The 213,881-nt window shown below is 39.0% G+C and overlaps 6 protein-coding genes and 1 pseudogene across 9 annotated transcripts; 5 read left to right on the forward strand and 2 right to left on the reverse strand.

The window, feature by feature from the left end:
* Positions 1-6,615: 6,615 nt before the first annotated feature.
* Positions 6,616-84,561, forward strand: CASR (calcium sensing receptor). Of its 4 annotated transcripts, none has more exons than XM_053903435.1 (7): positions 6,616-6,893; positions 55,137-55,554; positions 58,116-58,422; positions 61,347-62,231; positions 76,529-76,759; positions 80,192-80,315; positions 81,601-84,561. In XM_053903435.1, exons 2-7 carry the CDS (start codon positions 55,370-55,372, stop codon positions 83,112-83,114), a joined length of 3,246 nt encoding a protein of 1,081 aa, XP_053759410.1. In that variant the 5' UTR covers positions 6,616-6,893; positions 55,137-55,369; the 3' UTR covers positions 83,115-84,561. The 4 variants fall into 4 exon arrangements, with proteins under 4 accessions (XP_053759410.1, XP_053759408.1, XP_019304100.1 ...); XM_053903433.1 differs by lacking the exon at positions 6,616-6,893 and adding an exon at positions 6,920-7,241; XM_019448555.2 differs by lacking the exon at positions 6,616-6,893 and having other exon boundaries at positions 55,066-55,554.
* Positions 25,669-26,257, forward strand: LOC109266473 (60S ribosomal protein L37-like). The gene has a single exon (XM_053903437.1). The coding sequence runs from the start codon at positions 25,886-25,888 to the stop codon at positions 26,192-26,194; it is 309 nt and encodes a 102-aa protein (XP_053759412.1). The 5' UTR covers positions 25,669-25,885; the 3' UTR covers positions 26,195-26,257.
* Positions 84,562-101,670: 17,109 nt separating the features above from the next.
* On the forward strand, positions 101,671-103,019 carry LOC109266233 (60S ribosomal protein L8-like; annotated as a pseudogene).
* A 25,729-nt stretch (positions 103,020-128,748) lies between these two features.
* On the forward strand, positions 128,749-139,889 carry CSTA (cystatin A). Its single transcript, XM_019448560.2, has 3 exons — positions 128,749-128,877; positions 136,662-136,763; positions 139,640-139,889. Exons 1-3 carry the CDS (start codon positions 128,812-128,814, stop codon positions 139,766-139,768), a joined length of 297 nt encoding a protein of 98 aa, XP_019304105.1. The 5' UTR covers positions 128,749-128,811; the 3' UTR covers positions 139,769-139,889.
* A 12,947-nt stretch (positions 139,890-152,836) lies between these two features.
* On the reverse strand, positions 152,837-178,979 carry MIX23 (mitochondrial matrix import factor 23). The gene is made up of 5 exons (XM_019448558.2): positions 178,860-178,979; positions 167,487-167,612; positions 161,744-161,890; positions 156,263-156,322; positions 152,837-153,144 (listed from the first exon to the last, which is right to left on the reverse strand). The coding sequence occupies exons 1-5, from the start codon at positions 178,908-178,910 to the stop codon at positions 153,094-153,096; spliced, it is 435 nt and encodes a 144-aa protein (XP_019304103.1). The 5' UTR covers positions 178,911-178,979; the 3' UTR covers positions 152,837-153,093.
* A 1,002-nt stretch (positions 178,980-179,981) lies between these two features.
* On the forward strand, positions 179,982-207,146 carry FAM162A (family with sequence similarity 162 member A). Its single transcript, XM_019448566.2, has 5 exons — positions 179,982-180,168; positions 198,753-198,875; positions 201,241-201,349; positions 204,364-204,472; positions 206,888-207,146. Exons 1-5 carry the CDS (start codon positions 180,135-180,137, stop codon positions 206,978-206,980), a joined length of 468 nt encoding a protein of 155 aa, XP_019304111.1. The 5' UTR covers positions 179,982-180,134; the 3' UTR covers positions 206,981-207,146.
* Positions 207,147-208,819: 1,673 nt separating this feature from the next.
* WDR5B (WD repeat domain 5B) lies at positions 208,820-210,731 on the reverse strand. The gene has a single exon (XM_019448564.2). It carries the CDS (start codon positions 210,729-210,731, stop codon positions 209,742-209,744), a length of 990 nt encoding a protein of 329 aa, XP_019304109.1. The 3' UTR covers positions 208,820-209,741.
* Between the last annotated feature and the right edge of the window lie 3,150 nt (positions 210,732-213,881).

The following is a 213,881-nucleotide window of genomic DNA, read 5'->3' on the forward strand; positions in this document are numbered from 1 at the left end:
TGATGTCCACAAAGCTTTCTTAAGCAGGATAAAAACACACTAACCATAAAGGAAAAGATAATTAATTGGACTATATTAAAAATAAGAACTTCTGTCCATAAAAAGACACTATTAAGAGAGTGAAAAGGCAAACTACAGAATTGGAAAAACTATTTTTAATATCAACAATTGACAAAGAACCTAGAATATAAAAGGTATGCATGTGTTTAACACTAGAAGATATTGCCAAAGATTTTTCAAAAGTGGTCATACTAATTTCCATTTCCACCAGTAGTCAATGAGAGTTCTTATTTATCTGTTTTTTATGTTTAGTTATTTTTGAAAGAGTACAAGTCAGGGAGGGGCAGAGAGAGGGGGACAGAGGATCTGAACTGGGCTCTGTGCTGACCTCAGCGAGACTGGTGTGGGGCTGGAACTCACGGACCATGAAATCATGACCTGAGTCAAAGTCAGACATTCAACCCACTGAGTCACACAGGTTCCCCGAGAGTTCTTATTTATCTTATTAACCCAGTAATTCTACTCAGATATATTGCCCAACAGAAATTCAAGCACATGTACACCAACAACCATTCATGGCAGGATTATTCATTATAGCTCAAAACTGAAAACAACTCAAACGCTCATCAACTGAAATGATCAATAAATTGTGATATATGCAGGAGAATATTCTACAAAATTAAAAGGAGCAAGTTACTGCACAATATGGTTGAATCTCACAAGTTGTTGAATGAAAAAAAATTAGATACAAAAGAGTATTTACTGAATGATTCCACTGATATAAATATAAATAATCTATGGTTTTATAAATCAGGACAATGGAAAAAAGTACAAGTGCTGATCAAATTGTACATATTTCTAAACATGTGTTCTACTTCAATAAAATTTATTAATTAAAACAAAAAGAAAATGACTAGGCCCTATTTGAGTTTCTTAGAGCATCTTGAGAGGGATCAGGATGAAAAGAGGACAGGGGCTAAAGATGAGAGTGTGAAAACACCCTCTAGCAATGAGACAGGAAAGCCAGAACCCAGGAGGAAAGAGAGCCAATGAGAAATTCATGGCAGCTGGATTCCTACATGTTTTTAAAGAACAGAGTATTACATATTCATTTTTAAGTTGTTTTCTGTGTGCAATTTGCTCTAACTTCTCTGACCCTATCACCTACCCCCCAACTTTATTGCTTTCAAGCCATAAATAAAGTTTGCAACACCCTAAAAAATGGTAAAGAAGAATAAAGAAATAGTGATGGAGTGGGGTGAAAGAGGGGCTACACTATGGTGATATGAATCCCAGAGGAATGCATTTCTGGAAAGGTAACATTGAATGGAGAGCAAAAGAAGTGAGGGAGAAGAGTGTTCCAGACCAGGAATAGTAAATGAGTCTCTGAGGCAGGATCTGCTGACCACATTCAAAGACCAACAAGGAAACCAGTGTGTGGGAACCAAGAAGGATTATAGGAGATGAGATCAGGGAAATAGCCAGATGATGCTGGCCTTTATGAACAATGCGTTTTACTGGATTTTAGTCCGAGTGAAATAAGAAGCCATTACAGACAGGGTTTTGAACATAGAAATGACATAATCCAAGTTATTCCAAATGTATCGATCCCATTGCTATGGGAAGAATAGATTGCAGAGAGGCAAGGGTGGAAGCAGGAACAGTTAGAAAGTTTTCTAGGAGATGCTGCCTTGGATGAGGCTGGTGGTGGTGGAAGTGGAGACAAGAGGTTGATTCTGGCTCTATTTTGAAATCTGAGCCAGCATGACTTGCAGATGAATTGGATATGGAATGTGAGGGAAAGAGTCCTTCCAGGGATGCCTCAGGAAAGAACTTTCTAACCTAAAGATCTGTCTGTTGAATGAGCTTCCCTGAGAGCAGTTATTCTAGCATAGGCAGTTTACTCATTCCACCTGAATGTTTGTCTCCTTCTAGTTTACCTGCTGTGTAAGATCCTTAGAAGCAATGGGCTGGGTGACCTCTAAGATATTGCATGTGCCAAACATTATGGAGCTTTAAGGCAGTCAGATCATGATCCTGTACATCATGAATTTTTAGGCCATGCAGTCGCAAAGTAAATTTCCCACACCAAAGTAACTTTTTATCTGCTATGTGCCTTTTTCACCACACATGCATTTTTATACTGGTCAAAATGGGTTAAAATGAACAGCAGGGGCAGCTGCTTTGGGGTAAGCAGACACCACACAAAATGAAGCCTGAGGCTGAGAGATGCTGATATTTGAAAGAAGGAAGAGCAGCCTTGTCCTCCCAGCCCTTAGGGATGGTTATGAATAGAGGCTACACCAGAAGAAAGTGTAATTATAGAGAAAATGATTGAATTGTAAGCAAACACCTTAACAGTTTCAATAGCCCCAAATGTTATCTCTTTCAAAGCAACTACCTTGAGAATAATCTGCTACTGTTCTATATATAACACAATTGTCACACTGGTGTTGCTGTTGCTCTAAGCTTATTTGAAACCCTTCTTGGGATTTTTCCTCAGGAAGTTTATGTAATTTACTTCAAAATGCAGTCTCTCCAGTGGTCAGCTCCCTGGGAAGTTTGATGCCAAGAATCTCAGATTCTCCTGGTTGGCAGGAACTTCAAAGCTTATAGCCTATCTAGTGTGTGACCTCCCATGGTATCATTAGTGACAAGCAGGCACCTAACCTCTGCTTCAGTCCTTGGAGGGAAGGGAATGTGGTAAATACCTCTAAGGCAGCCCTTTCAAATCCTCCCAGACAGCTCTGATTGTCAGAGAGTTGCCATTAATTTATTTTCTTTCCAAGATTTTATTTAAATTCAAGTTAGTTAACATATAGTGCAGTATTGATTTCAGGAGTAGAATTTAATGATTTATGGCTTACATATAACACCCAGTGCTCATCACAAGTGCCCTTCCTAATGCCCATCACCCATCTAGCCTATCCCCCACCCAACTCCCCTCCAGCAACCCTCAGTTTTTTCTCTATAGTTAAGAGTCTCTTTTGGTTTGCCTCTCTGTGTTTTTATCTTATTTTATTTTTCCTTCCCTTCCACTATATGATCTGTTTTGGTTCTCAAATTCCACATATGAGTGAAATCATATCGCGTTTATCTTTCTCTGACTAATTTCACTTAGCATAATACCCTCTAGTTCCACCCATGTTGTTGCAAATGGCAAGATTTCATTCTTTTTGATGGCTGAGTAATATTCCTGTGTGTGTGTGTGTGTGTGTGTGTGTGTGTGTGTGTGTGTGTGTATACACCACCTCTTTATACATTCATCAGTCAACGGACATTCGGGCTCTTTCCATAATTTGGCTATTGTTGATAGTGCTGCTATACACATTGGGGTGCATGTGTCCCTTCAAATCAGTATTTGTTTATCCTTTGGATAAACACCTATTAGTGTAATTGCTGGGTCATAGGGTAGTTCTACCTTTAACTTTCTGAGGAACCTCCACACTGTTTTCCAGAGTAGCTGTACCAGTATGCATTCCCACCAACAGTGTAAAAGGGTTCCCCTTTCTTCACATCTTCACCAACATCTGTTGTTGCCTGAGTTGTTATTTTAGCCATTCTGACAGTTGTGAGGTGGTATCTCATTGTGGTTTTGACTTGTATTTTCCTGATGATGAGTAATGTTGAGCATTTTTTCATGTGTCTGTTAGCTATTTGCATGTCTCCTTTGGAGAAGTGTCTGTTCATTTCTTCTGTCCATTTCTTCACTGGATTGTTTGTTTTTGAGGTGTTGAATTTGATAATTCTTTATAGATTTTGGATACTAGCACTTTATCAGAGATATCATTTGCAAATATCTTCTCCCATTCTGTTGGTTGTTTTTCAGTTTTGTTGATTGTTTTCTTCACTGTGAACAAGACTTTTATCTTGATGAAGTCCCAATTGTTCATTTTTTGTTTTGTTTCCCTTGCCTCTAGAGACATGTCTAGTAAGAAGTTGCTGTAGCTGAGGTCAAAGAGGTTGCTGCCTATGTTCTCCTCTAGGATTTTGATAATTTCCTTTCTCACATTTAGGTCTTTCATCCATTTTGAGTTTGTTTTTGTGTATGGTGTAAGAAAGTGGTCTAGTTTCATTCTTCTACATGTTGCTGTCCAGTTCTCCCAGCACCAATTGTTAAATAGACTGTCTCTTTTCCATCGGATATTCTTTGTCAAAGAATATTTTTTTTTTTGATATTCATGTCAAAGGTCAGTTGACCATATAGTAGTGGGTCCATTTCTGGGTTCTCTATATTGTTCCACTGATCTATGTGTCTGTTTTTGTGCCAGTATCATACTGTATTGATGAGTAAAGCTTTGTAATATAGCTTGAAATGCTCCAATCAAAAGACATAGGGTATCAAAATGGATAAAAAACAAGACCCATTGATATGCTGCCTGTAAAAGACTCATTTTAGACCCAAAGATACCTCCAGATTGAAAGTGAGGGGGTGAACTATTTTTCATGCTAATGGACATTAAAAGATGGAGTAGCCATACTTACATCAGACAAACTAGATTTTAAATCAAAGACTGTAGTAAGAGATGAAGAAGGGCACTATCATAATATAGGGGGCTATCCAACAAAAAGATTGAACAACTGCAAATATTTATGCCCCCAATGTAGGAATAGCCAAATATATAAGTCAATTAATAACAAACTTAAAGAAACTCAATACAATAATAGAATGGGACTTTAACACCCCACTTAACAACAATGGACGGATCATCTAAGCAGAAGATCAACAAGGAAACAATGGCTTTGAATGACACACTGGATCACATGGACCTAACAGATACATTCAGAGCATTTCACCCTAAAGCAGCAGAAATTAGAATTATTTAGAATTTAGAAAAGAATACACATTCTTTTCGAGTATCCATTCATTTTCAACTGAAACATGCCCCAACATACCTTCCATCCACTGGTCATAATGGAGTGTGAGGCAGTATTTCCTAAATGTTAGGCATCTGTGTCCCACCTTCATTATGTTGCCATTTCTACTATATCCAAATATCACTGGTCTTATTCTTCCTTTAATATCTTTCTTTGAAAATTACCCAATTTTCTTACGCAAGTAAATTGACCTTAAATGGAAACTACATCACCTTGTAAGTGGAAAGCCTGTATCAATTAGAAATTAATAGTGTAAGGAATAATATCAGAAGGAAGAGAAAGTGATGATATTAAATTCTACTTAGGAACTGTTGCCTAGCAAAGGTGCTGAGCCCGAGGCAGGCTTTCTCTTTGTTAAAACAGATTAGCAAGTGGTAGAGAGGTGTAAAGACAAAGAATCACAAAAATGATAGTTCTTCCCAGACATAATCCATAGAATCAAGAGAACTGAAAAAGACATAAATTTTTTCACCACGTGATCTAGTTATTTAACATCAACTGTGTACCACTCAAAACCATCTACTGTACCTCTAGTGGGAGATGTACACACTGAGACCCACGGGCAAAATGGTCAAACACCTTGGCTGGTCATGTTTCCACCACCTCCTAACTGCTGTAAGCTTCGGTTTCTTCATCTTTAAAATGTAATAATAGCTCTTCAGAGTGAAACTTTCTTAATCAAAGGCATTTGAACATTATGCCCAGGTATAAACTAATCCCTGAGAGGAATTAATTCGGCCTAAGGCTGCAGCATCATTCAGTTTTGGAGCTGAATTAATTCAGCCTTTTGGCACTGACTAGGTTGTACAGTCGTTAGGACATTTTAATACCTACTGCTACTGAACCAAATCCCCCACTATGAATTTGTATTGCTGGGTGTTTGGGCCTGAGGGAGGACTTGGCATTTATTACTATTTTTTAAATTTTAGTTAATGTACAGTGCAATGTTGGTTTCAGGAGTAGAATTCAGTGATTCATCACTAACATATAACACCCAGTGTTCATCACAACAAGTTATTTTTATTAACTAGATTCTTCTCTTCACTCTATCCTGGTGTTGGAACATTTGTTTACCTCCCCTTGTGCTGCATTGGAAGGGAAGTAAGTCAATGGGCAGAACTGGGGTCTGATAAGGATGTATTTGAGAGTCCCGATGTGAGTCTATGCTCCTCTGAAGCAAGAAAATGGAAATACAGAGGAGAAATCTGCGTTGTTACTTAAAGTTGTTAAGCTTAGTAACTATGCAACTTTTCACTCTTATGGCTTAATGTTATTTTGCAAACACTTCATCATGTTACTTCATATTTTCTTTTAGGTTTCTTTTTTTTTTTTTTTTTTTTTGCTTTAAAAATAAATACTCCCTCTTGTTCTAAAAAACATTTTGAGCACTCCTGCCTGATGTTTTTCATTTTTAAAGATTGTGTAATATCTCATTAAGTTACCCTCCCATAATTTATTTAACCAATTTCCTATTGTTGACAGTTTGCTTTGTTTGTTTGCCTTAGTGTTTTTTTACTGCTGTTATCTTATGTTTAAAAAAATAATCTTGCTATGATCATCTGCCCATGAACATTATTTTGTTCTGGAAATTTCCCCAAGAATGAAATTACTGCATCAAAGGGATAATAATTTTTGTGGCTCTTTACAGACACCAGCAAGCTGCTCACCCAAAGGAGTACATGTTGTTTGAGGGTAAAAAGAAAAAACTGGGTTTCTACAAAATAAATTAATTTTCCCCTTTTTCAAAAAATATTCTAGCGCCTGATAGGTGGCAGGCGTCATGCCAGAGGATGGGGACTGGGATGATCAAGGCAGGTGGGTCCCCGTCTTCAAGGAGCGCAGGGTCGATTCCGTACAGGAAATGACACGCTAGCGGTGACTGCTTCTGGCCGAGGAGGACTGAGAGCCCTTTGGCGCGGAGAGTGGACAGAAGAGAGGAGGGAGCTGTTTGCGAGCACCGAGAAAGTCTCCCTGCGTAGGCAGCGCATGACCTGAGTCTTGCAGAATGAGTAAGAGTTTGAGCATGGGTTTTATATTTATTTTACTGTAATTCTCTGGCCTTTTATCAAAAAAAAGTTTCCCACTCTTGGCACGGAGAACGTTGGTGTAGTCGTAAGCCCCCACCGTCTAAAGCCTCTTTCCATTTCCAAAAAGGAAGGAAGGGGTTCTCTCAGACTGCAGGAGCAGGATCTAGGGTCCAGGAATTCCCAGCGCTGAGAGGACTGGAGAGGACCCGAGCGTGGGGCGCCGGGTCCCCGGGAACCAGACCCAACGAGTGGCCCCCGGGAGAGAAAAGACGCGCCCTCGGCGCTGGGCTCCAGAGGAGTCAGCGCAGCTCCATGTGGACGGGGAAGACGGTGAGGGTGCTGGGGCTGCCAGGAGTGCAAGATAACAGAGCAGCCGGCAAGTGGGCTCCGAAGGGAGCCGGGCTCCTCAGTCTGGGACCCCGAGGGGGCAGGCGGGCGGGGAGCGGGAGAGGGGCGGAGTTCCGAGGCCCGGGCAGTGGCAGCCGCCCAGAGGGTCGGCGCGGGGGGTGGGGGGTGGGGGGGCTGCTGTGGCCGGACCGGACAGCTGGCGCCTCTCCGAGACCGTGACCTTGGCATCGGGAGCTGGGCCCGCGTGGCGTCCTGAGCTCAACTTCCAGCCCATTCTCGTGTAGACCCACAGCTGACGGGCCGGCGCTACCCCTGGTGAGGGAGCACGGGCCAGGGCTGCAGGTAGGACCAAGGTCGGGGAGGAGGGTGGGCCGGAAAGCACCCCAACGCAGGGCGGGCAGTGGCGGGGTCCAGGGACCGCAAGGGCCCAGGAACCAAAGGAAGGGCGCACGCGGGAGCACCTCAGCCCCGGGAACACCGGGTGCGGGTCTGTGCGGGAAAGTCAGGGCCAGGTTACAAGACCAAAAAGACTTCCTGGGCACAGGACCAGACTGTTCAGTTACCCCCAGAAGGAGCTGGGGGTCGCCCTCTCTGATGAACCGAAGTGCGTGCCAAGACACGGACTGTGGGTAGTGTCTTGTGCCTGCGCCTTGTTTCTGCCTGTGGCGCGGTCAGAAAGAACACACACCTTTCCGTGTATGTTAACAAGGCAACAGGCAGCTTTCTAGTGTCTTCGGATATTTAAGGGAGGGCCACAGTGTCAGCACCCATCTTCCTTGGCCCAAGCCTCCAGGTGTCTTGAGGACAAAGGAAAAAAGAGCAAGAAGAACCAGATGCGGTTTTTTTAATTATTTTTAAAACTATTTTTAAGAGATAATTTCAACAGATAACACATGAGCATGGGTTTTTTAAGGTTTATTTATTTTGAGAGGTGGGGAGCGGCAGAGAGAGAGGGTGAGTGAGAGGGAAAGAAAGAATCCCAAGCAGGCTCCTGTGCTGTCAGCCTACAGCCTGAGAAGGGGCTTGATCTCAGCAACTGGAGATCATGACCTCAGCTGAAATCAAGAGTGCCACGCAGGCACCCGATTTTTAAAATCAAACAATGCAAAAGTTAATCTTCTAGAGATAATATTTATACCAGCATTTGTATCTATAGCTCATTGTTTTTACTCATATCCTTCCTCTCTTGCTCTGTCCCCTCCTTTTGATTCTTTTTTTTTAATTTTTTTTTAACGTTTATTTATTTCTGAGACAGAGAGAGACAGAGCATGAACAGGGGAGGGTCAGAGAGAGAGAGGGAGACACAGAATCGGAAACAGGCTCCAGGCTCTGAGCCGTCAGCCCAGAGCCCGACTTGGGGGCTCGAACTCACGGACCTCGAGATCATGACCTGAGCCGAAGTCGGCCACCTAACCGACTGAGCCACCCAGGCGCCCCTTGATTCTTTATCCTACCTCCTGCCTAATGAAAGTACCAGAGGAAAATGACATCATTGCCACTGCCCACACCCCATAATCTCCAGTGTTCCCAACTGGTACCACCCCTGCTGTCTTCAGAATCTTTCACTGGGCTGGCCCTTGGGGTAGGGAGCCCACTACCATGACATTTCATTTACTTTCCCTAACTGTCCCAGCATTTGGGAAGAATCCATGATGAGTACTATACTATCTGTTCTTTCCCTTAAACTAGTCTTTCCAAGTGTAATTTAAGTAGAGTCTGGTACTGAGGGGGAATTAATGAAGGCTGTTTCCTAAAATGCACTAGATTTCCAGGAATTCCAGAAAGCAGAACTTGGCCAATTACACTTTTACATTGCCTGTCCCTTCTCCACCCAGGACCAACAGAGTGGCAGGCATAGTATTCTTCCTCCGTAAGAATCTCAGAAAATAGGTGTTTTATACTTGTAAAGGGGCTCAGGGACATAGCTTTGTGGCAGACCACCAGGAGGGAAAGATGTAGAAGAGTTAGAGGGGAACAGAGAAGTAGGAAGGGAGGAGTAGGCCAAGACTCTTGAGTGGAAAAGAATCCTGGAGCACAGGGCCCTGTCATTTAGGAACAATCATCAGATAATTCTGCTAAAAGACCACACATGTGGCTTATTTCTGCCAACAATCAGCACAATCAACTCTGTTCCAAGGCTTTTACTATGCAAGGCCAAAATATATTGAGAAATGGAAAAAATCAGCAAATAAACCCCTTTTTATCTATATGAGAAAATATAAGTGGTTTAAATTATTTTTAATGAAATAATAAGTTTTTTAGGAATTATGCAGAGTGTTTAAAATAACCTAATAGGTACTCCAAGTCACTACATTTTCCTTTATTTTGTTCACTTTTTTCATGTTGCATGACCTAGACCTGGATCCCACACATGTCAGAAAGTTCAGGTTGGTTAGAAACTGCCCTTTCTAAGAAGCCTTTTTGAATGGAGGTTGAGAGGAGAATGGATTAGAAAATAATGACTGATCCTTGTCGTAGGGTAAGGAAACAATGAGGAGGAATGAATTGAGTACCAGCTTGAGTCTCATAAGGAATCTTTGTGGTTTTTCTTCTCAAATTTTTATTTAAATTCTATTAGTTAACATAGAGTGCAATACTGGTTTCAAGAATTCAATGATTCATCACTTAACATATGACACCTAGTACTCATCATAACAACAGCCCTCCTTAATGCCCATCACCCATTTAGCCCTTTCCCCATCCACCTCCCTCCATCAACCTCAGTTTGTTCTAAGAGTCTCTTATGGTTTGTTTCCCTCTCCCTTTTTTCCCCTCCCACATGTTCATCTGTTTTGTTTCTTAAATTCCACATACAAGTGAAATCATATGATATTTGTCTTTCTCTGACTGACTTATTTTGCTTACCATCATACACTCTAGCTCCATCCATGCAGTTGCAAATGGCAAGATCTCATTTTTTGATGGCTAATATTCCATTGTAGGGGCACGTGGGGGACTCAGTTGGTTGAGCATCCAACACCTGGTTTTGGCTCAGGTCATGATCTTGAGGTTCATGAGATTGAGCCCTGCGTCGGGCTCTGCACTGTCAGCACAGAGCTTGCTTGGGATTCTCTCTCTCCCCCTCTGTCTCTGCCCCTTCCCCACTCATGCTCTCTCACTCTCTCTCAAAATAAATAAATAAACATTTAAAAAAATATTCCATTGTATATACATACCACATCATCTTTATCCATTCATGAGTCAATGGACATTTGGGCTCTTTCCATAGTTTAGCTATTGTTGATAATGCTGCTTTAAACATTGGGGTGTATGTACCACTTCAAATCTGTATTTTTTTATCCTTTGGGTAAATACCTAGTAGTGCAATTGCTGGAGAGTAGGGTAGTTCTATTTGTAACTTTTTGAGGAACCTCTGTAATGTTTTCTAGAGCGGCTGCACCAGTTTGCATTCCCATCAACAGTGTCAGAGGTTTCCCCTTTCTCCACATCCTCGCCAACATCTATTGTTTCCTATGTTGTTGATTTTAGCCATTCTGACAGGTGTGAGCTAGTATCTCATCATGGTTTTGATTTGTATTTCCCAAGGAATCAGGTATAATTCTTCAGAGAACTGGACAATGAATAAGAGGTGAAGGAATCATTCTATTCATTCATTCATTCATTCATTCATTCATAATGTTTATAAGAGTGCCTGGCTATGTGTCAGCAACTGGGGGAAAAGTGGTGAAAAAACCAGGCAAGATCTCTGATCTCCTGGAGCTTATAGATGCTTTGGGGAGGCAACTGTTAGTAAAATAACAAACTATTAAATATATTTTTATAAACTAAAATAAGCTCCCTAAAGAAAAGAATGTTAGTTCATTGAGGGTGTATACAGACTTTACTGCATAGACCAAGGAAGGCTTTCTCAAGGAAGTTTCCCTTGAGCTGAGATTCAAGAGTAGGTGGAAATATTGGAGATATATGGTTTTGAGATGGGACCAGAATGTATCGGCTAGACATTGCATTTGGCTGCTAGTGAGTTAGTAATCAAGAAGTCTGGCTGCCATGTAGTGTTTTCCATATGGCATGTGTAGACATGTAGAACTGGCATTTCTGGAATTTGGGGAGATATTCCTTGTTCACACAACATCATTTATGCCGTCTTGAGTTGGTCGTGGCTTTCCATTGCTGTCATTCTTGCTTTTAAATTAAAATTTCAAATTAATTTCATTTTTATTAGTTTATTTTATTATGCATAATAAAATATGTGCATTGTGGTTCAAATATGAATATTTCCCATTGTAGAGGCAGATATGTATGTAACTGCCATACCAAATTTGGCTGGTACAGTGACAACTCATTGTTATCATTTTCCCAGTACTTTCTCAAGTGAAAATAAGTGTGGTAGGTAGACTACAATATATTCTCTCCAGTCCTATCTTCTGCTCTAATTGGGAGGATGTCAAAATGTTTAGTTATCATAAAGCTGCATGTACTTCTTCAGAGTTTTATATTCAGTCCCTCAGTAAAGAAAAAATGTTACTAATTACACTGATGCTGTAAATAAAAGCAATATAAATCTCACAATGTATTGGCATGGGGTGCTCTGACCAAGCAGCATACTTCATGTACAAACAAATATTTTCATTCATTCAACAATATTTGCAGTTAAATTTCTGTAAGCCAAGCACTGGGCTAGATACTATGGATAAAACGGATTAGTAAGACATGGTCTCAGCATTTAAGGAATTCATAGGAATCTAAGAGGAGGGAATCATTTGTCCATGGAAGGATAGGAAAGTGTTGTGGTTGCCATAATGAAAGCATAATTAAGGTACAGTGATACACAGGGAATGGAGTAGTCAATTCTACCAAGGAGAAGAGGGGCTGAGGAAAGGTTCATGGAGGAGTTAACACTTGAGATGAATCTTGAAAGATGAGACACTCCACAAGATAAACAAAGGGAAGAGGGCATTATAGAGAAGGGATTTATGTGCAAAACCAGAGGTGTGAAATAGCATGTCAAGGTCCAGGACCTGTAAGCAGCTCAAAGAGCTGAGGCATTAGGAGCAAAGAGGGACTCATGAAGAGACAAGGCTGGAGTGGTGGGCAGGCCAGGTCACAGAGAACCTGCATGCCATCACATGGATAACTTGGTGGTTAAAATATGCATCTGAAATGATACAGACCCAGGTTTGAGTCATGGCTCTGCCACTTTCTAGATGTGGAACCTTGGTTAAGTAACTTGACCTCGATAAGTAATAGCGGTGAAGGTTGTACCTCCCTTATTAGGTTCCTGCAAGAAATGATAAGTCATGTGGTACGTGGCAAGATTATGCGTATAGTTAATATTGGCTTTTTTTTATTATTATTATTATTTATCCTAATGCAAAGGAAGCCACTGTAGGGTTTTAAGTAGACTTAATGTGCATTTTGGGTTAGATCATAATCATCCTGGCTGTATATGGATGCTGAATTAAAGGGGGGCAAGTTTGGAACAGAGAAACCACTTACAGAAATTATAACCATTCAGATGATGATGAGGATAGCCCGAACCATGGTGGCCATAGCAGTGGCCATGGAGAAAAGGAACCAATGCTAGAGATGTCTGCAATGTAAACTCCACAAAACTCAATTACTCATTACTTGTGGGAAGTGGGACTCTGCTCTGTCATATTTTGGTTCTGTCATCTAAGTGATTTTAGGATAAAGGAAAGGAAGCCATGTGTCAACCGGGACTAGGGATCAGGTATCTAGGAAGTGCTTCTGTGTTAGCAGAGGACTTAATGATTGGTACCAAAAAAAGCTGTCTTTGTAACTGAGAAGACTCCTTGACAACTTCTATGTCACAACGTAAAATAGTACCGGGAAGGCTTAGTTGATCCATAACAAATAAAATCCATCATCTCTCTCATCTCTGGGAGGCTTTTCGTTCAAGGTGAGTGAACAGTAGACTTCATCCATTTGCCACTGTCATAAAGTGGCACATACAACAAGCACTCATGCCTTGTAGTTTTGTTTCTATTCTTGCCTGACACCAGCCTGATTGAATTTTTTCTCAAATGCTCTCTCAGAATCCAATATGCACAGGCTGAGGTGCCTCTATCAAAGCTAGTGAGAATGAGAGGATTGAGGTGCTCCCTATTTTATAATGCAAGGTAGTCTTGGTAACCACATCATCTGTTCCTAAGATGGAAAATAATCCAGATATGTGTGATAGTGTTTGCTGAAAAGTTGCTGGGAACTTTATGCCTGTTTCCCCCAAGTCTGGATCCTAGGAAATGCTGACTGAATGTTGGATTCACTTGCCTGAACAATTTTATAATTACTTGAAGCCGCAGAAATGAACAGACATTATAATTAGGCAGGGCCAATGAGTTAGGTGGTAAAGTGTGAAATGAGAAAAAATAAGGTCTGCCTCTGCCAGAGACAGAGAGTTTGGATAAAAGTGGATTTTCCAATCTCTGTGACTTTGGGCAACACATCTCACCTCTCTGAGCCTCAGTTTTTACTGGTGGATATTCCTTTGAATATCAGTAAAACTGAGGTAGTGTCTCCTTCAAAGGGTGGTTGTGAGGTTTAAATGAACTATAAATGAAAAGTGTTTAACACAATGCCTGCAAGGTAGCTATTTAACTGGTCTGTATCCTTTGGCTTAGCTCCTGTCTGAAATCTTTTTTTTACACTGAAAAAGCAGGAAGAATCAAGATTTCTTAGGTTAAGTAACCTGAATTAATTGGCTTTTATGTGTTTCTCATCCATAATTGATTTTTTTCCCCTGGGAACTGGGGTGGAAATCTGTTTTCCTCCACCCTCGGGGAATGCTTATCAGTATGATGGGGACAAAGGTAATATGATACCCGCGGAGAGAAGACTAATTTTAGCTATTCTTTCAACAAGTCTTTCACCTACATACAAGAAAAATTACTAATAGTAAGAAAAATGAAGTGATTTGACTTCTTTCTCCCATGTTTTTTGTTGTTCGGCATTCCTAACAAGCATGTTTCTTATTTATTTGTTGTTTTTCATGTAGAGAGAAGCAGGCTCAAAAATATTGTAACCATTTCCCCCAACCCTCAATAATAATTATGATCTGTTTGTCCTTAGAAAGAAAGTTGTTTTTTTCCTCTTAACAGAAGTTAATGGTTGAAAAAAATTATCATATCCTCCATTTAGTCCTTCTAAATATTCTATAATTTGACATAAGCATTTATTTTTTTTTTTTAATTTTTTTTTTCAACGTTTTTTATTTATTTTTGAGACAGAGAGAGACAGAGCATGAACGGGGGAGGGGCAGAGAGAGAGGGAGACACAGAATCGGAAACAGGCTCCAGGCTCCGAGCCATCAGCCCAGAGCCTGACGCGGGGCTCGAACTCACGGACCGCGAGATCGTGACCTGGCTGAAGTCGGACGCTTAACCGACTGCGCCACCCAGGCGCCCCGACATAAGCATTTAGTTTAGTTCAATAAACATTGGTTGAGCTCCAACTGCATGTCAGGCATTAAGTTAGCACTACACACTCAGGCCATCCTTGATACCCAGATCTCCAGTCTGGTGGCCCCTGCAGAAGAGGATGGGTAGGCAAAGGTGTGGGGGGGGTGGGGGTGGTTGCCAGCTGATCAGAGAAAGCCACTGAGAAGGGAACCTTCAGACTGAGGTTCTCTACCACAGCTTCAGACCCCTGGTTCATCAGATCATGAGTTCCTTCAAGTCAGGATCCTGGTCTGTCCCTCCCTATGCCCCAAGGCCCTGTCCAAGAGAGCCCTTTTGTGCTATTTGTCAATGGAGAAACCAAGAGATAAAAATAGTGAGGAGGCCAAATGGTCTTCTCTTTCTGTAGTCTTAAAAATGAAAATATTCCAAATAAAGTTTCACTCTGCAATTATCATCTAATTTTCACCATCATCTTTTGAGAGGCAGCACAGCATGGTGGTTTAAAGTCTGGGCTTTGGAGTTAGACTGCCTGGGCCTGTGTCCCAGCCCTACAACTTACAAATGTGTAACCTTGGGCAAGTTATTTAATCTCTCTGTTCTCCAGTTTCTTTATCCATAAGCTGGGGTTATTAATATTACCCACTTCATTGATTATTTTTTTATTGACTTACAATTGATACATATTAGTTTCAGATATACAACATAATGATTTGGTATTTGTATATACTGCAGAATGATTACCACAATAAATCTAGTTAACATCCATCACCATACATAGTTACATTTTTTCCTTGTGATGAGAACTAAGATATACTCTCAGCAACTTTCAAATATGCAATACAGTCACCATGCTATACATTACATCCCCATGACTTATTTTATAACTGGAAGTTTGTACATTTTAACCCCCTTCACCCATTTCACCCACCTCACTTTGCCCACTTATTGGTTGTTAAAAGATTTAAATGAGCCAATACACATTGTTCAACCTCATCAACTACAGACAGCATGTCTTACTCGGTGTTAAAACCCCAGAATCCAGCTTGGTGACTAGTACATTGGAAGAGCTGAATGAATGAACAAATCTCAGTACTGTAGACTGCTAAACCAGTCTACTTTCCTAATATTAACTCACGATCCTCAGAACATCCCAAGAGATAAATAAGGGAAATGAACAGGTATCATCATCTCCATTTCTCAAGTGAGGGCACTGAAAGGTGGAATAACTTGCCTGAGAAAACGTGACTATAAATGACAGAGTAGATTAACACTCTGGACTTCATTTATTTCCAGCTCTCTACCCTTCCCACTATCTGGCTGTCTCTTGATCTTATGCAGGTTTCATGGAATTCAAAGGATAACCAACAGCAAAAGTGAACACATAGAGATAGCTCTTTTAGCCTTCTGAAGAAATGAACTTCTTACTGTAAATATACTCCATCAAATTGTAACTTCAAGTTAAACTTGAAGTTTGGAAAGTTTCTTTTTGGGGGGTGTGGGGAGGAAAACAGAGGATATTTTATGGGAATGAGGAAATTCTTTTTTTTTTTTTTTAAGTGTAAAAGTAGCAGAGAATCATGAAGGAAAAATACTGATAGATTTTATTACATAAACATTTAAAAATACTTATCTATAAAAGTCATAACTAAATTAAAAGGAAAATAAACTAAAACAAATTGTACCAATTATGCCAAAAGGTTAAGTTTCGGTATCTTATTTAAAAAAATTTTTTTTTAATGTTTATTGTTTATTTTTCGGGGAGAGAGAGAGAGAGAGAGAGAGAGAGACAGAGTGCAAGCAGAGGAGGGTTAGAGAGAGAGAGACAGAGACAGATAGAACCTGAAGCAGGCTGTAGGCTCTCAGGTGTCAGTACAGAGCCCAACATGGGGCTCAAACCCAGAAATTGTGAGATCATGACCTGAGCTGAAGTCAGACACTCAACTGACTGAGACACCCAGGAGCCCCTAAGTTTTGGTATCTTAAAGAGCTCACAGAATTGAATAGGAAGAACACTAAAACTGTGGTTTCAAAAAAGTGGGCAAAGGATTTAACAGTTTTCAAATAAGGAAAAGCACAAGGTTGGTGAACATATAAAAATATTTTAACTTTACCTGAATAAAAGGAATAAGAACTTTTTTAATGGTATGCCAGTTTGTTTATCAAGAATACTAAGACTTTAAATATAATGCTGGTGGAGTGGGATGAAATGGCTATCCTTGTAACATTATCTGGAAAACAATTGCCTTAAAATTGTGGCCCTTGATTAAGGATTTCAGTTCTGAGACTCTGTCCTACAGAAGTCATCAGGAATTAAAGATTTATATCTGAAGATGTTCTTCACAGTGTTTATTTATGAAAGTGGAATAGTAGGGGTGCCTCGGTGGCTCAGTCGGTTGAGCGTCCGACTTCAGCTCAGGTCATGATCTCACAGTTCGTGGGTTCGAGCCCCGCATCAGGCTCTGGGCTGACCACTTGCTCAGAGCCTGGAGCCTGCTTCAGACGCTGTGTCTCCTTCTCTCGCTGCCCCTCCCCCACTCATGCTTTGTCTCACTCTGTTTCTCAAAAATAAATAAATGTAAATAAAAAAAAAATTTTTTTAAAGAACGAAAGTGAAATACTAGAAACAACCTATATGTCCAATAGTAAGGGAGTAGTTAAATAAATTATGGTGTGTGGGGGGGAAGCAGCATAGTCTAGCAGCTAAAAGCATGGATTCTGGAGCCTCACCACCTGGGTTCAAATCCTGGCTCTGCCACATATTAGCATGTAACCTTGGAAACCTCACCATGCCTCACTTTTCTCACCTACACAAAGGGGATGACAAGAGTACCTACCACATAGGGTTGTTTTGTGGCTTAAATGAATCAACATCATTCACAATTCCAAAATTTGTATCTTTATTACCAGCAAAATATAATTGAACTGACATAAACTGACACAACCTTATCCCACTTACTGTACCCATATTCTGTGACTATCGTCAATCTTAATCCTTTTCCATGGTTTTACTTTCCATGCAGAATCTCTAAGGTCAAACCTAACTGGAATCAGGTGTATATACTTGGAGCTAATCTCTTGGCCAAGAAATTTTTCTGATTCCTCCAGCCCAGGACTTTGAAACTTTAAGGTTGGGGATATTCTTAACATGTAGATTGCTGAGCTCCACACCCGGAAATTCTGACTAAGTAGTTCTGGGGTGGAGTCAAATGTCTGTAATTCTTACAAGCTCCCAAAGTGATGCTGGGGATGCTGATCCATGGACCACACTTTAGGTAGCCCTGCTCTGATCCATTCCTTCATTTTTATCACCCCTTGTATAGTATCTTTCTTATTTGAACATTTTAATCTCTGGAAACCCCAACTTGTTTTTTATGTTATCATTCTCCTATTCTCTCCTTACTACACTGTGCTTCTATTTCCAGAAGTAGTAATATAATAAAATTTTATATCACTTTCTAAGCACTTATGATGCTCCAGTAATGGTCAGTGCTTTATCCATATTATTTTTTTTCATCCTTCCAACATCCTCATTTTGGAGGTGAGAAAACTGAGGTCCTAGGACACCTAGTAAGTGGAAGAGCAAGTCCTCTTGGCCCCAAAGCTCAAGCTTTTTCTATTTTACTGTCCTATCCCTTTCACATGGTGGTACATGTCACCAGGTCTCTAGTCAACATGCCTTCTCGGTCCTGCCTCAGCTGCCTAGCTCTTGCCTAGTCTCCAATCTAGAACCCCCTCGTCTCCTCATCACCTATCCAGATCCCAGCCAGGCCTTCTATGCCAGGAAGCTTTCCCAGCTACAGCTGCCCACAGCCAACACCCCGCCACATCTTTTGTTTTTACCTGGGGATTTATCATATGTGTTTATGTTTTCATATTAAGGGATTTTTGTCTTCCTAACTGAATTTGGAACTCCTTGAAATCCAGGCCCATCTCATGCATCTCTGGGTTCCCCTTGGACTAGCAATGGTGGGGACTGACTGCTTCCCTTACCCACCCCCCTTCCTACTCTTCTCCTTTCCTAGCCCCCTATCTCCACCTTGTCCTTTCCTAATTTGGTGAAATCAAGCCACATCAACAAGAAGACAAAAAAAAAAGGCCAACCTTAACCCTTCTTAATCTCCCGCCTCCCTCCACTGCAGCTGTGGGTGACTTGCCTTGTTGTTCCACAGTATCATGGGAAGGAACTTTTCTATGAGGCCCTACATTTGGCAGAGAAGCACTAGCAATGCCCTATAACACTTGGTTCTTCTTGAGGGTTTCCAGGTACCACCCCTCTCCCTCCATATTTACTCAAATTCCATTTCCATTATTTTGCTTCCCAGTTTCACTCTGCATCCTTGTCTTCATTCAAGTATGTCAGGAGTTCTCAACTGCCTATTTCCCCTAATGAAATGAACTATTTCCCCTAATGAAATCTATTAGGGCCAGTATGGTGGGACCCATCCATTTGGTCTGTACACTTTGGTATTTTCTCCCTTCCCTTCTTCCCCTCCTTCCCTCCCTCCTTCCATTCCTGCGTTCCTCCTTCTTTTTGAGGTCATTATTCCTGTTATTGCTTGAAAGGTGTTATCAACCCCCTATGACAGCTTATACATCTCAGGGTTTAAAATCTTCCTTTTTTAATTTTCATTATCTCCTTGTAAGGTGTCTGCAGAGCAGCTGGGCCTCATAGCCAAAGAGTGAGATTTCCCATGGTGCTTTCATTTCCTCCCTGTCCATTAGTAGGAAAGTACAGGTTGTGTTTGTGTTATAGCCTCATGTAGCTACCCTGCTAAAAATGACAGCACTAGTACATTATGGTAGATTCAATTAATTTTCTTTTTTTCAGAAGGTTTTTTTCTGACCCACATTTGTGAGCCACTTTTGTGGTGGCCCTGATGCTTTCCTTCAGTACCTCCTGTAGTCTGAATTCCTTCTATTTGGTGCCTCATTCCATGTGCTATTCTTGGTAGCTTTCAATGTGAAACCCTAAGAAAAAAATTCTAAGGAATACCATTTACTGTTTCTTTAGTGTTTACAATGTATTGTGCTAAGCATTTTTATACCTTGCTTTGTTTGATCCTATCAAAAACTTTAGTTAGGTATTATCCCAATACAATGGAGAAACTGAGGTTTAGTGAGGTTAAGTGACTTGCCTGAGGTCTCACGGCCAGTAAGTGGAACAGCCTACATTCAAACATTTGTCACATAATTCCAAAGCCCATAGTCAAAATTTAGTTTCTGGGAGATTTGTTCTATTCTTCAAAAAACGCGATAATTTTGCCAAAAGTTCTCTCATATACTGCCATGATGGTATAAACGGAAACACCCTTATTGAAGGCAATTTGGCAACACATATTATAATCTTTTTGAATGTCCTTATCCTTTTAATCTAGCAATTCCCATGACTGAATTTATCCTAAGGAAATAATCATTAATATGTGCAAAGATTTAACCCTAAGGGAGTTCAAGGAGGCAATATTCATAATATGAAAAATTGAAATAGGTTCCATGTCCAACAGAGGAAAATAAATATGATACACAGAGGTAATGAAGTACCAAGTAGTCATTAAAAATTATTTGGAAAAAGAATATTCAGTGGCATAGAAATGTGTGCAGGATATAGTAACTACTATAGGATTTCAGATTACACCCATTTTTGTAAAAACAGATACTACAAAATAGATTCAAAGAGAAATGATACAGAGCAAGAGACACAGATATGTAGTATACATCAAAAATGCAAAGAGTTGTGAGATTAAGGGGATAGAACTAAGATTAATTTTTACTTTCTTTTATTGTTTTTATTGTGCACCTTTCAAATTGACATTGAAGCTTTTTAAAACTTATTTTTCTTCTTTAATTGGAAAAATGTCTGTGTGTTGTTTGAAGACATAGAATCTTTGGCACTCCATCTTGGGCATTCCCTCTGTTAATGTTTTTATGCTAAAGACATCTTGGATTGTTCTTTTTGTCCACCCACCTGGGGGCTAAGCTGGGGAGCTGATCGTATGTGTTGGAAATGTCTGCATGAAACTAAGTTCTTGTCTGGTATTTTGTGCCCTGTGGTTCAGGTAGCAAATTCAGAGCTTGTTTGATCCAAGTCCTTTTCCTGGTCTAAACTAACTAAACATCCTCTCTTCCCTCTGCTACCTGGTTGTGTGAACCCTGACAGACCTCATTTTTCCTCTAGAGCAGTAGCCACTTTTCCTTAACTTCACTCACACTGTGAAGAAAATTTCACACTTTTTTAAAATTATAAGATCTATGAATGCTGTTCATATTTACCAGTGCTCCTTTTTATATTTATTATTTCCTCCACAAACAACCATTTCTACTGACATTTGAGTTCCATCTTCTTGGTTTCTTTAATGCAGGCTTTCGTTAGTTTTTTTTTCTCTGACTCAGTGCACTTTGGTTTCTTGACCTGATCACCTTCCAACCGCCTCCTGCAGCTGACTCACATCCATCTCCTCCAACTCACCACATTGCCTCCCCTTCTTTCAGGTCTCAAGGTGTCTTTGGAAAGTGCCTCCCATTCTTCCTTCAGCTTTTCCTTCTGCTCTCATCACTTTGATCATCTCTCTGCTGGCTTCCTTCATTGACCCCTGTTAAGTCCCCATTTCTGCTTCTAGAGAGTCCACCTGTCTGTCTTTCATCTATTTATACTTTCCATTCAGCTGGTAATCCTTAGTCTAATCATTTCAGCCTTGGATTTGGACCTTCTCTGAAGTGTTTTTTTTCAGATATTTTAAAAACAAGTTCCACCACTCAGGCTCCCTGAGGGGGGTGTGGAGCTTTCTAATTCATGCTTTTTCTTTAGAGCATAACCAATTGTAGAAGGAATAGTTTAACCTTAGAAAATAACTTACTAAAACAAAATATCAGTTAGCACTCCTTGTATTTAAAAAATGTATATATTGGTTTTTTTTTAAAAGCAAGTAATCTTTGAAAAGAGAAAATTATCCTTGACCAAAAACAAACACAAAAAAGCTCATGACACAGTATTTCCATCTCTAATAATAATAATAATAATAATGTAACTGAACAAGTGTTAAAGAAGTATTTGAAAATATGTTAATTTAAATATTGGTTGTAATAGCAAAAAGAAACTAAGAAATATCTTAAATACCCAGCAGTAAATGCTTGGTTATGTAAGTTTGATATACCACTAATCACTATGAAGTCATTAAGTATGACTATTACATATGTATGGAAAGAAATACATATTGTTTAATGAAAAAAACTGGGTTGCAGACCAGAATTTATGACATGATCCCCTTTCTGTAAAATTATACATGTATGTGTATATATAGTCATCAAAAGATCTCTTGGTGATGGACTTTGGGGTGATTTTTAATTTTCTGTTTCTTTTGATTTCTTCTTTATACTTTTGTACATTGCTAGCATATTTTACAGGTAGCAATTCTTGTTTTTAAACCAAAAAACACTTATTTTCTTTTCCTAGTAAATTACATAACTAACTTCAATTTTTGATTCTTCATTTTATATTTTCCTAACATTTTACAATGAAAATATCAAACATTGCTTGACTTATTATGAAATATTCATACTAGAGATATGTAATATATATATATTATATGAATATTAAAGAATAATAATAAAATGGATACTTGCATGCCCATAATCAGTTTAAGAATATTAATTCTTTGGAACCCCTCTGTGCCTCTAATCAAGCCCATCCTGTTCCTTTCTCCAAAGAGATTAACTACTGCCAAATTTGTATTTCACATTCCTTTACTTTATAGTTTTATGAAATATATGTATGTTCAGTTCATTATGCTACAACTTGTGTTACTTTAATACAATGAGTAAGGGAATTGTGTCAATATACACAAAAGTTACATTGTTTATATAACGTTTTTCTCCACACATAAATGTTCTGTACTACTAAGGAGCAGTAGCTAACTGCAAAGTATACTAACACAGCTGAAGGCATCAAACTGAATTTCTGTACACAAAACCTACCCATCCCAAGTTCTTCTCTTGATTTCTTTTAGACTTATACCCTATCTGGGAAGTGCTTATACCTAAATAGGAAGTGCTTGTTACACAGTTCTTCCTGATTTTCAGGCTTAGGATCTTTGCCCAAAAGCAGCTTCCTCAACCTTCCTTAAGCCTTCTTCTAAAAAGCTATCTTCCTCTTTTCTATAAGATAAATTCTAATGTTTGCAGACATATTTACTTAAGAATGTAATATGTCTTGTAATTATACTAATGTTTTTATTAGGATTTGTATTGGTTTTATTAATATTCTGTTTACAAAGTTATCTAGAATTTTTTCCATAAGGAAACAGTCCATAATTTCTGTTACTATTAATGCATGGTTTTGAAGAATGAGAGTGATTTTTTTAAATGCCTATATTATATCAAAAACATCTGTATCCCTAAACAATAGTTTAATTTGCATTGTTTTGAATTTTGTATTTGTACAAATGGAATCATGCTGTTTGCATTCTTCAATGTGCATTTTTAAAAATATTGTATTTGTTAAATAATCCATGTTAATGACTATAGCTCTGGTTCCATTTTCACTGCTGTACAGAATTTCACTCTGAGTGTGCCAAAGCTTATCTATTCTCCTGTAGATCAGCAATTGGTATTTGAAATTTTCTGATGTTATTTTTTAAATGTTATTATAAACAGTTTTGTACATGATTCCTTGGCACATATACAAGAGTCTCTAGGGCATTCTACCTAGGGATAAAAGTGCTAGGCTCAGAGTATGCACATCTTCATGTTTACTAGGTAATGTGACATGAATCTCCAAAGTAATTTTACCAATTGAAACTTCAATCATTAGTGTATGACAGTTCTCCTTTATCCACATCCTTGCCAACAATTGAGTTGTTGCCAAATTGTTCTGGTTTTAACTTGATTACCAATGTATATGTGCTTGTCTATTCGTATTTCTCTGAAATGCCCGTTCATGTCTTTTACCCATTGCTTTGACATTGGGAGGTTTCTATTTTTTCTTTCAATAGGAATGCTGTATATTCTAGATACTACTCCTTTTTCAGTTACATTGCTACAACTATCCCCTTTCTGTTTGCAGCCTGTCTTTTCCCTTTTAGGATTTTTTTTTTTTTTGATCTTTTCATTAACAGTTCTTAGTTTAATGTAATTGAATTTGTCACCTTTTATTATTTGTGCTTTTTAAAACTTGTTTAAGAAATCTTTCCATACTTGGGGTTATAAGACATTTTATATTTTCTTCTGAATTTTTTTGTGTGAACCATAAACTTTGATTAATGGAAAATAGAATGCCTTGCTAATGGAAATCTTGTCTTAAAAATGGCAGAGAAGAACACATTTATTTTTTTAAAGTAAATTCACATTGTATTGGGCTGCAACATGATGGCAGGATTTGCTTTTGTTTCAAAAGATTCCCTAAGTTCAAGGTAACTCTGTTGAGATTCAACAGTACATCTGCCGACCTGGAAACTGGGAGTGAGTGGAGTTTAGTAGCGGCAGGTGAAGTGGGGGTACAGGTAGGGGTGGGGATAGAGGTGGGGGTGTGGGACTCTGCTGCCCCCGGTCCTTTGCCTGTCACCTTTAAATCTTCAAACCATTGCAGTTGATTTTTGTGCATGATCTGAGTAGAGATCCAAATTCACTTCCCCCACATGGTTAACCAGCTGTCTCAAAACTGTTGAGGCAAAGTCCACTCTTTCTCCCACCAATACAACACCATGTCAATTATCAAGGTTCTGTGTATTCATGAGTCTCTTTCTGTGTTCTCTGCTCTTTACTATTTGTCTTCCCTGCCATTATCAACTATCTCAGTTATTCCAGCATAATATTGTTTTGGCAGCTGATAGGGTAAGCCTCCCTTCCATTTTCTTCTTCTTCAGAAATATTGAATATTCTAGGCCTTTGTTCATCCACATAAGTTATAGAAGCAGTTTGTCAAGGTGTGTGCATACAACACACACACACACACACACACACACACACACACACACACACACACACCTGATGGCAAGTGTATACATACACATATCTGCTGAGATTTTTATTAGAATTGTAGTGTTTCTATAGATCAATTTGGGAAGAATTGACATGATAACAATATGGAGTCTTCTGTGAACAGAGATATCAATTTATTTAGATTGTCTTCAGTGTCTTTCACTAATGTGAAGTTCTCTCCAAAAAGAAATCTTATACATATTTAGTTCATTCTCTTCTTGAGAAACTTACTTTTTTCTATTATAAATAGTATCTATTTACAAAATATATATTTCTGTTAATGATGATTAATAGAAATGCAATTGACTTTTACCTACTACATATCTGGAAACTTTGGTAAATTCTCTTATTAATTCTAATTATTTTTATGTAGATTCTAAAATTATCTTGTCTATAATTAATGATAATTTTATTTTTCTTTTCTAAACCTTATACTTTTGATACCTTCCTATCACTAAATTGTCTAAAACCTCTGGGAAAATGTGAAAGAGAAATGATGATGGGGCATTCTTGTCTTGTTCCTGATTTTGAAAGGAGGGCTTTTAACATTTCATCATTACATATAGTGTTTGGCATCTCTAGTGACTGAGCTGCCTTATATTTTGGAGCACACTTTTCTCATGCTTGATTGGAAAGAGCTCAAGTCAAGTTTAGCCTTGGAGCAAGAGGCAAAATCATATGCCTTAGATCTAGATTACTTAGGCTAGTGTAGTAGAGAAGAAGGATTTTCTATGTGGCCCACTAGAATTTGACACTGGGGTTTGGGGCCACAGCCCCAGCTAATATTCTCTGTAGATACATTTTCCTCCAAAACCTTGAAGTCAGGATTTGAGTAGTTTTGAGTCCCAGCCAAAACCACCTCCTAATGCAATGAGTGGGTATCAGAATCACACATTGGTGGGCCCTAACCCAGAGTTTATGACTCAGAGTCCCTGGGGTAGGGACTGATAATTTGCATTTCTTTTTTTTTAACTTTTTAAAATGTTTTGTTTATTTTCGAGAGAGAGACAGAGTGCAAGCAGGGAGGGGCAGAGAGAGAGGGAGACACAGAATCTGAAGTAGGCTCTAGGCTCTGAGCTGTCAGCACAGAGCCCAATGCAGGGCTTGAACTCATGAACTATGAGATCATGACCTGAGCTGAAGTCAGACACTTAACTGACTGAGCCACCCAGGCACCCTGAGAATTTGCATTTCTAAGAAGTTCCCAGGTGATGCTGATACTGCTGGTCCCAGAACCACACTTTGAAAACTAGTCTTCTTTTTGGTCTCCACCATGGAAACAATATGATGAAGGGGATGTCATCATTTGAAAAGCATTGCAATAAGATGCATGCATTGTGCTGCTGCTGTGGCTCTAAGTCCTACTACCTTCAGAAATTGACCTGTGGCAAATGTGTCTATCTTGCCAAGCAGAAGAGAAAGTATAACTGGAGTGGCAGAGCTAAAAGACGAAATACCCCTGGGACTGGTCAAAAGAGGCACCCAAAAATTGTGTGCCGCAGATTCAGAGATGGATTCTGTGAAGGAACAACACCTAAACCCAAGAGGGTGGCTGTTGCAGCATCCAGTTCATCTGAAGGATTCAATGATTAGTCACAAGATAAGTGTTCTGGTTTGAAAGAAAGAAAGAAAGAAAGAAAGAAAGAAAGAAAGAAAGAAAGAAAGAAAGAAAGAAACGCTGCCCTAACCAGCTCCTTAAAACATCCCAACAGTGACAATCCAGAGACAAGGAAACAAAATTATTAAAGTGCCTGAGGGGTGCCTGGGTGGCTCAGTTGGTTGAGCATCTATCTGACTTCAGCTCAGGACATGATCTCACGGTTCATGTGTTCAAGCCCTGTGTCAGGCTCTGTGCTGATAGCTCAGAGCCTGGAGCCTGCTTCAGATTCTGTGTCTCCCTCTCTCTCTCCCCTGCCCCACTCATTCTCTCTCTCTCAAAATAAATAAATAAATATAAAAAAAAAAAAAAAGTGCCTGAGAAGGAAGGAGGGAGACTGCAACCATGAGTACCATCCCTGGAGGATGACAGATGGCCACTCCAAACATGGAAGAAATGAAAGAGGGAAACACAGGAGGAAATGGGAGATTTGGGACAGAACATGAAAGGAACTCATGGGAAAGTATGAAGGGAGACCACAAACAAGCAAATAAATCAGGTGGGGCTGATTATTCAGTCTGCATCCAACAAAGGACATGGAGGGGAAAGATGACAGTGAGACCTGCATAGCTTTTAGGAGGGGCAGTGACAGGATGGCAATTTAAGTGACAATTCATTGCTAAGATCTGTTCCCCACAGAGATGGGCCTCTGCCAAGTAAGACAGTAAGTGCTGGGTAAATCAGAAGCCCAAGCCCCAGGAAGTAACAAACTTAATGCAAGTTTCCTATTAAGCAGATAAACTGGATTTATTCTTAAAGTAGATAAGAAAAGGGAAGTACTGCAAGAGTACAAGCCTTAAAGTCATGTTCATCTTTTCAGGAGCTGCAGTCCCTGCCAGACACTTTTACATGGGCTCAGGGCCAGTGAAGTGGCAGGGGTGGAACATGGAGAATCACGTTAAGGAAGAAGTTGAATCACATTGCCCTAATGGAGGGAAAGCAATACCAGAGGTTCCAGGGAGAACCAAAGACTAACTCTGCACATAGTAATGAGATCAGAGGATGCTTCTGATACTGGGTTTTTACTCATCTATGGTGTAAATTGGCAACTGCTAAAAAATAAGAAGAGTGCAAGGTCTCCATTCCCTTCTCATGCCTGCTGCCTGCCAACTTCCTGTCAAGAGCTAGCCGGCTGTCTGGACATCATGTCTTAATGCTGTCTCTAGCTTTGATAGTTAGTGTGTAATACAGCAGAGTTGGAAGGAACCATAGAGGTGGTCCTCACCTGTTGGGCCTATACAGCAAGAGTGATTAGCCAGAAGTCAACCTAGGTAACAGCATTCATTTATTTTATTTTACGTGTTTGTCATTAGGACTGTTTGATTCAATTTACTGACACATTAAAACATATAAATCAGTATCCCTATATTTACCCTATAAAATCTGAAAAGCCTTGGATATATGTAGCATGTTGCCTCTAGGTAAACTCAAGTAGCTTCATATGTGTATGTGTATAGAAAACATGGAGAATTACACCCCTATGAAGGGTTTTGATTCCAAATTAGCTACAAACAGTTTTTAAGCAAATTGCTTCATTATTCTGTGATTCACTACTCTCGTGAGGCTAGAAGTAAAAGTACTTTAAGTTCCAAGAAAGAAAGGTACAGTATAAATTCAACATAGTTCTTAGAATTGTAGATTCTTCCAGTGGGACATGCAAATCACCCGTCCACACTCACCTACGGCCCTCCACTTCCCTCACACCTGGTCATCCAGCCTCTTTCTGAATACTTTTACACCCTCACTTTGGGAGGCCTGTATTTCCATTGTTGCATAGTCTTAATTGTTGTAACAGGAAACTTTTCTCATGCTTTTGAAAACCTAGTACGTTGCTATACAGTTTTGATAGGAAATTCTTTTTTACATCACGTTAAAATCTGGCTGCCTTGAATTTCTGCCTGTCTGTCCAGTCCTATTCTTGGTCCCACTGAGAAAAAAACCTAAGACCTCTTTCAGCATCCTGAGGACTCCAATCATGTCCCAACTAAGAGTTCTTTTCTCCTGACAAACTATCACAGTTCATTCCCACAAATGTTTCCTCCTCATAGCTTCATTTTCAAGCTTTCATTGTCCTGTCTGCCTTCTCTAGACATGAACTAGCTTATCTGGATCCCTTTCTTTAATATTGAAATATATATACCTGGACATCATACGACATAAGAAGTCTAGGCCAAGGATGGGTATGATAGTGTTCTTGGTCCTCCTGGTCCTTGTTAACAAACCACTGCTTTAGTAGTCACCTGACCCTGGGGCCCATATATTGCCTATAGGCATTATAGACACCTTTCTATCTTTTTTCTTACTATTTGGGTATAGTTGTTAAGCCAGTATCAAAAACACCTATCTAAATTACTCAAATCAACATTCGTTTTTATGTGCCAATTTGACAACCATAGCAAAGAGAGGTCAAAGATAATTTAAGACAACTTGCACAAGCTGGTTCTTGACTATTTCAGCTGTGGTTTCTAAGAGGTACAAGCCCCCCACATGAAGATATCTTTCTATTTTCTTCCGTGTGCTTGTTCCACTTGACCAAATTCTGCCAATTATCCTGGACCTATATCAGTGCACTGTCTACCCACATTTAGCTCCTCAACACTTGACCCTGTGTTATCCTCTCTTTTTGAAAACTCCAAGGTGACCTTTGGAAGTACTTGCATTTTTGTTGCTGTTGTATACTATTTCCTTATCCCTTTGTCCTTCTGATCTTTCATTTGCCAGATTCTTTAATTTGCTCTTTTAGCAAATTACTTTATGATTCTGTTGTCTTTATTATACTTTATGACTCTGCTGTCTTTTTTCTACCTACAGTATCTACTTGAAGATTCTTTAGAGAATCTTTAATGGAGAATATCCATTTTGCTCATTAAAGTCTGCAATTTGTGCTGGCCTCTGGAAAAAATAAAAGCTTTCTTTCCTCAGAACATCTATTGTAGCTTTATGGTATCTTAAAAGGGGGTATGGACAGGCAGTTTCAGAGCTGGAAGAGAACCAAGTTCTCCAGTCTATCACTTGGATGACTCAGACAAGAGGATGCAGACACAACCTTACTGTTCTTAGTTCAAAATGTTAAAAAATCCCAAGGAGAGAGTGGACTGGGTAGGAGGGATGGGAATGGACCCAGAACATCAAGATCATCTTATGACATAGGCAGAACACATTGAAGTCCCAACTCTAGCCCTACAGAGAAAGATATACTACTATTCAGGTAAATTCAGTTGTCATTCACTTTGTACTTAGATTGTACAGGAATGCTTTACAGTCTAGATTCTAATGGTGAGACATTAGCCAAATAAAATCTCTCTTGGCTGCTAAGGACTTCTTGGAATGAAAGTAACAAGGAAAAGGCCATGTCCCCTAACTGGACACGTGGCAATGGGGCAGTGAGACCAATTCCTTGTTTGAAAGCACCCATAGCACAGTATTTTTTCATTGACTGGATTAAGGGTCACAACAAAAGCCCATGATAAATTACTTGCTTTTCTTTAGAGTCATTTATTAACCTCAGGAGTGTGGAATGCATCACCAAGAGACTAATCTGTGCCACTGGAAGGACATTAACCAGAGTTTTCTGGACCACTAAGGGGGAGGGTAGAAGAAAGGAAGCAGTAGTTTTATCATTGCCTTGGCTATTCTCCAAAATATGGCTGCCTCACTACTCGGAATAACAGATGGAAAGAGAGTCTTTGCCCACACATATGAGAAAGCTGAGCCATGCCATGATTGTGGCCTTCTGCCTCCAGGAGTGAACCAAGGGCACAACTGTACAGATGGGCTATGGATGAGGCATAAAATGACTTACTAATTTATTTTAAATCAACACACCGGTGTGTGCACAGCCAAATGAGTGTTGTCTCCTTTTAAGTAAAGCACCTTGAAAGGCTTTCCATATATTGGATGACACTTCTGTTGCTCAAAAGATCAAAAGATAGTTGGGGGGTTCAGTGCAGGAAAACACATGCCCACACAAGTGACAATCATTGATATCTACAAGTCAAAATTACTTACTGTTAATATTCTGCAATATTTGCTTCCAACATTTTTCTGTAAGAAATCTGTTCCTATTGTTTCTCATTAAAGCAAAACATGGCTGGGAGGCCTGGGTGGCTCAGTCATTTGAGCATCTGACTCTTGATTTTGGCTTAGGTCATGATCTCACAGTTCGTGAGTTCAAGCCTGGCATCAGGCTTATGTTGACAGTGCAAAGCCTGCTTGGCATTCTCTGTCTCCCTCTCTCACTCTGCCCCTCCCCCACGCATGTACATATGCTATCTCTCTCTTTCTCTCAAAAACAAATAAATAAACATTAAAAATAAATAAATATTAAAGCAAAACACAGTTTATTATAGAGATTTCAAGTAAGGCAGAAAAGAACAAAAATTAAAAGGCTTTTAAACAGCCAAAAGTCCATCATTAATATTTGGTGGATAATCCAGCCATTTCTCTATATTTCCCATTCTTTTGAATATCATCAGTTTTGACAAAGTGTCCACCTTTGAGGAAGGATTTGACTTTTGGAAATAGGTCAAAGTTGCTAAGAGCCAGCTAAGTCTGGCAAATAAGGTAATGATTAAGCTGAGTGACAAGAGTTTGGTGCCAAGTCAGGTGTAATTGGTTTTCTTGGACAGCTCAGAAATTGGCTCTATGAGAGGCACCCATGTCAGATGTGCTCTGAACTCCAACAAGAGCTGCCCTCAAGGGGCTGTCTCTGAAGGATGTGTGCATGGGATGGCAGAAACCTTGGGAACCATAACCTCCGGAACTAAGCTAGGACTGTGTCCCTTGAGAGCTGTGGGCCTCCATCAGGTCCTTACCCTTGAGGAGCCTCTGTTTGCTCATCTTAATGGGATGTTCATAATGTCTACTTTTCATGAGCTGTTACGAGAATCAAACTAGGTCACAGACACGAAAGCACTTTTGTAAACTGTCAAGCCCTATACAAATGTAAGGCACTGTTATTTAAGTATGTTTGTCAAATTAATCTTGTTTCTTGATGGGCACACCTCCTACAGTCACTCTATGGACAGCCACATCATCAAAGCATAAGTGGATAGAACTACTCTCTCCCTTTCTAGTTTCCTTGGGCTGCAGGTTTATCCCTTCAAGGATGCCTTGCCCTTGACCTCATGATCATTTTACCTGATTTTTCCAATACCGGAGTGTGGGCAAGGGAATGGGTGGGGCATAGTTTGAATCACCACCACTGGCATTTCTCCCTTTCAGTAGCCTAGGGGAAGGGGGTAGTGATGATCTCAGTCTGGGGTCTCTGTTTTGGAATTTTAAAAGGATCTGGTCAATTTAATATTTACCTGAAAGGTTTTTTTGACATTGTCTTTCAGAAAATAAGGGAATCTGAGAACAGTTAGGAGTTCCCATGATGCATTAAAAAGGGCTAGAAAAATTAGAAACTATAGTTACCTCATCTACGAAAATGGCAATAATAACTGTACCATCCTAATAGGTGGTTGGGAGGACTAACTTTCAGACACTAGTACAGTCTGGCACATAAAAAGTGCTCAATAAATGTTAACTAGTATTTTTGATGTTCTTATTAATACAAAAATTGAAATGTATAGACTCCGTAAGTTATAAAGATGTCAGTGTATATACTATCAGCAACTTTTGGCAGATGAAAGAGTGCCTCATCAATAATGAGCTAATGTTACTCACATATAATTTATAGATTTAATTTCACCATTTGGAATTTTGTTTTTTAATTTATATTCATTCATTCAACATATATTTATGTATTTACTACATATAAGGCATTATGCCATCCACTGGAGATATAACAGTGAACCAAACAGACATAACCCTTATCCCCATAGAGCTTACTATGAAGGCAACAAGCCATAAACAAATAATTTAACAAATAGGAAATAAGTGTCCTATTAGAACTTGTTTTAAGTGCAATGATGGGAAAGTATAATTCTATGTAGCCGAGTGGACCCAATCTTGTGTGGATGAAAGGAGGGTTCAGGGAGTTTTCTTAAGTACATGACATGTGAGCTGAGATCCAAATAATGAACAGGACTTGTGTAGCAAAGAATGGGGAGGAGCAGATTCGCAGTGGATAAACAGATGCAAAGGTCTTGCGGCTGGAAGAAACAGAGCATGGTCACATCTGGAATAATGAGAATAAAGGTTGTAGAGAAGAAAATGAGGTTGGGAGCTCAGGGCCTTGCAGACCACCATAAGAACTGTGGTCTTGACCTTCACAGCAAAGGAAGCCAATGAAGTGATTTAAGCAAGAACATGAAATGACTAAATTTCTGTATTCAAAGATCACTCCCACTGCAAGGAGAAGAATGGATTGGAGGAGAGCCCAACTGAATGCAGGGGTGCAATGTGAGAAGCCATTACAGCAAGCCACGTGAGGGTTGATGGCAGCTTCACCTAGGGTGGTAGTGGTGGAGCTGGAAAGAAGTGGAAAAAATCAAGAGTTAATTAAGAGCAAAATCTACAGCATCTCATGATGAACTGGATGTAGAAGGTAGGAAAGGAGCGGGGGTATAAATAACCTACTCATTCATTCATCATAAATATGTACTGAGCCCCTACAAAATTTTAGACACTATGCTAATTCCTGAGGATTCAGCTGTGAACAAGAGAGACAGGTCCCTACCTTCAAGGAGTTACAATCTAGATTTGGAGCTAGAGAGTCGATAATAAGCAAACAGATAAACAATCACATGTTTGCATTTGCAAATTACAATTACATGTTTCAGAGTGGGTGATTATAGATATAAGTGCTATGAAGAAAAAACAGACAGGGATACCAGACAAATGGGGTGAGGGCAACTTTTGACAGAGTAGTCAGGAAAGACTTACCTATGGAAGTGACATTTAAGGTCAGATCAGAGGATGAGAAGGAGGCAGCCGGGAGAAAAGCATTCCAGGTAGAGGTAACACCAAGGCCAAAGAGCTTGCTGTGTTGCAGGAACAGGTAAGAAATTAGGGTGATTAAAAATAATAAACAAAGGGAGAGTCATACAAAATGGGGATGAAGAAGCAGATCACTTTTGGTGTTTAAAAGATTAACTGCTATATGAAAAATGGGGGGAAACTGATTATTTTAGAGTAAGAGTGAAAACAGGGAGACCAGATAGGAGACTGTCATTCAGGTATAGAAAATGATGGCTTGGGGTGGGGGCATCTGGGTGGCTCAGTTTGTTAAGGGTCCAACTCTTGATTTCAGCTCAGGTCATGATCTCACAGTTGTGGGATCAAACCCCACATTGGGCTCTGTGCTGACAGTGTGGAGCCTGGGATGATCTCTCTCCTTCTCTCTCTGCCCCTCCACCCCTCAAAATAAATAAATAAACTTAGAAAAAAAAGAAAATGATGGCTTGGACTGGGGGTGTGAACCAAGGAGAAGTAGACAGATATGAGGTGGACAGATGCATTTTATAGATAAATCCAACTAGCTTCATTTAAGATTCAAATGGCCCCAAAAGCAGTGAGGGCTTGATTCAGCTGCAGAAGTTGTCAGCATGATGTAACCCACCTATAGAAACAGGATCTTCAATTCATCTCCTGAGTCCATACAAGCATAAGGCTGCAGTTGTCCAAGCTCCAGAAGAGCAGGTTGTTGGCATTAGGGACAGCCACCATGGATCGGGGATCAGAGACCAAAACTGACACCAGGGTAACTGGGATCAGGGATCACCAAGACTAAGGTCACCAAAGTCATAGCAGACCAAAATGAAGGGGGAATCTGTTGAGCTAGGTCTGTACAAGCGGGGCCTTCCTGGAGCCAAAAGTGGGAACTAGTTCAAACCCTGGGTTAGGGTTGGGCCAACCATGAAGGTTAGAGTGACAAAGACACCAGTCAAAAGTTAGAGGGATGAAGATGTACCACCTATCACACAAGTTTGATGACGCATTTAGTGGATAATTCAGACATCTGAGATCTACTGTAGAATCCCAAATACTACAGTTTCCATGTTGTTCAGCTTCTTGTGATTTAGACAAGAGGAGTTCCTGCCTTACAGACTTGGTTTGATCTAGAGTGTGAGGCTTTGGGCAGCCTCACTAGAAACATACTTGCCTTCCTACTCCCATTCTCTGTTTCTCTGCCATGTCAACAACATTATGCACATGAAGTAAAATATTCAGAATTCTGTGACAAGTGTCATCCCAGTGCTGCCATACTGCTATATCTGCATGTACATATGCATATATGCATATGTAACAGCTGGGGCAGCTGAGTAATAGCAATGTCAAGGTGCATTAACCTTCAGGGCAATAAGTGTCTCCATGCTTGCTCTCAAGTTAAAGAATAAGCAAAACTAATTTAGAGTGATAGAATCAAATTGGGGGGTATAATTCTGAGAAGGCATGAGGGAGTCTTCTGGTGTGCTGGGAATGTTCTATGTCTTGATCTGGATGGTGTTTGTATGGATGTTGTGCATTTGTAAGAATTCATCAGGTTGTAGTTTCATGATTTGTGAACTTTATTATATGTAAGTTATGCCTCAACAAAAATGTTTTTATTAAAAAGAGAAATAGGAGAGATACCTGATCCCAAGGCAAACAAGACAAAAGAAGGATGGTCCATTCTGGTATCAATCACAGGGAGCAGCAATGCACCTCCTCCCAGAGCTTGTTTGCATCTGACTACTCCTTCTTGCTCTGCTTCCAGTCTCAATCCCCAGCCAATGCTAATGCTACCAAGCAACATGTAGAAAGTTTGGCAAGTTATGACAATAAGTCTGATCCAGGGAAGTGTAAGATAGTACTGATGATTTCCAACTATTGGGAATCCGGTGTGACACAGACTGAAATTTTCACGGGAAATATAGAGCAGCATCCCTGTTCGTCATCATGAGTATCCCTGACAATCACAGCTAAATACGAATAAATAAATCGTATTACATCAAGGATTTTCAGCACCATGAACTTGAAATCCAGGAGAAGAGAGAAAAAATAAGAATAAGAAAATTAACAGCATGAGCGGCACCTGGGTGGCTCAGTCAGTTAAGCATCTGAGTCTTGATTTCAGCTCAGGTCACAATCTCACCTTTCATGGATTTAAGCACTGCATCAGACTCCACACTCATGCATGGGGACTGCCTGGAATTCTCTCTCTCCCTGTCCACCCTTCCCCCGTTCACACACAAGCATGTGCATTCTCTCCCTCCCCCCTCAAAATAAATTAAAAATAAATAAAATTAACAGAATGAAACTATATTTTTCTTATCTTTCAACTTTATTTACTATGTCCTTTTCTTGGAGATTCTACCATGCATATTAGGCTATTAAAAGCACTGATAAGTCCTACGGTTAACAAACATGTTTACTTTTATTTCACACAATGTTTATATTTGACCAAGAACACTTTAGGAAATTGTACTCTAAGGCTACCATTTATGTTTTTCCCCCTCATTCCCTTCCTTGGAGAATCATTAAGCCTCACTGTTCCAGCTACCATATTGGTGCTAAAATTTTTCCTGTCTTAGATCCAACCCAGCCTCCCTACCCAAGCTTTAGGATCTCTCTACCCACAGCAAATTTTCACCTAGATGGTCCACATGGGGCAGAATGGGGATCTAACAGGGGTTCAGAGAGAACTCTGAATTCATTAATCTTTCATGCAATGCATATGAAGAATTAACCTGGTAGTATGGAAGAAGCTGTATTCCTGAAGTTTTTATTAAGCCACCTTGAGAACTGAACCCTGAACTCAATGAATCTTAACAAACAACTATGGCAAATATAAAATAGGTTTTACTCACCTCTCTCTTATTTGTCATTTAACTCCCATCTTCTCCCACTTCATTTTTTTTAAATTAATTTATTTATTTATTTGCTTATTTTTTAGACAGAGACAGTGCAAGAGGGGCAGAGAGAGAGGGGGAGAGAGAATCTTCAGCAGGCTCATCTCAGGGCCCTGAGATCATGACCTGAACCAAAATCAAGAGTCAGATACTTAACCAACTGAGCCACCCAGGAGCCCCTCCCACTTCCTTTTCGATCCATTAAGCTATCCATTTTCCACACAACCACCTGAATCCACAGCTATTCAAACCCCTCCTTTCTGCCACAGGCACATTAACTGAGAATTCTATGAGAAAGGGAGAACTGGGCTGGCCACTTTCTTCTAGGACTGAAGTTGTGTTGGTCTTTTTCTGAGACAGCCTCCAAAAGACAATATCATTATTTCAGAAAAGATTCTACACAGTGAAGTAATGGAGACTGAAAGAGGCCCTTGGGAAGACCCATGACCCGCTGGGGATAAAAACAATTCACTTTGTCTCAACCCTTGGTTTCTCATTAGCTAAGTAATTCCCTTTAAAGTCCCCACTAGCTCTAATAGCCCACGTACACAGGGTGTGTGCATAAAGTGCCCGGCAGCTTGCCCACACCACTCGCCCATGAGAGATTCAGGAAGCAGAACTGAGCTTCTGATGGGCACATTACTGCATCATTTCTTAAAGCAAACAAAACTTTTTCTAATGGCATCTAAATAACTCTCTGGCCAGGTCAATATGGCTACTTCAAAGTAACAAGTCCTTATTATGTATTTATTTTGCGCAGAGTGTGTCTCTGGTCTTATCAATACCCCCTAGAAGAGCCTAGGACCTTGGGACGCGATCCCCCAAACCCAGCCGAGGCACGCAGGGGCAGCCTTTTGCATGGGTCGCCTTCGTGGAGCAGAAAAGTCCAAAGGCGGTGACCCCTCGCCCGAGGCCGGCGCCCAAGGCCATTAGAAGGCCTCTCCCTTAGCTCCACGCACTACAAGTCAAAACAACCTCTCTTCCCTGCTGACGCCACGGCCAGGCAGGGCTGGAAATCGATCTGCGATCTTTCTGCTCCAGCACAGCCGGTACCCTGGCTGATGCGGGCGCGTGGGCGCTCGGGCGGAATGACGGTGGGCTGCGCCAGAGCGGCCGGCCGGGGGCTGCTGACGGCGGAGAAAGGAGCCCGCTTCCCCTAAGGGCATCCTCTCACTGCCCCTCCCGCCACCCAGTCCCCCAGACAGTTGCTCACCTGTAGAAGGCTAGGGGAGGGGACAGTGGCCACTTCTAAGCCCAGCCCTCTACTGAGGCTCCGCCTGCAGGACTCACCAAACCTTTGCTGCCCAACTCAGAAAACCTTACAGATAAAGAGACCAAAGCCCAGAGAAGAGCAACAGCTGGTCCTGAGGGCGAGTGGCAGAGCAGAGACTAAACTATGGTCTCCTGATCCCTCCTAGGCGTCTGTCTCCAACAGTTTTTTTCAGCCAAGGAGCTTCTTTCTTGGTTTCTTCACAAACACGCTTCCAAGTTGTTGCAAAGACCTATCAGGCTGATACATAAAGATCAGGGATTTGCACTTTGAAACCTGAAACCCATCTCTCCCTGTGGAATCTTGAGACGACCTTCCTTGCTTGCTTTCTTTGCCATCGACTCGACTCGGACTTTTTGCAGCTCTCTCAGTGTCATCATCTGGCCTGTGGTCACCTTGGAGACATCAGAAAATGTCCTGATCGTGATCCCATGGTAGGAGTGTGCCATACAGCTAATATCCACCCTGTGGACAGGATGCTAACTGCACCTCTAATCTAGCTAGTTGGGTGGCTTGCCTGGCTTTCTGCCCCAGGCCTCTCTCATTATCAAACACTTGTTTGAAGGTAGCCATGCTGTGGGTGAGCTAAACCAGGTATATTCTGGGACCAGAGAAAAACAGCAAAGTGACCTTTCTCATCAAAGACGCGGGAGGGAGGGCATCTCTATCATGTTAAGAACTAATGTTTATCGAACTAGGCTCTGTGATATGTTCTTACAAGATTATTTTAATGTAATCCCCACAGCAACCCCACCATTGTTATATTCCTGTGTTATAGATGCAGAAACAAAAGCACAGAAATTACAACTTGCCCCAACTCACCAACTAGTCAAAGCAGAGATTGGAACCCTGGCTTCTTCCAGAACCTGTGCCTTCAACTGCTATGCCCTGTTCCATCTCATGATGGAATAAACATTTTGATATTATGGGAAAGGACGGTTTATGGAGAATAAGGAAATTTAGCTTCCATTTTTGCTCTGCCTCTCCACAGAGGTAACAGAGATATACTTCTCCACAGAGAGAAAAACCTCAAATCATATAACCTTGCTTTTCAGGTATATGAAACACCTGCAACAAATAGAATTACGTGCAGATGTGCATTTTTCTGGGAAGAGCAGCCATAGTTTTCATCAGCACGTCAGAGAGATCCATTTACATAAGCTGTCTGGACTATCTCATCTTTATAGTATTTTTCATGACAAACAGCCTACTCTAATTGTCTTCTAACATTTTACATAATGATGCAATAGCAGCTTCAGACTCTGGGACCCATCTCTGGTTCAGGGATGTGAAGGGCTCCCAGCTGCATGCTGGCCTTTCCAGCACACCCGCATGTCCAGATAGTGATCACAGGAAGGACGACATTGGGGTGGAATCATCAAATTCATCCTCCACCTACTTGCAACACCTCAGCATTTTTGCTTTACTGTTGTATTTTTTACTTGCAATCAGACTTTACTTGCAATCAGACTTTACCTGCAATCAGACTTTATATAAAGGCACACAGAAAAGATTTCAGAATGCTTTTTTCTATTGTTCTATAAAAAGAATTCTAGCCGCAGAACCTCCACCAGGCTTGGGGTAAAGTGTCCGTTCATTATCGAGTACCTGCTATGTCCAGAGCATACTGCAGTGAAAGAGATAGACCAGATCCCTGCCTGCCTGGACACTCAGAGGGACTGGCAGGGAAATGCCAGGAAGATACAGAGAGCACTAGGAAGAGCAAGGCCTAGAGAGTCCGAAGGGGCTTCCTTGAGAGGTGATGGGATTTGAGCCAACCCTGAAGGGTGAGTAGGAATGAAGAAAGCCAGAAGTGCAGGTCAGAGGCGTTGAAGAGCATTCCAAGCAGAGAAAACAGCTTGTGGGAAGGGCCTGAGACAATTAAGAACGTGGCCTGTTGGAGGAAGTGAAGGCAGACTGGATGGAGCACAGGAAGAGGGAGAGAGGTGTAGGCTCTCCCTACACCTACAGGTGAGGCTGCTGAAGGAGTTAGGGTCAGGGTATTCAGGGCTTCTGGAGTCAAGAAACCTGGGTCCCAGTACCAGCTGTGTGATGCTCTGTGTGAGACACAGTACTAACTGGCTGTGTGATATTGGCAAGGCAGGCAACATCTCTGATCTTCCATTTCCTTAACTTAAACATTCGAAGTTTGAACTAGCTGGTTTCTAAAGTCCTTTCTGGCTCCACTATCCTGTGATCTTGTGACTTTAAGGAAAGTGAAAAAGAGTGAGGCAATGAGTAACTGATCTGTGAGAAAGAGAAAAATGGCTCCCGATACCTGGGAGCTGGGTGGGTGTTTTCATGCTGAATATATGCAATTTCATAGAACATCACCATCAAACAAGGCCACTCTGCGACTGTGATGGACACTCCACAATCATGTCTGAGCACAGATAAAAACAAAACAAAACAAAACGTTAACATTATCCAAACCACAAAAATGACCAAACATTTCCCTGTCCTGGCTCAGATTACTACTGCTTCTTTACCAATTACAGCTTCAGCCTCACTCTAGTCTTCCTTCCTTTTGGATAAGAGTCACTAAGATGCCCAATCATAGAATGACCCCTGCTTCCTGGCAGCATCCCAAGCCCTGCTTCCTTAAACCCTCTGCAAAATCCCCTCACACAAGCTTCAGCCCTGTAGTCCTTTCTACCACCTTCTCTGAGATGACCCACAGTTCTGCTTCTCTGAAATAAGTAACAAACCTAACTTGCCCAACCACAAGGCTGTTCCTCCAGAAGAGCCAGGACTAGGGCCAGCCATAACAAGCAGTGCCTCTCACATTCTGCACCCTAGGTGCTTCCCTTTCCCCTGTCCTGGTGGTGCTTGGCTAAAAGGCATTGACATAAGCCCCCTCCTCTTCTGATGTTCTCTAATCTAATGTCAGGAGCCCTTATCCGAGCCTCAGAGTGGTGGGAAGTGGAGCTATGAAGTGGAGGGGGAGAAGAAAATGAGGGAAATGCAAGAGGACAAGTTCACCAGAGAATTTACATCCATCCAATGATAAGGGAGCAGAATTAAAATGATCACCAAACATTTCTTCCTCACTTGAAGTGCTGGGCTTCCTCCCGTCAGGCCTACACCTCACCCAGATCATGCATGGGCTAGATGGGAGGTAGTGGTTTTTCTGTTTCCCAACCAAACCACACCAATCATACTCTTTCTTAAGGTCATCTTCACAGGAAGGTAACTGGTTCCCAGGGAACTGACTCATTTGGCAGTATCAAAGTGGGTAGAAATGGTTGCTGCTGGTGATTCAGCTTCTCAGCTTGGACTTCCCATCTTTAAAGTTTTTTCACTGGGGTAATCCCCACCACACAACCCACTCCATTCTCTTCATGTGAGAAAATGGTAAACAAACAAGACCCCTGATGCCTCCTGAGTCAGATGGCAACCAAGGGGAAGAAGTGACCTGTTTCTCTGGCCACAAAACAGGCTGTTGGACCCATCCCTCTAATCAGAAAGGCTGACGGAATCAGCTTCTTTTAATCTGCAGAAACCATTGTGCACACCAGGCACATAGCTATTCCCAAAGCTGTTGGCATACAGTCACAATAAAGGCAGAGTTTTCTCTGTGTTCAGTTTAATTCAGGGGTCAACAAACTTTCTGTGTAAAGGATCAAATAGTAAATATTTTAGGCTTTGTAGGCCCATCTGCCCTTGTAGCATAAAACCAACCACAGATAATATTCAAATTAATAGGCATGCCTATTATTTCAATGGAGTGTTTACAAAAATGGGTGGGCCAAATCTGGCCATAGTTTGCCCCCTGGTCTACTATAGTCAGCGCATGGGCATAGCTAAATAGCAACAGGAATAGTAACCTTTACCATAACTTTTAAAAGAGTTTATTTCTCATCAGAGGGATTGGAAGAAGTCTTAAAAACCAGTTCGGAAACTTCTGACACACACACACACACACACACACACACACACACACACACACACAGCAAAAGAGGAAGAGAAGAGAGAAACAATCAAAATAAGAAAATAGGATTTCATTTCAGAAGAGGAATAGAGGGGAGCACCTGGATGGCTCAGTTGTGGTTTGTGAGTTCGAGCCCCACATCAAGCTCTGTGCTGACAGCTCAAGTCTGGAGCTTGCTTCAGATTCTGGGTCTCCTTCTCTCTCTCTACTCTTCCCCCGCTCACGCTCTGTCTCTCTCTCTCTCTCTCAAAAATAAATAAACATTAAAGAATTTTTTTTTAAAAAAAAGAAGAGGAATGGAGGAATCAACGTGGTAAGAGTTCTTTGTTAGGCCTCTGTGGCCTCCTCTTATCCAGACCATGTCTTCAGAAGCCATTCACAGGCTCAGGAACAGGCAGAGAGACACTGAGAGTGCACTGGATAGCTACAGATTGCAGAATGTTCAGGGTTATTCCAGCTCCTGAAGGAGAGGCCTTTCTGAGCCCCAGAAGGGCTGCCAGAGAAAGAAGGGAACAGGAGGTACTGGACAGAAGAGATTTGTGAAAGTGACTTCTAATGGTCACATGTAAACAGGATCCTGGACCTTATTATCTGGAGATAATCCACTGGTTGTGAAGCATATATATCCATTTGGCAAATTTGAAAGGGGAATTTAATAATGAAAGATATAAGTTTAAAAATAGAACTCCCAAGTTTCTTCCAGAGAAAGGTAGAAGAGAATGATCACCGGATAGGTAAATCCCCTCCATCTGGCTGGGAGAGAAGACGAAAAGTGGCCAATCTGTGGTTAATGGCCATTTTCTCTGATTCTACAAATCATGCATACTGATTATGGATTCTGAAAGTTACCCTAGCTACAGAGCAATGATTTCTGAACTATGTTTCCTGGTATATACTGGTGTGATTGGATGTTAAGAATTATTGCATGAGAAAGATTTCAGAAAAACCGAAGAAAAAATTGACATTGACAGGAAACTATTGTGTATGTGTTCCAATGCATTTCTAATTTGCTAGATTATGCTTGGGGAAAAAAAAACTATAGTGTTGGGAAAAAAGGTTCATTTTAAAACTATTCCTAGGAAATAGACTTTTCAGGGCCAGGAACAGACTCTACTAGCCTATACCAGTGCAGATAAAAAAGAGTTGTTGTGATAGTCCAGAAGTGGTTCTCAAACTTGAGTATACATGGCTTGTATTTAATATATACCACAGATTGCCGGGCCCCACCCCCCAAAGTATCTAACCCAGTAGGTCAGGGTGGAATATAAAAATTTGTATTTCTTAAGCCATACAGAGAAAGACAGATACCATATGGTTTCCCTCTTATGTGGATCCTGAGAAACTTAACAGAAACACATTGGGGAGGGGAAGGGGAAAAAACAAAAGAGAGGTTAGAGTGGGAGACAGCCAAAGCATAAGAGACTCTTAAAAACTGAGAACAAACTGAGGGCTGATGGGGGGTGAGAGGGAGGGGAGGGTGGGTGATGGGTATTGAAGAGGGCATCTTTTGGGATGAGCACTGGGTGTTGTATGGAAACCAATTTGACAATAAATTTCATATATTTTTTAAAAATGTAGATTTCAGGATTCCACCCTCAGTATTTTGGGACAGGGCCCAGGAATCTGCATTTTTGGCAAAAAAAAATTGTATTTCTAACAGGTTCCAGGTGATGCTACTCCTGCTGGTAGTGGTGGTCCAGGGACCTCATTTTGAGACCCACTGCCCTACATCCTGCCCAGTTCCTGACAGATATAAGACCCACTATTCAATAACATTACATTTCTGCTTGAGGTTTACTACATTGGAGGGAATCAATTAGATGGGTTTCCAGCATGTGAGATGAGGGTATGTTGGATAATCTGCTTCAAAGTCAGGTTTATGGAAACATAAATAGCTTTATTTGGGGAAGATTTCCTTACTTTGAGATAGTCCTCCTCCAGAACAGCTCCAGGTGTCCAATGGAGAGTCTTCTCATAGGGGCAACTGTTCCAGCATTTATTTTTTAAATTATAATTTGTGATTCTCCACCAAGTGCAAAGTTGGAGAGGTCAGTTATTTCCTGACATTTCTTACCAGGGGGACATACATGGTCCTTCAAAAATGGGAACAAAATTCAAAATGAATTTAACAGGGGGCCATAATTCTTGAGAAATAAAATTCACCTTGAACAGCTACAATGTGATATATCTGGACATTTTAAAAAATACAAATATACATTCTGAAAGGACTGTGAAAACAAATGCATATCAGAAAAACAAGGAGAACCTGGATGACCAGAATGTTAATATGAGTCAGCCTAATTATGGTGTATGGACAAAAGCCAACAAATATGTCCTGAGATCTGTCACAAAAGGGCTGGGACACAATGCCTCTCACCCTCTAGTCAGTCTCAAGCATGGTCCCGTTTTTTGTTAGCATACACTAAAAAATGGCATGAAGAAGTTAGAAAAAGCTCACAGAATAGTAACATATATCTCTAGAAAAATATGAACTAGGCCTATGCAAAAAGGTTTAAAAGAAATTTGGGTTGTTAAGCTTGGAAAAATGAAGGCAACTCTCTTGTACCTTTACATGAATTAGAGTTTTCTGCCTCTAGTCTTTTGCTGCAGTGATAAGTTAAGCAAAATGAAATGGCCCTAATTTTTAAAATTCATGTGATTTTAGTTAACATTGAGAAAAAACAGAATGATAATGTCATTCTGGTATTCATGGTATGTCATTTTTGGCCTTGGATTTTGCAAAGAGTTAGTAGCAGTTGGGAATTTCATAGAACTCTTCCATGATTCTTGCATAGAGCAAACTTGAAGGAAAGAACTGCCATATCATTGAAAGAGCCCAAATATCCATAAATGGGGAAGTGCATGAATAAACTGTGACATATTCACACAATGGGCTATTACACAGCAGTCAACATGATGAGCCACAGTAACACATATTATAGATGAATCTTATTAATATAATTTTAAATAAGTCTCAGAAGATTACATACAATATGATGCCCTTTGATAAAGTTTAAAACAACTAAAAAAGAATTCATGCTTCTTGGGAATACAGGTAAATACAAAATAACCACATAAAAAGAAAGCAAGAAATGATTACAGTGAAAAAGACTGGCAATATCACAGGTGGGTAGGGATATGGATCAGTGGAAATTCTCATATACTTCTGGGTGGAAAGATAAATTGATTACAACCATTTGAAAAACTTTTTGGTAATTGTCTACTTAAGCTAAACATACACAAACTGACCCAACAATTCCACTTCAGGCATGTACTCAACATATTTTACCAAAAGACGTGTTCAAGAATGTTCACAGCAGCACTATTTATTAAAACCTCAAACTCTTCATTAATGGGGAAATGGATGGGGGACCTGGGTGACTCAGTCAGTTGGGCATCCGACTTCAGCTTAGGTCATGATCTCAAGGTTCACGAGTTTGAGCCCCGTGTTGGGCTCTGTGCTGACAGCTCAAAGCCTGGAGCCTGCTTCAGATTCTGTGTTTCCCTCTCTGTCTGCCCCTCCCCACTCATATTCTCTCTCTCTCTCTCTCTCTCTCTCTCTCTCTCTCTCTCTCTCTCTCAAAAACAAATAAACATTTGGGGCGCCTGGGTGGTTCAATCCGTTGGGCGTCCAACTTCGCCTCAGGTCATGATCTCACGGTTCGCAAGTTCGAGCCCCACATCAGGCTCTGTGCTGACAGCCCGGAGCCTGAAGCTTGCTTCAGATTCTGTGTCTCCCTCTCTCTCTGCTCCTTGCCAGCGCTCTCTCTCTCTCTCTCTCTCTCAAAAATAAACATTGAAAAAATTAAAAATAAATAAATAAACATTACCAAAAAATTAACAGGGAAATGGATAAATAACATGTGATATAATCACATATAAACTATACAACAGTGAGAAAAAACAATGTTTACACAAAACAATATAGATGAATCTTGCAAACACAACGTTGGAAAAAAAGAAGCCAGACACAAAAGAGTATATACTACCTAATTCCATATATATAAAGTTCAAAAACATGGAAAATGTGTGATTTGTGATGGTAAAGGTCAGGCTACTGGTTACCTTTGTTGAGGATAATAAGTGAGAGGAGATGTGAGTAGGGCCTCTGGGGTTCTGGTTCTATATCTTAATCTACTTTCTTGGATGCTGGTTTCATGGATGTGTTTTCATTCACTTATGATTTGTGTATATGTCTGATGTCTTGTATTACAATTAAAAGTTTAAGAGACAGAGAAGAGAAAAGAAGGAGGTAAAAATTTTATTGAAAAAGAATGGAAGATATGAAGAAGTATCCATAAACATATTTTTCAAGATATCTTTTGAAGTATATATAGTATGACTAGATAGTAAAATCATTTTTGCAGTGTTTTTCCTTCATGTTTAATGTTTATGTCTATAGCCATCCTTTTATTTTTTTATTTGAGAGAGAGAGAGTGTGTGTGTGTGAGTGTGCAAGTGGAGGAGAGGGCCAGAGGAGGGTTAAGAGAGAGAATATCTCAAGCAGCTTCCACACCCAGTGCAGAGCCCAACACGGGGCTCAATCCAACGACCCTGGGATCACGACCCAAGCCAAAATCAAGAGTCAGATGCTCAACCGACTGAGTCACCCAGGCACCTCTATAGCCACCTTTTAAATAACATTTTACAATAACATCTTTTCTGATTTTTAAAAAATTATATATTTTTTGTTAATTTCAAAAACAAAAAGCAAAATAAGGAAGACATACACAATTCCATCATAGATCTAATCACTCAATATTTTGATGTGTATCCTCCCAGTCTTTACCATGATTTTTTAAATTTGGGGGGGGGGCCTGGGTGCTTCAGTCAGGAGAGTGTCCATCTCTCGATTTTGGTTCAGGTCATGATCCCAGGGTTGTGGGATGGAGCCCCATACTGGGCTCCACTCTGAGCATGGAGCCTGCTTGAGATTCTCTCTCCCCACTGAACCTTTTCCCTACTCGCACATGCTCTTGCACATGCTCTCTCTCCCTAAAAATTTAAAAATAAAATATTTTATTTTATTTTTTAAAATATTGAGTTGATGCCTTTTTTAAAGTTTGTTTGTTTTGAGAAAGAGGGAGCACGAGTGGGGGAAAGGCAGAGAAAGAAGGAGATAGAGGATCCCAAGCAGGCTCTACACTGTCAGCACAGAGCCCAATGCAGGGCTCAAACTCACGAACCGTGAGATCATGACTTGAGCTAAAATCAAGAACCCGACACCTAACCAACTGACCACCCAGGTGCCCCTAAAAAAAGGTATTTTTAAAGCAGGGGTTGGAGGGGTAGAGAGGAAAGCAAAGAAATGATAAACATGTGGTTCATGATAATGGTTTTTTTGGTGAGAGAGAAGCAGGAGCATAAGGTGCAAGGGGAACCTTCGGGTAGGGTACTACTGATGTTCTTTGTTTGGGATGCTTGTTTGTTATTTAAAATAGCTTAGAAATAAAGAAATAAAAGTGGGTGAAGGTGGTCAAAAGGCACAAAGTTCCAGTTATAAAGTAAATAAGTCATCAGATGTACAACATGGTGACTATATAGTTAATAATACTGTACTGTATATTTGAAAGTTGCTGAGAGTAGATCTTAAAAGTTCTCATCACAAGAAAAAAAATTTGTAACTATGTGTGATGATGGATGTTAACTAGACTTATTGTGGTGATCATTTCACAATACACGCAAATACCGAATCATTATGTTGTGCACCTGAAATCATATGTTGTTATATGTCAATTCTATCTCAATAAAAAGTAGAAGTAAAAATATCTCCAGACAATACTGGAGAATCAGTGAACAATAGAATTAATTTAAATAATAAAAGAACTCAGAAAAGTATCAGCATATGTAATTAAACATACAAAAATCAATAGAGTTCATAAACACAAATAATAGCCATCCAAGGGACATAATGGTAAAGAAAGCCCCATTTATAATAGTAACAAAGATAATACTTAGGAATAAACTTGACAAAAATGTACAAAACTAATGAGAGGAGATACTCTTAAAAGACACGAAATTAAACTTGAAACAAAAGGACATGCATCCTTGTTCCTGGATAGGACAACTCAACGCCATAAAGATGTCAATGTAACACAATCCCAATAAAAATATCTACAAGCTTTTTTATGGAGCTGGACAAGTTGATGCTAAAGTTCAAAAAGAGAAACAAGCATGCAAGAATAGCACACTAAGAAATAAAAACTACAAAGGTGGACTAGTCCTACCAGGTATTAAACTATACTACGAGTTCCCATAATTAAAACAAGGTGCAGGGCACCTGGGTGGCTCAGTCGGTTAAGCGTCCGACTTCAGCTCAGGTCATGATCTCACAGTTTGTGAGTTCGAGCCCCGCGTCAGGCTCTGTGCTGACAGCTTAGAGACTGGAGCCTGCTTCGGATTCTATCCCTTCCTCTCTCTGCTCCTCCCCCACTCATGCTCTGTCTCTCTCTCTCCTTCAAAAATAAATAAAAATATTTTAAAAAATTAAAACAAAACAAAACAAAACAAGGTGCTACTGCCACTGCCATGAGAAGAGCCATACAGATAAGAACAGAATAGATAAAGGTGGCATCTTAAACCAGAGAAGCAAAGATGGACTTTTTAATAAATGTTGCTGGCACACTAGGCAGCTACTTGTAAAAGACAACATTAGATCCATACCTCATACCATACATAAAAATAAACTCCACACTGATCAAGAAACTAAATGTAAAGAAAAAAATTCGAAAATAAATTAAATGAATTACACTGGAAGAATTACGGTGAATTCCTCTATAAACTCAGTATAAGGAAAAGATTTCTAACATTAATTCAAAATCCAGGAGCAATAAAGGAAATAATTCATAATTTTGACTACCTAAAAATGTTTTTAAAGTTGCATGGTAACATAAAGTCAAAGAACTGCCAACTTATATGAAAATATTTGTAACATATATCACAGCTTAAGGGCGAGTATCCATAATGTATAAAGAACTCTTAAAATTTGAGGGGGAAAAAAGACCAAAACTGATAGAATAAGAAAAAAGATATATGAACAAAAAAATTAATCAATAAAAATAACTTAATAAAGAAATAAAAATCAGGGCGGCTAGGTGGCTCAGTAGGATAACGTCCAACTTTGGCTCAGGTCATGATCTCACGGTTCATGGTTTCGAGCCCCGTGTCAGGCATTGTGCTGACAGCTCAGAGCCTGGAGCCTGCTTTAGATTCTGTGTCTCCCTCTCTCTCTGCCCCTCCCCTGCTCAAGCTCGCTCTCTCTCTCTCTCTCTCTCAAAAATAAATAAACATTAAAAAAAAATTTTTAAAGAAAAAAAGAAATAAAAATGGACCAGGCACAGACCAATGATGAGGATGTGTCACCAACCAAGGCAAATGTGTCCTTGCGACACAGAGTGTATGTACATCAATTCCCAAACTTATTTTACCTGAGGACGCTGTGGTAGCACATCTTGGGACACCAGACTGAAAGATACCACTCTGGCTAATCAGGGTTCCTTACAGTTCTGAAAGGTGATACCAGGACATTATTCCACAGAAATCTTTTTCTCATGTAGGACTTGAAGCTCTGGCATTTTTTCTTTATAAAAACATGACTTGAGTGTCTTTGCTTTTCACCTGAACCATTTCATGGGTGTCCACACATCCATCATCAGAGCTTACATAAGGCATGAAGAGAATCATTTCAGGACAAGAAATCTCTTACCTCGTGGCCTGTGTCCCCAGGAACTCAGTCCTATCATGGAAACCAGGCATTGGCAATGTCAAAGCCCAAAGCCAGCATACATTTCAATTCATAAGATTCTATAGCAGACAATGAGCATTTCTCATCATTTTTAAAAAATTTTTTTTCAATGTTTATTTATTTTTGAGACAGAGAGAGACAGAGCATGAGCAAGGGAGGGAGAGCAGAGAGAGACAGGGAGACACAGAATAGCTCCAGGCTCTGCCGCTATCAGCACAGAGCCTGACGCAGGGCTCGAACTCACAAATCGCGAGATCATGACCCGAGTGAAAGTTGGATGCTTAACTGACTGAGCCACCCAGGCGCCCCTCTCATCATTTTTTAACCTTGAATTTTTCACGTTCCCTCAACTCCCATTCTATGTCTTTTTCTTTTTCTGTCTTTTCCTTTCTTCTTGAGATAGCTTCATAAACTCCTAAGATGGTTTATTGTGTTGTGGGCACTCCACACATATATTTATTCACTTAATCATTTATAGGGCTCCTCTGGGTTCCGGGCCACAAACAGAACAAACCAGGCCATGTTGTCAAGGAGCTTATAGTACAACATTAATGAATGTTCATTTCCTCTCCTACGTATCTCCTTTATTTGCTTTGTCTTGGCTCTTTCTCCCCATTTTGCTCAACACCCCATGCTGCTCCTCCCCACTCTTGTTCATCCTTCTCCTCCCTTCCTTGATAGCTTTTTCCAATGACTAACAGGAACCCAGCTCAGCTGGTTTTTATCACGATCCTGTCCTTGCATTTTTCCAACTCAATTAAGTCATTACCAGGGCTAAATGAGGCATGGACTCTCCAAAAGTCACACCTGTTGTCAGGGAGATGGAGGGTAAGAACCTGTGCAGCTGGCGTGCGGACAGCAAGCAGGGCTGGAGGGAGGCAGCCGAGTGTGACTCTACAGTCTGTGTCCTCCCAGTGCTGAAAGAGGGCCCTCATTTCAAAACAAGACACCCCTTGCTTTAATACAGAAGGAATGAAGTCTGACACAGAACTGAGGATGGTCACATTAATAATGACAGATAAGATGTCCCTAATTCTTTAGCAAATGCACACCAGGTGCATTTAAAAACCCATATTGTGGTTATGTCCTCGGCAAGAGGTAAAGAAAGCTGTAACCAGAGCCGGGTACACGGGTTTTGTGATTATTGGTCGAACTTTCTCAGGTTTTTCCCTGTTCACCCTCATCAAAACATACAAGTTTCACCTTTCTGTAATGGTGGCTTCACACCTTACTGTTAGTATTCTTTATGATCAGCATGACACAAGAGGACAAAGATTACAGTACAATAAATCACAGACAAATTAAGGTACTCACCCTATGTAGATAAATGATTTCTATTGGAAATCAATTTTGGTTTCATAACCACCTTTTTTTCTAGGCAACCCAGAATTTTTATTTCTGCAGCCTAGGAATCAAGAAATTGTAGTTTTTGAGCTTGCCATGCCTCTAATTTACTGAGTGTGTTTTATGTTCAGGCGGTCTGTGCTTTGGTTTTCTCTAGTTGAAATGTAGGTAAAATCATTCTTCTGTAGAGTTACATAATTTCCGGAAATGTTAAAGCCAAGGGGCAAGAGCCAAGGTGGTTTTAACTTGATTAAAATTGAAATGTTGCAATGTTGCCTTCTAACCTTGCCCTTCTATCCTCTGTTAATTTGTACTTGATTCCGGAACTTTTGGAACAAATGCAAGTTCAACAGATATTTTTTGAACATCCTTTCAGTACCAGGTTCCATGTTCAGTGCCGGTAGTGCAACTGTGATCATGACAAAGACCCTGCCCTCAGAAACCTTTGGTCTTGTGGGGTGACCCCTTCTCTGTTCTGTCCTAGAATTGCCCAACCAGCCCCCATTTTTACTGATCATGCTTTCTTTATTCATTCATTCAGCAAATATTTGTGAAGCACATATTAAGTTCTACATATTGTGCTGAGTGCCAAGGTACAGTGATGAGGAAAAGAGATAGGCCCTACCCCCAAGAAGCTTCCAGTCCCCACTGTGAATTGTTCTCCTGGCAACATCTCCTCCCTCTGCACTCCCTCAACACCTAATTCATGCCTCTTCCTAGCATTTGCCTCATGGAACTTGTAATACATATCTTTGTCTCCTTTTAAGCCATAAACACCTTGAAGGCAGCAATCTCAACTTTCTCTCCTGGGTACCTTGCACTCCCTAGTGTCTAACACATAGGAGAGCCCAATAATTGTTTTTGAATGAATAAATAATTGCATGAATTTACAAATTAACTAATCTATGGAGCCACAGACCAGTCTGCCCTGACCTGCCATCCCATGTCTCCTGGATGAGGAAGTTAGTGATCCATCATCTGTTAGTACTAAAACACTCCTTATGATTTCAAGGACCTTCTAAACATAAAACCAGCTGGTACATGGGTCATTTCTTCCTCCAAATATATTTTCCATTGAGATAAAGAACAAATACTAGCTTCAGCTTGTGTTTACAATATTTTTTTGCAAGAAGGCAAACACTATTATATGATTTAAATGAAATGAACTTATAGTAAGGAAAGCAAATGAGTTTACTTGTGACTCTTGGATAGATGTTGTTAATATAAGAAGAAATATAATAACAATAGCTTAAACAAGCTAGCTTTTTTTATATGTCACGTAAAAGTCCAGAAACAGTCTGATACAAAGGTTCTGCTCCATGAAACAGTCAGCTCATGGCACCATCATTCCCTAAGACATGGCTCATGGTTCAAGATGGGCTCCAGCTGTCACATATACCTCCATGCCTCAGAATGAAGGAAGAGGGATGAAGAAGGGACAAAGGACAAACACTCTTTCTCAGGCAGTTTCTTGGAGGCTACCACAGAGCATATCAGCTTACATCCCACTGGCCAAAACTTAGTCATATGACAACACATAATTATATAGGAAGTTGAGGAAAGTGGTTTTTATTTTAGATAACGATTTATCCAGCTAAAAACTATTTTACTGTGTCATAAAAGGAGTACAGATATGAGGGATACAATTAGACGTCTCTACTGCAGATACTGAAACTGAAGTGTTAGTGATTAGTCAAGAACTTTAGTATTCTAATTACTGTAAACTGAAGTCACAATGATGAACTCCAATTGTTAATCCACCATGCTATGATCACACTTGGTACTGGTCTGATTGTCACTATCAATGACAGAAGCAGTGAGATAGAAGGAAAAGAAAGCTTTTGCAAAAAAGAAATGGGGGGGGGCGGTGGCAAGGGGAATCTGGCTAAGGCAGTGACAACAGCAATGGAAAGGGGATGGCAGGGTGGAGAGAGATGGTAGAATCAACAGGACAAAGTGATTGGATATTGGAGGAAAGGGAGAATGAGGATCTAGAATGATTCAGCTTTAAAGTAAATTAGACCCTAGTAATTGGACTAAAAAGGGTGGTTTGGAGACTGCATTAGACTGGTGGAGTTAACGGCTGCAAATTGACCTGAAATCTCCACTTGATCTATTACTTCTTGCCATGAATTTTCTTTTGAATGGACTAATGAAGTTAATAAACTTCTCCAAGTAGTTAATCTTTCACAGGAAAAAATTTAACAGTTCTTAGTGACCTACCTTAACCAGTCATAATGTTCCCTCTCCTAATTCAGTACACTACTTGCAACTCCTTAAAATTCTGAGTTCTTGAGGCATTCTTAATTCAAGTGCCAGAATTTCTCACTTGAGTAAGCTGAAAGTGGAGTTGGTACTGCCTTCTTTACAGTTGTGAAATTTAAAATACATTAGACGTTTTAAAGGACCTGACACAATGCCTGGTTCAATAAATGCTAGTTTCTGTCTTCTTCCAAAGTGCTTTCTTTTTTATGCATTGACTCAACAGACATTTACTTAGCAGTTACTATTTCAAGACACTGGGCTAAGTGCTGAGGAGCACAGCTGAATTCAGTCATTGAAACCAAAGTTATAATATTCTTTTTCACTTCTGAATGTTGAGGTAAATTCTGATCCTCTACACCAGTGTACTTGCCCCTGTACTGGGGGTTTCTCAGGCTAGGGAACTGCATATGTTTGTTATCTTTGTATTCTCAGATCTTAGCACATGTACTTATGAATGCACAACCAAGAAATGAAGCCCAAACTCTAAATACAGGACCAGAGTCTGAAAACTAGGATAGCCGTGGGTGTCCAGACATTGTTGGAAACAATTCTAGGAATGTTGAGTGTCTGCTGGGGTGCTCCTTCCATATGGCGCCCAGAACCCTCTGCTAGAATAGCTGACAGAGGAGGAGGTAGGGTTCCTAAAGGGCAAGAGATAGCATACGACAATGATTAAGGGTTTCGGCTCTAGAATCAGACATTTATACATGTAATTATAATAAAGTGTGAAAAATCTCCCAAGAGGAGAACTCCAAGATCCAAGATGTAAAAGATTATAACAGATTAGACCTGCCTAGTCTGAGGGTCCAGATAAGACCTCCTTGAAGAGTCCTATAAGTTGCTCACTGTACAGCTGAGGGGTTGGTATGAGTGGAAATCCAGCCTGTGCTCCACTCCCAAGCTGGATGCCTTAGTACAAGGCTGTGTCTACCCCACAGGAGATTTTTTTCTCCATTCACATAAAGACCCCACAGTTTGGCAAGCTATGCCTCATGGTTATAAGCATCAGAAAGCTAAAAGATAAGTAGATGTTTTCCAGGCAAGGTTTAGGCCAGAGGGACCAATGAGGGGGAACAGCATGTGTGAGGTCTGGGGATTTTACGAAGGGTCTGGTGTAATTCAGGAACTGAAAGAATTTTAGCATGGCTGGAGTGTAGAGTTCAAAGAGAAGACCACCAAGAGTGAGGCTGGAAAGGTATTCATTACAGCTAGCATTTTCTGTGAGTTTACTAGTTACACTATGTTAATGGCTCTACATGCATTATTTTAATGAGATCACAGAAAGTGACTTTACCAAAGTCATATGTTAGAAAACAGTGAAACTATGATTCAAAGCCAGTTTTAACTTCAGAGCCTGTGCTCCAAACCATATGTTCCATGACATCCAAAGATCTGCAAAGGCAGGCTGCAAAGGGATAAAACCAGAGGCAAGAATGCTTATTAGGGAATAGTTGCAGAAATCCCGGTATGAAATGCTGGCAGACTTAAGATGGCCTTGGAAATGGAAGGGAGTAGATGGATTCCAGAGATTTAGGAAGGAGAATCTACAGGACTTGATGGTTGTTTGAATATGAAAGGCAATGATGAGGAGAGAGGGGAGGAGGCTAGGATGACTCTTCATTTTGTGTCTTTGTGGATGGTACGTCATTTGCTGAGATTAAAAAACAAGCAGCAACAAATCTGGGAGGAAGATGAGTTTAGAGCCTGTCAAGTTGGAAGCACCTGTGGGACATCCAGGTAGAGATGACCAGTTGACAGTTCAGGGCTGGTCCTGAACCTCAGGAGAAGCTGTATAGTTACCCAACATCAACGTATCATTGGTAATTGACTCACAGAGAGGGTGAGATAGAGAGCAAAGAGTTCCTACTAGGATAATCATGCTAAAGTAGAAACTTTTCCTTAAATCTAGTAGTCGAGTCTTACAACATAATCTGAGCTTTGATTTATCTGCGTCCTTTTACAAGAACTATTCCTCAAATGTTTGTGGAGTGTCCTATTACAAACTGAAACCAGATATCTGTGATAAACAGGTACAAAAAAGGGAAGCCACCATAAGAAAGAAAGCATAAAGAATAAATGGCCTTTTCTGACATTTTTGTTTGATTTAAAGCCAGATTTAAACTTGAGTATGACTCATTCTATATTTTCTATAAGAACATAGGTGGTGAATAAAATATTATTTATATTATACTAATGCAAGAAACTGCTTCTCCTAGGAAAATTCTATGCATTATTCACGCAGAAGAATGAATGGATTAAAATCCAGCAATAACATCAGTGGGGTCCCTAGCTTATCAATGACCTCTTTAAAATGTGGCCTCACAATTGAACATAGTCCTTCTCCAATATGGGCAACTGACGTTTTCTGTATCTTACATGAAGTACTAAAAAAACATAGTCTAAGACTCTTAAGTCATGCTGTCCCCTCCTGTTACCCCTCAACCTCTCTAAATGGAAATTCTAAGCTACCTCAGTTATAGTCATCATAACAAGATGGGATTTAGGCTTAGCTGAATTAATTTTGTCTCTCTTTTCTTTTAGAAAGCATCAGTCTTCACATGATGTGGCTTCTAAAGACTCAAGGACCACCCACCTTACCAGTCTGCAATGGCAAAGGCAGAAATGGATATTCAAACACCACAGCTTCCATTCTGTTATTAATCACTCTGTAGACATGTGCCACCACTACAGGGAGTGAACTGCACCAAGGGGGAAAAGTTCCAGGGGCCCCCGAACCACCAGCACTCTTGTTTCTCCCCCTGGAGAGAAAGCAGAACTATGGCATTTTATAGCTGTTGTTTGATCCTCTTGGCAATTACCTGGTGCACTTCTGCCTATGGGCCTGACCAACGAGCTCAGAAGAAAGGGGACATTATCCTCGGGGGGCTCTTTCCTATTCATTTTGGAGTAGCAGCCAAAGATCAAGATCTAAAGTCAAGGCCAGAGTCTGTGGAATGTATCAGGTAAGGAAAGGAGCCAAGTCAGAGAGTCTCTTCTCTTCTGGTGGTTGGAGAAAAGCTGTATCAAACCCAAAATATTTTTTTTTCAAACTTGGTTTTATTTTTTTCAAAAATGGTGAGTGGTAGTCATGCTGAAATTATTCCATGACCCTCTTTAAAAGAAAGTTTTCAAAAAGTAAAATGTCAAATATACTGAATAGAAAAATCCATGGCCTGTTGGGAGTATGTGCCAGTCACTTGGTAACTGAGTTGTCATTGTTCATATCTGGCAGCAGTGTTGCTTAATGGAAGACTAAGTACCTAGAAGGCAATTTATTATAGGTCTTGCAAACCTGAGTAGTAACATCTCCCATTTACCTTAAGTGCCCCAAAGGTCAATAATACCTGAGTGTTAGCTGCCTTATTCTCATTTTTTTTTTTTAAAGGATTTTAAAGTTGAAAGAAACGTCAGTGGCTGGCATGACCCAGGCATCTACAAAATGCAGTCTATAGTATTTTGGAAGCCCTTCGTATAGAAGGCTGAAATCCTCTTGTTTAACACAGAATATACCTAACACTGATGGGAGAAACCACAGAATCCATCTAAATCTCTCACTGAACTCTTTCTTCAGCCATGTGAAGACAGCTAACTTATCCCATTGAATCACTTCTTTTCCAGGCCTGAATCTGTTTTCTGAACAATTACTTCATGACTTGATTTCCCTCCATTTGAGGCTCCCTAATTTATCATGACTCTAGCAGAATATGGCACCTAGAATTAGGCAGTTCCTTCAAACAAAATCTGACTTCCACAGAGTAGAATGGACTGTATATCACCTCCCTTCACAAGGATATCAGAGACCGTGACTGCACCCCAAGTCTTTACCCAACTTCTAAGAGAAAATAACACTTTCTCTCTAAGACTTGCAATGTTCAGAAGGGATCCAGCACTCTTCCATGGTCTCCCTGATTGCTGGAAAATGAACATGAAAACTAGAATTGCTCCAACAAAACTGGATTTCTGTTCATGTTCTAATGAGAGCTTTAAAATTAGATAGCATTTTCACATTTTTCTCATAAATACAGAAAAACTAAGTACAGAATTTCAACTATGCTGATCATATTCTCCATATAACCCATTTGGACAAATATCTTCTTTGTTGTACCCTGCTGACCAGAGTTGTGCATGTGCCATGTATATACCTAAGGTTAAGCAAAAAGCCCTGGAATACTATATTTTTTAAATTATATTAAAGAAAGATAGTAAAATCAGTTTAGCAGTATAAATGTTTTATGTAAAGAAAAATTCTATAATCTCTCTTAACTTAAAACTTAACTTTTAACTTAAGGTTTAAAACAAATAACTAAACAACAACAAAAAAATGATGGAAACATAAAGAAAATGACTAAGAGAAAAGGTCACATTAAAAGTTAGGAAACTGGGTGGAGGGGAATAAATTAGGAATCTTGGGGCACCTGGGTGGGCTCAGTTGGTTAAGTGTCTGACTTCGGCTCAGGTCCTGATCTCACAGTCATGAATTCGAGCCCCACATTGGGCTCTCTGCTGTCAGTGCAGAGCCCACTTCAGATCCTCTGTCTCCCTCTCTCTCTGCGTTTCTCTGCCCCTCTTTGCATGCATTCTCTCTCTCAAAAATAAATAAACATTTAAAAAATAAATACATAAAAATAAAAGTTTGGAACCTAAACAACACAGTGGAGTACAGCAAATATTTCTTACCTCCTGCCATTGAGTTCAAGTAGTATAACCTACCATAGAAAGAGAGAACCTGTGGAGTTGTTACATTTCCTCCTTTGGACGTTGATACACTGATTTAGCATACTTAACTAGCCCTCACTCTGAGCTAAATCTTGGGAGAGTGAAAACTATGTAACTGACCCTACTTCTCTTTGTTTAATTTGCTCGATTTTTATTTAAAATAATGTTCTTTGAAAAGCAATGCATACTCATTTTTTAAAACAGAATATATAAATAAACCAAAAGCCCACAATTTTAAAAGCCATTGCTCCACCACCCAGAAATAATCACTATTTGTAAACAGCCATCCTACATGTTTGTTTGTTTGTTTGTTTACAAAGATGAGCTCTATCATCTCCCTTTCCCCTTTGACCTCCAGTAATGTCATAATCTAAATTTGTGACTCTGCAAATCTGAGGTTAGTTTTAGGCTCCTACATATTAAAATCCTAATCTTATTTATATTTTCTGTAGTCCTTTTTTAAAAATATCTGTATTATTTTTAATACTTTAGATCAGCAACTTCAAACTTTTTGCTGGATGAAGCAGATACAAATTATTCATTCTATTACTAATAACAATCTTTGCTACCATTGCTTCCTCTGTGTAAGGCACCAGGCTGAGAATTTTACATAATTATCTCATGTTCACAGCTATCATATGAGGTAGGCATTGTCCCCATTTTACAGAGAGTAAAATGAGTCTCAAAGAACACATCATGAAAACAAAGAATAACACAGCCATGATTCAAACCGAGCTTTGCCCAGTCCCTACTCTTAAGTGGTTGACCAGAAAGCCTCCCATTTTCTTCCATTTCTTCTTTCTTGCAGGTATAATTTCCGCGGGTTTCGCTGGTTACAAGCAATGATATTTGCCATCGAGGAAATAAACAGCAGCCCAGTCCTTCTTCCCAACATGACACTGGGATACAGGATATTTGACACTTGCAACACTGTTTCTAAAGCCTTGGAGGCCACTCTGAGTTTTGTGGCACAAAATAAAATTGATTCTCTGAACCTCGACGAGTTCTGCAACTGCTCAGAGCATATCCCCTCTACTATCGCTGTGGTGGGAGCAACTGGTTCGGGCATCTCCACAGCGGTGGCAAACCTGCTGGGCCTCTTCTACATTCCCCAGGTACACATGACTTCTTATATGGGGCAATGCGGGCAGGGATCAGGACTCGAGTGACTTCCATGCCCAGTGTCCATACAGTTTGCTATTTTCCTATCTCTGGCTTTACACTGGCACCAAAAAAACCCCTTCTAATTAGTAGGGGCACTGTACCATGACCATTTGGGATTTCTGAGACCCCAATATCAACCATGTCCACTAAACCTTCACAACTCTTCCAAAATTCTTTTAAACATACCTTGTGTAAAACTTTGCCTTTTTTGCCAGGTATTTATTTTCCATTCCATTCCTTTAGTAAATGACCATTCTTCTGCCTTTACTAAAAGGAATGAGGCCATATGATGTAAACTTACCTTTCAAACTCAAAATCTGTCCCTAATCCTATTCCTTTAAAATTCTGCCTCTCTAACTTCTGGCTTAAAGTTTAGCTCAGGGGGAAGCAGAGTATATTTTCTCACAGAACAAGAACTTAATCATTGTCTTGCACATTCCAGAATGGAAAATATTCTATTTCGTTCAACAATATTTATAGAGCACATATGAACAAATAGTGTCCACCCTGCAGGAACTCACCCTAGATGAGGAGATGTCTGCATTTTCAAATGCTAACAATTCACTGAAACAAGTGCTTTAATAAACATTTGTTCAAAGTTGCATATTTTTCCCCTATGGAGCAAATCTTTTTTCATGTTAATATTTATAGATCTATGACATCATTTTATAATACTGAAAAGTTGGAAACAACCTAAATGTCCGTGGATGAGAGAATCAGCTCAATTGTAATACATCCTTTACATCAATTTTAAAATTATAGATCATGCTTTAAATTTATTTTTTCAATGTCTAATATTTAAAATTTGTTAAGAGTACCTTTGATAAATTCACATTTATATGTTGGGAGGTCCCCATTTCTTTGGTGATAGACATTATCCTTTTATATTCATGTGGCAACTGAAAAAGACTTGTCATCATTTCCCGAATCCTTACTTCAGGGAATTAAAGGTGTTTCCCATGGGGAAGCCCTGGCTTTATAACTTTTGCACAAAATGATCTAATAATGGTCGGTAAATGTGTTGGGTAAGATGCAAATATGCATCTTATAAATTTTGCATATTGTACAGTATTTTTTTAATACACAGTGAAAGTAAGTTTTTGTGGCCAAGAGGCACAAGGTATAATTGTGGATAAGGTAAATAAAGAATATAAATGTAAAGGTTTTAATTCTTTATGGTTTGGATGAAAGACAAGGTTAAGCTAAATTTGAATTATTAAAATGTCATGAAGACTATAATTCTCAGTCAAAACAATGTAAGTATATCTACAGTAATGTTTCTCTTCCATGACTGCGTGTTAGAATCACATGGGGAGCCTTAAAAACCGATACCTGGGTTTCACACCATAGAGATCCTGGTTTAATTGATATGAGATGCAGCCTGGGCATCAGGAGTTTTGAAAGCTCCCAAGGTGATCCTAATGTGCACCAGAACTGGGAGCCACTGCTCTGCAGGGTAGGGGCAGAGGCCAAGGGTATTTCTTATGCTACTCATGCCACCAAGTGGATGGAACAAGCAGACCAGCTAGAAAAGTTCTGGACAGAAGTTTTCTGACTCATTCATGAAATTCTCCCCTCTCACAATATAAGAAAGTTTTGTGTATTTTTAAGAGTTGTTTTTTTTTCTTTGTGGGGAGAACTGGTAGTGAAGTAGTATTTACCCCCCTCATTCCTAGTTTCTTTTTAAAAACTAGACAAATATTATAAATGCATTCTTTAAGAGAAACATATTCATAGTAGATATATTTGTAATTTTAATCCTTTTAAAACCCTTTTCAACCCATTTTTCAAAAAGAAGAAGTAAACATTAATGGATAAATTTACAAAATGCCTGAGTAGGTTTTTCATTTGCAAAAATCTGACAGAAGCCTGTTGTTTGGGTCTGCAAGTAGAGCTCTGTGAAAACAACAACATCTCAATAAATTACTTAATCTAACTACCTACACCTCATGATCTCTCATAATAGAGCAAGAAGGGGCTTGCTGATAAGAGAAAAAACTGTCAATTTTATATTGTAACTTCCAAAATCAAAGCTCTTGTCAGAAAAATCATGCTCTTTAGCAAAGTTGGTCGTGGTCTTTCATACACCAATGTCTTTCATGTTTTTGATGTAGAAACCATTGGTAAGAAGAAATATATTGGAAAATTCATTTTTTTAAAACACTAAACATAGAAAACTAATTGTTTCAATGGGTGAGAAATATTAAAGACATTCCCCCCAATTTTTTAACTTAGTTTCCTTTAAAATCTCTCTAGAAAACTAGAGAAAAGAACTATTAAACTCTCCTTCGTTAACAAGAGGGAGACTAACTGGAGACTGAAGGAGAGAACCTAGACAGACTAGGAAAGAAGAACCCCTTGGGGCTCCTCTGAAGAGCCTTAGGTTTATCACCCACAGAGAATTGCATTCCTTCCAGAAGTGAGTCATGGACACAGTGTTCATCATAGTAAAGGGGAAGCTAAATGTTTAGATCAGAACCTGGACATAACAGGAAGAAGATGTGTACATGGATATATGATAACCAATGAGACATCACAAAGGAAGTTAGGAGCAACTTTGCAACAGCGTGTAAAGACTCTCCTTGAAAGGGTAAGTAGATTCTACTATTGTTGGGTTGACTTTATGGCCAGACCCATTTCTGAAAGTGGCATTGTGAAGAATCACCCACTGGGAATTAGAATGCTCCCCCAAAGACTGACTGATGCTTGAGTGCTCACACTGGAGAGGAACATATTCTGGTTGTCTTCATCCTTTCATCCCATCTGCAATGAACAGCATGTTTGATAAATTAATGAATGCTCAAAAAACCAACCCCACAGAGCCTTGAGGTTCATCTGGCATCTCATTCACTCATTCATCCTATGTTCTTTCCAGGTCAGCTATGCCTCCTCCAGCAGACTCCTCAGCAACAAAAATCAGTTCAAGTCCTTTCTCCGTACCATCCCCAATGATGAACACCAGGCCACTGCCATGGCAGACATTATCGAGTATTTCCGCTGGAACTGGGTGGGCACAATTGCTGCTGATGATGACTACGGCCGGCCAGGGATTGAGAAGTTTCGAGAGGAAGCTGAGGAGAGGGACATCTGCATTGACTTCAGTGAACTCATCTCCCAGTATTCTGATGAAGAAGAGATCCAGCAAGTGGTGGAGGTGATCCAGAATTCCACAGCCAAAGTCATTGTTGTTTTCTCTAGTGGCCCAGACCTTGAACCCCTTATCAAGGAGATTGTCCGGCGTAATATCACAGGGAGGATCTGGCTGGCCAGCGAGGCCTGGGCCAGCTCTTCCTTGATTGCCATGCCCGAGTACTTCCATGTGGTTGGAGGCACCATTGGATTCGCTCTGAAGGCTGGACAGATCCCAGGTTTCCGGGAATTCCTGCAGAAAGTCCATCCCAGAAAGTCTGTCCACAATGGTTTTGCCAAGGAGTTTTGGGAAGAAACCTTTAACTGCCACCTCCAAGAAGGTGCTAAAGGACCTTTAGCACTGGACACTTTCCTGAGAGGTCATGAAGAAGGTGGTGGCAGGATAAGCAATAGCTCCACTGCCTTGCGACCTCTCTGTACAGGGGACGAGAACATCAGCAGCGTGGAGACCCCTTACATGGATTATACACATTTACGGATATCCTACAATGTCTACTTAGCAGTCTATTCCATTGCTCATGCCCTGCAAGATATATATACATGCTTACCTGGAAGAGGGCTCTTCACCAATGGTTCCTGCGCAGATATCAAGAAGGTTGAGGCTTGGCAGGTACATACTTCACTTAGATAGCAGTTCACTGTGTAGCAGAATTGGGCTGACCCAGGCAAGACAGATAAAGTGGTCACCTCAAAAAGACAGTATCTAAATGATGTTGCTATACATAGCTTTGGGTTCAAATTGCCTTTTCAAACATTCTAAGTAACTGACTTCTGCAAAATTGATAGTAATTTAATTTGGTTATCTGTTTAAAGCCTTGGTTCAACTGTTCTTTAGTCCAGGGGTTCAGAATAACTAAAGTATGGCCCCTAAGAGCTTTTAAAAAAATTTTTTTAATGTTTATTTATTATTGAGAGACAGAGAGACACAGAGCGTGAGCAAGGGTGGGGTAGAGAGAGGGGGAGACACAGAATCTGAAGTAGGATCCAGGCTCTGAGATGTCAGCACAGATCCCAACGCAGGGCTCAAACCCACAAACTGTGAGATCATGACCTGAGCCGAAGTCGGTTGCCTAACCAACTGAGCCACCCAGGTGCCCCAGCCCCTAAGAGCTTTTAAATATCCTGGAACAGATTTAATACTATGTATTAAATGGAGTACATGGAGTATTTTTACAATTATGGTAAATTACAGATCTTGTCCTCTTATAACAAGTATTAGTTTAGTACCTATTAAATTCCATATGCTAGTGTTATCGCATTTAGCCACTACTTTTACCATTTTACCAAAGTATTATTCACAATATAATGTGATAGACCACCCAACAGGCCAACTAAGCTTAGGACACAAGCAAATCAAGGGCACAGGAAAAAAAAAAAAAAAAAAAAAGACACCTCTCCTTACAAAGATTTGATATTGGATATTTTAAAAATAAACACTGAAGTAGTTATCATAGAAAATAACTGGAACTTAGGTGGAATTCCTACACTCATTTTAGACTTTAGTCTTGTTTTGTATTTTTGAATTGAATTGCACATAGAAGAGACATCATAATTTTTCTCATTTCATAAAATTTCTGAAGATAAAAGTCTGGTCTGACTTAAATCCTACATAGTTGTTCGTGTCTTGTGTAGTTACCTTGATTTTTCAATCAAACCTTGTTTTATACTGCTTTTATTTTTTCCTCAGTTCCAGACTGACCTATCAGAGAGTGCATGATTATAGGGGGAGGGGAGAGGAGACATTCCTGAACATGAGCTGAATGACCCAGTCTCCAGCTTGAGCTCCAGCTCACCCATAAATTAGCTGCATCATCCCTGGCAAGCCACTGTTCTAAGTCAGTCTCTTCATCTGTAAAATGGCCTCAATATCTAGCCCACTTTCTGCCCAAGGTTCTTTTAAAGATGAGATGTGATGACATATGTGAAAGCAATTTATAAACTTTCAAGTTCTAAACAGATGATGATTATTATAGTAGCATTTCAATATGCTTCTAATTAGGCAACCAGGTTAAAAATGATAACTACAACAGCTGTGTATGTAGAACCCTACCACCACAGACCCTTGGGAAAAGGTATAAAGAAACAAAGAATATACAACCTATGTCAGTCATTTTAGAGACTATCATAGGGTAAGGAGCGGTGTCGAGGCTGGCAGAATGAGCCAGGACCTGCAAGTGCTTCTCAGCCCTTCTCTTGTGGGGAAAACCACACTCAGACATCATTGTTGGCTAAAGTTTCTCATCTCTATGAGGTACTTAAAGTCTCCTTCCTTGCACTGCATCACCTGTTTCCTGAACCCTGGCAAAGAAGCACTCTAATGACAGTCAAAGACCAAAAAAGACTTCAAGAGCCATTATGATAAAGAGTGGAGTTTTAAGATGGAGGAACAAAGGAACAATCTTTTAGCAAATACTGTTGTCTTTCCTCCCTTCCCTTCCATGTCTTCTAAAAGGAAGACTCCAGCTCTTGAAAAGCCGACAGGACCAGGGTGGGGTTGAAGGGAAAAGAGGCTTCCAGTGGGTAATTTGACATTTCTGTTCTTCAATGACTCCTTTCCAAACAAGGAAGTAAGATCTAGATTGTCAAGACCAAAGCTTGGGCATATATGAAAAAAGCTGTAAGAATGAGGCTACAGTCAAGAGTGGGACTTTTAGTTCCATACTGTAGAAAACCCAAACCAAACTGGCTTAAACAGAAGAAACTCATATTATTAGTAGCCCATAATACTGAAAATTTCAGAAGTATTCCAGATACAAGTAGATGCTTTCATCTCCATCTCTGTTCCTTATTCCTCAGGGTTAGCAGTTTTCAACCTCTATAATAGCTTCAGGCTCATAAAATCTTTACTACTCGGCTCTTATTTCCCAAGATCTCCTGTATAAGTCCCAGAAACCACACTGATCGACCAGTCTAAGATCACATATCTATCACTGAAGCTAGGAGTGGAGTCCTTTCAAATTACATAGGGAGAGTTAGAGGGGGAGTGGACCCCCAAAGGGAAATCAGGGTGTTACCAAAGGAGGAAAAAAGAGAAGCAAAGCAGACAAAATTTAAAAAAATATCCACCACACAGACACCTCAGTTGACCCTACTTACAAGTTAAGATGTGCCCTCCTGGCTCATACACAGTCTGGCACAATTCATTCAGGAGAGGAGACAGAAAAATAAAGTCACAGCTCTAGGGAGGAATAACATGTGGTCATTGGCCAAAATGTCCTGTGTGCTTTCTGTAAAAGCTTCCTTTAAGCCTCAGGAACCCAGGCAGTTGGGTGGGAATTCTAGAATTTAAGATGTTGGCCATGTCTTTTGTATCAGGAGATAGACCAGCAATTATTCACTCTCATTATTTAAAAATTTTTTTTTAATGTTTGTTCATTTTTTGAGGGAGCGAGAGAGAGGGAGGGGCAGAGAGAGACAGAGAGAGAGAGAGAGGGAGACCCAGAATCCGAAGCAGGCTCCAGGCTCCGAGCTGTCAGCATGGAGCCTGACACAGGGCTCAAACCCACAAACCGTGAGATCATGACCTGAGCTGAAGTCGGACACTTAACAGACTGAGCCACCCAGGCACCCCAATTCACTCTCATTATTAAGACCTATATGGAAACCTATCACCCCTATAATCTATACAATCTAATGTAAGTATCTCAGCCTAGATTTCAACCCCTACCTTCTCTCAATTCTCTCATAAGCCAACCTGACTGGCACCTCCCCATAAAGCACTTACGAATTTTTGGCATAGCATTTTTGTTTAGATTATATCCCACACCTGAAGCACCATCCATTTTTGTCCCACGTAACACTGTCCACCACAAATTTTTAACTTCTTCAAAATTCACTTTCTCCTAGAAGTCTTCTCAAGTCATACTCCCACATACACGTTTTACAATCTTTCTTCCTCATTTTTGTCATTTATATATTCAGCTTAAATTTCCACAAGTCTTTAGTTGACTGAAATAGATTCTTACTAATTAAACTTCTGATTAAATTAGGTCAATCACAAGTTCTTTCTTTTGTTGATGTTTTTCCCACTAAATTTATCAATTCATATCCTTAAAAGTAACACTAACAGATAATTTATGAGCGCACAGCACACAATTCCCTCCTGACCTCCATGGAGATCCCCAAGTCCTTCTCCACTGCTCCTCACCTCTCTCTTCACACTGACTCCTCCACTGGACTGTTCAACACTGTGTCCAGAATGCCTGACACCTGTGTATGTGTAGAATAAATGAAAGAAAGAGTAGTGATCTAGTTGATTTGGCCTGACAACACTACCTAGAGCCCTTTGCAGAGAACTGTTCAATCTAACAACCCACCCTTACTTACATCAATCACTCTGGTTTAGGTATTCTTGGTTTTGATTAGATAAGCCTGGACCACATGCCCAACAATCAAATTTGTATGGAAAATCATGTAAGTGTGGAATCACCTTCTTCCTTCTCTCAGGATGACTGTGCACAAGGCATGCTTCCTACTTCCCCCACCTTACACCAACCACTCACTAGTCAAAAAATAGGTATGCATGATGACAAAACCATGGTGATAACAGAAGCCAAATCAAATTGATCTTTCCAGAAATTGCTAATACTGTTGGGATTTGGAGAGGGGTGTGAATTGGGATGAAAACCAGAAGAAATGGAGGGGAGATAAGGATCAGTCTGGATCTCCCAGCACTCTTAGTGTAGGAAGTGGGCAAGAAACAATAGACTCCTTATCTGCGCAAACCATTCTTCATTCACCTCTGTGTGAACAGGGTGCTTTGTATACCCCATCCCATGTTCCCTCTGTGTTAAGTGATGCCATGTGTAAGAACTAGAAATCCTAGACAACAGTGGGGGGGTTTTTAGTGTCTAGTCTTTGGTTTATTTCAATTAGCCATTAGAGTATGTGCCAAGAGGTAATTCCCATTTATGCTTATAATGAGCAACAGTTTGACTTTAAAATCTTTTAGAGGAAATACCCTAAAAGGCCACAAGATGGAAATATTACCACATAAAAGATAATATGTGATCATCTCTGTGTGTGCATGTTGTAAACTATGTGTCTCTCTCTTAATGTGTCTTTCCCAGTGTTTAATTTTCTTTAAAACCCTGTCAGTTTCTCTGTCTGTATGTTATCTTCTATGTGTCAGTCTTTCTTTTAGCTTTTTTCCTTTCTCTTCCCCTTCATTTATTCTTATTTTCCTCATATTTCTCCCTAAATAAAATAACTTAGAAGCATATTATGCTGGATTACAAATCTCAAGGAAATTTTTATATTTTCTTTTTTAATGGAACTATTAGTCCCTCTTTTAAAACTGCAAAAGAAGAGTGTTCTCGCTTGGGGAAATATCTAACTTATTTTATAATGTATGTTGATTTTTGTGGGTCAGTAATTATCAATTTAAAGATTCCCTGTCCTTCCTTTTAAGGATGAAATGGTTTCCATCTCCACCTTCCTTGATATGCAAGGTATTATGTAGAAAATTAAGTGCTCAAATGCAAAACTTGACAGAATGCCAAAAGAAATATTAAAGATATCTAAAGAGATGACTTAGAGATATGCCTTAGAAAACAATTAAGTGATTATTAATGGACAAGGTAAAACTGACTGTGAGGATGAAACACTACATACCTTAAAGGTTAGGATTTGAAGTAAGGAAGAAAACAAAAGATATCATCTGGGATGGGCTTTGAAGGATGGACAGGATTTTTGGAAAGTGTTCCTTAGAGAAAATGTCAAATGCAAAGGTAACATAGGTAAAACCCAAAAACATCATGCTGAGTGAAAAAATCCAGACCTAAAAAAAAAAAGAATACATCCTGTAATTACATTTATATGATATCCTTTCTCTAATGATAGAAAGAAAAGAGATCCACAGCTCCCTAGGGCTGCAAGTGGGGGTGAAGATTAACTTGGAAGGGACATCTGGGAACTTTTTGGGGTGATAGTAGTGGTGGTTACACAGACATGTACATTTGCCAAAACTCAGTACTCTTAAAATAGACATATTTTATCCTCTGTCAACTTTACTGCAATAAAGTTGATTAAAAATATAAAACAATGAAAAGACCCTGGAGTGGGAAAGTACAGGCCATGCATGGAGTTCTGGATGTCATTTAGTATGGATCACTTTTCCAATTAAGGCCGCTTGTGTTGCCACAAGCATTATACATGCCTCCATGATCCCACTTTAAAAATAAGCCCATCTTCTCAACCTATATTTTATATCAGTTAACCTTTGTAACTAGCAATAGACAATGTGATAGACTACCTAATCTGACTCCTACAGCTGAATGGATAATATATAATGTAATGGTTGACAAGTTTGGACTCTAGAGCCAGGCTAACTAGATCTAAATCCCAATTGCTACCTAACAACTGTATGGCCATGGGCAGTCACTTAATGTGCCTGTGCCTCACTTTCCTCACCTGAAAAATGGAGATGTAGAAATTCATTATAAGGATGACCTTAGTTAACATGTATAAAGTGCTCAGGATACTGACTATATATAATAAGTGTTCAGCAAACACTAGTCTTGAGTAGTATTCTTTTGTAGGTGAGGAAAGTAAGACCCAGAGAAGCCAAAATGATTTGCCCAAAGTCACGTACCTAGCCACATCTGCCCCCAGGCAGCAACCAAGGTTACTGTTAAAAGAACCATGTGCCAAATTGTCCCTTTAGGCACATCCTTGCTAACTCCTAAGAGGCTGCTGGGTCAGTCAATGGTTTCACAGTACAGACACAGAAACAAAGTACAGTGTGAAAATAAGTAAGAGTGGACACAACTGACAAAATTAGAGTATAGCAAACATCTCTCTGTCCATCTCGAATATAATTGTGTCTCTTGTCACTAAAAAAAGTGCCTGTTTGGCCCATATTGGGTGCTTAATAAATACTTTTTGAATGAACAAATAAAGAGAATGAGACAATGGTAAGTAACAGGGGTAAATAGAGGTTAAGTGAATAACAAAACAGTAGAGCCATAGGCACAGGTAAAAGAGAAGGTGAGTGGTCTGAAAGAAGTCAGTAGAAAATGCCCATGCAAAAACAAAAAAAAAAACAAAAAAAAAAACAAAACAAAAAAACAATAAAATTCGGGCTGAAACTTAACTCTTCATTAAAGAGGTAAATGACAGAGGAAAAACACCACTTCAATAAAGATTTTAAGAGTATAAACAGGATTATGGAGACATGAAGATACAGAAACCATTAAATTTTATTCTTATTTTATTTTTTTAATATAATTTATTGTCAAGTTAGCTAACATCCAGTGTATACAGCGTGCTTTTGGTTTTGGGGGTAGATTCCAGTGATTCATCGCTTACATAGAACACCCAGTGCTCATCCCAACAAGTGCCCTCCTCAGTACCCATCACCCATTTTCCCTCTCCCCTGCTTGCCCCCTACCAACCCTGTTTGTTCTTTATATTTAAGAGTCTCTTACAGGTTGCCTCCCTCTCTGTTTGAAACTATTTTTTTTCCCTTCCCTTCCCCCATGGTCTTCTGTTCAGTTTCTCAAATTCCACATATGAGTGAAAACACATGTTATCTGTCTTTCTCTGCCTGACTTATTTAACTTAGCATAATACCCTCCAGTTCCATCCACATTGTTGCAAATGGCAAATTTCATTCTTTCTCATTGCCAAGTAGTATCCCATTGTATATATAAACCACATCTTCTTTATCCATTCATCAGGTGATAGACATTTAGGCTCTTTCCATAATTTGGCTATTGTTGATAGTGCTGCTATAAACATTGGGATACATGTGCCCCTATGAATCAGAACTCCTATATCCTTTGGATAAATTCCTAGTAGTGCTATTGCTGGGTCGTAGAGTGGTTCTATTTTTTAATTTCTTGAGAAACCTCCACACTGTTTTCCAGAGTGGCTGCACCAGTTTGATTCCCACCAACAGTGCACAAGAGTTCCTGTTTCTCCACATTCTTGCCAACATCTATTGTTTTTTAATTGACACAGGCTTCCTAAGGATCTTATCAGGAAAAAAAATTTAGCCTAATTTGTACTAATGAAAAAAACCCAAAAGGAGAAAAGAAACTTAAAAAAAATCTATTTTGACTGATTTTATTTTTTAAAAGGGGGGCCTGATCTTTCCTGCTATTACTTTGAATGAATTTATTATAGCTAATAGAATAATTCTGGATCTCTCTATATTAAGGGGATATCAGTCCTATATCTCAAGTGTTGATTGCTCTCTTCATCTTCTGGCATACTTCTGTCATCAATCTTATATGGAACAGTTTTGGGGGGGACTTTTAAGTTACAGTGATACCTCAAAGGGAGAAACTGTATTGGACCTTAATCCCACAGTATAATTTTGAGTATTTTGCTTTTAAAAATAGGTTTAAGTTATAACTGATTATATAAAACTTTAATTTTTATGACCTTCAATGGTAAGTTTTTCAAAAAGTGAATCCTAAACCTTTTCAACCTTATCTGAAAGTTCCTTTGTTTGTTTGTTTTTGTTTGAGTGTAGAACTTAGAACTTAAATTTTCAGTCTGAATCAGCTGACTTCAGCCCAACTGCACTGGCTAGCACCTCCAGTATAATACTCTATAGCCACAGTGAGAATGGACATTATTCTCTTGTTCCTGATCTTAGAGGAAAAACATTCAATCTCTCACCACTAAGCATAATGTTAACCATAGGTTTTGTAGAGGATTCAGGAGGTTCCTTTTTACTCCTAGATTATGGAAATTTTTTATCAGGAATGGAGATTGGATGTTACCAACTACTTTTTCTGTATTTGTCGAGATCATCATATGGTTTCCCTTTTGTAGTATGTTAATGTAGTTGAATGTTCACCCTTGCATTCCTACAACAATGTAGGAAGGTAGACAACTAAAATTTGGTTATGAAATTATTCCTCTATGTTCATGAGAGATATTGGTCAATAGTTTTATTTTCTAATAATATCTTTGTCTAGTTTTGGTATCTGAGTAATACTGCCTTCAAAGAATGGGTTAGGAAGTATTGCCTCCCTGTCAATGTTCTGAAAGAGTTTGTGTGGAATTGGTATTACCTTCTTCCTTAAATATTTGGCAGAATTTGTCAGTGAATTGGGCCAATTTTCTTTGTGGGAAAATTCTGAACTGCAAATTCAATTTCTTTAATACTTATAGAACTATTCCTTTGAAGACAGCTTTGAAGACAGCTTTGATTGTGTCTTTCAAAGACGGTGTCTAAGTTGTCGAATTTATTGGCATAAATTTGTTTAGAATATTGCTTATTAAATTATTTATAATACTCTCAGATTATCCTGAAAATGTCTGCAAGATCTCTAGTGACGTCACTTCTCTCATTCTTTGTTTGGAAATACGCATCTTCATCTTTTTTTCTGATAAGTCTGGGAAGAGAGTCATCAATTTTATTGATCTTCCCAAAGAACCAGCTTTTAGTTTTAGTAATTTTCTATGTTTCTGTTTTCTATTCCATTGATTTTTGCTCTGAGCTTTATTACTTCCTTTCTCCTGCTTTATTTGAATTTAATTTGCTCTTCTTTTTCTAGTTTCTTAGGTTGGAAAGTGGGGTCATTAATTTGAGACCTTTCTTCTCTTATACTATAGTAATTTTATTGTTAAAAATCTCCCTCTAGATGTTGCTTTAGCTGCATCCCCCCAATTTTGTATGCTATGTTTTCATTTTCATTTAATTCAAAATACATTCTAACTTTCCTTTCCACTTCTTCTTTAACCCATATATTATTTAGAAGTATGTTATTTGGTTTCCAAGTATCTGGAGATTTTTCAAATATCTTTCTGTTACTGATTTCTAATTTAAATTCTCAGGAGTCAAAAAACATACTTTGTTTGAATATTTTTAAATTTATGGAAACTTGGTTTTATTATCCAGAATATGGTTTATCTTGGTAAATATTCTCCGTACCCTTGAAAAGAGTGTGTATTCTACTGCTGTTGGGTTGCGTGTTCTATGAATATCAATTAGGTCAAGTGCTATTGATCAAGTATTGTTCAAGTCTTTTACACCTTTATTGATTTTCTACCTACTTGCTCTTTTAACTGATATAGACACCATATTGACCTTATTTATTTTTTTACTTATCCTCAGACTGGTGAACACCTCATCATGAGCACCACTTGACAAATTCAACAGTGTTAGTTTAATGCCTAGACTGTCAACTAAAATTCAACAGACATAGTTTGAGTATCCATTCAAATTCGGGCCCTCTACAAATCACTGGGGACACAGAAAGGAATAAGATAGTGTCTTTAACTTTAGAGGAGATTTGTCTAATAAATTTTGGGTATAAAATTTCTAGCCACAAAGATCCTGGGTTCTTCCTTTTCTGGATAAGATGTTTGCCCTGCTTTTACCTTCTGCCTATCCTTATCTCCCTGTCCCATCTGAGGCTAGAATTGCAATGTCTCATTAGTAAACTCTTGATACCAAATGTACTCAAGGTTACCTTGTTATCAAGGTCTCTACCTGCTCCACCAATGAAGTCATATTTGGACATTTGAAATCCCTTTCAATACCTCCTTTTTTGGTAACAGCTTTATTGATATATAATTCACATATCATACAGTTCACCTACTACAGTGGTTTTTAGTATATTCACAGAGTTGTATAACCATAACCACAATCAGTTTGGAATCTTTCCACCACATCAAAAAGAAACTTCATACCCTTTAGCTATCACCCCCTACTTTCTCATCCCCCCATTCCTAAATACCACAAATCTACTTTCTGTCTCTCTATATTTGGATATTTCTGCACAGTTCATATAAAGGGAATCATAAAATATGTGGTCTGTGTGACTGACTTCTTCCACTTGGCATGTTTTCAAGGTTCATCCTTGTTGTAGCATGTATCAGTACTTCATTCCTTTTTATGGCTTGAATAGTATCCCATCATATGGATATAACATATTTTATTTATCCATTGATTCGAGTGATATACATTTAAGTTGCTTCCATTTTTTATTATTATGAATTATGAACAGTAGTGTTCAGGTTTTTGTTTGGATATCTGTTTTCATTTTTCTTGGGATTACACATAAGAGTGGAATTCCTGGGTCAAGTGGTAACTCTTATGTTTAACTTTTTGAGAAAGTGTCAAACTATTTTCCAAAGTCTCTGCACCATTTTACATCCCCACCAACAGTGTATGGAGATTTCTCTACATTCTCATCAACCTGTTATTATCTGATCCTGTGCCTTTTAATATGAAATCCAGCCTCTTTGCCTTGAATCCTCTTTACCTATCTACTTTATTTCCTCTTGTTCTCTAGCATGTACACGAATTTTGAGAGACTGGTTTCTTTACTGCCCCCAGAACACTTCATGCTTATTCCTAACTTGATCTTTGTCCATGCTATTCCCACTGTTTTTAACACCCTCCTTCTTTCTGTCCTTTGCCAATCCAAATTTCTACCATGCCTCAAGCCTGTATTGACCTCTTCAGCCCTTTTAAATTTCCATCCCTTCTGAATTTAGCTCTATTTAGAGCTGATACCCTATAAGTTAGCTCATGAGGACTATATTACTATGTCTTATACTACTGCAGCCTAGCTCAGAACACATAGTGGATAGTCTATAAATATTTACTTGTTGACTGATTCTAACAGCACACACATCTCACCCTGTGTTTACAATAATTTTTTAATGGAAACTTTAAGAAAATCATTTTTGATTGACTTCTTCTTCTTTCATGTTAGGATTATGGTAGAAATCTCCATCCCATGCCAATAGCAACACAAAAGGATTACAGCCAGTGGTGATCTTTGAGTCACGTTTCTGTCCAGCCTGACCAATGTAGAAGATAACAATTTAATTATAAAATGACTGTCCCTGTTCCCTTCCTTATTCATCCACTAATGCCTGGAGACTTTCACTGCAGAGAACTTAAAGACAGAGAAAAGGAGAGAGGAAGCTTGTTGCCTGGCATATTGAGAACCAAGGAATTAAACCTGAATAAGAAGGAAGTAAATTTATGCTCAATACTCCAGTTTTATTGCTGTATATATGCTTTTAAAATTATTCTTCAAATAACAGTGATGCTTTTTCAAAATATATTTAATGAGGAAATATTACTGACAAATATTTGCCATGGACATTCTAAATCATTTATATTAGAGGCAGGAGAGTGCAGCAGGAAACGCTCCTGTTTAAATCACAGCTCAAGAACTTTCTAGCTTATGACCGGCAAGTTTCTTGACTTCTATGCCTCAGTTTCTTCATCTATAAAATGAATATAATAATAGAGTGGTTGTGAGGATTAAATGAGATATTGTGTGTAAAGCTTTAGTACAATGCCTGGCACATAGGAAGTGTAAATAAGAGGTAGTTCCCTACCTCTCCACTCTTCTCATCTCCTTTTACACACATCAGAGCAAAGACAGAGTTAGCATGATTGTGGAAAGGACAGTGGAAACTGTATGACTAGGATAAAACATTTGCACTAACAAGTAATGGTAGGTACATGAAACCAAAGTATGGAAGGCTTTGGAAGCTACCTAGAGAAGTTTGAAGAATATTTCATCTGAGCCATGATAGATCCCCAGCAGGATGTGGGAAAAGAAAAGCATGACTATGGAATGGAGGTTCCAGAGTGGGTGGAAGGAATGAGGTTCTAAGTGCTGCAAGAGAAGCTCAGCTGTACACAGCAGAAGGACTGTATGTTCCTCTCAGGGAAGAAAAGCTGTGTCAGGACAAGGATGTGTTGGGGTACAAACAAAAGGATGTACATCATTCTGTATAGGAGGAGGCCAGGTCATTCCAAGAGCATGGAGGAAAAGGAAGGAGAACTGGAGGTATAAAAAAGGAAAATATCTGGGGTACTGCTCTGCAGACAGTTTTAAAAGGTCAGTAAAAATGGAGGAAAAAATATAAGATGGATGACCATCAAGGAAGCCTCAGGAGAACACAGGTAGCATGAATCCTCAGTAGGATTCATTCTCCATCTTTTTGGAGGATAGCTCAGCAGTTCTGACTGCAGAATAGAAGAACAGATAGCAGGAAGGGAAGGACACCCCCTTTTTCCCCATAGCTCTGGGCAAAAGTCAGGGCAGCCAGAGTCTGCCAGGGTAGCAGTGAGGACACTAAAGTAGTAAATCCCATACAGAAGGTTAGGTGAGGCACCCAGGGTGGTATGCTTGTGTGCATACATGGTCTGCCATTGACTCTGTCTCCAAACTTGTCCCAGAGCTGTTTATGAGCAAATTCAGGTGACTCCTTTTCCCTATTTAATTTTCCTTACAATAAATGTTTATTTGAAAGTAAAGTGAATACAGATATATAGTTTTAAAAAGCAGTGTCATCTCTGGAATGAGTAGAATATTAAAGGTGCCCTGAAGGGGCCTAGCTAAGTCACCTAGTTTGTCATGAATATTAACCTGGATAATAGGTGCAAGGCCTCAGTAAAGCCATCCATTAGACAGACTCAACCCAAACTTTTCCCCAGTGTCAGATTAGATGTTGGTTTTTTAGGGGTAACGATAAAAATAATGATAAAAGGGAGAGGTGCCTCTAGATGTACCTCAGGGACCATGAAGCCACAGAACAGAGAGAAGAGTCCATACCAGAGTTTGCAGAGATTCCTCAACCTCTCTGGACCAGCCCTCTCATTACAAGGTGAGGAAACATGCTCAGAGCTGGAGGAGGGTGATAAATCTCGGTGACTTGTGAGGTGCAGTAGAAGCAAGAACACTTATATTCACAGGCTGGACCATGTGTTATTCTCTCTTGATGCCTTGGGACCCCTGGCACATCCCACATGAAGGGGCTGAGTGTTCACTGTCTCCTCCTGACCCATGTCAGGGGCACATAGGAAGCAAAGCCAGGTGCCTAACAATACTACAATAGAGCATAGCCATTAAGAGCGCAGGCTTTGCACCACTTGCTAACTGTGTAACCCTAAACAAGATACTTCTGTTCCTATGCCTCACTTTCCCCATCAGTAAAATGGGGGTGATAGTACTATTTGTTGTAAGGATAAGATTAGATAATAAATATAAGGCATTTAGCATTTGCGCCTAAAATGTAGTAAAATGACCAATAAAGTTTAACAATTATTTAATTTTTTTAATTAAAAAAAAATTTTTTTTTAACGTTTATTTATTTTTGAGACAGAGAGACAGAGCATGAACGGGGGAGGGTCAGAGAGAGGGAGACACAGAATCTGAAACAGGCTCCAGGCTCTGAGCCGTGAGCACAGAGCCCGACATGGGGCTCAAACTCACGGACCGCAAGATCATGACCTTAGCCGAAGTCGGCCGCTTAACCGACTGAGCCACCCAGGCGCCCCTAAAGTTTAACAATTATTATCATTACTTTTTTATACAAGAGTTATATGACATATAAAACCCTGCGAAGATTAAGGGATTGGCCATGACTGTTACAACAGTGATGGTGAGGGCTCCACCCACAGCCTCATTTCTTTCTTCCTTCCACTCACCCCACTCCATGATTTTTGGCAGCAAGACACTTTCACAGAGGCAGCAGCATAAAGAAAGATGGAACAGATCTTAAAAGAACTTCATGCCTCCACTCCTTCCCCAAAACCCATCTCAGAAGGCACCAGGAATGGCTCTGGGTTACAAACCCTGCCCTTCCTGGGGCACCACCAGTTGATGATGTACCTGCAGAAGACTTGATTTGGCCAGGGGCCATGGTGAGATGTGCCCAGTCTACTTTCCTGACTTCAAGAAGGTGTTTTCGCCCCAGTTACAATTTGAGTATCAAGTAAAGCCTGTGGCTTACCAGGGCTACTGCTAACACATACAATTACCTTAGTGTAAATTAGAAAAAGGTGCCTCTTCCTAAAGTTATGTTCCTTCCACTTTGTTAGAACAAGATAGTTTACTGTCCTCATGCAGTACATAACATACTTAAACATATGTGGTAGCCCTGTGGCTTGTACTCAAAGTCTCTGTTCCTCTTTAGGTCCTGAAGCACCTACGGCACCTAAACTTTACCAACAATATGGGGGAGCAGGTGACTTTCGATGAATGTGGGGACCTGGTGGGGAACTATTCCATCATCAACTGGCACCTCTCTCCAGAGGATGGCTCCATAGTGTTTAAGGAAGTCGGATATTACAACGTCTATGCCAAGAAAGGAGAAAGGCTCTTCATCAATGAGGAGAAAATCCTGTGGAGTGGATTCTCCAGGGAGGTATGTGCTGTCCATCAGAACCACAGATGCCTCCACCACAGGCAGGAAACTGTGCTAGACTTCGGAAGGGCCTTAGGCTTCACCACTGGACTTGCAAAATGATGAGACCACTTCCCTCAACTCACTAACTCTTGTTAGCTCTTGTCATATAGCTCTAATGCCAAGGTTCTCCATGAAATCCATGAGTGTTTAGTATACAGATGATAATCCTCAGAAAATTCTTATTCTTTACAAATCTGATCCCTTGGCTAAATGGTTAATAGTTTCCTTGACTAAAACTTTCCCCAACCAGAGTGAAATATTTAAGCAAACAGAAATATCACTCAAGGTAGGGTCTGGACAATTCACACAGAGGTAGTTCCCTGTTATCCAAATAGCTCCGGGCTGACCTATAAATCAAAAGGACAATTTCTTAGAAAATCAAATGGGTTGGTAACTTGGGAAAGATAACATCTCTGAGGGTACTGTGTTACTATAGTTGAAAGTACTAATGTCCTTCACTAGTTCTTTTCCTTTCTTTTCCTTCCCAAGGTCCCAAGAATCTTAGCAATCATCAGGTCCAATACTGTCATTTATATCCCTCTTTCATTAGAAAATAATGCCAATTATTTTCTCTTCAAGTTTTCTAAAAAATCCTCGTCAAACCAGTTATTTTTCTGATATAGTACAAAATTTCCTTTGTTGATTTCCATGTGTTTAACTTTGTAAGATGTCTCCAAGTCAAGCAGGTAGGTGGGGAGAGAAGGGAAGAGTCTTATTAAAGAGACATTTTGAGGGGTGCCTCGGTGGCTCAGTCGGTTAAGCGTCTGATTTCGGCTCAGGTCATGATCTTGCGGTCCTTGAGTTTGAGCCCTGCATCATGCTCTGTGCTGACAGCTCAGAACCTGGAGCCTGCTTCAGATTCTGTGTCTCCCTCTCTCTCTGCACCTCCCCTGCTTGCACTCCATTTCTCTCTCAAAATAAATAAATAAATAAATAAATAAATAAATAAATATTTAAAAAAAATTTTTTTTAAAGAAACATTTTGGAAATAGTATGCACCCTTCTGTGTTACTTGACATGATCATATGGAATGAGAAGAAGAGCTTCTGAAACAATAAAGCAATAAATTGGACAAAACTGTCAAAAACAACCATTTAAGGATGTGGTAATCAACCAAAGCAAACAAAAGCTGAAGTGCCTTTTTAAGAAAAACTAATGAAACTTGGGTAAGAAAAGTCTGTGGCAGTCTGAGGCTGCTCCCCAATTATTTCTAATAATTTGGTTGCTGATTCTTTTAAGTTTTCTACGTGGACAATCATATCATCTGTAAATAACAAGTTTTACTGAGTTCTTTCCAATATTTATGCCCTTATTTTTCTTGTCTTATCCCACTAGCTATGAACTCTGCAATATTTAATAATAGTGGTTATAGTGGGCATTCTTGTTTTAAAAGAAATGCTTTTATTTTTTCATGTAGAATGATGTTTACCTAAGAAGTTTTTATATTGCTCTTTTTAAGTTAAAGATATTTCTTCCTATCTCCCTTTTTCAGGTAAGTTTTTAATTGCTATTTTGTGTTGAATTTCATCAAATGCTTTTTCTTTATCTACTGATGATCATGATTATTCTCCATTAATTTATTAATGCAGTGGATTATATATATATAGATGCAGTATAGATTTTCTAGTACTGAACTTGTTTGCATTCTTGGCACAAACCTAACATGATCATGCTACATATTCTTTCCTATGTCCTTTGAGTTTGTTAATTATTTTAGTGTTTTCATCTATATTCAAGTGATAAAAAGTAGCTGTACTCTTCTCAGGTCCTTTCAGATTCCTTACACTTTGCGTATATCTCCAGGACTTTTATATATTTTTGCTTCCAACAGAACTCACCACACTTTTTCAGAAAACTACCAGCGAGCTAATAGAACCCACTTTGCCCACAGGGCTCAGAAAGGCAGAAGAGTCTACAAATTTACATTTCCCTAAAAAGATCCTTAACAATGAGTGGTGTGGAAGTACAAAAACCCTGGCTCCCTTTTCCTTAGGTCAGGACAGCTCTAAGGAATAACTTACAGTCCAGAGTTCCCCTATGGGATCAGGCAGAAGCTACCCTCTAAGGGACTTTGCTCAAGATCATACCCTTGCTGTCTTCTTCCCTTCTGTGTCTGACTTGCTCCATTCTCTTCCTGGTTTCTTGGGAGAACTTTCCTTGCAAACACTTGTAGACAAATCCACAACTCAGGTCTGCTTCTAAAGACAACTTAAAGTAGTGAGATGGGCCTGTAATTTTTTTTTTCTTTTTCATACTGTTCTCATCTGGTTTTGGAATCAGAGTTATACTGGCCTTTATATAAGAATGAGTTAGAAGATGTTCCCCTTTTTTCCCCCCAATCTCTGGTAGAGTTCACATAAGATTAGATTCATCTGTCCCTTGAAAGTTTAGTGTTTTTTTTAAAAAAGAAAGAATGTTTAATGTCATTTGCCTGTGATAAACAGAGAATGGTGGTCATCTCAGGTATGAATATATAGTAGGGAAGGAAGCAAGAGGTTAGAGGAAAGCATACAGTTAAGTGCAGGTTACTGTTCTAGTCCTAGCTTTTTTTGGGGGTAGTCATTAAAAATGACTGGCTAAAAGTGATTGAAATATGAACAAGTAATGATGGGAAAACAAGGATTATGATTAATCAAATTCCATGCACCTGAAGTCCACTAATGAAATAAATAAATAAAATCTATGTTATCTGAAATTAATATCACTATTGCAGATTTCTTTTGGGTAGTAGTTACCTGACATATTTTTCTGATCCATTTACTTTTGGCTCCTCTATGCCTGTCCTGCCTGCCTTGCTGAGTGGTTCAAGGATCTCAGAAGTCACCCTATAAAGCCTAAAATAAAGTTGCAGGAATTGCAATTCACTGCAAAGTTCAGAATCCCATTTTCTAAACAAATTTCCTCTCATCTCAGCATCTCCCTTTGTGATTATCCCTCTATATGTATGTAGACCTGTGTCCCTGCATCTTTTAGCTTGCCTTAAACTCTTGTTTCCATGGAAAGCAAACAGATGTCCCATTCTGGGACTTGGAGGGAATGGAATGGGGGGGTTATTTAAGGAGGATTTTGGTCACTGTGTAGAGTGGCAACAATTAATCTTCCCAGACTCCCATGGATGTGTGTGTGTGTGTGTGTGTGTGTGTGTGTGTGTGCGCGCGCACGCACACCTGCAGGCACTTGCCCAAGGACACCTCTCCCTTTCTTTTTTTTTTTCCCACCTCCCTTTCATTGATAATAAGAACAAGGATCTCTGGGGCTTCCTCTGTCTGGAATGAGTCTGAAGTCTGTTGTACTGGTCCTTGTGCACAAACTCCTCTTCCGTGCTTGTGTCAAAAGGGGAGACTGATCCCACAGCTGCAGCCCTTCACTTTTGTGCTCTTGGTTCTCTAGGTACCTTTCTCCAACTGCAGTCGAGACTGCTTGGCAGGGACCAGAAAAGGAATCATTGAGGGGGAGCCCACCTGCTGCTTTGAGTGTGTGGAATGTCCTGATGGGGAGTACAGTGATGAAACAGGTAAAGGAACATGCTCTCCTGCAGTGCTCAGTTCACTTTGGAGCACTGGGGTCAGCCAAGTCCCTGGAAGGGGTAGGCTGAGGAGGTACTTCGCACAATTTCTCATTTAACAAGGTATGTCTGAGAGTCACGTTGGGCTGGGCATTGAGGGGGATAGAAAAGAAATATTGGATGCCTTGTAATACCATAAAAGGTTACACATCTTTTGTTTTACTTTGATGCCACTCTCCAATTTGATATTCCTTTTCTTACAGCTCAGTAGCCCTAAATAGACAAAGTTCTGTCTGTTCTACACTACACAATTAATAGGCCATGATATATTGCCTGTTGGGTGCCTGGCATTGTATTTGCTGTCTTACTTACGCTTTTCCTGTACCTCAGTTTCTTCATCTACAAAGTGGAAATAATAATAAACCTATTTTACAGAGTTGGGGGAATTAAATGAGTTAATACTGTTATAGCACATGCTAAGTTCTAGATAAATGTTAAGTAAAAACCTTAACTGGCATTTGGAGATGCTTTACACATATTAACTATAATTGTTATTATTACTGTTATTATCTCATTTCATCCTTACCACAATAATGGGATTATTGCTTTCTTTGCATAGATGATTGAAACTGAGGCTCAGAGAGGTTAAGGAGCCTGACCAAACAGCTAGTAAACAGAAGAGCCAGGATTCCCATCCATATCTCTGACTGAAAGCCCATGTTCCTTTAACTCCCCAAAACTGCAAGGTGTTTGGGACATAGTAGAGCCTTAATAAATGTCTACTGACTGAATGCGTCTGCAGTCTCCCTCATTGGAAAGTCATGAATGTGGAGTGAGGAAGGCACAGGTCGTTTGTGTGGGATATTCTGCCTTGATCGAAGAGGAAGTCTGCTCTGACATGTCCACAAAGTCCATCCATATATCCAAAATGTATCAAGCTGAGTGTGAATACTGTGAGAAGTTGGTAAACTATGCTAGATTCCTGGTATGTAGGCAGCCAGCCACCTGCCCAGCAAGATTGATCATTCTCTGCTAAAGACCGTCAGCAAGTAGTGCTAATAGGGGTAGCACCACCCCCCCACCATGTACAAAGGAAAAAAATAACAGAACTATTAAAAATACATGAAATTAAATAAGTATGTTAACAAACATAAGTCAGAGTTCGATCATTTCACTAACAAAGAAAGTTTAAAGTGACCGCATCCAATAATCTGTATACCCTTACCAACACTTTTACACTCAGGTCTTAGTCTATGCCCCACAGTGACTAACTCTTCCCCGAAACATTTTACAGATGCAAGTGCCTGTGACAAGTGCCCCGATGACTTCTGGTCCAATGAGAACCACACTTCTTGCATTGCCAAGGAGATTGAGTTTCTGTCCTGGACGGAGCCCTTTGGGATTGCACTCACTCTCTTTGCTGTGCTGGGCATTTTCCTGACAGCCTTCGTGCTGGGTGTCTTCCTCAAGTTCCGTAACACACCCATTGTCAAGGCTACCAATCGAGAGCTCTCCTACCTCCTCCTCTTCTCCTTGCTCTGCTGCTTCTCCAGCTCCCTGTTCTTCATTGGTGAGCCCCAGGACTGGACATGCCGCCTGCGCCAGCCAGCCTTTGGCATCAGCTTTGTGCTCTGCATATCATGCATCCTAGTGAAAACCAACCGTGTCCTCCTGGTGTTTGAGGCCAAGATCCCCACGAGCTTCCACCGCAAGTGGTGGGGGCTCAACCTGCAGTTCCTGCTGGTCTTCCTCTGCACCTTCATGCAGATTGTCATCTGTGTGATCTGGCTCTACACTGCACCACCCTCAAGCTACCGCAACCACGAGCTGGAGGATGAGATCATCTTTATCACATGCCACGAGGGCTCGCTAATGGCCCTGGGCTTCTTAATTGGCTACACCTGCCTACTGGCTGCCATCTGCTTCTTCTTTGCCTTCAAGTCCCGGAAGCTGCCAGAGAATTTCAATGAAGCCAAGTTCATCACCTTCAGCATGCTCATCTTCTTCATCGTCTGGATCTCCTTCATTCCAGCCTACGCCAGCACCTATGGCAAGTTTGTCTCTGCCGTGGAAGTGATCGCCATCCTGGCAGCCAGCTTTGGCTTGCTGGCCTGCATCTTCTTCAACAAGGTCTACATCATCCTCTTCAAGCCATCACGTAACACCATCGAGGAGGTGCGCTGCAGCACTGCTGCCCATGCTTTCAAAGTAGCAGCCCGGGCCACGCTGCGCCGCAGCAACGTCTCTCGCAAGCGGTCCAGCAGCCTTGGGGGCTCCACGGGATCCACACCCTCTTCCTCCATCAGCAGTAAGAGCAACAGTGAAGACCCCTTCCCACAGCCCGAGAGGCAAAAGCAGCAGCAGCCACTGGCCCTGACCCAACAAGAGCAGCAGCCGCAGCCACAGCAGCCCTCGTCCCTACAGCAGCAGCCACAGCCACAGCCACAGCCCAGATGCAAGCAGAAAGTCATCTTCGGCAGTGGCACAGTCACCTTCTCACTGAGCTTTGACGAGCCTCAGAAGAGTGCCATGGCTCACAGGAATTCTATGCACCAGAACTCCCTGGAGGCCCAGAAAAGCAATGAGACCCTCACCAGACATCAGGCATTACTCCCACTACAGTGCGGGGAGACAGACTCAGAACTGAGTGCCCAGGAGAGAGGCCTTCAAGGGCCTGTAGACGGGGACTTCCGACCAGAGATGGAGGACCCTGAAGAGATGTCCCCAGCACTTGTAGTGTCCAGTTCACAAAGCTTTGTCATCAGTGGTGGTGGCAGCACTGTCACAGAAAATATACTGCATTCATAAAATGGAAGAAGGTGGCCAGTCCAGGGAGGATCCAGAGAGGATTCCTGGGATCGTGTTCTCTGACAGGGATGAGGAATCGCCCCAGACTCCTTTCCCCTGTGTGTGGAAGGAGGAATAAGACACGCCAAACACCTCAAATTTAGTTGCACTGCTTTAAATAACAGTGAATTGACTAATGTTTCCTCTAAAGTTAAAAAGAAAAAAAAAAAAAAAAGAACCGTGTCCTTCTGTGGTTGGAGATGTCAGAGTGTTGAGATCATCATAGTCAGATTTGCTGTTCATGTCTCTTCCTCTGTTCTCATCCTCCATTCTATCCCATCCAACTGCCCAGATATAAAACCAAGACTTTAGTAACCCACCTATTCCCTTCTTTTTTTCTTAACACCGAAATGCCTGCCCTGAACATTGCAGACAGCCTGGCCCAGACACAAAAGTGTGCAGAGTGAAAAAAGTTCAGACTGGCCACCACTAGAGTTAAGAGTCTGAAAGACAGAACATCATCAGTGCTTCCCAGCACCTTGACAATGGGAAGAGAACTTCAAGTGTTCAAGAGCATAAGGTGAACATGTCCCCTCCTATTTATGAAAACCATAAGATATTTGGTCTCCTACTTGCTGCTGCTATCATGTGACATCTAGAAGATTAGCATCCCTCCTACACCAACATGTCTGGTGGAGAATGTCATAGTGATGCCATGTTTAGATTCCAGGATCACAAGAATCACCTCAAATTGTTGGGAAGGAACTGCATGAATCCAATGAGCTGTATCTGTAATTAATATTGCTATATGTAGCTTTATCTCTAAGAAAATGCTTCTGTTATAATAATGTTATAATAGTTCATGGACAATATAAACTGAAAAAATGTCAGTCTGGTTAATATAAGGCAGTATTATTGAGCTCCTTGCCTATCCTTGCCTACCCCACCACCCTCACCTCCATGAGCTAAGCCCAAGTAAGCCCCAGGGATCCATAAGTTCCCCCAATCCCTGTCCCCAAAGCTTCCCGAAGCCAGATCCACAGCTGACTCTGTGGAAAACAAGATCCCAGTCATTAGCCCCTACCAGTTGCTGGGGTAAGAAAGTGTTCCATGAGAGCTCTCACAGGACATCAGCCTGGCACTCTCCCTGCCAAATGCCATACCTAAAATCCCTCCAGCAGTGGGAATCTGCCCATAGGTGGTTAAAGTGGTTGAATGGCATATTTCTGAGCATTCAGGCTCTGGAGACAGAGAGACCTGGGTTCAAGCCAGTCACTTACAAGTTGGATGACCACAGGCAGGGAACCTTAACTTCACTAAGCCCCAGCTTCTTTGTCTCTAAAATAGAGGTAATAATCATTCTTTCCCCTCAGAGCGCTTATGTGAATTAAATGAGATGATGTATGTAAAGTACTTTAGCATGGTGCCTAGCATATAGTAAGCATTCAATAAATATTAGTTAATATTATTACTGATATTGTAATTATTTTTTTCACTTCATTAAAATATAAAACAAACTTTTTTTACCATTCAGATTTTAATGACAAGCCCACTGATGACACAAACTTTCTTCATAATAACCCCAAGAACTCTGATCAGCCCTAGTAACGCTTGCTCATGGCAACAAACCCAGAAAGTCAATCAGACCCCCCCAGAGGCCCCCATGCTCTGCCTCTATGATCACAACGCCAAGAGAAGAATGTCACCGGTCTGGCAGTAGTTTCTCAGATCACTCTAAATGCTGCTCTTAAGCCAAAGCCAAAATATAGCAATTAAATCTGAGAATGTTGGACTCAACATCATTATCTTCATTTGAGTTGCAGCACAACTCTCAGCACAGATTCAGGAGTGTAAAACGTGAACTTTATTTTTCTCTAACAACTTAGTTTCTATCTCAAATTCTCATTCAGCCTAGTGACAGAAACTTCCATCTTAGTCAAACTGGGGTTTTCTCAGGAACTTCAGAGTTTTCTGAATTGGTTCAGATTTCTGGGCATCAGTTCAGAGGTTTCTTCCTTACCCCTTCCATGAGAGCTTTTAGTGTAAAGGGAGGTGGGGTTCCTCAAACATCAGCAGCTCCTATTGACATCTCTGAGAACATTCTGATCTGGTCCTCAGTAATTGTTATGCCTCCATATTGGCATCCTATGAGGCCTCCCATCCCCATATGGTCCCCGGTCATGGGATCCACAGTGATTTTCACAGCTGTGTCACTTTGTCCCAACTGCTAGGGCCCTCTCAGGCTTGCCAGCTCTCTCATGAATAGAGAACACTGGAGCCTAGGAACTGCCAGGCAGCTCTCAGGCCCCTCCCTCCCGGCCTCTACTTAACTGCTGCCTCCCCATGATGGTATGGAGAATTCATAGAGACTAGCTTCCAAGGTGCCAGAGGGAAAACAGGGCATGTGTCTCCAAATCTGTATAGACATTTGTCAAAGACTGAATAACAGCCCCCCAAAGATGCCCACGTCCTAATCTCCAGAACCTATGATGGTTACGTTACATGGCAAGAGTGAGTTAAGGCTGCAGATGGGATTAAGTTTGCCAATCAGCTGACCTTGGTAGGGAGATCATTTTGGATTGTCCAGGTGGGCACAATGTAATCACCAGCTCCTCAGAAGTGGAAGAAGGAAGCGGAGAATCAGTGTAAGGATGATGTGATGTGAGAAAAACTCCAGAGATCATTGCTGCTTTTGAATAGGGAAAGGAACCATGAACCAAGAGACATGGAGCCTTCTAGAAGATGGAAAAGGCAAGAAAACAAATTTTCCCCAGAGCTTCCAGAAAGAACCAACCCTGTCAAAACCTTGATTTTAGTCCAGTAAGAGCCTTTTCGGACTGCTGGTCTCCAGAACTGTAAGATAATAAATTTATGTTGTTTTACGCCACATAAGTTTGTGGTACTGTCACAGAAGCAACGGAAACTAATACAACATTTTTACTCTACTCCCCCTTTCCTGAGCGTTTTCAGCTCAGGAAACAGTCCAGCGCCTTTCTCAGAGATCCACCTGGTCTCCCTCTAGTGCTCTCCCCACCAACTAGCTCCATCTCTCTCCTCCCCGAAAAAAAGTCTGACCAATATTCTAGTCCTTCAAATCTGTTTGGAGAACTATAAACCTTGTGTTCTTAGTCTTTCTGGGTTTTGGTTTTAGATCATTAACAGCCATTTTCTATCCATTATATGTTAGTAGAACAAACCTGAAAACCAGTAGCTTCCAAAAACAGGGGTTTGTTTTCTCTCTTTTATAAAGTCAGTCAAGAGTTTTTCCAAAAGATTCTTAAGAGTCCATTGGGAATGGAAACTGTTTATTTTTCTTTTGAAAATAAAAATGAATTCTATAATTATGAAGGATTTTCACTCAAATGAGAGAGTTTCCTAGAAGATTTTAAGAACTTACATTAGAATTTTATAGGTAATGATCATCATGCAACATTATCACTCTTCAAGTCCCTATAATCATCAACTACATGATATTATAGTCTCTTTACATAAGAAACTAAAACAAATAAATTTGGACATTAACTACCTCATCTAAGGACATATTATAGTTTATCTGTTATGATATTTAGAATCCAACTCCTGGTTTTCCACTACTCCAATACTCTACCTATTCATGACTAACAATAAAGAGAGTCCCTAAGAGTCTTGGAACCAATTATAGCTATAGCAGAACTTTATAGGAGTGGGTAATTTTTATCTAATACAGTTTGTTTATTTGTTTAAAACTTCACTACATGGCTATTTTGTGTCTAACTGCATTCATTTCAATTGGGGGAAATTGGACTTCTCTACGTTTTTCTCCAAAAAGTTGCATTTCAGAGCAATGCTATCTCTTTGGGCCTGGCTAAAGTCATAGAAGCTCTGTGGGCTAGCTCTGCACAGACAAGTTTCCTTCTGCCATTTACTGAATTTGAACATATCTGGGCTGGAAGAGCAACACAGCATTAGTTAGGGGTGCTGGTTAATCATCCCTGGTCTAAGACTGAATGCTCACTTTAGGAGTCCGTTGGATACAAAGGTGCACCTCAAAGGTGGTTGGAGTGGGATAGGTGGAAGGAAGTTGTTGTAATGAGATCACTGGTGTCCAGGAAACCCTGGATTCCTGTCCTGGATCATGGGAAAATACTAGCAGTTGGATGAGAACTCTGTTATCATGCAAGGAGTGAGGTAGGGGTCAGGGATATAACAAGTACAGGGTAGGATGAGTCACAGGAACAAAAGTGCATTCAAAGGACAGGGAGAAGAGTTTTAGCCTTGAGAGTTGCTGCTCAGCTAGTGGTATGAGAAGTGGAGAACTACTAGAAGAAGCCAAAAAGAGGCAGGAAGCTGGACAGAACCAGCATGAAGTTGTACCTGGGGACTAGTAAGATAACTGTGACCCAGGCATCAAGTGGGGTTAGGGGGTCATTCTTCTGCTGGAACCACCACCACATCCATCCCCTCCCTGAATCATGCACAAGAGTGGGGGGAGTTTGGAGTGGAGGCAGGGTTATTTATTTATACCAAGAGCTGGATTGCAGTAAGGGGCTGGGGGAGTAATAGAAGCACATCACCAACTATCTCCTTCTGAAATTGGGACACTAGCTACCTGGATAACTAGCTAGAGTAGGAGGCTAGAACCAATAAAACAATTAACTCAAAGACTGAGTTCCCAGAACGTAGAGTGCAAATGTTTGTGAGTATATTGAAAATAGGTAAGAGATCAAAGCCCAAGAATAACCCTCATGGTCAATATAGGAGTTGATCACTGACGAAAGCATTAGGAAATGTTTTTGGAAGAATGTGTTATTCTCCTTGATATCAACCCAAAGATATGGTTATTGTCCAAAATCTCCCAATTTTCTTTAAATGTTTTGTTTCTATCTGACCTAGGAAAACATTCACATTGTAAAGACACTGCTACTTGGTGATGGACTAATCATTTCCACTTCTTTAGAAATGTCTATAGTTCTCAAATTTTGTACATTAAAGCACAAGATTATATCCAAAAAATTAAGAAAATAATTTAAAATAGCCATGTAGTGAAGTTTTAAACAAATAAACAAACTGTATTAGATAAAAATTACCCACTCCTATAAAGTCCTGCTACAGCTATAATTGGTTCCAGGACTCTTAGGGACTCTCTTTATTGTTAGTCACGAATAGGTCGAGTATTGGAGCCGTGGAAAACCAGGAATTGGATTCCAAACATCATAACAGATAAACTATAATATGTCCTTAGATGAGGTAGTTAATGTCCAAATTTATTTGTCTTAGTTTCTTATGTAAAGAGAATATAATATTAGCTGCCATAATTGGTTATTTGCCAAAAAAAAAAAAAATAACTCCTGTAAAAGTATCACCTTCAAGAGTATGGGGAAAATATGGAAAATCATAGAACCACAGATGACTAAAGTTTGGAGGTTTTGCTTTTAGAATCTGAAGTATCATAGAGTTCAGTCATTTCTTCTATCAAGTGGCTGAGTTGAAGACCATAAAATTCATCCTAGATTTGTTATAAGTTATCAAGATGCTTATAAACTTCTGATGATCCAAGCTTGGATGCTACACAATCAGGAACAATGCAGTCAGAAGAAATATCTAATCCCTCCATGGGGTTCTTCTGGCAAAAACTTCATTTACTTCCACTGCCTGCCACTTAGCACCCATGGCACACGGAACTGGATGCTAGACTCTTCCTTGTAGCTTGAGGAATCAAACCCCTCTGCCACTGTACTTGGCCCCATTCACATCAACTTTCCAAGCCTCCCACTGGCCATGTGCAAAATCCAAGCTGCAATGGGGTCTGGAAATGTGGCTTTTGCTGTCCAGCCTATAGAGTATAGGAAGACATGCTAGAAGGAGGTCAAAGTGGATGATGGATGAACCAATCTGCAGTATACACTGCCCCACAAAGCATTTTTAAGATCAAACACAAAATGAAAAACACATTCTCCTGAGTAAAAGCAAGCAAAATATGATACCCTTTCATCTTAACAGCTGTGGTAGATAAGAAAGTACTATGCTGAAAACAGAGCTGCAGCTGGCACTTTGCCATTAGAGCCTGCTAGCAGATAAGAGAGAGCAAGCAGGAGCAAGTACTTGAGAGGATGAGAACGGAATTATGTGCTTGGTTATAAGCTCATTAGTACTATTTGACTTTTTTAATGATAGGCATATGTTTGTGTGTAGATTGAAGAAAAATACATAATCATTAATAGTGATTGTGTCTGGGTGTTAGAATTGTGACTGATTTTTATTTTCTTTTTAATATTTATCTGAGTTTTCTCCCTTAATTTATTTCCAAGAGCATGATTTATAGTAAAACAAGAAAAACTATTCCTTGGATCATCAGCTGTGATATTATTGTGTTCATGTTTTTTGTTTGGTTGGGTGTCATTTTTTTACTTTTTCCTTAGAAATAATCTCAAACTTACAGAAAATTTACAAAAATAAGTAGTACAAAGAACACATATATCCCTTCTACCCAAATTTGCTTATTGATAACATTTTACCCCATTTGCTTTGCCATGTGCACCATGGTCATTTAATAAGATGAGATTTACACTGAAGTATTTATGGGTGAAATCATACAATGTCTGGGATTTGCTTTAAAATATCACAATATGAGGAGGCAATAAGTATACAAGGAGAAAGAGAAGAAAGAACAACAGAAAGTTAGTGGTTGGTGAAGCTGATAATGGGTACATGGAACTCCATTTTTCTATTCCTTCTTTTTTTTTTTTTTTCTAGAGTGGGGCAGAAAGAGAGGGAAAGAGAGAACCACAAGCAGGCTCTGCGCTGTGAGCACAGATCCCAACACAGGACTCAATTACATGAACCATAAGATTATGAATGAGCCAAAATCAAGGGTCAGACACTTAACTGACTGAGACACCCAGGTGCCACATTATTTTTGTAAGTTTTTAAAATTTCCACAATAGAAAATGTTAAAAAGCATCCAAAAAATAAAAAAGAATTAATCAGCCAAAAAAAAAAAAATCACACAATAGAATTTCAGTGATTTGACTGGCCCCATTTTCACAAGAGAAGTCCGTCCATCAAACACTCAAAAAGAACCTGAAAGTCTGCCAAACAGCTAAAATTTTAGTTGGAAAATAAAAATAAGACAACAAAGTTCAAGAAGTAATTCCTTGAACTATATGAAAAAGGTCTTGGAGGCTGATGAAAGACAGCCTGGATCTTCTGATGTCATCTATTATGATCTCTCCTTAGATAAACTAACTGTGGGCTGGTTCATTTTCTGGATTGTCCTTGGGCAAAAGGTTTAAAAGTGTTTAAACAGATCCTTCTCAGCCTCTGTGCCAATAGTTTCTCTTTTATGTATACACTCCCAAGGAAATAATCCAACAGGAAACAAAATTAATTAGCGGCAACATATTCCAGCTACATGAGAACCCACCTGAGCCACATGCCTGGAGACTGCACCAAGGGATCACTTATACACTGTTGAAGTTCTGTGATACAAACAAGAAAAAATCCAGATGCACAACATCCAGGGGATGGCTAAGGAAATTACACTATAATCCCATTGTGGGAGAGCCCATAAACAACAGATATGACAAGTGTATGTACTATGTCAAAACACATAATCAAGTCTAGAAGTAATGTTAAGGGGGATAGTAGGACACAGAATAGTGTGACCTCACAGAATAATATGAATGAGGTTTCATTGAAAAGGAAGAAGAGAAAATATAGGGAAGGAAAATAGTATCATCTGTTTGCTTCTCTTTTTTTGCAATGCTATATAACATCATTAAAATGAGGAAGGGAGGGAGGGATGGAACGAGAAAGAAACACAGCCTTACCTGAGGTATTTTAGCTATGATTTAAGGACTAATAAGGCCAAGATTATAGTGGGAAGTAGATTAGAAAAAATCATTTGTAGGGTCTTGATGTAAATCCATCAGAATTCTTGATTGGATAAGCTATGGAGAGTGTTAATCCATTTCCCTACATCCTGGCCAATATTAAGTGATTTATTTAATATTTAATATTAAATAAGGTGGAAGGTAAAGCATTCAAAGAATAATTTTAAAAATCACTTTCTTTGTTATATAAATGTGGTAAATAAATTTTAACCCAAATATAAAACAGAATATTATTAGCATCCTTCAATCTCTCCTCTTTTCCAGTCTCTTGACCCTTCCCTTTTCCCCCCAGCATCCTAATTAAGGCACCAGACATCTATGCCTTTAACTTTCACAACTGTAATAATCATATCAAAAAAGCAAAAATCATGGGATATAATCCTAAAATAACTTTATTTCTGTGTCCTTATCCATCTAAATCTGCTCCGTGAGCGAGTTCTCCTTTCCCTAAGTGGAAAACTTGGGTATGACTTTTCTGATAACTGTTAGGTGACACGAGGTCCTAATCAGTAATTCAAATGTCCAGTTTCTTATCACAGTCAAACTTGGTTTAATTTAGTCTCCTTCCCTTTCCCCTCAGCTCAGGCCTCCTGCAGACAGAGAAGCCAGTACTCAGGGAAGGGGTTGTGGTCAGCCATTTCCTTATTTATCCCACAGGTGCTATGCCCTTGCTTCCCTACACATGTGGCAATCCTCTCCAAGGATGGGGCACAGAGAGGAAGAAAAAGTAAACTGGGATACTCATACCCATACTGACTGATACCCAGCACATGTTTACAGATGACTCCTGCTCATTAGTACTTTCATATGTTCTTTAGAGACCCTCTTCCATTGCTGGGGACCTCTTTCCTGAAGATTCCTTAATGTGAGTGATGCACTCTCCTCATTCCCAAACATCCTGCAGTATCTCTAGTTTCTCTGTTTTCCCATGCAGGCGGCCCTCTTGGTCAGGATCTAAGAACACACCAAAGAATAAGTTCTAAGTTCCCATCATCTTAAGGTTCCTTCCCAGATAGCAATGGCCACTGGGCAGAATAAATGACCTAATGTGGACACACAAAAACACTAGTTTACTTCCCCTGGCAAAACCACTTTGGTGGGACATTCAACATAGTTGAGGTTTCCAAGACATTCTTGAGCTCCCAAGCTTATATAGTCACTGTTACTTGGAATCCAAGACCATGCCCTCAAAATCACTTCCTTGGTCTACTGCACAAGCCCCTCCCAAACTTCTTCCAGACCTTCCCCCAAGGTGGAGGTTGTGGATTTTCCCATTATAGTATCATTAATTTTACAGCGTAGGCCTCACAATCAGGGAAGCTGAGAGTAGAGATTTCACACTTAAACCGAAGCCTCTAATGTACCTGGTTCAACTCCAGATATTTTCTTGGCTCAACAAACTTTTGTATACCCAAGATTCTTTAGTTTCTTCCTTCTTATTTTGTCTTCTCCCCAAAATTCACTAACTTAAAACATTTCACTCTACTAAAACCTCATCATTTTCCCTTTCCTAGATTTCCCTACCTGATCTGATCAATAATACCCAACAATTTTCATTTGCTATTTCAGAATAACCCACCAACACTAGTAGAACAGATTTTACTGTATTTAATGAGGCCTCAATGACTCTGATTTTCTTAATTTTGATAAAAATATTTGAGCCAGAAACAAAATTTCTATTGCATTAGCGCTTATAAAAATTATCATAGGAGGGGCACCTGGGTGGTTCACTCAGTTGAGCGTCCAACTTAGGCTCGGGTGGTGATCTCACAGTTCATGAGTTTGAGCCCCACATCAGACTCTCTAGTGTCAGCACATAACCCACTTCAGATCCTCTGTCCCCCCTCTCTCTGCCCTTCCCCCTCCTGTGTCCGCTCTCCTTCTCAAAAATAAATTTAAAAAATTTTAAAATTATCAGAATAAGAGGTCGGCACCCAAAGAGCCCTGTGGATGCTGAGTTGCCCTACACCACTCCAACACCACTCTTAACACTACATGAGTCTGAATGTCGACAGCATGATCCACTTCAGTTCTGATTTAAACATAATCCAGAAGGTGGTATGTGTGAGCCACCAATGTTTATGGATTCTTTCACTCTAACTTGAAGTGACAGAAGAAGAAAATTAGAATGTAAGAGGTTGAGTTGAATTATAAGATTTAAGCCTTTAGATTCTCCAATCATAGTTAAAACATTTACCTTCCTTATCAAAATAAAACTAGCAAATGAAACGATCTGACATCAGATTTATAAGATACACAAACACTATGTGGGGGCGGGGGGATGAGCTAGCTGCGTGATGGGCATTAAAAAGGGCACTTGTTGGGATGAGCACTGGGTGTTATATGTAAGTGAGGAATCACTAAATTCTGCTCCTGAAACAAATACACTATATGTTAACTAACTTGAATTTAAAGGAAATTTTTCAAAAAGAGGAAGTGGGAAAAAAGCCAGCTGTGTATCCACATGGTTATAAGAATATAATTTTGTCATAAAATCCTTCCAATGCCTCTTTTATTAAACTCTATTAAAGAGGGTTCAACATAGGATCACCTTTTACTCAATTCCAATGCAAAACAAACATATAAGGTTGCAGTGTATTGAAAAGAGGCCTGGGTGGTTCAGTCAGTTGAGCGTCCAACTTCAGCTTAGGCCATGATCTCGCAGTTCGTGAGTTCAAGCCTTGCATCAGGCTCTGTGCTGATAGCTCAGAGCCTGGAGCCAGCTTCGGATTCTGTGTCTCCCTCTCTCTCTGCCTCTCACCCACTCACGCTTTGTCTCTCTCTCTCAAAAAAAAATTAACCATAAAAAAAAAAAAAGACTCTTGAGAGTAACTTGTCAAGTCACTTCCTGTCATAGGCAGAATAATGGAATCATCGTCCTAATCCCCAGAACCTCTGAATGTGTTGTGTTACATGGCAAAAAAGAATTAGGTTGCATATGCAACTAAGATTCTAATCAGATGACCTTGAAATAGAAAGAGTATTCTGGATTATATTCATATGGGCCCAGTGTAATCACAGTAGTCTTTATAAGCAGAAGAGGGAAGCAGGAAAGTCAGGGTCAGGGCCAGAGAGAGATCTAAAGATTTTATACTGCTGGCTTTGAAGATGAAGGAAGGGACTATAAGCCAAAGAATGCAGATGGCCTGCAAAAGCTGGAAAAAGTGAGGAACAAAGTTTCCCTTAGTCTTCATAAAGGAATGCAGTCTTGCTAACAGCTTGATTTTGGACTTCTGGCTTCCAGAGCTATAAGATAACAAATCTGTGCTGTTTTAAGCCACTGTATTTGTGGTAACTTGTTATAGCAGCAATAGATTTCTATGTTCCCCTTTTCTAATGTGTCAGTGGGGGTGGGCTTTCCTGCTCTGACATTCTCGGGTTGCAAGTCTTCCAGAACTATAAAAGAGTCAGTACAAACATTTTATGGCTTTAAACTACTGCAACTTCTGAAAACTTTCACATGGTAGTAGGAACTGGTTGCCATAAAATTAATTTGACAATATTCTCTTAGAATCAAATGACACTATAAGGAAAAGCCAGACAAATGCAAAATATTGGACATTCTATAAGACAATTGTCCTGATCTCTTCAAAAAGTCAGTATCATTAGGGGAACCTGGGTGGCTCAGTTGGTTAAGCATCTGACTCTTGAGTTCAGCTCAGGTCATGATGTCATGGTTCATTAGTTCAAGCCCCACATCGGGCTCCACACTGACAATGCAGAGCCTGCTTGGGATTCTCTCTCTCCCTCTCTCTCTCTCTCTCTCTCTCCAAATAAACTTTTTAAAAACAGTATCATTATTCTTTCAAAAATTTTAAAGGCCTTTCTAGATTATAATAATTCTAAATAGCAACGAAAAGTAATGCGTTAAATTTGAATTTGAGAGAAATGTGAAATGTGAAAATGGACTGGTTATTAGATAAAATTAAGGAAGTATTGTTAATTTTCTTAGGGGTGATGATACAGTTATGTAGGAGAATGTCCTCATTTTAGGGGATGTGACTCTACTGTTTAGGGGTAAATGGTCACAGTATCTGCAATTTTAAAATGTATCACAAAAAAGATGTATTTAAATATGTGGCAAATATTAATTATTTAATATGAGTAGTTGGTATAGGAATATTTATTGGACATTTTTCTGAATGTTTAGAAACATTGTAATAAAAAGCTGGGGATTTATTTTTTAAAACTGTTTATAAATATTTGTTGAACTATTGCTCAGAAACTTAACATTTTGTCTTAAAATGTATAGAACTTTCTAAAATTATTTGTAGAAACTCAGAGTTGTGGCTAGGATGTAGCAAGATAAGTACTCCCATATGTAAAGTAGTTTAAATGAGTTTCCAGTTAGAAAGCTGATAAGAAAAAGTGATGTCATTCTATGAATCAGTGGAAAATTACTGCCCTCTAATTGAAGAAGGTAACCTGGTAGAATGGGGATTTTTGGTCTCAGCAGGTCAGAGATTTTCATTTCTTGATTTTGCCAATAGAAGGGATAAAAGTGAAACTCTGAAAATAAGAAATGGAAACCTATGTACAAGTAAAAACAGACAGACACAAAATTATTCCTAAACCCCAACATCCTAGAACCAGTACCAGAAGGAAACTGCAACAAATTTGAATTATACTGTTTACATGAAGTCTCAGAACTGTGCCAGCAATTTACTATTGACACATTACTACAAAAGTAAATCAGAGGGAATTAAGAAATAGCATTCTAGTCAGTCTAGAGATAAGAACAAGATTAGTTAGCAATACAGTGAAAAATACTTCTATGTAGTTTACCTTTTAGATTTAAAAAATATATATATGATTGATCAACATTTCCTATTCATATTAAAGCATACTTAAAGTTTTTATTAAAATACTCAAATAATGCTGCTATTTTTTATTTGAAAAATATACAGCTAAAATCTACAATGAAATCTGAGCAGAAAATTAGAATTTGAGCTCCTGGATGGCATAACCAGGATATCTTCTGCCACCTAGCAGAGAATAACTGAATTACAGGAAAAGCCTGAGATGAGTAGGTAAAGGAAATTATCAATCTCTAAGTTTAAAGTACAGAAAATCCTTCTAAATTTTCTATTCAGAATCTCTGTTTCTTATATTGATGCATAAGAAAAATTTAACTTCTCCCATTATGGTTACCAAATACACCCAGTTTATGGCACATTCTGAACACAGTGGGCTATGAACTCAAAGAGTTTTGCTTTTCTCCCATCCCTCACTGCCTTTGACCAAGCTTTGCTGAGATTTCTTTCCCATCCCTTAACATTTTGGGCAGAATCTGTCTTTCTTTCCAGTCACTTTTATTTATCAAAAATTCTAGTATTAGTAAAATTTTAATTTCAAATCCAATTTAATGATCACATCTTCTCCACCAGAACAACTTTGGCTTGAGAGACTCAGAATAAGAAATGGCTGGAGAGTATTATGCTAAGTGAAATAAGTCAGGCAGAGAAAGACAGATACCATATGTTTTCACTCGTATGTGGATCCTGAGAAATTTAACAGAAGACCATGGGGGAGGGGAAAGGGGAAAAAAAGTTACAGAGAGGGAAGGAGGCAAACCATAAGAGGCTCTTAAATACTGAGAACAAACTGAGGGTTGATGGGGGGTGGGGGATAGAAGAAAGTGGGTGATGCGCATTGAGGAGGGCACCTGTTGGGATGAGCACTGGGTGTTGTATGGAAACCAATTTGACAATAAATTATATATGTATATGTATGTGTATATATATATATATATATATATATATATATATGAAACATTAAAAAAAAGAATAAGAAATGGCTATGGTTTGCTGTTTCACTCCTCCCCCTCCATCTCTCTTTGATCTAAAAGGTGAAAAGGAACAAATGTCTCAAACTTATCTGGTCATTCTTATCATTCTCTCTTGGCTGTCTCTCTTGGCTGGATAGACTGATTGTTGATGCCCAACAAATGGGTGATATAGCAAATAGCATATACAGCTATCAGCTGTCCACAGAGATAGGCCAATGCCTCTAATCCCTGCCTAGGTATAGAGGAGTCAGAAACTTACAAGAAAGGGATCCTGCCTGGGTGGCTTAATTGGTTAAGTGGTGACTTTGGCTCAGGTCATGATCTCTCAGTTAATGAGCTCGAATGCCATGTCAGGCTCTGTGCTGACAGCTCAGAGTCTGGAGTCTGCTTAAAAGTCTGTGTTTCCATCTCTCTCTGCCTCTCCCCTGCTCTCTCTCTGTCTCTCTCTCTCTCAAAAATAAATTTAAAAACATTGAAAAATTTTTTTAAAAAAATAAAAGAAACTTAAAAGAGAGAGCTGGTGGTTCCCTCAAGTTCATACCACCTATAAAGTGAGCCTGAGTCCCCAGGTCTCCCAACTTGTTGTCCCAGTGCTCTTTCTTTTAAGTTTATTTATTCATTTTGAGAGAGAGAAAGAGAGAGCACACACGCACACACACACACAGGCACCCGAGCACAAGCTGGGGAAGGACAGAGAAAGAAGAAGAGAGAGAATCCTAAGCAACCTCCATGCTGTCAGCACAGAGCCTGACACAGTGCTCAATCTCATGAACTGAGATCATGACCTGAGCCAAGATCAACAGTCGGACACTTAACCAACTGAGCCAACCAGGTGCCCTTCCAGTGCCCTTTTATAAATAGTTTTTGTGGTAAGTAAAATCTGACTACATGAGTAAATAGGCAAGATATAATAAAGTTACTTTAAATAGCCATAGATTATTACTTAGTTCTGATATTTAAAAAACAAACCTAAACACTATTAACTTAAACAATTAATATAAAAAATATTAATTCAATAATGTATACCATTAGTAATAAACCAATATATCATTTTAGAATACTAAAAATGAAAACATAAAGAACAGCTCATAGCTCTAATTACCATTCCCCAATAAAAGGAACCAGGACTCTTTAGAAAATTGTCTGATTCCAGGTTTGTGGTAGAAAATATTCAAGATGAATCTATGACATCTTTTTGTGCCAAAAAGCAAAGAAGCTATCAAAGACTACTGAAATTGTACAAAAATATATTAAGAGCCAACTCAAAGAGGCTCCCAATAGCCTAAGATTGGACAACATGAACATGAATAAAAAGATAGTGACTGTAATTGACTGAAACATTTCAAATGTATAAAAATGCATGCTTCATAATATTACCCTTCCACCCCCCCCCCAAAAAAAAGTGTTGGAAAAAAAAACTTTAATTGTTACCAATGGAAGCTTCCAGGGCATCAACTCATTATCTGTTAACTGATAAATTAATGGAAAGAATCAAGCATTTCGCTTGACTTTCCCTATATGAACTAACTGTATTTTAGGATAATCAAATAGCTGATGGTGAAAAATTCTTCATAGAAAACATGTAGTTATTAATATATAATATTTAATAATGTATTATATAGTAATAAGTGGCATATAAACATGTCAAAACTAATTAACATTTATGCTTCAAATATGTACATTTTATTATACATCAATTATACCTCAATAAAGCTATTAAAAATAAATAGAACCACAACAACCAAAACCAGCAAAAAGAATGACAGGAAAATCATCATTTTGCTATACCTAATGAAATAATAGGTCAAGGGTACAGTATCAATGGATGCTAAAACCATTACACAAAAGGTTGATAGTGAAGGTTATAATGGAGGATCAAGCTTACTCACCTAAACCCGATGAATAATATCTGTATCACTGAAGTGGAACAAGACATTACATGCTTTATGATCTGTTGCAATAGGAAGTATATAGCATCCCCATAAAGTATTACTGCATAAAACACTAAACTTGAATCTAATCAAGCCTGAGGTGTAACCAGCAATTTACAGAAACATGAATTATAAAAAAAAAAAAAAAAAAAAAAAAATGGGTTAAATGACAATATGAAGAAGCAAGCAGCCAAATCCAAGATATGGAACATCATGAGATAAATGACCTAGTTTCTTCAATACATCAATGGAGAAAGAGAAGGGTACTATCTAAAAAGAGATTGAAGATAATCACAATGTAATGAAACTAGACATTAATGGCAAAATCAAAAACAAAAAGGCCATTCCACCTTGAAATTAAGAAGCTTTCTAGTAAACATAGCAGCAAAACATAATAAGAAAATAAACCCATTTAAAATTGCACCAAAAATAATAAAATACTTAGGAATAAATTTAACCAAGGAACTAAAAGACCTGTACTCTGAAAACTATATAACACTGATGAAGGAAATTGAAAATGACACAAATAAATGGAAAGATATATGATGCTCACAGATTAGAAGAAGCAATATTGTTAAAATGTCAATACTAACCAAAACAATCTACATATTTAATGCAACAACATTTTTCACAGAACTGGAACAAATAATACTAAAATCTGTATGGAACCACAAAAGACCCCAAACAGCCAAAGCAATCTTGAGAAAGAAGAACAAAGCTGGATGTATCACAATCCCAGATTTCAAGATATACTACAAGTTGTAATAACCAAAAAACATCATGGTACTGACACAACAACAGGCACATAAATCAACAGAACAGAATTGAGAGCCCAGAAATAAACCCATACTTACGGTCAATTAATCTATGAATGAAGGAGGCAAGAATATACAATAGGGAAACAATAGTCTCTTCAACAAGTGATGCTGGAAAAACTGGATAGCTGCATGCAAAAGAATGAAACTGGATTACTTTCTTACACAAAAATAAACTCAAAATGAATTAAAGACCTAAATGCAAGACAGTAAGCCATAAAATGTTTAGAAGGACACATGGGTTTGATATTGTCAACAGAAACATTTTTCTAGATAATGTCTCCTCAGGCAAGGGAAACAAACAAAAGTAAAATTAAACTATTGGGACTAGACCAAAATAAAAAGCTTTTGCACAGCAAAGGAAACCATTACGAAAACAAAAAGCAAACTACTGAATGAGAGAAGATATTTGCAAATGAGAAATCTGATAAGGGATTAATATCCAAAATATATAAAAGAACTTATACAACTGAACACCCAAAAAAACAAATAATATGATTAAAATGAGCAGAGGACATGAATAAACATTTCTCAAAAGAAGACATACAGATGGCCAACAGACACATGGAAAGATGCTCAACATCACTATTCATCAGGGAAATGCAAATCAAAACCACAATAAGATATCACCTTACACCTGTCAGAATGGTGAAAATCAGAAACACAAGAAATATCAAGTTGGTGAGGATGTAGAGAAAAAGAAACCCTTGTGCACTGCTGGTGGGGAATACGAACTGGTATGGCCACTGTGGAAAACAGTATGGAGGTTCCTCAAAAAATTAAAAATAGAATTACCATATGATCCAATAATTCCACAATTCCACTACTGGGTATTTACCCAAAGAAAATGAAAACACTAATTCAAAAAGATATGCACCCTTATGTTTACTGCAGCATTATTTACCATAGCCAAGATATATGGAAGCAACCCAATGTCCATCCATCCATGAATGAATGATGAGGTGATACATACACATACACACACACACACACACACACACACACACACACACACACAAAAGAGTATTATAACTCAGCCATAAAATAAGAATGAGGTCTTACTATTTGCAACAACATGGATGGACCTAGAGGGTATGGTTCTAAAGGAAATAACTCAAAGAAAGACAAATATATGATTTCTAGACAAATATCATATGATTCATATATGGAATTTAAGAAACAAATGAACAAAGAAAAGAGGAGACAAACAAAAGCTCTTAAATACGGAAAACAAACTGATGGTTTCCAGAGAGAAAGTGGAGGGGGGGTGGGGGGGAGGGGTGAAATAAACGACATCAAGAGTACACTTATCCTAATGAGCACTAAATAATGTATAAAATTGTTGAATCATTATGCTGTGTACCTGAAACTGTAAAGTGTCAGATAATAAATGTTTTAAGCTTCCTGGGCCATAAATTGTCATAACTACTCAACTCTGTCCCTGCACCATGAAAGCAGCAAATGAGAATACATGAATGAGCATTGCTGGGTTCCAATAAAACTTTAGGGACACTGAGATTTTAATTTCACATAGTTTCCACATGTCATGAACTATTATTCTTCTTTTGATTTTTTTTCAACCATTTAAGAACATAAAAACCATTATTAGCTAGTAAGTCATTAAAAAATCAGCAGCTTGCCTGGGGCGCCTGGGTGGCTCAGTTAAGCATCTGACTCTTGATCTCATCTCAGGTCATGAACTCAGATTCGAGAGATCAAGCCCTGCATGGGTTCCATGCTGGGTGTGGAACCTGCTTGAGATTCTGTCTCTCCACCTATCTCTCTCTCTCTCTCTCTCTCTCTCTCTCTCTCCCCCCCACCTCTGTAAAATAAAAAAAAAAAAAAAAAATTAATGCAGCAGCCAGCCTGGATTTGGCTCTTAGGGCTATAGTTTGGCAACTGCTGGGTTGGATGTTCTCTCAGGTCTGGCTCTCTATGTCTCTGCTAATTAAGCTGCTATTCATTCCCTACTTTGCTAACTCTGGGGTTAAACTTGGTTTACATCTCTGGCACCTTCTTTTACAGACTAAAGCAGTTTCTCAAACTTTATTTACTCACATACTCATTAAATAAGAATTAAAAAGACTACCTCTCTTATGAAAGTTATATTATTTAAAGTAGTTATGTTTGGTCTTTCAAACACATATACACATATGGGTTTTCAAACTTTGTATGTCCTTCTCCTCCTCTTACTACAAAGAGATTCCAAGACTTGTCTTCTCACACCTGAAGATCACTGCCTTACAGCTGCTTAGACTGGAAAATTCCAAGTTGGAAAGCCCTCCAAAAACCTCACTTCCCCTTTCTGCTGGTAAAGAACATCAGTTTTCCATGAACTCTACTATATACACTATATATATATATATATATATATATATATATAGTGTGTATATATATATATAGTATGTATATATATATAGTGTGTATATATATATATATATAGTGTATATGTATATGTATATACATATACACTATATATATATATATATAGGTGGCTAACCTAACACTTACTTCGTGGAACAGCCAGTTCCAGGTAAGACCTCGACTTGACTTCCTCAGTCCATTCTTCCACATGGTCAGAATCCAAAGTATGAGAGGGAATAAGAATCCCTGTATTTGTCCTTCTTCTCTGTCCACCTAAGACCATGAGCCTAGATATGATCAACTCGATAACCATATAACTGATTACACTAGCTCCAAGAATAAAACATAGGGAATCCTAAGTTATGGTCAGTCTGGGCAAAATATCTTCAAACTGTAGAGAAGGAGAGAAAGAAGTTACCTGCTTTTAAATCCATACATGACGAAGAGCAGCGTTGAAACTTCTGGAGGATAGCAGTGGTCCCTGCTGCACAGGGACCCTGCTGCACACCTACTTTGCTGAGCCACACAGTTACATCAAGGGCATCAGGAAGGATGTCATCCATGCTCTGGGTTGTGACACACTCCTTGCCAAGTGTGTCCTCAGGGATCCCTACGAGTATAAGAAACAGAGCTGTTCTTCACGCCTTAGGGCATCCACGTTGGCTAGTTCACGTACTGCAGCAAGAAGGCCCAGCTCAGCATTGGCCATGTGCTCGCAATGGACACCATTCCCGAGAGCACCATCATATGTTGCCTGGAGGAGAAGCTGATGACAGAGGCAAGCTGGCCAGAACCTCCAAAACGACGCCGTCATCACCTACCGCAACCCCAAGACCAATGAGACCCAAATGAAGCTGCGCTTAGGCTCCAAGAAGGTCATCTCTTCAGCCAACAAAGCTGTGGTCGGCGTGGTGGCCAGAGGGGACTGCACTGACAAGCTCGGTTGCTGTGCCTACCACAAGTATAAGGCAAAGAGAAATTTCTGAGCACACCTGCGGGGTGAGGCCATGAACTCTGTGGAGCATCCCTTTGGAGGTGGCAACCACCGGCACATTGTCAAACCTGATACCATCTTCAAAAATACCCCTGCTGGTTGCAAAGTGGGTCTCATTGCTAAACAGGGGACTGGACATCTCAGGAGAACCAAGACTGTGTAGGAGAAGGAGAACTAGGACTGGAGAGGCTCAATAAAGGGTATCTTTCTGCCACTTAAAAAAATTAAAAATGAAAAATAACAACAAAAAACAGCACACTTTTTCTGGAAAGAGATGGGGATTGTAAAATGACCTTTCTCCATATAAAAGTATTTCTCTGTTAAGGAGCCTCAGCAGAAAAGAGGAGGTAGGCGGGGTGTGTGGGGGGGAGGGGTGGGCAGTGCTGGGAACATTGAGTGAGCACAGTGAGCCAGGGCCCTTGCAGCATTCAGTCACATCATCTCTCGTGAGCCTCTCCCACCTGGGAAGTCACTAGAGACTATTATCACCCTTGGGGCTCATGAGGAATCAGGGGCCTTACCCCAGGCCGCTTAGATACCAAAGAAGATCTGGGACTGAATTCAGAGCTCCCTAGAAAAGCAGTTATCCATTCTATTTGTCTGTCTCTCTAACTCTCATATTTATCCATGGCTATTTCTGTCTCGCTTCCAGATCTCCTCCCTATAAAGCATTAGGTAACTTATGTTTAAATAATTAAAGTTCCCTGACAGTTAGTTGGCCAACCAAATCAGGTGAAAAAGCTTGAAAGTGAAGTTGCCCACTGAGAATTTACCAGATAGTATAGCCTGCAGTATTCTTTGTCCAATTATTATCACAAATCCAGTAATGAGAAATGTGATTTTTGCAGGATAGCCAGAGAAAATATCTCTTGCTCTAAATACTACAAAGTTAACTCTTAGATTAAGCCAGAACATTAGGGACTCTGATAAGCCTCTATTTGATTTCACTAAATTGTAAAACATGTGACATCGTTAACCTGCACTGAAAATTAATATAAAAAAGTATACTTTTAAAGTTCTAAAGCAAATTTTAAAGTTTCTAAATATTATAAACTAATTCTTAAAATGCCCAAATCACTACTTCATTCCTTTGAAACAGTGTGAAGGAATGTCAGATATTTTTAAATAACTCCATGATACTATCCAAATTTGCACGGATTATATCCTGCAACTCTGTCCCATAACTCTTCCCATTAGTGTTCTTGTAAGAATTTTTGAAAATTTTATTAATTTCTACAGAAAATATAGAAATTATAGTGGGTATAAATCTCAATCCATAAGCACAAGTATTAAAGGAATATAATGATTTTCTAAATTTCTGCTTCTGTTTTGAGCTCTCATCTCACAGGGAAACAGTCTTAATTCTTTGACTTAATTCTTTTCCCTCACTCACTCTGGGTGCCATTGTTCCAGGAACTTATGTAGTGCCAAAGATGGGGAATAGGAGTCACAATCTGGTTCCAACTCTCAAGTGCACCCAATTTACAGTGCAGATGCCCACCATTCCAGTCAGCACGCCTCTCTGCTCCTGTCTGACATCCCAGGCACCGGAATCTTTGCGAGGCTGCCTAGGACCCACACACCTAGATATACTTTGAAGCTATTTCCTTTTTAAGGTTTTTTCTACCATCCTCCTTTGTTCCAACCCCCCTCAAAATCTCTGTTCATTCACCACTTCCCTTCCCCTTAGTCAGGACAATATTTTTCAAGTCTCATTACAATTTCAGACAGACAGCTTGTCTACCCACTCTCTATTCTAGAATTTAACCTCTTAGAAACAGAAGCCAGAAAGTCTTTCAGACTACATCTGCTTTCTAACATGCAACATCTGTCCTTTGAGGAATGGATGAGCAGAGACCACTAGCTTGAATGGGCAAGGGAAAAGCAGAAGAGTAAAAATATAGGTAAATACCTGAAATATTATCTGGCCACACTTTTATTTGTTGGTATTTACCTAGGTTCTCAGATATCTTTCTTAAATAATTCTGTGTCTATTATTGTCATCCTTACTGAAATAGGTTGGTAAACTGACTTTTACTTCTAACCGCACTTTCCTCAATTGAGTATTTCCCTCTACTGTGGCTTATGTTTCCTTAATACCAAGGATCCAGGGACCTGAAAATATAAACTAACACTGACCCACAAAATCAGGACATCTGATCATCTTCGCCAAGGAAATTGGGAATAGCAACATCCTCTAATCATTTATCTATTTATCATATATGTGGGCAGGACTTTATACAGAACAATGTTTATGCAGCATTATTTATTTTAGCAAAAAATTGGAAACAACCTAAATGTTCAGTAATAGAGAATTATTTAAATAGAGTAAGATCACAGGGTAAAATTCTATGCAGCTGTTAAATGTCAAATTATAAAATATGTGATGATATAGGAAAATATTCACAGTAAAAATAATAAACCCAGATAAGCTATGCAATTACAACTTTATAAAGTACATATTTGAATACAGCCTATAGAAAAAGGCTGGAAAGTTCCTCACCTAGATGTTAAAAAGGATCCCTGTGTGATGGTATTAGGAGAATTATTAATGATAATTATTTTCTTTCCATATTTTAAAACATCTCTACACTGTGTATATATTGTTTTCATAATCAGAGAAATAATGTTATTTGAAAGACAAAAAGCATTGACTGAGCTTCTTATTTGTGCCCCATCTACATGCTATACCTCAGCAAAAGGATTTTTAAACATAAATGAGAGCAGAGATCTTCAACAACAAGAATAAGAAAGAAAAGAAACATCTGCTGAGATCATCTCAGCCCTGTTTAGGTTTCCTTGCTCACCAAAGAAATGTCTTGCAATAATTAAATTTCTTGGCTATCCCATAGAAAATATACTATCTTGGTTTTTTTTTTTTTTAATTCTCAGATAATAATATGCTTAGTAAAAGCATTTTGCAAATCATGTGTACACTAATTGCTGATCCAAAGAGGAGATTGTAATGTAAGGGTACTGCCTCACCACAGTTGACTACAGAACCAGGAAGTAACTTGAATATGTCATACAGGCTTCCAATGCCCTGGTTCGCAGGTTAAGTGAGTCATCAGGAACTGATTGCGTAAAATTCTGGTCTGACTACTTGTCCTGGACTTCATAACTCCTGACTCCACCCTTTGTCTCCAGGCTCTGCTCTGGCTGTCTGACAGCCGCACCTACTCATACAGGCTTGCAGATTAGATGAGGCAGAGCAATGGTACTTAGAAGGAGGAATGGAACTTGACCCAGTCATGCCTGGGGAAGAATAATGAATGTGAAGGATAAGAACCCACCGGTCATTACTGAATCAGGGCCTGATTTCAACCTACAGCCACTCTGCTTTTCTTCGTATATCTGAATCAGTTATCTTAAGCTCCATTCGGAGTTTTAAAGTGGTTTGCTTCATTCAAAGATGTCATCTTCTGCTATCTTCTGTTTGTTTTGAGTATTGCTTTGTAACTGGAATGGTAGAAGGAGGATGGTTTCTATCTTTGTGCTGAGAACTGTAACCTAGTTAATGTTCTTTTAAGCAACTCTGACAGTCAAAATTACATCCTGAGTCTCTAGCTCTAGGTGACCTTCAATTAACATTAGTTTAACCTCCAGGATTTTAATCATCCTCAATTCATTCACCCCCTGTATTCAACTATTCACTGAATGCCTGGAATGTGTAAAACACTGTGTGAGGCACTAAGGATAAAACTGTGAGCAAAACAGATATGGTCCCTGCCTAAGAAGCTTATGGCTTAGACAGTACAGACCAAACACACAAAAGCGAAATAAACAATCGAAAACAACAGAAAAAGCAAAACAGGCAATTCTAAAACACTGTGGTAAAAGCTCTGATAGAGAAATTACAAAGCGCTACAGGAGTATGCAGCAGAGACACACAGATGTCAGAGGTGGGTTGGAGGGATGGGATGGGAAATAACATTTCAGCGAGGCCTTCCTTGTATTAGTTTTCTAGCGTTGCCAGAACAAAGGCACCCACAGACTGGGTGCCTTAACCAACAGAAATTTGTTTTCTCACAATTTTGGAGGCTAGAAATCTGAGATCAAGGTGTCAGCAGGGTTGCTTTCTACTGAGGCCTCCCGCCTTGGCTTTTCTATGGTCATCTTCTCTTTGTCTTTCCATGGCCTGTATATTTGTGTCCTAATTTCCTTTTCTTGTAAGGACACCAGGCATATTGGGTTAGGGCCCACCCTAGTGACCTCATTTTAACTTAATCACACATCTTTAAAGGCCCTATCTTTCAATACAGTCATATTCTGAGGTACTAGAAATTAGAGCTTCAACATATGAATGGGGAGATACATAATTTAGTCCATAACAGGCCTGATAAAGAAGAATCAGGCAAATGGAAGCATAGAGAAGGCATGAGCAAAGAAGCAAAGAATAAGGCACCCTAGGAGAATTTTGCAAGAACCAAATCAGAAAGGTCCTTTTTAAAAAAAAAATTTTTTTAATGTTTATTTTATTTTTGAGAGACAGAGCACAAGTGGGGAAGGAGTGGAGAGAGAGGGAGACACAGAATCCGAACCAGGCTTCAGGCTCTGAGCTGGCCGCACAAAGCCTGATGCGGGGCTTGAACTCACGAACCACAAGATCATGACCTGAGCCGAAGTTGGTGCTTAACCAAGTGAGCCACCCAGACGCCCCAGAAAGGTCTCATAAGGGGCACCTGGATGTCTCAGTAGGTTAAACCTCTAACTCTTGATTTCATCGCAGGTCATGATCCCAGGGTCATGGGATCGAGCCCCACGTTGGGTTCCACACTGAGCATGCAGCCTGCTTGGAATGCTCTTTCTCTCTTCCCCTGTCCCTCTCTCTCATTCGTGCTCTCGCTCTCCCTCTCTCTCTCTCTCTCTCTCAAGTAAATAAAATTTTTAAAAAATTTTAAAGTTCTTATAAGCCATGTTAAAGGGTGAGAATTATATCCTAAGAACAATAAAATGCTATCAAAGGATTTTAACTAAGGAAACAATATATTCAGATTTGCTTTTTTTTTTTAATGTTTATTTTTGAGAGAGAGACAGAGAGAGAACAAGTGTGCACACAGGGCAGGGGCAGAGAGAGAGGAGGACACAGGATCCCAAGCAGACTCTGCACTAAAAGCAGAGACCCTGACATGGGATGAAATTTACAAACCTTGAGATTATGACCAGAGTCGAAATCAGACGCTTAGCTTACCCAGGTGCCCCACATTTGCTTTCTGGAAAACATATTTGGCTGTGGTGTAAGAATGGAGCATAGGCAAAGAGGGGAGAGCATGTGTGAAGAGAAGCACAGTCAAAGGAGGAGACAGGGGAAGCCACTGCAATTATTCAAGAGAGACATGATCAAGGCCTGAATGAGGGTGGTGCAATCCCAGCGGAAAGCGGTAGATGGTGGAGTCCATTGTAACTGACAGGAGGTGGTGAGTACTTGATAAGGGGGCTGAGAGTGAGCAAAGAAAGTGGAGGGTGACACCCATCTTTCTGACTTGGGAAACGGGAGGACCAAGTCATGGGACACAGAAAGATAAGAACCAGAAGATGGAGGGAGTCATCAGAAGTAGACCCTGCAATCAAGAGACCATCCAGCATTATTCACCCAATATCTCCACTAAGGACCCACTTTACATAAGGAAAAAAAGAAGAAAAAAATACTTAGGTACCCAGCCTGGTTTGGTTATAATGATGAGACTTTTTAACCTCATTAACCTCAAATATTAAAAATTAATCCAAAAATACAAATGCATTCTTCTAATCTGTTTTCTTTCCTTCATCTCTTTTTATATTTCTAGATCCTTCAAGATGCAGCTGAGGATGCAAAATGTAAGGACGGTTGCTAGGATATCTGGAAATGAAAATGCAACTAGCTTCCATTTATAGAACATTATACATATGCCAGACACTGAGTGAAATACTCTACATACAGTTTCTATTTAATCCTCACAGCCCTGTGAAGTGGTTGTTGCTACATTTCACAGACAATGAAACTGGTCCTCAAAAAGGTGAAGTCACATGTCCACATTCTTGAACCCAGCCATCTCTAACTTGAAAACCCATTGTATTACTTGCTAGGCTTTCTACCTCCAGTGAGCCCTCCTTTGAAAACGTGGGTGAATTTAAATTCATCCCATAAAAGCCTTCTCCCCCTTTATGCACATTTTTACTGAAAATAAGAAAGTATCCTTAGTAAAAACATCCTGCAAACGTGAGCTCCATTTTAGAACATAGTATGAATAGGGACACCTGGGTGGCTCAGTCGGTTAAGTGGCTGACTTTGGCTCAGGTCGTGATCTCTCGGTTTGTGGGTTCGAGCTCCGCATCATGCACTGTGCTGACAGCTCAGAGCCTGGAGCCTGCTTCAGATTCTGTGTCTCCCTCTCTCTACCCCTCCCCTGCTCACACTCTGTCTCCATCTCTCAAAAATAAGTAAATGTTAAAAAAAAAATTTTTTTTTAAAGAATATGCTGTGAATAACATCCCTGGAATTGTGTAACCTAGAAGCCTCGTAACTGTACCAGCTTAGATCAAACTACTAGGCCTTAAGCCTAAATTCAGACCAGGCATACAGACTGCCAAACAACTCATTTATAAGAACATATTAGATGAATGACTGATCAAACTGTCGAAACATCTGGACCAGCCCTTGGCCAGCAGTGCAGAGAATCTGAAGCCCAGCGACTTGTCAAGGGGTATAACCTTTAACTCCTGGCTGTCCATCTGTAAGAAACGTTTATGGAAGAATATCTACAAGAGATCCAATGAATCTAGTATTCTACATACTTTAGATGTTATCTCTGAATTAAGTAACTCAAGGAATTTTCATGCTGATCATGCTACTTGAAACTGCTTTTTCTGGACTAGCCAGTATATAGAAAACAGGATATCTAAGGCTTCTGGAACTTGCATTTACCATAGGAATGTGTTGAAGACAGCTCTGTCACTGCTTTACACATCTCCTCTTTGTGGGACCATGGAAGAAATGTCTATCAGGGAATAGCTGTGCTTATCAAAAGAAACTAGTTTGTTTTATTTTCTCTTCTCCATGAATTATTGAGCTAATTTTATTTCCCTCTTTGCTTTGGCTCCAAGGACCTTAAAATCCAAATCTGTAACTTGCCTCTGGCAACTAACCCTACCTTAGAAAAGCCAGCATTTAGTGTAATAACTTCACCTCAGCTTCATTTTTTGTCTTCTTACTCTTATTTCCCTTCTCTCCTCCATTCCCAATAGCCTTGATTACATTTGGTCATATTGTTGCTGTGTTTGAAGCACCTAGACATGCTGATTCAAATCCTTTTAAACATATTGCAAGGTAAAAAATAGATAATCGGTTCAAGACACAATGTTAAAGGTTGTGATTAGGGTTGTGTGAATTATATTTAAACCTAGATATGTGGTGGCACCTGGGTAGTCTAGTTGGTTAAGCGTCCGACCTTCGCTTAGCTCAAGATCTCATGGGTCATGAGTTCAAGCCCCACATTGGGCTCACTACTGTCAGCACAGAGCCCACTTTGGATCCTCTGTTCGCCTTTCTCTCTGCCCCTCCCCCACTCGTTCTCTCTCTCTCTCTCTCTCTCCCCCCCCAAAATAAATAGATAACTTTTTTTTAAAAATGCCACATATGTAAAGAAATATAATGAAGGCCAAATAAGGGCTCTCTTTGCTTGTCAAACCCCACTTTAATTGTTTCACAGGTCTCTCAATTCTGGCCAGCTCCCTGGCTTGTCCTCAGTTGCTGCCCAAGACAGAGGCTGCCAAGGCTTTGGCTACCCAACATTGGCAGGGGTGCCCTGCTTTTCTTGCCAGTAAACTGTTTGTCTCTCTGGAACACAGCTATTTTGTATGAAAAAACAAAATATTTTTCAACTTATCTGGAAAATATAAGCCCAGCTTATCTGTATAAAGAAAAGGAAAAATGGAAAAGAAAAGGAAAATGTTACCCTTACCATTCTTGCATATGTGAAATTGTGTTCTATCATTAGAGAGACATGAATAGGCAGATGGACATCAGAAGGTGTTAAAACCCGCCGGCCACGCGGTTGACTGGGTTTTTCTTTATATGGGATTCTTAAGAAAAGACCATTCAAACTGGTAGTTAAATTTAGTGTCAGTCCTGTGATTAACAAGCACTGTGAATCCAAAGTGATCCTCAGTGTCCTTTCTTGCAAAGCAGAGAACTTGAACAAGACATATTCAGCCAGCAACCTTCAAGGACTCCAGAAGTCTACAGTGACCAGTAGCCCCCTTTTCCCAATAAGAAATTGGCGAGACCTATGGACTTGCTCACCCATTTGCGGGGCAGCTGCTCTGTTTGACAGTCTAGGAGATACGCTGGGTAACAGCCAAGACAGCAGTCTCTGTCATGGAAGAGATTACAATCAGATCATGGAGAGGATAAGTGGAACGTAAGCGCAGTAAGTGAGGTAACAGGAATATGCAATGCAAACCAAGAACGAGGGGGGGGAACCACAGAGGCTCTGCGTGGCGTGGTTTCGAAGCAGTAGTGAATGCAAACTGATGGAGAAGAAGAAGAACATCCCTGTCAAGGGGCACTGGACGAGCAAGAGCATGGAGGTGAAAATGAGAATGAGGAAGAGGTATGAGAGACATGAAGAAGACCCAGCTGCAAGGAAGTTCTGAAAGAGAAGGCTGGCTCAGGAATAACCCTGAGTACTCGAGTGCTATTCTTAAGAATTTAGAATGCTCTTGATAAATGATGGGAAGTTCCCAAGATGGAGCAACATTTTTTTAAGTGTATGAGAAAGAGTTTGGCTTTCAGGAGGTGCTAGAAGGGGAGGATCCAACCAGGAAGTGTCAGCAATAATGTGGTAAGGGTGTGATGAAAGCTTGGCTGGAGTGGCACCCGGGAAACAGCAAGGGGGGGTGAATTTGAGAGACCTTGTGAAATCATAACTGCCAGTGTATTAGAGTAGCTCCTAGCAACATTGCCCCTGGGTTTCTGTGCAATGAGCCTTGAAGTTAGAGTTTTCTAGCCTCTCAGAAGTATTACACCAAGACCTCATTTACTGAGTTTAGTGTAAGGTTTGTATTGCTAATATTCTATTTCAGTCTTTAGAAAGCCCTTGATAAAAATATGGATTTTCCAAATATCAATGAATGTAAAATAAGAGACGTTTTAAAGCTTAACTCTGCCCTCTCTTCTTTCCCAGGGTGGCTGGATCCATGCAAAGGAAAAGGAACACTGGAAAGGTTAAAATGGTATAGTGTAAGCCCCAACAGTAGGTTTTTCTTTTCTTTTCTTTTTTTTAATGTTTATTTCTTTATTCTGATAGAGAGAGAGAGAACATGCAAGCAGGGAAGGGGCAGAGAGAGAGAGGGAGAGATAATCCCAAGACTCTGCATTATCACTGCAGAACCTGATATGGAGCTTGATCTCACAAACTGTAAGATCAGGAACTGAGCTGAAATCGAGAGTCACTTAACCAACTGAACCACCAAGGCGCCCCGGGTTTTCTTTTTGGTAATGCAAGTGCCTGACAGAAGCTTTGATTGCCTGGGCATCCACTTCAAAGATAGCTATCTTGAATAAACGCATTGCCAACCATGGGACTAGATAAGGAACCAGGCCACTCTCCTATCCCCTACCCCCACCAAGGCTCTTCTGTTTTAGAGATCTTGGTTGGTTTTGACAACTGAGCATTTGGGCCATTTATTTTTTCTCTTCCGGCACTTTAAATTCCTGCTCTTCTGTTTTAAATTCACCAGTAAATAATGATCCTGCAAAGCCTCACTCTCAACTTTAAACGCAGAACTCCAGGCCCATGCTTGCTCTCTCTCATGCCCCCCTCTTTCTCTGTCTCTCCACCTGTGACCTTACTGTGTGGCCCCATGTGTGCCATGTAATTTCCAGAACATGTAAATAGTATAGTTTTTTCCCACAAGTTTCCTGATGGTTATTACCGAGGGTGTCTTGCAATCGTAATAAGAACCACAGAGCTGAAAACAAACAAACAAACCACACACTGGTTATCTATAGGGCACAAAAAACAAATGGAAATGACACAGAAGTCAAAGGGACTCCACAGGTTGTGGAGAAATATTGATCAGTTAGGTTTTTGATAGATGGTGTGATAGTGCTATGACCATCATCTGTCCCCTTTTGATTAAAGAGCTCCACCTGCCCAGGCACAGAATTCTCAACTACATTTGGGGACATGGCCACTGGACTAAGTAAGTACTGGCACATTACATGTCCCCCACTGGATGCTCCACAACAGGAACTCAGAAGCTATGCCTGTAACTTGATATGAATGCCACATGTTACTAACATTTGCTTTAACTCTTTCCATGGGCTGTTTTCATTTGTTTTCTCTTTGTAAAAATGGCCTCCATCTAGCAGTGAACTGCTCTTCCAGATTTCCAACTTTTCACCTCCCTACTGCATCTATAAACTTATGACACCAACATCGTAAGTTGCTAAGCCTCTAAATTTAATGCACATAAGAATCATCTAGGGAGCTTCTTTAAAATGCAGATTCTAGGGGCGCAGGGGTGGCTCAATAGGTTATGCATCTGACTTCGGCTCAGGTCATGATCTCACAGTTTGTGAGTTCAAGCTCCTTGTCTGGCTCTGTGTTGACAGCTCAGAGCCTGGAGCCTCCTTCAGATTCTGTGTCTCCCTCTCTCTCTCTGCCCTTCCCCCACTCATGCTGTCTCTATCTCTCATAAACTTAAAAAAAAATTTAATAAAAAAATAAAAAATAATAAGATGCAGATTCTAGGGTTCACTCCCCATGGCATTTTAATTTAATAAATATGGGACAGGGCTCAGGAAGCATCCCAGGGGATTATGGTACAGGTGGTCCTCAGATCATATGTTGGGAAGCACTGCTAAGTTGAACTCAGCAACACAATCCACAAAGGCAAACTCAAAAATTAACATTTCCCAAAAACCCTTTGAGAGCATGGCCCTCTGCTTATGCATGAGTCAATTTTTCCCAGGATATAAACTGACACAAAGTCATGTTGGGAGATGCCTGTGATCCCAGTGTGTGTTTGGGCGGGGACAGAATTTTCTCACTATGAAGAGGTGCAGCAACATCAATTGCTTAATATTACTCCACCCTGGCACTTATTATTAGTCATAAAAATTGGCTGAGCCAACTCCAGTATTGCCAGTTCATTTGAAGAGTATCCACAGTGGGTAGACCCCTAACATTCTCTTCCCTCTCCACTCAAAGGGCAAACGTGCAACCCAACTCGTAGACCAGGCTACTGAGCAAAAGTTGGAATGATCTCTGAGGTCATGTAAGCTCTTCTGCATTGTTTTGAGAATACCTAAAAGCCACTGGGGTTGTTGAGACCACAAGTTCTTTTACCCTGTGGAGAAGGAGGAGAATGATTGCTACTACACTCAGTTGTGAACTGAGAAAAACTGTAGGCTCTTGAAAGATTTATTCTTGAAGGATGACAACCTTGTTGTTTCTACAACCCTCCAATCTATGTTCCCAATGCCACCTAGTGTCCTGGCACCAAGAAGGGTGGCCTGGGCCAGCGTGACACCCAGACTTGTTAGCTTTAAGTATGTTATTCCCACCTGTAGTCTCAGAGCACCCAAATAAGCCTCTCTGAAGTTAGCTAAGTCAAGCACCATAAAAGCAGATATGGGTTAAAAGCTACCTTATATCCCCACCCCAGCCTTCCCTACTCCTAGTGCATATCCATCCCTAATCCACTGCCTGCAAGGTACTAACCTCTAATTCATGAAGTTCAGAATGCACCTTTTGGAGATGTGATGCACACGCTATGAAGGCACATACATGAGTGGTGTCTTTCCAAAATGTCAGCTTTATTTTAAAAAGGTTTATTTAGTCATAAAGCAAGGTTAACATAATTACAAAGCAGGTTCAGGATTCTAAACTCAATGACATTTCACCAATATGTTTAACTTGGCTTCTTACATGTCATACAAAGCAAAGCACAAGACAAGTCACACAACAAACAAGATAGAACAGGGGTAGGAAGTTAACAAACCAAACACAAAGTCAGTCTGTGAGCACACAGTTGAGATAAGGCATTGGTCAACTCTGGTCAGCTCTCAGCACTTATTGCTTATTATGTTCAAGCAATGGAAGTTCCCTTTGAAGATCAACCAGGCAGAGCCTTCAGTGGCAGCTGCCTTTTTGAAGTGGTCAGACAAAGAGGGGTCAGTGTCTGAGGAGTCTGACAGTTTGTTGCAAAAATCCCCTTTTTAAAGGGATTTAATTGGTCTTGGGCCTTTGCAGACCTCCTCTGATTCTGCTGGTTATCAATTCTGAGTGTGTCATCAGCTGGTTCTGGTCTCAGCAATATCTGGTATTAGCTGCTATCCCCTTAGCTGCTTGAGTCATTGTCTGACACAGGCTCCTGCTTGACCTGAGTGACTCCATCTTGCTCCCTACAGGGGATCTCCTTTGGGGGCCTCACTCTCTGCTCATTACTGGCAGCCACTATCAATGGAAAGCCAAAGCCCTCTGTGGCCAGAACTTTTTTTTCTTTGCTTTGTCCTGGCTAAAATTTTTGTTACCTTTTGAAATGGAAAGATTTTTCTTGCAGTTTCAAGAATTTTCCATGGGCAGAGATGTCAGGGATGACCAGGAAATTCCAGGAAACTAGAATGCCATGAATCCAATAATTAGGATATGATAGGCTAAGAAATGCATTTCATATGTACCTTCTACTTTTAAAAGTATATAAGAAATGCATTTCATATGTACCTTCTACTTTTAAAAGAATAACTATTATCTCAATTAGTGATAATCATTTAACATCATACTTAATGGTGAAAAGCTGAAAGCTTTCCCTCTAAGATCAGGAATAAGACAAGATTGCTCATTCTTACCACTTTTATTCAATATAGTAGTAGAAGTCCTAGCCAAAGCAATTAGGCAAAAAATAAAAGGCATCCAAATTGGAATAGAAGTAAAATTGTCTCTATTTGCAGATGATATGATATATAGAGAAAACTGCAAAGATCCTATCAAAAAATTGTGTTCCAACTAATAAACAAATTCAGAAAAGTTGCATGATTTAACATCAATACACAAAAATCAGTTGTATTTCTATACACAAACAACCAACTTTCAGAAAGAAATAAGAAAACAATCACATTTACAATGGCATCAAACAGAATAGAATTCTTAGGTATTGGTTTAACCAAAGAAGTAAAAGATCTACATTCTGGGGGCACCTGAGTGGCTCAGTAGGTTGAGCATCTGACTATTGATTTCGGCTCAGGTCATGATCTCATGGTTGTGAGATCAAGCCCCGCCCAGCATGGAGCCTGATTAAGAATCTCTCTCTCCCTCTCCCTCTGCCTCTGCTTCTCTCCTGCTCTCACTCACATGTGCACTCTCTCTCTCTCTCAAAAAAAAAAAAAAAAAAGATCTGCACACTGACAACTATAAAATATTGATAAAAGTAATTGAAGAAGACTCAAATAACTGGAAAGATATCTTGTGTTCATGGACTGGAAGAATTAATATTGTTAAAATGCCCATACCATCCAAAGTAACTTACAGAGTCAATGCAATCCCTATCAATATTCCAATCGCATTTTTCACAGAATTTTTTTAATCCTAAAATTCATACGGAACCACCACAAAAGACCCTGAATAGCCAAAGCAATCTTAAAAAAGAAGAACAAAGCCGGAAGATCATACTTCCTAATTTAAAACTATATTGCAAAGCTAATAATCAAAACAGTATGGTATTGGCAAAAAAACAGACACACAGATCAATGTAATAGAGAGCTCAGAAATAAATCCATGCATATATGGTCAATAAATTTTTTTTAAGTTTTTACTTAAATTCCAGTTATTTAACATACAGTGTGATATTAGTTTCAGGTGTACATGGCCAATTAATTTTTGACAAAGAAGCAAAAATATACAATGGAGAAAGAATAGTCTCTTCAAAAATGGTGCTGGAAAAAACTGTAGAATCACATGAAAAGAATGAAACTGGACCCTTATCTCACACTATGTATAAAAATCAATGCAAAATCGGTTAAAGACTTGAACATCAGACCTGAAACTGTAAAACTTCTAAAAGAAAACATAAGGGGTAAACTCCTTGACACTGGTCTTACTGACGATTTTTTTGGATTTCACACCAAAAGCAAAGGTTTAAAGAAAAGCAAAAATAAACAAGTGAGACTACATCAAACTAAAAAGCTTCTGCACAGCAAAGGAAACCATTATCAAAACCTATGGAATGGGAGAAAATATTTGCAAACTGCACATCCGATAATGAGCTAATATCCATAATATACAAAGAACTCATACAACTCAATAACAAAATAATAATAATAATAATAATAACCCAATTACAAAATGGGCAAAGGACTTGAATAACCATTTTTCCAAGGAAGACATACAAATAGACAACAGGTACTTAAAAAAGTATTCCAAGATCACAAATCATGAGAGAAATGCAAGTCAAAACTACAATGAGATATCATCTTACACCAGTTAGGATGTCTACTATCAAAAAGACAAGAGAAGTGCCTGGCTGGCTCAGTCAGTAGAACATGCAACTCTTGATCTTGGGATTATGAGTTCAAGCTCCACGTTGGGCATAGAGCTTACTTAAAACAACAACAACAACAACAACAACAACAACAACAACAACAACAGCAAAAAAACCACTTCTGTAAAAAGACAAGATATACTATAGAATATCATTCAGCCATAAAAAAAAGAAGGAAATCCTCCTATTTGCAATAAAATGGATGGACTTTGAGGGCATTATGCTAAGTGAACTAAGTCATACAGAAAGGCAATGTATGTGGAATCTGGAAAAAAAAAATGGAACTCATAGAAACAGAGAGTAAATTGATGGTTGCTAGGGATGAGGGCAATGAGTGAAAGTAGTTAAAAGGTAAAAACTTCCAGTTAAAGATTAATAAGTGCTGGGAATATAATGCACATGATGGTGACTATAGATAATAATATTGTGTTGTATACATGAAAGTTGCTAAGAGAGTAAATGTTTAAAGTTCTGACCACACAAAAAGGTAACTATGTGAGGTGATGGTTGTGTTAACCTTATCGTGATAATCATTTCAAATCTGTACATATGTGAAATCATCACACCTTAAACTTACACCATTTACATGTCAATAATGTCTCAATAAAAGTGAGAGAAAACAAGATAAGAGATAACAAATGCTGGCTAGGATGTGAAGGAAAGGGAACCCTGAAGAATTGGTAGAAATACAAACTGGTATAGCCACTGTGGAAAACAGTAGGAGGTTCCTCAAGAAATTAAAAATAGAACTACCTCATCATTCTGTAAACCAACTTCTGGATATATATCCAAACAAAACAAATCACTACCTCAAAGAGATACCTGTGTTCCCATGTTCATTGCAGCAATATTCATAATAGCCAAAGTATGGAAACAATCTAAGCGTCTGTTGACAGATGAATGGATAAAGAAAATGTGAATACACACACACACACACATGCATGCATGCATACACACATACATATATACACACACAAGTGCAAACACATGCACATTATTCAACCTCAAAAAAGAAAGAAATCTGGGGGGTGCCTGGGTGGCTCAGTTGGTTAAGAAGGAAATCTGGCCATTTGTGGCAATATGGATGAATCTGGAGGGCATTGCGCCAAATGAAATGAGCCAGGCAGAGAAAGACAAATACTATACAGTATCACTTATATGTGGAATCTTAAAACAAAAAGAAAGAAAGAAAGAAAGAAAGAAAGAAAGAAAGAAAGAAAGAAAAGTCTAACTCATAGAAACAGAATAAAATGATGGTTGCCAGAGGCTGGGGGTGGGGAAATAGGGAGAGGCTGGTAAAAGGGTACAAATTTTCAAGTATAATATGAATAAGATCTGAGGATCTAATGAATAACATGGTGACTATAGTTGATAATTCTGTGTTGCATAATTGAAATTTGCTAAAGGAGTAAAACTTAAGTGTTTTCACACACACAAAGGTAACCGTATGAGGGATGGATTGATAGATGTGTTCATTAACTCTGAGAATTCTTTCACAATGTATATGTACATTGAATAATCACAATATTCTATCACAATGTATATGTACATCAAAACACCCCAATGTACTCTTTAAATATATTACATTTTTGCCAATAATACCTCAACAAAGCTGAAAGAACCATTAAAGAAGATTTAATGTAGATGCTTACCAATCACTAAATTGTATATTTAAATAGACTTTACAATCTAGAGAACATTTAAGTAAATAAAACACCTGGGGACAATTAGATACATTCTTTCTTAAGTTTTCAACTCTTCTCTAAAATTATTTAATGTGGAGCGCGTAGGTGGCTCAGTCAGTTAAGCATCTGACTTTAGCTCAGGTCATGATCTCACAGCTCATGATTTCAAACCCTGAGTCCGGCTTTGTGCTGACAGCTCAGAGCCTAGAGCCAGCTTCAGATTCTGTGTCTCTGTCTCCCTCTGCCCCTCCCCTGCTCATGCTCTGTCTCTCTGTCTCTCAAAAATAAACACTAAAAAAATAATAAAACAAAATTATTTAATGCAACATTGTTTTTTCCATAATATAAAACTACTGAGCAACTTCTGCCAACTTTAGATTGTTGGAATGAATAGAAATGTGTCCCCGGGAAAGGATTGAGGAAGAAGAGACAGTTGGGGTCTAACAAAGTCAGAACAAGTTTTTGAAGCAAGGAAACACTGGCTTTAATATGTAAAAAAGGGAGGTGGTCACCAAACTGATATGATCAACAGATCTACTTCTCAAAATGTGTTTGCTCTTCCCATGCATAAAAATTCACCATTATATTTCATATTCATATTTCAAAGCACTTACTTCAGCCAAAATGTCAATATCCATGGATGATTTTTGTTAGTCATCTATACTTTTTTGTGCAAGATTTGCAGATTCTTTTGCAAGAGTAAGTTTTAATAGATAAGGAAAATAGATGAGTATAGTAACATCTAAGGGGATTAAGGAAGGGATGGAAATCTGACAGCCTCACAATTTTGGCTTTGGCACTTCCTAAGTCTACATAACCAGTTACAGTGTGGCATTTAATGCCTTTACCAAGAGCACACCTATATATACAATAAAACATTGTTCTTAGGCTCAGGGGAAGAACAAATTTAACAACAATATACCATTTCCTTCCACATGTCTTACTCTTTGGATCTAGACTTCCTTGGCAAGATACCTGATATTCATTGCCTTCCCCCTTTCTCTTGGCTTACCAGGCCCTGAGGGGGAAAGGCACTTAACATAAGTGCATAGACCCACATTTATGTAGTCAACTTACATTCGACCAAGGTATCGATAAAATTCAATGTGAACGAAAGATGAATTTTTTTTTCCCATTAAGTGGTTTTGGACACTCTGTTGAACATCGGACTGTTGAACATCAGACTGTTGAACATCGGACTCTTGATTTCGGTTCAAGTCATGTTCCCAGGGTCACAGGATCAAGTCCTGCCTCTAGCTCTGCACTGAGTGTGGAGACTGTTTAAGATTCTCTCTCTCCCTCAGTCCTTTCCCTCTCTCTCTTTCTCTCTTTTACTAAAATTTAAAACAAAACAAAAAAAAATGTCATAGGCAATAACTATGAAAAAAATGGACTTAATCAAAACTAAAAGCTTCTGCTCATCAAAACATACCCATTATGAATATAAAAAGACAAGCTACAGACTGGGAGAAAATGCACTATCTAAAAAGGAGTGGAGGGCAAGACTTAAATAGGCACTTCATGAAAGAAAATATCCAAATGATTCTTATACCACACACAAAAATAAATTCAAAATGGATGAAAGACCTAAATGTGAGACAGGAAACCATAGAAATCCTAGAAGAAAGGGCAGGCAGTAACCTCTTTGACATCAGCCATAGCAACTTTTTTCTAGATAATGTCTCCTGAGGCACGAGAAACAAAAGCAAAAATGAGCTATCAGGACCACATCAAAACAAAAAACTTCTGCACAGCAAAGGAAACAGTCAACAAAACTAAAAGGTAACCTAAAGAATGTGAGATATTGCAAATGCTTTATCCAATAAAGGGTTAGTATTCAAAATGTATAAAGAATTTATACAGCTCAACACCCAAAAAACACATAATCCAATTAAAAATGGACAGAAGAGGGGCGCCTGGGTGGCTCAGTTGGTTAAGCGTCCGACTTCGGCTCAGGTCACGATCTCGCGGTATGTGAGTTCGAGCCCCGTGTCGGGCTCTGTGTTGACTGCTCAGAGCCTGGAGCCTGTTTCAGATTCTGTGTCTCCCTCTCTCTCTGACCCTCCCCCGTTCATGCTCTGTCTCTCTCTGTCTCAAAAATAAATAAACGTTAAAAAAAAATTTAAAAAAAAAAATGGACAGAAGACATGAACAGACATTACTCCAAAGAAGACATACAGAGATGGCCAACAGATACATGAAAAGATGTGCATCATCTCTTACCATCAGGGAAATGCAAATCAAACTGGAATGAGGTATCACTTCACACATGTCAGAATGGCTAAAATCAGTAACATAAAAACAATTGTTGGCAAGGATGTGGAGAAAAAGGAACCCTCATGCACTGTTGGTGGGAATGCAAACACTGTTGGTGGGAATGCAAACTGTTATAGCCACTGTGGAAAACAATAGGGATATTCCTCAAAAAGCTAAAAATAGAACTACTCTACAATCCAGTAATGGCACTACTGGGTATTTGCCCAATAAATAGAATACAAAAGCACGAATTCAAAGAAATACATGCACCCCTATGTTTAGAGCAGCATTATTTACAATTGCCAAGATATGGAAGCAGCCCAAGTGTCCATTGATTGATGAATGGATAAAGAAGATAGATATAGATATAGATAGATATATAGATATACATGGATATTATTCAGCCATACAAAGGAATGAAATCTTGCCATTTACAATGACATGGATGGAGCTAGAGATTATAATGCTAAGTGAAATAAGTCAGTCATAGAAAGACAAATACCATGATTTCACTCATATGTATAATTTAAGAAACAAAACAAATGAGCAAAAGGAAAAGAGAGAGAGAGAAAGACAAATCAAGAAAGACTCTTAATTATTGAGAATGAACTGATGGTTACCAGAAGGGAGATGGAGGTGGGATGGGTGAAATAGGAGATGGGGATTAAGGAGCGCACTTGCTGTGATGAGCACAACACTGTGTTAAAATCACAGTGAGATGCACTATACCCACAGGAATGGCTAAAATTTAGAAGACTAGCATAACAATACCAAATTTTAAAGTGGATGGAGCAATCAGAACTCTCATGAATTGTTGATGGAGTTTAAAATGGTACAACCATACTGGAAATTGTTTGGCAGTTTCTAATAAAGTTAAACATACACCTTCCTTCTATCCCAGGATTTCCACTCCTAGCTATATACCCAAAAGAAATGACTTGCTTAATGTAGATTTATTCAAAACAGCCAAAAACTAGAAACAATCCAAATGCCCATCAGTAGAATAAACAAACATGGCATATTCAGGCAATGGAATATCATACAGCAATAAAACAGGAACAAACTATTTGATAAAAGCAACAGCATGGGTAAATAGTAAAAACATTTTGCTGAGTAAAAGAAACCAAATGCAGAAGAATATCTATAGTTTGAGTCCACTTATACGAAGTTTAAAAACTGGAAAACCACTGGTTGAATAAACTGTAGTGACTGGGAAGGGATATCAGGGAACTTTCTAGGATGATGGAAATATTCCATAACATTATATGGGTGTATACAACTGTAAAAATTTAAGCACATATTATTGAGCTGTGCACTGAAAATGTATGCATTTTGCCACGTGTAAATTATGTTTCAATTTAAAAAAAAAAAAAAGGGAAAAAAAGAATCCCACTTGGAATCCCAAATATATGCAATCCAGATGGGAACTGGGGACTCTCCAGCCAAAGAGATCCAGTTTGGAGAAGAGGAAACTCTGTCTGCGCAAGAGTTTGGCTGAGCCCTAAGGGTTCACCCTCTTGATTCCCTTCTGTCCATTCTATTTTGCTACACAGCAATCCAGGCATGAAACTCTGACAATGAGCTCCGGGTCAAAAGCAAACAAACAAAAAAATCCACTTCTGCCAAGAATTTTGCAAGTTTAGTCAACTTTTTGCAGGTTTGAGGTTCAAAGTCACAGAGAGTAGTCTCGTCATAAAACATGGGTTGGCCCTCCTGACACCTGGCTGGCTGAACTGTCTCCTTTTCTCTGTGAATGTAGAATAAAAACTGCTTTTCTCAAGCCACGATATCAGCCAATGCCCAGACCACAGGGTCATAGCTTTCTCCCTAAAAGACCTGGACAAGGAAATTCTTTTGTAAGAATGGAGCACTCCTCCTGAAAGGAATTCTGGGAGGTACAGAACTCCCTCTTCTCTGTGCATAGCTACACCACTCTGCTTGAAGCAAAGAACAGAGGCAAAGCCATTATGGATAGTTAACTACTCTTTCCTCCTCCCACATTTCCTCTCACCCTCACCTCCAGGCCCCAGAAAAACTCTGAGAAACCTTTAGAGTCCCTTGAGGGCAATTTGAAAACCACTACACTAGCTCTGGGGGAGGAAAGAATGACAAAAGTTGAGTTTGAGAAAGGGGCCATTTGCCCTGTATACGGCATTGGAGTAGAGCTGCAAGAGCAGAGATTCTAGTTACATGAGTATTGATGGAACTGGATAGTTTGAGGTCTGTTATGGTCGCTGGCAGCCAGCCAACAACTGCCTCAACAGCCCATGTGCATTTCTTCTTATTTTTTTTATGTTTATTTATTTATTTTTGGGAGAGAGAGCACATGCAAGCACAAGCAGGGGAGGTACAGAAAGAGAGGGAGACAGAGAACCCCAGGCGGGCTTCATGCTCTTAGCACAGATGTCCCATGCAAGGCTCTAACTCAGAAACTATGAGATCATGATCTGAGCTGAAGCCAAGAGTCCAACGCTTAACCAACTGAGCCACTCAGGCGCTCCCCATGTGCATTTCTAACATAAAAATATCCACTGGGCAGGGGCTGCTGGCCACCCACTCCTCTCTCTCCATTGAGGCTTCCTCATCTTCCTCCTGACGCTTCCTTCCACTGTCACAGCCCCTCCTCCAGGTCTACCCTGCTTAGATTTTATTTTATTTTTTCTGTTTTCAAGTTTTTACTTAAATTCTAGTTAGTTAACATATATGGTAAAATTGGTCTCAGATGTAGAATTTAGTGATGCATCACTAACATATAACACTCAGTGCTCATCACAAGTACCCTTCTTAATGCTCATCACCCATTTAGCCCATCCCCTTGTACCTCCCTCCATCAACCTCAGTTTGTTCTAAATAGTTAAGTGTTTCTTAGGTTTCCTTCCCTCTCTCTTTATCCCCTTCTCCAATATCCATCTATTTTGCTTTTTAAATTCCACATATGAGTGTATCCTGCTTAGATTTTAGTAGCAGGACTGACATGACCTCCCTCAGTCCCAGCAGAGGCCAACCCCTTCTTGAAGGCTGGTTCTGCAATTCTCTGCAGGGTCCTTGTCTAGCCCTAATGATGACAAGGGAAGCCTGAGCTTCAAAGTTCTCTGAACAGTATGAGAAACTTATTCTTATCTTTTATGAAAAGTAACTACTTATTTTATGAGAAATAACTGGGTTTGTTGAACAAGCCTTAATCCTATCAAGTTCATCAGAAAATTGCTTACATATGTTATCAAGACAGCTAATTTCTTCTTAGAAAGAGATTATAAATTATATCATATAAAAAGGTTCTGTCCTAGACCATTTTTGAAAAATAATTATATTTCATAGTAGTTAACATCTGGTTACTATGGAAGAGATTTTTGTGCTTCTTAGCAAAGTAACAAGACAGAAGTTTAAATTATTGGTGACATACTAAGATGGAATCAATTCAAATTAAGCAAGATCTTCATGTACCCGGCACTGCTTATGGTTTTTTGCCCCAAAGAACATTGGTATTTTAATGTTCCCCAGCCTTCTCTAGTTTCTCATCTTTACTGAGCTAATGTCCAGTCTAGCATTTTTTTTTCACAAGACACTTTATGAAATATGATGGAAAATTAAATTTCTATAAGGCCACTGAAATATCAAGGTTCATTATTTGTGATTTCTGCATTACATTAGCAATCCTTTGATTAAGTTATTTTGCTAAGTCTTCATTCTCCCCAGGATTTTCCTGGAAAAGGGGGAGAGGTGGTTTTCTTTTCTCTGTTGTATTATATTTTTAGTATTGACCAACTTGTTTAAACATGCTCTTCTTCCTGTATATCCAAATTCTATTGGTATAATTATCTTCCTGGTCATCCAAATAAAACCATCATCAGCCATGGACTCCCTTTTTCTTATCCCTGACTTCCTCCTAATACTGTTTTTATAAACTGTCATACCCATTCCTCTCCAATCCACTTGACACAACATTGGATCAGAATTAACTTTTCATTGTTCCTTTGTGATAACTCCCTAATCAGTCTTTCTATCTTTAGGATCTTGTCCTCCAATCCAGCCTACACATTGCTTCCAATTTTCTTTCTAAAGTACACATAGTTTCTGTATAACTCAAGATTTTTAGTGACCTCTGTTACCTAACAACTAAAGTATAAAATCTTTCACCTGTTTTCCATGACCTGTCCTCAATCAGCCTTACCTTCTACTTTTCCCCTAACCTGAGGATAGCCAGGAGTAGTAACTAGGTTTTTAAAATCATTTTTAAGGCAACATGTTGATGCAGTGGTAGCTGAAACTCTAATGAAAAACATTAGAGGAAGCAGTATAAAAGCAAGACCAAGAGACATATAAACAAGGTGTTTAAAAGGTAGTGCTTTTTTACTTCGGCCTTTTTCAGGTGTAATTTACATACAATAGAGTCCACACATTTTAAATGTGCAATTTGACAAATTTTCCAAATTGTATACCGTTGCATAACCACCACCACAATCCAAATATAGAACAGTTCCATTTCCCGAAAATATTTCCTTGTGCCCCTTTGCAGTAGATCCTTTCTCCCACTCCCAGCCCCTGGCAACCTCTGATCTGTTTTTGTCACTATAATTTTGCCTTTTCTAGGATTTCATATAAATGGAATAATATATAGTACATAGTGTTTTGTGTTTGGCTTCTTTTACTTGACTTCTTTTTACTTTGACTTCTTTTTCACCTATGTTACCTATGTTATTGAATGTATTACTATTTTTCTCTTTTTTATTGTTGAGTAGTACTCTATAGATGGATATACAATTCTTTAAATCTGTTTACCAGTTGACTGACATCTGGATTGTTTTCAGTTTGGAGCTGTTAAAATGCAGCTATGAACACTTGTACACAAGTCTTTTTGTGGACATATGTTTCACTTCTCCTGGGTAAATACCTAGGAGTAGAAATGATGGAGTGTATAATGAATGAATTCATATATTTACCCAGCCATATGTGGAAACACCATCAACTAGGGAAGTCCAGAACCCCAAGCCTGTACCAAATGCTGGAGATAAGCCCCAATTCTCAGTATGCTCATGATTCAAGAGCCCAAAGTCAACAGTAAAATAAGAAGCACTTTGGAGCCTGTGTACTCCCGTAAAGCCCAGTAGAGGCAACCACCCCATTGGGAAGCCCACAATCCAGCCCCCCACAAGGGAAACCTCCAATAAAGATCATTCTTATAGAAATATGAGCTCAAAGACAAGAAATATAAAACATATGAGAAGGTCCAGTTCCATTAAAATAGCCTGAACAATTGATACCCAAAACAACAACATCCAATAGAGCAATCTTAAAGATACTTTACAATGTGCATTTAATTAATTGTGTGTTTAATTAGTTAAATAGTTAACAGAGATAGTAATTGCTGTGTTTTTCTTTTCTGCACTTCCTTGTATGTGACTCTTCCCTATCAGAGGCAACCATACTCCCTTCAAGGAGAGCTAGGATATTATAATGGAAATGTAAACACAAAAGCAATATTTGCTTTGGGGTCGTATTTGCTACTAAAAGAAATCATTGAGAATCAAGAGGGATTACCCAAGATTAACAGTCATAGACTCTAGAAAGAGAACAGAAGATAGGCTGCTTACCCTATGCCTGACCACTGGGGAGTTTAGACAAGTATCACCTGAAGTTGGTGAACAGAGAGGAAGAAATGGACTGTGGCTCTACAAAAAAGTTAGAGGCCTGGATATGAGAGGACCTGAGTTAGAAAGGTCACAAGAAGATGTCAAGGATTATCTGTGGCCAGAGCTAAGCCAACGTGTTAAGATGACTCGTGGCCTCTTGAGTGAGAACCGTGTCATTCACATTTCCTCTTCTTCTCAATACATGAGTGAGGGCATTCCATGGACATTCATCTGCATAGCACCCCTTACATTATCCAGTAAGACACCAACCTATCTCCAAAAATTTGTCAAGCACCTGCCAAACCTTATAAAGAATTAAGCACCTTTCTAATACAGAATTTATACAACATATTATATATTAATGAATTATAATATTAAAGTATTAATGTATAATATAATAATATAAAACAGTCTCAAAAATATATTGTTAGGGATAAAGCAAAGCACATAATAGATTATGTGATAGGATACCATTTGTACCATTTATACAAGGAAAGTACATACACTTGTATATATATGTATGTAGCTAATTATATATATATATATATGTACATATAAAGAATATCTCTGAAAGATACAGAAGCTGGTAACAATAGTCTCTAAAGAGTAGAAAAGTGGCTGAGGAAGAGTGGGTGAAGAATTCCCTATACTGTAAATTATTTTGTTCCTTTTGAACATTTTTATCATATGTATGTGTTACATATTCCAAAATTGAATAAAATAATACAGCTAAAAATTCACACAAAACAGCAATTTTGTTTCTAGATAATTTGCCTGCAGAAGCCCTCACCCATGTACAAAAGGGGAAAAAATGCAATTTTGTTTTTAAGGGTAAAAAACTAGAAAAGCCAAAGTCTTCATAAGTAGGGGAATAAATATGTAAAATGTGGACTAGCACATAGCAGTCAGATAGAGACAATAGATGATATACAGATAGTTAGACAGATAAATCTACCACAAGAAGCAGTTAAAGGAAATAAACTACATTGGTCTATCTGTGTATCAATATGGAACAACTCAAAAACATGTTGAGCAAGAAAAAAGCATAACACAGAATATATGTTTAGCCTACAATTTAAATGAATTTTTAAAAACACTAAGTAAATGTGTAAAACTCACAATGTATGTAGTTTACCTCTGTGGGGGGTAAGGTTGGGAGATGGGAGTGGGAGGTCGGTAATATTTTATCTTAAAAACAACTACAAAACAAAACAAAAAAAAAAAAAGAAAAGGAACAAAGGGACGATAGGTAAGATAAAATGTTAAAAGTTTTAAATCTGGATAATAGGAGTATAGGTGTTTGTTGTTTTATTCTTTGTGTTTTACTGCAGTTCTAGAAATGGTAAAAAAAAAAAAAAAAAAAAGGTAAAATACAAATATCCAGCAAGTTTCTCCAGATTGATCCTTCTACTTTCTTTATAAAGTCAAGTAAATTCTAAACAATTAGCCTTGACATTATTAGTAAATACACCCTTAAAACACAAAATTTTGTATTAAAGCCTTTAAAACATTAGGAAACCCTGGTCATGGCTTCAGATTTCATTTCTCAGATGCAATAGAAGAGAACCCTTGTCAAAGAGAATGCAAGGAAGTCTGACTCCTGCGACAAGGTGACTTGTTGGGCACACCCATTTGTCCATCCCCAGCCCTCATTCTTCCAAATTCCTATTAGCATATTCTGTTGAGGAAGCAGCATGGCTTGCTTCAAGACATACTCATTTTCCCTGTGCCTATTTGCTCTTTGTGAAAAAGAATACTTTCTGGAGGCGGGGCTTGTTGACTCTTTAAAAACCAGAGTCTCCACGCTTACCTGATCACTTCAGTTCCGGCATCCTGCCTAGCAAAGAAGCAGTTAGTCAAAATGATACCTGGAGGCTTAAGTGAAGCCAAACCTGCCACTCCAGAAATCCAAGAGATTGCTAACGAGGTGAGTTGATGTATGTCATGAAAAGGATTGATTCAAAATCTTGGTTCCTAGGTCAGGTGTGTTAAGTGTGTGGGTGAACATGAAAACTAGAACACTGGGAAATGTGTTGTGCTTTGTTCAGCCTTCCCTACAACTAAAAACCTTTTCAGATGAAACCTCTAAGAATCCCAAATGTGAGAGCGATCTCAGGCAAGTAACATCACTTCTCTGAGCCTCAGTTTCCCCATTTATAAAAGAAGAATTTGTATTAGGTCATCTTTATAGGCTTACAGTGTATGATTCTAGGATTACTAATTCGGTTTCTGATCTTACCAAATGGAGGCAACATGTAATTAAAGTCTGAGGTTGCTAACAATTTGACAAACTAGACTTTACCCTCTCTACAGGGAATTTTTTTAATGGGTTAAATGAAGAACAATATTGCAAAGATACCATTTACAAACTTCCTGCCAGTTTGAATAAATAGAAAATATTTTAGTCTTTTAGTATTTAGAAGATGATTAAACTAGTATGGAAGAGGAGTGGCATAGTCTATGGTGATTCCAAAATTGATAAGGGTGAAAACAGAACTCAATGTTTTCAGCAAGTTGATACATTTTTCTAAGTGTTCTTTAGTTAGATATCACCTAAATAATAAAATTTTATTATATTGCATATTTTATGAAAAGAAAAAATATGTAAATTGCCATTTTAGGCCTGTAAATTGTTGCCCTATTTTCTTATCTCATTCCTTGTTTTTCTCTCTGAAACTTCTTTCAATGACACTGGCAAACAATATTAGCTTCTTGTGTGAATGAGAGAGATAGGATCCTCTATGTTAGGGCTCTGGAATGCTTTCTAGAGATTAGATGCCTGGAATTCTACCACTAGTTCTTTGGGACTAAATGTTTCCCTTTTAAGAGTTCTTTTAAAAAATACTTTGGAGCTTATTTTTCTTGTAAAGCAGAATATTAAGTCATTAATACCTTTTTTTGAGTCCTTATATCAGGTCAGTGTCCTCAAACTTCAGTGTGCACGTGAGTTACCTGGGAGTCTTGTTAAAATGCAGATTCTGACTCAGTAGATCTGGCTGGGATGGGCCCGAGAGCCTGAATTTCTAACCAGCTTCCAGGTGATGGCCCTGCTGCTGTCCATGACCTCACCAGCCTACAGGACTAGAGATGCATGATATCCAAGAGACCTGTGGGAGATGGGCTTTCTAAAAGCAAGGCACTGAAAAAAAAAATCTCAATTCCATTTGTGAGATGAAGATCACATCTCTTGCTCTGCTGGCAGAGCTGTGAGGGCAAAATAAGATGATGTGCATAATAATGACTTGGAAACAAGAAAGAAACATGCATAGGTGAGGCATCACAGTTATTTGCTTCAAATCTTCACCTGAAATCACCCCTGACCCCGGAAAATCCCCCTGAGACTCTCCAGGGACCAGAGCTGTAAGAAAGTTGGGGAATAACAGATTTGATAGAGAGAATGCAGAAAATTTTAAACATTTTTTAAAAGCCTATCTTAGCAAGAATAAATTTTTTAACAAGAAGCTATAAAGTTATAAGAAGGCCTTGCGTTGTTAAAAACATTCATCTGTGAGCCACATCTTAAATGATGAAATTAACTTGCAAGTGTGTTTCCTGCTGCTTACCTCAGGCTTACTCTGACAAGGCTTATCCCATCAAGGAGGTAGAATGAGAGATAGATATTAACAGTAGCTATGCCACCCCAGAAAGGTGCTTTGCAGTTTTAAAAGCCTTGTCATCCATTTGGCCAACCTCTCATTTGATCTTCATAAGCCCTAGGGCAGGGAAGGAAATCATCATGTCCATTTTTTCAGGTGAGATTTCAGACTGAGATTCAAAGAGGTTAATAACTGCCTGGTTAAGAAGCTGGCCTGTCTTAAGATTTTGACCACCTGCCTTTTCCACTGTAAAGTGGCAGGAACATGGAGAAGTATGTGGGTTGAGGGAAATACAAGGTATGGTAAATTGCCTTCTCTGTGCAAGCAGCCAGCCTCAGATTTAAATCAATTTGAGAAATAAATATGAATGAATCATTTTTTTTTATTTTAATTTTTTATTTTTGAGAGAGAGAGAGAAACAGAGTATGAGTAGGGGAGGGGCAGAAAGAGAGGGAGACAGAATCCGAAGCAAGCTCCGGGCACTGAGCTGTCAGCACAGAGCCCAATTCAGGGCTTGAACTCATAAACCCTGAGATCATGACCTCAGCCGAAGTCAGACAATCAACTGACTGAGCCACCCAGGCGCCCCAGAATGAACCATTTCTTGAATATCAATTAGGTGTCCAGGACTGTGATACATAAGCGTGCTTTGTGCTGATAGCTCAGAGCCTGGATCCTACTTCAGATTCTGTGTCTCCCTCTCTGTCTGCCCCTCCTCTGCTCACACTCTGTCTCTCTCTCAAAAATAAATAAATAATTAAAAAAACTAAGAAAAAAAAAGAAGATACATAAGGACTTTAAGACATTGCCCCTGCCCTCAAGGGGTTTACACTCCATTTAGGGAAGTCAAGATAACTGGGATGTAACATAAAATATTTTTTAAATCATAGGGTTGGAAGAGGAAACACATTAGAGTTTGCCCATCAAAGCTCTTTCTTTTTTTTTTAAGTTTTTTAATTTATTTTGAGAGAGAGGAGAAAGAGCACAAGTGGGGGAGGGGCAGAGAGAGGTGGGGATCTGAAGTGGGCTCTGTGCTGACAGCAGAGAGCTTGATGTGGGGCTCGAACTCACAAACCGTGAGATCATGACCTAAGCCAAAGTCGGAAGCTTAACCGACTGAGCCAACCAGGTGCCCCAAAGTCCCTAACTTTCAAGTGAAGAATTACTGTATAGTAGTTCAGCTTATCAGGTATTAAGCTCTCAGTTATCATTTAGCTAGCTCCCCTCTCACAGGAGAACCTTAGGGGGCAATTCCCAATTAAGTATTAGAAGGTGGAGGAATGGTCATTTAGGAAGCACTTCCCATCAATTATGTAACTTATCTCCCTACAAACAACCCCAAAAGGCAGTTATTACCAAAACCACTTTTAGATGAGGAAATATAATCAACACCTTCTACAAGATTATAGAATTAGTTAGGTGCCCAGTCAGAGCCAGGCAAATGGGTAGGTGTTGGTAGTCATACACTTAGTAGGATCTTAGGGGGTCTCAAGGAAGAGCACTAGTACCTGTCATTTACCTTGTAATTTTATATCTTTGATGTTTTTTATGTATTCTTATTTTTTTAAATCACCTATTAAAATGCAGGAGCTTCTTAGAGCTGAAGTTTCTTCTTAGAGGAGCTTCTTAGAGGAGCTGAAGTTTATCAGCTTTCACTGTCCTTATCAAAGAGCTTTTTAGTGGAATGCCAACTGAAGGAAGAACTCCATTTGGGAGGCAAAGGAAGGATGGAGAAAGCTATCTCATAGAGAGGAGAAAGCATCAAAGAAAAATGAGAACTGCAGGTTTAAGGAATTTGATATCAAAATGAAAGAGGGATGTTGGACAAAGTCAGAAAGAGAAGAGAATCAAACAAAGAGCTTGGGGTCGAGGAGACTTGAACATTTCCAAAGGCAGACGAAAAGAGTGTCCCCATTCTGAAGATAGCAGAGACTGAATGGTAATTGTGTATCATGTATTACTAAAGGATAATAATTATTCTTGGGTCCAGAGTACACGTAGAAGAAATCCCCTTTCCCAGAGTTCTTTGTGTTAGTTGAGGATCTCTGCTATCCCTCTCTTCTACCCTCTTTCCTTTCTGGAAAGACAAGTTGTCATGAAGAAAAACAACCTCACTTTCTTTATTCGGAAAACATTATATACACAGTACCATGTGAAATGTTATAGGGACAGAAGGGACACAAAAATGGTTTCTGCCTTTAGAGAGATTTACAAAATAGATTGGAGATAAGAGATACACTCAAGGAAATAACAAGCTATACTTGACCCCATCTATGAAAAACTGTAATATGTGTAATTAAGGACCGAGTGGCCCTACCAGCAAAAGCCTCTAGATCATTACTGCTGATCCATATCTTACATCATATGTTAAAAAACCAATGGATGAGAATTCTGAGTAATTTTACATGCAGGAAATAAATGTTATTTCAACAGTTATTTTTAGAAATAAGAGCTATTATTATGCATGCACAGGTAGATACAACACACACACACACACACACACACACACACACACACACCTCAGTCAAACTTAATTAGTGAATGCCATTCCTGGCAAGCACAGACCATAATACCATACAAACATCCCCTCTGCATACCATCATGGACATCACACCCTGGAGCTTAGTATGTCACAGTTGTCACTCACCCACACATTTGTATTCTCTCTGACAGCAGCTTCCTCATCAATCCCACTGCCCCACACCCAGAGAGCCTGCCATTCAGCCACACTACAATCATTCAGGCATTCACCCTCCCATCTTCATCATAACATGCCTAAACCAACTTGAGCATTCGTCCAGCCTGGACCCATGGTGAGTGGCTTCATACACTCTTCCACCCCTGATTTCTGTTGACCCCATGAAATTCTGGCATTCCAGTCCTCAATTAGAGATCACTCCCATTGCCACCACTTCCTCTTCAGCTTGTGCTCCAGATCCAGAGAACTTTGCCAAGGAAGTTGCAGAACCACAGAAACTCACTCACTACAAATTTATGAATTCATGCCAGCAAACAACAGCAACAGGACCCTAGGGCTTCCAGAACATGCTTTCAGTCACAGCCTGTTGGCCCTTTTCTAGAAACTCCAGAAAGGTGGACCTGGACCTTCTCTCTCCTTGGTTTCTCAATCCCTCCATCCCCATGGCCCCTCCAGTAGGTATCTCAGTTTCTTCTCTTAAAAGATTGCAGTCATCTGGTGCAAGAACACTCTGATTCATTTTCTCTTGCTGGATCTCATTCCTCCCTCCAACCTAAGACTCTGCCCTCTGTTCTTCAGTCCACCTTTCTTCTCTCATGTCAGATGCCATCATTTCTTGTGTACCAGTTGCCTTGCCCCATATTTGTCCCTTCCCTCAAAACATGGTCAGATGACAAATGTCTAAGTCACTTCTCATCAGCCCTACTATACTTTCATGCTACTGCCCAAACTCTCCTTCCTTACTCTGTAAAACATCCCAAAATATACCTTACCCATGTTGCCTCTATCACATTTCTATTCATTCTTCCCTAAATTATGCATAGCCCAATGTTTCTGCAGAATGATTACAGATAGGGAAAAGCCATAAGTGTTAGGTGCAGCATGGGATCCTCAGATCCCAGAGAACTAACCATTCACCAAGATTCATGCTCTGCAGCAATTAAAAAAAAGAAAAGAAAAGAAAAGAAAAAAAAATTTGAACATCTCTAGGGTAATTGTATTTTGCCAGCTGCTCCTTCCTGACAGGATCCTTCCACTGGCTGGGGCTCAAATGACAAACCCACACTGTTTCTTCTTCCAGCATCTCAGCCACCACCATGCATGGTAGGCTGAAAAAAGTGAATGTCAACTGTGTTCAGCTCGAGGTCTGTCTATGTACTACCAGGTCCCAGACCACCACTCCCAGCTGGCTTTACCCTCTCAGCACCCACCCTTGGGGAGTCTTTCAGCACCAAGTTGCCTTCTGAAAATTAAAGTTTCACTGACCAGTTCCTTCCTATTCTTCCCCCTTTCCTGCTCCTCAGCTTAAGCCTCATTACCCCAGGTTCATAGCATCCAACGTTAGAATAATACCAGTCTGTTCTACTGGGAAGAGAGAGCAAGGCTACAGGTTATAAGTAGAGTGAACCTGAAATCATGGCACACAGTCTGATAGGTGCCAATGCACTTACTGAAACAAACCAGACATTTGAAGTCAGCTCTCTTATGGAAAATTCTGGACTTGTGGACTATATAGATACAGTGGAAAGGTTGCAGATTTTGATCGATTTTAAGATGGAAATAAAGTTTTCTGATATGCAGTAAAAAAAAAAAAAATACGACCAAAAGACTGGAAACCAGAAGGAATACAGATCACTGCCACTGATAAACCAGATACTTAAGCTATCAAGCAAGGGATTTAAAACCTTAAATAACTGTAATTAATAATTTTTCAGCCTTAAGCAGTCATGTTCTCCTCACAGCCTTAGGTCCCTCATTTGTAAAATGAGGTTTAAATAGATAATGTTGGGTTTAGTGTAGAGATTAACCCTTTCCAACTTAGCTCCTAACTTGACTGGTACCCCATATTGGCTCAGAAGGGTTAGACAGAGGAAGCAACAGGCCAGTAACTCCTCTCCTTACTTGACTTCTCTCGGCACTCCTGTCTACTTTTTTCCCGTTCTCCTGCACCCTACCTCTTCCCATTTCCGTTTGTTTGGTTTCTTTTTTCCTCATGATTTGTCTTCTTCCTTTGTCGACTTTGGAGCTTTATTTTCCATCTCAAGAAAGCAATATCACATTCTTCCCATCTATTCTGAAGGTCACAGGAGAAATGGGTGGTGGTCTATGAAGTGTTGTAGCCTCCAAAGTAGTCTGAGAACTCAAAGAGTTTGGAAATGTCTACATCTTTGAAAACAGTTCTGGTACCCAAACTGAGGTGCTGATAGAAAAGGATTCAGGACATCTGCCCACTGATGGGAAGGACTTGATATGGCCTTGGGAGAACCCTAGATGCATGGGAGACCTGTCTAAAACACGTGAAATGCTTTTGTGATGGGCAGGGAGGCAACTTCCCAATAAACAAGGTATAATTGAACATACACGTCTATTTCCTTTTCCTTCTAAATGATAGGAAAATATTGCAGGGTAAAGGGTATAAAGCCAACAAATAGAAAGACAACAGGAGATAGGCAAATACCACCTCAGAGATACTGACAAAACTTTGGAAGATGGAAAACAGATGAACAAGGGAAAATTACTGGACCATCTAGACAAAGCCTAAACCACAGACGGGAATGATGAGCCAGAAGTAAGTGGATTCATGGTGCAGAATTCCAAAGTGGCTCAAGCACTAGCAATGCCAGAAACTTATGATGACAAGAGTGAGGCATGGGGCTCCCACCAGGAAAACTGATGACAGATCTGTATGAGGAGATTGCCCCCAGATCTTTCCCTTTCACTCCCTTCCAAGCTGAAAGATGATAACCTATTACCCATCCTCCACCCTCACAGAATTCTGAAGATCTACTCTTAGCAGAAATTGAGTCAGAGAGAACACAGTGGACACTAGCATTATCAGGCTCAGCTGAGGGCAGGAATGAAGGACCAATACTGAAAACTGGTAGATTAAGTGAAAGTTCACATATTGAATTTGAGACTTTCATTCCCTTGTCATGTTTGGTTTGGGAATGCTGCCATCAAAGCTTATAATTCCCCTGTGGTAGACAGAATGGTGGCCAACATCCTAATCCCTGAATCCTGTAAATGTGTTATGTTACGTGGCAAAGTGAATTACAGCTGTGATTAAATTAAGGATCTTGACACTATTTTTGTAACTTTGAGTCTGAAATTATTTCAAAATAAAAAATTTTTAAATAAAAGTAGTAATTATAGCTCCCCCATCTTTATCAATCAAAGATACATATATTAGAGTTTTACTAGTGAAAACGTTACCATATATTGCCACAAGTTGATGTAATGCAACAAAATTTGACATTTTAGTTAGCCCATGTAATCTTATTATCCTTGAAATACTGGAAATAGCTGTCATTATCATGTTTAAGGACCTTCAGAAACACGAGGTTCCCAGGCTTGTAAATCACATAAATGGAGTCCAATATAGCTTTGATAATGTGTTTCCTCTTTTCTCTTCTTAAGGTTAAACCTCAGCTTGAAGAAAAAACAAATGAGACTTACCAAAAATTTGAAGCTATAGAGTACAAAACTCAAGTGGTTGCCGGAATAAATTACTACATTAAGGTTAGAGTTCAACATCCACCTTGGCACTAAAAGATACTGTATTTCTCATTTTGTATGATGTTCCCTGTCACCTCCACCATATATTTTGTCCCTCTGGTTGTGCTAAATTAAGATGTCTATCCCACATGAAACTTCCCAAGTGGTAGACTCTCAAATTGGTAGATAATGGGATATTCAAACCATGTTTCCTGTGGATTTAGAAAGCTTTCTTACATTGATTTCTTCTAAATGACAATTATATTTTATAAATTACAATTTTCAGAAATTGTATAGAAAGAGATTTAACAGTTCCAAGCATGTGGCCATGGCTGCTTCCTATGGGAAGCGGGAGGATGGTATCTCAGTTGCCTGAAGGCATGGAGCTGAACCACATGCTATCTTGAAGCTTATTCTACCTCAAAGCTTTGTGATTCTATATATCTAATTAAATGGATTTTCGGAAGGACTTAAAGTAATTTAAGGTGGAAAAATAACTTAAACCACTTTTGTCCTTTACATAAGCGTTTTGATTAATACAATTTGAATAATTTTGATAATTCAAATAAGTGGAGTCAATTTGTGACACTGCAGGTACAATTAAAAACAGTGGAACATTTAAAATAATTTTAAGATTAATTTTATAGTTATATCAATAAATTAAATGATGCACTATCTAGTTGTAATTGAAGAAAATCGTTATGAAGTTGAGAGGGAACCGTTTCAAGTCAACCATAGATATTTGGGAACAATTTCCACCCTTTGGTATTGAGATGACAATTCTGATTTAATAAATAATAACAACAGACATTCAAATGCATTTACTTAATCTTGACAAAACCATTTTACCAACACACACTCTGGCTTATTCCTCATTAACAATAACTACTTAAGATATAACATTTTTGAAAAATGTTTTGAGCCAAAAAATAAATTAACCAGTCCTAACCAGCTGAGCATAGGAAAATTGCAACACTGAGTTATATAAATGGATCATCCCAGTCCTACCATATTTGAACTCCTAGTATATGCCAGGTCCTGAGGTGGTACACATGAATGAGATCCTACTTTATCCTCAGAAAGCACTGGCATTGTTTCCTCCTTTCTCAATCTGCTTTCTTCACAGCTGAAAAAGAATGTTCTCCAGTAAAAAATGATTTTGATCAAAGACAAGAAGCGTGCCATCAAAATTGAGATCATTGTTTTAATAATTTATGATTAGTCCAAGTTCATAAACTTCATATATTAACCAGCTCATGTATGTCCTTAAAAGCTTATCAGAAAACTTGAAATTTTCTTCCGTTAAGACCACCTGCCTCGTCAGATTTCTCCTACTGGATTACAGTTCCCTCATTACTTCCTGGCCACTGTATCTAGTTGTTGATCTCTGCTTTGAACCACTCTCTAAATTTAAGGTCTTGCTGGTGATGTGACCTCTGTTCTTTCTCAAGTACCTATCAAGAGGCAGGTGGTGGAATGGAAGGGCTGCAGGCTTTGGTGTCAGACAGTTCTGGCACCCTTGAACCCTTGTTTGACTTGTTCACTAGTCAGTGCCTGTGTAATTGAAGCTCCTCATCTTTGCTGAGCCTCAATGCCCTTGTCTGCACAATGCAAATAATAACCTACTTTGCCAGGTGTTGTGTGGAATAAATGAACTGAAATTTACTAAGCACTTATAATTTGCTCTGTTCTAAGAGCTGGACATGTATTATCACTTTTAATCCTCTCAACAAATTTATGAGGTAAGTATGATCATTTCCTCTATGTTACTGGCAAAAAAATGGAGCCCCAGAAAGATGGGGTAACTAATAAGGTCATATAATTGTAAGAGCAGAGCTAGGATTTGAATCCAGATGGTCTGATGCTTAACTACTGGCTGTGCTGCATCTAACAATGTATGCAAAGGCTGATGCCCTGTTCCAAGTACAGAATAAATGCTTTTAAAGGGTTACACTGTAGAGTGAAAAGAACGTCGACATTAGAGTCTGGATTTCGATTTTGACTCTGTCACTCATTAGCTGAGAAATTTATGGAAAATTACTTTATCTCTCCTAATCTGCTTCTGCATCTGTAAAACTGTCATTGTTCCACCTTCCTTCAGACCTCATAGTAAGAAGTATATAAAATGCTCATCATAGCCTCTGAATCACAGTAAACATTTGATAAATGGTATTTGTTAATTAGGAAGGAACATCAGAATGTAAAAAATATTATTATAAGATAAACTTTCATTGTTTCAACCAAGAACAAAGGTAGACATTCTTACCATGATTTTCTAGGTCCCAGACTCCTGCCCAAACTTCCATTTCAATTTCAATACCAATGACTTCCCAGCAAGATCCCTTTATTTTAGGAGGGACACTACACTGTCCACCCCCTGGGCCCTGCTTAGTCCTACTAGTGGGTACTTACAAAGCAGGTTCTACTATAGATATGGGAACCACACATCCCAAAATTTCTAGGACAATTCTGATTTTCTCCTCCCTTCTCAAACCATGCAGCAAATAAAGTGTCTCAATTTGGAAGTCAGAAAACAGAATCAACAAAATGACGGTCACATGTTTTCTTGTTCTGTGCATCTTTGAAAATGAAATGCAACTCTGAACTTTCAGACTGTAGGAAATTTTATAAAATAAAATAAATTAAAATAAAATAAAATAAAATAAAATAAAATAAAATAAAATAAAATAAAATAAGGACCTATGCCTCTAGCCATACCCTTTCTCATAAAATAAGAGGGTAGATTTATGAAAATCAAGGGTCTAAGAATGCTGGTCTAGAAATGCTATTCCCAAAAAGCTTATTTCAGTAAAGTCTTTATAGTCTGTAGATCTTTCACTTGACAGAGATCCATTTGAATGAATCTCTTTTTCATTGTTTTTTCTTTTTTTATCTTTTAGGTGAAAGTAGGTGATAATAGATATATTCACATTAAAGTATTCAAAGGTCTTCCAGTACAAGATTCATCTTTGACACTTACTGGTTACCAGACTGGCAAAAGCGAGGACGATGAGCTGACAGGCTTTTAGCAGAGCATGTTCCAAAAGTGGTCTGGTATTTTCCACTGGCTACTGATTAACGATCCTTGCTAATATATGTAACTATCAATAAAGAAGCATTCCTTTTCAAATAAATTGATTTCTTCAACTATTTCTCTTCTACTGTGTTAATATTAATTATCTTTTCTTTCTCAAAGTCAAATGATAAGACCACCACCACTGCCACCACCTTCCCACCATAGACAGGCTAGATCATGGGTGATCAGTTCCCTATGGTTGCTAAGAATCCAATATTCCATCCCTAGCCTCACATTTTAAAATTAAATCAGGTATTTTACAAAATATATTTATATTTTGGGGCACCAGAGTGGCTCAGTTGGTTAAGCGCCAACTTTGGCTCAGGTGATGATCTCACCGTTCGTGTATTCAAGCCCTCCATTGGGCTCTGCATTGACAGGGTGGACCCTGCTTGGGATTGTCTCTCTCCTTCTCTCTCTGTCCCTCCCCAACTCGTGCATGCTCTCTCTCTCAAAATATATAAAAATAAAGTTAAAAAATATATATGTTTATTTATATTTTGAAATAACCTTAAATTTACAGATAAGTTGCAAAAAAACTTTTTCCCCGGACACTTGAGAGTAAGTTACCTACAGCGATGCCCCATCACCAACAAAAACTTTAGCGTGCATTTCCTACAAAGAAGCATTTTCTCCTGAACAACTGAAATACAACCATCAAAATCAGGAAATTAACTGATTTTAGTTAATGTACTAAAATCAACAGTTAATGTACTGTTAGTACATTTGGTAACATCTAATCCCCAGACAACATTCAGTTCCCTCAGTAATTCCCAAAATGTCTTTTATTGCTAAAAGCTCCAGTCCAAAACCAAGTGTTCCATTTAATTGCCATTTTTTTTCTCAGAATTTTCTAACATCTCTATTAAGATATAATTTATATACCATATAATTCATCCAATTAAAGTATACAATTCAATAGTTTTTAGTACATTTAAAAATATGTGCAACCATCACATAGCCAATTTTAGAACATTTTCACCACCTCAAAAAGAAAACCATACCTTTTTGCTATCATCCCCCATCCTCCTCCACATCCTCACCCCTAAAGAAATCATGAATTTACTTTCTGTTTCTACAAATTTGCCTATTCTAGATATTCCATATGTATGAAATCACATATGGGTTTTTGTAACTGGCTTCTTTCACTTAGCATAATGTTTTTGAGATTCATCTATGTTGTAGCATGTGCCAATGTTTTATTCCATTTTATGGCCAAATAATATTCAATTTTATGGACATACTACATTTTGTTTATCATTTATCAGTTGATAAATATTTGAGTTGCTTTGACTATTATGAACAATGTAATGAACAATGTATAAACATTTGCACATATTTTTTGCCCATACATATTTTCATTTCTCTTGGGTATATACCTAAGAGTGAAATTGTTTCATATGGTAACTCTATATGTTTAGTTGTTCAAGGAACTTACAGACCATTTTCCAAAGTAGATGCACCATTTTACATTCCCAACAGCAGTGTAGGAGGATTTGAATTTTTCCACATTCTCGACACTTGTTATTATCTGCCTATTTGAGTCAAATCATCCTGAAGGGTATGAAGTGATATTGTATTATGGTTTTGATTTGCATTTCCCTGATGACAAATGATGTCAAGTATCCTTTCATGAACTTATTATCCATTTGCATATCTTCCTTGGAGAAATGTCTATTCAGATCCTTTCCCCATTTTTTTAATCAGGCTGTTTATCTTTATTATTGAGTCGTAAGAGTTCTTCACACATTTTGGATACAAGCCCCTTATCAGATATATGATTTGTAAATATTTTCTCCCATTTCTCTGTGGTTCTTTTTACTTTTTGATGCTGACATTTGAAGTGTCAAAGTTTTTAATTTTAATGAACTCCAAATTATCTTTTTTTTTTCTTTTGTGGTTGTACTTTTGGTGTCAAATCTAAGGGTCCTTTGCCAAATCCAAGCACATAATGATCTACTCCCATGTTTTCTATTAAAAGTTGTGTAGTTTTTTTTTAATTTTTTAATGTTTATTTATTATTGAGAGACAGAGAAAGACAGAGCATGAGCATGGGAGGGGCAGAGAGAGGGGGAGACACAGAATCTGAAACAGGCTCCAGGCTCCGAGCTGTCAGCACAGAGTCTGCCCCGGGGCTCAAACTCACAAACCACAAGATTATGACCTGAGCCAAAGTCAGATACTTAACCCACTGAGCTACCCAGGAGCCTCAAAGTTGTGTAGTTTTAATGTTTACATTTAGGTGTTTGATCCCTTTTGAGTTAATTTTTTAATTTATTTATATGAGATAGATGGAGACAGCATGAGTGGGGGAGGGGCAGAGAGAGAGAGGAAGAGAGAGAATCCCAAGCAAGCCCCACATTGCCCGAGCAGAGCTAGATGTGGGGCTCAAACTCATGAAACTGTGAGATCATAACCTGCACCAAAACCAAGAGTCAGACGCTTAACCAACTGAGCTACCCAGGCACCCCTTAATTTTTATAAATAGTATGAGGAAAGGATCCAATGTGCTTCTTCTGCAAGTAGCTATCTAGTTGTTCCACCACCGTTTGTTGAAAATACTATTCATTTCTACATTGAATGGTCTTGGCATCCTTGTTAAAACCAGTTGATCACAGGCACATAAATTTACTTCTAGATCTTCAATTCTGTTCCATTAATCTACATGTCTTTCCTTACGCCAGTACCACACTTTCTTGATTACTGTTGCTTTGTAGTAAATTTTGAAATCAACAAGTGTGAATCCTCCAATTTTGCTCTTCTCTTTCAAGAATGTTTTGGTTCTTCTGGATCCTTTGAATTTCTATATGAATTTTAGAATCAAGTTATAAATTTCTACAAAGAAGTCTTCTCGGATTCTGATAGGAATTAAGTTGAATCTGTAGGTCAATTTAAGGAGTAGTGCCATTTTAACAATATTAAACCTTCCAATCTATGAACATGGGATGTTTCCTCAAGTATGTACATTTTCTGTAATTTCTTTCAACAATATTTTATAGTTTTCAGAATATAAGTTTTGCACTTATTTGTTAAACTTATTTCTAAGTATTTTATTCTATGGATGCTATTGTAAATGAAATTGTTTTCTTAATTTCATTTTAGCTTGTTCATTGCATGTGTATAGAAATGCAATCAATTTTTTGTGTATATTGGTCTTTAATTCTTCAATATTGCTGAACTTGTTTACTGGTAGATTTCTTAGGATTTTTTTGTTTGTTTATTTATTTTTGAGAGCAAGAGAGAGAGAGTGCAAGCAGAGGAAGGGCAGAGAGAGAAAGAGAGACAGAATATGAAACAGGCTCCACACCGTCAGTACAGAGCCTAATGTGGGGCTTGGACTCATGAACCATGAGATCATGACCCGAGCTGAAGTTGGAAGCTTAGTGGACTGAGTCACCCAGGCACCCCTCTTAAGATTTTCATATACAACAAGATCATGTCATCTGCAAAGAGAGATAGTTTTACTTCTTCCTTTCCAGTCTGGATATCTTTTATTTCTTCCTAATCACACTGTAACCTTTGGTACAAAGTTAAATAGAAGTGGTGAGAATGTGTATCATTGTCTTGTTCCTGATCTTAGTGGGAAAGCATCCAGTCATTCACTATTTAGTGCAAAGTTAGCTGCGGGGTTTTCAGTAGATGCCTTTATCAAGATGATGACATTTTCTTCTAGTTTTTTTAGTATTTTTTTTAATTATGAGAGGATATTGGATTTTGTCAAATGCTTTTTTTCTGCATGTATTAAGATGTTCATGTGGCTTTGCTTTTTATTCTTTCCTAGAGTGTATTACATTAATTAATTTTTTTTTTTTTTTTTTTTTTTTAAAGAGAGAGAGAGAGAGCACGCAAGCAGGGGAAGGGCACAGGGAGATGGAGAGAGAATCTTAAGCAGGCTCCATGCCCAGGATGGAGACTGACTTGGGGCTCAATCTCACTACCATGAGATCATGACCTAAGCTGAGGTCAAAAGTCAAATGCTTAACCGAGCTACCCAGGCACCCCTAATTGATTTCTGAATGTTAAATTAACCTAACATTCCTAGAATGAGTCCCATGTAGTCATGGTATATAATTCTTTTTTATGTGCTAGATTTGGTTTGCTAGCATCTTGCTAAGGATTTTTTGCATCCATAATTATGAGAGATATTAATCTGTAGTTTCCTTGTGATGTATGTTTGGCTTTCATATCTAGGTAATACTAGGTAATACTTTGTCTCATAGAATGAGTTGAAAAGTTTTCCTCTCTCTTCTGCTTTTTGGAAGAGTTTCTGTAGACTGGTATTAATTCTTCTTTAAATGCTTGGTAGAAGGTAGCAGTGAAGCTATCTGGGCCTGGGCTTTTCTTTATGGGAAGTTTTTGATTACTTAATTTAATCTCTTTTCTTGTTTTAGGTCTATTTAGTTGACTTTTTCTCCTTGAGTTGGTTTTTGATATCGTGCCTTTCTAAAAGCTTGTTGATTTCATCTGTATTATCTAATCTATTGGCATATGATTGATTGTTCATAGTATTCCTTCCTTGGGCCTACCTAATGGATTTTGGGCTGACTTGTCAGGAAGGAGAGGAAAGGAAGAAGTGGAAGAAAGGGAAGGAGAAAGGAGGGAAAGAGAAAGGAAAAGAGGACATTTGTTTTAAAGATGCCCTAAATAATGTCTCCCTCTGTGTTCTGTACTCTGTTCATCACCCTAGTAGTGCCACTTGCCAACCCTGTCCCCATATAATAGTTGTACATATTAAGTGCTTATTATATACCAGATAGTGTTCTAAAGACTTTACACATATAACTCATTTAATTCACATAACAACCTCATGAGATAAATATTGTTATTATCCCCTCTTTACAGAAGACTGAGTGTACAGAGGCTAAGTTACTGCCCAATGCATCACGGCTAGTTAATAAAGTGAAGATATGATCCCAAGCTATTTGCCTCCAGGAACAATGCCTTTAACCCCTACACTCCACTAACACAAGCTCAGAATTCATTTGCTCAGCTATTCTGACCCTTGTAGGAGGTAAGGGGGGGCTTGAAATAGTGAATATATATATATATATATTTTATAACCACTGCTAGATATTTCATAATAAACTATCCTATTTATCTGCCTTCAGCTCCTAGCACATAGATATAAAGTTCAATCAGTGAACGAAAAAATCTCTACTGGCTGGCTAATATTAATGCCATAGGGTTCTTAGGTAACAAGGACTATCAGAAATGATCCCACTGGCCTAATAATAAGAATCCTTTTTTGAACAATGCAAAGATGGACACAAACATCTGCAGCTATAAACTCAGAGCAGCTAGCTGGTGAAGGATATACAAAACTCTATAATCAGATTGATTGGATTTATTTGTACTTTATCCTGATTTTGGTATACACTAATTTGAATATACCACATGTTTAAGAATTACTCTAATAATGGACATACAGAACATATGCAAAGACAATTACAGCTCTTTGCTGTCAGAAATATAAGTTTTGAATAAATGAATAAACATATCCTCTTGCTGGTTAAGTAGACTTCATATTAGCAAGAACATAGTAACAAAAAGGAATAAATAGAAGAAAAGATCAAGTAATGTGTGCAGTGATTCCCAATCATCCCTGCATATTAGAATCACTTAATTTATAAATTTTTTAAAGTCCCAAATTGGGCTCCATGCAGACCAATTGAATGAGAATCTGAGTTTAGATGATTCTTATGTCAGCCAGGGTTGAATACTCCAATGATATAAAGGAAAAAGGAAAAATACTTGCCTTAACAGAATTGAAAATATATTTCAAAGCTTAAAATTTATTACAAAAGACTTCTCTATCCAATAGTAGGTTAAAAACAGAATAGGGCCCCTGGGTGGCTCAGTCAGTTGGGCATCTGACTCTTGATTATGGCTGGGGTCATGATCTCTCGGTTTGTAAGTTCAAGCCCCTCATCGGTCTCTGCAATGACAGTGCAGAGCCTGCTTGGGATTCTCTCTCTCCCTCTCATTTACTGCTTCCCTTGCTTGCTCTCTCTCACTGTCAAAAAATAAACTTTTTTAAAAATTAAAAAAAAAAAAAAACTGAATAAATGTGTAGGGTAAACCCTGACAGTTGTTTGTTTTGCTTTTGTAATATGAGTGCCTGACATAAGCTTTGGTGAGGCATCCACTTCAAAGACTCATCCTTTTCTAAGATGGCTATCTGGAACAAACACAGACTAGCTAAAGAACCAAGCTGCCTCCCCCAAATGTGGGCTCCCTTGTTTTAGACATCTTGGTTAATTTAAATAATGAACAATTTGGGCCACTTGTTTTCTTTCTCTCTTCCCATGCTTTAGATTTCCACTCTTATATTTTAAATTCACCAATAAAGAGTGAGCCCGCAAAACCCTAGGCCCCCACCCTCAACACCAATAAAAGCAGAACTCCAGGATGTACAATGTCACTTTCTCTATCCCTGTGACTTTGCTTTGTGGCCCTAGGTATGCTATGTAATTTCCAGGTCTTATAAGTAATAAAGTTTCCCCCCCAAAGTTTTCTGATAGTTATTGCTAAAGGGCTGAAGGGTATCTTGCAATTATAATAAGAACTCCAAGTGCTGGTCCAGTCACAACATTAGTTATTGATAAGCTGAGACCAACATATAACAAGATGATGAAAACAGAAAAAAAAAAAAAAAATCAGAAAATGTGACCCAAATCTGTTTAGTCCAAGTAAAATAAAAACAGTGCGAAAATAATTTTTCATTTATGTTGTTGAAACGTTTTTGAAATATTGTTGAAAGATTTTACTATTGTTGAAAAACTAAACTTTTTTAAAAAAACAATTTTAACATGGAAGATAATTTTTTAAAGGGAGTGGCTTATTTTAAAAACTAAGTAAGTGGAGGGCACCTGAGTGGCTCAGTCCATTAAGTGTACAGCTTTGGCTCAGGTCATGACCTCACAGTTTGGTTTGTGAGTTTGAGCCCCACATCCAGCTCTGCATTGACAGTGTGGAGCCTGCTTGGGATTCTCTCTCTCCTTCCCCCCACCCTGCTTGCATATGCACACACTAAATAAACAAACAAACTCTATAATCTCTCAAAATAAATAAATAAATAAACTTAAGAAAAAAACCTAAAGAAATGGTATTTGAACAATTAGACTTATTTCCCAAGAACTGTTGGGATTCCCAGAATAACAGAAAATGTATCTATAACTGAATAACTGTAGGTTATCCAGCTGATGGAAAGTCTTCAAAAGTTCATTGGCCATTTAAGGCTTATCCAAATAAAGCTTCTCCCAAAAAAAACCCCTGCCTTCCTATACACTACCATTGCAATCAAAGGGAAAATTGCATTTCTGAAGTATTTCCCCCAACCAAATTTGAAATGGAATCTGGGAGCAAGAATTTGTACTCTACTGCAAAAATTATTTTGTATAACCCCAAAGAGAGAAACTGAATGTACTCTTGCCTTGCAAGGGTGAAAGACTCAACCGCAGCTGTCTGTCAGGCCCTCCCAAATTCTCTGCCAAAGACTGTGTTTTTAAATGACCAGTATTGTCATGATACTACTCAGGGGTTTAGGCAATGCCTTTCTGTTGCTGTTTCTGTCTTGGGCAACAGGTTTCTTCACTTACCTGAGGGAGTGAATCTATCATTTTCTGCCTGGTTTCTTATTTTAGAAAAAAAGCAAAAGACTCATCCTGGACCCTGAAAGCTTCTGAGGCTTCCCTTGTTGGAACTTGGAAGTTCAGGCACAGTGAGGAGTTTCTCCCAAGGAACTATCCAAGCACATACCTGTGCTTTAACGGACAATATGAGGAAGTACTGGATAAGGAAAAATTGTCCTAATGTCAATGGATTGCTTGAACAGGGAGACACTGGTTGGCCACCTGACTCAGTGGGAACATTCTTGATTGGCTCCTTTGATTCAAGAGAACTTAATTTATTTTATGTAATGCGGGGATTTATCATAAAGATGCATCTGCTTAGGAATCTAGGACATGCCAAACAGCCAGGGCTTGTGAAGGGGGATCCATATAGAACTGGGTCTCACAACTGGAGATCCAAGAAGCAGAATCCAAGGCAGCTCTAAGAACCTGAGGAGCTATGGATATGGGTTTTTACTCTTGAGTTCCATTATTAATGGGCTCAGCTATTTCCCAAGCAGCTGTCTGCATCTGTCTCTGTCCACTTTTCTACCAGCTCTAATTGGCATTCTTTCTTCTGTACAATTTTCTCTCTTCATGGCGTGCATCCTCACAGCTCCTGCTTTCTCAGAACACTGGACCATCATGGCTTCTATTGCACCTCATCACTTTCCTTCTAGCTTAGCTTTCTTTCCACTGCTGACTACATCATTTACTCAGTATTTCTTGGTTCAAACCTTTTAAGAATTTAATTGTCCAGATCACCTTCCTGAACCAGGACATGTCCTCAGACACTGGCCCAACTTAAGGCTTGGCAGTTCTTGGGCAGTTGTGCAGCCCTGGTGGAATCAGCATAGTGTAAAATTGGCTACAAAGGGGGGTTTTTCAGTAAGAGCTGTGGACCAGAGTCTTCCCTAGAATGGGCTGTGGTGTAGCTGGTATCTGATCCACATGGTAAACGTATGGATGGAGGAATGGATGCATGGATGGATAGACAGACAGGAATATTTTGTCCTTAGAGAAGTAAGGCATGATTGATTAGGAGGGGGGAGGGGGGATTTAATGTAGGTTTAACAATTGTGCAAAAAAGAAAGGAAGGAAGGAAGGAAAAACAAACAAACAAACAAACCTGCATTTATGTGTTGCAATATTTAAATGAGATCTGACCCAAATCATTAGGAGGTAATGAATAGGTCCAGACAAAATCAGCTCTTAATGCTAAGGCACTCTTCTTATGGAAAGAAGATGAATTTCCCCCAAATTCCTTCCCACACTTCTGGCCATTCCTTCATATAGGGCCTGGTCTTCTCTAGCGTTTCCCTATTAGAATCTCCCAAAGTTCATCTCCTAAATATGACAATCATGTAAAATACTTAAAATGATGCCTAATCTGTAGTAAGCAATGAACAAATGAGCTATTATTAGTAAGTAGTATACTGTTCGTTCATTGAACATATCACTTATGGGCTGCATTTGGCTCCATGTAACAGAATCCTAAACATAAAGGCTTAACCAAATAAGCTAACCACTCTTGATATAGCCCTGAATGAATAAACTACAAATTCCTGCCCTCACTTAATAACAAGTTTGGAGACAGATAGCCTAGGGCTGGAATGGCAAGCCACAATGCCATCAAGGATCCAGTCTCCTTCTGTCTTTCGGTTCAGCCATCCTCAACACGTGGTTTTTATCTTCATGTTCATCACCACCATGAGCAAACAGCCCTCATCCTTCTTATTTCTAGGAACCCTAACCATACTCCAGGGAAAAGGAAGAAAGGACAATGCCTGTATCAGGAAAGTTTCCCAAAAATACCCCAACAGTCTTCTGCTTATAAATCAAAAACTACCTCACTGCTATCTGGGGCTGCAAGGGAAACTGGGCACACTGCCACTACAGACAAAATCAGGATTTTATTGATCAGGAAGAGGAAAATGGATGTAGGGTAGAAAACTAGCAGTGTCTCAGGCCTAATTATCCCAAGCACTGAGTACTCCACAGCACCAGCCCTCAAAAACTGGTGGGGTAGAGGTAAACCAGCAATTGAAGAGCATGATAAAGATCATGATAGAGGTGTTTATCATGGGAGCACATAATAAGGACCTCTAAGTTGTATTTGAGAGGTCAGAAAAGGCTTCCTGAAAGAAGCGATAGCTGAGACATGAAGCATGGGTAGAAGTTGGCCAGGGAAAAGAGTGCATGTGCTGAAGTTCTGAGGTAACACTAGGTCTTTTCTGGAAACAGAAGTAGTTGGGGAATAAAGTGCATTGTAGATAGGGATGAGGTTAGAAGTAAGCAGGAGCCAGAGCACAAAGGACTTCAAAAGCCATTTTAAGAACTTGGTACTTATCCTTGGGGAGAAGCCACTGAAGAATTTTAAGCAGGAGTCAAATTTTGCCTGCCAGTTTTTAAAATTGGAGTGGAAAAACCACTCCATCTACAGCAACTATCTTTAAATGCCAGTGGATTTGCTGCCCTTTCTTAATGCATCAGGAGATCCACAAATTCACCTAGGCTAAGTCCTCTTCCTTTTTACAGGGATTACTCTCAGCTGGCCACTGCATTCAGAAGCTGGGAGCTATCTTGGCTTAAACCTCATTAACATGTTGTGTTTCCTCCCCCAAAATAATGCTGTTGGGTAAATTAGGCTTCTTCTAGAAACGCTGTCGCTATCAGTAGTCACTTTTTGACTATTTTCTTTATTCTTCAATATTCATGCTCAAGTATATAAGCAGTGTTTTGTTGTTTGTTTTTTTTTAAGAGACAATCAAGGCTTAACTAGTAGGCTAAGTCCACACAGAAATTAGGAGTAACCTAAGTAATCGCTAACATTTGATGCTCACATAACTCTAGGCAGAATATTCATTTTTCTTGATTTGAAATGAGACCACATGTTGAACTAATGTTTTATCCCTGTTTATCCCTGCATGGTCTTAAATAGGTAGAATGGCACACAAGCAGAGACTACTGCAGTAGCACTGGGTACATTATCATACCATTTCCCAAACCAGTTATCTTTGAAGCACAACTTAAAAGAGAGAATGAGCAGAGCACCTGACTGGCTCAGTTGGTAGAGCATACGGCTCTTGATCTTGGTATTATGAGTTTGAGCCCCACGCTCAGTAGAGCTTACTTCAAAAAGAGAGAGAGAATAACTTATTAGAAAACTTCCTTTTTATTACTGCACTTGGTATGTTTGTCTCTATTTAAATCAGCTTTTCAAAGACAAAGGCATTATAATATTCTCTAATCAGCTGAAATCAGTCATTTGCCACCCACTCTCCCCTCCCCTTTCCAGATTCTCTTTTTTTGGTATGTAGCTTTATCACCTTTTAGCAAACTATATAATTTACTTCTTTACTATTTTCTGTCTCCCTTCAACACATGTAAGTTCTTTAAGAGCGGGCATTTTTTATGTTTTTTCTAGTGATGTATTAGTACTGGCTAACAGTGCCTAGAATATGTGAGACACTCAAATACTTGTTAAAGTAGATTACCATTGGTGTTTCTTCTATGGCTAGTCCTGCCAAGAAAGAATCAAACTCATCTCTGAACTTTTGCACTCCATTTCTTCTCCCTCTCCCTCTAGCTAAATCCTATCTACCCTTCAAGCCAACAAAATCAACCATTATTGTTAAGGCAGCAATTATATGCAAGACACTGTTTCAGCAGGCAAATCAACTTTCAAGAACAGTGTGCTATCCCTTTCTCTTTATATTTGAGGCTTTAAATGCCATTCATCACAAACTAAATATATTAATATTCATTATACTAAAAGTCACTCATTGCCATAATCGCACATTTTTCATGTTACATTGGGATTATTCAGGCATCCTAGTAACATAATTGGATTAGCTAGATAGTATTTTAGCAGACCTGAACTTCTGAAAAAGCTGTTATGAATCCTTTCCAGGGATTGTTTTTCAATTCCCTCCTGAGCATCAGGAAGATCTTTATTGAACCTTACTTTTTTTTCTGGCATGTGTCCTTTCAATTGAAAGATATAAATGCAAGAAAACAAAATTAAACATCAGCTTTCTGTCAGGCACCATTCACTTTAAGTCCTATAGAAAATCTTTTATACTGCTGGTCCTAAGACACTTTTCCTTATTAAGAAGACTAGATTATAATCTCCACAAAAGTGGATTTTATTAATATCCCCAACACTTAAGATGGTATCTGACGCACACAGTAAGTGCTCAAAAGATCTGTTGAAAGAACGGTGAGCACTTTTACCTTTATTGCTCACTTCTAAATGCATAATCTGATGAGGGTCCACACACACAACACACATGCCTACCTACAACCCAGTTGGTCAATCTAACTGTGCCAGAGCCAGATGGCTTGTTTAAATCATTATGGTAGGCAGAATCCTAAAATAGCTCTCCAAGATGTCCCACTCTAATCCTTTAAGACTGTGAACATCAGATATTACATCTGTGATGTTACCTTACTTGGCAAAAAGGATTTGCAGGTATGATTAAGGCTATAATCATTTGACTTTGGGTCAAAAGAAGATTGTCAGAGCAAGCCTAATCTAATCACATAGACCTTTTGAAAGCAGAATTTGTCTGGTTTATAGCAAAACAGGAAGTCAGATTCCAAGAATGAGATGAATTCAATGCACTATTGCTAGCTATACGGAGTGGACCATGTGCCAAAAACTGTGGGTAGTTTCTAGGAACTTAGAGTGGCCTATGATAATAGCAAGGAAATGGGGACATGAGTCCTACACCCACAAGGATCTGAATTCTGCCAACAAACTGAATAAGCCTAGAAACACATTCTCTCTGTAGAGGCGCCAAACAAGAGCCCAGCCTACCTGACTTGATTTCAGCCTATGTGACCCCAAGCAGAGAACCCAGTCCTGGACTTGTGACCTACAGAACTGTAAACAGATAAACAGTATGTGATTTTACACTGCTAAACTGTGGTAATTTGTTAAGCAGCAACAGAAAACTAATAAAGTCATCCTGTACTAGAAAGTGCTTTTCCTGCAATAATTGAATTCTACAATGATAGGTTTACTGACTCATTTGAATACTATCATGCAAGACCTCCTCTGCCTTTCCCAGATTTATTTTACAGTTTTCATTATCCATAGAAATATTGTCTCCAGGAAAATTCCACCCAAAATTAGTTTTTGCATATGAAAACAAGTTAAGGTATCAAAAGAAAGTTTCTTTGGACAGTTTCCAGCTTATAATATTGCCCTCTTACTTAATGGGAGCAATAAACCCCACAAACATAAATAAAAAGATAAAATTATCAGTGACCAAAAAAGGCCCACATTCTTGGCAATAAATTTGTAAAAATCAAAAAGGTATAATACAAATAAAATCAGACACTGAAACCATATTTAAATTCTAAGAACTTATGATCTCAACTTGGAAAACAATCAAATAAATATGTACACTGAGTCAGAAAATTATTTTAATAGTTACAAAACATTTTTTTTTTTTTTTTACAGAATCAGTATAAAATAGCAGTTGATTTTTCCATAATTATCAGAATTATTTGTACTTAAGGTCTTGGCTAAGTGGGGCTGAAATCAACAAAAGGTCTTGGACTGTTGGCTCAGAAATCATCCTAGGAAGCCCACCTTGTTGATATCTGTCATGCTTAGCTCTTATGAGATGTCCCGGTCCTTTTATAAAAAAGTATCTTTTTATTCATTCTTTGGAGGCTTGAAGTGAATTCGGCAGCGTTCATTAAACACCTAAAATATTTAAACAGAAACAAAGGTCATTGAGCCATCTTGTATAAATCAAGCCTGGAACTAAATTAAATTTAGCATGGTTCAGGAGGACAAAACCATTTTTATCCCAGGTCAACAGATTTAGGGAACAGAGAAGTTTCCTCAGCAGTTCAAACTAACTTATAGGTGCTAAAAATACAGAAGGTTTTGAAGTCCATTTATAAGACAATTTTAACTTTTAAATAAAATTCCTATTATTCAAGGAAAAAATCATCACAAGCTAGCTTATTGAGTAATAGTAACTAGCAAACATTTTCATTCCATATTCTGGACATATTTTGTGCAGTTAAACAAAAATATCTAAAAATAAGTTTATGATAAAGCTTTTTTCCTTTTTATAATGTAGATTTTATTTAGATATCTGCTGTGATTTTCTAAAAGAGTACCAGATCCTTCTCACAAGTAGGTATACTTAAAGGGAAATCAATCTTTTGCTAAACTATGTAAATTTATAAAATGTTTGATCTATTTAACTCGCTTTTTTAAAAACTTTTTTTAACATTTATTTACTTTTGAATGACAGAGAGAGACAGAGCATGAGCAGGGGAGGGGCAGAGAGAGAGGGAGACACAGAATTTGAAGCAGGCTCCAGGCTCTGAGCTGTCAGCACAGAGCTCGATGTGAGGCTCAAACTCACGAATCGCGAGATCATGACCTAGGCTGAAGTCGGCCGCTTAACCGACTGAGCCACCCAGGCGCCCCTATTTAACTTTCTTTCTAAAAACCTAAACAAATTATGTATCATAAATGTTAAGAGAACATTCTATACTCAGTGCCTGTCAATATGGGGCTGTGTTAAATAAAAATTTTAGTACAGCCATTCAATGGAATATAATGCAAATACAAAAAAGAATAAGGAAGCTCTGTATGTTCTGATTTGAAAAGATCTCCAAGATATATTAAGGAAAAAAAAAAGTATGGACAGTAACACCTCTATATAACAAACAGGAAAATGTGTGTGTGTGTATATACATACATAAATTTAGAATTGTGCAAATATCTAAAAGTAAATATCATCCTTTTAGAAGGAAAGGAGGTGGCTGAAAGGGAGAAATGAGAGGTAGAATTTTTACCATATATCCTTTAATATTTAAAAATATTTAATCATGTCTAAAAATTTTAAGTGCCCAAATAAAAAATTATAAAAATCTAAAAGCATTTCTTCTTAGAATTTACCTTCATACTTCAATGACATAAGGAACAAATCATTTTTTTTTTAATTTTTTAACATTTATTTATTTTTGAGACAGAGAGAGACAGAGCATGAACGGGGGAGGGTCAGAGAGAGGGAGACACAGAATCTGAAACAGGCTCCAGGCTCTGAGCTGTCAGCACAGAGCCCGACGCGGGGCTCGAACTCACGGACTGCAAGATCATGACCTGAGCCGAAGTCAGCCTCTTAACCGACTGAGCCACCCAGGCGCTCCAAGGAACAAATCATTTTTAAGGTTAAAACACACACACACACACACACACACACACACACACACACACACACACACACACACACCAACCTATATTGGCCACTGTGGACTACCATAAAAATAAAAGATAAAAGAAAAGTCTACATAGGGAGATTTCATGGTACTGGTATTATTCAATCTCTTAAGCTGGGTGGAAGATACAAGAGTGTTCATTTTATTAATATTCCTTACATTCTACATGTTATATCCTCTTTGATATGTGTTAACTCACAAATAAAAGAAAAAAAATGCAGAAATTAAATATACTCTCTCTGGCCCTTTCGTCTTACAGTTCATCTCTTGTCAGTTACCAGTCCTGACATTTCCCTCAAGTTCTCAATGCTCAAACCAGGCGAGGCTTTAGATTGGTGGCCTTGGCACAATGTTTGGGACATGTATGACTTGGCCAAGCTTCTCCAAATCTTTTTCCTAAATGCCTTCATAACTTTTGCTGGCTTACTGCACCACAGCTTACATTTTCTTTTTTTAAAATCTAGTAGACAACTTGGGTTTTTGTAGACTGGATGGAGTATATTTTCTTTAAAACTAGTATCAAATCTAAAAATGCTTCACTCTTCCCACTACATTTGACATATACCAACCTCTCCACTGGGTTTTTCAAATCAGATATTCATTGTACCCCTCCCCTATCCCATCCCAAGAATAAATATTATCTCTCTGTAGAACATAAATGGACAAATATCGCCAAAATCTTTCAAGTAGCAAACACCTTCTCATGTTAGTAGAAAGAGCAGGAATAGGAAATCTTGTCAAAGAGGACAAAATAAAGAAAAGTGATATAGCAAAGAAAATCAATTTGTATTTTGCAATTTATTCACAGCTCTATAAGTTGGTACATTCTAGTTTGGGTTCAGTTAACGTCTCTCTGTGTTTAATCTCATTCCATTGCTTAATTTCAAAGGATAAAACAGAATTTTCAGCTCATTCTTTCAGATTTCATAGATTTTTCCCTTTGGAAATCTTTGAAATTTTAGAGAAGGGTATATAGATATACCATTTCATACAACTAAAGTCAGCATTTTGTGATTTTTTGATCCTCGAATCCTGGTTCTCCAATCTAATTCCTATTCAGAACTGTGCAGGCAGCAATAAGGAACATGTGAACCTAGCAGCCATAAAAAGCTCTATTATCAGGTATCAGTAAAGTTATGTACAAATAAGTTTCACGATCAGGTATGTCAGAAAGCAAGTCACTGTGAAGGGTAGCTAATGATATAAAAATTTATGCAAACCAATGGGCCTCAAAAAGGCTGGTTTTAACAAATAAGGCCATTGAAGTTTCTGAGTTAACTAGTAATAACCCTAAATAACAAATATGCCCATTATTAGTATTAGGAAACATACAAAATGTCTCCAATTCTGTTACCATGACATGTCATAAAAACTAACATACGACTATAAAGTTGATTTTTATACGGTGGCTATATTTGGATGCCAACTGCACCCTTCTCAAAGTTAAAACTTTCAGCTGCTTATAAATGAAGGATGTCTATTCTTCTTGAGAGCCCTGAGGGACTCCTTACCCCCCTCCCTTGGTTTCCCTTTGTTAGTTCAGTTTCCCTCATAGTTCGCTCCAAGACAGCATTATTTAATACCTTCCAGCTCCTGTCATTTACAACTTCTTCAACATTCAATTCTGACTGCATCCATTTCAACTGTTAAAAAGAAAAAAAAAGTTGGAGTTATGAAAATTCAAATTGAAGAACTAAAACCAAATTCTATTTATAGTTTCCTAATAAAAGCAGCTACTGCTCCTCCATTCTTCATTAGTGGTATCACCTGGGCTAGATCTTGGACACAGCCCATTCTTCTGGTATCTAATCTGCTATTAAATCTTGTTAAGTCGTGGTTCTCAAGCATATTATAATCACCTTGAGAGCTTTATTTTTACGTTTATTTATTTATTTTGAGAGAGAGAGGGAGAGAGAGAGAAAGTTCGAGCAGGGAAGGGGCAGAGAGAGAATCCCAAGCAGACTCCATGCTGTCAGCACAGAGCTGAATGTGGAGCTCAAACTCACAAATCGTGAGATCATGACCTGAGTGGAAATCAAGAGTTGGGCGCTTAACAGACTGAGCCACCCAGGTGCCCCTCACCTTGAGAGCTCCAAAAAAAAAAAAATCAAATGTCCAGGTAGTTCACAACAGGAACACAAATGGCCAATAAACATTTTTTAAATATAGAATGTTAGTAATGTATGAAAAATGCAAATCAAGCCATAATATGACAAAAATTTTTAAAAATGAGTACCTCTGATAAAACCTACTACTAGTGAGAGTATGGGAAAAGATACACTCATACACATTTTTAGTAGGAGTATATATTGTTGCAACCTCTATGGAGGGCAATTTGGTAAGATTTATAAAAACATAAATTCACATGTCCTTGAACTCAATAATTCTAGTTCTAGTTATTGATCCTATAATACAGATTTATAAAGACAGCACAGAGGAATAAAAAGGAGGAGGTGGCAACCTGATTTGGATAAAGAAAAAAGAATCAAGAAGAAAAACAGAGAAAGAAGGGGAATATCTAAGGCCCAAATGATCTAGAAAGGCCTGAGTTTTCCACACCTTGAGCATGCAGCCAGAGGTCTGATACTAATGCTACAGTCTTTCTAACTTCCCTGATAACTGCCAACCTAATTACTCTATCAGAAAAGTAGCCAATTCCATTGCCAGGCCCAGATGGGGGGGGGGGGGGGGGGGGGCAGGGGCATCATACTCCTAGTCACTTCTAGTGGGAGAAACTTGAAAGAAGCTTGCTAGTTCCAGGAAGAAGGCTTGAAACTATTCAGGAAAAGTAGGACAAAAAGCATGAACTACAGATTGAAGCAGCCAAGAGGTTAAAACCAGGATGATTTCCTCAGGCCAAAGTTAAGACTCAAGCCAGGAGATTTGGGAACAAAATACCAGAGAGCCAGACAAGATCTAGGCAACCATGAGTCAGGGACCCAAGCCAATGAATCTGACCAGTTAGGAGCAGAGTTCAGGCAGGATGTTTAAGCAATGTGCATGTAACACTAGTAAGATAGGAACTTAGTACTGATCCAATGGCTCCTTGTAAAGTCCTCTGCTAGACTCAGAACTGGTGTCAGAGTATAGTCAGGTACATAGGACTCAAACTAGAATGAGAGGAAGGACTGCATTTCTGACAACCAGTCTTGTTCTGTAAAGTAGCAACGAGCCTGAAGAAGCCCATCTGCTGACATCAAAGCAACCTCAGATTTTAATCAGCTACATGGACCAGAAATTATTGAAGGTTCACTGCTCTGTCAAAGCCTGGACTGAGTGCCAAAGAAGTAAACTCAATCAAAAAACAGGGTCACGACATGCCACTAGGACAGTCTTCATAACTGCTCACAAATATTTACGGGCAGGTCACGGAGAAATGGGTTTAGACTTCTCCTACATACTTGCAGAGTGAAGATTAAGGAACAATAATCACATGCTACAGGGAGGCAGATTTTCACAATATATAAGAAAATCTCTGAATAATTACAACTTCCAAAAAGAGAATGCCACTGCTACAGAGGATTTGCATACTCCTCCTCCCCTACCCCCGTAAGTAGTGATTAAACAAAAAGTAGAAACCAATGGTTCCAAGATATTGTAAGGAGGATTAATGTAAAAAAATATGGGGTCCCAGAGTCTCAAAAAGGAAAGGAAAACAACTACTAAGTACATTAGGTAATATGCTGGCTCTTACACACGATATCATTTAATCCTCATCTCTAAAAATAAAGAAATCTCAACTACATTTTACAAACCAAAAATCAGATTATTTCAGAGCAATTAATTTACAAGTTTACAAAGCCACCAAGTGGTAGAAGAGATTCATTTCATTAGGGCCACCTGCCTTTATAACCCATGTTTTCTCTATTCTTGAATGCTTCAGATATTACAACCAACTTCTAATACAATTTCAGTGCCACCAACAAAATGCTCCCTGAGAGATGGTTGTTTTGAGGCTCTAGGTCTTAAACAGGTAAACTTCCTTTCAAAGGAAGTTTGAATAGGTGACAATAGGTGACAGCAGTTACACAGTTCCAGCAAGGAATGTGCTTTTTCTGAGTTAAGGACTCAGGGAAAGAACTGGGGACTTTTAGACTGGCATCTCTGCATATGAATAAAGTATGTTCTCTACAGTAGTCAGAATTTGACTATCAGTCACAGTTTAATGTAAAAGCACTGAATCCAGAGTCAGAAGACATGGGTTAAAGTCCCAGCTCTACCACTTACTAGCTGGGGATATCAGTTAGTACCTGAGTTGTAGTTCTCTCATTCAAAAAAATGAAGACGTAGACCTGGAACATCTCTAAGAGTTCTCTTTCTGATTCCATAATCTTCATGAAAATGAAGAAAGGTTGAAAATTAAAAAAAATTCAAGCTTTCTTATTTGGTTAAGTACTATTCACAGTCACCCTCTAGTCCTACACAGTATCTGACTAGAAAGCTACCTTTTGTAACTTGCTGACTGGTTTCTAAAACTACTCCTTGCAATGGTCACCCTGGTGATTTTCTCTGGGCCCTAGAGGCTGAAGGGCAGAGATGAGGGTGGATCAATTACGTAACAAATCACTCCCAAGGACTCAGTGGTTCTGAACTTTGTTCTCCACTAACAGGAGTAATTGTAGTGTTTGTCTGATGTAATCTGCAAATAGTGAGTTTTCAGTTTCTGATATAATAGCCCTGCCCTGTAGTTTTCTTTGTCAAAACCTTCAAGAGTCTGTTGAAATACAAAATCCAAAATAATTAGATTTTAACCAGCTTTATAGAAATTATCTACAAGCCTTCATAAACCATGACTAAGATGACCATTACAACATTAAGTTCACTGTCTGAGGACCCCACCACTGCCAGATGAATGAGCAGATGTGGAATACAGGACTGAAGCAGTCGTCATGAACAAAGAGAGCCATGAAGACGGTGGTTGAATCCAGTAAGACATGGTGCAGCCCTGGGATGACTGAGCAAGTGCACACACTCACCTGCGGGCAGCTACAAGAATATAGGCTTGAGAGTGATGGTAAGTCCCCTTTTCAAAGCTTGGCTACATCTACTAAACAAAGGGCAGACCTCATGACTGTTCAGTAATGAAAAACACAATTTTGTCCCATACTGGATTTTCAGTCACCCAGTCAGCAAGTCACCTACTGTGCCACCTTGAAATACAGACATGATTTTGATCATTGCTCAGTGGTCATATAGGAAAAAGCCCTTCTTCTTAGGAAATCACCAACGTATGTAAGGAGCAAAGGAACATTGTACCCAACATTCTCGCCAAATGATTCAGTAAATAAAAATGCCTATGTGAGGTAGAAAGGGGAGGAAACAGGAAAGGAGGGAAGGAGGAGGCAGAAGGAGGGGAGGGTGGAGAGAATGTATCGCAAAGCAGGTGGGGCAAAATGCAAACAATAGGTGAATATAGGTAAAGGGTATAAGTGAGTTCCCCGTACTATTGCAACTTTACCATAAGTTTGAAATTATATCAAAATAAAAAGTCACTGTTTAAGCAGCTCCCCACAAAAGAAGACAGCAATGAGTTCCACTTAATAAAATATGGCACACATTTCAAATGTTTTCTTGACATGTCACCATTAAGGGCTATAAAGGAACAGTCCTGTTCCATTTCTTATACTCTGAGGTGCACACCCTATCTACATTACAGCTGACTTTGAGGAAAAAAGGCTTCCTCTGACATATCACTCAGTGGACACTTGCTGTTTTCTTAAAAGTGAAAACTGCAAGGCTGGGAAATGAAGTGGAAACAAAAAAGTGTCCAAAAAGAACCAAAGATCCATAGTAACTTCTTTGTGTAGGGAAATAAATTATAATGTGGTTCTAGTGTACCTGGTTATATTCAAATAATACTATACTTTTATAGCTAAAGAGAGTAATATTCTGAAAATATCTGTATTGCATTTCAGCAAATTTCTACAGACGAAACCAGAAGTAAATATTCTCAAAATGTAAATACGTTAAAAAAGTTCATTCTTTTTTTTTTTTTTTTTTATGTGTATTTATTATTGAGAGACAGAGCGAGACAGAGCATGAACATGGGGGGGGGGGGGGCAGAGAGAGGAGGAGACACAGAATTTGAAGCAGGCTTCAGGCTCTGAGCCATCAGCACAGAGCCCAACATGGGGCCCGAACCCACTAACCACAAGATCATGACCTGAGCCAAAGCTGGACGCCCAACCGACTGAGCCACCCAGGTGCCCCTAAAAAAGTTTATTCTTAAGTCAAGCCTTTAAACATAGATACAGATATGATTTCCCTAGATTTTCTGATGTGGTGTTGGTCTGTGTTAATCCTTTTATATATAAGGATATCCTTTGTTATATTTAACAGTATACTATATAAAAAAATGGAAAGAAAATATGATTACATGTTTCTTTAAGCTAAAGCTACTACACTGCATATATTCATGAAATACAAATTAACATACCAACTAATTTCTAAATGTAATAAAATTAAGCCCACTAAAAATGAAGTATTAATCTGGTCCCTTTTTTTTTTTTTTTTTAAATGTTTATTTATTTTTGAGAGACAGAGACAGGATGCGAGTGGGTTAGGGGCAGAGAGAGAGGGAGACACAGAATCCAAAGCAAGCTCCAGGCTCCAAGCTGTCAGCACAGAGCCTGACGCGGGGCTCAAACTCATGAGCTGTGAGATCATGACCTGAGCTGAAGTTGGACACTCAACAGACTGAGCCACCCAGGCGTCCCTGGTCCTTTTTTTTTTTAAAGTAATGACCATTTCTTTTTCTTTTTTCTTTTTTTTTTTATAACATTTATTTGTTTTTGAGAGAGCGAGCGAGACAGAGCGTGAGTAGGGGAGGGGCAGAGAGAGGGACACACAGAGTATGATGCAGGCTCCAGGTTCTGAGCTGTCAGTACAGAGTCTGCTTCAGATCCTGTCACTCTCTCTCTCTCTGCCCCTCCCCTGCTTATGCTTTCTCTCTCTCAATAAATAAATAAGGTGTTAAAAAATTGTCTTTATTTTGATAGCTAAATTTATTTTGACAGCTATTTTGAAAATCTTTTGCTCAGAAATTTAAAGCTTATTCAACTTACCTTTGTCTGTTCTTTCCTAAGTTGCTTTAATAACGTTAAATCATCCAAATTCTTTTCTCTCTCTTCTCGGAGGTGTTTTACTACTGCTGAGGTCTGAGCTATACAATTTTTTATGACTCTGTCCCTGCTGGCATGAGCTTCCATCAACTAAAGGAACAAAGGAACAATAGAGAAAAATCATACCAATTTTTTACATTGTAGTGGTTTTTAAAAAATCCTTATTTTTAGGCTACAGAAATATAATAGTTCTAAAACAATTTTTAAAAACTGAATCTATGGAAGAGAAAATTGTGCTGAACCAGTTAAATCACCAAAAAACAGATCAAAGGAAACACCTCTCATGGTGTAAAGTATGAGGTCGGTTGTCTTCCTCCTTCCATATACTTCTGGGATTTCCCACTCCTCTTCCTGCATTCCCCACACAGGACTTTTCATTTCAGTCCCTTCTCCCTACATTACTGTCCCCAGTATTCCATCCCTTGTGTTCTACCCTCTACCCACCCTCACACACCTTCGGGGCCACTGCTGCTATTCTTCCTCTTTTTTTTTGTCCTTTCATTGGTTTTTTCAGCCTTGTGTTGTCACTAAGTGCAAGAAATTGTGAAGTAAGTGATGTAGAGAAGGAATTCGTTACACTAAAGAAAAACAAAGAATGTTTACCTATGCAAGACAGAGCCCTTTTCAAGACTTTAAAGTATTAATATGGGAAAATTGTATATGAAGTACAGATTATTGGCTCCATCAACTGTGTGTGCCAACTGAAAGGACATCTGGCAGGGCAATTCTTTACTAAGTTTCATCTTTATATAACAAATCCAATACAACAATTTGCATTTATTTTCTTCCTTCATTTACGAAGTTTGATGATCATTATTTGAACACACTCCCATGATCATAGCCAAATTCTGATGACGCCCCATAAACCTGGGGGAGAGTAAAAGCAAAGTACTAAAATAATATGTAATCGCCATTATAGTATATGTGCTGTTGAAGCAAGCACTATGCAATTGCCATTATAATTAGTGGAACACAAACAAAGGTGGTTCACTTCCAACTAAAATTTAGGTGTTAACTTCCTCCATCTAATTAATCATGTTATATCATTCCTTCTTCCCTCTGAAGAGAATATGTTAATGCTATGCTAATGAGTTATACTAGGAATAACCTAACTATTATACATATTTGTATATAAAACACAGGACTAAACCATCCTATAAGCATTCTTCCTAAGTTATTTGAAATATATCTCTTAAATGATCATCTCAGGACCCTGCAGTTAAGAACTACTGATCTAATATGCACCAGGAAAAAAACCTTTGCATTTCTAGAGTGCGACAATACTAAAAGTGCATTGATTATAAATCATACCTATGTGAAGAGAAGAAAATCAAACTAAGAGGCATTAACCCCACCTATACTAAATTACTCTAATATGCTAATTTTTTTCATTGTAAGGTTTAGGATTCACAAGGACAGTCCAAGGCCTATATTTCATTGGCTAATACGCTGCTTCTGTTACTTGTTTCCTCCTTCAGATATAATTCCAGAAAATGAAAGGAGCCATTGAGGGTAGGGAAATTCCCAAAACAGAAGAAATGAACCATCCTAACTTAGAGTTAAGAAGCTCTCCCTGTATGAGACTGGCTAAATAATTAACATTTCCAGGCTTCAGTTTCCTCTTTTGCAAAATTATGGATTATGAGTAAATAATCGCTAATATCCTTTCTACCTCTAAAATCTAAGGATAACATAACTCAATACACTGCTCAGATGTCAGATGCTATTTAATCACTTTAATATTTTGTCTAAAGCTCCAATAATTGGTGGAATAGCATTAGCACCAAGTAGGAGTCTGTCACAGTATTTTCACTTTTTCTATCTGAATTTTAAAATCAAATTCCAATTGTGTACATTTTATTAAAATGTTCAATATTTTCCTTTCAGCCTCTCCCACCACACAGGTTCCTTCCTTGGTTAGGCTCTCTTCCACTGTTCCCCTCATTAACTTGGCCCCTTTCCTGCAGATACACTTCTCACTGAAGACCACCCTCCTACCTTCACCTGCATACTTTTCCTTCAGATTAGCCCCACTGTGAACTCACTCCCCTATGGACAGAAAGTACTGAGCAAATCATCTTTTATTCTGTACTATCAATTATTTTAGTCTAGCTTTCATGATCAACCTTCAAGAAAATTCAGAATTAAGAGCCATATGCAAGAGGAATATGCATAGACTTCTTTCTGTACACATGTCAAAGAAATGAGGACGCTTGATAACTAGCAGCTCCTTTGGTTAGAGGAGAAAATCCCTGAGTAATAACCATATCATAACCATACTTCCTTTGATTTGGGGTATGCAATTTCAGAATGAAGGCATTTAGCATGGGGCAAGAGAGTGATTCAAAGCTAGTCTAACAGGGGTCTATCTAGGACTTCCCAGTTTTATTATACTTTACCAAAACTCTAAGAACTTCTTTTAGTCAAATTTTCACCTACTATCTTTTTCTTTTTCAACGTTTATTTATTTTTTTGAGAGAGAGAGAGAGATAGAGCACAAGCAGGTGAGGGGCAGAGAAAGAGGGAGACACAGAATCCAAAGCAGACTCGAGGAACCCACGAGCTGTGAGATCCTGACCTGAGCCGAAGTCAGCCGCTTAACCCACTGAGCCACTCAGGCGCCCCTCACCTACTATCTTTTAACCATTATTTAAAAACAATCCTTTTTGCCTTTAAGGGAAACAATGCTAACACTTTTCGTGATCATAGTTTTTGGGTGTTTTCTTTCCTGAACAAAGGTTGATTCTAAATTAACTCTACACTAAATTCTAATTTCTGAAACATCATTTGTCAGAACCCTGACACTGACCCTTGGTTTAACCATCATTTAAAAACAAAACACAGGGGGCTCCTGGGTAGCTCAGTTGGTTAAGCGGCCAACTTTGGCTCAGGTCATCATCTGACAGTTCCTGCGTTCAAGCCCCACATCGGGCTCTGTGCTGACAGCTCAGAGCCTGGAGTCTGCTTTGGATTCTGTTTCCCTCTCTCTCTCTGCCCCTTCCCCACTCATGCTCTGTCCCTCTGTCTCTCAAAACAAATAAATGTTAAAAAAAAATTTTTTTTTTAAACACAACATGGGATGCCTGGGTGACTCAGTACGGTTAAGTGGCCGACTTCGGCTCAGGTCATGATCTCACAGTTCGTGGGTTTGAGCCCTGCGTAGGGCTCTGTGCTAATAGCTCAGAGCCTGGAGCCTGTTTTGTGTTCTGTGTCTCCCTCTTTCTCTGCCCCTCCCTTGCTTATGTGTGTTCTCTCTCTCTCAAAAATAAATAAACTATTAAAAATTTACAAAAATAATAAAAAAATAAAATAAAACAAAAGTTAGTAAGTTTTTGTCTTGGCCCTTTGTGTTTTTCAAATCTTTCTCCAGAATTTCTGACAAAAAGATGCAAGGGGAAGCATATCATTTAAACATATATTCCAAAGATTCATTACATTAAAGAGACATCCTTAAAAATTACCCTAAATCAATCACTGTAACACTAGTAATTGTTTTGCATTTGTAAAACACTGTTCCAAATTCAGACTTTTTTTTTTTTAATTTTTTTTTTTAACGTTTTTTTATTTATTTTTGAGACAGAGAGAGACAGAGCATGAACAGGGGAGGGGCAGAGAGAGAGGGAGACACAGAATTGGAAACAGGCTCCAGGCTCTGAGCTGTCAGCACAGAGCCCGACGCGGGGCTCGAACTCACAGACCGTGAGATCATGACCTGAGCCGAAGTCTTACACTTAACCGACCGAGCCACCCAGGCGCCCCGCAAATTCAGACTTTTTAATGTTCAGCATTGATTTTCACATTTATCTTGAGAATAAACAATAAATAATGTACAGCTAGAAAAAAATCATAGATTCAAGGGATACCCTTTAATAAGGGGATCTCACTGAAATTATTTTCATTAAGAGTATTCTTCTAAGATTTGCAATTTCTACAATTAGTACTTCATAATAACTTTGTTGATCATCTGCTATGAAGAAGGATTATTATTAGAGAGTGCAAACATTTCTTCATCAGCTATAGAAGGGAACCACCAGGGGCTAAAAGAAGTCAAAGTAACCTTAAGCAATTTGGATGTTTCACAGAGCTCCACTCTTAACTGAGATAATATCTAAGGGAACTCAGTGGTACTTATTAGCATAGGCACTCTGCTGCAGGCCTGATCCCTGGCACAAAATTACTAGATAAACAATCCTTCCTCTAATGTTCATGTTGTTGGATCCCTTTAGGATACAGACAGAGAAAAACCCAAACACAAACACGAGAATATCCAAAACAGAAAGGTCTCAAATATCCAAAACAAAAGGTTCCAATATGCAAGATTATCTTAGTGCAACAAAGGGATAATAATAACAACAATAATAATAGAAGCAGCAAGCATTTATATATAAAACATTTAGTACAGTTAGCACTTTATATTACCTCAGTTAATCCTCTAACAACCCCATGAACTAGGTACTATTATGTTATTATTTTACAAATACGGAAGCTGAGGCAAAAAGTTATGTGACATGTTCAAGGCTACCAGCTAGGAAGAAGCAGAGGTAGGACTTAATCTACATCTGGAATCTATGTTGCTAATCCCTACACTATAAATCTTTAGGTTAAAAAAGATTATAAATGAAAACAAGTGAGATTCTTTTCTAGAGATTATATGGGTAGTGAGGGGGGCATCACTAAAGTGATCATAAATTTCTAGTTCTTCAGACAGAGCTACCCAAAGAAACTAAGTGAACAACCTCAAAATAAAATAGGGCTTGGACTCATGCTCCCTACTTCCAATACTGGATTCTACTCATTAAAGTTCACAGATTTGCAATTTCTCAAGCCACAAGAATCACCTAACCACTCAATAAAACAACACACTTTCATATAAAAGCAGGACAAAAACATCAGCAATTATTAATGCTTTGAATTTAATTGATATGAATAAAACTGACTTTTTTTTCATAACTGAGAAATAGAATTTTAGGTTTTAAGTAATATCTTCTTTATAAGAATCCAAATAGTAATCTTGTGGGAGATCATAGAAAAGCAAATGCCATTTGAACATTAGCTTCCAAGTTAATGAAAAGATGTAAGTAAATTATAAAAAAATACTTGGCCACATTACTATTTCCTTTTGTTTTTAGAAATTATAAAGCGACACAAAAGAACTCTTTAAGAGTCTATGAAAAAATATATATTTGAGAACCCAAAGCCTCATACGAGGACAAGATCTGTGGCTTCTCTCCCAACTACCAAATGCTTCTATTCCCCTCCCTGATGATTGAGGGAAGAAAAAAGATACAGAAAGTATAAAAGGTTTTAATTCATTGTATCAGGTGTCTGGCTTCTTAGGACTGACTCATTCAAAACCCTTGCTCTTGTTTCCCTGTTTTACTTGACTGTTTCACTTCCTCCTTCGTTCCCTGGTGCATAAAGTTTCTAAAGTTAAAGGCTGCCCATGAAGGGGCCAAAAAATGCTCTCATTCCTTAGAACCATCTTTCCACAGACTTGTGCATAAGATCACACGTTTTCCTTAGTTTGTAGCAACCAGATCAAAACTTATACACACCCTCAGACGTAGGCAAGAAAACATGAAGATGTCATACTTTCATCCAGTTTAATTATATGTCAATTGGTTTCTTATTTTGCCTGCAAAGAAAGGCATAAAGGAAGCACAAAAGACTCAAAAGATACACTTACAGACTCATAAAGTTGTTTACAGGTTTGGCTTGCATCAATTTTCCCTGCAAAGGAAGCTGTTGGAACCGTAGTGTTTAATTCATGTACTATTCTGTCATCAATCGTCCTCATCACCTTGAGTAATTCCTATATATATTTAAAATAAAAGAATAATAACCTGAATTGAAAGTTAAGTGTTAAAAAAGAAACATTTAAACAAACAAAAAAAAATCCATAAAGCTCTTGGATATTTTACAATCCTGTAAGTTAGGAGTAGAGAAACCATGCTAAATTTAGTGCAACCACAGGAAAATCTTTATTATGAGAATAATAGGTTATGTAATCGTAATTCTAAGAATGGGCACCAACCCTGTTTTCTTGGCTCAAATGTGACCATCTCAAGGGTCATGACTGCTTTAATTCATTTTTAAACCCCACCTGGTGGCACATGCTTAGCAAACAGTGTATGCTCTTTCCATCCAAGCATACAGCCAACAAAAGTTTCTACTAAACGCAATTACCTCAAATTGTCCCAAACAATCCAGCATAATTGCTTGCTCTATTGCCTCTATGTCTATCATTCTAAAATGTGGTACTAGATGGAAAAATTCTGTAAAGCTATATAAGAAATACTCAGTAGTGGTTCACTTAGAAATTAACCTATGACCTTTTAGGCTTTTTGCTTTTTTTAGCTTTTTACTATGATTGTTTTATTATTTTTGTAACAAAAATACAGGAGAAGTACAGGAGAAAGCATGCTTCTATAGAAGGAATCAAGTCTCTTCATGGCTTTCTTATTCATAGAACAAAACAGAAATTAGTTTTACCTTTTCTTAGTGACCCTACTCACATTTCCCACGGATCTCTTCCTCCTGAAAAGGCTCCAACTCTCAAAAAACCAACCAAAAGAAAAATAATACTAAAAGGGCAGGGGACTTAAAAAGACTCTGGTGAGAATACCTACATAGGACAGTCCCTTCTCTCTACATTTTGATTAGGGTACTTCTTTTCACTTGTCACTAGAGAAAGGCTGGACATCAGGTACGCTCTGTCTCCAGAAAACACAAACTGTTTCCAGCACTATACTCTTCTCTTTCTTTTTTAATTGTTTCTTAAATTCTCTTCCCCGCCCCCCAGCCCAGCAAAACATGATGGCTGAAAAATCATCAGGGAAATAGAAGTATATAATGCTAGAAATATATATATTAAAAACACCCAACAAGTTAACATTCAATATTAAAGTGTATTAAAAGCAACTTTGTTTGATTCTCTGCCTCCTTCAACATACCAGCCTATCTTTCCTATGCCAAACTGAAATCCATGACTGAAACCAACTTCATTTCTTTCTTCATCCATTTGTTAAAATAAAAACTTCTATTATGATTAAAGTATTACAAGTCATTTTAGAAAAACTAGCAAAAAAGTTTAAAAAAATAAAAGTCATCCCCAGTTAACTATTATTAATGTTATAAGATGTTTTTAGTTTTTTCCGTACACATCTATGAATATTTTTATCAACTGGAGGTCCTCTGTAACACTTTAAAGTCCTGCTTTTATGACATTATACCATGAGCATTTTGCCCTTGTTACTCAAAGTGCCTTGAAGATATTTTTAATCGTGGCATAAATATCCTGTGGAAGTGTCACAGTCTGTAAGACTACTTCCCCAATAATGAACATTTAGGTGTTTCCAATTATAATAACCATTTAAGCCATTCAGTCTAAGTCTGCAGTTTAGATTCTGTTCCTATCAGTCTATTAATCTTCAATCAGTATTTTAATAGCCTTTTCTAGATCTCAATCTAGAAGTTAAATAGCTTGTAGAAGGCTCATAATTTGGACTAGTAAAACACAGGCAAATGTCAGGTTTAAAACCAGCTTCATTATCTTATCCCCTCTTCCAGTATCTTTCTATTTTTGTCAATAGTACTATTATTCTCTATAAGTTGGAATTCTTAAGGGATAATATCAACATATTCACTAAGCAACCACCACTTTGAGTGTTTTGTGTACAATGGAGGATATATGTGTGAATGGCAAATTCCAAACAAAAGGCAGAAGCACCATTTAGTGTCAAAAAGTACATAATTAGCAGAAGCAGTAGACAGGAACCTTCCTTTCCAACTTCAGCACACCTATAACTTGACTATTCAAAAAAAAGAAAGAAAGAAAGAAAGAAAGAAACCTCTTTTAAAAATCTCTCTTTTCTCCTATCTATATCAAAATGATCTTCTGAGGCCAAGATTTAAGTTATACCTTTTAGATAAAACTCTTTCCTTGTCTGAGAGTCCTCAGCAATCTTTCTTCTTTAAACATATGAAGCATTCAGAACCCAGCACAGTTCATTTATTCACTCTTCATTCAAAAAATATTTAGTAATGTCTAGTGTGTGTCAGGCACCATTCTAAACACTATTCTAACATTCTAAAGGTTCTGACCCTCAAAGAGCAAAATTCTCATAGGGAGAGACAGGTAATAAGCAAGTGCCTCAACAAACAAGATAATTTCAGTATTGAACAATACTGTGAAAAAGAAAACAAACTGAGGTAATGGGATGAAGAATGACAGTGGGGCTGAGGGGCTAACACTTTGGATAAGGAGATCCAGAAAGGCCTCTCTGAGGATACAGCATTTGAACTGAGAACTGAATGACATGAATAAGCCAACTAAATGAACATGTGGGGGAATAAGTCAAAAATGATGAGGCAAGAACAAACTTTGGGGTATATGAAGTGAATAAGGGGAAAAGTGGTATTAAGTGAGGTCAGAGGAGACCAGAAAATGAAGGACAACAGAGACCATGGAAACAATTAAGGACTCTGTTCTAAAGGCAACAGGATTTAAGGCAAGGGAATGGTATAACATGATTAATTTTTTTAAAAGATAACTTCGCCTGTAGATGAAGAATGGATTATAGAGAAGAGAATGGAAACAGGGTGACTCTTTAGCAGACTACTATGATAGTCTAGGCAAGAGATAGATAGTTTGATTGAGAGGTAGCAATAGAATTAGGAAGAAGCTGGATTCAGGATATATTTTGAAAATAGAGCAGATAGGCTAAACTGATGAATTGGTGGTGAGGAATGAGAAAACAAGGTTTGAGGCCTGAACAAACTAAATCCATGGTAGTGCCGTTAACTGATGTTGGGGAGAGACTGAGGGAAGAAAAGATTTGGAAGGAATGAAATCAAAGTTCTATTACAACTCAAAGGACATTTGATAATACTTAGGGTTATTGTTAATTGTATGTGATATTGGTAGTGTGTTTAAATTATCATCTATTAGAAATAGAGACTGAAATACTTACAAAAAAAGATATGGTATCTGGGATGTGCTGCAAAATAATCTGATTAGGATGGGGTGAGTGGCAGAATATAAATAAAAGAGTGGCCATGAATTGATTGTTGAAGTTAAGGGCTGGGTATATAGGGATCCATGGTACTAACTCTCCTTTTGAATAGGACTGCATTTTTGCACACAAAAAAAATGTTTGATTCTTTTTTTTTAAGGTTCTGCTCTGGACATGTTAAGTTTCAGATGCTTCTTAAATATCTGCATAGACAAGTTGGATAGAAAGTTGAAAATACCAGTCTGACACTGAACAAGGCTAGAGTTATATTAACAAGTTGATGTTATTAAAAGTCATGAGACGAGAAGAGATCACTGAAGGAGACTGTTGGGAATGAAGGGGGTCAAGAAAGAACTCTCGCATATAAAGTACAGGAGAAAAACTAGTATCACAGAAGTCAGAAGAAAGGTTTCAGGGGGGGAATGGTCACCTGTGTTAAATGTTCCTAGAAGTCAAGAAAAATGTGAACAGAAATTAACTTTCAGATTTAGCAAGATGGAAATCCTGGGTGATCTTAACAAGTCATCTGAATAGAATGTTTAATGGACTAAAAAGTTAATGTGGCTTCGGTACACAGTAAGAGAAAACATAGTATAAACTGAGGCCCACCACTATAGGTCAGATTGTAGGATTTTAGTCTTTTTCCTGAGAATGGAAAACCAATGAAGTGTTTAGGTATGGTGGGGTTACATGATCAAATCTGTATTCTGAAATGACTGCTTAGGTTAAAGTATTAAAATGTGGAAAATGAATTAGATAGGAACAGGAGTAGATGCAAAAGGATCAGTTAGGAGATTGACACAGCAATCCAGGTAAAAGATTACATAGCTTGACATTCCCTGGAATTTTTATTTACTGTGAACTTTAACCAGTTTTGAGTTTTATCACTAGCTATATAGCCAAATTCCTCTCCATTAAAACAGTTAAGTTTTATAAAGCAATGGGAATTTATCTGCATTAACTAGGTAATGAATCAGTCAATTTCACAGTCTTACCAATGGAACCTACAACTGTGGATTTTCAAATACATCAATCTTCTGTGTGCTAGAGAATCATCAACATATGATCTAAAACTTGAGTTTTAATAGGGTAGACACTAGTTATATGAGGTTATTTTAATTAAAATTAAATAATTTAAAATTTAGTACCTCAGTTGCACTAGCCACATTTCAAGTGCTCAAGAGCCACATGTTGCTAGTGGATGGTGCAAATTTCCACCATTACAAAGAGTTCTACTGGATAGTACTGAATTCGAGAAAATATAATGACAATTTCTAAACTGATAAAAAGAACTATAAGCTATTCTTAAATATCACAAAAAAGATACTGAAAAAACTAAAAGGGCAAGGGGGGTAAGATTCAGAAAGGAATTTCTTCCAAACTTGCAAAGGGAGAAGGAAAAGAAATATAAAACACCTCACTAGGCACACATTTCTTTACAGTGCAAAAAAAGGCCAGAGTTCTTAAGGCAACTCCAAAAGGGTCTGGAGAAAAGCTTGGTTGGCCCTCATAGACTGAGAGCAAATGAAGGTCAACACAGACACCCAAATGCTCCCAATAAATCATGTGTATTATTCATAAGGAATTACAGACTAATATCTGATGCCTGGCTCCAGTGGCATCCTCCCTCATTCCCTCCCTTTCTCTCTCACAAATTCACTAAGAAAATATATAGAAGACATCCCTGGGCAGACATCATACACAATAAAACACAAGTCCACAGAGATAATACAGAAATACACACAGTTCAGTGGCTCTCTCAAGACTATATCTTTGTATAAGACCTGGAACCCTAATTAACTTCTAAATGTCAAAGCATTAGAAAAGGTAACTCTCCAAATTTTGTAATGTCTCCAGCTTCTCCAATCTTTAATCCTCCTCAAAACAAGAAGAGATTCTGATATATCATGAATCTCTAATTTTAGGCTGGCCATCTAAAATTATTCACTTATCTTAGAATTGCATTTTATGTCTTATCTGTAATTGTGTGGTGAAAATCTCATCCTCTCACAGGCCAATTTTGGTATTTAAGGAGTGCCCAGATTTAGTAGGGAGGGGTAGAGAAAACTTTCTATTGCCCCTATAATTATACTACACTCTATTCCTAAGGTTGATCCTCAGGTAAATTCCTTTAATTATTTTGGGCAGGGTATATGGGGAGTGGTAAAAGGTCGATTACATGACAGTAAAATAAAAATATACTCCAAAGAATGATCTGGAATTTATTAACCTTCCCCTTCTCACCCTCTGCCTGAAGGTACCAAGAAGTAGATTCCATTCACATGCTGCTCTTTTCAGATTCTGCTCCTCAAACCACATTTTTATAGCAATGCTCACACTATGCTCCCCGCCCCCCCCCCCCCCCCCCCACCACGCTAGAAACAGACTTGCCCTCTTGGCACCCAGCACCTCCAGGCCCAGAGAGCAGCTGGACATGTTACAAAAGGAATCATCATGGATGCTAGAAAACAGTCTATTTTGTCCGAACCTAATTAGCAAAATCAATGCTGTATAAATGAATAAATATTCCCAACAGAAATACAAAAACTTAAACATTCTGGGAAAAAATACTTAGTTTATTTTGTTTAGCTGATATATGAACTGGGTCAGAGATAGGGTCAGGAAGAAGGGATTTCAGGGTGGCAACCAGTGGAAAAAAATCAGAAATGATAAAGAGCTTGATGCATTCAGGGAAAAGTAGGCCTCTGTGGCTGGACAGAAGAGTTCAAATGTATGCTGGAGGTGGCAGTGGTTGGGGAGAGAGAAACATGAATAAGAGAGGGTAGAGATATAACTAGGGAGAAGACATTGGGACTGGGTTTTAAAAGGTCTTGTATGTCATGTTAAGTAGTTTAGACCTGGTCACAGATGCCTGAAATTAGATGCATGGTTCAGATTCTAAAACTTAGAAGACAACAGTATAAAGTCATGGAGATTAGATTGAAGGGGGATATACTGGAGAAAGAAATGACTAAAGATAAGGATGGACTGCAAAGCTAATTGCAGACATGATAGGGTGTGAACAAAGATTGTGGCAGTACTGATGAGTGTTCCTAAAGCATCTCTTTGACCATTTCGCCCCCTGTTCAAAAATGACTCCCAAATCTCACACTTGGCATTCAAGCCCTTCCATAATCTGGTTCCTATCTTTTTCATAATTCCTGTGTCCGTGTAAATCCTGAATTCCAGCAATAATGATTGGCTATTTCCCCCAGATACATAAAATTTTCTGTCTATATACTGTTCCTTCTACTTAGAATTCCCCTGGTTCTGCCTAAGGCCCAACTCAATTACCATCTCTTGATCTCTCTGACCTTTATAGCATTTTATTCATATTCTAAATATCTTCTACATGTTTTATATCCCTGCTTGCATTATGTTCCTTGTTTTATTTCTGTCCACTGAGTCTCCCCAAATGTCTGGTACCTAACAGGTATCTGTTATACACTGAATTGTGTCTTCCACCACACCAAATTCATATGTTGAAGTCCTAATCCCCAGTGTCACTGAATTTGGAGACAGAGTCTATAGGGAGGTAAAGTTAAATGAGGTCATAAGCGTGGGGCCCTAATCCTATAGAACTTATATCCTTATACAAGGAAGAGACACCAGAGATCTCTCTCTTTGTGCACAAAGAGGCCATGTGAGAACACAGCAATGAGGCTGCAACATGCAAGCCAGGAAGAGATGATGAATCAGAAAACAACCCTAACAGGACTTTGATCTTGGACTCTGAGTCTCCAGAACTGTGAAAAAATTAATTTCTGTTGTTTAAGCCACCCCGTCTGTGGAATTTGTTACGGGAGCCCTAGCAGACTAATATGACATCCAATAAATTCTTGCTAAATGAGTGTTCAAATGGAGTTCTAGACACTCAATTTTAAACATTCTTTTCTGGACTTTATTTCATTTTGGAAACAGTATATTTTTCAGGAGGGCTAAGTCCAATTTTTATAATAGAAAAGTAAGAACTGCAAAAACTAAAAATACTTCAAAGACTCAAACTTTAAAACATGCACCTACATGGAAAAAATCAGGATAGTAGCAGTACACTGTAAGAGGGGGGGAGAAGGAGGGATGTATGGACTGGGATTGACTGGGAAGGGCATGAGAAACTTTTGGAGGTGACAGTATTATTCTCTATGTTGATGGAAGTTTGTACTACAGGTATATGTAAATATCAAAAGACTGGTATGCTTAACATCAGTGCATTTCACTGCATGTAAATATTACAAAATGAAAGTGAACAAATATTGAATACTAGTTAATGATATGAACAGTGACACATTTAGGAGTGAAGAATATGGATGTTTGCAACTGCCACTGACATGCATCAAAAAAATAAAGAGGTGAACTGATGGATATATTGAGATGAGTATGTGATAGAGTAAATACAGCAAATCACTGATTATAGAATCTAGATGTACATAAGTATTCACTGTAAAATTCTTTCAACTTTTCTGTAGCATTTGAACATTTTCATAATAAAATTTTAAGGAAAAAGTACCTAAATCTTTATAATAAAAATACATGATTTCCTGTTTCTCTTCCACAGTACTCAGTGCAGTGCTTTTCACATTTAGGGTACTTCTATACAAAATATAATGGTTTCACAGCTTTAAAAAATATTATCTTTGATTAAGAATTTGTGAGTGTGCCAGCTAACCACAGCTTATAATTTTACCTAACTCATCTAAACCTAAATGTTATACTAAATTTTTACATTTTACATTACCTTCACTTATGTTCATGTGTGCCTATGAGGGTTGTGGCAAATGTTCTTATATTTATCTACAATGAAGTTAAGTGATATGCCAAGGCCAGCTCTGGAAAATCAGATCTTCTGACTTTTAACCCAGGGTATTCCCCATTATAAACCACACATTTGGAAAAGCCCTAGAAAGACTATTTAAAAAGTTACCCCAGGTTTCACTAATGACATTCATTTTATGATCTTTTTATTTACATTATTTCTGTGAATGGAATGGTTCTACAAGAGAATTTAGCTTTTGTTCCCCTTACATCTTATCTGCCCTTCCAAAAGAAAAAAACAAAGGTGTTTTCTAAGCACTATTGGGTCTTTTAACAGATAACTTTGAAATTTAGTTTTAGACAGACACATAAACCAATGGAATAGAACAGAGAATTGGACCCACAAACGTCTGGCCAACTAGTCTTTGACAAAACAAGAAAGAGTATCCAATGGAAAAAATGACAGTCTCTTTAGAAAATGGTGCTGGAGGAACTGGACAGTAACATGCAGAAGAATGAAACTGGACCACTTTCTTACACCATACATAAAAATAATGAAAGACCTAAATGTGAGACAGGAAACCATAAAAACCCTAAAGGAGAAAACAGGCAACAACCTCTTTGACCTCAGCTGCAGCAACTTGTTCGACACGTCTCCAAAAGCAAGGGAAATAAAAGCAAAAATGAACTACTGGGACCTCATCAAGATAAAAAGCTCCTGCACTGCAAAGGAAACAATCAACAAAACTAGGCAAACAGACAGAATGGGAGAAGTTATTTGCAAATGACATATCGGATAAAGAGTTAGCATCCAAAATCTATAAAGAACTTAACTCAACACCTGAAAAACAATCCAGTGCACATTTCTTAATGTGCAGAAGACATGAATAGACACTTTTCCAAAGACATCCAGATGGCCAACACACACATCAAAACCACAAATCAAATCAAATGCAAATCAAACCCACATTGAGATCCACTTCACACCAGTCAGAGTGGCTAAAATTAACAACTCAGGGAGCACCTGGGTGGCTCAGTCAGTAAAGCATCTAACTTCAGCTCAGGTCATGATCTCATGGTTCATGAGTTCGAGCCCCGCGTCAGTTCAGAGCCTGGAGCCTGCTTCTGATTCTGTGTCTCCCTCTCTCTCTGCCCCTCCCCCACTCACACTTTGTCTCTCTCTCAAAAATAAATAAACATTAAAATTAACAACTCAGGAAACAGCAGATGTTGGTGAGGATATGGAGAAATGGGGAACCCTCTTGCACTGTTGGTAGGAACGCAAACTACTGTAGCCACTCTGGAAAACAGTGTGGAATTAGAATTAGAATTAGAATTAGAATTAGAATTAGAATTAGAATTATCCTATGACCCAGCAACAGCACTATTAGGAATTTATCTAAAGGATACAGCAGTGCTGATTCATAGGGCACATGTACCCCAATGTTTATGGCATCAACAATAGCCAAATTATGGAAAGAGCCCAAATGTCCATCAACTGATGAATGGATAAAGAAGATGTGGTTTATATATACAATGGAATACTACTTGGTAATGAGAAAGAATGGAATCCTGACATTTACAGCAATGTGGATGGAACGGGAGGGTATTATGCTAAGTGAAATAAGTCAGTCAGAGAAAGATATCATATGTTTTCACTCATATGTAGAATTCACTCATATGAGAAACTTAACAGAAGACCATGAGGGAAGGGAAGGGAAAAAAATAGTTTCAAACAGAGAAGGAGGCAAACCATAAGAGACTCTTAAATACAGAGAATAAATGGAGGGCTGATGGGGGTGGGGGAAGCAGGGAGAGGGGAAAATGGGTGATGGGCACTGAGGAGGGCACTTGTTGGGATGAACACTGGGTGTTGTATATAAGCGATGAATCATAGAAATCTAGTCCCGAAGCCAAGAGCACATTGTATACACTGTATATTTGCTAACTTAATAAATTATATTTAAAAAAAAGAAATTTAGTTTTAGAGATTCAAATAATTATAAAGATGGAAGCAGTTTTAAATGTCACTTAACAAAATCTTATTTTGCAGATTCAAAAATTAATTCCTAAGTGGTTAAGCAATTAGCTCAAGGTCCAAAAACTGTTAATGGCAGAAGCTGTATTAGAACCCAGAACATCTAACTCCCTAACCAGTGCTCATTCTAGTAAACCTAAGGCTATCATTGCTCAGTTATCTGAGCTCATTAATTCATAGTACTAATTAATGTGAAAGATCAAGGCCATAAACAGGCCTGTTAATCTTAAATATTCCATATACTTCATAATCTAACGACCTTTTTCTATCTTATTTAAGATTTTTACAAGTATCAGTATTTGTCCAGCACTTTGATCACATTTGAAGTTGGCTGCTGTTGTGCTCATCTGTTGTGAGGAGGAGCTGAAGTGGTGAAGAGGGCACGAAAAAAGTGGAAAGACCCCACATAAACTTCTTTGGCCAAATAATGTTTGTCAAATAATTCAGTCTGTTGAGGTTATCTTCAAGAATACCACTCCCTACAAAATGGCTCATAGAACAAAACTTCCTACAGATAGGTCAGTGATACGTGAAATTATTTTTCATTATCTTTAAAGATACATTTGTAAGGTCGTGATTTTTTAAGTTCAACTCTTTATCTAGACATCAGCACGTTTATACCTACATTAAAATAACTTTCATAGCAACTTAGTTAAAATCCGGACCCCTTTCTTTAATTCATGGGTCGGTATTAGTCCTAAAATACATTTTCCTTAAGTGTTACATTTCCTGTAATGGATAGGAAGGCAGAAGCACCACAGCAGGTACTAAAATTAATCGCCCCTTCAAGAACTCCAAACGTTCTGCCCTATCAAAACAGTAAGACTTGTACCAAGTTTTTATTTTGTTTTATCAAGTAAATAAGTTCTCCTTCACGTTCTTCTCTCCTACGAGTGGTCAACTTAAAGCAGGAGGAGGATGGCAGAGGCTAGGAACTGAGTTCAGGGGATGGCTTCAAAGGTTGTTACAATCTCTACCACCCGGCCCAAGCTTGGTTTTACCACCTCGGAACCACTCGAAGTTTCCTGGGACGGTTACTCAAGGCCTGGGCGTCGCAAGGAGAACCATGACCCCCACGGAGCTCCCTCGCTATGGCCAAGCCCGCGCCCCCATGACCTCCAATGGCTGGGAAAAGGAGCCTTGAACTGCCCGCTTCTTCCACAACTGATCCACACTCCCTCCCAGGCCACAGCAGGGAACAGGATCCGGGGACAACTGGGGGGTAACACCTGCCACATGAGGAAAACCCCATCACCTGGAACTCGGCGAACTCCTCACAGTTCACACCGCCACTGGGCGCCGCCATATTGGACAAACGCGAGGCCCCCGCCGGGAGCCAATCACCACGGAGCAAAGGTGTCCGCGTCGCCGCCTAACAAAATTTATTCCGAAGAAAGCGAGAAACCCAAGGCAAGGTTTGTCTTTTCCCTGGTGCTCGTTTGCACCGAAACTTGTAGCCGTGGTATCCTTCTTTTTGTTCCCACCCCTTTAACACGGCCTCTGGAACTGGCCTAGAGGTATCGGAGAGTATCAGAACTTGTAGGGATAGTTTTACTCCAATCCCATTTTTTTCCCTTTGGTGGCACCAACCTGATCATTTGAAGAGGAAATCTAGAGTAGAAGTGAGGCTTTTCTTAACCCTCCCACTCCATTATTTACCTCTTGTCCCTTCAGCACAAAGGCCTTTGTTCGTTAAGAATTTGGGACTGCTAAGAGATGTTTCTTAAAAAGACATTACTGGGGGATCCTGGGCGGCTCAGTGGGTTAAGCATCCGATTTTGGCCCAGGTCATCTCAGGCCCCGCATCAGAGCCTCCCTCACTCGCTCTCAAAAATAAAGGTAAAAAACAAACAAAGAACATTACTGGTAGTGTGGGGGTAAGGGCTGTATAAAGCGTTCAGGTGTGGAAATGCTTGGTTTTATAAAAATAGGCAAATTGAAGAAATAGTAAGCATACATGTGAATTCCTCACGTAGACTGAGAAATACGCTCACAGTCACTAAGACATAGTGTCCATTGATCACTAGGAGCTTAATTTTAATTGCATGTTTTTGATAAAAGCAATATATTCATTGAAAACGCTGGAAAAACATTATTGAAATACTGGGTTTATCTAGGCAGTGTGATTTCGGGGTCTACAGTTCACAGTTCTGCAGTGATCACATTTCTTCTATCTCAAACGGAAACTTTCTCAGACACAGAGAATGATAATGCAAAGGCCTCTAACACCCAGACTCCACAAAAGCTTTCTTAAAGTCGCGTCGCGGAGGCGGCACCGTTTGAGAGAGAACCGGGAGCTTAGCCCGCACATTCCGCGCGTCACGCACGTCCCACACGCTCCGTGCTCACGCAAGCCCTGCCCACACGCCCCGCGCGTCACGCACGGCCTGCTGGGTCCTCCCTCCAGTCCCACCTGTCCCGTCCGCCAGTACCGCCCACCCCTTTCCCGTTGCGGAGTTTGGTGACATTGAACGGGCTCGCGCGCTGTCACCGCCTGCGAGGCGCAGTCCGGTCGGCGGAGTAGGCGGCCATGGGGAGCCTGCGCAGCCTGCGCTGGGCGGCGGGTGAGACGCGGGTCGGGCTGGGGGAGGTTGGGAAGATAGCGTGGCTGCTGGAGATTGAGGAATCCTGCAGCTTTCCCCAGGCCTGGTAACTGCTTGACTTCATCACGTACTCCCAAGTTCCTCAGAATCCTACCCAAAGTGATGGGAGAGAGCAAAAGCTGAGAGAGCAACTGTTAAGCAGATAGTTGGAGTTGGCCAGGAGTGACCCTGGTGCCTGGCCATCCGTCCACCCAGCTCCCACTAACTTAAAGAGCCCTTGCTCCCCGTTCTTTTATCGCCCCGCCCCATCCCCTGTCTCCTCTGAGCTCAGTTCTTAAGGCACCTGCCATCCCTAGAGACACCCCCCCCCCCCCATCTGCTTGATTGATCCAGGTTTCCACCCTAACCTCTCCCGTCCATAACTCTACTTGAGTCTCTCACCATCTCAAGAGTTTCTCTCTGCTCTCAAGGAAAACCTCGAGTCTCGGTTTCCTACCCACTTAATGTCTGATGAGAAAGGGGATTTAAGGTTTCACAGAATAATAGTAATTGTTTTTCTAAAATGGGAGATACGTTTCTTTTAAACAGTTCTACAGTGAAGTACTTTGGATTTCTTGGGGGAAAGTGTTATGTAGAATCTGCAGTTTATTTTTCTAGTAGACATTTGTGTAATGGGTATTTGGAGTCAGAGCTTAATTTGTCTCCTTGGGGAACTACCAGAGCTTGGGGAACTACTTTGCTTAGTAGTGGCTGAGAAATCAGAAAGTTTGCCTCTTGACACTTTTCCAGGCACCAGGGCAAACCACTTTTGGTCACCTTTATGAGCTTTGGTAAGACGTGATGATTGATTTTTTTTTCCTTGGTAGCAAATTACTAAAAAGCTGTCTATTTCAAATTTTAAAGGAAGAATCACCCCAAACTTGCCTATTGAAATAATGTACATTACAAATGTAAATGAAGAAATGTAAAAAAAGAAAAAAACAAAAAAACCCTTTCTATAGCTTATTTTGTGTTCCAATGGAGAGTGGACTGGAAAACATGTCTCAAGCTAGAGAATATTATACACTTTTTTTAAAATAAACACTCCCTCCACTAAAAGAGATTGATTTCCTTAATTTGTTCAGCTTCATTGAACTAATTTACCTAAAATCTTTTGTGTACACCCTGTTGACCTGTTAGCTGTTACAAGGTAAGTGAAAGAATACTCTGTAAAAAAACTAAAATAGCTGAGTTAAAGTGACTTTGACTACATAGGAACTAAGACTAAAGGTTTATAAGTAGTTTATCTTCCTGTCTTGAAGATATATTTATGCATTATAAAGATTCAAGAGCCTCTCTGCAGACTTTTGATATTCAAGATCTTCAGTATTGGGCAATCAATCCAAACAAAATTCCTTGAGCTAAAAAGAACAACTTACTTTATTCCAGATAGATCCACTAAGAATGTTACATGAAGAACTCTTTCCAAAGGGTCTTTGAATGTCTGATGTTTTGTGAGCAACTCTAAGTGATCTGCCTTTTCACCCACTTGTGCCCATTTTATAGCTAAATACTCTGACATACATTATTTTACTTGATTGATTTCTTATAGTATCCTTCTTAGGTAAGTCTTATCATTCATTCTCCAATGTACAAGTGAATAAACATAGGTCAGATGGTTAAACGAGTTGTCCAAGATCATTTAGCCATAAAACGTTAGAACTGGGAGATGAGTAAGTGCCTTCTAATTCAGGAACTTGTGCTCTTTGCTTCATTCAAGCTGCTTATATAGGATATGTGTGTGCTGTATATGTGTTTGTCATGACTAACTGGGCCTCTCTCTTTTTTTTTTTTTTAACGTTTATTCATTTTTGAGAGACAGAGAGACAGAGTGCAAGCAGGGGTGGGGCAGAGAGAGAGGGAGACACAGGATCTGAAACAGGATCCAGGCTCTGAGCTGTCAGCACAGAGACCGACACAGGACTCGAACTCATGAACCGTGAGATCATGACCTGAGCCGAAGTCATACACTCAACCCACTGAGCCACCCAGGTGCCCCATCTCTCTCTCTCTTTTTTTTTAATGTTTGTTCATTTATTTTGAGAGAGCGCAAGCAGGGCAGGGTCAGAGAGAGGGGGAGAGAGAATCCCAAGCTGGTTCTGCATTCAGCACGGGCGCCCTAACGTGGGGCTTGATCTCATGACCAGGAGATCATGACCGGAACTGAAATCAAGAGTCAGACTGAGCCACCTGGGCGCCCCTAATTGGGTCTCTTTAATGTGAAATGGAAGTGTCATGAAATGCAGATTTACTTGGGAAATGGAAGCACACATTCATGTGCAAATGGATTTTCAGTAAGAAGACTGATTTATCAGACAACCTTAACCAAAGGAATGGCATATCATATAGAAACATAATCTAGGCATGCTTCACTTATCCAGAATATTATTTGGAATAAGATACTCTAGGTGAGTGAAATTTCAAATTACCAAAGCTTAATCCTTTAAACGATGGACCTTTGTTTTTAAATGTTTCTGTTGGAAATCTTTGCTGTACTTTCTTGGCAAACAGAATATAGGTTTTTATGAGCTTGAATTTGTCATTTTGTGGGTGTAGCTGTAGATATAGGTCAGAGTTGTTAACTTGTGGTTCTTGGACCCCTTCTCAGATGAGAGGTCCTGTGAACCTCTGAAATTATCTTCATGTTTTTATGACTATATACCTGTTTGGGGAAGAGAGGATCTGTATCTCGCATCCATTCCTTAGAGCAATCTGTGCTCTTTAAGTTAAAAGACACTGATAAAATGATTTGGAACTAAATGACTACTGAACCATACTCCTGTAGGTTCCATGGCGGTAAAGACTAAATTGTGTTTACTAAATCCTCAGCATTTATCAATGTCCAGCTCATAGTAGACAGGCAATTGATATTCTTTGAATAATTATTTTTAGCTTTTTTAAAAATTAAAAACTTAAAATTAACAATTATTAATTTCTGCAGAATAATTATTAGGTCAAAGGAATGGAATGGCCTTACAAGAATGTTTCTTCACACCTTCAGAAAAATTTTGTTGTCCTACACTTCTTTGACTTTTCAGCAGATTTTAAAATGATTTTATCATTATTGTTATACCAATACAGTGGACCATGGAGCCTCCTTGTTAGTTTAACTGACATTCTGCAGCATTAGAATCAAGAGATAACTTAGAGGTCATGAAGTGTAGCCCCCTAATTTTACAGATGAGGAAAGTTAAGGCCTCAGAAGGAAACTGAGTTGACCCCAGAAAAGTCATACAGGTGCAAAGCTGGGACATAACCAATATCTCCTGGCTCCCATTCTGATTTCATTTCCAGTACATTCTGCTCCTTCATTGTTCATTTTGTTTGTTCTTGCTAGCCAACCCTAAATGAATACATGCCCATTTTTAGTGCTCTTTGGCTTTGCTTATCACACACTCCAGGTCTTGCCAACAGGTTTTTATTGAGCACACATTATATGCCCTGTACACTCTGAAAACTCTAAAGTGAGTGGACTCCCTCTCTTGGTAGGGCTGCAGTTTATTACAATGAACAAATACACCTATATAATACATCTGGAGAGCTTATGTAGTACAGTATATATTAAGTTCTAGAGTGCAGAAAAGATTTTAAGTGCTGCCATGGTGTCATGGAGCCAGTTCCTATTGGTTTTGTGCACATTGCTTCCCAATTTCACAGTTAGTCATGTTACATTGGTAGCTTGAAATCTGCTGTGGTCAGGGTTATTGGCAAACACTACAAATCAGGGATTTTCTCCACTGACCTCCCCCCATGACCCAGCATACCACTGGCTTTAAGAAAGGAACAGATGTATAGGTTAAGATTATCTACTGAAGGCTCCATTGAAACCGAACGGGAGACAGACAAGAGCAAAGATAGGAGCAGTAATGAGTCTGGAGAGGTTGTGGGAGGAGAAAGGGTAGTAAGAAGAAAGGATTACCTTGGAGTTCAGTCAGGAAGTAATAGAAAAGGTATGGCCTTTTGAGTGTTTTGAACTACATGCATTTGGGCAGAAAGGAAGCCTTTATGTGGAAGTTCCCAAAGAAGCATTTTTGGAAAATTACATTGGCTGCTACATACGTGAATAGCTACTGCTTGTGAAGATATTACAGAAATCTATGTGTGAGGTGATGATGAAAATGATAAAAAATAAATAAGTGAATATATATATATATATATATATTTATATATATATGAGGTGTTTTGAAGAAATTAGTATGGCTCTGTGAAACAGGATAATTTAAGGAAGACTGAAGTTTTGTGGGGGGGGAGGGTTTAATAATTTTTTTTTTAATGTTTGTTTGAAAGGAGGGAGGACAGAGGATCCCAAGCAGCCTCCATGCTAACAGCAGCAAGCCCGATGCGGGGCTCAAATTCACAAATGGTGAGATCATGACCTAAGCTGAAGTCTGCTCAATCAACTGAGCCACCCAGGCGCCCCAAAACTAAAGTTTTTGAGTGTGGAGGACTGTAGGAGTGTTGGGCCATTGTCAGAAATAAAGTTAAGAAGGGATACTGCTGTGGCAGATGGTCATGAATTATTGAGTGGTAGGTGACATTGAGTTATAAGTAAATGTGGGATCTCTCAGTCAAAGACTAGGGGACAAAGGAGGGAGTCCTCCCTGAGACAGACAAATGCAGGAGAGAGGCAAAGACCGAATCTTGGAGGCCTGACATAGTATAAGTAATAGGAAGTGGTAAAGACGACATTAAAGAAGGTACATCATAGAGGTCAGAGATGAAGGGAGAGAATATAACAGTATAAGGTAAGAAGGGTCAGAGGTCTTGTAGAAGGCTGAGATTAGTAGAGTCAAATGGCCACAAAGATGGGAAGAATAGAATCAAATGAGCTAATGGTGAGATTCTAAAAACATTCATGGGACCAGAGGGAAATCACTAATGTTAGAGCAATTTTAGTAAAATGAGCGGGGGAAGAAACATTATAGTAAAATGTGTGGGTGGTGAGACCAAGATGGTAAATTAAATACATGCCACTTATTCAGTCATTTGAACTATGAAAGGAAGGAGATTAGTTTTTTATTTATAGGAACTGTTGAGAACAAGTGATTGTTTTGTCTAAGATAGTGTACCCTCAGTGCCACTGTGGTATAATAAGACCAGAGTTCTCATCAGCTACCAGTAAAGTGTAAATCAGTTCTGCCTTTCTGGAAAGCAGTTGTTCTGGTCTTAAAAGGGTTCATATTCTCTAACCCTGCACTACCAGGATTCTACATAAGAAAATAATCAGAAATGCCATCAAAGATTTGTGTAGAAAACTGCTCATTTTTGTAATAGTGAAATTGGGAAACAAATCTGGCCAACGGAATGATTGAATTCAGGTTATATCCATGGGTTGGATGTTATATAGCCACCAAAGGTATTTTTTAATTAATCTCTTGGAAAAGTGTTTTGACATATGCAAGATATAGTATTTGATTATGAAAATTGTATATGTTATATATAAGCATACGAAGATGCCTGGGAAGAAATACACCAAGTTGTTATCCCTGGAAGATGTGATTTTAGGTGTTTTTATTTTTTCATCATACTTTTTTTTTAAGCTTCCAAATTTTCTATAATGAGCAAGTGTTACTTCTCTAAAGTTTATTTCTTTTAAAGCAGGGAGACATTTGGCAGGAAAAGGGCAGAGGGAAGAATCTAGAGGTGGTGAGATAAGTTTGGCACAACATGTCTCAGTAAGAGGGATCACAGATGGAATGCTTCACTAGTTTAGAGTGAAGGAAGGCCTAGTGTTCTTATAGGCCTGCAGAGAAGGACAAAAAAACAGATGGAGAAGTAGGGAATCTGTTTCTGTCACAAAGTGGATTTAGGTCAACAGCTAAGGCCAAGAGAGTTTCAAATAGCCATTATTGGGTAGATGGGAGGATACCAAATTATGGCCCCATCTCACTAAAGTTTAGCCACCAGATACATAGAATTGTAAAGAGTTTTTTCCTGTAGTTTTCTCCCCACTTAAAAACTGGCCAGGTTTCAAAAACACCAAAAAACAAACAAACAAAAAAACTGGCCCATTTCCAAAGGCTTATTTATAAATCTATTTTTGAACTCTAAAATTTTTTTCCCATAGAAGCAATGTTACAAAGGGTGACTAGGGTTCTAGTCAGCCCACCAAAGTTCATAATGTCGATCTCTCTTGCCATTTTTCCTCCCTAGTATTTTTCACATCTCTTAGGTACTCTCCATTAGGACGTATAGCTGTCTTATTTCTTCACACAAACCACTTGAACTACAGTGTTGTGACATAACCTAAAAGGAAGGTCCCATATCTATGTTTTCCTACTCCTGCTTCCTTTGCCCCTACTTTTTCCTCACCCCTGGCCTGTCCTGCATTCGGCACTCAGATTTACTGTATAAAATCACCATTGTTACTGTTGTTTTCCTGCTGAAAGCTTTTCTGCCTATTTCCCAAATCCTTTTGGGCGTTTGGCAAACAAAAGGACTCTCACTGTGGGGGAGCATGGATAGGCACAGTATCCAGAGCCAGAATGAGTTAGGCCCGTGACATCACTTCCAAGCCCTAGAACATCAGCATGGACCTCATTAAGAAGGCAGGTAGGTTTGTGAGCGATGGGAGCCTGGAAGGGAGATTCCGAAGTCTATGTCGCATACTTTTGTAAAATCTGAAAACTGGGCATATAACTCTACAGGGATTCCAGACTTTTGATGTAATGAGTTACATATTACTGATGTGCAGAAGTCAGAAGTAAATCAGAGCTTCTTTTCAGCAAATTAGTTGTTGAAAAGAGGAATTTTGAACTCTGCCAGAGTTAGGTATTAAGATCTGGAGGTGCCCTGGTCATCCATGTAACCTGTGCTTGACAGGGACTCTGGCTGATTGTGTTGAAGAACAGCGATTCTCAAACGTGGTAGCACATTAGAATCACATAGAGAATTTAAAAAAATATTGATGCCAGAGTCCTGCTCCCAGACACTGGGATTTCATTGGATGGCTCTGCATTTTTTTTTAAAGCTACTCTGGTGATTGTTGTATGCAAAATTTGAAATTCACTTTTGTAGAGCATGGCTTCTTAAACTTCAGTATGCATAAGCATGACTTAGAGGGCTTATTAAAACATTTTTCTAGACCATACTCCAGGAGATTCTGAAGGTTTGGGGTGAGGTCTGTGAATTTGTTCTACTATGAAGCTCCTAGCTGAGGCTGAGTAAATAGTACTGTTTTAGACTTTAGAATATGTGGTATTCATTTCCATGTGTTTGGCACACAGTAAGTACTCATCAACTGTTGAATGAATGTGGGTATCTGTTTGCTTCTTGAAATTTAATGTTCATATGAATCGCTTGGATATCTCATTAAAAATGCAGGCTCCCACGGTCACCTGGGTGGTTCAGACAGTTGAGCGTCTGACTCTTGATTTTGGCTGAGGTCATGATCTTAGGGTGGTGGGATCACACCAGGCTCCCACCTGAGGCTCTGTGCTGAGTGTGAAGCCTGCTTGAGATTTGGGATTGTCTCTCTCTTTCTGTCTCTGCTCCTCTACCCTGCCTGCACGCACACACGCTCGCGCTCTCTCTCTCTCTCTCTCTCTCTCTCTCTTAAAAAAAAAAAAAAAAAATACTGACTCAGATTCTGTAGGTCTGGGTAGGAGCTGAGAATTTGCATTTATTCTAACAAGTTCCCAGGCGATGTCAACTATTCTTGAAAATAGCAAGGTGTGACAAGATATATACCAACATGTATAATTTTCTCATCTCATTTCCATCAGCATACATTAGTCACATGACCTTCATCTACACATTTTAAGTCTACCCTGAATTGGGCACATTTCCTACTCCATTCCTTTCTTTCTCTGTCCCATTCCAAAAGCATATTGGAGTGCAAGTGAGAATGACATTTTTATAGAGATAACATCAAATTTTTGCTACTTTTAAAAATATTAAATATCAAGTAAATATAAAATATTCATAAAACCCATATAGAGTAAAAACGAGATATAATTAATACCCAAGTACCCATGTTTTAAGAAACATTTTTATTTTGGAATAATTTTAATTTACAGAAAAGTTGCAGAGATAGTACAGGAGTTCTGTATACCTCTCACCCAGTTGCCCCTAATTTTAACATCTTCCATAACTATACTACATATGTCAAAACTAAGAAATTAGCATTGGTGTATTACTATCAACTAAAGGACAGACTTTATTCGGGTCTCACCAGCTATTCTATTGATGTCCCATTTTCTGTTCCAGGATGCCACAACATGACATAGTTGTCAATGTCTCCTTAGTCTCTTCTGGTCTGTGACAGTTTCACATTCTTTGGTTTTCATGATCTTGATAGTTTTGAAGAATACTGGTCAGGTATTTTGTAGAATATGTCTCAATTTGGGTTTGTTTGATGCTCACTTAGGGTGAGAGTAGGGTTATGGGTTTGAGGAAAGAATAACTAGCAGAGGCCAAGTGCCCTTTTTATTACATCATATTAGACGATATCCACATGATTTATGATTTTAACCTTGACCAGTTTGTTTCTTCCTGTAAAGTTACCGTTTTTCCCTTCCCATTCTCTGTTCTTTGGAAACAAGTCACCAAGTCCAACTCACACTTTTCCACAAGGAGAGAGGAATCCCAGAGGGAAGAATATCTACATGTATTTGGGATTTTTCTGTAAGGAAGATTTGTCCCTTCTCCCTTGTTTATTAATTTATTCAGCTATTTTTTATATCCATATGGATGCATATATTTTATACCTTAAGTTATATAATCTATTACTACATTATTTTGTTGTTCAAATTATTCCAGGTTAGGTTCTATCCAATCAGCTCCTGTGTCCCTTTACATGCCCCGATCCAAAAACATCCTTGTGTTTTTTGAATACTTCCTTATTTTCTGGCACTGCAGGGTATTCCAGCCTAGAGTCAGCCATTCTTCTCCAAGGAGCCCTAGTTCCTTTGACTGGATAATGATATTTAGAAATCCAGATCTGGGCACTGAGTGTGCTTGTTCCTACTGAAGTATCAATGATTCTATGCCCTCCTACCGGGTAGAGCTAGGAAATACATGTATGTATAGTAACCCATGTGTATACACAGACACTTAGGATTTTTTTAATGTTTATTTATTTTGAGAGAGCCTGCATTCTTGAGTGGGGGAGGGGCAGAGAGAGAGGGAGAGAGAGAATTCTAAGCAGAATCCAAGCTGTCAGTGCAGAGCCCAACACGGGGCTCGATCCCACAAACCATGAGATCATGACCTTAGCTGAAATCAAGAGCTGAATGTTCAACCAACTAAGCCACCTAGGTGCCCCTGTGTTTATATCTTTTGTCTATCATCTCTCTATATACATAAAAATATATGTGAAATATAAATATATTTATATACTTCAATAAATATCTGTATAAACCTGTAGGAGTTAATACTGAATTCTCTGACTGATCCAGCACCACATTCATTCTAGCCTTCTACCCTTGCTTTTGGAATTTCTTTCTCTGGATTCTTATTATGTACCATTTATTTACTTACTTATTTATAAAGTTTATTTATTGTGAGGGGGGAGGGGCAGAGAGAGAAGGAGAGAGAATCCCAAGCAGGCTCCATGTTATCAGCATTGAGCCCGATGCGGGGCTCAAACTCACAAACGGTGAGATCATGACCTGAGCCAAATCAAGTCAGATGCTTAACCAACTGAGCCACCCAGGCACCCCCATTACCTACCATTTATTTACTTATTTGTTCAATCCTACTATACTTGTAAAGTAGTTTCAGGATTATTAATCCATGCTCCTGTAAGAAACAAATTTGCCAACTAGAGTACAGTGTTTATGTATAGTTCTTTTTATCTTTGGTACAGTTTCCAGCCACAACAATGTTTTCCAAAGTTACTCACGTCAGCTTCTTTTTCCCCCACCTTGAAGGTTGTGAAGTTAGGTCATGTCATACATTTCTAATACAGTTTGACGCATTTGTCACAGCCTGAATTCCATCCTTGGATTCTCCCAACATCCTGGTTGATGTTTTAAAATTTGCATATGTTAAAAGCTCTTTGTGATGTATAGTTTTATGGGTTTTGACAAATGCCATGATTTTATTTTTAAGCAGATGATTAGCAGACTTCATAGTTAGCAACATACTTGCAACACGCTTAGCAACTGATTTTCATACAGGTTATAAGACACTAAATTAGATATCTTCTAAAAGTCTCTTCCTCTCCCAGCATTCATTGAACCTCCATTTATCATGTCTAATGTCACATCACTGATGATTCACTCCAGGAGTGTCTTGAAAGATTCTGAGATAAAAGGATCCCTACCTCTCTGCACTGTCTATCATGAGGTTGGAAAGGCATTTTATGGAAAGGAGGGGAAAACAAGGCAAAAGCCAGTACTTGAACCAGCCTCATCCCAGCTGACCAACTATAGCTTCCAGCTCCTAGTAAAACCTCTGAGGTACTAGTTTTCAAATTGTGAGCCCCCAGAATAACAGTAGCATCATCACTTGGGAAATTGTTAGAAATGGGAATTCTCAGACCTCTCAAACTGAATCAAAAACTCTGAAACTGGGGTCCAGTAATCTGTTATAAGTCCTCTGGGTGATTCTGATGCATACTAAAGTTTGAGAACCTCCACTCTAGGTTAACCAGCCATTTGTCAGTCACATCCTCAGAGGCGGCAGGGAGGATTCATCTCGACTTCCTGCTAGGGCCCCAGGGATGCAGAACTGGTCAGCCAGGGGCAGGCTGCAAGTGCAACCAGCGGGTTAAAGGGCCATTTTTCTTTTGGTTTGTATGTTTGTTTTTAATTGTAATTCACCAGAGGATGGAAAATTTCTGGCTTGGATGTCTGTAGGGCAATATATTTTATCTCTTTGAGACAGAAAAGGAAGAAAAGACATCTTAATGATCCTAAAACTTTTTTATGCTTTTGTTTTTTGTAATTGCAGAATAAAAAATCACATTAAGTACTTCATAATTTTCTTTAGTGATTTCAGTTTTAATTTTTTTTACATTTGTTATTTCTAATGTGTAAAATATCATATTTGCATATGTTTTGAACAGCATTTATACTTTAGAGAGGTAAAAATTACTGGCATCCAGTATGAAGTTGTAGTAAGAAAAAGCTGGCAGATATTTTCTGATCCAGGTAAACTTCTCATGCCTTCAAGTGACTATTTTTCACCACCAGCTCCACTTCAAATCTTACTCCCCTTACTCCATTCCAGCCACACTGGCTTCCTCGTTGTGGTTCCTAGAACCACTGCAGGGCCTTTGCTCTTAAATTGTTTCTGTTTGGAATATCCTGCCACTAGATATCTGCATAGCTAGCTCCCTTACTTCCTTCAAAAGTGGCATTCTCAAAGAGAGCTTACCTTAGTAGTCTATCTAAAATCTCACATACTCCATTCCAAGCACATAAACACCTCACTTTATGTCATGTCCCCAGTGTTCATTTTTTTCTCTCTTGGCATTTATTGTCTAACAATGTATTTATATATGTATGTGCATATACTTTCTCTCTAGTAGAATGCAAGTTTTATTAGCATCGATTATTTTTTACCTCTTTTATATGTTGTCTATAACAATGCCTGATACATAGTAGGTACTCAGTTATTATTTGTTGAATGAGTATCTCCAAACATGGATTTATCTGACTGGTAGTAAGTAGGTGTACCTGTTATCATTTTTTGCCTTATCGTCATTACCCAAACTAAGCTGAGAGTTACCTTGTCTTCTATTCTGCTAAACTGCCTCTGTTCTAATTAAGAGGGATGGGGAAGAGCAATACCTAAGGAAATAATTTGTTTCCTGTGGACCTTGTAGCTCACTGCCAGTTAACCTTGTTCCTCTCTGTCTCAGTGCCTTCCGGAAGGGAATGGGGCAGGATGCTGTGAGATGGGGCCTTGTAGGTCACGTTAAACAAGGGGTCCTCTGGGGAAGATGAAAAAGTCCTGGAGATGGATGTTGGTGATGGTAGCACAACGGTGTGAATGTACTTAATGCCACAGAACTGTACACTTAAAAGTGGTAAAAATGGTAAACTTTTATTATGTATATTTTAGCACAGTTTTTTTATTTTTAAAACCCCAAGCACAGTGGGCCTGAAAGTGTAGTTTCAAATCAGCAGTAGCAGCTTCACCTAAGAACTTGTAAGAAATGCAGATTCCCAGCCTCCACCCCAGAACTGTTGATTTGGAAACTGAAGGTACGTGTCCCCAGTGCTTTGTGTTTAAACAAGCCATTCAGGTAGTTCTGGTGCACGCTGAGGTTTGAGAATCACAGCATTATGTAATTTTGTTTTAATCCCGAGAGCTATGAGAAACTATTGAAAAGTTTTATAGAATATTTTCATTCATAAAATTAGCATAAAATGGTCAGAAATTCTGACCACTTTAGGGGTAAAATTGAAAAGTGCTATGGAAATGTTTTGAAAATTATTGTTTTAAGTAGTGCTTCAAAAAAAAAACCTTAAAATTTAGAGTGCCTGCTATATTTCAAGCATCTTGCCAAATGCTGTCACATTTGTTTTTCAATTTGCAGTAAATACTACATTATCCACATTTAAAATGAGGAAAGGTGTGGAAATCAATTATACTGTAATTTATCTACTTTCCTTATGGTGCACACTTACTGCCACTAGGTGGCACTGGTGGGGTGGTTACCCAGACCTGGGCAAGGCCTTCTGGGATTACATAATTAGAAAATGAAAAAATGCATACCCTTATGAAAGAAATTAGCAAATAACCACAAATCTTTACATAAACATAGGTCCCAATTTCTGGTACCTAAGAGGACCTCTGAAAATCCACTCCTATATATAAAAACTATGAAAACACCACCAAAAATTCTTAAGATCAACTTTTTCAGAACTCTAGAAAATAACCAGAGGCTTGTGGTAGTCTGAGTAGTATTTATCCAAGAAAAATGACTTAATCATGGTAAGAATAGCAAGCTTTATAATAGTTTTAACAGTTTCCTTTGTCCTGTCAGCTTCACAGTGGCCTTGAAAACCAGTAGCCTGTCAATCACAGTAGCTAATGAAAACCAGGAGTTCTAGCAGGCACTGAAGAAGGCAGAATGGATTTGGAGCGCCCTAAAATCCACAACCCCTGAGAATTGTTACTTTTGGCTTGTCTGGAACTTCCCTGGAAACACCCATTCACTGGGCTTGCCTTTTTTTCACCCACCTCAGCTAATTCAGTGGGAACAGTTTCTCCCTCACCCACCCTAGAGCATGCTGCAACAGGCACACAGAGCCCTTTGGCAAAGTCTGGCAAACTTCTTGGTGGCAGTCATTTAAGGATGTCTGTTCAGTGATTAGGTGGCCACTAAGCTAACACAGAACATAGATAGAATACAAGGGAATATAGATTAGTGGAATTGAATTGAGAGTCTACTAATAAACCCTCACATTTATGCTCAATTTTTTCTATATTGTGCCAAAATAATTCAACAGGGGAATGAATGCTTTTTTCAACCAATGATGCTGGGAAAACTGGATATTCATTCACCTGCAAAAGAATGGAGTTGGATCCCTTCCACACACAGCATACCTGTATTAACTCCAAATGGATCAGGCCTAAATGTTAGAACTTAAAACGATAACATTCTCAGACAACAGCGTAGGAGTAGGCTTTTGTGACCTTGTATATGACACCAAAGTCTCAAGCAACAAAAGAAAAAAAAAAAGGATAAGTTGGACTTCATCAAAATTTGAAACTTCTGTATTAAAAAGACATCATCAAGATGGTGAAAAGACAACCCATGAAATGGAGGAAAATATTTGCAAGGCATACATCAGACAACACAACTCAATAATAAAAATACAACCCAATTAAGAAATGAGCAAAGAAGCTGAATAAACATTTCCCCAAGGACATATACAACTAGCCAACAAGCAAGTAAAGAGATTCTCATCGTCATTACCCAGTAGAGAAATACAAATCAAAATCACAACGAGATGCCACTTCACACCCACTAAGATGGCTTTTATTAAAAAACATAAATGTGGGGGCGCGTGGGTGGCGCAGTCGGTTAAGCGTCCGACTTCAGCTCAGGTCACGATCTCGCGGTCCGTGAGTTCGAGCCCCGCATCGGGCTCTGGGCTGATGGCTTAGAGCCTGGAGCCTGCTTCCGATTCTGTGTCTCCCTCTCTCTCTGCCCCTCCCCCGTTCATGCTCTGTCTCTCTCTATCTCAAAAATAAATAAACGTTAAAAAAAAAAAAAACAAATGTGGACTAGGAGGTGGAGAAATTGGAACCCTCAAACATTGCTGATGGAAATGTAAAATGTGACCACTTGGAAAACAGTTCCTCAAACTATTAAACAGAGTTACCGTATGACCCAGCAATTTCACCTTAGTATATGCCCCAAAGAAATGAAAATGTTTGTTCAAAAAGTGCATAATTGGGGCGCCTGGGTGGCTTGGTCGGTTAAGCGTCCGACTTCAGCTCAGGTCATGATCTCACAGTCCATGAGTTCGAGCCCCGCGTCAGGCTCTGTGCTGACAGCTCAGGGCCTGGAGCCTGTTTCGGATTCTGTGTCTCCCTCTCTTTCTGCCCCTCCCCTGTTCATGCTCTGCCTCTCTCTGTCTCAAAAATAAATGTTAAAAAAATTAAAAAAAAAAAAAGTGCATAATTTTCCATGTCAGCATTCTTCATAATAGCCAAAAAGTAGAAACCACTTAAATGTCCATTGACTATAAACAAAGTCTAGGGTATCCATACAATGGAATAAAATTTGTCCGTAAAAACAAACAAAAAAAACAATAAATACTACAGCATGGATGATGAACCTTGAAAACATGCTGAGTGAAAGAAGCCATTCATAAAAGGCCACATATTACATGATTCTATTTATAAAAAACATCAAAAATTTTCCATATTTCCAGAATATGCAAATCCATAGAGATGGAAAGTAGATTAGTGGTTTCCAAGGGTTGGAAGGAGGAAGAAACAGAGTGACTTAATGGATCTGGCATTTCTTTCTAGGATGATGAAAATTTTCTAGAATTAGATGGTAGTGATCAGTACACAACTTTGTGAATAAGCTAAAAACCATGATACTGTACACTTTAAAAGGATTAGTTTTATGATAATGGAGTTATGTATCAAGTGTTATTTTAAAAATCTTTACACAAATATAAACATATACCCATTTAAGTCTATAGTAATATCTTTTAAATTGTTACATTTATTTTTTTTAATGTTTATTTATTTTGGGGGAGAGAGAGAGGGAGAGAATCCCAAGCAGGCTCCATGCTGTGAGTGTGGAGCCTGATGCAGGGCTCATTCTCACAAATCACAAGATCATGACCTGAGCTGAACCAAGAGTTGGATGCTTAACTGTTGATCTCAGCTAAGGTCATGATTTCACGGTTTGTGAGTCTGAGCCCTGAGTCAGGCTCTGCACTGACAGTGTGGAATCTGCTTGGGACTCTCTCCCCCTCCCTCTGCCCTTCCCTAGCTTGCTCTATCTTTCTCTCTTTCTCAAAAATAAATAAATAGGGGCGGTCTGGGTGGCTCAGTCAGTTAAGCATCCAACTTCGGCTCAGGTCATGATCTCGTAGGTCGTGGGTTGGAGCCACGTGCCAGGCTCTATGCTGACAGCTCAGAGCATGGAGGCTGTTTTGGATTCTGTGTCTCCCTCTCTCTCTGCCTCTCCCCCGCTTGTGCTCTCTCTCTTTCTCTGTCTCTTTCTCTCTCAAAAATAAATACACATTAAAATAATTTTAAAGATTTTTAAACATAATAAACTTTTTAAAGTTTTTTTAACGTAAGAGAAAAAAAATAAATCGTGGTTCTAGTCAACTTTGGGGGAAAAAAAAACGTATTTTACTCCTATTCCCTCTCTTGCCTCCCCCTTATTGCTCCAACTCTAAAGCTACAAAGACATCCAGGTAGGAGTTTGGAACTACAAAGGTACAGACAGACTGTCTACTAACAAATAGATCTTAAAAACTACTTGAACTTACCTGTGAGCTTTTATCCATAAAGCTGTGAGGGAACATTTTGGTTGCATTAAAGACAAGTTTTAGGCATTACTTTTTTTGTCACCCAGAGCATCACAGAGTGCCAGGATACTAGTAAATTTATCACTGGTGTCTTTCCAACTTTCTTTCCTGTTCCATTGTACTTCATAGTGCTCCCCTTTTTCCATGTTCTAGGACCCTAGGGGTCTTCTGATTCTGAATCCTATCAGCCCCGGTCTCTCTTGTACTATGACCCCCATACTCAGAATCACTCCCCTTTCTTCTCTCACTCATCAAAAGTATTTCTGGCTTTTTCTGCTTTGAATTCTGATTTATTTATGGGGCACCTGGGTGGCTCAGTCGGTTAAGCGTCTGGCTTTAGCTCAGGTCATGATCTTACAGTTCATGAGTTCGAGCCCCGCGTCAGGCTCTGTGCTGACAGCTCGGATCCTGGAGCCTGCTTCGGATTCTGTGTCTCCCTCTCTCTTTGCCCCTCCACTGCTCATGCTCTGTCTCTCAAAAATAAATAAAAACACTAAAAAAAAAAAAAAGAATTCTGATTAATTATGATTGATTTAAAAATTTCATGCTAAGGCTAAAGGTGAAAATGGCTAACCAAAACTAAATTCTTAGGCATACATTTGTTTTAGGAATGAATGTATTTCCTAGTTTTGTTAACTGAGAAGGCATGGAAACAATGACAAACCCAGTAATACTTCCTCTTTAAAAACCATAGCACCCTGAAGGAATGTCTGATCCTAAATCAGAGACAGGAAGCATTCAAAACAAATCTGGAGCATCATGTCCGAAAGTAGGGAAGCTATCAATGATTACTGAGCACATGTTGAAAGTACTCAGGAGCCAATTTGGAAGGGTCCCTAGTGGCTAAAAATGGGAATATCTGAGCATCAAAAAGAAAAATGACTGAAATGGGCTGGAGTACATAATGTGTTAAAATGCAAGCGTTCCTTATGTTATTTTTAAACAAAAGTCGCCTGTGGAGGCTGCAAGGAAAACAGTTCATCAGTTTGAAACTGGCAAATGGAAAGAATCAAGCATTCATTCCACATTTCCTGTGGACTTTTACCTTAGAATAATCCAGTAGTTCATGTAGAATATTACCATTTTATATTCTATAATGAAACAATAGATCTAGGTAACAATCATCAATGTCTGATAAAAACATTAAATGAAAGATTGATGGAGAACTTTATAAGGGATGAGTCAGACTGATAGCATCTACTGATAAATCTTAACAAAATAAAATTGATGTATGCCTCTTGATAAGATACAGTAGGAAGAACACAGTACCACCTATGGCATATTATTCCTAAAAATTCTAACTTAACTCTGATGAAGCCTCAAAAATCTGTTTACGAGGAAAAAGAATTAGAAGAATATGTTAAACAACACCATGGGGATACAATCAGCAAAATCTGAAATGAGGGAAATTCTATAGAATTAATGATGTAGTTTCTTCAACAAATGATAAGGCATATTCAATGTACACTTATTTAGAATAAATCAACTATTAAAAAAATGAGCCCATTGGGGAAATATAATATTTGATCATAATATGCTAAGATCAAGGAAATATTTTTTAGTTGAGCTAATGGTATTCTGGATAATGATTTTGAAAAGTTGCTGTTGTGAGATACATACTGAAGTATTCATAGGTGAACTAATAGGATGTTTAGGATTTGCTCTAAAATAATTCAGTAGGAAGTAGGGAGGGGTGTTCAGATGAAACTATTTATTGGCCATGTGTTGATAATTGTTGACACTGGGTGGTGAGTGCATGGAGATTTATAGTACTGATCTCTAAGTGTGCTTAGAATTTAGATTTTAAAATTAGCTATATATATAATATAGCTTTATACATTTTTTAATATATAGTTTAAAAACTTTACACAATTACTATACCTGAAGTTGATTTCCAGTTGGGGAATTATGGCTTAGGCAAAACAAGGCTTTCTAGAGCCCCTTGCTGGACATTGCAGCCCCCTACCCAGAGTATACCAGAGTCATATTGGCAATTTGGCATCTTGATTTATCACTCGTGAGAGGTTCTAATCTTTACCTAAATAACCCAGTGCTGTAATATGTAATATTTCCATCAGGAGCATTGTTATGACAAAATACGTGTGAGAAGTACTTTTATAAACAGCTGATAAAATGTTTATATTACAAATTGCTAATTTCCTGATGAGCAAAACATGTATATTTTAAAACAGCACCAAGGATCACACTTTAAATATATGTATCTTATATATACATATATATATATATGTATGAGCCTGGGTGGCTCAGTCAGTTAAGCATCCGATTTCAGCTCAGGTCATGATCTCACGGTTTGTGAGTTCAAACCCCACATCAGGCTCTGTGCTGACAGCTCAGAGCCTTGAGCCTGCTTGGGATTCTTGCCTCCCTCTCTGCCCCTCCCCCACTCACACTTTTTCTCTCTCTCTCTCTCTCTCAAAAGTAAACATTAAAAAAATTAAATATATGTATCTTACATGCACAGTAGTATATTCACTTTTTAAATGAGTTAATTTTTATAAATGAAATATAAACCTTGTAGGTATTTCCTATTTTGAGACACCATTAGATTTTCTTTCTCTGAAACATTTTCCTGTCTTTTTCTAGGAAGCTATTTTAGGTTATTTGAAAGAGATGCTTCCTCATCTCTAAGACTTACCAGAAACTCTGATTTGAAGAGAATAAATGGATTTTGCACCAAACCACAAGAAAGTCCAAAAGCTCCACCCTGTAAGTATGTATTCGTTTTTCCAGTTATGGAAGCTCCTGATGAATGGAACAACTTGGAATCAAAACAACCTAAAAGACAAGTCATCGCAGCGTTGTCATACCCTGTCCTATAGTTGAGGCCTCCCAAATTGTACTATTATTGGCTCACATGTAGCAATGCTTTCTTCCTTTTCCTCACTTGTCACTTTCATCTCTTATTTCCAGGATTAGATTGGAGCTTTTTGTTGGAGAATGGATGCACCAAAGTAAATAGTGATCTAGAAGTTATCTTTTAGGAACCCCAAAGATGAACCACATTAGGAAATAATGTTTGGGATACAATATAACTAGCACCAGCCTCTGGCTTGGGCATTAATTTCAGCCATCAGTACTCCTATTCTTAACTCAAACCCTTGTCACTGTCACTACTGTGGAAACAAGGAGCATAATATATAAACTGTAGGGTCCCACAAGCTATTTGCTTGTTCCTTCTTCATGGGTGTACGCTCGGGTCAGGCAGGTCTTGGTGAATGGAAAAGAACTATCCTCAACGAATAGTTATCAGGAGCTTAAAAATGTTTATATCCTTCAACCTGGTGTTTCACTTCTGGGTATCTATCCTCAGGAATAACCCCAAATGTGGAAAATCTCTGAGTGTAAAGATGTTCCCATTTTTATAATAGGAAAATGAGAACTAAATCTAAATGTCAAATAATCTGGGAATGATTAATTATGTATGTTAGATGTACTTGATGAGATTGTACAGCTGTTGGAAATGGTGCTTGTAAATACCATGCACTGGCATGGAAAATGTTTGTCATTATGTCCATGAACAAATAGGATACAAAATTTTATATCGTGTTTAAGCACATCATGATATACATATAAATGACACATACACACACAGGGATAAGACTTAGGAAACACTACCAAAGTAAAAATATAGTGATTATGCTACAACAGGAGAATTAGGGATAGTTTTTATCTTCTACTTTTATATCTATACTTTCCAAATTATCTTTAATGTACTTACAATGGAAAGAAAGCAAAAAAACAACAACTATAGAGTTGTGCCAAGTGCTGGGAGAGTTAAAAAATAAAACTACAGCAATACCATTTCTATACTTCTAAACCTCTTTTCTCACCTTTGGTTCTTTATGGATTTTTTTCCTAGTGACTTCCCAGTTCCCTTTGCTGTTGCCTTCTGGTTAAGTGAGAGGGGCACAGCACGATGATGTGGCAGTGGGAAGGAGTATGAAGGAGTAGGTAACAGTCAAGGAGATGGTCTGTCTGTGAGAGATGTAGGCAGCACGTGGAAGTTAAATGAGATTATCTCTGAAGGTCCCTTCTAACCCTAGCATTTTGTGATTCCCTAACTTTTTCTGCTCCTTATCTTCAATGACTTCTCCTTTTATTTTATTTATTTATTTTTTTGAAAGACTTTCTCTTACAGTCTGTGGTTGTGTGCCTTTCTTGTTCATCCGCCTCCTTGGCCACTTCATTTTCGTCTGCTGCCTCTTTCTCCTGGACAGTCTCTTGGGTCTTAATCATCTTCACTGGCTCTCCCTTTGCACTGATGATTATCTCTGCTTTTGACTTAATTCATGAAACCTATTCAGATGTTGTAAATTTAGACCCAATGGATAGATATAAAATGGTATCCATGCTTTTTCCTTTCCTAACTGGTTCTTTTCAGTCTCCTGATTTTGGTTAACAGTACTATTGTTGTCTTGCTCATTCACATTTGAGGCTATTTGATTCCTTCCTTGTCTTAATCAGTCTCCAAATTCTTTCAGTCATCTTCAGATTGACTTTTTTGTCTCTCTTCTCACCGTTCCAACCAGTTCGGACCATATCACCGCACTGTTGTATTACAAGGTCCTGTTTGGACTTGTTGCCCACTCTATCCTATCCTTCCTTTCTCTCTTCCATCTATTATGCAGATTAATCTTTTAAAACATTAACTTCTTCTTTGCTTCAGAGTTCCCAAATCAGGTTTAAAAAGCATAGCCTGGCATTCAGGATCTTTGATAATCTTATTTTACCTTATAACCTTGTTCTTTTTCTACTGAAGTCAAATAAGCTTCTCATTGTTCCCTTCTTAGTTCATCTTTATCTTTATATACTTGCTTATGGTGTTCTTTCAACTTTCAACTGCTAGGAAATAATGCTTTTATTTTACCTCAGCCTTCACAGATTTTTGAATCTCATTTGACAAATGCGGCATCCTAAGAAATTCCATTCAAACAAAGCTCTAATTCGCTTGAGGTTCCTCAACGGTTCTGTTTAGTGGATAGCTAAAAAGCACGAATAGCACTTTTTAATTGCTAAATTTGAGAGTCATAACCTCAAATAAGTAAGATGTCTTGTCTTGTTTTTTTCATAGACACTTACAGCCACAGAGTGCCATTACACAAACCTACACATTGGGAGAGGAAGATCCTGATATGGTCAGGTCGCTTCAAAAAGGAAGATGAAATCCCAGAGACTGTCTCGTGAGTGCTGAACTTAGGGGTTGTAAGCAGCTTTTATTTCTCACTGATCCATTTCAAAGGAAAAACAGTTCCTTTGAGTCCCTATTGAAAACATTTCAGCCAAATCCTAGAACAGTCTTAACTTCTGTAAATGTTTCCTCTTTGGCAAGTACCTGCAATAAAAACAGTGCTGGAAAATCCATGCCTTCTCATTGATATGTTATGTTGCACCTAGTGGAGAGCTGTCAAGTAGTCAAAAGTCAACTGATTGATTTCCTCTCCTAGCTACAGAAATCTGACTAAGCAGTGATGTTCACTGTTTTCAGCTTGTTTTTAATCTAGGTATATCAGTTAGGTATCACTGACAATAATTATATTCTATAAAATCCACCCAAGTATTCAACCAAAGGCATAACAGTATTTAAGAACAACATATTCTCTTTCTGGGATCCCGGAAAGCATGCTTCCTATCACCAACTTTCTTAAACCCAGCTGTGGCTGAGATCTTGGGACTTTTTCAGAGTCTGGAGATAAGTATAGATTCCTCTGACTCAGGGTTTCTCAATCCCCGTGCTATCGACATTTTGGGCCAGATAATCCTTTGTTGTCGGAGGCTGTTGTGTACACGATAGGATGTTTAGCAGCATCCTTGCTCAGTCATCCTCCAGATGCCAGTGGCACTTAGTTGTAACAATGAAAAATGTCTCCAGACATTGCCAAACGTCCCCTGGGGGGACAAAACAAAACAAAACGAAACCCAAACGTCCCCTGGGGGGACAAAACAAAACAAAACGAAACCCTGGTTGAGAACCACTGCTCCAGCCTCCTGATGTTAAAGACCCTGATTGGTTTGCATCTCAGCCAAGAGAGATTGTGAGAAGTAGATGCCATCTCCCCTGTGGGGCATCATCATCTTTACTGATAGGGAGTTGGGAAAAAAGCTCTTAGATGTTCCCTTCTGGCAAGAAACTATTCCTGGAACTTCTGGTTTCGGGTTCCAAGGCATGATTTTAAAATATCTGAGTTCATTCAGGGCATCTTTTCCCAGGAAGAGAAGTCTTACTTGCTTTTTGTTTACAATGGCTTTAACAGAGCCGTTCTACTTCTGTCTGTCAAATTAAATAGTACCTTATTTTCACTAAAATTACTTCAGCAGGAAAGCCCTGGTCCTTCTTAGATAAGATGACAGTGCACTCTCCTGGGAAATAAGAGCAAGTTGGAAATAAGAATGATGTTAAGTTCCTGCCTGTGTCTTAATTTCTTCCTGAATATTCCAGCAGAAAACAAGCGGTGTATACCCATGGCCCTAATAGGTGCTGTGTAGACTTTGCCATGGAACACCTTCTTCAGTCTGCCTTGCCGGTGGTTCCAAGATCCCCCTTAAACCCAAAGTACTACCTAGTGAGTCACCATAGAATGCTCTTCCCTGGGCCTGAGCAAGAGTTCATCCTTGTGCTGGTAGTTCTGAACAGGCACTGCCCACTCTGATTGCTTCTGTGGGAGGGCAACCTCATGGCCTTATTTAAATGCATTTTGCTCTTTTAATGTAAAATATTTTGAATGAAAAATTCTTGTAATGAAAAGTAAAATATGTTTCTTTTCATGAGTATCGCAGCACTTTAGACTGGCATATCCATGCCAATTCACATAAAATATTGTCAGCATGGGTAGTTTAGTTTGTGGTTGGTGAGCTCTCAGATGCTCTTAACAGAGCAATTCACTGTCCTTAGCAGTTGTCCCTGGTTCCTCCCACTGCCCTGCAGGCCCAGTTTCAGTGCCTAGAGAACTCCCTTCACACTGCCACCTCACTGGGTCCCAGCTCTTATATCACAGTGTGTATGCTTTCAGGGTTCTGCCTCCTGCAATGCCTGGACACTGTGCCTCCTTCCAAGCATTTTTAAAGTATTTTTTTCCCCCTGATTTCAAAAGTAATGTGTATTAAAAATCTGGGGGGAAAAAGAGAGGAAGGAAGTTAGCACTCCCATCCCATCATCTAGAGATAATCACTTCCTATCTACATCCCTACTGAGTAGGCCATTACTCTCTCTGGGGCCCATTTAGACTCTTCATACGCTGCCCTGAGTATCTACCAGGCTCATGTAATAGAACTGCAACTCACTGCCTCCATACAGAATCACAAAGGTGGAATGGCCTTCTCTTTAGACTCTTCCTTGTTAGGCGTCTTAGTTTTCACACAAGAATGATAATCCAACCCTCAGTGTTCTGTTAAGGCACATGGGTCTGTATTCAGTGGACAGGTTCAAAGACGTACTTGCCAAAGAGCACAGTCTCAAGTTCACTGTCATGCAATTTTAGCAAAACATTAGTTAAAAGGTAAACATTAAGGAAGCATTGCTTAAAGGATCTTTCTCTGTTGCACATATTGTCTAGAATCTATTCCTGGTTCTAAATCTAAGTATTAGAAGTATTAGATTTAGATTATTAAATCTGTTCCTGGTTCAAGGCAGAAAGCAAAAACTTGGGTATAAAGAGCACATTGTTTAACTCTCTCCCACGTTTGTTTTCTGTCTGAATTGTGATTCATGTTGAAACATATGAAACTCATGAAGCTCATTGCAGTATTTGTTGTCAGGATGTTGTTCAGACAATCATTGTATCACATAGCATCTTCTTAAGAACCCCAGGGAGAAATATCTTCTGGTTTCACTTTTAGCATTGGCTGCTAATGTGAAACTTGAAAGCCAAAATTGGGGACGAGCATAGCAAGCATAGGTTAATACATTTTGCCCCTTTTTTTTCCCCCTTTGTTCCTGGATCCACTTTCTGTCTTCACACTTTTTCTCTTTTTTTCTTTAAGTTTGTGCTATCTTGTTGGATTTTATATGTAAATTTAAAATGAGTTATGAAAATTCCCCATCCTCCCCCAAATCCTACAAGATTTCCAGGTCTCACATCTTTTTTATATTTATGGGTACCACTCCACTTTTGACTTGTCAGACATAGAGCTTATTTCCTACTGGCAACTTCAGAAAGAGAAATGTTAACTGTCTGTCATGATCTCATTGTATTACTAGGTTTGAGATGCTTGATGCTGCAAAGAACAAGATCCGGGTGAAGATCAGCTATGTAATGATTGCCCTGACAGTGGCCGGATGTATCTTGATGGTTATTGAGGGCAAGAAGGTGAGAGTGGACTTCTTCTCTGTCTCTGTTTTCTACAAAGGATCTAGAGGAAATCAGGGGTTGACCCTCATATTTAGTCTCTGCGAAGAGTTGGTTACTTTCTACACAAGAAATGATAAGAAACAAAATAAGACACAGTAGGGACAAACCTGGGATATCCTGTCTGGGGATAAATAGCAAACCCTAACTTTGGCAAAGTGAAGGACTGAATTATTTTTGCATGAAGTAAACAAAAAAAAGTGGTTATCACAGATGTCATAAAAAATTGTGAAACAAGAAAAATGACACTGTTGTATCTAATGATGACACCTACATATCTATAACGCACTCCTGGTACATGGGCTTATTTATCCACACTCTAACTGCCTTAACCCTGGTGAGCATTCTTGTCACCATTCTTTACTTGAAGCTCAGCCACACTGGGCCATATGTGTAAGGACCATAGCTCCTAAACAGGTACAAAGGTATTCAAGTCCAGAAATCTGTTTTAACATACATCATTATTAATAGCTATCATTAATTGAGTATTCACTGTCTTCTAAGCACTTGGCTGTTCTTTCATTTGAACCTCAGAACAGCACAGTGGAATAGATACTATTATTAGCACCTTATTTATAGATGAGGAAACGTGGCTTAGAAAGCTTTTCTCACTTGCCCATCTCCTGAATGGCAGAGCACAGTTTGAATCTAGACCCGTCTAATTGAGGTTGATAGTAAAATTGCTCCCAATTATTGAGTCCTCATTATGTCACAGGTACTATTAAACTCACTGAATCACCACAATGCCCTGAGAACCTAAGCAGTGGTTCTCTTAGTATCCATACTTTATAAAAGAGAAACCTGAAGCTCAGAGCTATTAAATCACTTTCCCAAAGTCACATAGCTAATAAGTGGCAGGATAAAAATGTAGAGCCAACTTTTCAAGTTCCCAAACTCATAGTACTATCTTGTGATTAAAATGTGTTTTTTTTTATATGCAGCAGGACTGGTCAAACCCTTATTTTAATACTATGTCTAATTTTATATATTACAACTTCCATGTGGAAAGAGATGTCTTATATCTATTATAAAATATTAAAAAGGTTCTTCTGCCAACCCAGTGATAACTGACTTCCTTATCCCCAGTGAGTGCAGAGTAAAAGGAAATGAACATCTGGCTCTCTTCAGACTCTTGGAATGGAAAATACTGACCATTTAGGCTGACCTTATGGGAGCATGAGGGACAAGTGTGCAGGACTAGGTGAAGTTCTTTCCAAGACATCTCTGTTCCTGCCCCACCTCAGTTTTTCTTCTGACTTCCTGTTTGACTTCTCATGCTTAGTTCTCAGATTGAAACCTGCAGAAGCATGTGGACAGGACGTAGGGGCTTCTGGAATTCTAAGAAGTCTGTATTGGTTTTGTATACTTGATTATAGTAAGCTGAGTCTAAATACTCTAGAAACAAGTTATCCCCTGGGATTTCCTCTAGTGTCATCCTAGGGTATACGCCATGTACTTTAAGAGTTTCTTTTCTCTCCTTTATGTACCAGAAAGCCGTTTCATTTGTTTTACATGGAACTATCCACTTCTTAAAAGTTGGTAAATGGTACTGTAGAATGGAGAACTTTTAGACTTAATGCTATATAGAAGAGAGAAGTTAGCCATTGTATGTTCTGTCCTTACCATCAAGGTACCATTCCCATTCTCCTACCCCTTCCCATACCTGATTCTTTACATGTGAAATTACACAGAAAAAAATTCTACCTTATGTATAGGGTGCTAGTTTCACTTATTTGGTATAAAACTTCTGAAACTGGTCGGCTTATGTAAGCTTCACAGGCATGTAATAGGTCACGTGGAAGGAAACAAGGGAAGAGAATGGTTGCCTCTCCCCCACTGCTGTTTACTCCCACAGGTTGGAGTAGTGGGATAGATACTGGTGAGTGTCATCAGTCGTAGTATTTAGTAAAGTCTGGGATCTCCAAAGCTGAATATTTTTGGTAAAAGAGGAGTAAGGAGTTTGAAGGGTATGAAAATATACAAATGAGTTAGGATAGGAGAAATGGTAGCAACAAAAAAAAGTGAAAGGAAAGAAAGGATAGAAATGGAAACAAAAAGGTATTAATACTAAAGAGAGAAAAAAGGGAAAAGATAAGGGAATTAATTATAAGGGAAGAGGCTAGATTTACAGAAACATGCCAGAAAGAGAAGGTAGAGGTGCAGCATTTCTCTCATGCTTGACTGGATGGGCTACTGTACTGTGAAGCGTTAGAGGAAGCAGAAGGCACGGGGAGGATGTGTCTGTGCCCAATGTGCACACAGCAGACCATTGTGGGCATGCCCTGTCACAGTTAATCTATTGACATGAGTGCAGGGTAATGACATCCTCCCCAAACCCACACAAATAATCACTTGTTCAAATCTGTTTCACTTTAGGCTGTCAGAAGAAACGAGTCTTTAACAAGCCTGAACTTAGAAAAGAAAGCTCGCCTGAGAGAGGAAGCAGCTATGAAGGCCAAAACAGAGTAGCAGAGGTATCCATGTTGGCTGGCTTTTGAAAATGCGGGAATAATGTTGCAGCAATTAGCCTGTTATTAAGAAGAATATGGTATGAGGATCTGTTTCATGAAAGTATGGTTTACACAGACATAAATTTCTGCTGTAGTGGTACAAATAAATTTCCTTAAAAAAATGACCTGTCTATATTTTTGTGGCTTTGATCCAGGTTAAATGCAGCCTTTCACCTTTTTGGAGAAAAATCGGGCAAGTTATTTAAACTTTAATATTAACTCTTCTTTAGAGAGATGCCATATCTTACTTTAATTTTCATTACGAAAATGATTTCTCTACAGAAGCCAAAATGGCTTCCAGTTCTGTATTTCTTGCTCATGTGTACTCATTTCTAGAGGGATAAGGAAAGCCAGCTCAGTATACTGCCCAGGGGCATCTTGGAGAGCTAACCTCCCCAAATATCATGGTGCTTCTGAGAGCCCTGGGAAGCAGCTAGATCACACTCTGCCATCTTCAGGCATGTTGACAGAGGCTTGTAGGAGAGCAGTCTTGGAAAAGGTCCTGGGAAGGTGATGAGAATGGTCTGGTCGTGAGTTTCTGAGGACTCTGAAATCCCAGCACCATAAAGTTGCTTTGGGGCCAGCAGTCACCTCTTCTGCTGCATGGCTTAGAGTTCACAATTGGTCCTTTTCCTTTTGCCTTTACACTAAATTTCTCAATTACGAAAATCTACCAAATGCATATTCTTATTTATTAGTGTTGAAAGATAAGCATGTGCATCCAGGATGTATTTCATTTACACTTTGCAATGCCAGCTGTCTCATATTTAGGTATGGATGCTGGTATTTCATATATTCTCACGTTTCATAGTATTAATGGATGACATGAATGACAAGTCCTCACAGCCATCCCAACCTGCTAGTTGTCTCTAGAGGACTGTAACAGAAAGTAATATATGCAGCTGTATTGGAACTTGATTTAATAAAATACTAAGTAAAATGTAATGCACCAAATATAATTTCATGATCTGATGATGTCTGTTGATCTACTTTATTTTAGAATAATTTGACCTTAATGTTTTAGATACCAAGTTGATTTTAATCTACTTATTTTAAAAATAAGTATTTTTCTTCATAGAACAATATCATTTTTAACTTCTAAAGTAATATTTTAAAGTGTTACCTTGGAGATTTACTATAATAAAAGTTTCATTAAACCAAAACTCACGAATGTTACCATGCAACAAGTATTCACATGATCATTTTTCATTTTCTGTCATTCTGCTATTCAGTAACTTTGAATACTTCTTTATGGGTTAAATATAAATTTCTTGCCAAGAATTTCAGACTTGTCCTTAACTAATCCCCATTCTCCAAGTACCCTCACACAATACCTTCCTGGCAGTCATACTCTACTAATAACTCTAATACCTCACATTCCTCAGAATTTGTCAGGCAAATCAGATTTAATGGGCACTATTACAAGATACTAAAGAATACAAAAAAAATTAAGACTGCTTTGTCCTCTTACTTTCAATTATTGTATTATTTTTTGCTTAATGTCTAGATTTCCCCCCCCCCCCCCATGTTTATCATGTCTCTGTAGGGAAAGTGGGAAGAAACCATTTTCCACTTTATATTTCCTAAAAGCCTTGTCTGACTAAAGTTAATATGTTAGCCTATGGTCAGATACTTTTAATCAACAAAAGTAACAGTATGGGGACTTAATTCCAAAAATGTGTTGAAAGCAGGCAAGGAGTGAATAAAGTCGTAGTGGTGGTGATGGTGGTATAATACATTGTCATTCATCATTAGTCCCTTATAAATACTGAGAATACAAAAATGAATAAAAACATACTTGACAGAGTTCATAATTTACTGGAAACATGGCCTGTGAAACCATTACAATACAAATCGGTAAAAGATATATTCTGAACTTTATAACAGAAGCTATAGGAAGAACAAGAAAACCTAACTCAGCTGTCAGCTGTGATTGGAGTCAGGCAGGCAGTGATGGTCCACAAAGTGGTGATTTCTGAACCACATTTGAAGCACAGGTAGGAGTTAGTAGGTCAGACACATAGTGGAAGAGAATATAGCCTCACCTCATTCAGACATTTAGCTTGCTTGATATCACGAGGGCACATAAAGTAGTGAGAGGTTCTTCAGTAAAATGACATAATGTTTTGGTTTATTTTTAGTTTTTATCTTGATAAAAACTTAAAATTCTTAGACTCTCAGAGCAAACCTAACCATGACTTACTTTTCCCAATTTATAGACTCGATTCCATGGAACCATTTCACACCCCATCACATAGGCTATCACTTAAAGTGTGTGAGTAGCATCTATCATACATCTCCAATCCACCACTATCCCAGGCTTATGCTCTTATTCATCTATCTGATCTGCCAAATCAGAAACACTGGAGTTATTCCAAACTCCCTTGCTCTCCTCACTTAATAGTCATCCTATCTTGTGAACCTTACTTCTAAATATTTCTCAAGTACACTGATTCTCTAAAATACTCACTGGGAGGAACAGAATGGGAATCTGTTCAGGAACAGACATAAGAGATTAATAACAGATTAAAAGTCAGAAGCCCTAGGTTCTAGACTTGTTTTTCCAGTTGTCTTGCTTTACAAATTTAGATTATAGGTCTGAAATCTTGTAAGACAATGTTAAAAAGAAATACAAAACTATGCCAAAATTAAGGGGAAACCATCTTTTTAAATAACTTTTTTTTTTCCAGCTTGGCTCTACTACTTGATTTCTAAAGGGTTTAGTAGTTACTCATCCACAGTTTAATTGTTTTGTCATTTCCTAATGCTGCTGATGCAATGATGTTTTCTGTAGGGTGACAAGCTGCTGAGATTACAACATCTGTATGACCTTGTAATTTCTGTACAATCTCTTTAGTCTGAAGATTCCAGATGTAAACCAGATTATCTTCTGAACCAGATACAATCCACTTTCCACCAGTAACTGAAAAGTTGGCAAATATGCAGTATTTCTCATTCTTATGGCCAGTGTACGTTTTCAGGCATCTGCCTCTGCTGTAATCCCACAGTTTAAGAGTATTGTCCAAGGTTGCAATTAGAATATATTTACCATTTGGAGAAAATGTTACAAAAGAGACAGGAGGGTTATCATCATCAATAAGTGTTTTTAAACACTGACCTGATGCAGTATCCCAAATTCTACAGATACCATCATAGCTACCTGATACTATCAAGGACCCGCTACAATTAAAATGAACAGCAGAAACCGGATCAGAATGAGCAGACAAAGTCTTGAGGCACTTTCCTGTTTTCACCTCCCATATCTTCACACTCTCATCAAAAGATCCTGAAATGATGAGATTAGATGGTGGGTTGAAATTACAGCAAAAAACGTAATTACTGTGCCCCTTTAGCGTTTTCAGACATTTTCCAGATCTCACATCCCAAATCTTTAGCGTTTTATCATCTGAGGCAGAAACAAGCCACCTGGAATCTGATGACCAGGCAACATCTGATATTTCCAGACGGTGACCATAAAGTGTTTTCTCATACTTTCCATCATAGGCTCCCCAAATTATAATTACTTTATCAGCAGAAGAACTTGCTAGCCATTCTCCATTAGGGCTAAATTTAACTGATGATACTGCTTCCGTATGTCCCACGAGAGTAAATTTAAGAGCATAGTTTGGTTTTTCAGACATTTGCTTCCTCCCATTGGCTGAGGGAAGGCTCGACTCTGCTTCACCATCTCCTGCCTCCTTTGTCGCCATGGTTCTGAAGCTCCAAGTAGGTTGGGGTAAGCGTCCGGCCCTGAACGAGGCAGCCCAATATTCCGACTTTCTGCCCAGCAAAATGAAGATAAAAATATGAGATTCAAAAATAAACCAGCTTTTAATGATTTTAATTTCTGGAAGGTCTTTAAACTACTATATACAATGATACAGCAGCACGGCTTGGACCACGTCCCCTTTTCCTTGCTTCCTTTGTAAACAAATACTTGAGAAATACTATTAAAAGAGTGCTATGCGTCGTCAGCAAGGAAGGTATTAGTGTTGGGTATTTTGCGAACGTATAAAGAAAGCCGTGCAAAGCAACGAGGGGCGTGGGTGATCTACACACTTTTTCACAGCCCCTCCCTCAATTCCACAATGTTTGAGAACACTGAGCAAGCCTACCAGGCAGACAGACTTTCGGTATTTAAATAATCATGAATGAATCAACGGCTTAAACAAGAGATTTCAGAAAGTAAAAAGAAAACCTGTGTAGGCACCACTACTTGCGACCCTGACGGTTGGCTATACAGTCCGCGGATAAACACTGCTGTGCACCGCCGCCTCAATCACACCCAGCTGGCAGGTCAGCAGAGCGCATGTGCACACCAATCTCCAGCCGCGGTGACCAATAGGAGAGGTCTGCCTGCACTTGCGCAAAAGGAGACGCCGGCGTTTCCTTCCGGTCTTCTTCGCCGCGGTTGCCCCTCGCATACCTTTGACTACCTTTGGCGAGTGAGGAGGTGAGCGGGGCTTTTCCCAGACCTGACTGGCTAGCGTGGGTAGCAGCGAATATTACAAACAACATTCATTTCATTTTGGAAACCGTGTCACGAGGAAGGACTGAATTTTCCGATTCCCTTAGCGGAAAAGTTAAGCCCCCATTTGGCACGTAGCCAACGTCGACCCCCCTCCGTTCCCCCCCCCCCCCCAGACGCCGGTGAGTGGCCAAGTTTCTGCTTTTCGGGTGGCGTCGGTTCTGCTCCTCTCTACTCGTGTGGTATAGAGCCTAGTGGCGTGTACGTAAAGCTGAAAATAGGCAAGGGGAGCTTAGCCGAATTTATGTCCAGATTATAAAGCTTTTGGTTTAAAAGTTTTGCCGAAACGTTTGGGGAAGGATAGAGTATATGTTGTGGGCCTCCAAAGGCCAGTACTTAGCATGACATTGTAGTGCGGGGGGGAACGAGCAGACGTTTGTTTTAGCACTTCCTAATGCCTTAAACTTTATAAGAAAACAGGTGAGCTCTGTACAGGTGCTTGAGACCGAAAATGACAGATTCGTAGAACGTGGTTAAGAAATGTATAAGGTTAACTCGTAATTGGCTTTAGAGGGTCAAAAGTTTAATGGCCTTGAAAGTGTGAGAGTGTTATGTAAACGATATATGCGTTTCAGATGTTAAGTTACTATCTTTAAACAAGAATAGGTGTACTGGGATACGTGGCTGGCACAATCAGTAGGGCATGCGACTCTTGATCTCTGGTTCCTGAGTTCAGGCCCCATGTTGGGTGTATACTTAAAAAAAAAGAGAGAGAAAGGTTTACCAAAAAATTGGAGCCTGTTGAGTTTCTACTTACCTGTAATCTCTTAGTAAAGAGTGCTCAAGAGAGGCACTGTTTTCTTTACAAGGTTTTCCCTCTGGCAAAGCTGAAGTCTAGAGGCAAGTTATCTTTTTTTTTTTTTTTTTTTAAAGCAAAATCTACGCCCATCGTTAGGCTTGAACCTTGAATTGGAGACAGGGGAGGTCAAGAGTGGCTTGCTCTACCAACTTAAGCAGGCGCCCCGAGGCGCAAGTATCTCTTAATGATGTTTTTGTCAGTCAACAGTTATGCATTTGCAAACAGGCTTCTATCTTGTATTAGGGATCATTGGAAGTCTAGCCTTTAAATAAGGCACAATGACGTAATTAGATCACGTATAATAATCGAACATAGTAAAAACCTCATTACTTTAAGACCCTACGACTTAGTTTGGAATTTGGACAGGAATTAACAAAAACTTTAGTCTTAGCTTGCGCAGGTTAATTGTATAAGGATAACAAGGTGCTGGGAATAGGACCATCTTTTAAGTGAATTGGAACATCTATTTATTACATTAAATTAGGATTCTTCCTAGCTATTTATTAATGTGGACCTTCCTCTTCATAACATCTTAAAAAGAGAACTTGTGTTCCCTTTTTATATAATATCTTAAAGTTCAGTTGCGATTAAACTCTTCCTCCTCCCTTTCCTTTCCTATCAGCCTGGATTAGTGTGATTTTTACTGGAAGCTTAGAAACACTCAAGTTCTGCATCTGTTGAGACTTTTCATTTTTATTGACTCATCAAAAAATTTAAAAGCGCTATAGAGAACAAACTGTAGGCTTTGTTCCAAAGAATTGAAATTCTTATTTTTCCAATAACTGTTCTATGCACTAGGAGAGTAAAGAAAGTGAAAATTAGACAAGTAAATCTATGACATGAGGGCTAGGATGGGTTGTTGGTGCTGGAGTAGTTTTTTTTTTTTTTAATGTTTATTTATTTTTGAGACAGAGACAGAGCGTGAACGGGGGAGGGTCAGAGAGAAAGGGAGACACAGAATCCGAAACAGGCTCCAGGCTCTGAGCTGTCAGCACAGAGCCCGACGTGGGGTTTGAACTCAGGGACGGTGAGATCATGACCTGAGCCGAAGTCGGTTAAAAGTCAGACGCTTAACCGACTGAGCCACCCAGGCGCCCGGTGCTGGAGTAGATTTTAATAACCCACTAGAAATAACAATGAGGGGGATGGGGGGAACTTGGCTGGCTCACTGAGTAGAGCATGCCACTCTTGATCTCAGGGCGGTGAGTTCAAGCCCTAGGTTAGGGGTAGAGTTTAATTTTTTTTTTTTTTTTTTTTTTTTTTAACGTTTATTGATTTTTGAGACAGAGAGAGACAGAGCATGAACAGGGTAGAGGCAGAGAGAGGGAGACACAGAAACTGAAACAGGCTACAGGCTCCGAGCTGTCAGCACAGGGCCGGATGCGGGGCTCGAACTCACAGACCGCGAGATCATGACCTGAGCCGAAGTGGGACGCTTAACCAACTGAGCCACCTAGGCGCCCCTAGGGGTAGAGTTTAAAAAAAGAAATTTAAAAGAATGTGTTGTTAGGAATATCCAGAAATAATTTTTAA

This window comes from Panthera pardus, unplaced genomic scaffold, assembly GCF_024362965.1.
Source record: "Panthera pardus isolate Hobbes unplaced genomic scaffold, ASM2436296v1 HiC_scaffold_16, whole genome shotgun sequence".
Taxonomy (NCBI): domain Eukaryota; kingdom Metazoa; phylum Chordata; class Mammalia; order Carnivora; family Felidae; genus Panthera; species Panthera pardus.

Coding starts and splice junctions, on each gene's coding strand:
- WDR5B (XM_019448564.2), bottom strand. CDS start 210,731: ATGGCGACAAAGGAGGCAGGAGATGGTGAAGCAGAGTCGAGCCTTCCC.
- CASR (XM_053903435.1), top strand. CDS start 55,370: ATGGCATTTTATAGCTGTTGTTTGATCCTCTTGGCAATTACCTGGTGC. Junction 58,423..61,346: donor GCCTCTTCTACATTCCCCAG/GTACACATGACT, acceptor TGTTCTTTCCAG/GTCAGCTATGCCTCCTCCAG. Junction 62,232..76,528: donor AGAAGGTTGAGGCTTGGCAG/GTACATACTTCA, acceptor GTTCCTCTTTAG/GTCCTGAAGCACCTACGGCA.
- CSTA (XM_019448560.2), top strand. CDS start 128,812: ATGATACCTGGAGGCTTAAGTGAAGCCAAACCTGCCACTCCAGAAATC. Junction 128,878..136,661: donor TCCAAGAGATTGCTAACGAG/GTGAGTTGATGT, acceptor TCTCTTCTTAAG/GTTAAACCTCAGCTTGAAGA. Junction 136,764..139,639: donor GAATAAATTACTACATTAAG/GTTAGAGTTCAA, acceptor TTTATCTTTTAG/GTGAAAGTAGGTGATAATAG.
- FAM162A (XM_019448566.2), top strand. CDS start 180,135: ATGGGGAGCCTGCGCAGCCTGCGCTGGGCGGCGG. Junction 180,169..198,752: donor CAGCCTGCGCTGGGCGGCGG/GTGAGACGCGGG, acceptor GTCTTTTTCTAG/GAAGCTATTTTAGGTTATTT. Junction 204,473..206,887: donor TGGTTATTGAGGGCAAGAAG/GTGAGAGTGGAC, acceptor GTTTCACTTTAG/GCTGTCAGAAGAAACGAGTC.
- LOC109266473 (XM_053903437.1), top strand. CDS start 25,886: ATGATGAAGGGGATGTCATCATTTGAAAAGCATTGCAATAAGATGCAT.
- MIX23 (XM_019448558.2), bottom strand. CDS start 178,910: ATGGCGGCGCCCAGTGGCGGTGTGAACTGTGAGGAGTTCGCCGAGTTC. Junction 161,891..167,486: donor GTAAACAACTTTATGAGTCT/GTAAGTGTATCT, acceptor TTGTTCCTTTAG/TTGATGGAAGCTCATGCCAG. Junction 156,323..161,743: donor TTAGGAAAGAACAGACAAAG/GTAAGTTGAATA, acceptor TCTTTTTAACAG/TTGAAATGGATGCAGTCAGA.